The sequence below is a fragment of the Lepisma saccharinum genome, chromosome 1 (assembly GCF_977018435.1).
Source record: "Lepisma saccharinum chromosome 1, izLepSacc3.1, whole genome shotgun sequence".
Lineage (NCBI taxonomy): Eukaryota > Metazoa > Arthropoda > Insecta > Zygentoma > Lepismatidae > Lepisma > Lepisma saccharinum.
In genome coordinates, this window is record NC_139229.1 from 183,031,829 (window position 1) to 183,320,186 (window position 288,358).

A 288,358-nucleotide genomic window follows, 5' to 3' on the forward strand; every position below is an offset into this window, starting at 1 on the left:
TTCGCTAAAAATTCTACACAATAAGTCATGTATTTGTGCCCGTAACACGGCGAACTCTCTTGCTGAGAAGAAGAAACCGCGATTCGGCCGCCCTGATACAGACCCTCAGTTGAACCCCCACAGGACAGCTCGTGCCATTGTGAAAGCTTCGTGCGGGAGCAGAAGCGCGAGGAGGGTATAGGACAAAATACATGGGAGATGAGATTTGCAGAACCTATGTTCAACCCAACGGTCATGCGCAGTTCGTTCTCTCGCAGAAGGCGCGGGACAAGGCTCCGATCTCGTTGCTTCCTCCCTTCCAGTGTTGCTGTGTGCGGTTGAAGTTTGAAGCGCACACATTACATATTCAATATTCTCTTTGTATCATTTTTGTACTGAACTTCTTGGAATAAATGCAAAATTGTGGCAGAGATGGATGAGTGGAAACAAATAAAAGCTGGAATTAGATGCGATGAATTAAAATAAAGGAGATACATTACCAAAATAGCTCGTGCATGCATTCAGAGGTTTTTCCTTAAAGGTGGAAACACTTCGGGTTCGCGAAAGAGAAAGAATGGCGCGAAGACGTGACTCGCTGTCGCCCGGTGTCAATCGTCTCAAGTTTGTTAGTTTTTGAAGTGCTTGGATACTTGTTGGAAAGTATTAAGTGATGCTGCGAGTGAAGCGAGGGATGGACTTTACCTAGGTTATGTCACATGATGCAGTGTAGGCGTTGCAGTCCGCGCAGGTAAGAAATGACCGATAGAAATGCACGTAATTAACGTAAACGAACTTCCTTGTCCACTGAAAAAAAGCGTGTGCTGGTCGACCAGCCCCAAATTTGAACAATTTCTCTATCTTGTATCAATGAAAGGGTCTCAGGTTCGATTTCTAGTATGCACATGCCATTAGTTGCCATTTCCCTTTAATAAATGTAGGACCAGTTCTGATTAGTCGGCATGGACGTCCGGAAGGGGAAAAGGGGGCAGCCCCCCATGGAAATTGAATGTAAACCAAAAATTATATATTACACGCATATAATTTAATTTCAGTCACAGTAATTTTTGGTAATTATTATAAAAGCGTTGCAGTAACTTCAGACTGAAGGAGTGTTTTTTGCTCCTCCTGAGGAAAAAATATATTACTTGCCCCTACTTGAGGACGTCCATTCCAACAAAACTCAACTTTTTTCATAAAGGCACAATTTATTGTAGTTTCAGCCCTAAATTTATTCGCACACCCCTAATACAAAACCTTATACTCCCATATAAAAAAAATTCTGGACAAATCTTTTAAGCCCGCCCCCCCCCCCCCCCCATCCTTTTGTTAGGCGAAGGAAGTTTATTTTGCGGAAACTGAATATATGTCACATGACTTCAGTGAACCCCCGGGTAAATAATGCACGAGCCGCGCCTGATATAATCACAAAAAAAATAACATTAAAATACCAGGGGAATTAATTATTAGGCAAGGGATTTACTATAATTTTTCTGGTGATTGGAGGGCATTCTGTAACCCAGGGCTTTTTAAATAAAAATGTGTTTGTTGTTATGCATAAGTGCATTGCGTTCACGGGAAGTGAAGGGTGGGGAGAGGGGGGGAGTGTTTGCGTGGGAAAAAATGATGGAGTGTGGGATGTTAGCATGTGCAATTTTCGTAGCGAGGAAGCTAGAGAGAGAACGGGAGTGGAATGTATTAATAGATTTTAGTGTATATGTGATCGGTGTTTCAGGGCGAGCTTTCAATTTTGAAATCGTAATCATATCCGTTTTCTCTTTGTTTCTACCATCAGTGAAAGTAACTTCATATGAGTTCTCATTCACTTTTCGAAGAATAGTTCCTTTGTACTTATAGGATGATGCAAATGCTTTAGAAACTCCTGGAGTCTGACTGGAATCTAGAATCCACACATGTTGACCTGGTGAGTACTGAATTTGTCTAGAAGTGCGATCTGTGTACTGTTTCTGTTGTTGTTGTTCGAAACGCTTGTGTAAATTGTCATGAGCGGTCTGACATATGGAAGTCAAGAGTTCAAGTCTTTGTGCGTTTCTCTGTGAGATGTTGTCAGGGTTCGTAGGGAGGACTGCGTGTGCTAGGATCCTTGGGTTATAGCCAAACAAAGTAAAATATGGACTTTGACGTAATTCAGAATGTAGGGTAATATTATGCCTGTACGTGGCACTAGCCAGGTAGTCACACCACGGATCTTTTTTCTCCAATACATATCTCTCATGGCTTTCTTTAAGTAGCTGAATGAACTCTCAACTAGCCCGTTCGTGAAATGTGTGGCTCTGTCCACATGTTTGAGCTGCAACTCTGGTAATATTTGCTAAATCGTTTAAGAGTAAGCTTGAATTTGGTGTTGAGTGGTCTAAATAAATAGTGTCCGGGAGACCATGTACTAGAAAAACGTTCTCAACAAGAGCTGTTGCTATGTTTTGTGCATCATGATTAGACAGAAGAGCTGTGATGACATATCTAGTACTGTCGACTATTGATAGAAAATATTTGTATTTGTGTGTCTTAGAAGAAACTAAGGGTCCACAGACGTCAAGGTGAATTTGTTTGAAAGGAAGGGATGCAGGGGGGAATATCTGGAGGGTATGGGGGATAGAACCTTGTGGTTTCTTTGAGATCTGGCAAGGGATGCAATGTCGAACCTTATCATAGACATATTTCTTCATGTTAGGGAAGAAGTAGCGCATGAGCATTAAGTTGTATGATTTTTGTGTGCCTTGGTGACTTCCATTCATTTTATGTGTATGAATAAGGTCGAACACTTTATTCCTTAATGTGTGAGGAACGCAAAGCCTATCTCGACGTCCTCTTTTGATTTTTGTTGTTCTGTTCAAAATGTTATTTTTTAGTACATAAGAATAGGAGAGTTTTTCTAGCCTAGCATTGCTAGCTTCATCTTTGATTTCTAAAATATCAATAATGTCTTTCAAATAAGGGTCTTTATGCTGTTCTGTGCTAATATCAAAATCTTCTGATCATGTATGGAATACTTGATGAAAGAACAGATCATCATCATCGTCATCCTTTTTGTTATGATTAGTCTTTTCAAGTGGTAAGCTTGCATGGGAAAGTACATCCACGAGTTCATTTTTGCGTGCGCTGATGTGCCTCATTTCGAAGTCAAAATTTTGAAAATAAAGTGCTCTTCTTCCCAAAATGGAACTAGGGTGTTTGGTTGAACGAAGAAAGGATAATCCTTTATTGTCTGTAAGAACCACAAATCGTTGATTTATAAGAAAGAACTTGAAAGTTTTCAGAATATAGTAAGCCTGCAATTTCAAGGGAAAATGTGTCAGCCTTTTTCTCTGTTGGTGTTAAGGATTTCGAGCAGTAAGTGCAGGGATGTAAATTTCCTTCTTCGTCAGACTGTAACAGAGCTCCTTCAATCCCATCCCCACAGGCGTCTATGAATACAAATGAGGGGCACAAGGGCAGAGGATAGGGGCTGAAGTTATCATTTGTTTTAGTTTTTCGAAACTTGTCTGGTGTTCGTCGTCCATTCAAACTTGACATTCTTTTTGAGAAGCTTGAATAAGTATTCTGTCGGTCCTGTGAAACCTGGAACAAATCTCCTAATAAAGTTCACAAGTCCCAAAAACTGTGAAGCTTGCATTTGGTATTAGGGGTGGGATAGTCCAGAATAGCTTTAAGAATATGTTCAGAAATTCTAACCCCCTTCTGAGATACCAAATTGCCAAGAACTTTTACTTCTGTAAAGGCCAGTCTACACTTAGGTGATATTTTAAGGGATGCTTTTCTTAGCTTTTGGAAGACTCTTTCCAGTAGATTAATCATGTCTGGGAGGCTCGAACTGTATAATATCACATTGTCTGTATATATAGAAAGTTCTGAACTGTCTATTCCACTAAGGGCGAGCTTGCTTACATGGTTCATTAAACCGGGGGATGTTTTTAACCCCTGGCATAAACGAGTATACCTAAAGCTATCAAAATTGTTTAAAGAGAAAATGGTAATTTCCTTAGAACACTCTGTTAAGGGAACTTGAGAAAAAGCACTAGAAAAGTCCAAAATTGAATAAAAAATTTTACCAGCCATTTCTTCCATAATCGTAGAGATATGTGGAATTTGAAGTGAAATTGGAGCTATTAATAAGTTTAGTGCCCTTAAATCAGAAATAAAACGATAGGTCCCATTAGGTTTTTGATTAATAGGACTGGGTGTCGGTAGGGACTTCCTTCACAACGTTCTATTACACCTTGGTCTAATAAATTCTGAATTTCCTGTTTCATGGGTTCTCTGTAATGAAAGGGTAGGTTTTGGCATACACTGGGGTGTTATCTGTAAGCTTGATGTCGTATTCCAAAACGTTAGTTTCAGTTAATTTATCCCCTGGCCAGAGAAAAATATCTGCATCTGCATATCTCTCTTCTGGGTGGATTTGAGGGTTAACATTGAGCAGGGAGGAATCAAATTTCTATTGGCTTGCGCTGACGTGTTGTTCTACTGTGTTAGATGTCATTTAAAATTTCACTTGTTGATATTTCACCTAATTTGGAGTATGTCCTAAATGATTGATAGTTATTGTATTGTCTTTTAACGACATCTCACACCTCTGTGTTCCAAAAAGTAATTTCCTAAAAGTGAAGGGAGGGTTGCAGTGTCTATGATTCTGAAAGGGTGTGAATATTTGGATTTTCCAATTTTGATAGGGAGTACTACAATTTCAGACACACTCAGTTTTGTTCCAGATACACCTTGAATTGTGGACTTTACATTGTAGGTTTTTCTTTTGCAAGGGAGGAGGTCGGAGGGATATAACGATATCTGGGAACCCACATCAATGAGTAAGTCTGTTTCTTTCCCCTGTATACTGCTGTTGATGTAATACAACCCATCTTTCTCAAGTATAGGAACTTTGTCTATTCTACTAATATCTTCGATTCCGTTCCTGCAAGCCGAAGATGATTTTAGTTTAAACCATTGTCTCCTTGTGGCTTGTAATAACAGTTAGTACTCAAATGGTTATATCGGCCACAGAAATACCAGCCCGGTGCATTTGTACCGTCGCAATTACCCATATTTCGATCCTGACCTCTACTTTGAAACTTATTATTTCCTCTAAATTGTTCTCTAGGGTTTGACCTATAGTTGCCTCTTTGATTAGCCCTATAATTACCTCTGTAGGAAGGGGAGTTGTTATTCCCGTTGTTTTGAGCTCTATTTTCTCTGTTACGTGTGTTTTGTTTGCATTCCTTGCAAACTCAAACACGTTTGCGCAAAATTCAAGCATTGAATTTGGGTTCAACTTCTCCTGCGAATGTAAACACATATTTCCAAGCTGCGTGGAAAGCTTACTTACATCGTTACTAGAGGTGGTGTTATCAGTAAGTTGAGTGCTGGCCACAGCTGGTGGCACTGCGTAGGGTGGAATTTGTGAACTTGGTTGGGAAGCCGAGGTTGTAACAGGCTGTGGAACGGATGGTTGATACATTGCAGGTGAACAGGTTTGTCCTTGAAAATTTCCCACAGCAGCCATCTGCGGGGAAAGGACTGGAGCGGGAGCTAGCTGCATTCTTTGTACTTGATAGGATGAGTGTGGGAGGGGAAGAGGGGGATTTTGGTTGTATGCTACAAATTGCTGAGCCTGAGCTGGCGTATTACCTGGAAGGAGAGAACATATATGCACATGGAAACAGCTGTGAGCTTACGTGGGGGTCAACGTCTGATGCAAGTTTGCTTGCACTATAGCCTGATCAATTTCATACTTCTCCTCCATCATGCGGGAATTGATCAATAATTGTTGGCATTCAAAATTTTGGAGGTGGGCTATTAATTCCTCTGTTTTAGAAAAGTGTTTGTTAGTTGACTCGCAGTCACGTGATTATGTAGGATAAAGTCTTCTCTTTAGTGGCATTCGGGAAATACTGTTGGACCAATGCCTTCTTAGCAATAACATATGTGTGAATTGGTTCTGTTACTTGTTGTTTTCGTTCTAACACGATCTGAACAGGCTGTGCGGGAAGGAATACACCTTTGAAAAGGGCACTTAGTTCGTTTTTGATTTGGGTATATGTCAAGTATGGGAAGTTAGGTCTCTTCTGTATGTAGTGAAAGTATGTCAGAGCTGTGTCAGTTAAGAACAAAGGCAACGTTTTTTTCCTTTCGCTTCCGACCACACTGATGCGTTAGCTGCACTCTCTATTTTCATGAAAAATTGCTAGACCGCTGAAAGGTGTTGGATATATCGCAGTTGGGATTGGAGTGGCCATGTCAGTGGTGGGGAGTTCTGCAGTAGTGTTATTGGTGCTATTAGTATTGTTAGTTATTTGGAATGTTAGTTGGGGTGCTTGCCAAGGGTTGGTGCCAGATTCTGCTGGGGTGTCTAATCCTAGTAAGAATGGGGGGTAGTTTCTGTTAGCAGATCTTAACTGTGTTAGTGGAGGGAAGGGGGCCGGTGATAGGGGTTGTGGCTGCACTGGGGCTGCCCTAATTGCTGTAACTAACTATGATTTGGTTGAGGGAGGCATCTAGGTGTTCGTGCAATGCTATCTGTGACGTATTCATAGACTAGAGTTCGTCGTGCTGACCAAAGAGCAAATGAAAGTAGGGGGATGCACTTAGTTGATTCATTTCTATGTCGTTTTTCAAATAAATACAAGCAATTGTTCTCATTCCAGTGTGAATGATGCGTAAGCATGTACAGAATGAATATTGTAGGGAAGAAGTAGATTTTGTGGGAGGAGGGGGCAGCAACCCCCCCCCCCAAAAAAAAAAGTGGGTTGTATTCCGTATGGTAATGTACAAGATTATCACTGGGCCTGAAGCACCTTAACCGTGCTGTGGGAGTACTAAATTGTGACTGCTGGAAAAGGTTAATTTGTGAAATGCTGCCAAAGTAAGAGGGGAGGGGGTAATTAAATTTGAAGCAATTGGTACAGAAGGGTATTCAATTGCAGAGAGAGCCCGTTATCACCTTCACCATGTTGTAATCCCCTTTTACCAGGGATCTGAGGTCACAGGGATGCAACAATGACACATTTAGGTAGAGCTTAAAACACTTTTAATCGAACCTGCTCTGACTGAGGGAAAGGAGATATGGATGTTTGATTTGGACTATTCACGCTTGTTCATACCTGGTAGGCAGATGATGAATCTCTGTCCAAATGCTCCCAGCTGACCGTATTGTGACTGATGACAAGGTTCGGTACTGCGACCCTTGGCTTACTCTTCCGAGCAATCCCGCACGAGTGGCTGCAAGGCTTATGCAGCCGTAAACTTCGTACACTGTTGTTAGAGTTCAGTTCGACATAAAGTAAAAATGAGATTGAGCCCTTGGGCAAGCTAGCTTTTATAATCTTTAGCCTCGAAAGGTTATTACACCTACGACGCCAGAGGTCTCTAATTTGAATCCTGGCCTGGGCATGGATGTTTGTGAGTGTCCATTCATCAATTTCATCACTCATTCCCATCTTCGCAAATTAGCCAAAAGTGGCACAAAAGTGAAGTAAAAAAATCAAATCAATCGACCAATATCATAGGAAATGGAGAACGTAAATTTAGGGAAACACATGACTCTACATTAAACTACATATCTCCTAAACCTCTGACTCTAAAAGCACGAAACAAAATCCAATCTCTAGAGGAAAGTACAAGCTATGAATTTGGTTCAGTGACTTTAGGACTGAAACTTTACATAGTTTCTTACATATTTGCTGTTCTGTGTGTCAGAAACCAACTTTTAAGCTAATTCAAAAAATTAAAGAGAATATTTGAATCTTTCTAATTCTATTAAGATTTATTGTAGCTCTATCAAACAAAAAACATAATTTAGCAAATTATCTGTTCTTTCATTTTGGTTATCTTCACTTTTTGTGTACAATGCACAGTTTTCGAGATATTATTTTTTTTTAATTTTTAAGTTGAATTTTTGCCTCCATTTTCCAAGATGGCGGATTTTCCCCATACATTTGGATGGCGGATTTTTAATATATTATTCACTATGCTATTCCGCACAATCTGGCACAAACCATTTGTGTTGCAATTATTTCTGGGTGAAACCATATATTTCCTCTACTATTGTCCTATCTCCTGAGGAAGTCACGTGATGTGGTGAAAGCTTGAGTACCAACTAAGTACATGCCAAACTGGTCTTTATTACTTAGTGAAATGATGGCACGTGGTGTAAGTTATGCCTTATTAGAATTTGTTAATGATATTTGAGTCAACTTTTAAGGGCTCATATGTCAGGGTGCTGATGCAGAAAGTAATCAAAAATTAATACATGATTATAATATATATAATGCAAATTAATGATAGAAGGCTACCAATGGAATTCTCCAGCACCGAAATACAACCTTGGTGACAATGAAGTTCGACCAGAAAGGAATATGTGATTAAATGCACAGAGGCATAGACGGTGGAATGGGTGATCCGCAGAAGTGACGCATGTGTGTAAGAGGAGGCGTGTGAGCAGGCAAGAATCGTGATCCCAGCATATTGCACCCAATGTCACGTAAAGAACGAAAACGGGGAACTATACGCGTGACATTGAACTTCGACCAGGCACCAGACCCAAACGGAAAAATTCCAGATAGTGGCGCATTCGACGGAAGCATGACGTCACGGACATAATAAGGGAGTCCGCCGTATATAAGCGCGTGCTGTGCAGCGAGGAACCGCAGTGCATCGTCACCATGGCAGGGGCAAACCTATTGACAACATCGTGAGGAGAAGAGTAATGGAGTTGCAACGGGATGGACTCGGTGAATGGGAAATAGGGTGCCAACTGAACTTACCCACGTCAACCGTCCACTGCATCATCAACCACCACCAAAATATTGGTACTACAGAGCCAGGTAAGGCCCCCGGTCGAAAACGCCTGCTGAGCGTGCGTGACCTACGGATATTTAGGTGCTATATCCAGACCAACAATCATGTTTATGTGGCCGAATTACGACTGTGGACTCGAGAATGCTTTCACGTTGAAGTGTCAACCAGAACCATTCGCCATTACCTACAGCGATGCGGTTACCGAGTGTACAAGGCGAAACGTAAACCCTTCCTTTCCATGTTGAACAAAGGCAATCGACTACGGTGGGCACGAATGTACCGGGGATGGACATTTCGGCAGTGGAACAGAATTTTGTGGACGGACGAATCCATTTTCAATGTTGTGTACGGGAAAATACGAAAAACAGTCATTTGTCGGAAGGAGGAACAGAATGAAGCAAAATGTTATGCACGTCGGGTACAGAAACCTGTGTCAGTGATGGTATGGGGATGCATGACGGCATCTGGGGTTGGCCCACTACACGTCTGCGAGGGCATTGTGAATGCACACGCCTATACACGCATACTGGAGCGGCATCTTCCCACAGTGCGAAGGCTCCTGTTCCACAGGCGGCGTCTCATCTTTCAACACGACAATGCCAGGCCTCATACAGCGCGGCTGACAAGAGAATGGTCGACTCGCCACAACGTGCGAACTCTGCCATGGCCACCATCGAGTTCCGACCTCTCGCCCATTGAGAATGTGTGGCGTGTTCTTAAGCGACGTGTGCAACAGAGGGGACCCACGACAGTGGCTGCTCTTATCGCCTGCCTGCAGGAGGAATGGCACCACATCGATGTGGAATACCTTGAACGACTCGTCCGCAGCATGCCCCGACGCATTGCCACACCATGGTAAACAAGATCCCCTCTAACAGTGGTCGAACTTCAATGCCACGTGTATATGGACGAAAATGTTTTATTTTGTGTGGACACCATACATTGCTGTGTTGCAGCGGAAATTTATGTTTTCCTTTGTTCCATGTAGCCTGCTGAATAAAATATGTTCAGCATATGCATGTGTTCTCCTTCTTTCACAACGCACTACTATATTTGTGACTGGTCGAACTTCATTGTCACTAAGGTTGTAATAATCACTCTAAAATGTCTGCACAAGAAAGAAAATGTCAAAGAAACATACATGGAACAAACATTTTTAATGAAATTTGCCCATTAAAAACAATAAGTACATGTAAGTGATTTACTAACTTTATATGTGAATCTTGCTTTTAATGGATGTATTAATTTCAGTGGCTACTGCCACCATATCCACAAGTTCCCAAGTGGATGTGGGAAGATAGGATGCTCTTATCAGAAACTGCAGGAACCAGTTTATGAGCAGAATACCAGATTGTAATATGTTCATGAAAGTACTAGCTAACATTCTGGTTGTAGCTGAATTTTTTTTTTTTTTTTACACTAAGATGAGGCACAAGATCAGTTATGCTATATATGATGTAACCTAAACATGGAAATCACTGAAATACTAAGGAAAACAAACCTAACTATTCCAACTTACTGATTCACACAACATGTGGCAACCACTGTTGTTACAAGCATAAAAACAGTTTTTTTTTAATGTGGTGCCTTGTTAAGAAGGTAAAGAACATACTAGTCTTTTTCTAACTATTTCATTGAACATACAGACCTTTAACTTACAGTAAGTATTTTAGTGAATAGCTAAGTATTTTTCCTTCAATTGTAGTTGTATTTAGGTTACCTTTCCTATTTTCAACAAAGAATGAAACTTTAGAAAGTTTTGTATTTATTCAGTTATTAGTTACACAAGTACAATCAGATCTCTCTTAATTCCTCAACAGGTAACAATTTTAATTTATGTTACCAGTAAGTGAAAAAAAAATACTTCCATGCCATTTATGAAACTAATTAAATTGTACATCAGTATCAGTGACATCATTGTCGTCGGACATAGATGATAAATTACATTACATTGCCTTTGCTCCAATGCACTGAATACTTAAGATACTGATTGTGATTGGTTCACTGGTGCTTTCTTTATAGATTTTGGGGTGCAGGATAAAAAAAACATTGCAGTAACCTTTGTTGATTGGGTCTTGCTTTCATGCAACACGAGTAGTATTTTATTATTGCAGTAAACACAAATAATATACATAGTGACAGGTATATTGTAGGTTGTTATTTATTACTATTTTCTCTAAGAATTTTCCAACAGTTTATTTTTTTCCTGAAGGCTGGACCCCAACTGTGTTCCAAGTGTCAGTCAAATAATGCCTTGGACAATCTACGTCTGTACGGGAACAAGAACAAACACAAGCAAATTAAATATTGTATACAATTTTAGGAAACTAAACCTGGTGAACAGAAAATTCTTGCAAGAACATGACCTAATTAAAAACTAGCTTTCTCACTATAAGAACCTCATATTCTGAATTTTTATTAACCAAATATCAACAGAAACTAGCCAGACCAGTATCAACTATGAACCAACATCAACCTGCACCACTGGAACATAAACCAGCCTACAACTTCACTTTGCCAATCAATATCTTAAGTATTCGCACATTAGAACAAAGCCACCTAGGACCAAAAACAGTAAATTGTGAATGTTAGCAGAAAGATAAAATCAAAACTATAATTAAAATATCTTTGTACAAAATGGAGATTGACACTGACAATCTGAACTTCCTTCAATTTTTGTTCTGGTGAATACTTGAAACTAAACAATTGCTTCCAGGCATGCCAGTATTACCTACCTATAGTTTTATCTGCTCAGAAATTACACTTACCCAGATGTTAAGATTGCGTAGGTAGAGAATCATCTGACAATATTTTTTTTAAGTTCTCACTTGAGTTTACTTCAATTTTTGCTTTGTTGGTGCCGAAGATTTCACTTTTGTGCATAGCAGACTTAAAGTTGAGGAATTTAGTGAAAAATATGAATAAAACAAGGTGGGACCTTCACATTTAGGTTCAGCATGAATCTTGATGGAATCCAAGTGTGCCCAGATTTTCTTCAGCACAACTATCATTTACTCAGAAGCAACAGCTTTGGAAATAAAATATTGAAAAAAGTAGGATAAAAAAAGGAGTTCATAATTGGGAGATTGTTGACATCAGGTATGTCTTGTGATCTTTCTATTTTTTTTAAAAAAAATATTTCATTTGCACAACATAATTACGCCTGAGGGTGACTGCTGGTGCTGTTGTGATGATGAAAAGTAAAATATGGACCCATGAAATGCAACAATATGGTAACAGGCAACAACTCTGTTGTTGTTCTGTCGGTTTAGAACTTAGTTGAAGTACATACACAAGTGAACTCAAAATCATTACTATTATAGGAATACATGTGATGTTTCTCTGCTCTTGTACTGTTGCAGACTACGTTGGTAGTTGGTATTTTGAACGAGGTAAGTACATGCTATTAAATGTCTGGGAAATGTCAATATTTATCAGATTTCATGAGGGCTTTATTCTGCAGAGCAGGCTGGGTTCTGTATAGCTATGAATATGCTAGGCATGGAAGTATTACAATTTCCCATTTGTCTGAGGGCTTTGTAACAAGAGGCAACACCTTGGGATGCTTTTTTTTTTCTTGTACAATAATTTCCTTATTTCAAAGTACAATATTGGCTAGCACAACTAAAAAAAACACAGCCTAGCCTTTAGTTGATGGCAAAATCAATTATTGGGACTAACCTAGTCAATATTCTGAGAAAATGTTTTCACTGTTATCAGACAATTGATATCATCTCAATTCTGCATTAGATATTCCTTGCTGAATGAAACTATAAGATTGAAGTCCTTGGACAAATTGTAAGTTAATGCCAGCAAACAATGTTAATCATTACTAACAGCAGCACACCCATGGTAAAAACACCAAGTTCCACTATTGTTAGTAAGGAACAGGTGTGGGGCAGCATCACACTAAAAATTTGTCACTTTTGTAGGTGGATACAAAGAGCCAATGTTGATCCTTGAACCAAATAACACTGATGAGAAACATTGATTTTTGCAGTGCATTGCCAAATTAAACAGCCACAACAGTTTAGCAATTGCAGCTAAGTTGGTTGAATCAACCTTGCTTCAAACTGCAGGGGAAGAGCCAATTAAAGGAAGAAAGGTGGTTTAAGTGAAAACACTGTAGGGCTAAAAACTCAATAGAATTTATTTTATTTTAAAACAAACTAAACGTTGCGTTTCAACCTTCTAGCAAGGTCTTCTTCAGATTCTGTACCAAATACAAAATAAGAAGACCTTGCTAGAAGGTTGAAACGCAACTTTTAGTTTATGTTTTAAAATAAAATAAATTCTGCTTTGGTCAACATATTGAGTTTTTGGTTATCATGGAAACAAGGCTTAATGGTGTTATAACTGTAGGGTCGCTTGGACTCTCTCTCTTTTGGAAATGAAAGCCTAACTCTGTAGTTTAAGAGACTTTATCAGTCTTATCCAAACTAAACTAAACTAAAAATTCAAGTTGTATAACAAAATGCTTCTTTCCTGAAATCAACAAGTGACCATTATAATTGTCCTTAGTGAAACTATTAGTTATTCACATACATGTCTTGTATATAACAATTATACTCTGAATTCATGTAAAAAAAATAAGAAATACACAGTACAATAATTTATAACAATACATATACTATTTAAACAGAATAACTACTTTCACAATTTAATTGAAATACAATGGAAAAGGAATAGGTAAATTTTTTATCTGACGCAACTTATCTGTAAAATAATTCTTGAAGCTTTCCTGGCTGCAAATATTAAAGAGGTTTTCTCGGGCAATCAGCCAGGATTGAACTTCAATCCCCGAAGATGAGAATGACGTTAGCTCTCTGAAGCCTATCTGGAAATCACCTGCCTGAGAAAATCTCTTCAATTATCTGTAAAAATTAACATTTTTTTTATATTCTGTACATACAATAATACATTCATGTGTTACAAAATTAGAAAAAAATGCTTTACAGATCACAGCACATGTTACAACAAAACTTTTGATATAAAGGAATCAGACATGATACAAGTAGTCTTTAAAGAAACACTGAATAGTTTAGTCTCATTATATCTTGTACTTAGGAACTGAGGTCTTTACACATCAATTTCAATGCATGCCGTTGTCCAAAGTAGCCACTGAAAGCGAATACCAAAGTCGCAAATTATTCAGGTAATAATATTGTTCAGATGGTTTGGGTTTGATTACTTTGATGGAGTTGGTGCGGAGATTTACCCACGAGTTGTTGATATTATACTGGTATCCATTTGAGCTCGTTTCTAAATTAGTACAGTCATGGGGCAAGGGCACCAACAGAAATGGAGTATGGTGCTGATAACCTACCTCCTATGCACATTCATAGTACAACACTATGCCAGGAATGCGCTACTTCAAAAATTCGGAAGTTAAAAATAAATAACTATTAAACAGAAAGTAATAAATTTATGCTAGTATTACACATGGTTTGTCATGAATGTTGTTACTTGTGCTTTGTTACATATGTATCGAGACTAACAGAGCAGACAGTTTGTAAAGCTACAAATGCAAGACAAGTGCACAAACCTAGAAACTAGGCAAACAAACATTGTTGTAAAGCAAACAAGTAAGGTTTCTATTGACATGATATGTTTAATAATACATTTATTTTATAGCTCTCTCTTTTCAAGCTGAATAAAAAAAAATCTAATGTATGCTACTGTGTTTAGGGTACACAAAATAGACATCATATTTGGGAATGAATCTCTTTAGAAGCTTCAGATTTTATTTGGTTCCCATGAATTAAAATATAAATTGTTCACACTCGCAAGTTATGAGCATAAGAAATACACACACACAAGAACATGTGATATGCGTATTGTGGAGGAAACTCAAAAATGCTACTTTTTATGTACACTTACAATTAAAAAAGTTGTCCACTGTGCTTATGTGTACTATGAAGGCATGCAAGGACCTATGTAGGTCGGCTTGTGCACCAGCACCATGCACCAAATGGCTTTAACCAGCCACACTCCAAGAACTTCCAGCTTCTTCTAAAAGGTTGAGTGGACCTCAACCACTTGAACTAAGCATCAATGGGGGTAAAAATCTCCAGATGTTTGGTATACAATCAGTGTTAATTTATACACTGACAGAGAATGTAAATGTACCGCCTGCTGAGTATTTGATTGCATACTTATGGAACCCAAGATCCCTAAAGAGCTTCACAATATTGAGAAAATGTCCAGTTTCACTCATATCCTACCATCTTTTTTGTTTGTTTCCTTGCAACAATATACAGGGTTTTCGTAAATGATTGTCGGGGTTTCCTCATTGTTGTAATTGATCTGGGTGAATGACACGTTGAACACAAATGCACGATATTGTTGAGAAACTCAACAAGTTTAGTTCCTTATTTTTTTCATAGACCTGTTTCCCGATTCTGCCACTAGGCGGCAGTTTTCCAAAATGGCAGATACTACTAGTGAGAAGGCATTCTGTGTCCTTGAATATCACGCAACTAGGTCCGTTCCAGTTGTGCAACGACATTTTCATGCACGATATCGGAAAGATGCACCATCAGACAATTCGATTAGAAGGTGGTATGCACAGTTCAAAGAAAAAGATTGCATTTGCAAAGGCAAAAGCAGTGGTCGATCATCAGTGTCGGAACATGATGTGGAGCGAGTTCGTGAAACCTATCCACGGAGCCCGAAGAAATTGATTCCTGCTGGATCCAAGAAACTAAACATTCCGAAGACAACATTATGGAGTGTTGTAAGAAAACGGCTAAACATGAAACCATACCGCCTGAGTCTGCATCAAAAGCTAACACATAACGACCGTCATGTACGGGAAACGTTCGCCAGCAATATGCAAAATCTCATGGATGACAATTTCATCGAGAATTTAGTTTCCACTGACGAGGCAACATACCACCTAAGTGAAAAAGTAAACACACACAATGTGCACATATGAGGAACGGAAAATCCTCATCAGTTTGTTGAGAGTTGATTCGGGACTCGCCTAAAGTGAATGTTTTTTGTGCTGTCACGAAAAAATTCTTCTTCATGGAGAAAATGGTTACGGGATTGACATTCCTGCATATGTTGAATGAGTGGCTATTTCCTCAAGTGGAAGAAGATTCTAACACCATCATGCAATTGGATGGAGCCCCACCTCACTTCCACTGTGAAGTGCGATCATTGCTCAACAGAAAATTACAACAACATTGGATTGGGTGCAGGAGTGATGATGAAAACCTTTTATCATGGCCACCTCGTTCCCCTGACCTTTCTCCTTGCGATTTTTTTCTCTGGGGATACATAAAAGATACCGTTTACTATCCTCCATTACCCACTACCATTGAGGAACTGAAAACACGCATAACGAATTCCATCAACAGTGTTACACGTGGTATACTATACCAACTGTGGCAGGAAATGGACTATCGCTTAGATATCTGCAGGATATCGCAAGACGAGCACATGGAACATTTGTGACTGTCATAAAAACTTGGTGAGTTTTCTAATATTTTGCAAAAAATTGCATGTATCTATCTTTATTATGTAAAATACAGTGCTTGTTTGTAACTCCAACAATCATTTACGAAAACCCGGTATATTCCTAGACAAGTGCCACCAGAAATTTTTGTAAGGAGGGTCAGGCCATTGATAATAGTTCGAATAATAATAATGGTTTTGATTTTTATATATACAATCATAACTACAAACTAATTGAAATAAATCAATTTTATTCCAAATTATTATCATCACATCCCTGGGAAGACACTTCTACTCAATCCACCAGATGAATGAATATCTACTACAGCTGTTTCTCATTATTTTGTAACATTTCATACAGTTAGTGTACTGAAATGCATTGTTATTCTATTTTGTTAACAACATTCACCCAAAAAAGCTAGGAGAAAATTTTATTCTTAAAGTTTAAGTTTCAGAAACTAATTTTTGAAATTTTGAAAACTGGGAAACTGTTTATTCTTTGAATTAAATGGCAGAATATGGAAATATAACCTAGTTTCTGAATTTTACACTAAATTTTTGCAATCTTTGATTTTTCAGTTTGCATATAAACTAACTTAAATTTATTCATGTTACTCACACTAAAAATAAGAAGCTTGTTTCTTAGTGTAACCTGAAATGAACAATGCTAATTTTCAGGGGGATCGACAGACCACTCAGCTTAAACAACTTACGAGATAGGAAAAAGACCCTTGAAGAAGTTGGTGTTCATTGATACTACCATTTTATCTTTAACGTTTCTTTTTGGGAAGCATAATATGTAATATGTCAATTCTTGCTTTATGTTCAATAGATGACTTCAACTTCATTATTAACTGTGGTAATCCAATTGGTTAAATTAAAAGATCTCAATCTGCCTCTTACTCTACACCAAATCATCCCTCCCCCCCAAAGAAGAAAAAAAACCTTTGTCCTGGGCCACCACCTTCTCAATGTTGGAAAAAGAGCCCTACATTGTTAATACTATCGAACATACTCTGGTCTTCAATTTCATGTGAATTCTAAACAACAACATTTGCAAATAATATTTAGAGAAAAAGAAAACAGGATGACTTGTAGCAGTTTCACTTAGTAATTCAATTGATGAAGATTTGAGTGGGATACTTGGACTGTAGATTGAATTCCTAGCCATATTATTTCAGTCAAAATGTCCGTATCATTTGAGCTTTGGAATAATATAGGAACCCTGTTAGCAAGAATGAAATGACTTAGTGTTCCAGCAGCTTTCCATTTTTCATGTGTTTTTCCAGGAGCATTCTGTTCATTATTTGAGCCTGACCTTTACAAAGGAATATTGGCACTATATTATCAACTACCCAACTATTAAAAAAGTACATTCATATCTCCAAGAATGAAAATGCACATTTACAGAATTACACTCAAGAAATGTAATATTTCTAAAACTGGAAGACTAGCAAAATTCAATACTACTTGATAATTGAAAATATTTGTGACATTATATCTTATCTGTTGGCTATGGCGAGCACGCCCTTCTTGCTACTTCAACCAAAAAAAAAAAAAGCAAGTGTGCATGTATATTTCAGTTTTTAAAACACTATCGCTGGATTGAAACATCAAAATACATGGTTAAGAAATAATAAACACCTTACTACTATCACAACCACGTAAATACTTTTAAATATACAACACGTTTCTGTAGATCAAACAACAATATACATATATATATAAATATGTATTTCATAAGATACCACTCCCAAAGTGAAGTGTCTGTATGAACCAGAACAGGGATACTGGCTAGGACTAGTTTGGAGTGCATCATGATTCAGAACTAGGATATTACCCAACACCAGCAATTTAACTAATATTTTCAGAACGATTGTCAGGCAGTGTGCATAAAAACTGCCCACACAAGTAGGCCTACATAAAATAAAGTAGGTATACAATACTTGATAGAGGGCAACCATCACCAATTGAACCAATATGTGTATATTACTGACCTTTTAACTGCAGATTTCACAAGTCGGGCAATACTAAAACATTTTTTAATCATTTGAACTATTACAACCAGTTTAATATTAGGAATGTTACTTTTATGCCATTGTTTTCTAAATTAATGAATCAATATTCAAAGCTACTTTTTCTCAATTATCCAATGGGAAATTGGGGTCAACAAACTGCACTTCTCTTTCCTAGCACATCCCCATTCCTATAAACAGTTAGTTCTATACACTTATAACAATATGTATATAACGAACAATAAATATACTATGATATAATACAACTTTCCATATAAAACTTACTGCTGATAATTTACCAACAGTACTACATAAATAGAACGGTGCCACTAATTGACACCATTAAAATCAACTTTCATATAACACCACAAACAAGTACATAATTACAACATTCTCAATATATCCGGAATAGTATCACAAAACATTACTATTCTATGGAACGCTTCTAAAGATGTATTACATGCTAAATATGTGTATTCCTTGTCTCCCGGTACCTACTGTCTAACATGAAGAGAAGGTTCCTGTTCTCATGGATGTGTTGAAACTTGGTGTTCCATTGTTGGGTGGTGGTCAGTTACTCTCGAAACAGACTAGCAAGTACAAGGAGATTGTCCCCGAGTCCAGTCCAGATTGTAACTTACAGCCCTGCTGTGCGATCAATAATATTAGCAATACTGCATGGCAAGTTGTTATTACCAGATTTACTGAAATAATCTCACAAGGACAGATATTTTGAGAAAAATGAATTATGCCAATTTCGACCAAAATTTAATAGCACATAAACAACATTAACTTTATGAAGTCAGTATACCGTAACTTAAGGAAGCTTGTTTATGAAAAATTAGAATTGTATAAAAGTATATTACTATAAATCAACTGGGTAATCTTATACATTCCATTTTTAGGCACATGGGGTGTTGCCAAAAATTTCTGTAGGTAAGATCAGGTCATTGATATGAAGTTGATCATGTAATAGTGATGGTTAGTAGTACTATTAAGAGAAATATATATATATATATATATATATATATATAAAAATCAAATAAGGTAAAAGGAAACACTCACCGGACAGTAGGAAAATTCAAAATTTTCGCTAATTTATAGCATCATCGGTGTGAGAAGAAACAGAAGCCGTCTTCTGTTTCTTCTCACACCGATGATGCTATAAATTAGCGAAAATTTTGAATTTTCCTACTGTCCGGTGAGTGTTTCCTTTTACCTTATTTGATTTTACTTAGCCCTTTTGGCCCTCCTTGCTTTTATCCATTATTATCCACTTTTTATATATATATATATATATATATATATATATATATATATATATATATATATATATATATATATACTATATACACACACACATACATACATACATACCGCGTGAGGCACCTAAAAGTACCACCTGAAATAGCGAAGAAACCAGAAACAGTAGCGATGTGAGGTTTGCGGGAAACAATAATATCAAATGGGGCTCGTAAATCGGAGGTAAGGGGTGGGTCGAAAAATATCGACAAATGGGGCATCTGGAGCAAAGTCATATTTTTTTAAATGGAACGATATACAATAACATGCATAATATAAAAGAGCACACGCAGAGAAACACAACGCCGTTGGTCTCATGCATCTACTGCACATAGGAACGAAGATATGGCCATGTGAAAAAATGTAAACAAACTAACAAGTGGCCCACTTGACCGTCAGTACCACGGCATGTAAGACTTCTCAGGTGCCTGACAGAACTGCCTTTACGCAGAGCAAGTTTTGATAGCAGGTCCACGAGATCGTGTTAGTTCATAGCAAGCAGTTGTAGTGGTAAGAGCGAAGATTATGGTGTTCACAAACATAGAAAAAGCGGACATGATCCTGATTTATGGGGAATGCCGAAAGAATGCCTCAGAAGCCTACCGTGTGTACACAGAGAGATATCCGGACAGATGACAGCCATCTCAACGTCTGTTTGGTAAGTTATTTATTAAATTAAGAGACACCGGAAGTGTAACACCACGAGCATGTGTGCGGAACAAGCCAACTACAGGTGAAGCAGGTGCAACAAATGTTCTCGCCGCTGTTGCTGTGAATCCGCACGTTAGCTCCCGTGAAATTGCCAGGGATGCTGGGATGAGTCAGCGAAGTGTAATGCGCATTCTGCACACACACAAGTTTCACCCATATCATATCTCCCTCCATCAGGAACTTCACGGGAATGATTTTGTGGACAGTGTTCGGTTTTGCACATGGTTGTTACGACACGACACACCCGATTTGTCACGTATCCTCTTCACTGACGAGGCAACTTTTACCAATCACGGAAATGTCAACATAAGGAACATGCACTATTGGTCGGTGACAAATCCACATTGGCTTCGCCAAGTGGAACGCCAGCGCCCATGGAGTGTGGACGTGTGGTGTGGTATAGTGGGTGAACATCTCATTGGCCCTTTTTTTATACAAGGGACACTGAATGCTGACCGATACATACAGTTTTTACAACATGAACTGCCTGTACTATTGGAGGACATACCACTTCAGACAAGGAGGGACATGTGGTACCAACATGACTAGTGCCCAGCTCAGAGTGCAAGATGCGCTACAGCATGTGTGAAAAATACATTTCCAAATCGTTGGATTGGACGTGGAGGGCCTGTCAAATGGCCGGCTCGTTCCCCAGATTTGACACCGTTAAGACTTTTTCCTGTGGGGAAAGCTGAAGGACATTGTCTACCGGGATGTGCCAACAACTCCAGAGGATATGCAACACCGCATTACTGCGGCCTGTAGGGACATTCCCTATGAGATGCTACATTCTGTGCAATAATCTTTGCGTGGGCGCCTCATTGCCTGTATCGCAGCTGACGACCACCACTTTGAACACACACTTTGACAGGTTTTCGCTTCTTACGCAGTGGTTCTTCGACATACGGTCATGGTCATTTTCATTATGCTGTAACACTGTGCTGACGATGTCTACTGTATTTTTTCTTCCTTTAACACGTTCTGTCTTCATCTTGTCCAATGGCTTCCGACATCTCATACTTGTGCATGCCGTGGTACTGACGGTCAAGTGGGCCACTTGTTAGTTTGTTTACATATTTTCACATGGCCATATCTTCGTTCCTATGTGCAGTAGATGCATGAGACCAACGGCGTTGTGTTTCTCTGCGTGTGCTCTTTTATATTATGCATGTTATTGTATATCGTTCCATTTAAAAAAATATGACTTTGCTCCAGATGCCCCATTTGTCGATATTTTTCGACCCACCCCATACCTCCGATTTAAGAGCCCCATTTGATATTATTGTTTCCCGCAAACCTCACATCGCTACTGTTTCTGGTTTCTTCGCTATTTCAGGTGGTACTTTTAGGTGCCTCACGCGGTATATATATTATTGTTATTATTAAATCATTAGACAACTTATCTTTTAGTTCTTCATATTTTAAACCATTAATATACTGAACTACACCTTTACTGCCATGTTTTGTTATAGCTTTGATACGAGTCATATTTTGATAATATCATTTTCTGTTACTGGTATACCCAGTTTTAAAGGATAGTAGTTTTTTTTTTTTTACATCATTATATTGTACATTTTATTGTATTCTCTTACTATCATAGAATGTGTTATGTAATCCTTCTTATATTTCTAAATGGTCAATTAATTGATTGAAATGAAAATTGTGGATGCATTAGCACTATTTGCACCCATCACATCATATGCGGCCAGGCCCCTTAACATAACTAAAATCAGCATTTACCTCTAAGGACTAAAATCTACTTACCTAGGTCAAAAGCTAAGGCTGTAAAGTGGCACTCAGCACACGTAGAGTTACAACTATATGTGTAATCTTTTGGATTGAACATTATATAAATGGCACTCTTTGTTTTGGACATATTTTATACTCATTGCTACATGTAATTTAATAACACACAAACAGCACGATAAAAAACACTTCGGAGTTCTTCCAAGCTTTCAACTCCTTAACGGAGTCATCTTCAGGGCTGGTCGAGAAAGACGGAGTAGATGCGGTTGTCGTTACACTGGTGTTACTTGATGTGTCCACCGGCAGATGTTGTTGCAGTCTTGTAGTGTTGGTAAGTCTTGGTGTGCAATCCGTTCTATTTTTCCTTTCGCCTGTGCAATGAAGGAAACGCAATCGTGTGGAAGTTGATGGTTGGTTTCTATAATATGTTTGGATAAACCAGAAGAACTTTCTTTCCTGCGTATGTATCCTAGGTGGTTGGCAAAACTGTCTTTGGTGGATCTTTTGCATTGTCCTATATATTTTTGGTTGCATTCACATTTGATGCTGTAGATGCCAGAGCGAAAGGAAAAATACAACGGGGTGTTAAGGAAGGGTACACATGATCAAAAACACAAATAATCTAAATGACAATTTATGTGAAAATCTTTATTCTTCTTGGTACAACACAGTAAAACTCAAAAATCCATCTCCCCAACCAACAATCCAAACACACCAAGACTTACCAACACTGCAAGGCTGCAACAACATCTGCTGGTGGACACATCAAGTAACACCAGTGTAACAACAACCACGTCTACTCAGTCTTTCCTCGACCAGCCCTAAAGATGACTCCGTGAAGGAGTTGAAAGCTTGGAAGAACTCCGAAGTGTTTTTTATTGTGATGTTTGTGTGTTATTTTAGCGTTTTAACAAATATGTTGCCGGCACGTGACGTAAGAAGTTTTCTACAGTCATATGTAATTTAATCTTCAAAAAGTATAAATAAGACTGAATTCACTTGAAAATGTATCACAACAGACCATTGACTACAGCAGCCAGCAGCAAGAAGTAGTTCCAAAGAACTGCAACTACATATTGGCTCAGTTATTATGCATGCTTCTCAGTGTGGAATTTTGGGTGAAAGCTAGCTCTATGCTACCATAGATTTGTTGTTAACTACACTTGGAAGTTATGTGCAGTAATCAAATCATTTACAATTGAACAGTGGCCACATTCTGAAAAATAAATTTGAAACAGAGGTTGATTGATTGCCTTTTAAAGCTCAATCTTCGTGGGAGCTCACGGTTTATACTTCGATACACCTCCATGTCTAATTTGCTGGTGGCCACACAAAGAAGAGAACTTGCTTATTATTCAAAACTACATTGAGAGGAACCTGTACTTAGGCAATGAGGTCCTTTGACTTCTTGCTGACATGCTTCTTTCTTCACAATCATATTTTTATCCCTCAGTTATTCTCCTGGATTAATAATGAAATTTATTTTATTGACTATCATAAATACAGTACAATAATTTTGCTATTTGCTATAATAACATCAATTTCAAGAGATGAGGGATAGAGTGACTGAGGAATGAAAGAGAATTTATTCTTTTGACTATAGGTTTTCAAATTAATCTACAAAATCATGAGAAAATACAAAATTTCTATATTTTGTCTAATGGAAGTTGACCCTTTCATATACAGCTGAAAATAAAAGGATGCTTCTCATCTGGCTTAATTTGGGCATTTATTTTTGTTAACAAGCAATGCCTATAATTAAGAAGTACTATTTCTATTGTATATTATTCACATCTATCTTGCATATGCACGTACCTACTGCAGAGTTAGTGGCTTGACCTCAATGGAATGGCCTGCCTTATTCTGTTGTTGCTGCCACCTGAGGAAACATTTGAAATGTTATTCTGGGCCCTTCTTGATTGGTGAAAGCAGTCCTTTGAGTCAACAACACTCAGAGCAATTCCCAGTTGAGCTGCATAGTAAGTTGTCATAATAAGAGCCTGCAAGGAAAAATCACATCTTAGTGAAGGGTAAGGATTAAAATGTTATCTTAACTCTACAATAGATGGGCTGGGTCTGTTGGAGCCAGGTGCTAATAGCTTTCTAAATCTCCAACAGAGTTCGCAACCATCGCTCTCAGAACCTTCTGGCTACATCCTGTAGAGATCTGTGGAAGTACTATTGAGACATTTATTGATAAGCCATTCTGCTACACAAGTTAAAACTTGGGTCTAGGAGATCCAACACATCCACTTGTTTGTTTTTTTGAGTTATGTGAAAGTGACATTGTTGTTAGTTTTATCAGAACATAAAACTATAATGATTAAAATATGTTAAAGATTTAAATTTAAATCAGAGCTGAATGTGAGTTTCATATTTTACAATACTAATGCTTGTTTGCTTTTCATACATCTTTATTATGCTCCAGTGGTCGGAAGTAGCACGCTACTTGTAGCGTTGCTACTGTAGCTAGCTACAAAATTTGTAGCAGTAGCTGTAGCGGCACTACATTTTTTAAATTGTAGTTGTAGCGGTAGCGAAGCTACAAAATTCCTGTAGTTGTAGCGAAAATTTCGCTACAGCTACATATTTTCTCAGCATTTTGAGGTAATTTTTGAATGTGGCAACGGCGTAAAAAAAAATGACAATATTGCTTACTTTTGCAAGAGACTCAAAAAGACAAAATCCATTACATGCAAATACAGATAATCTAGAATATAAATATCTTTATATCGCAGATTATAAATATCTGCGTAATTTATTTCATTAGCATCTGAATAATTTTAATATCCAGATAACTAACTGGCATATATGAATATATTCCAGCTAATAGCCATTTATTTTAGCTGTATCTCTATTTTGGGGAGAATCACGATGCATTTGCTACACCACCAGGAAAAAATGCCCTGTTTGTGCCACCCCTGGAACAAATCCTGTGGATATTGATGGCGTAACAGACAGCAAAATATTGATAATTACTATGCAAAAGAAAAATAAAACTTACAGTGCAAAAACGGGCAATCCATTTTCTACTAATCTGACAAAGCAATAGTGACAGCAATCAATGGTTCAGTACGTTAACAGCATTGATCATCGTCAATGTATAGGATCACACAGGCAAGAAATTATTTTTACAAGAACGATAGTGTTTCTGGAATTACAATTATTTTGGTCATGATGTTTGTTCGCAAATTTTAAAATTACAATATGTTTAGAACACTCGGGTTTACACATCAGTTTCCTCAATATATTTTATCATATTGTAAAAAAAGTACAAGTTATTGACTTTCCTGCAGAAATGACATTTTTTTGGTTAAAATACACAGTTTTCAAGTTTATGTACTTTTCCTACTTTTGCGTCCCTTTTCTGTGACTTTTTCTAATCATGGCAATGAGGATGCATTGTTTATTTAGTTATTTTCTTATCTATGGCAGTTTTCTGCCACTTTTGACTAATTGTGAGAATTCGGAAGAATGATGAGCAGGAGGATCCCATCTTCCCAACTAGGAGTCTTTCCTAGTGTTTGTTTTGAGTCCACTTTATGCACAAATCAGCTGATCAAGACTGATACGAACCACCATGTGACCTCCACCGGGAATTGAACCTAGGGCCCTTTGAATACAAGGTGACAATTACAATTTCCACTGTGTCTTCGAGGAAGCATTTCCAATAAAAAAAAAAACTTACGTAAAGCATTGCTCCACCTGTTTCTCATTTATACCATTCGAGGCATCCCCCAGCTATCCTCAAGGTTCGAGAAAATATCCGCCATCCCCCAAATATCATTCTGTTTAAGTTAAGAAGATTAAATTGCTAAATATCACATTTTTATCTTATTCCCATTTTGTGCAACACGTTATAGTTAATTTCGATACATGTGATATTCTTCCAATTAATTTTAAAAAGAAGTTTGTCACATAAATATTTTTCAAATGACAATAAGAACATCACGGATTCGTGCAAGACCTAGTTTATTGAACTGATATGCCACTTACAAAGGTACTTTATTCTCGAACACTTTATTAAAAATATGTAACTGAAGTAACACTGCTATAAAAATTATAGAATGAAGGGAATCATGGTAATAAATAACAGAATCTATTTTTCAGTACGTACAACTATCATACTAGGGATTCTTTTGAATAGACACATAGTTGTTTAAGTTTTTAATACAGAAGTAGCGCAAAAGTAGCGAGTAGCGAACAGTAGTAGCGTAACGAGCTACTTTCTGGTAAATGTAGTTGTAGCTGTAGTGAAGCTACATTTTGGAAGAGTAGCTGTAGTTGTAGCGAAGCTACTTATAAAATTTTTTAAAGTAATGTTTCAATTGTAATACTACACGAGTACAGTATATACTGTACTATTATATTATTTTAAAGTTTCAATAAAATTAAGATTTTAGTTCCTCTGATGAACTGAGAGAACCAACCCATCCAATTATGTTACTTGTCTTCACCTGCCCATTATAAGGTTAATGATAATAATCATTAGGGGCATGCATATTTAGTTTTTGACGAAAACACGAAATCTGAAATAACACATTCTAATCTTAATTTTTAATGTTTCTGAAAGGTGTGAGGTGCATTTTCCTACCCTGTTTTGTCACAAAATGATGCGAAATAGACTCTTAAACATGAAATTTAGAGTTTATTTACCGATGCGACACTTTCTGAAGTTTGAATTATCCTGTGAGTTATAAATTCACGGAAAATTGATTAATTCTGCTGCAAATACTTGAGAAACAAGAATGGACTCCTTTATACAGGAATAAACTTAATACTCTGGTAACTATATAAATGTTCTATTAGAAGTGTTAAGTTTATTTTGTAATAAGTCCAGTTTTTAAATCAAATTTTGGATTACATTCACAATTTTAAAATCAAAATGTCATTTTATATACTGCTTTTGATCAGTTTTTCATCACTATAACACCGAAATGTTATTATATTTACTGCTTTTGAACCCGAATTTGACTCAATTTTTGTATCGAAATTTTGCTTTTTTTTTAATTCTATTAATTAAAATAATTGTATATTTGCTGATTCATGCAATATCTGAAGGAGTGGACTTGAGGGTTCTTCAGAATACCATCAATGAAACAACAAAAATACTCTGCATTAAACCATCCAAGTTTGATAAAGAACCTCCTCTCTGGTCCAATTCAAGCAAGTTGGTGGGCAGAGATTATGTAAATAGGAGCACAAATCGGAGCTTACTTGCGAATATGGAATGGGTTGATGAAAGTGATGGAATCCAATGAGAGCATCAGAAATTGCAAAACTGATTCCCCCAGCGCATGAACACAACTTAGTCCAGGTCCACAATTCCTGGAAGAAAGAAAAATAAAAAGTAATTCCATTTCTTCAGTTCTATTCAAAATCTTTTCATATTGTTGATGGCCCTGCAGGTCTATCATATTTAACATTAACACCATGATTTACTTTTAGTAATTGTTCTTGCAAGTAAGTATTGTTTGCATTGTAGTATTTATTTTCATTAATGGTTGCTACAAGAAAGTAAACACACTTTTTTTTTTCCCATATTAATGTTTCTGGAGGTCACATGTTCCCTTCATCAGAATTGGATGAAATCCCTTATTTGGAACTTGACAGAATTTACAGTTATAACAATAGGAGAAATTTAGCAAACACACAAAAATAAGTGGTTATACAATTAGTCTTGGAGATTAACAGTAAAATTTTATCAGAGCTGAATTAATGCAACTTTTTACAGAATGTGATGACAATATTATTACGTTTTCTACAAATACTAAAACCTTTCCTTGGCAATTATGTAAATTTAAAATTTGCCCTAAAACAATATTAACTGATTTATATGGTCCACAACAGTGACAAGTGGAAATTGTTAGCTGGGGATGCTTTGCCCAAATTTTCCTTGTCAGGGGATACCATGCCCTGCATTCCCCTCCATTTTGACATTTTTCATATCTTCAGCATACTTGTAATACTAAACAATATCTAATTAGAGTTTAAATAATAAGAAATGTATGTAACCTTACCTAAGACCTAAAATCAAAATTACATGCATTGATGTTGTTATTCATCCACACATGCATTTATGTTCAATGCGTTACGCACCAATTGCTTCATGAAGATCTTTGCTTAAGAAGTCAAATTTAAAAGTTCAGTGGAAGTCAAGATCCAGTTTCAATCTTCACAAAAAATTCAGATATCTTTAAATAGTTGTTGATGTACATATTTCAGTGACTTTACACTAAGGTATAATAGTGATAAGCATATCTGTGTATGAAGTAAATTCACAACAAACTTTGATTAATGAATGTTTCATTGATATTCTTCTCTGTAATTTGTAGTTTCACACTTAATACTAAATGTACCTGCACTTTTACTCATTATTTATAAAGGTTTATTTGATTGATTGATTTGTTTGACTAATCACAAAGATGAGGATGAATGGTGATAAAATGAAAATGAGATGGATGAATGGCCTATCGCAAACACACATGGAAGACAACAGACACACCACAGAAGTTTATACTGACTGAGTCCAGACACTGCAGGAGTTCACCTAGAATTTTCCATCTGAAAGGGGGGGGGGTAGGGGTGTAAGGATACATTTAGAGCCAAAATGGCAATAAATTGGGCCTTTGTGAAACATTTTATGGGCCTGCTGAGGATATTTGGGAAAGGTGTGGTTAAATCACTGCAGACATCAGAACCTTGTTAGTCTGCAACAATGCAGTCCAGGGCGCACTTTGTGGAAGAGAGATTGACATTTGGGTATCTTCAGAAAGGGTCACTCAAACTTTTTTTTAAGTACCTAGTTTTATTTAACACATTACATCACCTAAAACTAATTTTGAAAAACAGATTTTAATGAACAGAAGGGAAGTAAAGCAATAATACTCACTTCAAACAACTGAACTCGTGCAATTGCTCTCCATGCCATAGTTATCAGCAGCACACTATACACCGGTACCCCTGGTATGAGAACTCCAGACAAGCCAGGCATCAACTTATACACAGCTAGAAAATAAATTAAGGACTGATAAGCAGGAACTAATGTAATGTAGCTAAAAACATTCTGAGAGAAAGAGTTCTGAACTAAAACATGTTACTGAGGTGTAATAAAAATTACACAATGTATTACATCACATATTGTTACTCTTGGAGTTAATGCAGGGTGTACACAAAGTGTGACACATTTCAATTATTAATAAATTAGAAGCTAATTAAGATACAAATAAATTTGTGGCAATGATAGATAGATAAACTCAAAAAGTTTTATGCCCTGTATCAGTACACTTCTATATGTGCTCCTTGTGTCTCACTTTTGCCTAAAAACAATGTCTACCACAATCCCCCGCAGGAAAAAATCTATTGGAGTTGTGCCGGGTGACCTTCAAAGCCGAGGAATCGAACCACCAAGTGAAATCCATCTTCCCGGAAAGCATTCATTTGAAACACGACGAACAATGATGATGAACCTTATAAAAGCAACGAACATTGATGAACTAAAAACCAGAATAAACTACGCGATAGCCACCATGAATGTCGACATGCTGACTCGAACTTGAGAAGAAATCGATTATCGTCTTAACATTCTCCGGGTGACAAAAGGAGCACATTTACAAGTGTACTGATACAGGACATAAAACTTTTTGAGTTCATCTATCTATCATTGCCATCAGTATATTTGCATCTTCAATAGTTTCTAATGTATCAGACACTTTGTGTACACCATGGGTATGTAATTACCAGGTCAATAAGACAGCTAGTTATTGAAACACCAGAGCAACCACCAGGGGTACCCAGGGAGTTCCCACTTCATAGGTGAAATAATAAAGGTAAATTTACCCCTGTTTTATAAGAGGTGCAGGGACATGGTCGGAAAAATGGGAGTTCTCACTTTCAGTATTATTAATAGCATCTTGGATACCAAAGGCAAGTTTTACTATTTCAAATCTCCACTTATATTTTAAGATTACGTATAATCTGGCTGAAGGAATGCTTTATTACTATTGTGGAGAAAAAACATTGATTGATTGATTTGGTGTTTTAAGTCCACTTTATGCACAGTAAGGCTAATCGGGACTGGACCTACAGTTTAAAGTGGGATCCGAACCACTATGTACCTCCACCAGGTATCGAACCCGGGACCCCTTGATTACAAGGCAAGGACCCTACCACTGCGCCATCGGGGAGACCTTGGAGAAAAAACAGTACCAGGACATACTCCATTCATGATGTTTGTCAGGTAAATATATGAATGAGTACTCTGGCCATGTGTCCAGGGCTCAGACACTTTTGTTCATGAAAGGGAAGGAGAGTAAAAATACATTTTTTTAATCATCCCATACAACATACTCTCCGACAATGCTCTCTTAAAAACTAGCATTTCAGTTTAGTATGAATTGGCATGGTATGATGTATACACTGATCAAAATCAAATTTGCATCCACCCTCAGTAACTACGAACCCTAATGTGAAAAACATTGAAGGCCCTGCACTAGGAATAAATTATTTATCGGTGTGGTATTATAAATTTTTCATTTGGGAGGGAGGAATTCCAGTAACTCTTTTCCAAGCATATTACTATGCCTCCTAGTGATAGAGGACATAAACCCCCTATCCTTTGTACAAGGTTCATCCAGAAAGTAAGTTCCGTTGGCCAATTAAAACACTTTATTGTACACTGAAGCACAGGCCTTGGACTATGTTTCAACATAATAGCCATCCCTGTCCCTTATCATAATGAGACACCATATTTTGTATCCCCATACCGAAGAACGATGCCGCCTTTGTTGATAACCAAGTGGTAACAGCTTGTTTGACTGCATCGTCATGCTCGAAGCTCTGGACAGCAAGGAAAGCTTTCAGGTTCAAAAAAAGATGAAAATCAGACTGGGCAAAGTCTGGGATATACGGGGGATGAGAAAATGTTTCCCAGCCAAAGTCTGTAAGTAGTCGTTGCGTTGCAGCCGCCATATGGGGACGAGCATTGTCGTGAATGAAAACAACACCACGGCTTATTATGCCACGTCGCTTGTTTTGGATTGCACGGTGCAATTTTCGTATTTTTGCAATAGGTGTTGGTGTTGATGGTTTTGCCACGCTCCAAAAAGTCCACAAGCAATACACCTTGTCTGTCCCAAAACACTGTGCAGAGGATCTTCCAAGTGGTCAGTCTCACTTTGGTCTTCCATGGTGAGGACGTGTTGCCGTTTTGTTTCCCGAGTCTCATGCAACACCCATGTCTCATCCTCAGTCACAATGCAATTTAAAAAGTCATCACCCTCCTCATAGTACCGTGTTAAAAACAGTAATACACTCCCATTCAGTTCTTTTTGTGGTCTTCTGTAAGCGAGCATGGGACCCAGCAGGCACACAATTTGCGGAAGTTCAGTCTGACCAACACAATTTCATGAAGCAGCGACTGGCAAATTCGAATCGTCAGTTCTCTTTAATCTTCTCTTCCACAGCATGGACCAATTACCTCATTTACCTCATCATGCACATTGTTCCGTCCTTCGTTAAACTGTCGCACACATCTCCGTACCATTGAGACACTCATGATCTGTTCACCATACACTTCACCAATTTGATGCTGCTGCTGGCAGTTCAGAATTGATTGAGACTGTGTCCCATGTGCCTATATGCTGTAATCGAGAATGGAAGTGAGGGTGGTGTGTAAGAGTGGTGGCCTTGGGCTGTGTGCTGCCAGAGTTTCATTTTCCTAGCTGCAGACAGCCCCACGTGACAGGCATTTGTTTCTCACAGTGTAGTCTGAGGCGTGGACAAGTGAGGTGCTTCCAAGTGGAGGTGTATGATTTCAGCATGAAAGGAGACTACCACGGTGAAAGATGAACTGCATGGTTCCTGTGGAAAGAAAGTGTGCCTTCATAATTGACTACAAGCTGCATGTGGTGAATTCGCTCCAAGTCATGCAACTGTGTACCACTGGGTGGCAGGTTTCACAGCCGGAAATGGGAGCTCCAAGAAAGGAACCAGCCGTGGATATCATCGCTCATCTTGAACCCCTGGCATGATTCAGCAGGTGTCTCACAGTAATGAATGACAGGCATGTTCCTAACAGCCTAAATATTTTTCCAAATCCCCTTGAATTAATTTGATCAACTTGTCAGTGGTGCCATATATAGGGAGACAAGGAAGGGCAACCCAATTCCTCTAAGTTGTGATACAAGATACATATGCTGAGGAAAGGTTCAAACTTTCCACAATTAATGCCACACCACATTTATTTTAATACTTTTGGGGAGGGACTCCAAAATAGATAAACCATAATTATGGTAATGTTCAAGGATCACTTTGCAAGACCCCATAGGAAGTGGTCCCTTTCCAATTACAAGTAAAAAGTATATATATCCTCAAGCATAACATTTTAATAATTAAAACCAAATATATTAAAAGTAAGTTATAAAACCTAGATTTCATTTACCCAAAGATAATGTTCTTTGGCAAATTGATGATTATCAACTCATCATTACACATTAGATTGCAACACACTTTCGTTTGTTTACAAAAGGGCGATTAAAGGTGTAATTTTCAAGCTTCAAGGTTGATTCATAGTTTCACACAATGTAAACAATTATAAATCATGCAAAATGCTTACCTAATGAACACAATGTGTATAAAACAGCACCAATTGTTAAATTCAAAGGCTTAAATCCAAATGCACTTGTATACATCACTTGCGCTACACCAAAGGCTATCATTCCATGCATGAAATATGCTGGCCATACTAACAATGCATCGCCTATACAAGAAAAGAAGAGCCCAGTCAGAATCCTCCTTGAGAATGCGTACCTGTGGAAAAAAAAAGTGCACTGCAGTTCCAGTTACTTTTTGTAAATTATATGTAAGTATATACATTACAATGCAAACAGGACAGTAATATACTCACAGTTATTAATAACAGAAATTTTATTATGGTTTCAAAACATCACGGTATTAAAAGGGTAAAATTTCTTACAAAATATTGTATCTTTTTTTATTTTAATTGAATGAGAACTACTAAACGCAACAAACACATTTACTGATGGGCAACAGGACAATCACAAACACACATGGATGATACAACACAATTCCGCCAGAGCCTCGTTAGTCTGCAAAATAAAGTCCATGGTGTACTACATGGAAAAGAGTTGACATTTCGGTGTCTTCTGAGGGGTCATCCATTACACCTCACTCTCTTACAGATTACTCCCTGATAATTATGCCTAATTTCAACAACTTAAATTATTCTGAATGCTTATAGAAGTTGCACTGCAACTATACCAATCGATCCCTTCTCTGAATGTAACGTTACGCCATTTTTATGTGCAGTCTAATAGTATTCCATAAAATTATAGGTAACAATGTTTTCCAAGGTGTCCTGTATAAAATTACAAAAAAAAAAAAATCATAATTTTCATTTCTGTAATTGACTAAAATAAAACTTGCAACTGATCATTGGCTATTATTTTCAGTATTTCTACAATGCATTGTGACTGCCTACAGGAGTGATACTGCAGACAGTACTATTTGATCTGATTGATCGATTCATTTGGTTTATTTTACTTTGCTTTTCTCCCACTTTTAGCTAATCAGGATGATGAGGATGAAAGATGATATAAAGAAATTGATGCGAGACACTCAGGTCGAAGTTGGGATATCATCCCGGGACCCATGGCATCATAGCATACTGTGCTAACCACTCTGGCATGGAGGTCAGCATTGACCTGAACGAGTAGGCAGTGATACATATCTAGCAGACTGTACCGTAATGTAACTACAGCTATAGGGTGAACTACACACACCCTCTCTAGCTACAGATAGATCTGAGTTCCTTTCACCAAGTGCAGTGGTGGATTAATGACTTTCTCTTGGAGAGGGAACCAAATGTTTGGTGGTTTGCTTCATCTATTAATATATTTGTATTATTGGTTACATCATTATATCCTGACTACAAAGATAAATGGTAAGTTCATGTGAACAAACAGAAAGAAATATTCATGCCTTAGCCAGGAACATAACACCTCTACTCTTGCAGCCATTTGGCCTGAGAAGTTGGATGCTTCACTGTATAAGTAGCATGATATATTGGCAAAATGTTAATAAATTTTACTATCTTATGCTATTCGATGATTTAGCTTTAATTTAACTACCCTCAGCCCTTTTAATCTGCCCATATTTAACACTAGGATGGACCTGTCATTTTGATGGGTGACTTGTGTTTATATTACAATTTTGACAATGTTTAGTTTACTCCATGGCTTCCATGTTCTGTGACTTTTAATGAATATTTGTGCTCTACACTTCTACAAAAAATCAAACTTTAAACCCACCTCAGAAGGATAATACAATTGAGTACTACTCCAAGAACGATAACCTGTCATTTTGACAGGTACAGTCTTTTAAGTAGATACATCTGTAAACAATAGCGGATTCAAAGTGAAAGTGGACTTATGTTCATTATTGCTCATCGTTGCTTGTCTAACAGACGTATTTTCAAGTTTAATATAATGTTATGTAAGTAAATTAACTAGAGTAAAACATTGGTAACTTCTATTTGTTTACTGTATTTGGCTCAGTTATATGTCAATATACCATGGAATAAAATATAGCTAATCATCTCCTTGAATTGTAAGATGTCGAATTGTAGGGAGAGAGAACAATGTTTATGAAGATGATGAGTTCAGAGCAGATAATGGCAATGCCAGACTAGATGAAGGTTATGCAGTAACTACAAACTTGTCTAAAATTCTTCTTTAGATGATGACGACTATACACATGAGTGTTGGCAGATCAGTGGCATAGCGGCCGCCTCCGCCGAGGTATAGGGGCCCAGCAGTGTTCTTTCTTTGATTAATCTCAGAAATTGAGCAAATAATGTTGCTTATATAAAAAATCTATTTATTAAACATATGAAGGTCAACAATGACAATTCTAACAGGAAAGTCTTTGAGGCGAACACTGACTAAGGACATGCTAAACTTGTCTAAAACTCTTCAACAGAAGAGTGTATTGCCAACACTCATGTGTATTTTTCAACAGAGTTGTTCGTTGTAACATACGAGGTGCCACAAATAACTTCAAGACTCAGTGTTCATTATCACTTTTTATTAAATTGTAGGGTGTGACCGAGTGGGTCCCTGGTAAAATATAGTAAGACGTTGACTGCGATGAGAAGCAGAGGGGCCTGGACAACTTGAAATGTCAGTCCCTTCCGAAATGCTGAATGAACTTACTTGCTCCTAGATGGTCATCAATAGGGGGTGAAAAACTCATCTCATACCTTTATACATTGTTTGTCGTAGGCTTATAGTGTGTAAACAGCATCATTAGAATTATGATTAATCCAGTGGGAACAGTCACTTGCTCAACTTTTGCCACTTTTATTATATTTGCGTGTTGCATTTAAAACGGAGCTTCCCACCAAATATTTCCAAGCGGCCCCAAGCCATTTTATTATTTAAGTAAGAGCTAAAAAAAAAATGTCTCACATAGTCCACTCCTGATGTGTGTTACATGTTATTCTCAATTTTTAGCTATACTGTAACAATGTAGTTGATTTTTCTTGTAACTGTTAAACATGTCAGAGGCAAAGACGTATTTAGGGGGGTCCAGACACCCCCCCCCCCCCCCGAAAGACTTATCAAGTAGTAAAATTAAATAATGAAAAATATATTCGTTTAGCCTTTGTACGAAAATTAAATAATGAAAATATACTTGTTTAGCATTTGTTGTATAATTTCCTCTGAACTTATTGGACGACAAGGATTATATTAGGATCATACGGCTTTCAAGAACAGGAAGGACATATTTGGGGGGAGGGGTGTCCAGGGGTCCGGACTCACCGAATGACTTACCAAGTACTAAAATTAAGTACAAGTAAATATTAGCATTTGTTGTATAATCAATTGTTATTAATTTCCTCTGAATGTTTTAGAAGGCAAGGATGATATTGGGATCATACGGCTTTGAATGACATTACAAAGAAGATTTATGTACACTACTACTCAAAATAATTTGCATAAAATATTAATCAGAAATTTACTTTTCTCCAACTACATGTAACACCATTTTTGTTATTCGATAAATATTCAATTATTCATCTATTTGACATTAATTTCATTGCTAGGGCACTTGTTTATATGTAAATTATTCCCATCTTAACTACAGGTAAGCTACGTAATGAATATGCGAGCTCTATACAATCTTTTTAACTATTTGTGTAATAATAATATAATATTAATTTATATATTGTAATTAGTATTAATTTGATTCAATATAATTATTTTAATTTAAATATTATTATTATTATTACTATTATTGCTATTATTATTATTATTCATGAGACACTTGCTTTAACCCCCCCCCCCCCCCGAAACATATTTCTAGATACGTGCCTGGTCAGAGGGGCCCAAAAACAGTCTGAAACGGGACCTAGAGGGCAGTTATCACCTTGCCCTAAGGGCCCGTACCCCCCTCTTCTGCCGCAGAGGGTACATTATTTTGAGGGATTTTGTGAAATTCATCTTCCCCAGTATTGAAATTTTTGTGGACATTTCTGTCGAACCAATTTTTTTCCAGTGTGTTATGATTTTATTATGATCTACAGTGCTTGAAGTGGAAATTCCTAGCTGGGAGTATGTGTTGTAGGCTATGAGATACTTATGCAAATTATCCTAGTTGGGAGGATGCTTTATAAAAGTTTTCTTAACTGGAGGATAGTGTCCCCCCCCCCTCACTTCGAGCACTGATGATATATTTTAAAAACAGGTCTCATTCATGAAAATGTCTAAGAAAGTTAAGTTCAGTGGTATGGTTAAAATTATGATTAATAATATCGAAGTTCTCTAACATTAAAATATACCTTAGTGTTTATGTGACAACTATATTTTGGGAACCAAGTTCTTACACTCGGTCACATTGAGTGACCTTGTGATGCTGACTGACCGACTTTTCCCTTGTCTGGTGAAGCCAAGGAGTGTTAACTATCATTTAAACAATTACCCCAAACAGTTTTTTTTTTTAATATCTGTGTATGTATGTATGTAACCTATTTGTTTTGTTAATTACCAAGAGCATAATAGAAAAGATGATGCACTAAATATTTGAACGCATGAAGTCCCCTCCTTCTCCATAAGAAAGAATCCTCTCTGCACCACTGTGTTGAAGTAGCAAATATTCTCTCCCAGTTATTCATCAGAGATTCATATCCTGATTTAGTTTCGAGAAGCTACTACACTGATGCATATGTCGATAACAAAAACTGGGAAGGCAGGGTATTTGGGGCAAATATAAATTGATTGTTTACCCAATGACTAAAAGAAACAGTAGGTGAACTGTCCATCACCATTTTCATTCAGTTTGGATTCCACACTGTGATGATGATGAATTGAAATAAAAACGTCAATAAGGAGAGGCCAAATCCTGCTTCGAATCAACAGAATTCCATTCCTTTAAACAACACAGGATGTAGAATTAAAAAAAAGAGAATGAAAATAGCAATGGACAATTTTCCTACTACAGTAACAAAAGTACAAAAGTAATGCGTTCCGTAAACCTTTACGTAACTTGAATATTATGTAAGTCGAATTTGTAAATTGCTTAAGTGTAACTTCATAAGAAACTGCAATATTTATTATTATTATTGGCCAAATTATTGGACTCATTAGTTGAAAAAGTGAAACACACATGAACTCACTTTATGTCGAGGAATTTGACAGATTTAATGTTTTGTGGTACACATTGCATTGTTATACACACTGTAAGTACTTCGTGTGACCACCTTTAGCCTTCACCTGCGTCTATTTTCAAGAACATTGTAATCACTACTAATGTACAATTCCTTTATCACTAGACCCCGGATGTTCAGGCACTGAAAAGTATTAAAAATGGCAGGCAAAAAGGCAACAAAAAATTGAAAAAAAGGCAGTCAAGTTTCAGAAAGAGGCAGTGAAAATTGAAGAAGAGTCATTAAAAATTGAAGAGAAGGACTTAAATTCTTCTTAAATATTTAAAAATGTATTTACAAATAATAATTTGAATAACAAGGGTTATTGAAAAACGAAATAATTTTAAAAAATGCCTAGTCGGAATGACAAAAGAGGCAAAAATGTTTGAAGAAGGCAGCGTAAGGGGAAATAGGCAAAAATGTTTGAAAAAGGCAGCGTAAGGTGAAATAGGCAACATAAAGTATTGTTCCGAAAGTTAAGAACCTTCGGATCAGTGTAATTTTGTGTTTAATTTTTGTCTACCAGCATCTGAAACGAATAGGCATTTTGCCTAAAATCCGGGCTCTATTAATAACGTATACGTGGTTTGTCCCCAGAGGCTGCAACTTCATATAAATATTTGGGAAAAAGGGGGGGGAGCAAGATTGTTACGCATGTATATACTTCTTGAGGAATTGAGAGGGGGAAGAAAGTGCCTCACACTCCTAAGTCAGTGCCCACACTTGTCCCACAAATACTGTAGTATAAAAATATGTAGAGCGAAAGATGAACTGGCTTCCTTTCATGCATTTTCACATTTCTAGTAACATATACATAAAATAGTTACATATGTTACAGTAGAAATGTAGGTACACAATTACTAAATACATATCTATGAAAAGAAACATCCGACCCTGGCTCTTCCAGGGTTATGCAGTTATATGTGCTGCAAGAAATGCTGCAAGAAATAACCATAATTACGGCTACCGTGCATACAGCCAACGGGTTCTTGCCGTACACGAAGACCTCCTGTGTGGCTTCACTCATCCGCAGCGAGTCAGCTATCTACCTATTTATATATCATTGGTTCAGTCTCACTCAGCTTGCGTCGTCCGCTCATTTTGACAGCTGACAGCGGTACACACGTCTACAGCACACTCACTGTCATTGAGTTATTCTAGTGGATCATGGCATGTATTGATGACATATGGACGATCCTCCTTATAGTTCAGAGTGTCCGGTCATTATTTGCAATACAGTGTATCTTAATGGTGGTGGTGCAAAAAAACCAGGTGCAAATATATTGTATAGTTTTCAAGTTATAAGCAATCAAAGTTTGGGTTGCATGACTTTTGAAACACACTGTACCTCTATTTACTTTTGTGATTTTTTTAAACTGGTTACGGTAGTTGAAGTTGCTGAGTAGTTAATGGTTAATGATTGCTTACACTTTTAAGAACGTTAACACCAGTGTTTGGAAATAACAAGTTACAAGTAACTCAGTTACAAGTAACAGTTACTTTTTTGAAGAATTGTAACTGTAACTAGTTACTTTTAAAATCAAGTAACTGTAACTGAGTTACTTTTTTTAATAGAAGTAATGTTTCAACAGTTACTTTTACAGTTACTTACACAGTTACTTTACGACACTTAAATTGCTAACTTGGATATTTGTAACATGGAAGAAGAGCTAATTTTGCTACTCTAAAAATTTTCGTCAGATCACATAAGGCAAAATTTCAAGTCTGACTGAAAGCATGGACACAAACTATCTGCTTGGATCCCCTGTTCTTCAATGAGCAGCAGGGGAGGAGGAAGGGGAGCGCATTTAATAGTTTCCAGGTCAAGGTGTTTTGTCTTCGCAAAAATTTCCAGATTTCAACATACCGAAGAGACAGGCAACAAGCGACATGGATGATTCATACTGACATAGCGAAATTTCGGTCAATCTACATGCAAATAACAAACCGAGACAACACGGTATTCAGTCCGAGCATCATGCAAGTAACAAGCGACACTTGCAGCTTGTCGTGTCGCTTCAGTTCGAAAGGTTCCATGTATTATTAAGGGTTCGTTTTCGAGCGACACGTGTCTCTTGTTGCCTGCGAAGTGGAAAACGATATGGTCCCTTCAACGTAGAAGAAAGCATTCATCGTGCATTCGGTAACAACAGCTTGCCGTGGCACCTCAGTTCAAAAGACTGTGTTTATTTCTGAACATTACTTTCCAAAAGATATGTGTTGCATGTTGCTTAGGTATGAAAGTTCAATAAGTGAGTGATCTTTTTCATTGCTAATATAATTCTTATAAGAACTTCTGTGCACTGTGAAAATGGTTTGCTTTCTTTAAATTCTAAGCTTTCCGCTGAGGAGCAACAAAAAATATTGTTCTAAATATGTATTGTGAACAAAAAAAAAACTATCCAGAACTGCAATTCTTAGTTCATTACACAAAGGAAAGTACCTCCTGCTCTTACTATTGATAATTATCTCTTTCTATAACAAAAGCTTCATATAATGTTTGTAGGGAGTTAAAAACACATTAACTTTTAAAAGGATAAACAAATAATAAATTTTATTAAAAGCAAAGCCCGCAATATTCTTTAAACAGTTCACGATATTTTCTTAAACAATTTTTTTCCACAAAAAACAGGTATCTGAATCAGTGTTTCATGAATTGCATTTGTATTATTATTAGAACATAAAATTAATAACCTTGAATAAATTTACAAATGGGAAGTAACGATGGGTTTCGAAAGAGTATTAAAAAAATATTAGATATTCGTTCACTACTTATTGTACAATCTTTCTTTAGACGTAATAAATGCTGGTCTGGGTTTCCAAAGAAACTACTTTATTCCAAGTAAATTAGTATTTGCAACTGTTTAAATATTTTGTTTGTATTGTTTTCGAGATATCTAGACGGTACCAGCCGTCTCGTCTCGTATCTCATCTTAGCGATGAGATAGGCATCCAGTCTCGTGTCGAATTTCAAAAGGCCTGTTCCGTATTGTGTCTCATTTCGTTAGTAACACTCCAGGTCATGCATGAGTTTCATTTCATAATTGCAAAGTTAATCCATCAGTGGCAGCTGATCAGTTTTTGCATTACCAGCTGTGCGTGTGTGTAGTTAAAAGGTGGGATATTTTTTGATTTAAAATATGTGTTATTTATTGTTATGGGGAACTAGAAAAGTGGTTTTCGTATTTGAAACTGACCTCCTCCCCACCCCCCACCCCCGACCACAAGAAATTATTGGTAATTTGTAGGCTTACCATACGTCCGGGATTAGCCTGGACAGTCCTGGTTTTTTAGAGCTGTCTGGGGTATGTCCGGAATTGCAAAATGTCCGGAGTTTTGAGAATCTGAACATGAAAATAGCTACCAGTATAGAATATTCACGACCAAAATTTATGACCCGCAAGAATCGATTATACCTTTTCTGATTTACAAGAGAGTGCACAAGTTATTAATGCAATTGTAAAAGATGCCGTATATATTGATGACCTATTTGATGAACAAGGTAATTGAAAACTAAAAGGTAGGTTGTGATTCAAGTTCTGAAAAAATACCAGATACTATTGAAGAGAAGTGGCAAGCAATTTTAAGGTGTTTCAAAAGACTGATATTTCACGTAACAACATTTCTAAAATGGTTGAGTTTGCTATGTCTTTGCCTGAAACATCTGCTCCAGTTGAGAGAGTATTTTCAATTATGGGGAATATGTGGTCTGCAGAAAGCGGTAGACTTCTAGTATCCACTGTTAAACATCTGCTGAAAGTTAAAATTAATTCATAACTTGCATGTTGTGAATTTTATGATGTTATTATATAACGAGTGCACTCAAGGTCCCCGAAATGACGTGTCATTCATACCCCGGCACGGGGCCAAACGTCGTTATGTGTACGGGAGACCGGTAATGACTTACGGTCCAGGTTTTTAAGTTCGGTACTGAGACGGTCGTTTATTGTCGTACTAATGCGAGGCAGAGATAAATACCTTGAAATATACACTGCTTTGTTTACCTTAGATATGTAGATTCGAACAATCATAACTAGAGCCCAGAAGTTCAGGCATTTATTTTCGTTAAAATAGGCAGGCAAAAAGGCATTTATAATGTGGAAAATAGGAACTAAAAATGAAAAAAAGGCAAAATAAACCGAAAAAAGGCACATTTGGAAGTCGCTTACTTTTATCTATAATTTCTGGCAACATGTTAAAATCTACATTGGGAAGAGCATTTCAATTTTCTCCGTCTTGATTGCACATAACTACAAGGTGTTTTTTTAATTACTCAACATTCATTGATAGTAGTCTGTCAGAGATAATGTTTTTCATAATAGAAAATGATATTTCTACTTCGACAGAAGTTATTGGAGCATACATAAAAGCTAATGTAGCTGGATGCATTTCGGTAACAGCATTTTCACCTTTTAGAATATCACAAATTGTTTTCAATTATTTCAAGTTCTCATTTGCATTCACTACCCACTTGCACTTCCGCAACAGCTGACCCCTTTTCTCCTGGCACTTCCATCATCTGCTGCATAGATTCCTCGTATATTTTCATGGATGCTACAAGGTGTTTTTTTAAGTTCTGTAATTATAATTGTCTCTGGGAATGCACCATAATGTGCAAAAATAAACTTGAATAGCACAGGAGTTTTTTCACTTCACGAATTGAAGCCGCTTCATTTTCTGGAAGAGCATTTATCACCTCACTGATTTTTTCAAGGTTGTTAGCATAATATATAGCTGCTGATATCCAGGTTCCCCATCTGGTCACGACTGGTTGCGGAGGTAAACTAAGCTCAGATGCAACTTCCTTAAATTTTCGGGTTCGAGAGGGAGATTTCAGAAATATGTATCTTCTTTGTGTTGGAAATCAACCTGTCCACTTCAGCAGTCAATCATGCACAAGGAAATGTTAACCGAAAGGCAATATCCTAACTGAGCATGAAATACATTTTTCTCACACTTTTCTCCTTCAGCAATGTTGAAACATGCATGAGTTCAATATTACTTAAATAAGGCGAAAATTATTCACATAATAAACGAAAGAAAAATAAATGCCAACAACGTTTTTTGGGAGAAAAATAATTTATATACACATTTTTTTTAAAAAAATGGTCAAATTTAATTGAAAAAGGCAAAAAAATGCATTATAATTAAAAATAGGCAGTGGGGTCCCAAATAGGCAAAATCGGCAAAATGAAAAGGCTTCTAAAACATTCGAAACAACATGAGAAACGTATATCCGGAAAAATTTTATCAATATATGCAGTAGATAAAAAGAGGCATTTTGCCATACTTCCGGGCTCTAATCATAACACACTAATAGCATAATATCCGATACCTGAAAAACGTCAAATAACAACACTGACGAACGGTAAAAAGTGAATATATATTGTAACAACAAAAAAATATTGCAATCAACAACTGTTTACATTGCCTCCTCAATCGCTCACTCATTCACTCTCTCTCTCTCTTTCACACATCTGAGGTATTTTTACATGTGAAGTATATATACAAATTATGGATCTCATTAACATATCATTCCTTTTTAGTTTTAAACCTTTATGTGAATTTAGGGTATTTGTCTGCCAGCTCCTGTGCTCGTTTAAATTAATTTATGTGCCAGCCCTCGGAAAGCGGATATCTAAGACAATTGGGTCGGCGTGGTTAAATCTTTCGTTCGAATGAACGTATGCATCCAGTTGTAAGCACGACATTTAACAAGTTTCTCGGACGGGGTAATACACATAAGCCTCTCTCGTCCAATGAGAACAACTACACCATTACATAGTGATGCAAAACTTAATCGGCTCCAGCTGCCGGAATACACAAATCAATCGTCGGCGCGAGCAAAAATTACATCAAAAACCACTATGCAACAAATAATACTACTTCATGCGCACGACCTTGCAATATAAATTACGCTTTCCACAATTAAAAAGGACTCATCAGTCAACTATTGACAAATCAAATGGCGCGATGGGGTGGTCGGTTACACAAAAATGGAGCACACTTTGACAATTTACACTAAAAATTAAAGTAATGGAATGGAGCTTCTAACTCTGAATGCAGACAATTAAATTAGAACATCTGAACATGAAATGACCCTTTTTTTATAACAATACCAAAAAATTATCAGACACGGAAGTTAGGTTCGGGGTTTCTGAGTCACTTTGCAAATAAGTGAGACTTCGGCGTTGATACTAACAATGCACGTTTACATGGACATAGACCATCTGAAGAATACTCTACCGGACTCTGCTACATCGTGTGGTCATTCATCTCTCCTGAACGCGGGACTTGCACACGGTTCCTTTGCGGCGAAATTGTTCTCTGAGGTCGATCGCGACGAAGGATGATTGCGACAATATGGTGCACTTCCACCTCCTTAGAACTTCGGGTGTTCCTCTCGTCACTAGCGTCGGGTGTACGTGGTCACGCGCCGGTCCGGGATATCTCTAGTGTCGGGCATCAATCAAGCATCGTCCTGGAATCATCTCTCTGGTAGCGGGCTTCAATTGGACGTCGATCTGGAGTCGTCCTCTCTCTCTCTCTCTCTCTCTCTCTGGCAACGGGCTTCGATTGGAACGTCGAACTGCAAACGTCCTTCGGGCTTTGGGCAGTGGTTGGCTTTGGTGTCGGCTTTGGCGCTGGCTGGCTGGCTTCACCGGATGATGACGATGCATCGTTGCAGGAGTCAGGGAACTCGACGGACTCCCTTGTCTATCTCCTTTAGCCGCCCATTATTATGTGGTCCACGGTTGGCAAAAACAAATCACCGCGTAATACTTCACCAAAATAAGGCGCACACTGGTAGCTCTCTATCTGCAATTTGCTCACGGTACGTAAGAAAACAAAGTCCACGGAGACAAAACAATAGTCACGCGAGAGTGTAGCGCGGAGATGCTCTCTCTATGAAATCCGGGTAAAAACTGTGTCCGACTTGAGGTACTCTCGATTTTATACCACTTTCGAATTTGTCCATTGACAAGCACGCTAAAGTGGCTTGGCTTCGGTTTCCGAAGAGATGGAAATGACCTCTGTCCATTGTCTTGAAACGCGGTCAGCAGGCGCGTCCTCGATCCTTGCAGGCTTGGGTTTCAGCTGATTTTCCTGGTCATCCGTGAAAAATGGGTTCGCCCACCCGCTGCGACTCCTAGCCCGGTGTCGACGAAAATAATCCTTCCTTTTCTCCGTGACGCCCCGTGTTGGTGCAAATATATCATGTTCTAAGCCGCAATGACAGTTCAGCTGTCACTCAGGAAAAACCCGTCTCCCAACTTCTTCCGACGTCTGGCTCGGATACAAATTTATCCACAAAATAAATCAAACCTCACACTTTTATATTTGAACATAAAATGAAACAATAAATATAAAAATAATTTATATCGAACTGCGTTTCACATGTCACTGGATACCATGACAATTAAAACAAACAAGCCATTTCTGAAAAAAGTCATGTCTAGTGAAAAGTCAACTGAGTCAACTAACATATAATGCTACCTAGAACAGAGAGGCTTCCTAAACATCAGAAAATGTATTATTCAATTAAACGTTTGAAAATTAATTGACTGATTTTAGAAAATAATGTTAATATTTTTTTGTACAATTTATAGTTTAATGTTCCAATAAAATGTTAAGGTTTTTAAGTCATTTCAATTTATTTTTGTAAAAAAAACAACCTGAAATTCAGCAGTAACGAGTTGGATTACGAATATGTCCTGGGTTGGACCAAAAAAAATATGGTAAGCCTAGTAATTTGTCTCTTCCCTAAAGGAAGCTTCCGCTTCCACTGAATAACATAAATATATGAAGACTTATGTTATGTATCAACCAAAAGCATAAATGAAACACATGTACATCTTCATATGTTTATTTTATTCCAATTAATGATCACCAGTTGTATGTAATTGTTTGCAAGAAAATTTACGGCAGAAAGTAACTGTAAAAGTAACTTAGTTATTTTTCAAGCATCAGTAAGTGTAACCGAGTTACTTTTTAAAATGAGTAATTCTAACTCTGTTACTTTTTGAAGCAAGTAACTAACTGTAACTAGTTACTATGTAAAAAGTAACTTACCAAACACTGGTTAACACCACTGGCAAGGGCATAATGGTATGCAGCAAAAAATCTGAGCCCCTAAGGATAACAATATTGATACGGCAGAGTATAATCGATGACGAGGAATTATGCTCTCTTGAAAATAGGATAACGAGTACACAGTTGAAATAGTTTTGTCTTTCATATTTTCTTGCAGTCCCTGTGACAAACTGCTGCCTGCGCTAACCTGGTGCTTTAATCGCATGCTGGTAAGGAAGCAATAAACACTTCCGGACATTACCTGCATGTAATTGGCAACCATCGCCAGTTTCCGTCGCGTGTGCCAAAAATAGCATGCCGGTCGTATTTGTTACACTTGTCCGATTATAGGAAAAGTGTCAAATCCTCGTCCTAATAAATTGTTTCCCTATCACGACATTGGGTACGAGGCACAAACCGCGAATCGAACCTTTTAGATTTAACAGGCATGCGTGCTGATACCGAGGTTTACTTTTAGCGCGCAAGGGAGAAACTTTCAAAACACAAGTTACGTTAATAGTGTCTACAGGTAAATTAATTATATATCCTCATGTGTTCGAAAACTTTCGGCGCTGATAGTTTTTTACGCACATTGGGTGGCATATCAAAATTGGTCTGGTCCACCTGTCAAAATGCAACAGGAAAATTTCGTGATTAAAATACAATGAATATGGTTTTCGTATTTTTCTTATGAGTACTGTTTTAGTATCTTTTTTCCATATTTCCTATTAACACATTATACTTTGAATTAGTTTATAACTTTTAACTATTTCTATATCATGTTACGAAATGTAATCAAACCTCAAGTTTAACACATTTTCATTTAACAACGCATATTTGAATAGTAAAATACATTGTTCTTTGAAAATGTGGCCCATCCACACCAGAAAACCTGGCCTCGCCACTGGCTATGTGGAATGCAACAAAGTACGATAAACTTTTAAAAAAAAAATTGTCAAAATTTGTTCCAGGTCTGCTTGAAGCTTTTTTTAATGGAGAGGATACATCAGAAATTCCTTTAACATGTCGTAATATACAGAAGTGTTATAATCTACCTAACAAAAGTAAAGCTGGTGTGTGAGAATTCAAGTGGCGTAATTACAATAATAGCTAATAGCAACCAAGTTTATAATGCAAGGTAAATTAATTTAAAGCCACCATCTTCTTTGTTCTCCCAAGTAAACAATGATGGCGAAAAAAATAGAAAACTTGATGCATGTATTAGCAGCAGGATTCGATCAACTTCCCATAGGGAAGAATTTCATGTGGAGAAACAGGCGAGGAAGTCGTTGTCATTAAGGCTAGTTTACATTGGTCGAGTAAGCGGGAGAGTTACTGGCTGGTCTGCTCGACTCGACCATTATGTGGCGAGTAGCTGTTTACACACTTTCTATCAAAGCGGGATAGTGGCTGCAGCTGTTTGGTGCTCTTTTGGCAATATGAACACGTCGACGTAGTTGGCGATTTAAAAAAAAAGCTCTAAAACAGTTCACACACCTTTTTTTTACGAGAAATGAATACAATAATGCACGAGAACAAGTCTAGAAAGAAAAATAACTTGCTTGAATTTTCTGTCGAGTTTACGCGCGAGTGAGAAAAACAATGGAGAAGGAAGCAACTCGGTCGAGACGCTGTCTTCCGTGGACAGCCACTCGACTGTCCTGACTACTGGAGCGAGTACTGGCTCCAGTATTTGATTTGATTTGATTTAGTTTATTTTACTTCGCGTTTTGTGCCTCTTGGCTAATTTGCGAAGATGGGGATGAGTGATGAAATTGATGAATGGACATTCACAAACAACCAAGCCCGACCGGGATTCGAACCCGGGACCCTAGGCGTCGCAGCGCGATGTGCTAACCACTCGGCCACAGGGTCGGGCACTGGCTCCAGTAATCTCTCCAGTTGTTTACACGAGGAGAGTAGCTCGCTTTGCTCTACTCGCTTCAGCTACTCTCCCGTCTACTCGACCAATGTAAACCAGGCTTATAAGAAATCGTACTCTTACGTTAATACACAATTTATTGTTTGTCTTAAAAGCGTCTCGGCCAGTCTCTGTCTGTTGATTAAAGCAGTAGAGTGCGGAACCCTCGCAAATGCCCCTTCACGCACGACATGGCGGAATACCGGTAATTCAACGGTAATTGGAAGCGGCTGGTCTGGCCGATGGCCCGAACACTCGCTTCAAGGCGCGAAGGGAAACCGTGACCCTGTCCTTGGTTCTGCAAAGGTTTCTCGTTTCTTCCCAGCAATTTAGCTACGAACGAGCGGATGTGTGAAACACATCATTTTGTGTGAGATTTCACAACAACGAGTTTGCCAGGGTATTTTATTTAATTATAGTGAAAAGTGACAGTTTCGCCTTTCGCACCAGGTATGCATTTATTTCAATGTTGTTGGAATGGGCACTGCTACTGAAAAAAAAACATAGCACAAGAGAGTATGAATTTCTCCCCATATTGCAAGCGGAAGCTTTCTTTTAACGATTATAAAGCTATTGAGCTAGATACGATCTGTAAAAAATATGTTGAATAATTATTTACAGACTAATCAAATGGAAGTTTCAGCTTTTCCTAACACAAACAAAATCTTCAACCTATCCTGTTCCCGTTATTATTCCCGTTAATGTGCTTTTCTAAATCAGTAAAATAACACTCCCATAAAGGCATTGCTAAGTTTTCTCCCCCTCCCACAACAATCTAATTCACAGACCTCTCTTGCTCCAGCTCGCCGCAGGGAAAGGCCAGTGGGGGAGGAGCAGTTTCGAGTCCTCGCGTCTGGTTGTACTTGGGAAACTGTTCCTCATGCCCTTACAGTACTAAGTGCTCGCCGCGAGAGCAGGTTCTCCTATATTTTAATTCATATCCCCCTGAATTAATACATTAACATTAGAAAAGAAACATTCGTAAAAAGTGTCAAAAATTTGCTTAAAGTCCAATATACATTGACGGACTAATGCTCTATCATTGGAAAAAGGTGTGTTACTTGTTTATAGGTCTCGGCAGCCACATTTTGTCTACCTTTTATTGCCAAGTCCTTGATCCACCACCAGACTGCTACTTTCGTCGAATGCTGAATTACGGCGGGAAGCCTGTAGTTGGCACATTTTCACGAGGGCACATGCATTTTGGCGCTACAAGACGCGTTACAGTCGCCAGCAATAAAAAAAAATGGGACACCTAGATCCTGAAATACTCCCTTTCCTGCAAGGCGTTATGTGTGTTGCCTAACTCTACGGCGATGAGCAGATTTTAATAGAAAATTTTCAATGGCAAGTTCTGACAGCTTCCGTAGAGTTAGGCAACACACACAACACCTTTCAGGGAAGGGAGTATTTCAGGATCTAGAGTCGTTTTCACGTTCAGAAGACACGTAAAGGCCTGCACAAGACCTGGAGCAGACCCGTTCGCGATACATCGCTCCTGAAATGCCATGCAACCTGCGCAACACCCTCGCTTGAGCAGCTTGTATGCCCACCTGCACAGATCGTTCCTGGCAGGCATTGTAGACCCGGTGGGTACCCGCAGTCTTACGATACCTAGTAGGTCTCAGTTCGTTCTTTCCATCAACTGCAGACCCCTCCCTCTACATGACGTAGTTGCTTCGAGTAGAAACTGCACCGGGCCCACACCGTTCTGCAGTGTTACCAACTGCAATAGATTTTCACTACTTAAAAAAGGGAACTCGAAGCTTCGTAAGCCACATCACCAATGAAATGAGATTTACGAATGTTGCTACCCCCCCCCCCCCCCACACACACACATTGAAATAGGTTTTCCGTGGCACAGGATCCATAAGTATATGTCGTAAACAACCAATATACGTATATATAGTGATATAGGACAGGACTGAAACATGTCACGTTCGACGCTGAGGTCGCGAGTCGAACAACACACTGTTCTACTGCGAACACCAGGGCCGTAGCCAGCCAGGGCCATTGCCGTTACCCTCGTTTGGGGGGTAGGGCCAAGTACTTGGATAAACGTGCCAACAAGAACAATCACAATAATAGTAATAAAGTAGCATGAAAGGCATTATAATCATCATAAATCACGCAAAAAGGGGGTAGAAGTCGGTTCTCACGCGCATTTGTGTTGAAACAGAGGATTAAAAATATTTTTTTTCAACACGTCAATTTCACATTAGCTAATAATGGAAAACAAGCACACAAACTGTTTTTGAAAGAAAGAAAGTGCTTGATAAATGCATTCCGAATGTACAGACATATGGCATGTAAAATTTCCATCTACAATATTTTCTTTTCACATGGAGCGACGTATTACATAATCAATTCATCCAACTCGTAACAAACCAACATTAATAGCAAATAATATCACGGGCCGCCATAGCATTCTCTGTTTTAAAACTTTTCTCACTTAGATCGTTCGGCGCTCAGGGCCGACTCCCGCTACCCCTTTGCTACGGCATTGAACTTGATGAGACTGGATACTATTTTATAATATATTTCTACTTTCATAAAATTTGAAATCAAGGGGTTGCAATTACCCCTCCATTCCCCCTCTGCAGGTGCCCTTGGCCGTCTGGAAGAAAAATGCAAGAAAAATATGAAAATTAATTCCATCTTGAGTACCCTTTAGCCCTGCTACTCTTAAATTCTGCTAGTCTGTTTTTTCTTGTACTTTAATGTTTGACCCCCACCCTGACCCTTCCGCTAGACTTAATTTCCGTCCAAGGTTGTGAGCAATGCACCCTACCCCCTCTGGTTGCGCCACTGCGTGCCTGGTTAAGGCACCATGCAATGAAAAGCAATTAGTTTTCAGTGAGGAGATTTTTGTTTGCTCGATCATTCATTTAAATAAATGAAGCTGTAATACTGCGTGCATTTCCTGGCAATAAGATAAAAACTGCTTACGCTGAACTGAAATCGCTAAGTATATAAATTCTCCTTGGAGGAGAGAGCTCCTCCTAGGACCTCGTAGGATTTACGAGCTACGTAAGTAGGCAACACTGGCTGAAGCTGTCCACGTGGTGATGAAACACCTGGACCGACACGCTGCCGGAGGGCTGTTTCCTTCCAGCAGGTTTTGCAGGCGCCCGGGTCTTGTTGAATGCCCAGTTACCTTGTAAGCGCAGAGCGCCTGGAAGACGAAGAACCCGGGTAAAGACGCAAGTCGACTCGTTGCCGTGGGCAGGCTAGCAGGTATACCTGTCCTCACGGGCAAGCGGGCAGTGGGTAGGTAAAATGCAGACTATGCTGGCCTCTAACAATGGGCTCTTATGGGCAATGCTTTTCTTATGGGAAATACGAGCGCGCTGTTGCGAAATTTCTGGATTTACAAATTTAGCTTAAGTAAAATCGGTTCCTGCAGTTTTTCAGGAAATTTTGTAGAGAATACGATGGTGAACACAAAAAACTGGTAACTTGCTTACATAATTTTAAATAAATTAAAAACGCAAATTTTCTGTGAAAACACAATTTTTACATTGTTTTCATTCCTAACGTTGGAACATGCCGTAAAATTGAAGCATTCATTATTAAAAAAATTGACACTGTTTTTTAATTGTTATAGGTGATGGTGGTACTCAGAATTTATCAATATTTTAAAGCATATTTGCATTAAAAAATATTCAAATAAAGTATGTGGAGATTTTTTATATTCGTGCAGTAGAAAATGTCGTCGCTGGCCATTTCTTGTTCTGTAATTCCAAGTAAAAACTTCCAGCGACAAAGTTGTGGAGAAAATAATGAAATTATTTTTTATAACCACTCAAAGGTTCCCAGAAATATTACTTCCATGCATTTGGAGTTTCTTTTTAACCCGAACCGCGCGCGAAGTAAGGAGACGTTGTCTGGCCATCTTTAGATGGCTCACCGCAGCATTCCGGCTAATCACCACCTCCAAGTTTTCTAGTTGTTATTTTATTTCCAGTCAGTAAAAATATGAACTTCATGCAGTTTGTTATAATAGAATTGAAATTACTTAAATTTAATAATTGACAATTATTTCCAATGCTGCTGTTGTGAGCAACATTAGTGCTGTCGCAAATACACGTTGTTTTTTTTACATTACTGTCGACTTTAATACTGAAATGAAGATCACCTTTCAGTTTCCAACGTACACATTAATTCATAGACACCATATTAACCCTTGAAAGGCTTTCCAACACGTGACAAAATATGGGGCTTCAAGATAGAAATATGACATGCCTTGCTTGAGTCATTCACGTCTTATCAGTTCACGTGGGCCATAACTCATTTGTTTGTTTGGGTTGCAACTTAATCTAACCCATGTGACAGGGTTCCCCTTACTTGAGTGAGAGATTTGCTTTGGTATGTTTAGACTTTTTCCCTCTCTCGAAAAAGTGTTTTCAGTTGTGTGATCGCTCAGTGATTTTTACTTTTTGAAGTGATTTCTGAAGTGTCATATTCGTGCATTACACTCGCGTGTGTAGTGATCGCAATGGATCATAGTAAAAAGGATAACTGTAACGTTCACAGTATAATATTAATATTAATAATTACATATAATTATCATTATATATAGAAAATATGTAACACCTTCATTGTGAAGAAGGTCATGATTTCCCGGCGACATGAGCTAGCGCTGTATTGGCAACACTGTGCGGTTTCTCCATAAGCGCCGTTGTGTCTTCTGAACGTGAAAACGACTCCTAGGTGTCCCATTTATATTGCCTGTGACTGTGGAATCGTCATTTACCTGTATGTTAATTGACGAGTTATTAATTTTTAGAGACTAGGGACGATGATGACCCTGGTGAACATCAAAAGGGGTCAATCGCAATTTCAAGTACGTTAATTGGCGATTTCCCATTTTAGACGTCTCTAGGGGTGGGTCTACAGTTTAAAAGGGGGTTCAGAGTTCCCCAGCAACAGGTGAACTCCCGATTACAAAGAGGGGTGGTACCGAGACGGCCTTTTGAAAATCGAGGACGAGACAGGCCTATGTAAAATCAAGACGATACTTACAAGGGAAGCCTACGACTTGGGAAATAGAGTTTGGGATGGGACTTTGTGTAGTGGTAGGGTACCTATAAGGATTGATATGCCAAGATACTACCGCACACTAGTCAGCCATTTCCGAGAAAAAGCACATCAAAGTATCGAAGCTTCCCAAGTTCGCCTCATGAGGCGAAGATATTGTCCGAGTCCAACTACCAAGCGTCTCAGTGGTAACGTGTAAATTTCACGCGCCGAAGGTTCTGGGTTAGTTTGCCACTACTTTTTCTTTCTTTTTTAATTAACCCGAGCTATTATTTATTGAGAAAATTCGTATTTTATTTTCTGTTTCTAATTGCCGTTTATGATAATTACCACTCAGGATCGTGTACCAAACAATGCAGAAAAAAATAAAAAAGTACTTTCCCTAAAATATATATATATATATATCATCTTCATGTCAATAAATTATTAAATAAAATATAAATAATAGTTCCTAGAGTAAATAAAAAAAGCAGGGGCAATCTAACGGGAATTGAACCCAGAACCTTCGGCGCGTGAAAATGATACGTTACCACTGAGGCACTTGGTAGTCTGACAATATTTATTTATTTATTTATTTATTTATAAGAGCTCAACAGGCCGAGCCCAATTATAGTGCTTTAATTACATAATAATACTAAAATAGATTCAGTATTCCAGTAATAGTATTTTTAAAATTGCATAAACTCATTGCAAAAATATCAATTGTGTTATTTACACATGAAATTGTGTTGAAAGAATTGCACGCTCTCCGCACCAGAGAGGTAGAAAGACTTGATGTTTTCTCTGGCAATGAAATATTTTGTGCTTGGGACGTGTTTTTGAAACGGATACATTAAATGCTACGGCTGATAACAAGTTGGAATCGTCTATTACACCGTTAATTACTTTATACAGAAAGAGCAGGTCATTTACTTGTCGCCAGAGTGTTAGTTTGCTGAAGCTGTTCTCTGAAAGTAGATTATCGTATGATTTCGTGGCTTGACCGGATTATAAAACTTAAGTTTCTGAAAGCGTCGTTAGTAACAGTTTCAATATGCTTATTAAATTTGAGCTTGGTGTCTAAGGCCACTCCGAAGTCTTTAATTTCATTTTTGCGTGTGATATGTATGCGGTATGGAAAAACGAAAGGTGCTTTGCCTTGCATTTTGTTGTTATTTTTACACGAAGAAATCACTCTGTCTAAATCTTCCTGTAGTTTCAAATAGTCTTCAGAGGTAGTTATTTCGTAGAAAAGCTTAAGATCGTCGGCGAAAAGCAACTTTTGAGAATTTTGTATGTAATGGTTTAAGTCGTTGTAAGTAACAAAAACAAAAGCGGTCCAAGATTGGACCCTTGTGGAACACCAGAATATGGTGTGAAGGGACGACTTTTGATTTTCCTACATATTCAGTGGTATTTAAGAAATTTCCAGAGGGGGGAAATTCTACCGACTGTCTAGGACAGCATGAGATAATGCTTATACAGGGTGCTCGGAAATTCCCCTTACAAACTCCTAGGGCCAGTAGAGGGGACTCAGTAGACAATATTTGGAATAGGAACCCATGTCCGGAAATGTACCGTTTCCGTGCTACAACCATGACAATGTCTCGGTTGTGTCTGTGTTGGTATGCAACGAGGTAGGCAGAAAATCACCTGATGGCACGTGAAGTCTACCCTGCCGCGGTATCCTGCCTGGAGCCCCATTCACGTGCCTGTGCGTCTGCGATGAACATGGCTGAGTACACGTTTGCAGAATACACGGACATGATCCTTGTGTATGGTGCAGCGGAAGGGAATGGAAGAGCAGCTCGTCGGCTGCATCAAGAGCGTTATCCACAACGTGCGACTCCATCGCATTGCAGCATTAGGCAACGGCTCCGACAACGAGGTACCTTCACCGCCAACAGGAAGGACTGTGGTGCTCGAAAGAGACGCCGCACGCTCGAATTGGAAGAGGCTGGACTGCACCACGTTGAACAGGACCCACGAACAAGTACGCGAACAATTGCGCGTGCAATGGGTGTTTCTCGCAGCATCGCGTGGGGGGTTCTGCATGAGCAACAACTACATCCTTACCACCACCAAAGGGTACAGGCTTCGAGACCAGCCGATTTTGTACCACATGTTAACTTCTGCACGTGGTTTCTGTACCGCTGCATCGACGAGCCCAGTTTCCACGTCGAGTTCTGTTCACAGATAAATGTAAATTCACTAGGGAGTGTGTTCTCAATTCTCTAAACAGCCATGTCAGGCCAGACAAAAACCCTCATGTCCGGGGATTCCAGCAGAGATTTGCTATCAATGTGTGGGCAGGTATTCTTGACGGTCATGTGATCGGGCCGTACCTTCTTCCAGCCAGGCTAACGGGTGCCGCGTACTTGATCTTTCTACAGGAAGTACTGACCCTGTTCTTGGATGCTGTGCCATTGAACGTCCGTTAGGAACTGTGGTTTCAGCACGATGGCGCACCGCCTCACTTTACACGTGACGTTCGGAGACATCTTAACCGAAGATTCGGGCAAAGATGGATAGGTCGAGGTGGTCCAACCGCATGGCCCCCACGATCGCCGCAATTAAGGCCATAGGACTATTTCTTGCGGAGTCTTATGAAGAGTATGGTGTACGAGACTCCTGTAGAGACAGAGGAATAACTGCTGGCACGAGTTATGGTCGCTGCACAAGAAATTGACGGGACACCAGGTGTGATGGAGCGAGTGTACCGGAACATGATTCGTCGGTACAATGTGTGCAACGACGTTGGTGGTCGTCACATCGAGCCACTGTTGTAGGTGAGCAGTGCCATATGCAACACATCCAGTGCAGAAGACAGAAACAAATTGTTGCGTTCCACTGTCGACACAAGTGTTATTGTGATCAATGAATAGTATGTTTCTTTTTAGTTCCCTTGGCATTGTTACCAAATAAATTTGTTTGTATTATGTACTGAGTCACACGTCATTCAATTCTGTACCTTACATAACACTTCATTTGACATAGTTGTAATAAATGATTACACTTTAGGTCATCAGGTGGTCTTCTGGCGTCATGTACTGCCTACTCGGTTGCATACCAACACAGGCACATCCGACACATTGTCATGGTTGTAGTACGGAAACGGTACGTTTCCGGGCATGGGTTCCTATTCCAAGTATTGTCTACTCAGTCCCTTCTACTAGCCCTAGGAGTTTGTAAGGGGAATTTCCGAGCACCCTGTATATTGTTGCATGGCCCGATATAATATATATGTAATAATACAATATATATATATATAAAATATGATTGGTTGATTTGGTGTTTTAAGACCACCTTTTCCACAGTAAGGCTAATCGGGACTGGATCTATAGTTTTAAAGTGGGAACCGAACCACTCTGTGCCTCCACCGGGTATCGAACCCGGGACCACTTTATTACAAGGTGACAATTTTAATTGGTAAATGGGGTCACTCCACACTTCGTTTTATGTCACTGAACTTTTTTAAAAAAGCTTTGAACAAAACATATTTTTATTAACTGATGAAAAATTGGCGATGTAAATTTGTATCTTGAAAGAAAGAAATGGCCAAATCCACTTTATGATCAGAACAGCTAATCGGGACTTTGCCTACAGTTTTTAAAGTGAGATTTTGACACCCACCGCCAGAAATTTAGTCTGGGGCCTAACTTTTGGGGATCTGAATCAAACTTGGGCATAACTTTTGCGGGGAGGCAGAATCAAAAAGTTTTGGCTCAGTCGGTAACGCGTCTGACTACCATGCTAAAGGTCCCGGGTTCGATCCCCGGCCGGTTCAAATCCGGGAACTTTTCTAACGATGGAAGCGGCCCCGGCGCCCACCCAGCGTCGAATAACATGGGTACCTGGGGGAAACCCTGGGGGGTAAAGGCGGTCAGGGGCGTGATGCTGATCACATCACCCCCACTCACGACCGGATCAAGAAAGTGTGGGGCGTTACCCCCACACCCCCTATACGCCATCATGGCGTGGTGCTAAGCACAGGGAAACACTTTACCTTTTTTTTACCTTTTTTTACCACATAAAGATAGCGCCGAAGACTACTTTGCTAAATTACTGTTACATTTGCAAAATTATAAAAATTACTCATTAACTTGCATCTCAGAACCCAGGAGATTAACACAAGTTCTATTACCTTGTTAGTTCTGAAAATTTGTTAGGTGGACAATGAAAGATAATGTATATGTAACTTCATCACTAGATACATCAAGCCATCCATACCACGTAATTTTACATTTGTTAACAATGTACATTTGAACAGAGAAACAACACTTTACTACTACCGCCTTCTTGTGTAGATGCACTTGCAAATTTTCAAAACCGATTCTTTGATCAACACAGCCTTCACTGCCCTTTATCAGATTTCGTTCATTTTGAAGGCAGATTCCCGTTATAGCAGAGTCTGGAACTTAGTAATGCTCACTTTTTCCACTAACATTCTAGCTTCACAAAGAAATCTAACTCATTATTAAAAAAAAACACTGTTCTTTAAAAAAAAACTTCGTAAAGGGCTATCGCGCATGCGTCAAAAATTCCATGTAGGCTATCTTCGTGTACTATTGTTCCACTCATACAAATAGAGACGTTCTGAGGTGACAAGTTCGAGTCACGGGACAACTCTAAATTGTAACTTTCACATGCATTTTCTTATCAAATTCCGTGGACAAAGAAAAGGAACGAGGGGGGTGATCTTCAACCCTGGCCACTTGTTTGGCAGTTCCAAGAATAGAGCAGCGCTTGAGGCCACATCTGCGTTCGCCGAATGGAGCTTCCAGTTGTCTGACAGAAAAGGTTGCAATTGAATGGGGAAGTAAAAAAAAGTAACTAAATTGCCAATCATTTCTTGTTTCCCCCCCCAAACAAAATTCCCCCTCAAGGATAAAATTTATCAAGCAGAGAGGGGGACAAGTATCCAGAGGGGGGACTTCCTCCCCTCCCCCGTACAAATTATCTGCTAACTATGAGGCGCGCTTGGAAAGCTTCGATACTTTGAAGTGTTTTTTCTCGGAAATGGTATATTGGCATATCAATAACTACAGGCTTCCCTATCACTACACGAAGTCCCGTCCCAAACTCAATTTTCCAAGTCGTAGCTCCTTCTTTGTAGTGTTCGTGATTTTGGTGAACTACAATACATATGAAAATTCACTTATGCAACTTCTTCACTTATATCAAGCTTTTATTGCCCTGACCTGCGAACAGTTACTACAAATATAATACTATCAATCGATTGCTTTGAACAATCTGCTCTCTTTCTACTAATGAAATAACGTAGTATTACTCCGCCACTACATTCTCAAGCACATGCCCCAAGTAATGTAACAGCTACTCTTCTTTGCAATGAATGTCACACATGCAGCTTTCATGCCCATCATCTACATTCTACAACAGCAGAGGACCGTGGGTTGTCCCAGTCCGGACTATCACGAAATCGCAGGATATACACAAGGCGACAACCTCCCCCACTTCCACTCACGTGATGCAGAGAAGATATTTTTAGATAGACCCTGGATACAATTTGATGTGAAAGACTACTTCGGCCAGACATCCGTGCAACCTCACGATATAAAAGACAAACATCTAGTGCGCGAGCTTTTTTTTCTCATTGGGGTATGGGGGAAGGGGAGGGGTGGCAACCATTACTGTGAACATGAAATGTATATGCTTTCAAGGAAATGCAGCCTCTTTTGGACGATTATAGATGCATGGTATTACTATTATTATTATTATTACTAACAATAGGTAGAGGAAAACCTAAAAATAATCTAACACAGCCACATAATAATCTTCCAACAAAATATTAGGAAAAAATTATACGACAAATTTTGTGGTTGTTATAGAGGGAATAACAAAATTAATATAAGATTTTTCAGGGTTATTGTTCATTATTTCTATTAGAATTTTCTGCGTAAACAACGAAACTACAGGGAGGTTATTTCAGTCGTTCACCGTCAGACCGTCGGCCGTCGAGCGCCTCCTTCATGCAACAGTTCCCGGCAAATTGACTTATAGGAAGTCCGTAACAGAAACCGCTTGCTTTGTAATGTTTCCACTTTTCACAATTACAGTTACAATTACAATTGAAATAAGCACGTACCTTGTCGCAAGGATGCTGGAAAAGGTGTCCTCCCAAATACAAATATTTCTGGCACCTTATTTCTGACATCTAATCCTAGATTAGACATCGCTACTTTATCCTCAGTTGTCGCGACAGCGCCGGCAGCTTATCGGGGGTCGGGGGAGTTGTCAGCCGCGAGAAGGCGCTTCATACTGAACAAACGCGACACCTGTCGCCAGTGATGCCAACCGTAGGGACATGTCCCTACGCATAGGGACTTTCACTATATTTCGCCCGCGTAGGGACAGATTTTACCAAATAAGGGAAAACGTAGGGACTTTTTTCAATCTTGGAAAACAACATTTTATTGTGCAAAGCTTACTCGCCAGTCAGTTGCACTTTCTTCGTGCTCGGTTTGGAATGAATGGATTAGTTTATCTGGATACTTTAGCGAGGAGGAGAAAAAAGAACTAACCAACAAATCTCCATCAGAATTTTGAAACATGTTATCGGTTACCAAGAACTTTCAAGGCAAGTTATTTTTTGAAAACATTTTCACTCTCGCGAAAATAGTGCTAACATTGCCACATTCTAACGCGGAAACGGAAAGAATATTTTCAATGTTAAGTGATACAAAAACAAATAAAAAGATAAATAAAATGGGACCAGAATTGTTTAAGACTGAAGGAAATACAGCATCACCAACCAACATCACTCTCTTGGCAGCAGCAGCATGTATGACTTCAAATAACATAATCAACAGTAAACGACTCAACGTTATTCATTAGGGGTGTGCGGGATCCCGAAAAGTCAGGACCGGGATCGGGAAAAAAAATTCCCGTCCCGATACCGACTTCGGGAAATGACTTCCCGACTTTTCGGGATCCCAAACAGTCGGGAAATAGCTGCCGAATGGTCACTTTAAGAAGTCGTTAATTTTCGACGTTTTCTGCATTGTAAGTTTCTGTAACTTATCGGAAATTGTAAGTTTTTATTCTAGAAATGCCAAAACAATCACTTTAAGTGAAAAGCAAATTTTTTCGTCCCGACCCAAAAAATTCTGTCCCGCACACTCTTATTATTCATTAAGGCAAGAATTTACAATACCGGACCATTCTGTAATTTCTATGCTACGTCTTATACTCACGAAATAATTAGTCGTGATGATTTATCTCAAGTTAACATGTTGGGGTGAGGTAAAAAAAATTGGGTCATTAACGTGTATAAGTTGTAAAATAAGCTTTTTCATTCTCGCAATGATTCTCAGTATACAAGTATGGTAGCCATATTTGTTGATATGAACAATTGACGACGTTCGCAATTAGTTACGATGTCTACAGCGTTGCCACACTGTTGATTTCATACTTGGAGAGCATGGATCGTGTAAGAATGGCGGAAGAGAACAGTAAAAATGTTGTTAATGTTGTACAGATTGTTAGGTGGAGTGTGCAGGAGGATGGCCGTGGGCTAATTAATAAACTTATGGATTTCGGTATATTGCCGAAAGAAGGTGCTTACATGTGACAGCGACAATCACGATGTAGAAGAACATGTGGAGTGTGGACTGATTTGATTACAGGTAAGTTTGGTAATAGTGCATCGATCGTAAAAGTTCAGAATACGAAAATGGCATCTTCGATGATGAACGTTTGCCGTTAAAGTGCTACGAAAATAAGATTTTTTTTATCGGTTCGTAATCACAATTAACCCAAAACTATTCACGTATAGCCCCACTGACCATTCTCGGTAAGTTTAGGTTAAGTTAGGTTAGGCAAGGCAAACATAGTTAAAAATTTGGGGTCGAAAAACCATGCACAGGTAGCCCCACAAACGTTTGACGAATAGCCCCACGAACCATTCAGGTAAGGTTAGGTTAGGATAGGATAGGCAAACATAGTTAAAATTTGGGGTCGTAGTAATATCAGGAATGTATATTTAGTTTTTAAGTATTGGAAACACAAAATCTTCCAGTAAACAATGAGCAATCGTGCCGATCGCGGACCACTCAATTTCACTTATTTTGCAATTTCTACACGTGACCCCCAAATTTTAACTTCAAATTCGTGATTAGGAGGCCTCAATTAGAGAGTATGCGAAATATTACAAAAATCAGGGAGGGGTCCTGTATTGTAAATTCGCTCCTTCATTAATTGTGGAAGCACCGAGCAGAAAGATTTGGTAAGTAAATGTGTATATTTTATCTTCTGTTTTGCATGCTCATGAGGTGGTTTTTTTTTAGTCGCTTTACTTGGCGTAGGGACATTTGGTCAGTTGTAGGGACATTGCCGAAAAATGGTTAGCAACACTGTCGGCTACCAGACGTAGTGAGTGTACCGTACCCTCATGCACACTTCTGTTTGCGTTTATCAGTACGCGTGTTTTTTATACTGTTTTATTCATTTATTCAGTGCTAGTGCTTTATTGTGTGTTAATTGTTATTCATTCATTAGTTATGCCGCTAAACAAATATAGTCTTGAACAAAGAGTTTTTATGTACGATAATTACGTGAAAACGAATTCTTGCAGAAAAGTGGTCAGGCAATTACGAGAGACAGGATCTCTTGAACCTAAGAAACGTGTTGTATTGCTGTTGAAACATCTCTTATAACACAGGAGGTTAGTGATCATCATTATTATTACTTTTAAATATCATTTTACGCTTTCGGTTTGCTTTATTTGCCGGGATGCTCTCTTCCATTTCTGTCAAACTGAGGATAAAATAGCGATGTCTAATCCAAGATTAGATGTCAGAAATAAGGTGCCAGGAATATTTGTATTTGGGAATACACCTTTTCCAGCATCCTTGCGACAAGGTACGTGCTTATTTCAATTGTAATTGTAACTGTAATTGTGAAAAGTGGAAACATTACAAAGCAAGCGGTTTCTGTTACGGACTTCCTGTAAGTCAATTTGCCGGGAACTGTTGCATGAAGGAGGCGCTCGACGGCCGACGGTCTGACGGTGAACGACTGAAATAACCTCCCTGTAGAAAGCTTGCAATGGCGCAGATTTTCCCGTTCAATGAATTTCTTACATTAAATTTATTAATGCACAGAGAAAAAGTATATTTGGAATAACTAAATTGTAGTTTCTCGTAAGCAAAAAAAATATTTACCGGTAGTAATCGTGCACAGTTCCTTTACTCAAAATTATCAAATTTACTAAAGACTGACAATATTTTTTGTTTGCGGTTACCAAAAGGTTTAACCAAACGTGTTTTGTTAATTCGAACATCCGTTTTTTTTTCTGTGTGTATTGCTCCTTTTTAGCCAACGACAAACACTTTTCAGATGTTTCTTGATAAGCAGCCAGATACATCATTACAGTTTCGCAATAGGCAGATATGTTGTCGGCTATTATTTCACTCATAACATTTTGAAAGTACAAAACTATACTTGCTTCATCAAACAGTTCGAAGATCAAAATCAAATGACGTTACAAATGTGACTATCATACGGTTATGGGGTATGGTTAATATTATCCTCGATACTCTGGCAGGAATGGAAATTTACCTTTGTTGCCAGGGATATTTTGGTCTAACTGTGGGTGGGGAGGTCCCAGAATTCCCCCGTTAATTCGTACTCTGCTCTTTTACGTGACTTATTAAATTCAAGTTTTCGGAAAGTTACTTTTTAAAAGTAACCGAGTTACAGTTATTTGGTTACTTCTACAGTTACTTTGTACTGGGAATTTTCTTGCAAACAAGTTGCATATATTGTAATAAAATAAATACATGAAGACTTACAGCTGTTTTATTTATGTTTCTGGTACATAATATAAAGTCTTAATATGTTTTTGTATTATTACAACAAGTAAATGATGGAACAAGTAGTCAGTTTTGCTTCAATGACCATTTCACTATATTTAACTCACTCACTATACATATGCAATACATATACCGTAAACACTCTCTCTTATTAACACTGACTTCTGTCTAGCGCCACTAAAATGAATGCGGCAATCCAGCCAAAATACTGAAGTCTTCACAGCAATTAGAAATTACGAATTGCAGCAAGTGTGGATGTTCTAAATTTAACATGCAACGGAGCCTTGCTTTCTTGCCTTAGACAATTCCATGAAAATTCTTTCACCTTAGCATCCAGAGAAGAGACATAGTTCGAAACTGTTGCCAAATTTAGCTCTTCCCTAACTAAGTTACCAATTTAAGTGTCGTAAAGTAACTGCAAAAGTAATGGTTGATAACGTTACTTCTGTCATTGCAAAAAGTAACTCAGTTACGGTTGCTTACTTTTAAAAGTAGCTTTTTACAATTAGAATTCCTAAAAAAAAAATAACTAGTTACTTCCAAACAATGTTAATTTCTCACAAAATGAATACACGAACCACTTACATCATTCACTGGTGGATTTGTGAGGGACGGACCTTTTTAACTGCCGCCCGATAGGTTCTTTGAAGCTTTTCATTATAAATTTCAAACGTCATCTCCAGGGGTGACATTTAAATTTTAGAAGACTACCATGAGATAAGACGAATATTGTGTATTTATTATTTTGTTAGTTAACGGTTCATTCTACAGTCTTAGGCATTTTTGGAGTGATCGCTTGATCTTTTGACCTCAAGGGGCGATCGCTTAAGTTAGATCTCACGAGGAGAGGCGATCACTTACGTTAAGATTCAAGGCGGGAGCTAACTTAATTCATAATTTTATTAATTGGCTTGTCTTACTATGAGATTTTTTAGGGTGATCACTTAATTTCAGACGTCTAACATACTATCATTGTTCATTCTTATGGTGTATTGTTAGTTTTAGATGTCTCAGGGATGACGATCACCCTCTTCCGCCCTTCGCCTAATCCGCCCGTGGAATCATTCCGTTGCTACCTAAAACACTGCTATAATAAGGATAACATGCCCAGCAACGGAAGCTTGGCAACACATTCACTTGCCACTTGTTGCAGATAAGGATTTGGCGATTCCTACTCCACCAGCTAAACAAACGCGTGACTTAATCCACATAGGCTTAAAACGCAGTTATCTAAAGTTAGCAACCATAACCTGCCACAATCATAATAAAAAGGATGCAAGGTAACCTTGGTAATGAAATTCCACAGGATTAACAAAAGAGACTGAGTCAGTGCACAATGTAATCAACTTGGCAAAACAAGAGTAGAAGCAACATACACACACACACTAACTCTTTTTTTTTCAAATCAAAATCCCTTTACATTCGAGCTATAGTGATGTGAACCCCAATGTAGAAATAATATGTGCACGATTATTTTACTATGCAAACATATTAGCATACTTACCATAGGAAAACAATTGTGAAGACCGCTTGCGGAGGAATCTGAACCAGGGCGATGTTATTCATGAATCGATTCGAAGTGTGAAAAGTACACACCTTGTGTTCATTTCTGCAGTTTTACAAGCTGGTGCACAGGGGCGGCTCAAGATAAAATTTTCACCCGGGCGAGGTGGATTTTGACCCCTCGTGTGATAAAGGGCGATTTATTTGCCTAGTTTATCAAATTGATTCAAATGGTTCAACAGAGCAGAAGGGGGGGGGGGGAGGGTCGCCTTCATGCTCTCCCTCTGGCTGCAACGAGACGCATTAAAACTAACAAAAAAAATATTGGATGAACATTGTTCGAGAGCGTCTGAAACAAGCTAATATAAAAGTCACTTGTTTCCTGTAATTAAAGGCATTCTGGGCCAGTAGCCACTATGTAAAGTCAATGACTCAGTCGGCAAAATGATTTACACGCATATTACTTGTTCGTTCTGTAGTAAAACTTTTACATTTTTCCTCGACGTTCTGATGCTAAGAACGTGTCCCATTTTTGAGAGATGCGCTTGTGACACCTATAAACACACATTTCTCACGAGACAATAGATCAAAATCCGTTAACACATTAAAATTGTTACTTTTAATGTTTCGACCATCGAAACGTCTATTCTAGTGTTCGAATTAGTGTTGCCCACGAGACGAGACTTTGGCCTGTCTCGTCTCGTGGAAATGCTGTGAAATGCTGTCTCGTCTCGAAAATATTCGTTTGTCAAAGGGACACATGATCAATCTCGTCTCGTCTCGAATTTTTAAAAGCCTGTCCCGTCTCGTCCCGTGGGCAACACTAGTTCGAATTGAAGGAGGTGAAGCCACTGACTGCCCTCTTTCCAATTTATTTTCATCAATAATTTTTATTGTTAGAACCTAAATTTAAGTACATGCTACGTACATACTACTCAAATGCCATGGAAACCCTGAACTGTAAAATATAGTACAATGTTGTTTTCTTTGAAATAAAAATATTCTGCGACTTTTAATCAATATAACATAAAAGGTACACTTCTTGCTATTATTTACATATCTGATAAAAGAAAATTCTGAAGGTATCGAATTTCATAAAATGGTATCACGAATAAAATAAAATAACTTTAATTGTTCGTGGAAGACATGTCATATTCCTACACACGACATGGCAAGAAAGCGTCTGCATCAATGTCTTGTTTTCCCATCATGTCCTTGAGTCCGTTAACACCGAGGGGAGACGTTTGGCCTTCGTGTAGAATAAATTGGATTTGTGGTAAGCGACATGCATCGGCAGCTTCATGCATGCCTATTCAACAGGCTTGGAAATGTGGTCGCCTCACGTTTCCTCATTAAAAAATGCAGATAGAGGATAGCATTAGAGGAAAGGGGGGGGGGGGCTTGTTTAGCAATTGAACAAGTTAGAAATCTCTACACAAAATGAACTTTCGTTCCTTGTACATTTTAAAATACTGAATAAAGTAGAATGATTTAACACTGCAACATTACATCTTTGTTTATTTTATTGTTAAATCGTTTGTTCCAAACGTGCACCTATAGGCCAAACAGGTTCCTTGTGGTATGTACAGTTCCCGCAACTGGGATTGATTGATTTAGTTTATTTTACTTCGCGTTTTGGGCCTCTTGGCTAATTTGCGAAGATGGGGATGAGTGATGAAATTGATGAACGGGCGAACATTCACAAAAAACCAAGCCCGAGCGGGATTCGAACCCGGGACCCTTGGCGTCGCAGCCACTCGGCCACAGGGTCCGGCTCCCGCGACTGGGAGGTCTGTCGTTTACTGGTAGATCTTGTCAGCTATCACGTGGGTGCTTCCACTCACCAAGGGAAGCGCTTGAGACACAGCACGAGCTTTGTTCTCTGCCACCCAGAGCTCGCAGTTCCCTTTGCGAGGGGGATTTGAACCCTTGGTTGCCACGTTCACAGCAGAGGTGAAGGAGAATCAACCCACGCATAGGAATCAGATATTTGAGATGGCGAGAAGAGAATAATTTACATATTATGCGCTTGCCCTTTCGAAGAATTCTCCAAACAGCACGATCGGTCACCATGAATACATCAAGCACAGTCATAGCCGTGCACACGGGGAGAGGGTGGGGGGGAAAGCTTCCCTAATCATGGACGTCCGCAGATTTTTCCCACAAAGGGACAAGCAAGGTATTTTTCCATGGGGAATGTTACCCCCGATGCCCCTATATTATTATATTTTCACATAGAAATTTAGGATAGAGGAATCTCATCGCCATTATTATAAGATGTTATACTCTTAAGGAATATGAAGTATTTTTAAGCCGATGAAAGTTCAAAGCAACTACGGGGGAAAGGGGTGCAGTGGCGCAACCACGGCTGGCAAGAGCATTGGCCCCCAACCTTGAACGGAAATCAATTTTAGGGGGGCAAACATGGAAGTAAAGGAAAGCAAGACTAGCAGAATCTAAGAGTAATAGGACAAAAGGATACTCCTCAAGATGGGATGAGTTCTCACGTCTTTCTTGTATTACTTCTTCCAGATGGCCAAGAGTACCTGCGGGGGGAGGGGGAAGAGAGCTACAATTGCCCCCTCGATTTTAAATTTTATTAAAATAAAAATACATTTCGTAAAAATTTTCTTGTTCGCTTCGCTCGCAATATCTGCTTTTCTTGCAGTCTTTTCAAGTTCAGAGCCGTAGCAAGGGGTCGGCAAGGGGTTGGCCCCGGACGCTCAACGATCTAAATTTTAAAAGTTGTAAAAGAGAATACCATGGCGCTCCGTGAACATTTTTGCACCATATTAAATCAATATTGTTTTAATTTTGCAATAATTTCGATCTGAAAATTTTCTTGCTCGCTTCGCTCGCAATTTGTTTTCTGTAATGCATTGTAAATTGCCAGGAAGAGAAGTACTGCTGCTAAACGGTTTTCTCTTAATTGCATGGACCAGGGTGGCTACAAACAAGCAGAAATAAAATTCCCTGACTTTTCCAGGTTTTCCAGGACAAAATTTACATTTTTCCCTGACAATTACAAACTAAACTAAATCGATGTTTTTGCAAATGGGAATAATAAACTCATACAGATCCAGGTATGGATTTGTTAAGGACCAATACTTGTACTATCTTCTATGAATTGACTTAATTTCTCTATTCTCTATTCAAACAGCAAAATAGTGAATTCGGAAAATTATTACAATTCAAAAGCTAGGGAAGGATTATCGAATTTTATCATACGCAGTACGTTTAAAATAAAATACTTGATTTTTTTTAAAGTTACGACTAAATGAGATAAGAGTGAAGAGTGAATGATTAAGAAATACAATTTGTAATTTATCAGTCTCCTAATACATTCTCGGTATTATATATTGATATTTCCACTGAAGTTTGGAACCCTCTGCTTGCAAGAACCATGAGTGCGGACTCATTTTTCAATGCATAAAGCTACTTCTCTCTTCTCTGTAAAGCAAACAACTTAACTCTTACATATAAGTGAAACAATTGAATTGAACAAAATAAAGTGTCATATTTCCTTACATTATCAATGAGATTTTTGCTTCAGTACAGTATATCCAAGTGAAGTACTGTGAAACTAGCAACATGCAGTTATACCATTATTGCTGACGAAAAGGATATGTAGGTATTAGAAATTTAACGCAAGGCATTTATAGAATTGCATTGTACTCTATGTGATCAGAAGTATCCGGACACCCACCTGAAAATAAAGTACAAGTTTGGGCAACCCTCCATTGGGAACACTGGCAGTCAATACAGTGTTGGCCCACCCTTAGCCTTGTTGACAGCGTTCACTCTCACAGGCATACTTTCAATCAGGTGCCGGAAGGTTTCCTGAGGAATGGCAGCTCATTCCTCGCAGAGCGCCAACATGAGAAGAGGTATTGATGTGGATCGGTGTGGTCTAGCATGAAGTGGGCATTCCAAAACATCCCAGAGATGTTCTATGGGATTCAAATCAGGACTCTGCGCAGGCCAGTCCATTAGTGGGACATTGTTGTCGTCAGACCTCTCCCCCAAAAGCCCTGCAGTGTGTTAAAATGTCAACGTAAGCTTGTGCCGTGACATTGCCATGTAAAGCAACAAGGGGGCCAAGCCCCCTACAGGAGAAACATGACCACACTGTAACCCCGCCACCTCCGAATTTCATTGTCGGCATTATAAAGGCTGGTAGATGTCGTTCACCAGGCATTCGCCACACCCACACCCTACCATCGGATCGCCACATTGTGTACTGTGATTCATCACTCCACACAACGGTTTTCCACTGTTCTATGGTCCAGTTTCGACGCTCGTTGCACCACACGAGGTGGCGTTTGACTTTTGTCTGTCTGACGTTTGACTTATGGGCAGCTGCTCGGCCATGGAAACCAAGTTGCCGCACCTTGCGCCAAACAGTAATGGTGGTTGGAGTAGATCCTGATGCAGTTCGGAATTCCTGTGTGATGGTGGCGATGGATGATTGATGATAATGGTGTACGGCTGTCTCCAACACTCGATGGTCTCTGGAGGTCAACATGGGAGGTTGTCCTGCACGCTCTTGGGTTATACACATCCCTTCACTATAACATCGGAAACAGTGGACAGAGGGATGTTTGGGAGGGTGGAAATCTCACACACAGACCTCCTACACAAGTGGTACCCAACCAAGTGACCACGTTGAAAGTCTGTGAGTTCCTCAGACCATCCCATACTGCTGTCTCACACTGTCTGCAGACTACTGAGTTCACTGACTATGTGATCCACGCGGTAGATGGCAGTACTATGTCGCCCTCTATGATAAACACACTTTTCACTGTGTGTCCGGATACTTCTGATCACATAGAGTATATGTATCTGATTTAGCTAACCACACATTAAAACAGGAACACTCTAATAATAAAAGCTTCTGAAAGTTTATATACGAGGGGCATCCTGAAAAAAGCTTCAATGGTGCCTATACGCAGCACTGGTGGTCGGAGAGTGACACACACACATGCAGGCAGGAAGAAGTGGCATGTAACTGTAATCTGGTACAGTTGCAATGCAGCCGTTTTAGGACAGTTCTAGGTTAAAGATTGCAGCTCTCATACAGTCTCCCACCGACTGCGATATAGCCTACATTGCACGCTCAGAATTTGGCACAGAGCCACCAGCAATCGTTTGAAATGTGCAGACCGGACGTCGTGAGTGATAGTATGGTCAAACGATGGTGTAGACAATTCACGGAAGGCCAATCGAATGTGCACAACCCCATACAGTTGAGTACACGTGGGCCCTTTGCATCACTTCAGGTGAAAGATCTTGGACCACCCCCTGTACAGTCCTGGCCTTGAATGTACCGACTTTCATTTCTTTGTTTAACTGAAGAGGTTTCTGGCAGGGCAAGGATTTGACAGCTACACTGCGGTAGAGATAGTTGCAGTCTTTGCTGTAAGACACATATACCATGGGCATACAAAATTTTGTGCCATGCTACGACAAATGCCAGAACAACGGTGGTGATTATGCCGAAAATTAGATTAGGACTCATTGTTACTAATGTAATAAATTACAACTGATATTCTTGTTTTATTTATGCCTAATCGGTAGGGACCATGATATTTTGTTATTTTTTTAAATTGGTGTATTTTCTTATTTTTTATTTTTTACTATACGGTGTTATTTTCCCCAAAATTCACATTTTCATTTTAGCGCATTTTCTGGCAAATATCTGAAATTATACCTTCATGGTGTTTTTAAACTACTGTTTCAAATTGTAAGTCACATGGCTTACGCCTCTTCGTGAGAGTTTGATATCTTGATTTTTTTTGGAGGAAAGTTATTTTCCATACCCCTTTTTTAATTTTAAGGTAAGGATTTTAGATAATGGAATTTTCCCCGTATATTATGAAGGGTGCATAATGACCATAAGTGGCGATGCACCCAAAAAATTAAATTCAATCAACCTCACGTGACAGATACCGATATAATATGGCACCAAAAATTGGCATTATCTTTTTTTGACTTGTTAGTGTTATGTTTCCCAAAATTCACGTTTTTGTTTTAGAACATTTATCTGACAAATATACCAAAACGTAATACTCCATTGTGCTTCTAAACTATTATTTTAAATTGTGGATCACATGGTCTACGTATTTTCGTGACAGTTTGATATGTTGGAACAGACTTTTTAGGAAGTAAAAGTAAAGTGCTCCTTGCACTTTTCCATGAAGCTGTATAGGGGTGATGTGATCAGCACCACGCTCCTAGCTACCTTTATTTATTAAAATTTCCTCAAGGTACCAGCTTCATATGATGCTAGGTGGGCGCCGGAGCAGTTTGAATAGGTGGAAAACATCCCAGTTCTCCCCCGCAGGGGATCGACCCCGGGTCTCTCGCATAGTAGTCAGACGCCCTAATGACTGAGTTCCATTATTACTCGCTCGACAAATGCCAATGGTGCGCACTTAGCTTGGCAATTCAAAACATATCTCGTGCGACAAATACGAAGATGTGGCTCCCGTGTGACGGTAGATATGCACTCGATCTCCTGTTAGAACCCTGCCACTTTGCTCTGTGATGCAAATTGTTTTTATAAAAGTTGGAAAAATCGTGGGAAATACATGATTTAATGTGGCTGTCAGAATTATTCCATGTACGTATAATTCTATAGTGTCCTCTTGAGTAAAATGTTGGAAAACTTGCATGTTCTATGTACATAAACATGGCCTAGAAAAGACAAGAAAGTTGGATTTCATGGAATTTTCGTTGTTTTAGAACATTTCTTTAAAAAAATTGCTAAAAACGCAAACAATTCGCATTTTATGACAAATTCGCATTATTTCGATATTTCGAACGGGCCAAAAATGTGTCCAGACATCACTGCACATTCCTAAACATAACTTCGTAGCAATTACAATTTTTCACGGTTTTGGCATTTGCGAAAAATCAATGTCCCTACTAATTGGAAATTACTTTCTGGCCACCCCTCGTATAAATCAGTAGATGGAAAGTAAAAATTTAGCAGGGCTCGCAAAGAAAAGTCAATTCTTGAAGAAAGTGATTTGCTTTTATGATTGAATGATTTGAGTAAATATGATATTAACATATTTGCGTATTTATTATTAGTATTTTATTTCATAATATAGGACATTAAACTTACTCAGTGAGAGATTAATGACCATCTCTCAAGAGTTTAAAGAGACAGGACAGAAAGTGACGTTAATTTCATTGCAATACAAGTGTTGCAGTAAATTTGAGGTTGGGAGCATCCACTTGCCAATTTTTATAACGTTCACCAATGCAGGTTTATGTTTAACTTTTTCGTGATAGTATTCAATATATATCCTGTTTGGTTGGATTCTTCTTGATATCTAAGAATAGTGCAATGTCATTGTAAACGTATGTTAACTTGTGCGAAACCAGTAATACCAGTCTAAAGCTCTTCTTGTTTATGCATGCGATTTTTGTTGGATGTTGCAGTCCATGCAATTTCTGTGGCATGTTGTAGTGAGGTACTTTGTCGGGTGGCGATATTCGACAAAAATCGTATGTATCAATGGAACCTATTTGTTTCCATGTTCCTTTACCTTGCCCAACAAAATACCTTACTGCGACGTCGGACAACTATCGGACGGCCCCAGCCACTCTTATCCCCTCCATCTGTTGACAAGTCCCCTTACTACTCCCATACGGACAAGAAAAGATGATCATTCAATGCATTTTCCACGTAATACAGATTAGAGGCTTTACCTTTACTCCCCGATGATACCATATGGTATCATGGTGCTGATTACGAAATGAATGTGCTTTTTGGGCCTTCATACTCTTATGTTTGGGTGAAAACTCTGGCACAGGTCTGGAGCAAGCCTGGGAAATTCACATTCATGACCAACCTCCCCCCTCTCCGCAACATATGCTTGCCACATTTCCGAACAGAGTTTCACATTTTGGCTCATTATTCAACTTGTATGGCACCCAGGAACATGAAATGTTTCAGTCTCTTTGGAAACGTCCATTCTTTGAAAGGAATACTAAGGTTTGGGCCTTCTCCCCAAAATAGCGGGAGAAGAGGGGGCAAACTCCAGTTTTTTTTATTTTTTCATTGAAATTCAGTGGTCGCACCCCCAAACCCTCCTTCCTCAGTTCGGCGTTCTGAATTGCACACGGTTGCATGCTATGATGTTTTATCTGCAAACAAAACTTATCCGAGGTAGATTGCTCCCATAGTGCCAGAGGTATAACAATTTTCCTACAAAAATGCAAATTACCTTTCTTTCGTAAAAAAAAATATTTAAAAAAATCACATTTTGGCTTATTATTCAACTTGTATGGCACCCAAGAACATGAAACATGTTACGTTCTCTTGAGAAATGCCCATTCTTTGAAAATAATACTAAAGTTCGCGCCTTCATCCCAAATAGCAGGAGAAGACGGGGCAAATTCCAGATTTTTATGGTTTCTTCATTGAAATTCGGGGGTCACGCCCCCCAAACCCACCTTCCTCGGTTCGGCGTTCTGAATTGTACACGGTTGCATGCGCTGATGTTTTAGCTGCAAAACAAAACTTATCCGAAGTAGATTGCTCCCATAGTGCCAGAGTTATAACAATTTTCTGAGCAATATGCAAATTACCTATTTTTCGTAAAAAACAGAGTTTCACATTTTGGCTTATTATTCAACTTGTATGGCACCCAAGAACATGAAACATGTTTCATTCTCTTTGGAAACGTCCATTCTTTGAAGAGAATACTAAGGTTTGCGCATTCTCCCCAAAATAGCGGGAGAAGAGGGAGCAAACTCCAGATTTTTTTTCATTGAAATTCATAGGTCGCGCCCCCCAAGCCCCTCTTCCTCGGTTCCTCGTTCTGAATTGTACGCGGTTGCATGCTCTGATGTTCTAGCTGCAAAACAAAACTTATCCGAAGTAGATTGCTCCCATAGTGCCAGAGTTATAACAATTTTCCTCCAAAGAGTGTTCGAATTTAAAATTCCCGCCGAGAAGCCCGAGCGAGAGAAATTTCTCTGTCTCCCTCTCTCTTCTCCTGCCATCACTGGTTTCTGGCGCCGTGGTTGTATTGCGCATAAAAGTGACCTAAAAGTTGAGGCTGAAACTTACGAACGAGATTTCCTGTTCCCGTGCAGAGTTCCATAACAATATCTTTAAATAAATAAATAAAAAAAAATTAAAAAATGAAAAAAGTCAATGAAGACAAAATTCCCTGACATTTCCCTGACTTTTTTTGACACCTCAAATTCCCTGACTTTTCCCGGTTTTCCAGGTTTTCCAGGTCTGTCGCCACCCTGATGGACAGTTGTTTGGAGAAACAGGAGCACGCACATTTGAGAGACGATTTACATGATTTTTGCTGTTGGTTTGTTACGGGGCGGATGAGTTGATTATGTGTATGTATATGTACATTACAAAACATGGGGGGGGGGGATATATACACACACCCATCCATGCAATAAAACTTAAACAGTGAGATAAAATTCGACTGAACTTTCATCAAGGCTCTTCCCCCAGAGGGTCTGCGCACGCCTATGAGCACAGCTATGGCAATATCAGCCCGCAGGCGGCAGACTATTTAGTGGCGAGAACTATAACAGAACAAACCTTCTTGGCTTAAAATTTCAGAAATTCGTGGTAAATTACAAATATTTTATTAATATGTTCAATTTGCTTCTGTGTGTTCGTTCACATACGTACGCACCTTCTCTCGTTTGAGCAAATAACTTTTAGTTGTCACTCTTATATTAATGCACGTATAGGGAGTGAAGGTGACTAGAGTTTAATTAGACGTCAAAGAGGGGATTGCCATTTACTCTTATATTACGTTGATTTACTGTTACCTTTAGACATCCCGTGGGAGAGTTACATCCCGCCTCGAAATATTGATATTCCTTTTCGTTTTTACATTCCACCACTGCCCAGCAATTGAAAATGTATTTTTTCTAGATAAAACAGCAACCAGGTTAATCAGCTAATTAACAGTAAGTTCATACCTTGTATAAGATTGTCTCCTTCAGTGGAGAAAAATCTGTAAATGATTTTCAACATGAAAAAATAAATATGTTTCTCGGCACGCAAGTATCTAGAAATACATTTCGGAGGGGTCCAACCAAGTGTCTCAATAATAATAGTAGTAATAAAATGTGAATAATTATATTTAATTAAATTAAAACAACATTAATTAAATATGTAAATTAATTAATATTGTATTGTTATTATTGCATGAATAGGTAAAAGATGGTAAAAAATAGATATATAACAGCACATATTCATTCATTCATTATCTAGCTTACGTGCAGATCGCCAGATTTGCATAAAAACAACTGCCCTGGCAAGAAAATTAATGTCAAATAGATAAATAATTTAATATTTATTGAATAACAAAAAAAGAGTTGGGTAGAATAGACGAAAAGTAAAGTTCCTGATTAATATTGTATGCATATTATCATAAGTAGTAAGTAGTATTGCATAAATTTTTGGAACTGTCCTTCAAAGCTAAATCCCAATTCCTTGCCTTCCAATAAGTTCAGCGAAAATAACCATCGATATACAAATGCTAAGGAATTATATTTTGATTATTTAATTTTAGTACTTCGTAAGTCTTTCGGTGGGTCCGGACCCGCCTAAATACGTCCTTGTTTCTCTGGGAGGAGCGATCGCCCCATTGGTCTCCTCCTTAATTCACCCCGAGATTCACACAACAGTTTGCCTTTAGATAAAGTGAATGTAGGAGATGCCGTTGGCATCCAGAAAAATCACCAGGACTAGGAATTTACTGGCGAAGAAAAACACAGCCTAGCCTTAATCTTATCAACAATTCTTCTTACTACTCTGCAAATAACATGTTAACGGGCCACATCTTTTATTATAATCCGCATAATCCTGCTGAGACATTATGAAACCCTTCCTGTATAATCGGAAAGGAAGAGCACAAGAAATAGAAGTTAAAGGAGGCGAGTGTTGACCTTTACATTCAGGAGCCGAACTTCTGCAGCGTGAAAGCTAATTAGGAAAATTGAGCATGTCGTTAATGGCTTGTTGAACATCGACATGGACGAGCGCCGAAGAAACCGGAGTCGTTTTTCGCCCGAGAATCCTTTGTTCACAGGGAAAATGCACAAGAGTGGCGTGAGTCAGTTTGTTTACAGGGATTCGATGAGTTTCGCCTTCTTCCAACTCTTCGTGTAGCGCAATAGTTTCTGGAAATCCTCCACACATCATTTAACAGATTGCACGATAGCCTCCGTGTTTTTAATTATGTTTTCATCTTCGCTGGTGGCTCGTGACTGCTGTGGTCGCCAACTTAAAACCCGAGAGCACAATCTGCCTTCAAAGCATAGGCGAAGCTAAGGGTTAATTTTCAAGAGGGCCCGAGTCCGTAGATTCGTAAGTGCAAATTGTTTACCCATGTGTCCAACAGAAATATTCCGAAGCCTATCGATTGAAATGGACCCCACTCCATCATCGAGGGTGCATTGAAAATCCGGTGGGTTAGGTTAAAAAGTGACGTCCATGTTTCAGACATTAGAACTCAGCTCAGGCTGTTTATCCTGGTACGTTCCCGAAGCAGCTCCATTCTTGGGGCGTCCGTGGCCATATGGCGTACTTTATTAAAAACTTTTTATCTGATCGTTTTTTCCGCGTACGTGTTGGGAACTCCTTTTCGGATCTTCACGAACAAGAGAACGGTGTCCCGCAGGGCGGCGTATTAAGTGTGACTCTGTTTGCCATAGCAGTGAACAGTGTTATGGCAAGCATTGTTGCCCCTGTACATGGTCTTCTGTATGTAGACGACCTCACGATCTTTTGTCGCTCACGGAATCTCGCGTCAGCTTCTCGTCAACTCCAACTGACGATAAACCGTTTGGTTGAGTGGTCCTCCCAAACAGGTTTCACCTTCTCATCCGAGAAATCCGTGTGTGTTCACTTTTGTCGTCAACGTACATGTCATTTCGATCCTGGCCTGTACATGGGGAAATCTCCCCTGTGCTTCGTGAATGAGGTCCGCTTCCTGGGCCTCATTTTCGATAAGAAATTAACATGGCTACCTCACCTTCGCCAGTTAAAGTTCTCTTGTCTTCGAGTTCTCAACCTTCTACGTGTTTTATCTCATACTTCTTGGGGTGCTGACAGGACGGTACTGCTTCGCCTGTACCGTGCACTCATCAGGTCGAAGCTTGATTATGGATGTGTTGTGTATTCTTCTGCCCGCCCATCTCGACTTCGCATCCTAGACACCGTCCACCATGCTGGTATACGTTTGTGCTCTGGTGCGTTTCGTACGAGTCCAGTCGCTAGTTTGTACGTAGAGGCATCTGAGCCGTCGCTGTCTCTGCGAAGACAGCGGCTGGTAGTGAACTACTTCCTCCATCTTCGCTCGATGCCTTCACATCCTTCATTTGACACCATCTCCGACGAGAGTAGGCTGGCTAGGTATCGGCTCCACCCTAGTGTCACTAGACCATTTGGTGTTCGTGCAGACGAGATCCTGTCAGCACTTGGTGTTGACAGTGATCTTCCTGGCGTCTCTCCACTCATTCCGCCTCTCCCTACCTGGGAGTTTCCTGCACCTTCTATCGATTTTTCCCTGACTGCCCTTCCAAAGGCAGAAACACCAATGGTTGTATACCAGCAACGGTTTTTAGAACTTCGTGCGAAGCACCCCAATTTTAATGTGTTTTACACGGATGAGTCCAAGACAATCGAATCAGTTGGTTGCGCCTTCGTCCTAGACTCTCAAAGTTCCAGTTTCTCGCTACATCCTGCCTGTTCCATCTTTACGGCAGAGTTGTACGCCATTCTAAAGGCACTGGACTTTGCAGACGTGAATTGGCTGAAGAAAGTCCTTGTGTGCTGCGATTCCACCAGCGTGTTGCAGTCTCTGGATTCGCCGTATTCCCGGCATCCGGTAGCGCAACGCATATTCAGACGGCTTGTGTCCTTATCTGCCAGCACAGATGTACACTTCTGTTGGGTCCCTAGCCACGTGGGCATCCAGGGGAACGAAGCAGCTGATGCTGCCGCCAAGTCTGCTGATGCAGATGGCGACGTTCTCGTCCACCTTTTGCCAGCTAGCGACCTGCAGAATGTGTCCCGTTGTCGCCTTCTTGACACTTGGCAGACCGAGTGGGATGTGGAAACGGGGAACAAGCTTCACGCTGTTAAGCCCACCATAGGTGCTTGGCGTTCCTCATCTCGTCCCTCTCGGCGAGAAGACGTTATTCTTACCCGCATGCGTATAGGACACAGCCGTCTCACGCATGGTCACCTACTGCAAGGGCTGGACCCTCCGTTGTGTCGTGCTTGTAATGTTATTTTAAGCATCCGACACATTCTCGTTGAATGTGTCGATCTTGCTTACCTCCGGCAGACTTTTAACCTTTCCGGCTGTTTGTCATCCCTCTTGGGTGATGACAGCAGTATTTTATCACGTGTTTTTAGTTTTTTGCGAAGAGCTGGACTCTTCCACCGTCTGTAAGGAGGTTTTTAGTTTGTTCTGACTTTTTAATGTGTCGTGTTTGTCTCGTGCAGGTCTCTTTACAACCTTGCACTTTTAGTTTTTCCCAAGGGGCTATCTACACCCCTTTTTTAAATCTCAGTCAGAATTTTAGATAAGGGGACATTTCCCAGTATACACAGAAGGGTGCGAAATGGCCTTAAGTGCCGACGCACCCATAAATTTTAACTCAATCAATCAATCAACCGACGGTTGGGTTTGCCGTATACTGGCAGACCTTGCCACCTATCACGTGAGTGTTAGGGATGGCCAAATGGATCCGGATCCGAAAAATCCGGATCCTGGATCCGGATTCGGATCCAAAAGTTACGGATCCACGGATCTGGATCCGGATCCGAAAGTTCCAGATCTGAATCCGGATCCGAGAGTTCCGGATCCGGGTCTGAAAGTTTCGGATCCGGATCCGGGTCCGAAAGTTTCGTATCTCAATCCCATTATAATATTACCACACCTTAAAAGGTATTATGATCTTCGATTACAAAGAAATTTTTCGTTAGTCCTACAAGAATTTTTTTCAAGTGTTGTTCCTAAAATACTTTGCTACGCATCGGCTAACACACTCGTGCAAAAAAATAATCTTACTTGTTTAACATAAAATGTCAGAGGTGATTTTGTAAATGCCATTGAAACTAATATATATTCATTCGAATGTATTGGAAATGAAAACACACATAAATGTGAGGCATTCCATTCCAGGATGAAACCTTTAACACATATAACAAGATAGAAATGTTATACAAAAATTATACAATTGTTCTACAGTTACAGTTTTACAAATTAAAATAAAACATTATAATGTATGCAGTGTTATATAATTACAAAGTGTAAGACTAACAAGGGAGGTTATCTAAGTGTCCCCCTCCGATTTCCATGAAACTTGGCAGGTGTATAGAGGGGCCCAAAGGAAGAAATACGTGTTTTTTTTTGTTTCCGCTAGAAAACTGTTCTAGGGGCCAACTCCCTCAAATGTTAAGATGAGGACAAATTGAAGTGAGAATCTGACCCCTGTGTCCCCCTCCGATTTCCATGAAACTTGGCAGGTGTGTGTATAAACGGGCCCAAAGGAAGAAATACGTGTTTTTTTGTTTCAGCTAAAAAACTGTTTTACGGGACAAAACCCCCCAAATGTCAAGATGAGGACAAATTGAAGTGAGAATCTGACCCCTGTGTCCCCCTCCGATTTCCATGAAACTTGGCAGGTGTGTGTATAAACGGGCCCAAAGGAAGAAATACGTGCTTTTTTGTTTCAGCTAAAAAACTGTTTTAGGGGACAAAACCCCCCAAATGTCAAGATGAGGACAAATTGAAGTGAGAATCTGACCCCTGTGTCCCCCTCCGATTTCCATGAAACTTGGCAGGTGTGAGTATAAACGGGCCCAAAGGAAGAAATACGTGTCTTTTTGTTTCAGCTAAAAAAACTGTTTTACGGGACAAAACCCCCCAAATGTCAAGATGAGGACAAATTGAAGTGAGAATCTGACCCCTGTGTCCCCCTCCGATTTCCATGAAACTTGGCAGGTGTGTGTATAAACGGGCCCAAAGGAAGAAATACGTGCTTTTTTGTTTCAGCTAAAAAACTGTTTTAGGGGACAAAACCCCCCAAATGTCAAGATGAGGACAAATTGAAGTGAGAATCTGACCCCTGTGTCCCCCTCCGATTTCCATGAAACTTGGCAGGTGTGAGTATAAACGGGCCCAAAGGAAGAAATACGTGTCTTTTTGTTTCAGCTAAAAAACAGTTTTACGGGACAAAACCCCCCAAATGTCAAGATGAGGACAAATTGAAGTGAGAATCTGACCCCTGTGTCCCCCTCCGATTTCCATGAAACTTGGCAGGTGTGTGTATAAACGGGCCCAAAGGAAGAAATACGTGCTTTTTTGTTTCAGCTAAAAAACTGTTTTAGGGGACAAAACCCCCCAAATATCAAGATGAGGACAAATTGAAGTGAGAATCTGACCCCTGTGTCCCCCTCCGATTTCCATGAAACTTGGCAGGTGTGAGTATAAACGGGCCCAAAGGAAGAAATACGTGTCTTTTTGTTTCAGCTAAAAAACTGTTTTACGGGACAAAACCCCCCAAATGTCAAGATGAGGACAAATTGAAGTGAGAATCTGACCCCTGTGTCCCCCTCCGATTTCCATGAAACTTGGCAGGTGTGTGTATAAACGGGCGCAAAGGAAGAAATACGTGCTTTTTTGTTTCAGCTAAAAAACTGTTTTAGGGGACAAAACCCCCCAAATGTCAAGATGAGGACAAATTGAAGTGAGAATCTGACCCCTGTGTCCCCCTCCGATTTCCATGAAACTTGGCAGGTGTGTGTATAAACGGGCCCAAAGGAAGAAATACGTGTTTTTTTGTTTCAGCTAAAAAACAGTTTTAGGGGACAAAACCCCCCAAATGTCAAGATGAGGACAAATTGAAGTGAGAATCTGACCCCTGTGTCCCCCTCCGATTTCCATGAAACTTGGCAGGTGTGTGTATAAACGGGCCCAAAGGAAGAAATACGTGTTTTTTTTGTTTCAGCTAAAAAACTGTTTTAGGGGACAAAACCCCCCAAATGTCAAGATGAGGACAAATTGAAGTGAGAATCTGACCCCTGTGTCCCCCTCCGATTTCCATGAAACTTGGCAGGTGTGTGTATAAACGGGCCCAAAGGAAGAAATACGTGTTTTTTTTTTTTTTTTGTTTCAGCTAAAAAACTGTTTTAGGGAACACAACCCCCCAAATGTCAAGATGAGGACAAATTGAAGTGAGAATCTGACCCCTGTGTCCCCCTCCGATTTCCATGAAACTTGGCAGGTGTGTGTATAAACGGGCCCAAAGGAAGAAATACGTGTTTTTTTTGTTTCAGCTAAAAAACTGTTTTAGGGGACAAAACCCCCCAAATGTCAAGATGAGGACAAATTGAAGTGAGAATCTGACCCCTGTGTCCCTCTCCGATTTCCATGATACTTGGCAGGTGTGTGTATAAACGGGCCCAAAGGAAGAAATACGTGTTTTTTTTTTGTTTCAGCAAAAAAAAACTGTTTTAGGGGACAAAACCCCCCAAATGTCAAGATGAGGACAAATTGAAGTGAGAATCTGACCCCTGTGTCCCCCTCCGATTTCCATGATACTTGGCAGGTGTGTGTATAAACGGGCCCAAAGGAAGAAATACTTGTTTTTTTGTTTCAGCTAAAATAAAGTTTTACAGGGCAAAACCCACTCAATTGTCAAGATGAGGTTTAATTGAAGTGGGGATCTGACCCCTGTGTCCTCGTCCGATTTCCATGAAACTTGACAAGTGTGTGTATAAATGGGCCCAAATGAAGAAATACGTGTTTTTTTTGTTTCGGCTAAAAATCTGTTCTAGGGGGCAAACTCCCCTCAAATGTTAAGATGAGGACAAATTCAAGTGGGGATCTGACCCCTGTGTTCCCCTCCGATTTCCATGAAACGTGGCAGGTGTATAGAGGGGCCTAAAGGAAGAAATACGTGTTTTTTTGTTTCAGCTAAAAACTGTTTTAGGGGGCAAAATCCCCTCAAATGTCAAGATGAGGACAAATTGAAGTAAGGATCTGACCCCTGTGTCCCCCTCCGATTTTCATGAAACTTCGCAGGTGCATAGAGGGGCCCAAAGGAAGAAATGCGTGTTTTTTTTGTTTCAGCTAAAAAACTGTTTTATGGGGCAAAACCCACCTCAAATGTCAAGATGAGGACAAATTGACGTGGGGATCATCTGACCCCTGTGTCCCCCTCCGATTCCCATGATTTTTGACAGGTGTATAGAGAGGCCCTATGCCCCCTGTTTCTTCCTATGCCATATTTACGTGATTTTGGAGTCAGATCCCCACTTCAATTTCTCCTCATCTTGACATTTGAGGGGGGGGGCTCTATGCACCTGCCAAGTTTAATGGAAATCGGAGGGGTAGACCTAGACCTCCCTTGTATGTGTATTAATTAATTACAAATCGCGCACGCGCGCACACACAATATATCTATATATATATCTATATATATATATATATATATATATATATATATATATATATATATATATATATATTATGTATATATATATATATATATATATTATGTATATATATATGTATATTAGCAGGTAACAATATGTTAAGAGTATAAACAGATTCTTACTTTCCAAAGAAGCGCATGTGGGATGGCAAAACGGATCCGGATCCGAAAATTCTGGATCCGGATCCGAAAGTTCTGGATCCGGATCTGAAAGTACCGGATCCGGATGTGAAAATTCCGGATCCGCGGATTCGGATCCGAAAAATTGTAGGATCCGGAACCAACCGGATCCGGATTTCGGATCCGCGAGGATCCGGATCTGTCCATCCCTAGCTGAGTGTCTCTTTCCCGAGGGGAATTTGAACACTTCGTTGTCATATTCATAACAGAGGGGAGAAGAAGTCAACAGATATACAGGGAGCAGGTGTTCGTGTTACCGATGGGCAAACGAAAAAGAATTTGCCCTCGAAGTGCTTGAAAAAACAAAACAAAGTAAAGTGCTCCCCTGTGCCTTGCACAACGCCATGAAGGCGTATAGAGAGTGTGGAGTTAGGGTCCCACACTCTCTTGATCACGGCCGAAGGTGATCAGCACCACACCCCTGGCCGCCTTTACCCCAATAGTTTCCTCCAGGTACCCACTTTATACGACGCTGGGTGGGCGCCGGAGCCGCTTGAACAGGTGGAAAAAATCCCGGTTCTCCCCTGTCGGAAATCGAACCCGGGTCTCTCGCATGGTAGTCAGACGCCCTAACAACTGAGCTACCGCGGCTCTTGTGCTCTCAAAGTGCTTGAATAGCTAATTTTTATTTGACTGCCCTTTGAAAGGATTTGTGCAACAGCACAGCTAGCCGCCAGGTTTGGACGAAGCAAACGTTTGGCCAGAGACCACTTAGTGGCGGAAACTGTACCAGGATAAACCTTCCGACATATAGTTAAGCAACCGGCAACAAAACAGCCAATCAGATCAGGTAAAAGTTAATTTTCTTGTTCTGCCTAGCCTAGCACTGCGGAATTTTCAAAAATGTCGTAAAACAATATAAAAATAAATGCCAAATATTTATACTCGCATTGAACTTGTTCCTTTAACATTACAACATTTTTAAATTCTCATATATTGCAGTACAATAGCTTTATGTAATGTGACAAATATACGTATTGTTACTTAGAATGACCATGAGTCCCAATTTAGCTGTCCCGACAGCAGTACTGTAACGTGTGTGCAAAACATAGTTGCTTTCCCCGTTTTTTAAACTATTTCGAATCTTGAAGAAAATAGAATATTTATAGACAACTGCTTTCCAGTATTTTTTTGTTAGAACGTGTGTCCTTAAAATAAATTTTCGACGAAGTGGGTAAAAGTAACATGTGTGACGTAGAGATCGTTTCATATCAATCAATAAATACCTTGACTTGGCAGTTGAGCATAAAGCAAGCTTGGAGAAATATCTAGCAATTGTGTTAATTTTAAATAAAGAGCACGGGATACATGAAAGAATGCTCAATACAAACTACTAGGTTAGGTCACAAATTCCCTGTCTCTCTCACTTTTACGAGATTTCTAGGCGCACCACTGCTTGCAGTATAAACTTTTGAAACAGTTCAATGCAAAGTTTCTTTTCCGGCTTAGCGAGAGAGATACATTATCACTCTTAATCTTGTGGTAATTCTGACAATGATTCTTATCTTGAAAATATTTCATGTAGATTTCTTTAGGATACCTTATCAAATGGTTCCCTTTATCGCACTTGCAGATCATAAAATACTATGGTAGCACAGTGCCTAACCAGATAGGAAGCGGGAAATCCCAGTCATTCTCTTGACTTTTGTATTCTTCAGTGTGAAAGTTTACTGCAAATGACGTATTTGCAAACGAAAGTAAGAGTAGAGTTTGCAAATGCTTGGGAACAGCTATCTCAGGGTTATTTCAGATAACAGTATCTGATGTTAAGGAGCAGTACAGAGCATATATTCATGTAATTAGGTAAAATTCGCACGTTAATAACCAATAGTTATCGGCTGAATTGGGGGAAACAATAGGTTATATTTACATACAACATAAAGGTCACCTCACACGAAAAAGACCAAAGATAAGTGGTCCTTACCGTCAAGAAGCTTTTGGCTTCCTCCACAAGACACCTCCAATCTTCCATACCTTTTGCTCTCTTCTTCCAGCACTGTACACTGTCTTATATTACATCATCACAAACTATTCTTTTTACCTGCTCCTTTTCTTCAGGGATATATCATCTCCTGTAGGATCATTTTTTGGTACACGGAAATTTTCATTTTTTTTAAATTTCCTGGGCAATATTAATCTTACTGCTTTCACAAATCCAAGATATTTCCAGGATATTTATTTCTTCACGTGTACAGGGATCTTTAATAGAATAGAATATAATAATTTAATAGAATAGTCGAACTTTTTTCCGGATGATTTTCATTTGGAATACACAGAGGGTTTTTCTATTTTTGTGAACGTCCAAACTTCTGAATCAGAGTTTGTATTTTTTCTGTTTATGTTGCTATTTTATAATTGTATGTTTGCATAATAGGTCTTATTACCCGCTACAGTTTTTTTTTTTTTAATAATGTCTACGTAATTCTGATTATTGATCAATCACTAAGCCAAGGAATTTCAAACTTCTCACACATTAAAATAGTTTGTTTATAATTGTAATATCTCTATTTCTTAACGTGTCTCTGAAGTGGTCCTACAATATTTTAATTCGATCTGAGCCAATGAAATTTGTGCCTCCAGAGGAAATAGCTCTCTACAACTACAAAGCGATTGTAGGCTCTAACTTATACCTTTTCCGAAAATGTCAACCCTAGACTTTTGATCACTTTTCAATAAGGAAAAAAATCAGATACATTGTTAATGACTGAATAACGAACCTTTAGCGCTCTGTAAATTTGTATTTATATTTTCTTGTTTTGTACATTTTTTATCATCACTTTTGGAAGTACACAACAACGAGGATAAATGGTGATTATATGAAATGATTAAGGGACACAAAGTAACACCCATGCCCAGACCCGGGAGTCTAACCTGGAGTCTCCGGTGTTGAGACCATGGGTGGTCCGTGTACAGTCACAGACATTTCTGGATTGTAACAAACCAATTGACTTTCAATGAAATCATTACAACCCAAAAGACCATGAATGTACAAGAACAGGTGGTCTACTAGAGCCACAGTTGCTGAAAAGGGTAGATGTGGATCGCGGTTAGGAAGTGTTTGTTACCCGAAGTTACTCAAAAGGTATTGCTTCTTGGAGGGTAATAGCACAGATTGGGCAGATTAAAGAGGATGGTGGAGGCTCGGGGAGTATGGACACCAGGTGGGCACAGCCTTAGCAGGTGCTGCTGCAAACCCAAATAGCCTGCTTGAGAAATCTTCAGAAGGAAGAAAAGAAAATATAGAAAAAATGAGAGAGAAATTGATACAAAGATAGAGAGAAGGAAAGAATAACAAATAGAAAGAAAGGGAAAAAGAGGAATAAAGGAAGAGAAGGCTGGACCCCCACTTAGGGCAGAGTGGCAGAAGTGGTGAAATCTGCATCGAGAAAAATTAACGAAATCAAATGCAAGGAATGGGCGAGATTGAACTTGATAGCAGATTGCTGGGATCAGCGCGGTGCAAAACGGCAGACGCGAAAAAAGGAAACCACCACATCAAGTGCAATCTCGCTCAGTGAGGTCGAAGCGGGGCGAAATTATTTCGTTGGAGAAGTCCCGGGACTTCTGGAGGCAAAGAGCTCTATTCACCTCCCTTCGCTCCCGCTCCAATTGGCGTGGGGTTGTGGGAAAAACCGGCGTAATTTTTAACCTTGACGCTCTCAGCGTGTCTTCGGGAGATCTCGCCACGAAGGCTGTGTGTATTGTTTATGTAAGGGTTTGAAAACAAGAACTTTCTCCGTCTGTGGTTTCGAACAACCATTGAAAGAGTAAACTGATAAAATGCAATTCATTCTTTCACACTTTTCTGGATGTTTCCTTTGGAACAATTACAAAAATGTAACTGATTCCGTAAGGCAGATAATCGCGTATATTTTATCCGTGATAGCAAAAAAGTTCTAACCTAATACAAAATATAGTAACAATTCAGAAAATTATTTTCAGTGTCTGCAAAGCACTATTTTGTACTAGTCAGTCAAATATTCAGTCATTTTTCTGTATATATTCCACTACAATCAAAGCAATTTTGCTATCGGATTGGTAATTTTTTAATGCCCGTGGCATAGAAAGACGGTGGTTGATGCCGAAGCCAATTGCACGAGAAGCTCCATCTCCTCATGGCTCTCGAAAAGTTGACCTCCCAACGCCTCCTTAAGTGGTCCAAACAAATTATAATCACACGGTGAGATATCAGGGCTACAGGAAGGGCTTTCCAGCACAGACCACTAAATTTTCGCAATGTTTTCTTGAGTTAAAGAGCGGTATGATGTCTCGCGTTCTCGTGCAGAAGAATGGGGATGCTTCGTCTTTTGGACTTATAGACTGCCTTAACTTTGTCCAAAAGCGTGCAATAATAAACAGCATTCAGTGTCCTGCACAGTTATGCGTCGATCTTGTTGAATCAGCTGCCGGACTGCTTGAATGTGGTCTGCCGTCAGGCTTGTTTTGGGCCGCCGCGCTTGAGTCATCCTTCACGTACATTCACAAACTTTTATGCCACGTAAAACTGAAAGAAAAGGTAGTAAATCCTTCACTATAGCAAAGTATCTATAATAGCTGCATTTAGACTTCTGTGTATATGACAAGAAACATTGATGCGCCAGACACGTATTCGACTCTTGACTTTGCGCAGCAAACTTTCAGAACAATAATTTCATCTACGCATGTTCGTTAATCGAAAATAGGAAGCCGTCGCCCCTGAAAATCTAGCGATAATTAATTAAATTTCCGCCCCCAAGTTGAAAGTTCTCAAGCAAAAATCCGCGCGGGGAGGGGGGGGGGGAACTTTACACTCTAACTTAGTACACTGTCAGAAGTTTAACAACAAACTCAACGTAACTCGCGATAGCATGTTCATTCTTCTCGCTCCAGAGCCGGGCCTTAACAGCAGTTGGCGGAGATTTCAGCTGCAAATAAGATTAGGCAGGGTGACGAATTAATTCCACTTAACTTTCTATCATGGTGTCATCGTTAGCAAAAACGAGACCCATTTCACATCATCAGACTATGGACGAATTCAACAAGCTGTACACTGTAATGTACACATGGTTATCATTAATATATTGTACAGGCGCGCAAAGAGTTGTAGAGTAACGTGTTACATTTTCGGCACTTGCGTTAGTAACGTGTTACTTAGTTACCTTGCATGCTTTGATAAATTTAGAACTGCGCAGGTGTAACATGGTCCCAGGTTAGAACCCAATCTGCATGGATGTATCATTATGGTTTCCCATCAACTATTCATTCATCACTTCATGATTCATCCTCACCGTCACGATTAACCTAAGATTCAGAAAAGAGATTCAAAATAACTGAAATAGAAAGAAAGAAACAAATTCAGAACTGGAGGATTTTCTTCTCAGGACGAAACATTCTTTGTTGTGTTCTTTTAAGCTTGTGCGTATGAAGTTACAGTTGGAAAATATGCGGTACAGAAAACAACACAAGACTTGCGTAAACAGATAGTTAAGCGTAAATAGATAGTAAAATGTCCTTGTTGTTGTTACATAACAAAGAACGCTAACACTTTACTTTTTAAGTAACTTACACAACTCTGCAAACAGGCACAAACACTTATATTCTCTTTGTGTGCGAGTGTGTGTGTGAACAAGTTTCATCTTCCTAGTACGTACTTATAGTTTCAGAGCCAGGATGGAATTTTGCGTTGGACCAATTATAAAGTGCCGTCTCCATAATCGTAATCTTTTCGCTCTCACTAAACGTTTCTATCTTAAAATGGCTTGCAAATGCGATGATATATCACGTGGTCTTCACTATATCATATTTTAGGTCAACTTTCGATTTTCACATTCGTTAGAAGTATTATTTGGGCATATGTGAATATTACAACAACGTCAGCGTAATTTAACTCATAGCAACGAGAGATATTAAACGTTTTATAAAATAAATCTATCATTTAAAATCCTTTTTCTATTGAGGATTACGAACAATGAAAAATACGATCCAAAATCAGTCTTGGTTGACCAATCCTGATTAAGAGCTATCAAAAATACACATCACACAAGGTAGTTCATGCGACTTAACCAGCAACCTTGTAAAAACCATTGTTGACCTTTGTGTAATCGATTCACCTACTGACAGAGACCTTGAAACGTCAGGCGTTGAATTAATTTCTAGATTGCGACAGATTGACACGAAACTTAGCATTTCTCTGGCTGAAAATAGCGCTGCTACTCCACACCACAGCAAACACGATATTCATTTTAAGTTTGCGTGATTTTATCCGACACACAAATCGCATGTGATATCACTTGTAACCTCAACTCTATTTGGAGCTAGGATAATGCTGATGAAGTTTATTTGGGGAGGGGTTTTCATCAAGACACTAATGGTTTTAAAAATGAACTTAAAATACAGACAAGAAGGGCTCATTGTTACAGTAGTGAACCAAGTGTATAGATTATAATTCCTGCAAATTAACTTCAAAGTCCGTTTTAGCATATAGGTATCGAAAATGCACTAGATGATTCCCTATCACGAAATTTTCCTGAAATGAAATTCTATTCTCAGACATGTCCCAACTCCGCATGTCTTCCAAATTAATTATTACCACAATATATTGTCGAAGCCCACAGAAATTTAGGGATGTATAAACAATAAACGATCAGGATAATGTTCAATTCCTCTGGATGAAAATAACCTTCAATCGATGCTTTTTTAAAAATATATCTCCACTTGACTTCAGCAACCATCCAACCATTCAGCTCAGCTATCCACTTCGTCAGAAAGTTGAAAAACTAAAAGGGTAAAAAAAGAAGTTTTGCTTTTACTTCGTTCGTGCTTTTGTGGCGTTCAATAAAATTCTTCCGATGTGATGTTCATTTTTTTTCTTCGGCCTATGATGAAAACTAAATTTTTGCCACGTTGATATTTGGTGTTTAAAAACGCGTCAGCAGTTTACTGTGTGCGCGATGTGACTGGAAGGAAATGGGTATTAACAGCCTTCTCTCCCAGAGTGGGGATTTTTTTTTACCTGACTCCCGTTATGTTCAGTGAAAGTTTGTCCTTAGTTTTAGAAGCAGGTTCTAGACGTGATCGCTCTATCCGACGCCAATTTATGTCATTAGACGATGTGCAGTTACTTTTAGAAGTTTCGCTGTTGAAGTGGTCACTTGATTTTCGACGTCTAGATGGATAATCGCCTTTTTAGACGTCTAAAGGGGTCATCACTACATTTATTTACCCTTTTGTTAATTCACGATTTATTCCTGCTTTTGGAAGTCCTTTCGGGGCAGATTGCCCCCTCCGTCCCCTTAATCCGCCATCCTCGATGTCATACTTTCGTAACACCCCATCAGTTGTGTTTCAGTGAAAAATAACAGATTCCCTCAGATTCTTTCACACACCAATAATCAGTAAAATTACGTCGCCAAGTATCAGAATAAAAAAAAACATGAAATTAATGTGGGCACGTAACTGACAAACAAGTGGTTTAGACGTGTCTTAAAAAACCTGGAGTCTTCACCAGATTATAGTAAGCGGGGAGGGAAAGGGCGATAAATAAGTTTTGTGGCGTAAATCATGCTTAAATCGACTCTCTATTAAACAAACAATGCGCATTTAGGGTAACTGTCTTGGCTGGCTGACTGGAAAGGTGCCCGTACGGCTCCTGTCCGTGTCCTGGCTGAAAACTTGGCAGTATGTCGGGCCTTATTTACTATGTGACACATTAATTTATCATATGAGAGTTTAACTATCAATTTCAATTTGTTAAAACTTAATGGATGCTCTACAAACAACAAATGGATATATATTTTTTTCACTTGTGCATAAGAATGTTGCCACTGAGAAGCAAGAGAAGTGTCCATAACTTATCATTTCCAACACCAGACATGCAATGGATAACTGGTACTTACTCGTCACTCAAACTCATCCCATGCAACAGGACGAACACGATGAGGCTGACTATGGGAAGACATTTGATAGCCATTGCGAAGCATGAGGGTCGATCCACGGGAATGAACAGCACGAAGTAAATGGCCACTGTTTTGAAGAAGGGGACCAATTTCGGTCCAACGCTCTTCAGCTGTAACATAAAAGAATACAGTGTCAACAAAGATAAAACAAGCAAAACTTTTACAACATTTCTGATTATTTAACGTCATTTTTCTATCCCTGATGAAAGGAGAGAGGTAGAAATCTTATACATGTAGATGGTGTGATCGTGAACCAAGCACTCAAAGACCAAGAATGAAGGCGTCCAGAAATGACGCATAGGACGGGTAAATTTCAGTCTGATACCTTACCAAACTGATAATATATTCTAACCCATATTGGTATTGTTCTACTTAAACAATATACGTATAATTCTATAAACAGGAACCAGGTTGACCTACATGTTCTAGAGATTAGTGAATCTTCTTCCAAAAATACGACTCCTGCGTTCAAATGGATGATCATTACGTGTTTCATTTTTATTAAATTATTTTCTATTGAAGCGTTAAAGTGAACGGATAAACAAAGAAACGTAAATATTTCTAGAGTACTGCATTATCACTGGGAGAACATCGCCGACGAATGTTCCAGGTTAAAGTCCCAGCCTGGCACGAGTGTATATTTGTAAGCATCCGTTCATCAATATCCTCCTCATCGTAATCGTCGAAATAAGTCAAAACTGGCACAGAAGCAATGCTAAATAAAAAAATAGCGAAAAAACGTGGTATCTTGGAGGGGAAATAGCTCCCATCACCCTTTCAGTGGATCGACGCCCCCCAGCGAAACCTATTATTTTTCAATATTGGAAAAGTGTGGTCACCGGAAACAAGAAAGGGATTAGATCCTGAAATACTGGCTTCCACGCACTGCGTTATGTTTGTTGCCTAACTTTACGGCGATAGCAGAACTTTCCATTAAAAAGTTGCTATTGAAATCGGTTGATCGACGTAGAATTGGACCACACACATTGCAGGATCCCATTTTTATTGTGTCTGACTGTACACGACATTCCTTTGTATATTAGGGAATATCGTACACAGAATGTAACTTTATTTGATTGACACATAACTGCAAATGGTTGATTTAGTAAAAAAGAATGGGGTGTAATAAAGGGAGAGAAATGTCTTTCTGGGACATCTGAGGACCATATTTTTCTGGAAGGACATCAGACAAATGAGGACACAAACATTGGACAAAAATCGGGGACACGCTCTAAAACCAAAAGGTCAGCCCGGTTCTAGATTAATTTGCCACTGGTAAACTTGGTACAAAATGATTATAAAACAGGAATTTGTACGAACTTTTAGAAGGATAAAGAAAATTTTGGAGGGTGTTCGATGTGTGTGGATATTTCCAAGATAACCGGCACAATAAGAAAATTCTGCTCTCGCTAGATACGCTTATACTGCATAATATGCATTAAATAACGATACTTAGAGTAAGAAGTCCAGCTAAGGTAGTTTAGGATTTCGGTTCAACACCAACAATCGGTTCATCACAAAATGTAGTTTTGCGCAGGATTCACGCGGTCAGCAATTGAACTTCAATGCGATTATAATAAGCTTTCAGTGAGCGATTAGAATTTGAATAAACTTTGGCAAATTGATTCATACAAATAGCGAATACAATTTAATACACTTGAGGAAAACGAACTTTCTGCCAGTCTAAGAGTTCTATGGATTAATGAAAGTTTCCAGATTTTAAAAAAATATATATATAAAAATATGAGGGTTCCACTATACATAAAAGACAAGATGGAACAGTTTCGATATTTAAATATTGCTGTTTTTTTACGCTTTCCTCTATTCCTCCCTTTCCCCCAAATTCGGTATCTCTTGTTTGTTGCATCGGACCGCAGTAGGCAGACACTATTAAAGACATTAATCTGTATTTCCTGGCTATTTTACGTCGCTTTTATACCGCTAGTTAATCGCGACAATGTGGATGACATACATGAAGAAAAACACAATCAAGCGCCCAAACCTTGCCCAGGAGTCGAACCTATCACACACAGGGGGGAAATAACTTGAGATGCCGTGCTTGCTGTTTTTTGGGGTCCTGGGTTCGAATCTCGGCCTGAGCATGGTGTTCTTTACGAGTGTCCCTTTATCAATTTCATCGCATCATTCATCCTCATATTCGCAATTTGCCAAAAGTGGAAGAAAAGCGAAGTAAAATGAGTCAAACCAATTAGTCAAAAGCTCAAAAGTGTGTTTCTAGCGCTGAACTCCTGTGCCCGAAAGTCTCCCCTAAAGCAGAGTTCGCGATTGATTTTTAACCCACACTGCATTGCAGATGGTATAAACTGATAAGAAAATAATGTCTCAGTTAGATCTCGCTTTTAAAAACACGGGCACGGTGTTTAGTAATGCAGTTATACTGTACGCAGCATGATACTCAACACGGTCTCCACACTGAACAAAAACACAATATTATTGTTTGCCGATGCTGGACGTAAGACTACTGAAGATATTATCTCTTTTTTGCAGAGCTGTATCTCTTTACCAAGGAGAGCTTTGATAATCCCCGTAATGGGGCTTGATTATAGTTTTCAGACCCCACATCGCTTTCTTTGCCTTATATGGAATTGTTGGTCTGCAATGAAGACACGTCTAAAACAAATCGCCGTCGTTAATTTGCATGCTGAGCGTTTCATCTGTAATTAGGCACATCTCAAAGCATCCATATATGATTCATTTGACCCCCCCCCCCCCCATGCAATCGTAAGCACGGTGCCTTGTTCTTGTGCGTCGAAAGGCACAGAGGAAGAAGGAATGCAAGAGAACGTACCTTAATCCTTGTGCAGCGATGGATGTTTGGCCTGCGAAAGCAAAGCAGTTTGCTACTCCCTCTGTCCCATAATTATCGTCCGGTACACTTTTGTTTGTTGTCCCATAATAATTGTCCGATAGGCAAACTGTGACATTGGTGTATACAGAAGAAGAAAATTAAACACGGCAGAAGAAGAAAATTAAACACGGGAATGAGTCGCACAACTTTATTACTCAAGGATCAGTACAAATTGGCCGATCAAGTATCCAAAAGAACATAAATAAAAAGTCACAATTTTGGCATACCGGACTATAATTATGGGACAGAGGGAGTACAATTTTTTCACTACTACTTTCTTTGCGCTGGAAATCTACTTACTGTCACAGGTATTCAGAAAACAGTGAAAGGAAACCACACGAAGATTCAATTCAATGCTCTCAAAGGAATTGTAAATAGATGTAATTTTACAGAATTTTAAATTCCGTAGCGGTTTTTCGGGAAGAGGGGAATTTTCGAAAAATCACTTTACTGGCGCAGGACATTTACAAAACTATTATAAGTCTGAAGCTTGTGTCCCTGCTGCCCCTCCTGTTTCAGAAACAATATAATTATACCGTTGGAAGGAAAATGTTACGCCAGGCAACATGACGATGACGATGAGAAAGGAGTTTGCGCAAATCAAACCTGGGTGGCTAGGTGCAACTAGGGATGAATGATTTCAAAAGTGATACTTCGGGGCCAAAATTATGACTTATGATTTTCCATGCGGTGCTATGGTAAGTACTTTCCACCTGTTGACAAAATTGGGGACTGCTAGTGTTGCTAACTAAGATTATAAACCTCTAAAATAGGGACAGTTATTCCCAAACCCATCAAACGTTGCATGTGAAAAATATTGGTCGCAATTCACACATTAGCATGGTATCAGTCACCAAACTTCGAATTATAATCCTTCGAAGAAATTTTCATACCTCCGGGTTCGAATCTCGTCCTGGGCATGGGTGTTTTCTGTGAGTGTCCCTTCATCAATTTCATCATATCACTCATCCTCATCACTCATGAGGATGAGTGATGATATGATCAAATTGATGAAGGGACACTCTCAGAAAACACGCATGCGTCGACTGGGATTCGAACCGGGAACTCCTGGCGTCATAGCACGCTGTGATAATCAGTCCTCCACGGAGGCCGGCAATTTTGCAACTAAACTTCGAAATGATAATATGGAAGTTCCACAAAGTGAATATATGGGCGATAATGATATTAATTTCCTTTGGCATTAATAAGGTATATTGTATACGTAAAGTTGTTGGAAGGAGCTATCAAACTAGCGTTCGTAGAATTGCTTGCTTTTGCGATCATAATCAAGCCATTATCTACAACAGGGCTGTCCTAACTACTGCCCGTGGGCTACATCCCGCTCTTCGAGGTTCTTTATGTGGGCCACTTTAATACTAATAAAACCTGTCATTTCATTTTGAGGTCTTATCTTTAATGTAAATAAAACGTAATAGGACCCCGCGACCATAGCTCAAGTAGTTACTGGCTCTGCACATAATTAAATCAAAATTGGACACCCTTGATCTATAGTCACAACCACTTACGAAGGCGGACCGTTAGCAGTGGTTGAAACAGCCTATCTCGAGCGATTCAATTACGCTGCGTCTTTGATTTCTACAAAATACACGAATACAATGCAAAGAAACGAAACCCAGAATCTTAACCGATGAAAGAGGCTCCATTATTGCACTAAGAAAGATTATGATCACTAGAACTGCCTTCCTGACTGACGTTCACTGACTGATCTGTGCTAAAAGGAGCACGGTGGAGCTGAATTAAGAATAGGAAAAGTAGAACGAAAAGAACTACAAGTGTTCACGGTATTTTATCTAAGTAACAAAGTCAATAAATTGTATTGAATAAATTATTACAAGAAATAATTATAATTTCTTACAAGAAAAATTTATGATTCTTCTACATCCCCACCGGTGTTAGCTTGAACCTTGAGGACAGCTGGGGGGTGTTCTTATGTTTAAGATGATGTCAATGAGACAGCTTTTGCAGTCCCCTTCCCCCCTCCCACACACACACACACCGAGCACTGGTTTATGCTGTCTTTTTTACACCTCTTTAAATTAAATTCGACAATGAAAATAATGAATTTATGAAATAAATGGAAGTTATCACAATGAAGCATCCATGCCTTGCTTAGGATCCACCCGGGCTTTTGTGTGCTCTACGCTAGCCATTCAGCAACAAAGACTGAAGCAACTCCACAATCAAAACGATAGCCAAGAACAGATTAGGGTACAGGAGACAACTTTCCACAAGTATCGTGTACAAAAAGACCAAGGAGCCTTGCAAATAATGTGCACTGAAAGTGACAAATAGAGAAATAAAGGATAAGAAAGGGACAGAGAGGATTCAATGAGTACGTGCATACGAACAGAAGCAGTTAAAACAGAAATAGTTCGTGTAAATCCAATATTACTTACTATATATAATAACTTGCGAATGAATGTTGCAAGAGCAGGATTCTAGAGAGCGAGTAACCTCTTTCCCAGCCCCATAGCAATAAAATGAGAATTTATGCAACCAAATATCAGGAGACTAACTACAGCAAGACAACTTCTTTACAGAGGTTCGATAGATGCATAATTACACGAAGAACAGCATGCATGTCATTAAGAAAGACGCAATATACAATAGTGAAAAGTGTCATACACACCACGGTCCACTTCATGGCAAAGTGTTGAGAGCTGCAAGGACTGGAAACAACTGAGTCGCGCACCATGGGCAGATAATGACTGCACTCGAATCACATTTAGGAACGTTAAAAATGTCGCCAGCAGGAAAATTGATGTCCAACCCATTAGGGAACGGGTAGTTTTCAATTTGAATTTTTTACACATACACAACAGTTGAGTGCACCAAAATATCAATCTATATAGTACGTCGCTGGATGTGTCATAGGATACACTACTTGGATCGAGTGTCCGGGTTATTACAGAACATAATAGCTAGCTACTTCTTTCTGTAATTCGTCCCTGCTATTCGGCTGTATCAATTCTTGCTGTCGCTATGTGTTGCAAACATTTCAGGCGTTCCAGCTGTTTTGGTCATTCTGCAGGCAGTTGTGTGTCTGCATTCTTGAAACCAAATTTAACACTTCTTCCGGTGAACTCCATAGGTCCTAGAGGAGAATTATCATTTTTGGCCTATTAAGATAAAGGCATTCTTCATCGCAGGTGTTTCCTAAATACACCTTCAAATCACTCTGGATGCGACTCTCTTCCCATCGTTCCAGACTGAGATTTCAGCCTGAATAATGGGAATTTTTGGGGGGGGGACAAAATTTTATACCAATTCTATGTATCTTCACACAAAAATGGGGGGATCGTATCGTTTGATTGACTTGTTATTGATTTTTAGTTTTGGTTATTATGTATAGTCTTTCTATCTACCTGTGGGTGATTGCGACGATAAGGTTGAAACACCACTTCTTATGCCTTTAGAATCGGTTTGGAAGGAGAGGGGCGTGGTATTCGCATATTAATACAAGGTTAGTCGAGCAGACAAACTGTGCAGAATAAGGTTGACTAACAATGGCAGTGAGCCTAAAGTATCTAAAGTAAACATATATTGTTTAAATATGTCTGTATTATACAGTGACGCAACCACAGAGGGGGCAGGGGTCATTGCCCCCAACCTTCGACGGAAGTCAATTCTAGGGGGACAAACATTGACGGCCAAGGGCACCTGCAGGAAGGGGGGGGGGCACAGAGGAGCAATTACCCCTTCGATTTCAAATTTTGTGCAAATAAAAATTCATTTTGTAAAATGTTCTTGCTTGCTTCGCTCGCATTATCTGCTTTTCTCGTTTTCGTCAAGTTCAGAGCTTTAGGGGCGGCGGGAGTCTGCCATGGGCGCCGAATGATCTAAATGAAAAAAGTTGTGAAAGAGAGAATGCCTAGGCACCCGTGAAATTATTTGCGCCTTATTAAGGGCAAATAAGGGAGAAGCAAACATTGACGGCCAAGGGAACCTGCAGGGGGGCACAGAGGAGCAATTACCCGCTTCGATTTCAAATTTTATGCAAATAAAAATTCATTTTGTAAAATTTATTTGCTTGCTTCGCTCGCATTATCTGCTTTTCTCGTTTTCGTCAAGTTCAGAGCTTTAGGGGCGGCGGGAGTCGGCCATGGGCGCCGAATGATCTAAAAAAAAGTTGTAAAAGACAGAATGCCATGGCGTCCAGTGAAATTATTTGCGCCCTATTAAATCAATATTGTTTTCAATTGGAAAAATTGGATCTAAAAATTTTCTTGCTCGCTTCGTTTGCAATGTGCTTGTTTTCTGTAATGTAACGTATTTAAATAATATGTGTTGTGTATTTGTATTGAATAAGCTTTGAATACGTACACAATTTAGTGTTAGCTTGTTGAATAAGTATTTTCTTATTTTATGTCGCTCATGTTGAATATATTGTACATGAAAGTTACACATGTACTTATCTTAGGAATGCATTTATCATTCATTTTCTGCCATTCAAAAATACAGTTTGTGTCCTTGTTTTCCATTATTAACTAATGTGAAATTTTGTTGAAAAACTATTCAAATAATTAGTTTGTTCCAAACAAATGCTTTAGCATAGACATTTACCCCCTTTTTGCGTAATTTATGAGGATAATAACGTCTTTAATACTACTACTACCACTAATAATAAAGCCATTATTATTATTATTGGTACGTTGCCCCCCCCGACAAAAATTCGTGGTTGCACCTCTAGTATTACATCCGCAAATTTTGTCTGACAAAAATAATTTGAGTAATTAATTCGGCATAAACGGGGGGAGGGAAGTTCTATCTTTTTGGGTGCGAGTGCGTCATGGACTTTGGGGGTATGGGCACCCTGGGTAGGGGTGGGGGTGGTGAGCGGGCCAGTGAGCTTATGCTTGGATCCCTTGTCTACAACTGCATATAGTAGCTTTTCTCCCGAAATGAAAAAAAATTGTGAATAGACACAATGTACTACATATCGTATGTTCAGTAGACCTACTCGTCAGCATAAAGTGATTCTTCTTGCTGGTCTCCATTGTGGAGTGGTTAGCGTAACAAGCAGCGTGACCAGTTTAAAAAACAATTATTAAAAACATTTCGTTTCAAAAATCACGCAGCTGATACTCTTGTATAGAATATATATACCGTAGTTTTGATTGCTTCTCCTTTGAATAGATCGGCTAATTATAACAGATAAAATAGGCTTATGTCAACATAAGTCCTCTACAAATATCTAAACGACTCTCTCCGATGGCGTGGTAGTAATGCCCGCCTTGTAATTAACGGTTCCCGGATTTGATCTCCGGCGCAGGCACAATGCACACTCTAAGATCAACACTCTCGATTAGTTTATCTGAGCATAAGTGGACTTTAAAAAAAAACATACCTAAACAGCAATGCGTACTATATTCTTCTCTATCTTCTACAAGAATTCCAAATAGATACAAGTTCAAAATTTAGATTATCCGAGTGGTTCTACAATACGAAACCTATTTTTGAAAAATCTTTACCGAGGCATGCAAAATCCGTAGGCTAGTCTTGAAAACGAGCTACGTTCTTCAGACTAAAAAAAAAGAGAGAGAGAATGTATTTGTACTCATGTTAATTGGCGTCGCTTTTCTCTAATCGCGACGATAAGGATGAGTGATAATTAAATGAAATTGATGAAGGGGCACTCACAAAGAACACCTATGTCTGCCCAGATCGTGACTCGAACCAGATTTGTTCAGAGGCGAGTACAAATTGAATTATGGATCCTCGAACAATATAAATCTGGTTTCTCACTAAACCTTTTCGCGTTGGTATTGCAGACAACGCATCTAAGCGCACGGCCATGAAAATAGGCGGCTGGACAGAATTGAGCTGGTTCCACATATGGGAAAAGCAAAGCGAGAGCGGGGCAAAAGTCGCTGGTTCCCGCACAGTGGATGGCAACGTCAACCGGGCTGCGTTGCCTAGTTCGAGCGTCAGACCGACCTCTCTCCGGGGCACTTTTGTATCATCCCTGACCTTTCGAGCAAATAATGTTAGTTTGTATCACATGGATTACAAAGACCAACTCTACATTCATTCTCTTAAACCTCTGAACACAAGGGGTTGTGCTCCGACGTGGCAACATCGCGAACTTCTGCCACCCGCCTAATTTCATGGCCGCGCGTTTAGTTTTATAAAAACGGCAATTGAAGGAGTAATTCTGGTGAAAGATACGTTCGCTTGCTATTGTCTCTGGAAAAAGAAGTTTAAAATGAAGTGCATTTGGATGGCATATAGATATACACTGCCCTCCAGAAATTAAGCAACAACAAGAAAATGTGAGGTACAAGAGAAAACAGTTGGAGAAAAGAGAAGAAGAGTGGTGGGCACGCTGGAAGAAAGCAACGAATGCGTTAGGGATCATATCCCTTATTAGTGTCAGACAACGGTCACTTTCGTTACAAATAAAATATGTGATATATAAATACATTATTGTATGTGGTGAACTAGCAGTTATGGCCAATGTACATAGTCTGTGCATAGCAACGATTATGCATTTTGTTATTATGTCTTATGGATGTTTAAGTTTTAATCATGTAATCCACCTTGTTACAAGTTTTAATATATTAATTATGAAGTTCCAATCTTGAGATAATTATTTCTGTTTATGTCATAAATATTAGGACATAACAAAATGGCGACGAGGATTAAAGAAGATAAATAATTACTACTGTAAGTAGAATTATAGTAATTAAGTCCAAGTGAGCCAGTATGGAAAAACACATAAGTTTTATACCTGCATTTGAGGCTTATGACCCAAGCCAGGATATAAATTCGTATATTAAAAGATTCAAGGCTTTTGTTGAGGCTAACGATATACAAGAAAGGAAACGAGTGTTTACTCTTATTTCTGTAATCGGTAGTTTACCATATCAAGAGCTGGAACACAGATTAAGTCCAAAGGATCCACAAGATTGCACCTTGGAGGAACTCTTTGCTACATTGAGAAAAATATATGCACCACAAGTTAATAAATGGATTCAACGATTCGCTTTTATGCAAATAAAGCAAGAGCAAGGTGAGACAGCTACATCGTACATAAATCGTTTAAAAGTTGCTGCAATAACTTGTGAGTTTACAACAGATGAATTAGACACTCGTCTTAGAGAAAAACTTGTGTTTGGACTACCCGATAGTATACTAAAAGATAGATTACTGTCAGACATGCCCAACACATTCGAAAAGGTTTGTGATGTAGTACTCCAACATGAGATAATACGCACAAATAAAAATAAAGTCAATCAAAATGCATTTTTGGTAGGTGAAAATAAACAAATACAAGGCTCACGTAGATTCGGTACAAACAATTCGTTTGCTAAAGCTCATTTTTCAAAGAATCAACAAGATACAAGAGAATCAAGATTCGGAACAAATAATGCATACAAAGGCATGCCACAATCTAAACCACATACTGCATTGAGCCAAAAATTTGTATCAGGGCAAAATCAGGCAAAGGATATAAAATGTAAGCGCTGTGCAAGGTTAGGTTGTACATTCAAAGAGAACTGTCCTGCATTCAATGCTATTTGCAGTTTCTGTAAGAAGAAAGGACATTTCTTGGCTGCATGTTTTGATAGAAATAAACAATGCAAGGAACCTGCAGTCAATTTATCTAGTATGTATAAAGAAAATTGTGAAATGAGGAACAGTAATTTGGATACCAAAGCTAATGGTTATGGAGAATACCATTCTCAACATAGCTTATTCTCTGTGCAAGAAGATAGTGCATATACTTTCTTTACTACAAACACGCAACAAATGTACAATAAGAAAGTAAACGAATCTATTTCTAATTTGCAACACGCAGCTGATCAGATTTCATTGAGAAATGAACGTTTACCTTTGTACATTGATATTATAATACAAGACCAATCGTTAGAAGCTATTGTCGATTCTGGTAGTTTTGCTAATTTCATTTCAAAAGATTTGTTAACTAATCTTATTGGCAACTTCACACTGAGTCCGTTATTAAATTCATATACGTCGATATCAGGTGAAAGATTGTGTTTATTAGGCCAATTAAACTTAAAACTTTACTATCATGGCAAAATGTACATGATGCCTTTTGTTGTTGGCGATAATATCAATACAAATATATTAATTGGTAGAGTTGGAATGAACATATTATTTGGTGATTGGCGCAGCAAACTTCTAAATGAGTTTCCTGAAACTGATTATGTTCAAAAGGAAGATTCTACACATGCATGCTTAGGTCTAGAATCAAAAGATTCGCTACCAGATGCTTGTTCGAAAATTCAGCGTTCAGGCATAATGGATACTCCAAAGGTACATGTACAGAAGATTCATGACGTGGGTGAATGTTCACGAACATCAAATGTGCAAGGGCAAACTAGCAAAGTCATGATTCTGAAGAAACATAAAGCTGACGTACATAATTCAAGTAATGTAAAACAAATGAACATTGAAGACTGTCGTTCACAATTACTGACATCTTTTGCAGAATTGTTTAATGAGGATATTAGTACACCCATTAAAGATTTCAAGGTATCAATACCTTTACAGAAGAATGCTAGGCCTGTGTTCAGGAAAGCGTACAGAATAGCATATTCATTACGAGATCAAATAAAAGAAGAAATAGATAATATGTGTAAGCAGAATATTATAGCACCTATAGAACATTCAGAATGGGCAAGTCCTATTGTGCCAGTTAAGAAATCAAATAATTCTATACGTATCTGTGTAGATTACTCGAAGACGGTCAATTTTCAAACCGATGGTTTAGTGTATCCTCTACCAGACTTTCCTGATATTTTACAAAAAGTTAAAATAGGAAAGTACTACACCAGGCTTGATTTACGTTCAGCATTTTTACAAGTTAGTTTGCATCCAGACTCACAAAACATATTGTGTTTAAATTATGATTCTCAATTGTACAGAATGCAACGTTTACCATTTGGTACAAATGTTTCGTCTCAGCTTTTCCAACAGGTAATTGATTCAATTTTAACAGGATTGGAAAGAGTTGCAGCATTTATTGATGATGTTATCATTTCTGGAGATAGTCTACAAGAATGTTTCCTAAGAACAAAACAAGTTCTGGAGCGCTTTAAAGATTATAATGTTAAAGTCAATTTAAGTAAATCTGAATTCCTAGTGCAAGAAGTGATTTACTTAGGAAGACGTTTCACGGCAAATGGAATCACACCAACTGAAAAGCATGTGCGTGCTATTTTAGAAAGTCCAGAGCCAAAGGATAAGGTACAACTGCAAAGTTTCTTAGGGATGGTTGCATTTCAAAGTCGTTTTCTACACAACTTGTCATCTACAATACCACACCTATATCGACTTCTGAGGAAAGGCGAAAAATGGTTGTGGTCTAATCAATGTATATCGGAATTTAAGGCTGTTAAAGATAAGATTGTTCAGACACCTGCTATAATTCCTTTCGATCCTTCAAAAGAAATAATCCTAGAAACGGATAGTTCTTGCTACGGTGTTGGAGGACGATTAGGGCACAAGATAAATGGCGAACATCGAACAGTGGCGTGTTTTTCAGCTACACTTTCACCTGCTCAGAAGAATTACTGTCAGGGAGAAAGAGAGGCATTAGCCATTGTTTCGTCTGTGAAACATTTTTACTTATATCTGGCAGGTCAAAAATTTACAATATACACTGATTCAACGACTGCGAAATCTTTGCTTGATTCTAATACACCAGTGCCAATGCAACACAATGCACGTTGGCAGAGGTGGAAAATATTCATGGCATCTATGAATTACGAAATAGTGTATTCTAAGAAGGTTCCAATAGCAGACGCTTTGTCAAGATTACCACTACCTGAAGAATTGCAATCAGATTTTGTTTTAACAGCGTATGCAGATCTAGAACAAAAGTTACAACCGTTACGCATATCTGAGATCAAGGAGCATACAAAAAGCGATGAATTGTTGTCTAAAATAACAATTTACGTTAAGAATGGTTGGCCAAGAGGAATTGATCCACATATGAATGAGGAAGCAATAGCTTTATGGAAGAAACGTCTGGAACTGTCAACAGAAGATGGATTGTTGATGTGGGGAAATAGAATTGTATTGCCAGGGACACTGCGATGCAAGTTTCTCACTCAAATTCATGGTCTGCACAGTGGCGTAGTGAGATTAAAACAGATTTGCAGAGATTTAGTTTGGTGGCCTAAAATGACTTCTGACATTGAAAGTTTTGTTGCAAAATGTGATGCTTGTCAGACGAATGCAAGAGCTCCAGCAAAAGGACAATTTATATCATGGACACCGACATCACAACCTATGGAACGTGTACATGTCGATCATTTCTATTTCAAAGGTTATTTATTCCTGTTGTGTGTTGATGCTCACACGAAATTTTTGAATGTTTGGCAATGTTCTAATTTAACGGCTCAGGAAGCAATTAGACATTTAAAAAGCCAATTTTACATACTTGGTTCTCCAAAAGAGTTAGTCTCAGATAATGGACAACCCTTTGCAAGTGAACAATTTAAGATGTTCTGCCAAAGGTTGGGCATTGAACTAAAGCATTCCTGCCCATATAAACCTTCGGGAAACGGGTTGGCTGAGAGAACAGTCAATACCGTGAAAAGGTATCTAACCCTCATAGGAGATTTTCCAAAAGGGGATGTTAGAAAATTGAATACTGAAGTAGAATCACTACTGCGTACAGTAATACACTGGCATAACAACACTCCATTGCCATCAACTGCAACATCTCCAAGTTCATTAATGTTTTCTTACAACACTGCAAGTAATATAATCATTAAAGATGACACTAAAAATGTTCATTATGAATGTGAGAAATTTTCAATTGGAAGTAACATATATTATTACTGCCCTGAAAGAAAGATATATCGAAAAGGAGAGATTATTGAAAGATGCAGTTTTGCTGTGTATAAAGTAAGAGATGTAGAAAGTGGCAGATACAGAAATGTACACTATTCATTTTTAAAGATTCTTCATGAAACAGGAGGAGATTCAAATCAGTCAGAAATACCCAAGGAATATGACGATAGTGCATATCATGCATATTTATATCCTCCAATTAAAAATGAAATGCATCGGCAGGAACTAAGCGACAGTGAAGAACACAATGCTCAGAGATCGTCTCCGAAGCAAGAGAGCTCATATTCGAAGGAAGCGAGCAGACTTGGTCCAGGAACAAGTTTGTCTTCGAAGGGAGGAAGTGATTTTGTAAGAAGGAAATCTGAAAGAGTAAAAAGGCCAAGAGTGTTTTACCCCTCATAAGTTTGTTTTCTCTTGAAGGGGAGAAGATTGATATATAAATACATTATTGTATGTGGTGAACTAGCAGTTATGGCCAATGTACAATATGTACACCCTCCGGCCTTTTGTTTGCTATTGGATGATCACCATTTGTTGCTTAATTTATGGAGAGCAGTGTACTATCGAAGTTCCGGGTAATAAATAAAAATCACATGTAATCTCGAGTTCGCTAGTAATTGGATTCAAATCGTTTGGCCTAGTTAAGTTTTCGTGCAGCATGCAATTCCGAACTGAAGACATTCCACGAGTGTTATGGAAATAGATTCGAATGGGGCAAGGCAAAACTGTTTTTTAATTCTGCCAGGAAAGCTAAATTGCGAAGGAAGAGAATGGAATAATAAATCAGACGAGAAAGAAGAAAGTTAAAGCGAAATAGGAAAAATGGGAGGAAAGAAAATCATATTTGAGGGGGCAAGGTCAAATTTAAACTGCAGGACACACGTCATTTAATCCACTGCCTTCTCAGAAAATGTATTATCGCTTTGTATTTCTATTTTAGGTCACCATTGCAAAGCTGATGATTTAATGGAACTGATTGATTGATTGATGTTTTAAGTCCACTTTATGCACAGTGGCTAATCGGGACTGGGCCTACAGGTTAAAGTGGGATCCGAACCACTATGTGCCTCCACCGGGTATCGAACCCGGGACTTAAGCGAAGAGGGACAATTATGCACCAGGCATGCATTTATTCCAATATCGTCGGAATAAGCAATGCTACTAAAAAGATCTCTGACAGAATTCAAGAGTATGAATTTCTCCCCATGTGGCAAGTGGAAGCGGTTTCTTAAGTTTATTATTACGCCTTATACGGTGTTCGAAAAATATGATGAATTAGTATTTACAGAATCCCATATATTCCTTATGGAAGAGCAACTTTAAATTCAAGTTACCGCTAAACCAATGGGAGTTTTGACTTTTTCTATGACAAATGTCATCTTCAATGGATCCTCTACCCCATCATATGTTTTTTTTTTCTTCCGCGATCGGAAGTTTGATATTCCCAAGAGAACGAATAAAGTAATTCTCCCATATGCATAATGTTAAATTTCTGCCTGTCTCCTACAGCCATCCCGGCACAGGCTTCACCCCTTGAGGCTCGCCGCGGAGGGGCGAGAAGAGGCCTGTCTACTGGTCAAGGAGAAACACATGTTCGTTTTAGAGGAAAAATATTTCTGAAGTGTCCTCCAGAGTAAATAAGCTTGCAGGGTGGGATTCGCGACCCAAGGTATGTTAGGCAAGAAGGCCCTGGAAGCTCTGGAAAGTAGGGACGGTAGAAAAGCAGACAGCAGGGAAAAATTTCAGGTAGAAAAGCAGTAAACATATTATACAGTTTCTTGTAATATGCAGTAACGTACTTGAACAAGCCTGGAAAATTACGGGCAGAATGCAGGAGAGGCATGGAGTTACTATAATAATTATGTAATTCTTCATGGATTTGTCTCAATGTATATGTAACCGAACAAATACAGTACATATTTACATTATATCCATATTTATTTGGTTTACCATTGTTTAACTATTGTTTTACTGTAACTTGTACTTCTCCTCATTGCAATTTTTCGTTTACGCAAAGGAACATTCATGACCATGTGATGGGCAGACTGTGGTGAATCATAGTTCTGTGAAATTTTCCACTTTGATCTCTAACTCAGTGTGTTACACATGTTCTTTCTACACTCTTAAAAATTAACAAACAATGGAAATTGTGAAGAAGATATTGTCAGAGGTGATCTTCATGAGCTGGCTCCAACCTCCCTGGCCACACCACTGCTGCTCTAATGTGCTTCAATATAATTATTCATGATCACAAAAAATCAAGCATTTATATCAATTTTAATGTTGAATAATTTATTACTTTTGTAAAGCCAGCCAAACAAGGGAAACACTGTAAATATTAATTCCTATCAAGACGAAACATTAGGCATGTTTTCACTTATTCTGTACCAGCTGATTATAAACTATATTTTACACACCATATTCTGCATGTCAAAAGCATTTTTATTTTTTTGGCTCAGCAGGTAAAGTACTAAAGTTTCAATCTTGCCACTGAATCTTCCAGGTTTGAGTCTCTACCTTTGCATGGGCATTCTTTGGAAAGTGTTCCTTCACCAATTTCATCTAATCATCACTCATCCTCACTGGCAGAAAAGCGATGCTAAATAAAAATGCAAATACATATTGTTTTATTCATATTCCTGGTGGTGTTCAAGAACAATTAAAGCACACTGTGTTATATACTTTACATGTCCACAGAAAAAAACTGACATCTGAGAGAAGATTGTTGCTGTTCACAGAAACTAAAACAAGGTTGACTACTTCTTAAAAATGCATGTGCACAAAATAACAAGAAAATGGCAATTATTTTTTTGCCCTCCATTGTTGAATATCCTTCTAGAAATCTTAAAATACTTAATACCATTCAACATAAGCACAAGTTTTCTTTGTATTCTGGGGGTAAGGCAAATACTCATTTAAGCAATATAGAAAAACATCTTTGAGTTAATCTGTATTATTACTATTATGTTCTTATGCCAATTAATGTTGTTATACTAGTAGCATGTTACAAGAATCTCTTCTAATTTTTTCCCATGACTGTTTGTTTATACTTAATGATTTGAACACTTAAAATTTTAATTGTTAAGGAGTCCTTTCGTTAGGAAATCTGATTGTCACACAGAGATCCAGATTCGCTTCCTGGAGTAGGCAGTGCTCGAAGTGGAAATTCCTAGATGGGAGGGGGGGATACTTGGTCGAGTTTGGAGAAAAGTGGAGGGTGCTTATATGGATCGACATGGAAACAATGCAGTAGTTTGGAGCACTGGGGATGGGTGATCTTACCTGGGAAGGTTCTGAGCCCACTTTGAGTGCAAAAACGTGACTGAAGAGCACAATGAGTGCTATATTAGCTTGTTCTTTCTTCTCCAGTGCTGACATGTATGGTTGAAAGAAAGGCAAGGAAGGATGCATGAAGATATAGTAGATAACTTTGAATGGTATGTCTATGATATGGGCAGAAATTATAAACAAAATAAGTGCAATGAAAATGCTGGAAAAGGAATTCGATGAAATGAAGAGGAAAAGTAAGGATTGAAAGAGAATACACTAACAGGAGAAGTTAAAGGTGAGAACCAGGCATGTATGCGTATCTAGAAATATTTCTGGAGGGGTCTGAACCAAGTGTCTGCTCAGAAATGATACAAATAACAGTAAAATGAATTTAAAAGTTGATATAAATTGTAGGTCTATTCATGATTATTAAAATATTAAATTAATTTTGCTATTGTTATTAATACATGAATAAGTAAAAAATGGAATAAGAATAGAGATATAACAGCACACATTCATTGTGAACTTCCACACAAAAGTTTCTGTAAAAACAACTGTCCTGGCAAGGCAATTAATGTCAAAAACAAAAAATTGAATATTTCTTGAATAACAAAAAAAGATATCAAGTCCAGTTGATGAAAAGCATGGTTCATACTGATATTTTATGCATATTATTAAAAGCAGTAATGTGCATAAATCCTCCTGTCAATTCAAAGCTCGATGACCCCAATCTAATCCTTGCCTTTGTACAAATTCGGCAGAAATAAATAACCCTTGATTATACACGAAATGTTAAACAAGCACATTTTGATTATTTCATTTTAGTAGCCGACTTGGTAATTCCTTGGGGGAGGGAGGGGACAAACCCAGTGGACCTCCCTCTAAATACATGCTTGGTGAGAACTAATTAAAAGTGAAAACCAATACAGTATATTACGTACAACTGAATTTCATAAAAATATGTAGGAGTTTTGAACCAAAGACATGAAAGAGTATTGTGAAACTTACTACTTTCTAATCTCTTGAAAGTCATTTGAAAGAGAAAGAAGAAATAATAATTGGACCCTTTGTACGTTAAACACCCACGCCACACATGCACCCAAGACTGTTGCGATAACATTCTGGTAGATCCCAAACCCCATTAAATTAAAATCCTTACTTTTCACAAGATGTGTGCAGAAGTACACCTATTACGTGAATGTGTATAAATCCTGTTCAATACTTAAGATCTGTATGCTACTACAAGAAAGATTAACTATTTCATTTAGCCTGAATATCGCAAAGCAAGTTATAATTGCAAGTACTGTTGGTGAAAAAAGACAACTTTCTAATTGAATGTTTTTTTCTTATATGTGGTCCTTGTTGATACCATAAAGTAATGCTGTCAGCTTGTATTCAACGGGTTCCAGGATCCAATGGAGACAGTGGTTCGGATCCAGTGGGGTAGGGGCCCCGCAATGTTCTCCTTGTACTGCTGACATTTTGTTCCCAGAAATTCAACCAATATTGTCGCATATTAAAAAAATATATATTTACATATTAAAAAAAATATATTTATTAAACAGATGTGGGTCAACAATCAGGCAATTCAAACGCTAAATTATTTGAGGTGAACACTGAACAGAATTACTTTCTTCTTTTCCTGTCGGTGAACTTAGAATATGTCATCAGAGTCAACAGGTACTAGAACACAAAAACTTCACAACTCAGTATTCTATTATTTTTCTTAATATGTGGGAGGTGGAAGAGTGTGTCCAGTTACTCCAGAAACATATCGTGTCATCGATAATAGCAGGGGCGTGCTAGCTCAGCTAGAGGGACCAGACAACTTGACAAGTAGGTCCCTTCTGAAATGCCAAATTAACTTACTTGCTCGCAGATGGCCATCAATAGTGAAAAAAACCTTCATCTCATACTTATTAAACTTAAGAGTGTAAATGAAACTTGGTACTTGATGAACTTTTACTATGAATATTATTGTATCATGTGATATTTTAAAAGGCTCAAGCCTATTCATATACGAGCAGAGATACATTTCCCACACCTGTTACGTGTTACAGGATATTCTCGATTTTTTAGCAATACTGTGACAAGATACTTGATTTTTCTTTAATTCTTAAACACAAAAACCTTGTAGACAAGGGGGACAATTATACCCTTGACCTAAGGGCCAGTATCTTCTCTCTGTTGTGCAGTGTATGAGTTAAATGTCACAATTATTTTGTGACGTTCATTCTTCTTCATAGCTTGCATTGAAGTAAAAGAAAACATTTCCAATTTCTTTTTTTCCTGATTTAGTTCAGAAGCTACTCCACTGAAATATAAGGCGATAGCAAAATGGGAAGGTACAGGTTAACAAAGGTTAATTTCTTGTACAACTATGGCAGGGCTAGCGAACTATTATGCGTCAGGCCAACCCTGTGGCATCTTAATGGTATGTACCTAATTACTTTATGGTAGTTTCGATAATTTTTCACCAAGTGGTCCTCAATATTTCAATTGCAGGGGGGGAGCACAGAAACCTGCTTTATGCCAGTTTTCAGATCCCCCATTTTAAACTGTACAACTAATTTATCTGAGCGTAAAGTGGACAAACATTTTTTAAAGGCAGTTTTTTTATTTCTCTATCACTTGTGGTCAATCAATTTCTGTTTCTGCCTCAGTTTTATGGCCACAGTGCACTAGGCCAATACTTCTCAACCAATGGGCCATGACCTGGTATTTATATCGGCCCCCAAGAGATGCATTAGATCCGTTGGTTGACAACTAATTTAAACCTAATTTTACATTTGATGAAAAGACTATATAATCAAACTATTACTCTTTATGATTATGCCATAATATAGTGTTATATTAATTAATGTGTAAAGTTAAAAATATTATGAAGTGTTTTATGATTAAAATTGTTGGGATTGAGGTATAAACTTTTGAGAAAAGAATTTACTGGGCTGTGGACTCGCGAAAATTGAAAAACATTGCAGTATGCAACCAGAATACATCACTCTGTGACCAGGTTTAGCCGCTTGTTAGTCAAATTACGTATGATACACTTGTAAGCTAGAACACAAATATTTTTTGAGGCCACAAATGTGAAGGCATGTGTTACTAGATTTTCAATTTTAGATATGGTTCAAGAAACAATGGTACTATTGAAGTTACATTTAATGTTCATGTTAAAAGGTAACAATACATACACACACATGTATATTTCTTCTTTATATGCATGTTTGTATCTCTTATTCAAATATTGAAAACCAATCAAACTATCACATTCTATTAACAAATAATATACAAATATGTTCTTAGTTTTGTGAATATGTGTATCCTATGTTGACAGGCCCATAGCCAGAAATTTATTTCTGAGAGGGCTCATTCCTTATCAGCAGCTGCCCTAAAGGAAAAAATTGGGGGGTAGAAGAACTGAAGATGAATTTCTCAATATATTACAACTATACACTATTTAAATCCTTAAATTTGAAGGATTTCAGGAGGGGCTTCAGCCCCCTGAGTCCTCCTCCTGGCTACGTGCCTGTATATTGATATATATTTAATAAGCCTACTGAAATATCAAGATAACACTCGGATCAGGGAAGCAAGTGTTTATATTTACATTTTACTGACTGATCTACAACTTAAGTTATATGGATGAAGGAATCTTAAAAATCAAACAAGAGAAACGCATCACAATTTCAATGTGTACCACTTGAATTTTTATATATAATTCAGAGGTTTGTGATATAAACCAGAGGTGCCCATTGGTGGATTTGCTGATGCAGTTTGCTTCCATCCAAGTGTTTTTGGGGATTTTTTATTTGCCTTTTTTTAATTTGACTGAATAAAGATTTCAGCATTAAACAGAAGTTGTAACATGTAATAATAACTTTGTATACTGGTAATATACTGCTAAGAGATGGGTAATAAGTATTATTTAGGGGGAGGAGAGGACAGTGCCTAGTTCTTACTAAGTTTTAAATTGTCAGGTGAATTCTTGTGAGGAGATTAAGCATTATTTGGGGGGGGACACTGTTGCTGTTCGGGCTCTTCTTGAGAGCTGTAGTGTTTTCATGATGGTTGCGGTAAACGTGGTTTAAAATTACTTACGTCAAATTTAGAAGATTTCGCACTTCCGCATTGGACAATTTAATGGTTCAATCCTATTAATTTCGAAGATCCACTGTCTTCATTCACAAAAGGGTATGGCGTTTGAAGCGGAGATGGTACCATAATGCGAAATCTTCTAAATTTCACGTGAGTAATATAGTGTTTTGTTGCATCTTTTTTAAAAACAATCTGACTATTAATGTTAAGTCATATATTATCGTGGGAATTCTACTAGGGAGGGGGGAGATTGAGCATTACATTGATGTGGATATCAATGTTAGTTCTTAGATTAGCACAGAATTTCCATAGTAAGGGTGATCAAACTTTGAAGTTTGTGGATGGGGCAATATTTATCACTTTGTTATAAAATTTGTATGATGATCATTTAGTCTGTCATTTTTCTGTATCCCGTGGATTTTACTCTGGATTATTCGCTAAGAGGGGTGGCGGTTGGTGTCATAATAATCTGCCTTTTTTCCTTCTCTCCTAAGACTTAACATCGGATACATGAAAAAGTAGCATCGACTACTAAACAAGAAGTCCAAGGGTAACTAGTTTTGTTATTTTACGTCACTTTTCTGCCACTTTAGGATAATGAGGATGAGTGATGGTTAAGCACAGCATTATATACGGGGGAAGGCAAGTGGGTACCACAAACAAAAAGGAAAAAAAATTGAAGGAGTCAAGGTCACAGCACCTTGTGGAAATACTGACTCATTATGAAATTGTATTATTGCCAGTTTCATAATAAATACACTAAAAATGTTCTTGTTCGCTTCTCTTGCAATGCTCCATGCGGTGTACTTGGGCGGATTGAAGGAAGGGGGCATAGAACGCTGAAAGGACTTCTCCTGAAAATCCTGTATAATTGTCACAGTTCGCATTTTTGGATAATACTCCATAAGCAAATGGAGTCAAAGTTGGGAAAGAGTAAATATCACGGCATCCTGTGACAGTATTGAAAGAGATAGAAAAATTTTCCTGCTCGCTTCGCTCGTAATTATCCATGTTTGACATCTTGATAAGATAATTGTGACAAATTATACTATAGCTGCATTATGATTTGATTTTTGTTATTTAGCATTGCTTTTCTTCCACTTGGGGCTCATCGCGATTGAGTGATGATATGATGAAATTGATGAAGGGACACTTCAAACCAGACACCCTAGCATCATAGCTCGCTGTGCTGACCACTCCGCCACAAAGGTCGGCTGCTGCAATACCAGACAATTAATATCCCTGGTGTTGTATACACGAGGGTTGTTTGAATATTTTAGGAAAATTTAGGAGATGATGCTGCAGTTCATTAGGTGAGTAGATCACTTTACCAAGAGCCCAAAAGTGCCTCTTCAACAGAAAAATGCATTGTCCACAAATAGAGCTCAGGCAATGGCAACATCCAGCCTATTCACAGGACTTAGCCCATACGATTTCTCCCTGCAGGTGCAGCATTTTAATGATGTTCATGTTGTATTAGCAATACTACTGCATTGTCTATTCCCTGTGCTAAATATACTACATAGTAATGCATTGTAAATAGCCCGATACAAGAGAAAAATAAATAATGTAAAATGTGCATTTGTAACTTGTCTCAGGAAGTGAATTTTGCACTTGAGATAATATCCAGAAAATTATGACTATGAAATACTCTTTAACATAGGAGGAGAATTTGTTGCAAGAGGCATCAAATTCCATTTTCACTGTCTACGGCTCTGTGTATAAAACAATAATTGAATTAGTCATACGAACAAACCAGTTTTGGTTAAGTCAACTGCAGCACGAATAATGTGGTGTTCCCCACTGGCATACGCAGGGTGAGTGAGGGGAGCTGATGGTGCTGCAGCTCCTTCTGAAACTTTGAGCAGTAAAGAACTCAGGAAAAGGCAAAATGACAAATGCAAATTCCCCTTAAAATGACCCCCGATTACCATATTTGTCTTTGAACAACTTTTAAAACGAAGGTAAAAAATGATATTTACAAAATATTCTGTATCCAGTCTCCTCCCAGAATGCAGTTATGTAATATCTACCTTTATAATTCCAGCCCCCCCCCCCAAAAAAAAAAAATAATTGTGCATACGGCAGTGGTGTGCCCAGTTAGATTTTTCTATTTTATCATTAAGTTGTGGGCTTTTTAACATTTATTCCCCATCCACAAACACTGTTTATATGTAATTTATTTTCTTTGACATTTGAAATTACCTAACCAATCAATGTGCTTGCTAGCTTTCTGCGTGTCAAAAATTTACATTTTAAGGTATAACTGTCAACCACTTGCAGGCTATTGCATTCAAATTAAAATCAGTTACTATATATTTGTCAACATAATTTATTTTGAGGGGGAGGAGGATTGATGAACAAAATTGGGGGGACTGCATCCAGGGTCTTGGGGAGGATGGACATCCCTGACTTAAACAAACCTAACTTATGGTGCAAAAATAAAGGCAATTTAAACTCAAATTCTACTTATTCTAATCATTTTGTAATGATTCAATACTAATACCAGTGTGTTCTAAAAAAAAAAATACCAAGACATAAACAGTAAGGCTTCAACATAGCATGCACACAAATGATCTTTATTCAAAATTATTGAAAACAAATGAAAAATAAAAAGTAGGCCTAAGAATATTTTTACACAAAATATATACAATCAAGAAGTTTGTTAAATGTGAGTTTTTTTACTGTAATTCTGGCAGGCAGAAAAACTGTATCAATGAAGAGCTTAGACTGACACATTTTTATATTCCAACTTGAGCTCCAACATTTGCATGTATGATAATAGCCAGAGCTTTGTATCATTGTAGTTACAGAAAATGTTATCGGAACAATAGTAAGTATTGTGACAAAATATTTTCTTTTCGAATAACGAACAGCAGCTATGAAAATTGTAGTATACTTGAAGAATGCTTAATCATTAAGATACTGGTGTCCAGTGCACAGTGATGGTGACCCTCCGTACACCCACGAGGAACTTGCTGATTACAAGCACATTAATATCACTAACGTTGGTTTACTATTCGAATGAGATCATTCTAACACTAATAAATGAACGAGTGAGTCTCAAGTCCACATTATGTACAGATAGGCTACTTGGGACTGAACCTACAGTTTAAGATGGGATCTGAATCAATGTGCCTCTACCAGGTATTGGACCCAGGATCCCTCGATTGATTAATTGGCTTTATTTTACTTCAATTTTTGTGTCACTTTTGGCAAATTTGTGAAGATGGATGAGGGATGAAATTGATGAACGGGAAACGCAAACTTCCACACCAGGCTGGGATTTAAACCCTGGATCTAATGGCATCGTAGTGTGATGAGTTAAGCACTCCACCACGGGGACTGGCCAGGACCCCTGGATTACAAGTTGATAATATTACCACTACACCATCAAGAATGCCCACAACATTAATAAATAAATGATTCAATAACACACATGTGCATACATAGATTACATATACACATGTACATGAAGGTCAAGGCCCTGTGGGGGCCGTCGACCCACTGTACTCCCTCGAGAATTACGTAGTTTTTTTTTTATCGACAGATTTCAACATTTTATGTAATATAAAAGTGGTTCCAGCGTTAGGAAACCACAAATAATGGAGATATATGAGATCGCAAAGTATGACCTGCATAAGCACAAGAAACTCCTATCGCTCATTTTTCCTGTAAAAAATTCCCAAACAGCAGCAAAACTAACGCTCCAGGCGTATCCTGACATTACTACGACCCCAAATTTTAACTATATATGCCTAACCTAACCTTACCGTGCATGGTTTGTGGGGCTACCCGTGCATGACATCAGCACCAAATTTTTACTGCAGATTCGTGATTACAAGGCCTAAATTATTGACTATGCGAGAAATGAAAGAAATTGGGGAACCGTCCGGTATTGTAAAATCATGCCACAACCATTTCCAATAAAAACAATGCACTTTCTGCTACGTGGTTGCCTGGCTGAAGAACGCCACGATACTGAAAATGTCGATACACTCCCCAATATGCATTTTCAATAAATAGCACTTACCACACTAAAAATGCACGCCCATCTTGTAAACAAAATCCCAGTACCATGTGACATGAACTGAAACATCGTCTGCAGTAAATCTCGCGAGGCCTGATTTAACACCAGGATTGCCAACCTTCAATCTCAGATATTTCCAACACGGCTCCTTGTTACAAAACACAAATAACGTAACAACATGTTCCTTCATATCACGTGCAGATGGCAACGATGAAAATGACGTCATAAATTGTCCCATCAAAAAACTCTCATTACTCCACTATAATACATCTCCTAAAGCTAAAAACAACACAAAAATCATCACCTTATCCTGGGGATACAGAGCGTCGACGGTACTCATTTTAGTGTAGTTCAAAGGCAAATATGTACTTCTAACTCGCACACATATCTTGTCTGATAACTGATTTATGTATCATATATCATTACCATAACAAGAAGAAACTGTTTGATCTGTTTTCTTTCCATTCCAAAGCATTCTTTAGTGCCACTATTAACAATTGAATTCATCAACTGAGGGGTACACAAAGATGATTTTAAAATTTCTGCTAGTTTGCTGTTCATGAACATTACAGCGAAGATATATTTTTAAACTTTAAGTTAGGAAAGGCAATATGTAATAACCACAACTGGTATTTCAATCAAGGGCGAAGAATGGGAATGTGGGCAAGTTTTGGTCTATTTTCAAAATTCATGGGCTGATATATATTTTACAGACTATCAAATATTATTCTCAGTTACTTTTTGTTACTTTACGTCGCTTTTCTGACACTTATGACTAATCCTTATGATGAGAGTGAACGATCATATGAAATTGATGAAGGATATTCACAATGTGTATTATTTTACATTTAGCTCATTGCTCCATAAGCAGTTTATCTTATCTTATATGTATCAGTATCAGGCCAGGATTCAAACTCAGAACTTCAGTGACGAGAACGAAAGTCAACCTCTCAACGTGCTCACCATCTATTCTTATAATTAATTATATAATGATAAAGTTATTATTAACATATTCACCTGAATATTAAGTAGAAAGGAATAAGTATGCAAAAAAGTGGAATTCTGATAAAATAGAAAATCACTAAAAATTTAACTTGGTGTCTGGCGAAAAATTACACAAAGAAATATTTCTTTGGTGTAGGAAAAGTCCTAATCAAAAAAATTTCATGTATTTTCCATAGTAAAACTTTTCAACAATGACTGACACTTTTTTAAAAAGATGGATGTCAATATTTATTCCCAGTGAAATGTATTCTCGGATAGGTTTACAAGGACTGGACCCACAATTTAAACTGGTATCCGAAACACAGTGCAATGTGCCTCTACTGGGGATCAAACCCGGACCTCTTCATTAGAGAGACACTTTTCATGTAAAAAAAAGTCTGTGTAGTTACGACTTACGAACACACAAATAGGTAGTAATCATGTTCGTTTCTAAACAAATGGTTTATCCAGCATTATTCACAGTTAACTCAAGAAAAAACCATTAATGCACTTTCATTTTTTCAAAAATCGTCGAGCTTCTTTCTGGCACGTATTGCGCATATACACAGAGCAAAGGGTCAACAAAAACATGTGTATTTGGGCCTCTACACATCAACAAAACTTGCTTCTAAAGTGATGAATATATACATATTACAACAATAATTCCTAACATACATACCACTTGAGTTGGAGTAGTCATTTCTGTCCCCGTTTTGCTTTCTTGTTACCGTGGACAATGCACCCAAAACACGCTAGACCAGCTGTTCTTTACAGTGTTCTTCTTTCTCGACCTTGACAGCAGCTCTGCTTCTGCTACGTTTGTTTTGGTTTTGGTTCCAGCCAGCTGCAGCGATCCACACTTTTCAGTGTTTCCAACTGCAATGTATAAAAATACACCAAAGTAAGATCCCATGTAAGAAACTACCTCAGTCTGCTAAATCAGTCCAGGGAAATGTGGTTGACATTTGGATGTGTTCAGAACCTTCTGAACCTTCAAATCCGGGAACTTTTCTAACGGTGGAAGCGGCTCCGGCGCCTACCCAGCGTCGAATAACATGGGTACCTGGGGGAAACCCTGGGGGGTAAAGGCGGTCAGGGGCGTGATGCTGATCACATCACCCCCACTCACGACCGGATCAAGAAAGTGTGGGGCGTTACCCCCACACCCCCTATACGCCTTCATGGCGTGGTGCTATGCACAGGGGAACACTTTACTTTTACTTTTTCAGAACCTTCTTTCAAGAGTACAGTCATGTTTTCAGGTAGGCTTATTGAACGTCTGTATTCACTGGCTATAAGTCTTCCTTCTTGACATTCGTATCAGCCGTAATATCAATCAAACAATATGAAACATTCAAGTTCTAGTAACTTATAAAATGGGGCGGCAAAGTTGCCCAGGGAATTGTGCCTACCCTGTAGGCATAGGCGTAGTTAGATAGGAGCTAGGGGGGGCTTAGCCCCCCAAACGCATGTGACATATGCATAAAATAATTAAGGAAAGAAACTGCACACAGAAATTAGGTAATGATAATTCTCACGAAACTTTCATGTATTGCCCTTGTGGTGTGGCAGTCACAGATGAGCAAAGAATACAATGATAGTTGAAGTCAGGGACGTTGGAACTTATTCAAGAGTGGGGGGTCAAGTTTTGCAATTAAGCAACCGATTTTTACAATATTTCTCTCTCTCTCTCTCTCTCTCTCTCTCTCTCTCACACACACACACACACACACAAACATATATATATATATATATATATATATATATATATATATATATATATATATATATATATATATATATATATACACTATTTCTTTCCCCCACACTATATATAACTATATATATATATATATATATATATATATATATATATATATAATCATTTATATAGCTATTTATTAGATATGCATTTATGACAAACCGCGACAAATAAATTAACCCAGCATTCGATGCTCTGTTCATTTAATTAATGTCATTTATTTTAGCTAAACGAGGGAGATAAATATGATAAATGTATCTCTCGTTTCGCGGGTACTATAACTGTGTCAAAAAAGTTTCCATGTTGATCATACCTTTTCATCTGCAAGGGGAGGGGTAGGCTGTAGAGGAAGAAATTACCCCGAAGACATCTTACTTTTTGCCGTCATGCCGACCCCCGTGACGGAGTGGTTATCGCAGCGAATTACGAAGCCACGGGTTCCAGGTTTGAATCCTGGCTTGGGCATGGGTGTTATTTGTGAATGTCCTTTCATCAATTTCATTATTCCATCACTCATTCTCATCTTCGGAATTAGCCAAAAGTGGCAGAAAAGCGAAGTAAAATCAACGAAATCAATCAATTATATTCATCACAAAGATCACAACTGCCAACTGCAATACATTTAGTTGTGTAGATAAAATTAGGAGTTCCGATGAAATTTACTGCGCCATTAAAGAAAACCCAAAGACATGCAGATATCGCGTATGGTACTGTTAGAAAAAATAAAGTGACAAAAAACCGATTTGAAGAAAACATTATACTGGGTGAGTCTGTTAAAAAGGCCCCATGGAAAATGTGTTCCTTGCATGTAGGCAACCCTGGTACACCGAAGAGAAAAGTGGGGTAGATAACAGTACAGGATATCGGTGCCACGCAGTTTCGACAACATGACATAGAGGGGGATTGAAAAGAAAGTGTCCATGAGTAGTGACCTTGAGGCAGGCAGCGTGCAGGTCAGTTGAGTGCAGTTAAGCGGCGAGGAAAGTTGTGAGTGTGGTTCGGTGGGTCAGCATGGTGTTAAGGATGCAGCAGCGTATCTTTGTTGTCGAGACGTATGCACGCCTCGGTTCTTGGAAACAGTGTGCAGATTTGTTTACGACGGGGTTCGCGGTGAATGGAGTTCCAGCGAAGGCCCCCAACCAAATCAGTAATGCAAAAAGTGATTGCAAAATGGCGGGAAACCGGATCCGTGCTGAATAGGCCAAAAGTGCGTCCAAAGACTGTCCGCACTGAGGCAAAGGTGGGCGACGCAGCGCAGCTAATGATACGCAGTCCACGAAGATCATCTCGGCATTTGGCACAACAGTTGCAGGTGTCCCAGTCAACCGCTATGCGGATCCTGAAGCAGGACTTGAACTTGCACGCATTCAAAGTTACCGTGATGCATCAGGTGCGGAATGTGGACAAAGCAGCTCGCGTGCAGTTTTGTGAGTGGTTTCTGTCCAATATTGCTCCGGAGTTGCTTCAGGATGGTTACTTGTTCATTTCCGATGAAGCATGGTTCCATCTGTCAGGCTACATAAACTTCCAGAACACGCGACACTGGTCAGGTGACAATCCACACGTGTTCATGGAGGTTCCACTGCACTCCCAGAAACTCGGTGTCTGGTGTGCCGTGTCGTCACGCCGCATCGTCCCCGTGTTCTTCCATGAGACTGTGAATTAGGCTCGTTACATCAGTAACATATTCAACGTGTTTGTTGAACAACTGACTGAGGATGAGCAAAGGAACGCTTACTTTCAGCAGGATGGAGCCACGGCGCATACAGCATGTGCAACGATCACGCGCATTGAGTCAGTGTTCCCGTCTGATCGCGTCATCAGTCGTGGCACGAACCAACCTTGGCCACCTCGTTCTCCAGATTTATCACCCTGTGATTCCTTCTTGTGGGGAGCTCTATCGAGGCCATCCCGCAGGATGTCCTCGCCCGTGCTTTTCAGAACATGTGGTATCGTCTGCAGACGTGGCTCGAGGTCAAAAGAGGAAATTTCCAGCATCTCCTCTAGATAGGCTGTTGTCACACTTGTACTGTATTTACAGAAGATATGTTGCATTAATTTACGTTTATGTAAAGTTGTCTAAATTGCTTGGCACCGATATCCTGGACTGTTCTCTACCCCGCTCTTCTCTTCGGTGCACCAGGGTTGCCTACATGCAAGGAGCACATTTTCCACGGGGCCTCTTTTAACAGACTCACCCAGTACATAGGGACTCAACTCAATCTGTAGAGTAGATTTTGATCGTAACGAACACTATGGTGTCTTTTCACACATGGAAATGCAGAGCATATAAAGCTTTTAATTGATGAAAATACATGAACTAAGAATCCGTCCGTCGTCGTGAAGGTGACATGATAACTATCTAAAAAATTTAATTAATCGCTATCAAACTCCGCATATTTTCAACTATGCAAAACTTTTCTATAGTATGCATTATACCCAGTAACATTTCGCTTTCACAGGGCATATATTGACAGCCCTTCCCAAATTTATCCACACAAAATAATATAAAGTATTAGCAATATTTTAACTATGAAACACATTGGTTAGTGTGAAAAAATAAATTGCACCAAGCCAAGAGGCGCTGCTTTTCACCCCTCTCAACTTTACATGTCTTCGGTTTCAGATTAGAGAGAAATTTTCATGAGAATCAGATGGAAGGCGGAGGGAGCGATTGTCCTCCGTACCCCCCCCCCCCTCCTTCCCTTGATATTAAAAAAGGAGATCATGCTTCCTCGACATCTAAAACTAAAGATCACCCCTCACGAAGTAAAAATAAATGACCCGTGAACATAAGAATAAATGACGATACTTCTTTTTTACGTCTAAAATTAAGTGATCAGTCAACCACATTAAGACACGACGCCTAAAACTAACATAGAGCTGAAACGAACCTATCAGGCAAGAACTTAAAAAAAGGGATCACCCGCTCTTTCCTTCCCACGAGAGAAGGTGGGTGATCCACCACAAGTGCATGAAATGTTGTCTGATGTAAATAAACTGAACGGCAAGATTTTTTATATCCGGATTATCTATTTCTGATTTGCTATTATGTTGGGATTTAAACCACAAAATATGCACTTCAAAGTTTACAGCAATAAAAACTGAGAGTTTCAACACAGAAAACATAAATTAGGCAATAAAACGCAAGGAGAGAAGAAAAACGTGCCAGTCTATTGCTTCTATATCAGGCGACTGACCTCGGTACAGCGATCTTCCAACGTGACGTTTCCTATATTTTCGACTATTCAAAATGCTGCTATCTGACCAAAAGGGATGGGGAGAAGGAACTGGAATTTCCAAGAATATGCTGTGATACGGGGTCTTTTTCGCACGGCCAATGACCATTTTGACTACGGGGGTTCCTAACGAGAGATTATTTCCACAAAGATCGAAGTAGCGGTCAGGATTTGCAAATGAATCTTCATTCGAAACCGCTCTGTTCCTGAATAGGAACTACTACGAACAGACTACTCGTTCGCTTCTGTGTTGGCAAAGTGAATGCGGCTTCCTGACCTACGTCGTCTCTTGCCTCAGCTTGCAATGTTGACTTGTGTCAAAAAACATAGATTAGAAATTCAAAAAAGATCTATCATTCACAGACTTGCCACACAATACAATGATCTCTCATCAAGAATCGATATATTTTCCTCCCAGTTTGGCTTTCGGTCTTCTATCAGAAGAAATGTTTGTAAATAATATCAAATAGTGCCATCTTTTACTTATGTTTTGTTAATTTGCTATTCACTTTTGTGTTATTTTGTTACTTTTATTAGTTTTTAATTTTTTTGCTTATTATTATTATTATTATCATTGCATTTTCATTGTTGACAAATTCAGCGTAAAATGGCCACCTGTGCTGTATCTGGAATTTTCTCAATAAATAAATAAATAGAAACTGAACACGATTTTCACTTTTTCATTCATACATGTTTCAAAATGGACTAACCCCCTTCCCTTTGAAACCTTTGAGAATGAACCGTGAGCGTCTTCCGCCGAATTTCTTGTTTCATCTTTCTCATAATTTGAAAAATAATTTGCACAGTTAGACAGAAATGCCAACTTCCCGGAGCCGCGGTGGTTTAGTCGGTCTAGTCTGACTGCCACGCGGGAGACCCGGGTTCGATTCCCAGGGTGGGTGATCTAAGGTCGGAATCCTCAATGCATCTGGAGAAGAGTTGGCCAGGGGAACCAGGGACGTTATTGCTACAAGATCGGATTGTGGCAGGGTATGGGGGCGACCACTTTCACCTGAGGTTGTTGTGTATGTATATGTTTGGGTGGATCTTATTCCGAGGGGGTTTATTCAAGTGTCTCCGATTTGCACAGCTAGATTGAATAATAACAAATACTGTGACACCTATGTTATCGAAACGGTACTTGCCAGTCTCTCGGCTTGTTGGTTGGTTGATTTGTTGTTTTAAGTCCACTTTATGCACAGTAAGGCTAATTGGGACTGGACCTACAGTTTAAAGTGGGATTCGAACCACTTGTGCCTCCACCGGGTATCGAACCCGGGACCCCTTGATTACAAGGCAAAGACGCCAACACTGCGCCATCGGAGAGGCCTCTCTCGGCTTGTCTCCAAGGAAGGGGTTTATCTCGTTCTCGCTTTTGTCTCCAGTTGTAAATCTCTATCTTGTACTGGGTCTTGTCTTCAAGTGTAAACACTTTTTCTGTTCTCTTCTCGGTCTCGACATTCGAGATCTGTCTCGTTCTTGGTCTCGTTTCGGCAAGTCTTGGAGGATCTAGCCTCGAGTTATCGCTATTGTTAAAAGGTCGCCTCGCATTCATCTCGAGTTTTATCCACCTTGAACTGCCCCTTTGTTCGGAGCCCTTGCAATATAGTTGCAGATGGAAAAGAAGAGAGATAAAATTAAGCTGTTCTCTGCTCTCTCCCCCCTTCTCCCTTCCCATAGGGGTACAATTGGTTTATTGTTTCACACCGACATCACCTGTATGTGCAAAACCTGTTAGATTCAAAGGAAAAATGGAAACGGAAGCAGCGAATTCCAACGGAGGTAATTCCAAATTACACTTGATTTGCGGAGACGCGGCTACCATTCTAATCTGCACTGCAGGTGAATCTTTGTCTCACGTACTTCTTGCTGGTAGCGACAACTTGAGTCTAACTAGCGCAAAAATAATTTTCCAATGCTTTTCAAAACGAGAGATAAGTTTAAAAAAATATAGTCTCATTTTTAGCACTCGACCGGGGGGTTAAAAATACTATCTTGCCCCCTCGATGGTGGGTGGGGGGCAAGTCGCCCCCCTGCTCCCCGGTTCCGACGTCCCTGACAAGGGACACTTTTCCTCAATAATCAATGCAACCTTTCGAACCTAAGGAACGCGACAAACTGCACTTGTCGTTCGTGGCTTGCGTGTTGCTCGGACTGGGCCGTCCTCAATGGTGTGTTCACCGTTCACCTCCATCTGTTGTTCGCTCATGAGCAGGCATTTCGGTGGTCACTTCGGTGTGAACCTCCCGGGTCTCCCTTATCGCGCACCGCTAAATCAACCTTGCGTTCTGACGTCATCGCGGAAAACTTTAATTGTTACGCCAAATGCCTAAGTTGTTAGGTTAGGCTTGTTGGGTTTAGTTCTCTTAGTAAAAACAATACATTTTCTGTGTATTCATGCTAAGGGAACCAAACCTAACAACGTAGGCATTCTCTCGTATGACGTGGTCTGCCGTAGTGCAATAAAGAAGACCGAACCTCCCTGTCCCACGTCGCTTGTCGTCTGTCGCTTCGATCTGAAAGCTCCCGTGAACTTTAAAAGACGAGCGATCGTACGTAATTTAATCTACGTTAATTCACGAGACTGTTAGATTGATTCGACTCAGGGTGGGGTTCTTGTTAATCTCAAAAATGAGACTGCATGATAAAAAGTTTACTGAGACCTGGTACCTGGAATAAGGAAAACATCGATTTAGCATTAGTCACCACGTCAAGTGAGTCATGCAGTCTCTGTTGATTCTTTGTTCCAGCTACAAGGATAAACATAGTGGTCTGTTACATGTTGAATCACATTATTCGCTATCGCTAACACTGAGTGGAATGCTCTGATAAAACTCAGGAAGTGAAAATCTTTTGCAGGGCATGATGCCAACAGAAGGATGGGCGTAGCGAAGGGAGGTTGAAACGGTCAGTCGAACCTTCTTAAAAATTGAAATCATTCATTTTATTATTAGGTGGAAGGGGGGGTTCTTAAATAACGTTAAGTTTGTTACTATTCTAGCAGAAAAATTGAGTGTAAAATGCAACTGGTCAGAACATTGTTTTCAACAAATGGTTTCGCGAGTTTCCACTTATTTCAAAAAATATTTTATGAGAGGACACACAACACACAATATAAACTTCATGACTAAAATTTCCTCCGACCAGTGCCGGATCTACAAGCCGCAAAACCCCGCAGTGCGGGAGTGGGAGGGGGGGCGGAGGCAATTAAGCCTTTAGGAGGCCCTCAGCCATTGACATATATGCGTATGTAAAAAATAAACGTAGTTACTCAGGGGTACAGAAACGAATACAATATATACAGGTAGAAGTATCCCCGTGCATATAGCACCATGCCATGAAGGCACTTTTAGGGTATGTGGACCCAACATATTTTCGATGTCCGCCACCTTTGAAGTGATGTGATCAGCACCACGCTGCGGACGCCTTTACCCCAATCGAATACCATATTTTGAGGCTTTGTGGGCCCTAAAGACGCTTTATGCGGGGACAAAGCCAAAAAAATTCCGACCTTAGATCACCCACTCCGGGTTTCCTGCTTGAGTGAGAGTCAGACTAGAATCAAATCAGGGTAGGATTTCACTAGAAATGCAGTCAGTGGTGGAGGTTCCTTTAACCTATCTTTAATCAGAAAAAAAGTTACGACATCATGATTGCAACAAATGTATCATTTTCCAGGTGTGAGAAAACAATGTCATATGTATGTATATATATATATGTATATATATATATATATATATATATATATATATATATATATACACACATATACATATATATATATATACACACACACACACACACACACATATATATATATATATATATATATATATATATATATATATATATACATATATATCACATCACCCCCTTCCCATTTAAAATTTTTGAGTTGAATTCAATATGGCGGACATCCGCTTGGAACACACCAATGTGGTTGTTTCCGAAGCCTGACGTGTTTCTAACTAACTCCTTTACTTTTTAAAAGGGGTGTAAGGGGCTTTTGAATCATCCTCTATACCCTTATATGTGACTTTGTCAACATGAGATCAAGAATTACACACACACACACACACATTATGTATGTATGTGTATATATACACACAAACACATACATAATGTATCAGGCACGTATCCAGAAATTCTCTTCGGGGGGGGCTAAAGAATATCTTTATAGGTGTAAAGATAGTACTTCACTATTGTATATGATTATACCATATATATATATATATATATATATATATATATATATATATACACACATACATATATATGTGTGTGTGTGTGTGTGAGTACACACTACACACACACATACATGCCATGCAAATCAAAAACAGAAAGTTAAGAAAGAACGAGATCGGCTTCAGCCTCCTGTATCCAAAATAAACTAAAGTTATTACTGTTATTATTATCTGATTACATGCAAAATATCACTCACATGATTGAAACAATAGAAACTACGATATACCCAACACAAGATGGTTGAATATGTTAGTGTTGGTTATTGTTTACAGACCATTGAGTCTTATTTTTTTCAAGCTGACAACAATTAACGTCACAGTTAATCACCAACAAAGACAGCAGCATAGAGTAAAAGTTGGAGCACAATAAATAATATTTAGAAAATTATATATGTGTTATGCATATACACGAGAACGAAAAAGATATAGCCTTAAACAAAAAATATCAACATTTCACGTTCACACTGCAGTCAGAAATAAGTCGTTCGGTACATGAATTGAAAAAAAAGAAAGAAAGAAAGAAACGGCTGTCCACTGTGCTGCTAAGGGTGGCTTTAGGTTTGTTGGATGAGAGAAAAGTGTAGTTACTCTTGGAGTACCGACCTCTGGATACAATCATTTTTGACAAGGAATAAATAAAAAGAATAAATGAATGAATATTAAATTTATGCACCATCCTATGCAACATTCACTTACACATAAAATATCTGAACATACAATTCCTATAAACAAACGCAAACAATTGGACCTGTCAGATTCACTTAAAGTAACATCTTTCTAGGTCCTTGCCTAGCCATAGCGTCGAGCACTTCGTCAGGAGTAGGAGCTGACCTCCAATGGACTGACAGCAGTGCCAGACCTGTCAGTCTGTTACTTCCCATCCGGTTTCTCAAGAATGTTTTTATTCTTTTCATTGTGGAAAATGATCTCTCCACAGAAGCTGTCGAGATAGGGATTGTCGCCAGCACTCGGAGAAGAGCATGAATACCTCGGAAGAAAGCGGGATCACAGGCGTCCAGTACACTTATTAAGTCCGATGGGTGCTCCTTTCCAGACCACTTCTGACACCACAAAGCATATTCCCCTTTCAGTTCAGAAAAAGTCGTTCCTTCGCCCACGTACTGTCCTATGTTCTTTAACTGGCCCATCTTCTGCAGACTTGCATTCTTGGGAAGGATGACAGAAATGTTAGACAGAAATTCCTTGTTGTTGGAAAACTTTTCATCCAAAGCTGATATCACACCATCCAAACAGGGGATCCAGACAGAGCGCCTAAAATATACCTCGGCCGACTCGTGGGGATAATTACTCCTTTTGGTCTGTTTGCTGCAAATCCGAGGCACTTCGACCGAAGTGCCAAACAAGTTTTTCATGAAGTTATTAGCAGCGGTGAACAATTCTCCGAATTTTCGGTCGGACTTTTCTCTCAGCTCTTTCAGGACTTGAATCACATTTTCTGCATATTCTACTGCTGCTGCAAGGTCATGGGATGGGTTCTGCAAGTACATTGACAAAGGCAGCGTGTGACTGAAAATCTCTTCGCACACTAGCAGGGACACGATGAATTGGCTTTTTTCAATTGCAGACAATAATTGCGCCGCTGTTGAAGAGACAGCCCTGTTTCTATCAGAAAGATCACGCAAACAGGCTACAATAGGTTCCAGGAGCTGAAGGAACACAATGACTGCGTCGTGTCTCTCGATAAATCTCGTATCGCACAAACTCACTAGGCGCCGTTTCTTCTCTTCAGGCATCAAAGCATCGATGGTGTCCCTGAGCATTTTTACAGCTAGGGAGTTATTTTGAAATAATGAACAAGTGTCTCTCATTACTCCGAAGCTGTTACGCACGCACGGAATGGACAATCCACTCGATAACGCAAGATTCAAACGGTGAGAGGCACAGTGGACGTAGACAGCTCTCGGATACTTCTGTCTGATTCTAGCCTGAACACCACTGATGTGTCCTCCCATATTTGCAGCTCCATCAAAGCCAAGACCCACCAAATTGTTCATATTAAGTCCCAAGCACTCACAAGTGTTCAAAATTGTCTCTGTCACGGCTTCACCAGTCATATCATATATTGGCACGAAACAAAGGAAGTCTTCTCGAACGCAGTTAGATGGTGAAACAAATCTAATGCACAGCGAAAACTGTTCCGTTCCCGATACATCTAAAGTTTCGTCCCCCAATATGGTAAAATACTGAGACTGATTTATCTCGGACACAATTTTTCTTTGAATCAGCTCACCACAAGTTTTTAACACTTCGTTTTGGATCAGTGGACTGAAGTAAGATGCGTTCTTCCTGCAAGTTTGGATGTGATTCTTTAGAACGTTATCCCCTGCCTTCGCACGAAACCTTAACAAGGCCCTAAATTTCCCATCCTTGTTATTTGGATCTTCCAGACTTAGTGGACCACTGTCATTGTCACCTCGAAGCGGCAGCTCGTGTTGACCACAGAAGATGATTGTCTCGACAACCGGTCGGAGTGCCGCTGGATTTTCTTCTTTCTCCTTTATTCTCTGGTTGTCGATTAAACCAGCAATATCTTCTTGCCGTTTCTTCTCGATATTCATAAAATTTTCGGCCTTAATGGCTGCCTCTTTGTGGTAGTTAGTCTTTGAGTGTGTGTCGAATTTCTCCACGGCATCTTTCCATTTAATAAAAGGAAAGGTTACCAACTGTCCCAGTTTCTGGTGATTGCCTTTGCCGGTTAGTTCAGCAGCAAACACAACACAAAACTTACAGTAAGCTCCATCATCGACTCTTGAATATGCAAGCCAGTTCCACCTCCTCAACCAATTAACTTGAAAAGTTCTCTTCATCCCGTGAATGACACGAACTGGATACACGAAAGTTTGTCCGGGCACAAATAAATCATCACTCAACACTTTGGTTTTCAGTTCATCTGTACAGCTTATTTCTTTTTTTAATAAACCTTGTGCAACCGCTCCTATATCCGGTACTGCTAGAACATTCACTTCACAGATCTTCAATCTCTTTGGCTCTGGACCCGAACTAGCACTGCACTGTGGCTCCGGGAGTTTTTCTGCTGTCTTCAGCCCTGGACCCGAACTAGCACTGCACTGTGGCTCCGGGAGTTTTTCTGCTGTCTTCAGCCCTGGACCCGAACTAGCACTGCACTGTGGCTCCGGGAGTTTTTCTGCTGTCTTCAGCTCTGGACCCGAACTAGCACTGCACTGTGGCTCCGGGAGTTTTTCTGCTGTCTTCAGCCCTGGACCCGAACTAGCACTGCACTGTGGCTCCGGGAGTTTTTCTGCTGTCTTCAGCCCTGGATCCGAACTGAAACTGTTACTAGATTTTGGCACTTTACGGAAAAATGTGTCAATAGTTCTCTTCAATTTCGAATCGCTAGATATAAAATTGTCAATAGTTCTCTTCATTTTAATGAGCCCAGTTCAGATGATCACTTATCGACTTATCAAGTGTCACATTAATTGATTCTGTTGAACAGATCAACGGGAAATTCAACTCGCGTATCCTCTTTTACATTCTGGAAGGTTCCGCAGATAAAACGTTTCGTGAATATTCGCACTAAAGTGTAGCACTGTACTGTTGCAACTGACCGCTTCGAAGTTTCTGGACATTTTTAAGTGAGTGGCCTCCCCACCCCCCCAACCCCCTTGCTGGTTTTCAACACCGGTGTTGGGTGTCTCTGTGACGTCGCAGTTGCTTCCAAACCATATGTCGATCTCAAGTAGTTTGTATCTTGTGCCGACTTCAGTGACAGAGTGGTCAACGCAGCGTGATACGATGCCGGGGGTTCTGGGTTCGAATCCTGTCCTGGTCATGGGTGTTCTTTGTTAGTGTCCTTTCATCATATCATCACTCATCCTCATCTTTGTAATTTGCCTCCCCGATGGCGCAGTGGTATCGTCGTCGCCTTGTAATGAAGGGGTCCCGGGTTCGATTCCCGGTGAAGGCACATGGTTCGGATCCCACTTTAAACTGTAGGTCCCGTCCCGATTAGCCTTACTCTGCATAAAGTGGACTTAAAACAAGAAATCAATCCAATCCAATCATCTTCGTAATTAGTCAAAGTGGCAGAAATGCGAAGTAAAATAAACTAAATCAATTAATCAATCAAGAAAGAAAACTTGTGCAGTGGTAAAGAAATACATACAGTTACGAGCTTAAGCCCACAGGGCATAGTCCAGAATCAGACAGAGCGCAAACATGCTTAAACGAGTATAATGGTTGATTTGGTTAATTTGTTTTCGCTTTTCTGCCACTTTTGGCTAATTACGAATATGAGGATGAGTTATTGTATACTGAAATTGATGAATGCATTCACAAACACCCATGCCCAGACCGGGGTTCGAACCCGGGACCCCTGGCATTGTAGCGCGATATGCTAACCACTCCGCCACAGAGGCCGACACGGGTATAATGGTGGGGTGACGACCATTGTTGTGTAGCGACAGCCACCGAAAGCCGCTGACTTTTGCTGCCACCTAACGGGGGGAGAAGGAACCGCCTTACCAGACGCGAGGTGATTTGACCCCTGGAAGCAGGGGTGAAAGACTGGGGACGAAAAACAGAGAGAGGGAGATTTCCAGGCATCGCGAGGACAACGACTGGAGCGGTCTCCTTCGTTATTACTCAGTGTTTTCCTTCGGTATTACTCAGTGTTTGTAGTGTAGCTGTAGTGTTCGTCTAGAATAAACAAGAAGGTAAGCCAACATCCTTTGTTTTGGTGATTATTTCCCAAACTGGTGACCCCGACGTGATCGTTTTTTTTTGGGGGGCCGTGAATTGTGATTACCCCCTTTGTGTACCATACCAGCCGGATCGAACAAGTTCACGCTAGACGACGCGCCCAATCCCCCTTTGTTCTGGACGCACCAACTACACCGCGATGACAGAGGAACTTCAAGCGCAGCTCGACCAACTCAGGCGGGAAAACGAGCAACTCAGACAGCAAGCACTTCAACCGAGGACTCCAGCACCGCACGCAGTACAATCGCAACAGGACTCCGTACATCGAGTGAGTGTGAAGCTCCCCCCATTCTGGCCCGAGGACATGGAATTGTGGTTCTCCCAAGTGGAGGCCCAGTTCACCATCGCCCACATCACCCGGGAGGAGACGAAGTTCGCATACGTCGTGGGACAGTTAGAAGGTCGGTACGCGTTCGAAGTGAGAGACATTATACGTACACCACCGGCAACCGACCCTTACACCCGGCTGCGGACAGAACTCACGCGAAGATTTTCCCTGTCTGAAAATCAACGATTGCGGCAGATCCTGATGGAAGAAGAAATGGGCAGTCGCAAACCGTCCCAGTTCCTACGTCACCTCCAGTCACTCGCAGGCACCACTCCCATGCGTGACGACTTGCTGCGCACGTTGTGGCTCCAACGCCTGCCCGCTCAAGTTCAAGCGATTCTGCAGGTGCAGTCTTCGGAACTTCCGCTGGACCAACTTGCCACGCTCGCGGACCGCATCGTGGAGGTGAGCCCCCCCATGCTCACCCCCGCGACAAGCAACATCGCCGCACAGTTCGTCTCGCCCAACCCGCCGGCTATCTGCGCGACCGCGACCGCGACGCCACTCGCGCCCGCCTCCGACACGGTTCGGCTTCTCCAACGCGTCGAGGAGCTAACTCGTCAAGTCGCGTCCCTGCAAAGCGACTTTCGCGCCTTCCGTGGCCGCTCGCAATCGCGTGACCGTACCAGCCCGCGCCGCTACGGCCGCAGATCGCCGTCAAGAGGAAGAGATGAGGGAATATGCTGGTATCACCACCGCTTCGGCGACCAGGCTCAGAGGTGCAACGACCCATGCACGTACGCGCCCGCGACAACAAACACCAACGGCAGCCGCTAGTCGCGGCAAACGGCTGCCGTCCTGGTGGAAGCCGCCTGTACGTGACCGACCGCTATAGCCGCCACCGCTTCCTCGTCGACACAGGGTCGGATATTTGTTGTTTCCCGAGACGTTTGCTCCCGGACCGACGCCATCCGACCGACTACGTGCTCAGTGCCGCAAACGACTCGACGATCAAGACGTACGGAATTCTGCCCCTCTGCCTCAAACTCGGCCTGCGTCGCGAGTTTTCATGGCGTTTCGTCGTCGCGGACGTTTCCGTGCCCATCATCGGATCGGACTTCCTGGACCACTTTGAGCTGCTGCCGGATTGTCGCAACAAGCGCCTGCTCGATGGACGAACGGGACTCTCGGCTCCCTGCCAGCCAACGAACACTATGCAACCCAGCATCAAGGCCTTGTCGAACGATTCTTCATACAGCGACGTCCTAGCCGATTTCCCGACGCTCACGCGTCCCGCCGGCACGCCGCGAGAAGTTCGTCACTCCACGGTTCACTACATCCGGACGACCCCGGGCCCCCCCGTGTCTAGCCGACCTCGCCGCCTCGCTCCAGATCGCCAACAAATAGCCAAGGCCGAATTCGACGCCATGTTGCGCGAAGGCACCGCACGTCGCTCCGACAGCCCTTGGTCTTCGCCGCTGCACATGGTACCCAAGAAAACGGAGGGCTGGAGACCGTGCGGGGACTACCGTGGCCTCAATGCCCGGACGATTCCGGACAGCTATCCAGTGAGGCACATCCACGATTTCAGCAACCACCTCCACGGATGCACCGTCTTCTCGGTCATCGACTTGGTCAAGGCGTACACACAAATTCCTGTCAACCCAGACGACATCCCGAAGACAGCGATCACCACGCCATTCGGGTTGTTCGAGTTCCCATACATGACCTTCGGACTACGCAACGCCGGGCAGACGTTCCAGCGTTTCATCGACGAAGTGCTCTCAGGACTGGATTTCTGCTTTCCATTCATCGACGATATACTCGTCTCATCACGCAACCACGAGGAACACCGCGAACACCTACGCGCCCTCTTCGGACGTCTCTCGGACCACGGCATCCTGATTAACACCCAGAAGTGTGTGATTGGGACCCCCTGCGTCACGTTCCTTGGGTACGAAGTCTCCGCTGCCGGCACACGACCGCTTCCCGACCGCATCGCAGACCTACAGGACTTCAAACGACCAGCCACGGCTCGCGGCGTGCGTCGCTTCCTCGGCATGATCAACTTCTACCGTCGTTTCCTACCATCCTCTGCCAAACACCAAGCTCCTCTGCATGCTGCCGTCACCACCCTCCGAGGATCCCAGCCATTCCCATGGACGCCGGACCTAGAACAAGCTTTCGAGGCCTGCAAGACCAGCCTTGCCAACGCCACGCTCCTGGCCCATCCGCATCCCGAGGCCCCGCTTGGACTTTTCACCGATGCCTCCGCCACCTCCGTCGGTGCATGCCTGCAACAGTTCGCCAACGGCTCGTGGCAACCCCTCGCCTTTTTCTCCCGGAAACTCACCACCAAGCAGTCCGAGTGGCCACCGTACTACCGCGAACTTCTCGCAGTCTACGCAGCCGTTCAGCACTTTCGTCACATCCTGGAAGCGCAACACTGCACCATATACGTGGATCACAAGCCCATCACCTACGCCTTCCAGCAGCGGCGTGACAAACTACCTCCAGTGCAACTCAACCAACTTTCCTTCATCGCTCAGTTCACCACGGACATCCGCTACATTGAAGGCACCTCTAACGTGGTGGCGGACGCGCTATCGCGGGTGGATGCAGTTCGCGGGAACACCCCCTCCCCCGATCTGCGCTCCCTCGCCTCCGCCCAAGAAGAGGACGATGAGCTCCGTGAGCTCCTGAACGGCGATTGCGACCTCCACCTCCAGCTCATGGACATACCTGGCACCGAAGTCAAGCTCTACTGCGACACCTCCACCGCGAAACCCCGGCCGTATGTACCCGCCGCGCACCGCCGACGCATATTTGATGCCTTGCACGGCCTCAGTCATCCCGGTACCCGAGCATCCGCGCGCCTAATCGCGTCGCGTTTTGTCTGGCCCAGAGTCCAGCAAGACTGTCGCGCTTGGGCCCGATCGTGCCAAGACTGCCAGCGCACCAAAGTTTCCCGACACGTGCACGCTCCATTGGGCAATTTCGTTCCTCCGTCCGCAAGGTTTCAGCACGTGCACATCGATCTGATCGGGCCTCTCCCATCAGCGGGACCCTATAAGTACTGCCTGACAGCCGTGGACCGTTTCACCCGTTGGCCCGAAGCCTTCCCCTTGGAACGCATCACCGCGGCGGACGTCGCGACGGCCTTCACATCGTGTTGGATCTCGCGATTCGGTTCCCCCGCCCGCATCACAACAGATCAAGGGCGGCAATTTGAATCAGAACTCTTCCGCGAACTAGGACGGACCATCGGCTCCGAGCGCCATCGCACCACCAGCTACCACCCGTGCGCCAACGGCATGGTCGAGCGCTTTCACCGCCACCTCAAGGCAGCACTCATGTGCCACCCTGGCTCCACCTGGATAGAAGCCCTGCCCCTCGTGCTCCTTGGGATTCGCGCAGCCATCAAAGATGACCTCGCAGCATCGCCTGCCGAACTGGTGTACGGCGAACCGCTCCGACTCCCAGGAGAGCTCATCGTGCCACCAACAGCCACCCGGATGGAAGACCCTTCCGACCTGATTTCCAGACTTCGGCAACACATGGCTCGCTTGCGACCACAATCCGGTTCCCGTCATTATCAACCCAGCACCTTCGTATTCAAGGACCTGTCAACCTGCACCCACGTCTTTCTCCGTGACGACTCCGTACGAGGCAGCCTCCAACCACCGTATTCCGGACCACACCAAGTCCTAAGCAAAGACGGCAAGACCTTCACCCTGCGTCTCAACGGTCGTGAGACCCGCGTCAGCATTGACCGGGTCAAACCTGCCTACACCTGGACGGAGGACGTCCCACACACCAAGGATTCCTCAGACACACCAACGCACCCCCCCACCAACCAACCACCATCGGCGCAACGTCAAGAGAGTCCGTCACCAAGAGGTGACTACGTCACCCGTTCTGGTCGACGCGTAACATTTCGCCTCCCACACAAGGTGTAACCCTTTTTCTCCGTGGGGGGCTGGTGTAGCGACAGCCACCGAAAGCCGCTGACTTTTGCTGCCACCTAACGGGGGGAGAAGGAACCGCCTTACCAGACGCGAGGTGATTTGACCCCTGGAAGCAGGGGTGAAAGACTGGGGACGAAAAACAGAGAGAGGGAGATTTCCAGGCATCGCGAGGACAACGACTGGAGCGGTCTCCTTCGTTATTACTCAGTGTTTTCCTTCGGTATTACTCAGTGTTTGTAGTGTAGCTGTAGTGTTCGTCTAGAATAAACAAGAAGGTAAGCCAACATCCTTTGTTTTGGTGATTATTTCCCAAAGTTGCATTATCATTTCCGGCAAGTAGTAATATGAGTACCAAATAACTAAAATAAAAATAGGAACGTACCACTATTATACTATTTACATAGTGTAAAACACGCAACATGTTAATAGTAATAATATTCGCAAACAGTACGATATGATTTCTCGAGTCACATATTACTTTTTCTGATTTCGTGAAGACCAATGTTGAGAATCTTGAGAAGAGTGAACAGACAAGGAAAGTTATACAAAATCTTATTCTGTGCAATAATTAATGTTTTGACGAAATCTTAATCGACTGTTCCAAACTTCTCTATCACCACCCGGTGAGACTGTTCTCCACCCTTCACCGATAAGAACTGAGACGAAAAGCGCCTTTTTTATAGGTTAACAATTGCTCGCATATTACATCGGAGGAAGCCAAGATGCTTACCATTGTAAGGAGCAAAATTTCGAATGACCAAAAATTACAACTGATAGTACGCTTATATGGAATTAATAGAGTTTTAGTCCATGGGGGGTGGGGGGAGTTGGGCTCCAACCGAAATAAAAATTAGTTTTACTCCACCCTGATCTTCTCCTCTAGCTACGCTCTTTCCACAATGATGGCGCCAGAAGAATGAGCGAGGAAGCAGAGGTGGCTGGTATATTATCTATCTATCACAGGTCTAAACACTATACCAAAAAATGCATATTTGGGCTTTATTTATGTATGCAGTTTCTCTTCTTTGATGGAGTGGTGGAAAGGGGACAAATTCGTTGACCGAGGGTTTCCCCAGGTCATGTTTTGCATGTGTCTTGTAAAATGCTTCAATGTTTGTTTTATTTTAGTCGGTGTTAATTATTTATCAGTACCTGGAAAATAAGACTCCTGTGGTCTTCCTGTCAACCACCAGCGCTCACTCGGGGTCCTCAGGAGAAGGTACGGTTGCCTTCTCCGCCCACCTAATCGGCTCTTTAATACTGCAAAGTTCGTTGCAATTCATTTCAGTTGTTCAAATTATCAAAATAGGAGGGAAGAAGAATAGGCTCTCGGCGGAAGTCGTCCACGACGCCCTTTCAAGGGCTCGAGGGAAAGGGGGCGGGGGACGATCGCTCCCTTCGACATTCTCAGTTTGCAGTTTGGAGACCTGGAGCCTGGGATGTGGGGAGAAAAGAATGTTGAAGCAATATGTGTCCTTCATCACTTGACCTGGACAACGCTCCCATCACCCAACCCACTCAACATCTGTGCTTCTCTCAACATATCGGAGGGACAGGACAGATCCACTTCTTTGGTGCGTCCGAGGAAGCAACCAAGGGAAAGAAGAAAGTTTGTGTGGATTAGTTTGTTTGCTTATTTTGCTAGAACCTCAGGATTCTAGAACATTTTCCTCCTTGTCTCGAAAATTACTTCTCTTGTCAAATTATGGTAACAATATTTTATTTCACACACACACACACACACACACATGGGGGAAGCTAAAAATCTCATTTTATCTAGTATAAACCACAAATTTTCGGGGGGGCTCGAGCCCCCTGAGCCCCCCCCTTGCATACGTGCCTGTAATGTATGTGTGTGTCTGTGTGTAAACGTAGGTACGTGGGTAGAGGGGAGCCTTTGGTAATTTTTTGCGAGGGGGGCAGATTTGTAGATCCGGCACTGCCCCCGACTTTCAAAGATTTTTTGTAGGCATTTCAATATTTAAAAAGATACGAACATACAGAAAAGCTGTGCGTTATATTCACTCATCTGGTGTATCGACTGGAAGAGACCAAAGATATAATTATAATAGGCATAATTGTTTGGCTGTAAATAATAGTTTATAAAATTTGTTTCACGATTATTAATATTTATATTATTATCTCTACTATGTCAATACGAAATGACTTGAACCCTCCTACAAAAATTTCTGACCAAGCCAATGAGCAGAAACGTGTGGTTTTCTGTAATAACTGGTATCTGTTTTCTACGAGTTACGAATACGTTTCATTCTAATGACGTTCGATTCATACATTTTTAAAATAAAAGTACTCTGGAAGGAGGCTTCACTCATTCTTTCGTGCACGTAACTTTCACATTTGACATTTCTATTTCTATTTTGAAACCTTTAGGACGACCTGTTGGTTTAATCGCGACGGAGAGGATGGGTGATGAAAAGATGAAATGTATTTTGGAACGGTTCATGTCTTGACTGGAATTCGAATCTGGAACTTCTGGTAACGGATGCCGGCATTTATCACATTCAATATACCCCCTAAATATTATTCATATATGCGTATCTGCGCTTCAAAGATATTAATATAAACCTTCCTTTTCGGCAAAGGAAGAGGACGAACTGGTCCAGTCCTGCCTTCTTTCATTTCCGTCTTCAGATCTAATTTATTTTCTCTTTATTTCTCCTTCCTATCACTTTATGTATCTTTACTCCTCTCTTCCCTGAACTGTAGGTCCAATCCAATTTGTCTTTCTGTGCTTAAAATATGAATTTGAAATTAGTCCTTTTTAAGCCAAATGGCACGTATATTTTTCACTCTGTAGCTAATCCTAGCTTCCTACAGATCCTAACACTGGTAAATTTCTGAAATGTAGCTTGTGTGAAATTACGGGTAAGTTCATATTTAATGTTGGGGTTACTTTAACCTTTTGCTAGCATTTTAGTGATATGTATAGTAGCTTGAAACACTGCTAAGCATTAACTGTGGTTATAGCTACATCAGCGCTATCTAGATTCAGTTGTTGAACTTCGAGGTTTATCGACCTTCTGCAGAATCGTACCTGCACTTCATGCGCTGAGTGATAACGCTCGCTCAAGGGCAAGGCGGTGCGAAAATGACAAGAAAGAACCTTATCACTGATTACTAATTTGCATGTCATAGTGCAAAGACAATGTTACCTGTCATTCCTAACTATGGCATTGACATTAACTTATTGTGCAATAGCCCCAACTTCGGCCGGCTTATGGGTGTTATTTTCTCTGGTTCGAATCCCGTCCCAGGCATAAGTGTTATTTGTGAGGATCCCTTCATCAAGTCCACGCATTCTCGTCGTCACGATTGCCAAAAGTAGCAGAAAAGTGACGCTAAATAAAAAAAGTACAAATACAAATACAATGCTGATAGTCGGCGTGTTGAATGTTCGACTCACGTTCTTGACACTGCAGGTTCTGGGCTCGAATTGCGGCGAGGTCTTGGGTGTTATTCTGAGTTTTTTCTCTCTCACCTAGGTTTCCTAAATTCACTATTCATTTTCATTGTTGTGGTTAACTTTTATTAAAGAAGCATAAAAGTTGCGTTAGCCATTGCCAGTCTCAGACAAGATACTCTACACATGTTGTTTCCTTTTTTTGTCAATTTCATAAGTTCATAATCTCTTTGAATTTTTATGTTTCTTATTTTACGGTGCTTTTATGTTTCATTGGGTAAATCGCCACGATGAGGATGAATGGAATGAAGAGACAATCAAAATGCAACAAGCCAAGCCCAAGCAAGATTTGAACTCGAGATTACTTGTGTCGCAGTGCACTAACAACACCGCCATGTAGGATGTGTGGCAATATTACTAATTTTATAATGATTAATCTTATAATATGTATAAGATCACTATAATTCACTCTGCCTATGTTCATCGGCGGCGGTAGGATTAGTCATCTAGGGGTGCTGAGGGGTGCGGAACGAAATTTAAGGGGTGCGATGTTGAAAAGAAAATAAAGGAAAAATGAAGCATGCATACATGCTTTAGTGGGTGTAGCCGCTTTTAGTAGGCTTTATGAAAATATCCAATGACTTGATTCATTTTTGCTTGCTTCCTTTGATTCCAACTTGTACAAAGAATAAATGTTGCTTCCCTTTCAGATAAGTATCAATAGCTTGCCTGCAATGTGCAATAGCTAATAGTTGTATCTCTTCAATAATTAAAAATTATACGCTCATATGAGAACATGACTTCCATAAGTCATACGTAAATTACACTGCAACACAGAAGAAAACTGATTTGGTTGAATTAACAAAACACGTTTAGTTAAGCTATTTGGTAACTGCACCCCTTCGCACCCCCCTGGCGCCGCCCCTGCCTATGTTACTCCCTTGTTGTTGTTGAGAAAAACTTTGAAACTTGTGATGCAAAAACCATAGTTGTGTGAATTCTCATCCACACACACACACAGAACTTTGAGATTGATTGCAACATGCCATTTTCCGCAACGCATATTTCTATATTTTAAGGATAAGGATGGGGTGTATTTCACAGAACTTCCCACTGTGGAATTGGCCATAAGTTGACATGTAAGATGAAGACGTGTGAGAAGTCGTATTAGACCTAACATACTACTTTTAACGAAATTTCATGAGTATAACTTTCATGTAATTGTGGAATTTTCACTTCCGAACCACAGGCGTGTACAGACCCTCTCATTAGGGGGAGGGCGATAGCCTTGATAAGAGTCAGTCAGGGATAGAAAAACCTCATACCATCTATTTTATTGTATTGATGGGTACGACGAAACACGGACGTATAAACCGTAATAAAGCGTGTGTCTCAGGGCCAACCGATAATCCCATTAATGTAATTTTAGGCGTGTGTGTGTGTGTGTATATATATATATATATATATATATATATATATATGTACAGTGCCTTTCATAGCCGAGGTGGATGTGGAGAGGCGGCTAGCGCGCCGGGAAGTAATACCGCATCTGCCGGCAAACTGAATGCAACGTCGGCGTAACTGGAACCGCTAGCTATGTAATGAAATAAGCTTGTACAATTATATTGACAGTTACAATTAAAATGAGCACGTACCTTGTTACAAGAAGGTGTTGGAAATTATATCCTCCTGCACCAACACATTTACGGTATATTAATAGGAAATGTTTACTAGCACGTATCAGTTCCTCTTCAGAAATGGCTTCAATTTCTTCCCTCATATTTTCTTTCAATTCTTCTAATGTATGGCTTCAGGTTTTAAAGCTTGGTAGTTCGCCACGCAGACGTCATGAAAATGTCTGTTTCTTGTGCAAGACACCGGAGGGATTTTTGATGAGTATGTTCCAATCGTGCTCCAACGTCGAATAGCTTCTCCTCCCAGTAAGCACAACGCCGTTTTACTCTTCGCTTCTTTCGCTTCTTATCAAGAACAGACCCTGTTTCCTTAAATTTGTTCACAAGTATCCGAACACTGTCTCTGTGTGAAACAGGAACATCTCGGAATTCTGCTGCTAAACGCATTCTAACTTCCCTGCAAGAATTCGTAATGACGTAAAAGTCGTACATAAAAATTCATTGTTTTAAATTGTACAGATAGCGTGGCATTATTATACGGTAGGAAAGTACCAGTAATACGTAAACTAAAACAAAACAATAAAGCACTATATATATTCTACGTGTTTTCTAAATATATTTCCCCCTACGATAATTAATACCAAAACCATATGAAAGGTTCATAATTATTACAATACCAATTCGTGAAGATTGCGTGTACCACACACACTCATTTATATGGTAATTATATGGATATACACGTATACAGGGTCGCTGACCTCCGTGGTTGAATTATTACCACAGCACACTACCGCTAGGCCTCCCGGGTTCGAATCTCGGCCGGCCTGAGCATGCGTGTTCTTTGTGAGTGTCACTTCATCAATTTCATCATTCATTCTCATCGTCGCGATTAGGCAAAAGTTACACAAAAAAACGCTAAATGACAAGGTGACATTATGAAACACAGACAAACTTTCATAGCGTGTAGAGTACGTCAATGGGAACAACTTGCCTTGAAAACCGTTTGTTCCCTGACGTTTCATTTCGACTTCAGCCCTCAAAAATAGCATTTTCTATCCTGTATGTTTGCTACCATGCATCACATTCATGGTTACTCCTGTTTTACCTGTCGAAAGACGACAGATGTTGAGTATCGCCCTCGGGATATAAATATCTCTGAATAAAACTCAACGAGTCTCTAATGTAACGATAAGCAGCAACTTAACTTGGAGCCGAAAACCTAAGGTTTCCAAACATGTAAAAGGTTTTACATTCTAAAACATGTAAATTTTAATGAACCTCAAAATTTGGCTTCGTTCCCCTTGCTCCCGCCAAGTTATGCCTATAACGATAAGCAGCAATGCATGAATTAAGCAAAAGGGATAATCTCAGGGGTTTCACCCTGTCTGCTAGCATGATCCCGTTTCCACAGAGCACTGACGTCTTTAGTGTACTATCTGACAGAAACAAATATCATCTACATACGCAAGATAAGCGCTCGAAGTGGAGAATAGTGAAACGCAGTTTCCTCAGTTACAAAAATTTTATAAAGCATCTCACCAGCTAGGATAACTTACATAAGCATCCCCCCTAGTGAACTGTCTCAATGTTGATCCATATAATCATGCTCTTCTCTCTTCTTGCTCCAAACTCGACCAAGCAACCCCCCCCCCCCTAAGTTAGGATTTTCCTCTAGGAATTTCCACTTTTTCAAGGGCTGGTAGTAGTGGCGAAACAAAGCCTACCAAAATTTTTTTAAGAAGAGTTATTTGTCTTGATGCCCTCTACAGGCTGCCAAACTTCGTCGCTGGTTCAAATGTGTGTTGAAGATTGTGGGAGGTCAGGGATGGGACGTTTGAGTATATAATTTTACGAGGAATGAAAGGTGCCTATATTTTCACTTTCAAAATATAAGGGTATGGTTCGCACAGGGCCTCGCGTTTCCTAACGGCGGTCCTGGTGGGAGTGTTAGTGTTAATAACAAAAAATTTGCTAGAGAACCAAGTGCGATAGTCCAATTACATAGGATATAACGCACCCCCTTCCCGTAGTTGCTTGGAACTTTCGTCGGCTTCAAAATTTTCTTTAAGAGTATAATATTGTTTAATAACGGCAACAAGATTTCTCTACACTAAATGTGTAAATAAATGTATTAGGGAGCAACTGCTGCCCTTGTCCCTCGTGCGCACGCCAACGTCTCATAATTTACACCCACCCGCAAACATTTCGAATATAATAGGCATGTGTTCATAAGATATTAGGTTGTATTCACAGAAATTAGTAGCTGTTCAAACACACATCGCTACTAGGACAAGTCTCAAGAAGTGAGCATGTGCTGCATTTTTATACCTAGTAGGAAGTAGGTGTTCTCTCGGTGTTCAGATTCCCAGCCTTTTGATCATAAGAAATGCATTAAGTGTCTATTTTCTAGGAAGAGAAAAAGGTTGAGATCCTGCTCACTCAAGGAGCATCTATACTCCATCTATTTCATTGCAAAGCGAGTATAGGTTTCACGGGCCACCTTCAACACCTCGCCCCCTCCTTCCCTACCCATCTATGGTGCCGGGCACTTCTGGGCTATCTGAAAGTCGATGAGGCGGTTGCAATCCACAAGTGTCCGTAACTCTACTACTTAAATACATCGCGAAATTTGAAGTACTTGAGAGAAACATGTTTTCACACCTTAAAAACCCCCTAGTTCCATCCCCTAAACAAAAACTTAAACTCGTTGCCCTATTCATGCAAGTACATATTCCAGAGTACAAGAATATAAAACAGTAGCAGGAAAATCTAGCCCGGAGGATTTTTCTCCAGGGAGGGGCAAGGAAAGTATTTTTTCCCCGGTGGGGCAAACAAGGCACATTTTCCCTAATAATAGTGTTGTTTTCTCTAAAAAAAAAAATTGCTTAAATTTGAATTTATCGCATTCATGCAATAATTTACACATATTATTGTTACTGCAATGAAATTATATGTGTGAAATATATAATTTTAGATTGACTTTTATTTTCCATGGGGGTACGCCCCCCCCTCCTTCGGGAGGCCCATGGCAAGGTACCTTAACAATCGTACTATTCTGACATCCAAATTAAAGTATGAGTAATCTGTGGTATGAGTCTAACAAAAGAATTGCATGAATAAGGTAACACACAAAATGGAACAACTTTAGTTAAGTAGTTCGAATACCTTAATTATTAATCTCTAGATATCAAGACTATGATACGGCTGCTATAATTCTTCACATGAGAATCTACTGAGATAAAACTAGTTATCTTCCAATTAAAAGAGAAAGAACTACTTCATCTTCATGTAAACACTTTTGTAGTTACGAGAGATTTTGATTACGTCGGAAGATTATCAGATAAATATCCTCTTCAGTTATTGTGTTTTCTGTCTTTATATCCCTTTTTTCATGCACTACCTCTCTTATGTTTTATCTACGTATTTTCGTTCGATACTGTCCTCATAGCACTCATATGTATTTCGTTTAATCGTTGCAGTTCTCCGAAATGTTCACACAACATGTATTGAATTACAGTAAAACAAATAGAACACGTCAATTGAGATTTCCAATTTACAGTTATGTTTGAAAGCTAAAGAACCGGAATGAAATTCAGCGTAGAATAAAGTGAAATATTAATAACAACATGAAATGGGGCCAGAAAATCGTCAACAATAAAGTTAGGGAGAGACAAGTTTGGTGTGGCGGAGAGTTTCAAATATCTGCAAAGCAAAATTGAAGGCAGCGAAAGAATAAAGAGGATAGCTGGAAAGTGGATTCTATAAAAATTGCTATGGAACAGGGGCGTGCCTATGAAATACAAGATGGTAATATATAACATATTATAATCATGCATTGAGCAGAGACGTGGATTAATAATGAAAGAGACAGAGACAGAAGAAGTAACTTATAGGAAGTGGAGATGAAATTATTTAAGTAATATAATAAAGAATGAGAGATTCGATAGAGAATATTTAGTGAAGTTGCAGGGTATAATGGATCATGCACTGTTGAGATGGTTTGGATATATGAATAGAGACAGTGAGAGCATGCATTACTACACGGAAAATGGAAAATGGGAAGTTCAAGATGTCTGTGGAATTGTAGAGTGTTTTGGAGGGAATATCACGGAACCCGATGGAAAGATAGAACTGGCTGACGGACAGAAGAGGATAGAGAGGCTTGATTTCTACGTCTAACCTACCTTCTATTTTCTTTTATAAACTTTTAGCTACGTCAAACCTCCCCTTGTCGATCACTGTATACATGTAGGCCTACATGTTCGAATTTTACATCAAGGCAATATAGGTCATAGTGTATAATAATAATAAATATCATGTGCTTACGCACTTAATACATTTTTTCTTAATAACTTTGGGAGTTTCTCTGATTCCTACTCCCGCCGTTGAATCAGTCATACTCGCAACCATAAAAAAACATAAAGCGTAGTATAAAAATAAATTTCTATATTATGGTCCTATGGCAGCTAGGGACGACCCAAATAACGTCAAGTTTAGTGCTCTTTGAGCTACCCTGCCGTTACGCTTTAATATATTAATTCTTAGGTCCAGGAGAATGTAATTTTCGGAAACCTATGACTTGCTACATAATCTTAACGTTTTACTAAACACATTTTTATTATCGATTTGCACAAGAAATTCTTAACTTCGTTGAAAATAACGTTTGAATAGCCATCCCATCACGCTCCAATGTAAAGCTTAGGGCAAGCAGATGACGAACGAAATTCTTTAGGGACACAACAGGGGTGGCGCCTCTAGCAGAAAAAGTTTGGCAATGAACAGCCCCATTGGACGAGCGGCTACGGACAGCATTAGCAACTTGGAAATACATGCTAACAGAACCAAACCTGACCTGCCTAACCTATCCATGCAGGCATATACATACTAGCTGAAATAAGCATGTAAATATGTTAGGCAGTTTAAATTTTGTCTATTTGGTTTTGGTTTGATTAGTTTGAGTTGGTGTTCTAAGTCCACTTCATGCACAGTAAGGCTAATCGGGACTGGACCTACAGTTTAAAGTGGGATCCGAACCACTATGTGCCTCCACCAGGTATCGAACCCGGGACCCCTTGATTACAAGGCGACGACGTTACCACTGCGCCATCGGGGAGGCCTAAACTTTGTCTATTTAAGCTATTATATGCATACGTGGATAGGTTAGGCAGGCCAGGTTTGGTGGTGTTAGCCATGGCCGTAGGCAGGAAAAAATTTCGGGGGGGGGCTCACTCATAATAGTTCCCATGTGCGTCGCAAGGAATTTGAATAATAGAAATAATAACAATAATAATTAAAATTTCATAATAATAAACTAATTTATTCCAAATGTATTATTATTATTATTGTCCTTATATCCTTGAGGAGATTTCTCTACTCTATCCATCAGAAGTGTGAATATGCAGCACAACTGTTATTATTATTATTATTATTTTTGTACGTTTCATGCAGTGTGTACTGAAATGCATAGTTATTATATTTTGTTATTAAATTTTAGATACTTCAGGAAAAAGCTTTAAAAGTAAGAGAAATTTTAGTCATATAGTTTATGTTGTTTGCCCATTCACAAAACTTATTTTTTGGTATTTTGAAAACTGTGGAACCAGTTATTTTTTGGACAAAATGGTAAAACCTAACCTGGTGCCTGTATTGCAACCTCAATTTTTCGATCTAACGCTGTTTTTCTTTAGTTATTCTGTTCGAATACTAACTGGACTTTTTTCCGTTATTAACAATAAAACTAACAAACGTTCTGCTATTTTGTAACTTGCAATAAACGATGTCAATTTGGGGGGAGGGGGTTCTATGGACCAGTTCGATTTCACTTTCCGACGCTCATATTGTTCCTATGTTTACCAAACAGCATTATACGTATAAACCCACTATGCACTATACAAGTATGTGTTTTATAGAACAGCACATAGGTTAAATGTATGTACTATATCGACCGCTGGGTGAAGGATAGTGAACGTAACGCGCTACGAAGCTGGATATCCTAGGTTTGAACTCTTATCAAGGGAGATTTAAACCTATATCGAACAGGGAATTAAAAAGTTGGAACGGAAATTTTGGTAGAATATAAAACATTCAAATGCTGACCAAGGCAAATGTATTGTATAATAAAATATACACTTAAAAAGTAACCCGTTGGCTGCATGCGCGGTAGCCGTAATTATGGTTATTTCTTGCAGCGCATATAACTGCATATACGCATAAACCCACTATGCACTATACAAGTATGTGTTTTGTAGAACAGCACATAGGTTAAATGTATGTACTATATCGACCGCTGGGTGAAGGATAGTGAACGTAACGCTCTACGAAGCTGGATATCCTAGGTTTGAACTCTTATCAAGGGAGATTTAAACCCATATCGAACAGGGAATTAAAAAGTTGGAACGGAAATTTTGGTAGAATATAAAACATTCAAATGCTGACCAAGGCAAATGTATTGTATAATAAAATATACACTTAAAAAATAACCCGTTGGCTGTATGCGCGGTAGCCGTAATTATGGTTATTCCTTGCAGCGCATATAACTGCATAACGCTGGAAGAGCCAGGGTCGGATGTTTTCTTTCATAGATATGTATTTATTAATTGTGTACTTACATTGATTGATTGATTTAGTTTATTTTACTTCGCGTTTTGTGCCTCTTGGCTAATTTGCGAAGATGGGGATGAGTGATGAAATTGATGAATGGACATTCACAAACAACCATGCCCGACCGGGATTCGAACCCGGGACCCTTGGCGTCGCAGCGCTTGTGTACTTACATTTCTACTGTGAAACACGTAACTATTTTATGTATGTCATATACATCATTGCGTTAGGGGCGACATCTGGCGAAAAAAGTGGCAGTGTAAATTTAGAAATATTTAGAAAAACATTAAATTACATAAATTATTTTAAATCAAGTAAATACTTCTATTTAAAATATTAATCGTATTTGAAGGGTAAGGAGAAACAAGGACTGCCAAAGAACAGTTTAAACGAGAAAATTAATGTTCAATACTTCGCCATACAATTAATTTTTAAAGCACGAGTTTCAATGATCTTAACGTATGTGGACATTTCTAATTCCAGTGGGCGAGAAATTCTAGTTACTTGGGATATTGTATGTATTATACCTACTCTGGCCATAAATACTGTTACACACTATTTTGTGAATAAATTGAATATGGTTTCAGATTTTTAAATGTTCTTTTAGTATGTTACAGTTACATATATTACACACAAATAGCACCAATCAGTTTTCAAAATGTACACTTTCCGAAAGTTTGTAACAGTATTTATGGCCAGACTAGGTATATTTAACAAGCCACTTTGGCTAAAAGTTTGCAACCAGAGGGGTCTGGAACTCCCACCAGCCCCTACAAAAAACACACTGGACATATGAATGACTCGTTCATTACAAAATTGCTAAAATTCACATGCACATTCCCGGTTTTTCTCCATACCCTTCATTTATCCTTCCAAAAAGTAATTTTGAAAAATCAAATGCTCATTACTTACAGTTACTTGAATTCCAGCTCTATTCTACTTTATTTAGAGAGAAATGCGCTGATCACCGCCTCATAGAATTTGGTTTTATCCCCTTCTCGCAGCTTAGAAAGTAATTCTTTCTCGATGGAAATAAGATTTAAATTCGTCATCCGGTTCTGAGTTTGAGTAGAGCGGCAGAATGTGTGGATCCTCTTCAGTGACGAGAACGATCTTTCGACAGATGACTTCGTGGAAGGAATTGTTGCGATCAACACTGCTAGATTCGTATCCAGTAGATAAGTTACAATCTCAATTGGTGTTTTCTCTGATCCTTCAGTGGAAGCATACCATACATAAAGTTCATTCTGTAGTTTGGTTAAATTAAACAGACTGCCATAAATTTCCTGCAATTTATGTACGAGATGGTGAGGAAAGTGTTCTCTTTTATTGAAGTTGCCCCGTTTTGTGGGATTTAGTAAATCAAAATATTGCAATTTTTCAAATGATGCGAATGTAATTGTTATCTGGTTGCTGATATTATCAGTGATTTCAAAGTAAAGCCTCCGGCAGTGGTCTTTCTGTGATTCGTTGTTCAGTCGCCTCCTCTTCATTTCAACAATCTCTTCCTCTGTACCAGTTATATAGAATTCCATAGTGTTTCGAAATTCTCCCTTTCCTTTTGCAGCTGTCGTTGAAATTCAGTTATTTTATTACTGCAATACAAAATATCAACATATTTAGACTGCAATATACTGAATAATACGTCTGAAAAGGCAAGCAAGTTGAATAAAGCCTTTATTAAAAATATGTTTTCGAAATCCTTCAGGAAGCTAGAAAATCCTCTTGAAGTCATTGCAGTCAAATGATCGAAGTCTCCACTTTCACTAACATGTTCAAAAAACATAAGCAGTGCTTCTCTGTTGTCATTGACTGTCCACACTAGCCTAGAGGTAAAATCCCATCTGGTAGGAGCTAATGACGGGAGCTTTCTGGACATGAAAGCAGAAAGTTCGTGTAACCTCTTTGGGGAATGAGAGAAAAACGTAGGCAGTGATTTAAGACCACAAAAGAACACCTTAAGCTCTTTGTTACATTCTAACGATTGTTGCAGCACCAAGTTCATGACATGAACATAACAATGCGTAAAAAAAGCTTTCGGATACTTTTCCAAAACTTTACTTTGAAGGCCTACCGAAGATCCATCGTATGTCTATCTGGGCAATTAATTTATCCCCCCACACTTATATTTATCCATTATTTCAGTCACGTGACTAAAAAGAGCTCCTGCAGTTTTATCGGCGCTCATGTCATGAAATCCAAGAAATCTTTCAATGACTTTTCTCTGTGAGGCCGAAAAAAAACGTAACACGGTTGACACCTGAGATTTATTGCTAATATCTTATGTTTCATCGACCATGATAGCCACAAGTCTGATTTAAATTTCATTATAGATTTTATCTCTCAGAACATCCGAAACTGAATTTATTAAATCATTTTGAATGCCTGCCGAAGTACCACGAAAAACTGTAGAATTTAATAAATGTTCTTTTAATGAGGGATCGAACTCGGCACTTGCAATAATGAATTCCATGTAATTGCCCTTATTTAGAGATGCTGCATTTTCCTCATGGCCTGGGAATGGCAGTTCTTGCTTTGCTAAATAGCAGACGGCGTTAATCAACCTCTTTAATATTTCCCTGTTCTTTTTTACTTTTTCACTGTGTAGCTCTATTTCAACTTTTCGTTAAGTATCCAAAAGAACGTCAATTCTAGTAGGAGTGGCAACAAAACTACTAAATTTAAAGAAAGTAGAAAGATGCAATTCAGACTCACTGTGTTTTTTTCGCTGCAGTATTGAGATGATTCAAATCCGAATACCCTTGATAATTCCAAACATTTTTTTAGTCGAGAATAATAAACATGTCCAACAGTAAAATTTATTCACCACATTACACCCGCAAAGCCAGTCTGAAATTTCATAGAGTTCTTTTCGAAAATGTCTCAAAACCTTTTCCAGCACCATTTTTTTCCTTTAACTCATGTTGACATCGTGAGATTCGGACATGGTCGACCATTGTCAATCACTTGTTTCTTCTCTGAATACGAAAGCGAAGAAGGGGATTTATTTAAATACTTTTGCACAACACTTTCACTATTCTCCATCTTAAAATAATCACATCACTTCACACCACACGTTTAAAAGATAATGCACAACAATCACGAGCAAAACAACGCGGAACGCGGGGTGAATGAAAGCCAAACCGTTGGGATCAAATACAACGCCTTGAGAAGCTAACCAGTGCTAACCATGCTCGTGGGTGGCAGGGTGCGCATGCGTGGTAATGCTATGTTTTGGCAGTGGTAAGACGTTGGATTTCCTCGCAACGCCCTGCCCGTCACGGACCGATCTGGCTGCCTGACAACCACTGCGCGCTGCGCCGCGTTCGAAAACTACCGGCCGCTCGAAACAAACAATTAAAGAAAAACGCTCAAAATCGTAATTTATAAAAGTACAGATACTTTCTTCTTCATTTCATTTTCCTTTGGGCGTTGACACACGACTTACACACCCAGAGAAATCGCCACTGCTGCAAGGGGACATGCAGATTCGGACAACTTCGACAGCACACGAAAGTAACGGGATAGAACAGGACGGAGCGCTTGCCAAACCGGACACGACCGTGGTCTCGATTGCTTGCGTACAGCTTTCGAACCGCACTAGGCGACGTCACTTCCGTGAAGACCATACTTCAACTTCGTACCTGAAAACTGTGCGAATTTTATCTAATAGAAAATAATATTAGGCCGTGTCCCAAAGGTGCAAGACTGTACTTGAAGAGAGCATACTCCGAGTATGGTCTTGGAGTGCTGTCTTGCTTGAAGTCGTGGACTGGAAGTGAAATTCTTTTGAATTGCACTTTATTTGACCCAATAAGAGCTTCAAGAATTAAAAGAAAACTAAAAACAAGCTGTTAACAACTTCTGCACCAGAATACATAAAAATCCATGGCTTAAAAACACATAGGATGTATGAGAAAAATTAATGAAAATAGTAATGGACAATTTGCACGTTAATACTCATGGATCCCACTGTACCTTTCGGACAGAGCCATAGCTTCATTCATCAAACGACAAGATTTTTAAATATTTAACTGTTATGTTTGATACTAACAGAACTAACATAGTTAATCATATGTCTTTTTTAGCTTAATTTGTTTTTAAAGGACACAACAGATTGCAAACTACAAGACGTCCTGTAAAAGCAGAGTGTCTGGCAACCCTAAGTTTTAGCTGACTTTGTCTATTAGAGATGGAAACACTGTGCGCATATTTAATGAATACTTGAAACTGAATTTTGTTTATCATTGTACTTTTTATATGATTTGTTTTTATAAAGTGAAGTGAATCATGTCGCTTTCAAAGACTGTAGCAGAAGTTTATGTATCTTATAAAAGTTGGGTTAGTAAAAACCCACAGTTGTCGGCGGATGTTGAAACTACGGTGAAGTGGATATCATATTTTCTCGCAGGTACTGTTAGTACAGTTAAAAAGACTTTGTCATCAACTGAGTTGAAAAAAATACTAGCTTCAATATGCATAACAAACTTTCTTCTTTTTGATAAAAATTATGTGATGTTGAACGTGAAGTATTAATTATTAGGAAAGTTATGTTTTGCCCCTTGCACTTTTTCACTGTAGTTGAAATTTTGTAAGGTACTGTTAGAATTCTTGTGGCATACTGATAGCTTTTATCTCCTTCAAGGAGCATGCCATGCCATGCATAATAATGATAATAATAATTTAAAAAGAACGAGCAAATTGAACAATGTACAGCAGAACACAAAAGGCAGCAAGGGCCAAACTACCGATTTCTGAACACAAATTTACATTACCCATGAACTTCCTCTACATAATATAGATCTCCTGCACATGATAATGAAGCTCAGTGAATACAGTGTCTTGCACAAAGGTTTTTCTGTCTCCTATGTTTCCATATGCATGTTTTACATCGAGCTACCATTTGTTGACTTGCCAACTAATTGAATATTTAGCACCAGGTGTATCATCATATAACTTTATTTGGTTTACAGCTTATGTTTAGCTGCTTATGCTCAGCATACATTTTGAATTCCAGGTGCAATTACACATTTTCAGTGATAAGATATGTTTTCGTTGGTAGGTTAATTTATTTTCATTTTTGCAGATCTGTGAAATATTCCTCAGCCAAATGCTTATGGATCATTCCATGCAAAATCACACAGAGCAGGTTGCTTCATAATCATGGATTTGCTTCCATTTTTTTTACTGACATATACTTGGTCCAATATGACAAATATGTAATATTAAACTTGTGCAACAAATATGCGGAAATTGGGTGGACGAATGCACGCACCATATGATACAAAACATGTCATATCTCAGAAACTATCCTGAGTATTGTAATTATTTAGGTATTGTTGGAGAGGAGAAGGACAGTTCTAACACAAAATAACTGTGTTACCACTCTTACTTGCTTATAAAGTAGAAAAATCTTTAAGGAAAGTAATTTGTTGTGATGAATAATACACTCCATTTCGGGTAATTGTTTGATAGGGAATCCCAGGTTTTACCACAATGAAAATTGTTACACAACATAATCAATACATGTCAAACATAATATTAAAAAATCAGAAAGGTAATGTTTTCATAGTAAAAAATCAGAAAGGTAAATGTTTTCATAGTAAAAAATATCAAGGTTAGTTTAAGTATTAGGTGTATGAACCAATGTTTCTACTGGCATACATTTTGCCCTAAAACACTCCTGAATTACCACTATATGAGTACACATAATATTGTTAGAAATGTTGAATTAGTGAGAGAAGCATTACTATGATGTTTCCACTTTTAGTTCAGAGAAATTGTACTAAGACCAGAGTTTTTTTCCAGAATGCATATGGGTCAGTCCATATCGAATGGTCCAGCACTGGACATACTTATTTGCACATGTCACCCTTCAAAGTACTCCATATATTTTTTCAACCTGCACAGGAGGGAGGCTGGGGGTTGTAGCTATATTCTCCCAAGGACACACAACTGGGGCGCATGGCAGGTTGTTAAAAAAAAAAAATCAGTCCCGGTCATATTTTAATGACCTAGTATATGATACATCAACATATATTCACTTGAAAATTACTAAGTCAACAATATGGAACTTGAATTAATGTTCATTTCTGAGTCATCATTAGTTTCATCTTATCACTGTTCATTATCATGATCACAATTAACCAAATGTGGCAGAAAAAGCAGTGCTATGTAACAAATAACTGGTCCATGAAACAGGATAAGTGATGGCACACCTTCATGAGTAAACACTGATTAGTGTATATGCCAGTGATATGTAACTAAACTTACAGTTTTAAAATTTAAAAAATATGTAATAAACCTACACCTATTCTGGGTTTTTGTGAAAATTTGTCACCTTACAGTCTTGCCCTTGATGATAATCATTTATAAGGCAACATTTAATGCGATTTCTTGCTTTTAGTTGCGTGCCAACCATTGTACTGCTGGTCACTACTGAAAGAGTTATTTACAATTTTTTTTTGTACTTTTCAGGGAGATTCAACAATTCAGGAATACTCTCAGAACTTGTTTATTCACTGTCGAACTTGCTTGTCCTTTTTAATGATTGTATCATCAAAGGCTCAAGAAAATTTTCCTTTGAGGGAACATCAGACAAGCTTAAGATATTTCTTACTGTCATTGAGTATGCTGAAGTCTTCCTGGAGATATCAGCTTTGAAGTTGTGGGGAGAAGTTGGAAAATGGATTGTTATCTCCATAGTTCAAGTTGTGAAGTAAGTTGTGCATAATTTGTTGTAAGTTTTCATTACTCAGTCATTGTAGAAGTGTTGATGGGGGATTTTTGAAAAAGGAAACTGAATTAACAGAAGCCAATATTTATGTTAACAATGGTGTAGGCTAATTGTATTGGTAAATTTAATATAGGAATTAGACTATGTAAACATGCTAGTATAGTACTTGATGTCTTTATTTTACTAAAAATGTAGAAACATCCTTTATTTTCCAGTGCTATCAATCTGTCAGAATTTATTTTCTATTACGTACTCCATTTGTCTTCTCTGTTTCCCAAATAATTTTTCTAATTACCTTCTGATTTCAATGCTTCAGTCCGTGGTGATGTAAATAAGAAATTTGAGAGGGGGAATGGAAACTTCTGTGCCGTATATACAAATAAAAGTTTTGCATATTTATAGAAAGCTGAAGTATTCTTTATTTACAAATGTTTTCAGCCAGTTGAAACATTGTTGGCTCTTTAATTCATGGTTTAGACCACCTGCTTTCATTAATAAATAAATGAGGGGAGGGAGGGGAACTTGTTTTCAAACCAAAACTTTAACTAAGGTTGATTGAGGGTTCATGTCTTAATAATTTGCTGGTTATAAGAGCAAGTGCTTTTGAAATTGGCTTATTTATTCACAGATGATTGCTTCCCATGTATTTCTATGCATTGAAAACCGTATTTAAGAAATACATGCTTTGTATAAAAACACGATAGCTATATTCACACAGTTGCTATGTACAAGGTAACCAAAAAAGTTCTTGCCATCTTTGACGTCCCATTAATCATGCGCTCACAGAGAGGAAACGAAATGACGCACGTGCCTGCCAAGCGATCGGGAGTTAGTCTGACCATCGACTGTCAGTAATACAGGCACGTTGCGCACACACAGCAGTCATAGCTCGTCCAGTGTCGAAGAGAAATGGAGGTATCGAAGCAGCTTGTTCTCGTGTGTTTGTTGTATGACTTTAAAGTGGGCCTCTCAGCTGCCGCATTTGCCAGGCATTTGGGGAGAATGCCGTGAACGAACGCACTGCCAGGCATTGCTTCCAGAAATTCCGTTCGTGAGATGTGAGCCTTTCGGATGAACCTCGCAGTGGACGACCACATGTGTTGGATGACGAGGCCCTGAAAGCAGCCATCACGGAGTACAGTGGTCTAATGTGTGATGAACTTGCAGAAAGGTTCCATGTTTCCGCTGAAACAGTCAGACTGCACCTGCATGGGATAGGGAATAAGGATGGGCAGATCCGAAATCCAGATCCGGTTGGTTCTGGATCCTAAAATTTTATGGATCCGGATCCAGTACTTTCGGATCCAGATCTGGTAGTTTTGGATCCGGAATTTTCGGATCCGGATCCGTTTTGCCATCCCACATGCGCTTCTTTGGAAAGTAAGAATGTGCTTATAACATATTGTTACCTGTTAATATACATATATACAATATATATATATATATATATATATATATATATATATATATATAGTGTGTGTGCGCACGTGCGCGATTTGTAATTAATTAATACACTTACAAGGGAGGTCTAAATCTCCCCCTCCGATTTCCATGAAACTTGGCAGGTGTATAGAGCCCCCACCTCAAATGTCAAGATGAGGAGAAATTGAAGTGGGGATCTGACCCCGAAACCACGTAAATATGGCATAGGAAGAAACTGAGAGCATAGAGCCTCTCTATACACCTGTCAAATTTCATGGGAATCGGAGGGGGATACAGAGGTCAGATGATCCCCACGTCAATTTGTCCTCATCTTGACATTTGAGGTGGGTTTTGCCCCCTAAAACAGTTTTTTAGCCGAAACAAAAAAAAACACGTATTTCTTCCTTTGGGCCCCTCTATACACCTGCGAAGTTTCATGAAAATCTGAGGGGGACACAGGGGTCAAATCCTTACTTCAATTTGTCCTCATCTCGACATTTGAGGGGATTTTGCCCCCTAAAACAGTTTTTAGCTGAAACAAAAAAAACACGTATTTCTTCTTTTGGGCCCCTCTATACACCTGCCACGTTTCATGGAAATCAGAGGGGAACACAGGTGTCAGATCCCCCACTTGAATTTGTCCTCATCTTGACATTTGAGGGGAGGTTGCCCCCTACAACAGATTTTTAGCCGAAACAAAAAAAAACATGTATTTCTTCATTTGGGCCCGTTTATTACACACACCTGCCAAGTTTCATGGAAATCGTAGGGGGACACAGGGTCAGATCCCCACTTCAATTTGTCCTCATCTTGACAATTGAGTGGGTTTTGCCCCTAAAATCGTTTTTTAGCTGAAAGAAAAAAAACACATATTTCTTCCATTGTGTCTCACTATACACCTGCCAAATTTCATGGAAATTGGAGGGGGACACTTTGATAACCTCCCTTGTTAGTCTTACACTTTGTAATTATATAACACTGCATATATTATAATGTTTTATTTTAATTTGTAAAACTGTAACTGTAGAACAATTGTATAATTTTTGTATAACATTTCTATCTTGTTATATGTGTTAAAAGTTTCATCCTGGAATGGAATGTCTCATATTTATGTGTGTTTTCATTTCCAATACATTCAAATGAATACATATTCATTTCAATGGCATTTACAAAATCACCTCTGACATTTTATGTTAAACAAGTAAGATTATTTTTGTGCACGAGTGTGTTAGCCGATGCGTAGCAAAGTATTTTAGGAACAACACTTGAAAAAAATTCTTGTAGGACTAACTAATGAAAAATTTCTTTGTAATCGAAGATCATAATACCTTTTAAGGTGTGGTAATATTATAATGGGATTGAGATACGAAACTCTCGGATACGGATCCGAAACTTTCAGCCCCGGATTCGGAACTTTTGGATCTGGATCCAGATCCGTAACTTTTGGATCCGGATCCGTTTGGCCATCCCTAATAGGGAAGTCATACAAGTTAAGCAAGTGGGTACCCCACACATTGTCGGCAGCCAACAAGGAACAACGAGTGACAGCCTGTTTGTCCTTGCTCACTCGGCACCTGAACACACCCATATTTGATCGCTTACTCACTGGTGACAAAAAGTGGGTCCTCTATGACATTCTCAAGTGTACCAGACATTGGTTGTCACCATGTGACCCTGTTCCTCACACCTCAAGACCACCTCTTCACCCACGAAAGGTTATGCTCTCTGTATGGTGGAATTGTCGGCAAGTGGTGCATTACGAGCTCCTTTCACCTGGTCAGACCATCAATGCTGACCTCTACTCTCAGCAGTTGCAAAGGGTGCACCGTGCAGAAGGAGCCGGCATTGGTGAATCAGAAGGGTGTGCTGTTCCTGCAAGACAATGTCAAGCCACATGTGGCAAAAAGGGCTCGGGAGACCCTTTCAGCAACTTGGCCGGGAGACACTGTGCCATCCACCATATTCACCAGACCTTGCACCCAACAGATTACCACCTGTTTCATTCCCTCGACAACCACCTCCGTGGGAGATCCTTCGCAAATGAGGAAGACCTGCGGAATGCACTCACGGACTTCTTTGCATCCAAGCCCACCGAGTTTTATCACCAGGGTATTTTGCAGCTGCAGGAACGTTGGCAAAAGGTGTTGGATGCTGATGGAGATTACTTTGAAACCTAAAGGTACGTACCATCCCCTGTATTGCTCTTTGTTTATCACTGCTCTAGAAGCGCAATAACTTTTTTGGTTACCTTGTAGTTCAATAGTGCTACAATATTAGAGGTAAGGGTGTCTGTGTACTGCATTACAAATATCCAGTCAGAAGTTATAGACTGTTATAACTTGCTCAACACACATCATTTCATTTTCAGGAGCATTGCAAGGCTACTTCTTGTGTTTCACCATAGGGAAGGTGTCATTCAGGTTCCTCCAATTTCTCCTTTACAACGCAAGAAGTTATCTGATGATTCTGGTGATGCAGAAGGTGATGTGTGTCAGAATGACAGGCAGGGTGCTAACATCGCATTTACCCTTCGTAGGTCTGGAAGAGTTATTAGAACTGTGCAGGCAGGTAAGAAGTTTTGATTCATGAACTTCAGCTAATCGTCATTCATTCTTATCGTGATTAGCTCCCTCTACAATAATTGCAAGTCAACAATAACAAAAACATTAAACACAAAAAAAAGACTAAGAGTACAAAGTTAAGTTTGAAAACTTGAAGTTATAACTTGCGTGTCTTAGGCAGTTGACTTCACAGCTACATATATGGTAGTTATTACTATCTTTAATATCATAGAATGGTGAAGAAGTAGTAGACTTGGTTGCAAGAGCAAGTGAGCACAATTTTTAAAGTCCCTTAAATCGTGTTGCACTTTTAACAATCCTGTTAACAGCTATAGTAATTACACAGTGGAATACTAAGTGGTGATGTTACTGTGATGAGGACTATCTTCATTATTCATTGTCATAGGCCATATAATTTTATAATTTATTCAGTGGCAGGAGAACAAAATACGACCATGCTTTTGAATTTCACATGTGTCCAAAAGTTTAAGTGCAGTTCAGTTTTTTTAATTTGTAAATGACATGATTATCTTTTATTCACAGCCCCACCTGCTTACTGTAGGACATGGAAACCACCTCACTTGCCTCCAAATAACAACGTTGAAGAAGAAATACAGAATCGTGAACCATCAAAGAAACAGTTAGTTGCTGAGGTAAGTATGTATGTAATGTGTTATCTGTTGTTAGTAAGTGCCTTTATTTGGTGCAAGGGTCAGCTTTTTCCTCCACTGAGGGCCGGTTTTTTAATGTCTTGTCAACTTTTTGGTCAGCCAACCGTCAGTTGGAGGTTACATCCAGTCTTAACGAACACCGCGGTTTTCAATGTGAAAGTAACCAAAGGCTCATTGACCGTAGGTTGGGCACTTAACAATTGCGAATTGGCAATGCTGAGCGAGAAATTCGATCACTCTGCCATCTACATGTCTACATTCAAATCAAATTTCACGTGATGTGAAAAGGTAGAACTACAATAAGCCACATGCGGTTGTTGAAATTCATTGTTTACATTGTAAACACCGAACCTAATGCCCGTGTACTGTGCTGCTACAAAGAAATACATATATGGGGAAAACCATTATGACACATTTGGCTTTTTCCTAAAAGAAATTTCACAAAACAAAAAATGATATTACGTATTATAAATAATTATTCTTACAGAACAAAAGAGACATCAAATATAAATAACTCCTATCGAGCTATATATGTTGACATTTTTGCATGTATCTCTTGACTAAAAAGTTTATATCCACTTTGTACAAGTATTTTTTTTTTGGGGGGAGAATGTAACATCGTAGAAAAATGAAATATTTTCATTGAACATTCATACTTTGTAAGAGACTTTTACACAGCATCTCTACCTGACGATATAAAAAGCAAAAATTTTTAATACATATTTTATGGTCGAGCAAAATAAAACAGAATCAATGTCAAAATTGTGTTAAATAAACAATAATAAAAAAAAATTAAAAAAGAAGCAGCAGGACACTAACTCGCAACATAAAATGGAGCGGTCTCTCCAAGCTACCGCTCTTATCCACTGCACCAACTTGTCACTTGGGATCTTGCTTCACGATAGGAGAGAGATGTCCCCAGTACGTATACACAAATCAAAGTCTTGTGACCAGTTCCTTTGTTTTACCTGTTAATGCACACTTCATTTGAACTCTTCCAAGCACAAGTTTTTTTTACACCAATGTAACTTTTTATTGATTTTTTTCTCGTTCAATGTGTGTGAGAAATTCTCTGATGGAGATTGATCTTCCAATGAGGCAGACCTCTTTGTTCGCAACTACCAGTCATGTTGCTGACCACAGATAAAGCACAGATCAAGTTCACTGCCACTTAACCTCCAGTTCAGGAGCTAACCGCAGATGAAAAATAAATTGCAGTAACCTGTAGTTACTTGCCAAACCTGGACTTTAATCGCACATTGAAAAACCAGCCCCAAATGGTATCAATTTTATTAGCGTGTTATACCAACCATGAGCCATAGTTTGTACTTTCGAATATCTCCTTTGGATCTTTGTTGCCACTTTGAATATTTGTTATCATTGTATTTTTGTATATTTTATGTCATTCTATTGCCTTTTCTGTCATACCATCTTACAACTGAATGGAGCTCCCAGTTTTTTAATTGAGGTATATGTGTATATATTTTTATTAACCTGCTTGCCATAATATTCAATTTTGTCACTTTGCAGACAATATTTATTGCAAAGCCCCTGTGTTACCTGGTTTCTTTGGCATTGTTTGGGCAGAGAACATGGAAACCCTGGCTCCTTTCAATGGGCATGGATTTTGCAAGGTACGTTTTGTAGTTGCATATGCTGAATCATTTTATGTATATGGTTCTCTCTATATGTAGTTTCGTTTTTGATTGATCATTATACTAAGGATAATAATAAGCAGATTAATTAATTAAATGCATTTCTACAATGTTTAAATATCTGCCTAACTACTGCTAATTTACTGGAAAAATAATAAAATACTTCTCATCATTTTTGTTTGTTAATGGCAATAACCAAGGATAGTTTTCTCTCTCATGATTTATGCCAGTATTCATTGTGCAATGTAGGTATACTAGTTGAGGGCCTCCCCAATGGCATAGTGGAAACACTGTCATTGTAAGCAATGGGTCCCAGGTTTGAGTCACATAGTGGTTTGAATCCCACTTTTAATTCGTCGTCGCCTTGTAATGAAGGGGTCCTGGGTTCGATACCCGGTGGAGGCGCACAGTGGTCTGGATCCCACTTTAAACTGTAGGTCCAGTCCCGATTAGCCTTACTGTGCACAAAGTGGACTTACAACATGAACTCCAACACAGCCCACTTTGTTTTCTTCTTTTTTTATTTGATCTGGTGTTTTAAGCCCACTTTATGCACAGTAAGGCTAATCAGGACTGGACCTACAGTTTTGAAGTGGAATCTTGTGCCACTTGTGCCTCCGCTAGGTATCGAACCCGGGACCCCATGATTACAAGACCTCCCTGCACCATCCGGGAGGCCCACAGCCCACTTTTAATTGTATGTTCAGTCCTGATTAGCCAATCTGTGCATGAAATGGACTCGAAACAAAGCTCAAACTCAAAGTACAAGTTGAGTTTGAAAAAATTGTAGTCCATTGTGTGTGTGTGTGTGTGCTCTGTCCCAGGTTTTAGCAAAATAAATATTACAATCATGGATCTCATGCTGCATTATATTCTGTTAAGAAGAGGACATTATTCTTTATCTGACACTTAATATTTTTTGATCTTTTCTATTTTCAGCCTTCATCTGTACAGATCATTGAACACTACATTAAGTGAGAAGGAAAGAGTTGAGTTGTCTAGAAGGACTATTTCTTTGCTTTTGTACCTTTTGAGGTCACCATTTTACGATAGCTATACAAAACAGAAATTGCAAAAGTTTCTCGACTTTCTTAGTCGAAACATTCCAATGGCTGGTTTGGTGTGTCGCCCTCTGGCACAGTACATTCCCGAGTGGCAGAGCATGTACTTCTACATGTGGTCTTCATGAACGTGATATAGTGTGACAAGGGCAATGGGCTCTAGTCTTTGTACATTTTCAAGGAAACTATAATAACGTGTAAGTAGTGGGGTTAAAGTGTAGGGGAATGACATTTTTCTCAATAGCCTGGTATCAAACTTTTCATCACCATGAGTGTACTAGAATGTATTTGTATGTTGATATTTTTACTCTGTGGACATATTTCCTTGTAAATAAAGGAAATTGTACAAAATATGCACATTATGTATTTGGTTTCTGATAGAGGGACAGTGATTGCGCATGGGTGTGTGACAGTGAGAAAGCAAACATGTGTCTGATTGTGTAGTTTCTTTATTATTATTTACTAACATGCAGTAATTTGGCAGATGTTATGTTGTAATGTACGAGTTCTATTAAGCTAGTGAAATTATTAGTGTGGAACATTAGTACAGTAAAAATAGGCAAAATGTCATAAAAGAATGGAAAAAATTCCAACAGAGATAAAAATTGGTAGATATCACCAGTATGGTATTTCAAACAACATACTAAAAATCCCCGACAATCCGAGTTGTGCTCTGGCCGCCATATTGGAAAATGGCGGATGAACGGTGACGTTTGATCATAATTGCTTTATTAACTAAAAATGGTGAAGGCTGATCCGTAAATGTGTTCAGACATAAATTAAAGAAAATAAAATTTCCAATAACTGTAATAAGATATTTTTTTGTGATTTAACCAACCTATCTAATAATGTAAAAGATAAATTTAACCAATATAATCCAATAATGTAAAAAATAAATTTAACTCTGTGGAAACTTCTCCCATTATTTTGTAATCAAATTGGCCTGGTGTTGATTGAAGTTTCAGACTTTTATTTCGTGACTTGTAACGAATGATCGCAAACACATGTACACACAGGAAAAATATGGTATATACTTTTTAAAAATCGATATATTATGACAATTGAGATAAATAAACATATATCACAATTGAGATAATACTGACATATGGTCATATTTTTTTTGAGAATGGTTTTAATCTTCTTCTGAATCAAGTTCTTGTGAATAACATTCGTTGTCATGTGTGAGACGAATACTTTTAGAAATATTACTGTTTTCAGTATAGAAATGTGCATCTGCCTCTTCTTCATTTGTGTCTTTACTTTCTATGTCATTGTATATTTTATAGTTAGAACACTCATCACCACAACATACACCACAAAGTTGGGAACATTTTAGTCCAACTTGCCAACAACCACATGCCTTTCCACATTCCTTCTTGCAATTGCACGAAACCAGTTTCAGTAAAGATGTGGGAGCTGGAATCAAAGCAGTTGTCACGGGGATCAAGAAACCGTTTTGCATCGTCCAACCCCAGTCAGTTGGATTCAGTTCTCTTCCATACCATAACTGAACTTGGTGATAAACTCTCATTGAATGCTGTTTCGCTGCTGGATTAGTTGGGAGTAAAGCAGCCAAATGTATTGGCTTCTGTATTGGACAACTAATTACAGTTCTATTGAATTTATAATGTAATAAATCCAAAGACTTGATGCTGGTTGGTGAGCCATACGCAGACAGCAGAAACTGTTCTGCTGCTGGTACTCCACTAACTGTTTGATCTGGCAGGAGTAGTGCACATAATGCTCCCCATATTGTGGAAAGTTCCTAGTCCGTCCAAGGTCCGAACATTGGCGTCTGCATTATCAAAAATAAACTAATTGAATGATTCCTTGTCAGCAACAATTTCCTCATCACTTAACATGCAGAACTAAGATATAATACGGCTTCATTGTAGGACGGACGGACATAAACCCATGCTTGATAACATATCAATAATATTTCTTGAACCAAAATGTCTATGTAGATGTACTGCAAGTCCAATCTGAATCATTGAATTGAATGACCGTGGTCTTACTGCTGATATAATAGCATGCTCAATGCACACACATTTTCTTTTGATGGTGTCTTCATTTCCTTTTATTCGTTTCATAATCACACCCTCTGTAAAGACCCTTAATGTCTCTGGAACCATATCATCACCTGTCTTCAAGCAATCACGTGGATTTGGATACATATCTTTGGCATATGTTTCAGATCTTATATCTTCCCGAATTATTGCGGCAGCAGTTCTAACAATTCTAAGTCTTTCGTTCTTTGGATCTTCTTCTTTCTGTGTGTACCAACTTTTGGATAATATTTTATATCCTGTATCACGGAAACATACTGTAGCGGTTTGCCCTTTACGTGTTGTTATTATCATAATTTCTCCATAGTGATCACATAGGCGTTTCCTAAGAGTTTTTTCTGAGACATCAGTATCTTGTGGAAGATATTCCTTCATCTTCGTCATAAGTTGATTCATAGAGTACTGACACTCGTCGTTATCATTATCAAGGTAGCAGCATAACTGCAGAAATGCTATAGAAATACGCTCATCTTCAGGCCTACCCCTTTTCTCGATGTAGGTGAGGATGTGTAAAATTTAGTAAAACAAGGATAGTGATACCTAGCCTCAACTGCAACTAGATCAATAACGGTATGCATTCGATCAAGCACTGTCCTTCCCCAATCATCATTTCTCTTGATGGCAGGTTCAATGATTTGATCCTTGAATGTTAAGAATCGAACTTCAAATATTTTAACTCGTCTGTTCACATTCTTTTTCGTTTCTACTTGAAAATCACAAACTTCACTGCAAAACAAGCAATCACGTTTGAAGTCAAATATATGTACTGCTGATCAAAGGAGTATTGAATTTTGTGTCGAACGATTACTTGCAGCAGTAATACTACTCTCACGAGTATAGTCTTTACGGAACTTAATATGTAACCTCACATTCGTCTCATTTTCCAATTTCTCAAATATTCCATCTTTTCGACGTAAACTGCTGCTCTTTATAGCATTTAAGCCTTTTATCACAAATACAGTGTCACCTTCACTCAACGTTTGTTCACAAATAGTACAATATTGGGTTATATCTATTGTTGCCTTGCCAAAAAGGTTATTCAGTTTGTTTTCCGATGATCACATACATTACATCCAAGTTCCACAACGAGCAGCACCTGTAAAGAAATTACATATACTATTAACAGTGAAATTGTTGGTTACATGCCAAACATTTATCTTATTACAGTTGTTGGAAATTTTCTTTTCTTTAATTTATGTCTGAACACATTTTCGGCTCAGCCTTCACCATTTCTAGTTAATAAAGCAATTATGATCAAACGTCACCGTTCATCTGCCATTTTCCAATATGGCGGACAGAGCACAACTCGGATTGTCGGGGACTTTTAGTATGTTGTTTGAAATACCATACTGGTGATATCTACCAATTTTTATCTCTGTTGGAATTTTTTCCATTCTTTTTTCTAATTTGCCTGGACTACATATACTACCGTGGTTAATAGTGTGCAATTGTCAGAATTTTACTGTGAAATACTGATCAGTAATACCAACAGAATCGTGGAACTAGGGAGTTGCAGAGAGGGAGAGTGCTAAAGAAAATAGTTCATATGAAACATAACAAAATATATTTCTCTTGGGTTAGGAAAAATTTAGAATTGCCAGATGTGTTAAAAGTATTGACAGTTATTTGTACTGTATTCCTGAAAGCATGCGACACTTCTGTTATTACGGGATTTTGTACTTAATTTTTAGTTGATTGCTGTACTAGGTATTATCTTGAAAAGCTAGTAGTGTACTCAGTCATTCAATTATGAGCTAGATTACAGTCATAGCCAGGAAACCTTTCTGTGGTTTCTCAAGTTGTAAGTTCAAAAATTTTAAACTTACACATACACTTTCACATTTATGTTTCATACAGTGGAACTCTGATTTTATGTTTTCCCACATTATACACTCAATCCTGGTGGTAATCAATTGTCCAGGATTTTACAGGTTCCTGCATTTTAATTATTTCAGCTTGGTACTCTGAAAAATGTAAAATCGAGGTTTCACTGCATATGGAATATATTTTGTGATAAACACTTACATGGCTTCCAGCAACTGTTCAATACAAGACACCTTCAGTGGTAGATAGTGTTACAACACACCTATGTGAGTCCTTACAAATATAGAATAGGAGGTAATGCAGATTAATTTTGTGCTACATGAATCCTGACTTGTTGAAACAAAAAATCTGAGTCCTAACACAGTTTTAAAATTTACAGTTATTAGTTATGTGGTAAAGTGTGTGTGAGAGAGAGAGAAAAAGAGAGAGGGGGGGAGGGAGATAGCTGGACAATATTAGCAAATAATGCACACAACTTTATTTATTTTGTAATATTTCAACTTCACAGGGAAAGCTCTTCTGTTTGACATATGAAGTTTAGGACTATAATGCATAATATAGGGTTTCTCAAATATACTTGTTTGTGAACTTTTATTTGTAATGTGTGACTATGAAATCTTCATCTAGATTTTGTACTTTTTGTTATGGATTGCAGATGCATAATGTCTGTATTGTTACGAAGAAAATATATATATATATATATATACATATTTAATGTGTTACTTATCTTTCGTGCATAGTATTTTTTGTTCATTCTTTCTCTATGCTTAGCAAGAAAAAGATTTAAAGCTTCTATTATGAACAATGTAATGCAACAAAAAAATTACTTTTTCTGATATACTTGTGGGTGATTATTTTTGCCACTTCTTGTGCTATTATGTAAGGAATTCCAATATTCATGAATATTTAACATGGTTAATATGATTATTTTTAGAATGGCAAAAATGAACATGAATATCTCAAATGTATGATTTTGCATAATAGAGTTTTTGACCACACATGCTTCTTTATAGCTTTTTCCATAAGGCACGGTAACATAGGACTCTTCATGAAGTTTTTTTAATCATACTGCAACACCATACTTAGCCTGCTTGCTATTACTCACCTGATTAAGATTTCTTGAAATGGTTGAAATATTGTGCAAAAACCAAGGCTGTGCTAGAAATATAATGCACAAAGTAAGTGCAAAGTAATTATATTATTTACGTAGGTTGATGTTGGCACAAGATGTATGGCACACTTTAATTATAATTAAAATGCTGTGCAAAATTCTGCTTGTATGTTAGATATTTTGCTGTAGTACAGAAACAATTTTCACATGTGTAGAAATGAAGTTAAAAAGAAACAGCTTTGTTAGGTTTTTCTTACAGTACAACACTATACTGTATTAAATTTGCCCAAACTATATCAAGATCTCTGAAATCATAATTTGTAAGTAGAAACTGAATATCCCCCCCCTGGAAAATGAATGTCCACCTAAAAAGTATATAGTAATTCACACAAAATTTTATTTGTCACGGTAATTTATGTTAATTGAAGGAACTTGATAATTTCAGATGGAAACAGTTTTTTTGAGGGGGCAACACTATTATGGGGAAAAATATGCCCCCTTTGCCCCCCTGGAAAAAATCCTGCAGACATCCATGTACATTGGAAATCAACTGTCTCATGTCTGTAGTTATAATTTGACAAATTAAATAAAATACCTTAACTATAGGGATTCATAGCATGTAATGGTTGGCAGTAGGGTGAATAACAAAATGGCAGCTGTCTAAACACGTGGTGGACAAGTGTTTCCCCTCCTTTTTTTTACTTTCCTTTTCTGGAATGGTGTTTTGTTCCCACAGAGGTTTTTTTAAAAATATTCAGTATCCAATTAAAAGTTATGTACAATCTAAGAATTCAGATGGATTAACCCTTTCGAGGCAGATGACGAAATATTCGTCATGCATGGAAATTCCCGAAATGTAACATGTTGGAAAATGTTTTTAAAAAAGTTGTAACAACACGATAAATGCCAATGAGGGCTCGTTTTATTCAGAATTTCCAAGGCTTTTGTTCGGTAAGGTAAACATGTCTGTGTGTACCCATTTTTGGGCTAGATGTGGAGCACACTTGGCAACTGACCTCTGACATGACCAATGTTGCCAGCACACCTCACAATTTTGAAAAAAAACATACTTTTTTTTATGAATATGTCATAAACAACCCCATTAAATCATCGTTAATCCATAAAATGTGTAAAAATTTACCAATTATAAATTTCATGTCTATCGCTTTTGTACAAAAGTTACGTACCTTCATTTGGTGTATGGTAAACATGGATAATATGCCACTGAAGGGATCAAACCTGAGGCTGCTTGTATCATACATAAAAGTGGTAACCATCAAGCTACATACAAACCAGATGGAATTTATGCAAATGTTAACATTTTCTACTCCTATAGGATGGTGGAATTGTTATTAACACGGAACTTCGAGTATAATGCCCCCACCCACCTCAAGGGTAAGCTAAGTAATGTTCCCTTTGCATGTAGAAGGCATGTTTAGGGAATGTGGGGGTAAGTCCCCCACATGACCTTTAGCCCCCCAGGTACCCATTGATTTGAGGCTGAATGAGCCACAGAGCCACTTTATGCAGGGTCAAGGCTGCAAAAACTCCGACCATAGCTCCCCCACCCTGGGAATCAGACCCGGGTCTCCCACATGTCAGTTAGGCACCCTACCGACAATACCACCATGGCTCTACCCACCTCAAGGGCATCCACAGAAATTTTTGAGTGAGGGCTTTTCATCGGGGGAACTATAATGTTCATGCCAAAAGATTTTGTAGGGTGATAAGGTTTTTGATGTAAAATTAAGTAGATCAATATTAGCATTGTTATAGAAAACTACTATTATTATTGCTGACCTCAGTAGTGGAGTGGTTAGCACAACGTACCAACAGGTACTTTGGCAAGGGAAAAAATGGCTTGATACTTTCAGTATTATCATATCATCCATCAACTTCATCTTCGTGATTTGCCAAAAGTGGCAGAAAAGCGAAGTAAAATAAATGAAATCAATAAAATGTTATTATATCCTTTTTTTACTTATTGGTCATTTTACCATATTTTGCAGTTTTTATTGCATTTCAAGCCTTTTTCCAAGGCTTCTTAATTGCATTTTACCTCTTCACAGTCATGTGGTCGATGTAGCCCTATTTGTGTCTCCAAAATCTTAAGTTTTTGTATGTAACCTTCAAATCAAAAATACAATATGACAGCATTTTTTAAAGTTAATTAGTTTAAACAAAACTGCCAGACATCTGGTTGTGTGGAATTGTACAAGTACTTTCGCAAGTACCATGAATATTTGCTATTTATGAGAAATTCAAGCCCTCATACTAATATATAAACTTATTTTATATGTCAGTTTAAAACAATTAACTTAGGAATATAAACTTCGGAATCAAGGGAGGGGCAATTGTCCCTGTTTGCTTGTGTGGATTCGTTATAAAACTTTAACAAGATTAGTATGGTAAATATGCCACATTGGAATAAACTGAGCCCATTTAGAAAACATGTAGCCTATATGGAAAATACAAATCCATGGGCAAGTTCCTTTTTTTTTTTAATCTTATTATCTCTGGGCAAGTCCAGGTATTTGTGAAAAAATGAGGCAACAAGAATTAACTCACCAAAGGGTTGCTTTACTTCAGAACTTTCCTTGTGAATTTCTTAAAATGGTTCATTTAGAAAAGTGAAATTTAAATTAGTATTGTGGAAACGGAAATTGCTAGCTGGTGGGGATGTATGCTTGAGCCTTGTGGCTAGCTCAAGATGCTCCTATGGGTTCAGTGGGACAGCTAGAGAATGTCCACTTCTAGCACTGGTTGTTATCGAATAAATTACACATTATATGAGGGTTGGGGCATAAGTCATGGCTTTTTTTGTGAGAATGCAGGACTGGCACGAAAAACAGAAATATACAAATGGAAGGGGGCAGTGTATGGTACTGTGGAATGTATGAACAATGCAGATCATGTGTACCAGGCATAGGATAGAGAAGCGAGCAAAACATCCTTAAAGACAGCATTGTGACACATGTATTTACAAGTCAGAAAGCATACAAGTTTAAAGGAACAAATGAGGCACATACTGTGGTAGGATAGTATTTCCCACAGTTCTCTCGAGCTCCTTGAGGCACTCTCTGGCATTTCTCCCTTGAATGGTTATTTTGATGCACACGCCATGTGACGACGGTTGACTAAACAATGAATTACTACTGCCCTCTGTACAATAACCATTCGTCACACTGCCATCTAGTGACATGTTCACATACATACCACAGGTACAATGTTCTCCAGAACATAGATCATATTGTGGTACGATCATTTAACTTTGAGAAAGAATATGGTTGCCATGATTTTTGCCTCAGCCCTCGTATCTGGTATTTTAGAGATTATTGACTGCGCAAAAATATGTAGAGTAATTATTTCATCTTAATTGGAAATTTAAATTTGTAACCAATGAAAATTAGTAACATTGTGCCGCCATCTGTAAATGAAGAATATACAAGCTTGATATTTTATTGTCTATCAAGAGTGGATTAATGAAAGGAAGGGATGACTAAAATTTGCATGTATTCGTTTGAAACAGTAGTAGAAGCTAGGCTGTTCTAATTGTATGGATATATGGTTGTGGTATACGGTATATTCTTGGCCTTAACAGAGGCAGGACACCAGGTCAGAAGGTGCACCAGGATATCTATGGATAATTCACCTTATATTTTTTAACTTGACTGTATAACCCAAAAGAACATAACCATATTTTGTGAAAGGATTAGAAATCAGGCCCGTTTGTTGTACGTCATCAGAGACCTGCGTTCGAGCCTGAGTTTTTTGCTTAAATATCTACATTTACACAGGTAGTGTTGAGTTACTGATGGTTATGTTTGGTCCAAGTTCCGATTGTTTAATTCCAAAAGTAGGCCTATCATGGTACATGACATTTTTTACATGGTCTGATCTCTAATTATGCCTGTTAACACATATTTCAGTCTTAGAGATTTCCTACTTCACGGAGAACAATGTTTCCCTTCCATATACTCCTTACAAGATTCCTTGTTTGAGAGCAGCCATTTTTTTACTGTCGTCTTGGATACAGACTGCTGCTGCCATATACTTCATGTAGATGGGCAAAGCGGCATTGCATTGCTAAATGATTTGTTGTCATTTTTGTTGTTAGGTAGGTCAGGTTAAGAGCTATTAGCATTAAAATAACACCCCTGAATGTTTCAAACGCGTGATCACATAATAGAGTAGAGGCGGCAAATGTGGAATACCGTTTTTTGTTTTGAACTATAATTACTTTATTTGTGCACATTTTGATATGAAAATTCAACAAAAAAATACAATACACATTCCTTTTTCAAAAAAACACTCAGAATATTTGAAATAATTAATGTGCTTTTGAAGAAAAAAACATTAGGGAATAAAGTGCGAAATGTCAACAAAATGAAAGTGGGGGTAATGTGGAATACAGTATTCCACATTACCCTCATAATTAGAGATTACAAAACTTTGACACTTAGCCTTATTTTTCTGTTCATTTATGTTAATTGGACATTCGTTATGCAGTTAAATGAAAAACTACAAATTTACTTGCAAAAATCGCAAATAAACACATCTCCCTCTGATGCACTACAGAGGTCATGGGCCCAGAATTCACACAATATACACTGGATCCACTTACTGCCTGGAACATCAGTCGACCAATTCTCTCCACAGAACAAGCACTCAGTGTCTGGGTTCCTCGGACCTACACTTTCACCAATCACACTACAATGATCAGAGGTGATTCCATCACTTTCAATAGTCGATTCACTTGTTGTACGTGCAATGTCTTCCTGCTTCTTGCCACGCTTCGTTCTGGATTTTGCCATTTCATCTTTTCCTTTCCCTTCACACTGATTTGATTCTTTGAAGATACATCTCTTGCACGAGTTGCTTTTCTTTGACTTCTTCTTTTCTGATTCATGAAGATAGTGTTGTAGAGAATGTTTATAAGGTGTTCCTGTGAGTACAGTTGACGAAGTGGTTCTACTTCCCCTCTTGGATTGTGCATTACTTGTAGTTGGAACTGGAGATATATCCCATGGTGTTACTGCATGGTTGGGTTGAGTTGATCGGCGAGTGTAGACAGCATTTGTAGACTTTTCACTTGGTGAAGTTGTTTCCTGTATAGGCGGTGTGGGATTTTCAGTTGGCGAAGATGTGGATGGTTGTGGATTAACACTATCAGGAGGTAGAGAGACGTCATTACTGGCTGTGTTGGTAGCTCCAATGAAATCACTGTCCCTAAAAACGTTTGGATTCAGGGGATGAATCCCTGTGCATTTGAATCCATTAACAGCAATCTCGCCCGACTGAGCACGTAGGTAAGCTCTGGAAAAGAGTTCTCCTACGTCAAAATGAGTTGCTCTTCTCCCATGGTTACGGAGAAACAATCTCAACTCCTCGTTGTAATATCTCTTCAGAGGTCCCAAGAATGTTCTATCAAGAGGTTGTAGCTTATGCGTCGAGTGTGGTGGCAAAGAAATTATAACAACAGATTCTTCCCGAGCTAGGTCAATAACCTCAATATTCCTGGTGTGGCTGTAGTGCCCATCAAGTATGAGGAGTACTGGGTCATCTTTGCTTGGCTAAACTTTACTGATGAAGTGACGAAACCAGTTAGTGAATATTTAGAGTTGAATCCAGCCTGAGGGATGGTACGCTGCGATGGAACCTGGAGGTGCATATTTCATCAGTTGAACATTTTCATTTTTCCTTGGAAAAATTAACATGGGAGGGACAAATGAACCACCCGCACTCATACATGTTACTACAGTTATTAGTGATCCTCGCTCAGCGGATGTCAGAGTACCACCTGTCTTTTCCCCTTTCGTCCTGTTTGGTTTGCACCACAGTAAGTCCACTCTCATCTACGTTATACACACGGTCAGGGGGGAAATTGAACTTCTTGGAGGCATCTTCCAAGTTGTTGAAAAATTTATCCACGTTTTCGCGACTGAAGCCATTTACTCTCGCAAATGAGGTTCCAGTGGGATTTCGAAGAGTCACTACATCTTTATGTCTTTGCATAAACAATCTAAACCAGTCTTTACCAGCACATTCTCTTACCACAGAGAACGGGTGCTTCACATTATTTCGAACAGCTAATTGATAAGCAACTGAACAAATGTCACGTTTTGTGAGTCCATAGTAACGAGATTCCATTTCTAAGACATAACTGACAAGATCATTTTCCATGGCTGGAGTGAAGATTGGCTTTCGACCTACACGTATTCTTGCAGCGTCATCTGCAGATTTGTCAGAATGTTCTCTAACTAATCAAAATAATGTGGTCCGTGGAACATCATATGTTTTGCTTGCACGCAGAAATCCCATTTCTTTTTGCCTGACTGATGTCACTGCCTGCGTCATTTTCTCTGGGTCCCACTTCTTCTGCTGTACTCCTCTGCAAAATATAAAGAGACCATTTTGAGCATTAAATATGCAGATGAAATATAGGATTTTTTGTCATAATACATTTACAGTAATTATTCTATCTTAACATGGGTACAATTTCAATTTTCTTTCTGCAAGGGTTTAGGAAAATCTAATTTCGTAATAAGAACAGTAATAAGGGCTGAAGAAGGAATGGCTGCCGCATAATAAGATCAATGTCGAGGGAATATTTGCCAAAAATGTTCTCATTAACAAGTTGCAGAGATTTTGAGGGTGTCTTGAACCCCCCCCCCCCCAGAACATGATAAACATTCTCTGCCATTTAGCTGTACCTTATAACTGCATGCAGGAAGTCATAAAACTATAAAAATGTGATTTTAACAAATTGTATCAAGGCCTGAAAAAGAGAGGGTAATGTGGAATAGTATTCCACATTAACCACCCTCACGTATTCCACATTACCCGCTAACTACTTTTCTTTTTTAATCTTAAATTAGATAATACCGGAAACTTCCAGGACACCTAATTGACAATGGTTATTTAGCTACGACATTGGTGAACAATGTCACATAGAACACTTGCAGAAATCTTACCTTGTGTTTGCTTTGTATGTACAAAACGACGGTAACGAAAAAAGTCCACTCCCTCCAAAACAGCTTTTTGTGCTCTGTCAGCAAACATTCACAGTGGATGGCGGGGGTTGCTTCAGTGCTGGCATCTGTACATACTGTCTGATGGTTCTAAACTACCCCGATAGATGGTAGATGTATGTAGTTGTAAATATCATGGTATTCCACTTTTGCCGACCATTCCACATTTGCCGCCTCTACTCTATCTGGTTAAACTTCGATAGCGTCCCAACAGATTTCTTCATTTCTTCAAAAGAAACTACTTACCGAAATGAGTTTCTGTAGCATTTAGAAGTTCCTGTTGGTATTTTCTTTCATCGAGAAAAACCGATGTTGTCCGTATATGCTAAATTGAACGAAATGAGTGCTAATGGAAGCTAACCTAACAGGCCTAACCTAACCTCATAGGCACACCTCATCCCCGTGATGATTCGTGGGGCTATCATGAAATTTTGGGGCTAATGTCAATGATTTTTGGGGCTAACGTCAGTGGTTTAATAATTACTCTTTATGTCAAAAATTGATTATTTTTCGAGAAAAAAAGCAAAATAGCACCTTGAAGAATCTTTTGCACTGCAGAATAGGTAAGTACGAATGTTAAAACTGACGAAATAAACGAGAGAGAGGCGGTGGGACGCTATCGAAGTTTTACCAATATCTGGTCTTGAGCACAATACCCCCTTCAAGCCTTGCATGAAAATCTGCAAAAAACTTGTGTCTAAGTCGACCAGGAACCAAGAACGTTTTCTCTTCCAAGTTGCATTTTCAAATCATAATTTCTCCCGTAACTAATACTTAATGAAGTTTTAACTGTTCTAATTGGTTTCTACAAGCTTGGTACAGTCACGGACACTGCCGGCGTGTAACGATTCCATTGAAAGTCAATGTATTCATTACAAGCCGGCAGTGTCCGTGACTGTACTTACTTCTACGATTGTTTTCAGTATTCTAAAGTACTTCCTAGTACTCCTATGAACGTTAAGAAAAATCATTAAACATTCGGAACTGTTACCTTTTGTGTCATTTCTTGAACAGTTCACTCCACATAACAATTAACGGTAGTGAGCAATTTGGATATACGTACGAACTTGACTTCTGAAAAATGTGCATAATAGCTAGAATTTCGTGATTTAATGTGCAGAGCTAAAGAACTAGATCTTGTTCGCAAAGAGCTCGGTTGGCAGCATTAGCAGTATTTCTTTTTAGATTCCTCCACACAAAGAATAAGATAATTGTCCATTGACGCAAATAAAAGCGTAGTTGCAAAATTATTAATACATAGTTTGACAATGACCTAACTTTATTGCCTAATTTGATATTGGATCTGTATCAAAAATATAGTGTGAATTAACAGAATTTATAATATTAATTCATTCCGGTTTGTTGTTCGCTTCGATGGTGAACAAAAAGAGAGCGACAGCCACTGCAGATCATATATCGACTGCGACTGGCATAATTCCAGAATAATGCGATTTGACCACTATCGGCATGTAGATGACGGAAATGAAATATAAATTAGAATAATGTATTTATAATTATTTTTATCGTTATATAGGAGGAATTAATAATACGAGCAAGTATTTATAGTGTTAAAAATTTTGTTTTTCATGCTGTTGCTTTTCTTTCCCTTGACATTCTAAAGATGGATAAAATGATAGTCACAAGACCATAAACATCTGTGCTATTTTCGCATTGTAGATTGAAAGAAGTGAAGGGCGAATTTGGTGTCAATTAAGAATATTAAAATGTGTCGCAAGGTTCGGTGAAAATAAAAACATGTGCTAATCAAAGTACTACTCATTAGACACGTGTCTGCCAGGTTGGAAACTTTGGATAGGTCTGTTAACAAGTTTATTAGGTAAATTTCTCGTATCGGACAAACAGCTGAAATTTGCTACTTCTTTTCATTTCAATATTCGTACTTACGTATTCTGCATTGACAAACATTGCTGAAGGTGACATTTCGCTAATTTCACCGAAAATAGCTATATTTGCGACATATCGAGTAAGTTTTCTTGGTTGCTTCTTCCCTTCCGTAACACGGGAAATGGCCGTCACAGTTTCACCACCGTAGTCCATATGCAATGTTTCAACCCCACCACGCGTAGAAAGTGCAAGATAAGCGAAATTGAATGATCCGCGATCGGCACAATTGCTCATTATTTACCGGTGAGGAGGAATGTCGGAAATGTGTTCGGGAATGTAGTTTTGATCCATTTTAATGCGAATGCATGTGGTTTTCTACGAAAATCTATTTCCGACGAGCTATTGCTGCTGCCGCTATTTGCTTTCTGCACGAGAGCGCAATACACGCTATTGCTGCTGCTGCTAGAAGCCGATGTTGTCCGAATGTCGGAAACGTGTTCGGGAATGAAGTTTTGATCCATTTTAATGCGAATGCATGTGGTTTTCTATGAAAATCTATTTCCGACGAGCTATTGCTGCTGCCGCTATTTGCTTTCTGCACAAGAGCACAATACACGCTATTGCTGCTGCTAGAAGCCGATGTTGTCCGAATGTGGGAAACGTGTTCGGGAATGAAGTTTTGATCCATTTTAATGCGAATGCATGTGGTTTTCTACGAAAATCTATTTCCGACGAGCTATTGCTGCTGCCGCCATTTGCTTTCTGCACAAGAGCACAATACACGCTATTGCTGCTGATAGAAGCCGACGTTGTCCGTATATGCTAAATTGGACGAAAGGAGTGCTAACGGAACCTAACCTAACCTAGTGGGCATACCTCGTCCCCGTGATGGGCCGTGGGGCTATCGTGAATTTTTAGGCTAACGTCAATGGTTTTTGGGGCTACCCGTGGATGGTTTGAGGGAAATAAAGAACAACAGTAAGTACTCGTTAATGTAAGAAATATACATTATTTTCGTTACAAATTCATTATTTCACCTAAAGAAATGTTCCGAAATGCAGAATGTTACTTTAACTACATTAACGAGTACTTACTGTTGTTCCTTATTTCCCACAAACCATGCACGGGTAGCCCCAAAAACCATTGATGTTAGCCCAAAAACTCACGATAGCCCCACGGACCATCACGGGGACGAGGTATGCCTACTAGGTTAGGTTAGGCCTGTTAGGTTCGGTTCCATTAGCACTCCTTTCGTTCAATTTAGCATCCGCGCATCCTGCACACGTCATTTTCAAAACGTTGATCACGTTCAACTGATCATACGTATTTAAACGTGTGACCAGTTACATAAACGTATATTTGGAAACACTGGCCCGGATTACGTCATCACGCACAGGCTACATCCACCTGGAAGTAAATGGATGCAAGGGCTCTCGTGCAACGGTCACACATTTATATCGAAAAAAAGATGATTAACCGGCAAAATTGAATGAACGATGCGAGAAAACACTTCCCCGAACTTCCACAACTATAAAGAAACTGCATTCGGTAAGTAATTTCTCCTGTAAATTTGACGAAATCCGTTTGTCCGATACGAGAAATTTACCGTTTATTATTTCTTTGGAATATAATCCACACTGGAATGTCTTCTGTTTATGTTAATATAGTAATTAAAAAGCAAGCTAATTGCGCACACGTTAGAACGCTTAGCGATCCAGACACAAGGGTGAATTAACGATAATTTTTCCGAATGTTTAGTGAATTTTTGCAAGTTTAGTAGGAGCATGGGAAGCTCGAAGGGGGGGGGGGGATTGGAGGCCAGAGGTTAGGTGATCAGGTGGTGGAAGCATTGAGGGATGTTATTGATAAGAGCCCAAAACCTTACAAGCCTAACCTAACAACGAAATCATTTAGCGACGTAATGCTACCCTGGTCTTGTTCGTTACAATTTTTACACAAGATGTAGTGCAGGCGCATCCCATTGTCAGGCTGGTGCCAAGAAACAGTGTTCAACGAAGTAGATGATAAGCGGTCTTCAAAGTCCGGAGATACTTCCGGGATTGTAAATTTGCTCCATTCTAAAGCTTCAACAAATGCCTCTCTGCTGCTTTAAACATTCATTTGTTTAGTTAGCATGCACCATGTGATCATACTCCACACACTACACCGCTCCAGAACGTAGTGCAAACACCAGATACATTACTTGCCACCAAATCAACGCAGTAGACAAGTCTACATTGCACTGTGTAATCAACTAGATTTGTGAGTGCAGCGAGAGTCAAAGAGTGCAGTGAACCAGACGGGGCTAGTGTAAATGGTGCAGACACAAAAGAGAGATGGGGCTACTTGTTTGCACCCCATGCACGAAAAGTAGATGGCAGTAGCCATCTTTATTCAAGATGACAGTAAAAGAATGGTTGCTCAAAAACTAAGAATCACATAGAAGCATGGACGTCCACAGGATTTTTTTCAGTTAGGGGCAAGCAAGGTAATTATTTTCCAGGTGGGGCAAAGGAGGCATATTTTTCGTCATAATAGTGATACCCCCTCAAAAAAACACTGATTAAGTCTGAAATCATCATGTTCTTTCAATGCCCTTATAATAGTGAACATAAATTACCGTGACTGAAATGATATTATGTGCGAAATATATACTTTTTAGGGGAACATTCATTTTTCAGGGGGCCCACCCCCCTTCCGGATGTCCATTCACAGAAGTGGAAGGGGAATATCTTTCTGCAGAAAACATGCAGCAAATAAATACTAAGACTGGTGTATGTGTCAATATACATAAATAGAAAACGAACCATGTAAAAAAATGTGTATACACCATGATTAATTTGGAATTAAACATTTGGAACTTGGGCCAAATTATCTCCTGTATTGCTTGTTGTAGAAACCGTTATTGTATGTATTAGATGTAGACAATCTGGATTCGGGCTTATTAAATTTTTTTTGTATTTTAATGGCATGAAACTGCTGTGCAATTTTTCATTGATTAAAAATCCCCATCAAAAGAAATTACAATACCAGTTCTGCCATTAGGAAATGCTCTTATGTTTCAAGAAGAAAATATATGAACAACTTTCTATTCTCATCAAAATCTAAAACTAGCACCAACAAAATTTTAACAGTGTGCAGAAGGCAAACAACTTTTTGTAATAACTTTTTACTGCTAAAGCCTTGTTTTGTTGCTATGATCCCTCAATAAGCATAACATTTTATCCTTTGTGCATGTAGCCATGAAGTAGAGATTTGTCATTGCTACTGATAATTATTTTGTCTGTCGTTTAACATACTAAAAACATTGGTAATCTACAGGTTTTTTTTTCGGTACTAATTTACTATGCTTCGGACAGATTTCTTCATTTTTACAGAAGAAACTACTTACCATATACATTCTTCCTGTAACATTGTCTAACATCGGGAAGGTGTTTTGTGTGATGTGGGAATGTATGATAGGGGAAATTCATGTTCTTTGTTGAAAATTAATTCTCCAACGGAGAATAGCCTTTGGCACATACACCTTCGTACATCATCACGCGTTGTGATTGTGTTTTATTCATGTTCATTGGGTATCCAGTATTTCGAACCGTCTGTGTTTGAAACTAAAATTAGAAACATGACGTGTCGTGGATGCGTGGTAAAATTCAGGTAAATTTTCCGTATCATGGAAACTGATTTCTTCAAATTTACAAGTTTGGGGCTCATTTGGGGGCAGGTGACTCCGGCCAATTTCTAACATGCCTTTAACAGGGACTCTATAGAGAAAGCCGGGTAGCCGGAGCAGAGTGGAGGTGGGGCCACGGTAGCAGTAGGGGGCGGTAGGTCAATTACCCCAGGGGCAGAGCCCGGAATTGGTGGAAATTTGGACTCAAAAATTTCAAACGAAAATAATTTTTTACTTTAAATTTCCCACCGATTCTGGGACAGATAGCCCCAAAAACCATTCACGGATAGCCCCAGGAACCATTACAATTTTCTTCATAAAACAATGCGAAAAAGTTTAAAAAAAAAAAATAAAAAAAAAATAAGATCACATGAGCTTTGTTCACGGGCATTTCTTGGGTTCCAAAGGTTGAAACACTGCATAACGAATGAAAATCGACAAAACACAAGCACGACGCGCGATTATGTAGGAAGGTGTACGCGCCATATTGTGTTTGAGGCAAGCAAAAAGACTACGAAAAAGAAGTACTCGTAATGTGAAAAATTGCAATTACTTTGATCAAAAAAAACCGTGAATACACCTTAAGGAATGTTCCGCGAAGCAGATAGGTAAGTACGAATGTCAAAAATTGACGAAAAGAAGAAGTTATAGGTGTCCGACGAATAGTAAATTTTTACCATTTTTTCTGTAGTGCTTATGCTGATTACAAATGAGTATATATCGCTAATTTAGCTTTGTCTTCTTTGTTCTATTTGAGTATGATAGTTCTCAAAGCATGAGACCCGGCGTGGTGCTATGCACAGGGGCGCACTTTACTTACTTTTTTGCATGATTGCACACACCTAATGGTTCTCCTGGCAGTTATTATTAATAATAAAGCAACCAGGCATTTGTGAGGGCATTCCAGCTTTGCATATGTGACATTCAAACACAGAATGTAAAGTTCTAGGCATGTGATTGGATTAAAATGTTCATAATGAACTGATTTCATAGAACTATGAAGTACTTTGTGGTGTCTGAAACAGAAAAAGAAAAAAACTAGTGATGTCATAACCTGAATTCATGAAAAGTATTAATAAAAATGTGTTACGTGCTGATGCTTTAAAATGTAACAAAGTTTTTACTTCATTTGTCTGTGAAGTATGTAGATTACAGATGCTATAAATTTTTGATGTTGAAGTATGCAAAATTATTTGTGTTTGCGAACCTCAATGCAATGAAATACAATAATAATTTACAGATTGATTAATTTTGTTATTTATATGGAGTAGGACGACTTTTTGTGGAATGCCCCTCTAACAGTTTCACGGTTACCACCAAGTTATGTTTTTTTGTTTTTTTTTATAAAAAATCTTGTGTTTTAATATTAAATTCTGTATTAGCAAGTAATGCTTAGTGATAATTTATACCTTATATATTTCAGTGCTTGCAAGGTAAATCATTATTCTTACCTTTATTTCCTTTCTTGCTCCAACTAATCACTTAAGTGTTTCCCAGGGCCTGAAAATGGTTGTGAAATTTGCAAGAAAACCTGGTAAATAACAAGTAATTGTAAAGTAGTATCCAGTAATATTGTAACATATTTTTCTTCTTGCCTTTCAGATGAAAACAATGAATAAGAAACTCATGGCACCATGGAGCAATCTCATTCGTAGTGCTGGTCAACATTGGGATACTTGCTTTCCTTCTGTCCAGCATAGATACTGTACAGCGCACCAGAACATCAGAAAGATATGTTGCCTCCCAAGGAGTAGACATTTGCACTTAATCTTGTTGAATTGTACAAGATGGTCATCAATGTCAGAAAGTACATTTCTTTCTAGTCACAATGGAGTTATATTTGTGAAAAAATTTCTTAGCGAGAGTTCCAGCATGGATAATGACAGTGATGGTGAAAGTGATAGTGAAATGACACCAAATAGATATTTCAGACAATATATTTATTCAGATGAGTCTGAACTAGTTACGTTGAATGATTTGTTGTATGGTGACTCCAAAGATCCAATCATTCTAGAGTTGAATAGGGCTGCGTCAGTGCAACAAGTATTTGATGTCATTAAAGGAAAGAGTGACATTTTGAACGAGTGTCACACTAGTCAGGCTGTTATTATTTTGTGGACATTGCAGAAAATATCTCAGAAAGTTCATGTAGAACATGACCTGGATTCTGAATATAAGTTTGTTAGGGATTACGTGATGCAAGTGAGAAATCATGAGGATTTTAAATTGCTACTTAAAAAAGTTGAAGAGACTTGTCCTAATATGTCTCATGATGCTGTAGCTTGTACGCTATTGTACCTCACTAAACTTGGAATTAGTGTGAAACAGCCAGTTATTCAGAAGCTGGTTTCATGCTGTGAAAGTGAAATTGAGTCAATGCCACTTACAGCTCTTTCAAGATTCGCAGTTGCTATTCAAGATAATGGTCTTTGGAGTTTGATGGTGCTGCAGAAAACATTGCCTACATTATTGAAGTGGTTGGATAAGTGTTCACATGCAGAAGAACTAAGACTGTTAACTATTTGTTTGCTTAACATTCAGACATTTGTTACTAAATCTATCCTCGATATGTACATAAAGAAAGTTGAGAACCTTGTGGAAAGAAATATTTTAACTGGCGTGGACGCAAAAACGGTGGTAAAGGTGGCCAGCTTTTTAAATGCCCCATATTGGTCTAGTGAAACTGCATTGGCTACACGTATGGTTGTTTTGATTTTGCAAGGGCATGTTCAGAGCCTGCGTTCTATAGATTTAGTTGTTTTGCATAAGATTTGCATTGGTCTGCTAGAACCGTCTGCAGTCCTGTGCGAAATCCAAGAACATGCAGCAAAACTTTTGCAAGAAGAGGAAGAGTTGTTGCCACGTGTTGATCTTTTGTCTTGCGTTGCTTCATTTTCATCCTTCTCACAAAGAAAAACATTCGAACAGCTCACCTCTACATACATTAAGAATGCAGACTTATGTTTCTCCATGCCGCTGCTGTTCAAGACATTACGCCACCTGAAGACATCTGATGTTCATCTCTGTAATATATTTTGGAACAAGACCCTTCAGAATTTGAAGAGCAATGACGATGCAAGGGAACGTTATAATTTGCTTAAATTTTGCCACAAGTATATGCATTTTAATAACAACCTTGGTGGCACATACAGACATTATAGCTTTGAGAATCAGATGATCGAATGGCTTATGGAGAAATTGAAGGGTGTTGATGGCATGGTTCCATCAAGATTTGCCAGAATCTTCTCTTTCATAGTTGCCTACAGCAAACATGATATTCCAAGTGAGCTGTTAACTGCATTGGAAAACCTTTCCCCACAGTTTTCGATTATAGATTGCGTCGGGATATCTAGAGGTGTGGCAATCGCTGTCAGTTTGCGACAAAGGAAAGCTGGTCAATCATTTTTGGATCAAATTACAGTGATCAACCACGTGTTGAATGAATGTACACTTAGACACTTGAAAGACATTCATAGTATTCGTGAACTAAATATGCTAATGAGGTCCTATGCAGGAAGAAAAGGCGTTCCAAACACAATGTTACATAATACACTCATTGAAGGATATGCCACTAATAAGGATCCACTCTCATCAAGGTACATTCGCGACGTTTCACTGAATCTTGTAAACACAAATACCTTGGTTCCACAGATTGTCAACAGAATAGGTGAATACATTGTTGCAAATAGTGAACATGTTATAGGTGATACAGCTGCTAAGGTGATTTTCATGTGCTACTATTTTGGCTACAGCCCTCCTGTTACAGGATTTCTTTCTGCAGTGTCAAATATTATAGACAGGTAGGTTTCTGTAAAAGTCTGTATGTATTTTATGCAGTGCTCTAAATGGAAATTCCTATGTGTGGCTTGGGGGAGGGTACTTGATCCAGCCTTGTGGTAGCTGGAAGGGTTACATGTATGGTGACAGTGAAGCAGTTGGGTAGATACTTACCCTGTGGGGGGGGCTGCTTTATGCAAATTATCCTATCTGAAGGGATGGCAACTTCCATGTTCCCTCCCACTTCAAGCACTCATTTTATGACTTAAATTTCTAAGCAAGTTCTTAGTGCTTGTAATATGGAAATTTGGGAGTCACTTGACATCTGTGTAGGTAAAGTTTAATTAATTTTATTTTATTTTATTTTTGATTATGCTTTTCTGACACTTTTGGCTAATTGCAATGACAAGGATGGGTGATATGAAATTGATGAAGGAACACTCTCAAAGAATACCCGTTACCAGGCCAGGATTCGAACCTGGCATCCTAGCATGCTGTGATAGCCACTCGGCCACAGACATTGACAGGTAAAGTTTTGTATATCAGGATTTGTTGTGCCTACCATGTGCATGCAGTGTATACATATTCTTTTGAGTATCAAAAGTCTTTGGCACTGATGTTGTATTTTAGTTATTTTACAATGCTTTTTCTATCTCTCAGTATTAATGACAACAATGAGGATGTTTAATTTAATGGCCAGTAATCTTCCTGATTTTCATCTCACTTGTTGATGCTCAGGGATAAGAAAAGAAAATGCAGCACAAAATAACACACTATGTGTTGGATATTTCATTAGTTTCTCACCTGCATTATCAAGGGAGAAATAGAGGAAGAGTAAAAACAATGTAAAAAATCTAAATAAGCTGGTACAAGTAGAAACCTCCTGATTGGAGTGAAATATGTAATATATTACTTATTTCAAGGCAAAAAAGAAAAAGAAATCTATTGGGCTGTTTCTTGGTCTGTACATCTCCACTGAACAAATGTATGTACATTGTATGTATGATTGATTGAAGTAAAATTGTTGGAAAACTGTTTAGAATCATATGTGTACTCCAGTTCACTATGTTATGTTGACTTCTTTTTGTGTCACTCCTACTCAAGAATCAACATGTTCATTTGAAGACACTAGCTGACATCACAGATACATTTAATCCATAAAAAAGGTACCCCCTACATTCAGGAATCAACCCATTGGTTGTGTGTATGGGCATTTCTTTATAAGTATTCCTTCATAAATTCCATGTAACCATTCATCTTCATTGTCAAAATTAGCCAAAAATGGCAGGGAACTAATACAACATATCAAAACTACAAAATAATGTCCAACAAATGTTGAATTCTAGTTAGAAAATATACACAAATGCCTACTAGTGTAAACCCAGAATTCTGATATAATGAGTGTTTAAATGATGTTTATATAAAGATCTACTGAGCCCATTGTGCATGTGTGTGCCAAGTTATAGTTCAATGTTATTTCTCTTGTTGAGTATATTTTTTTTTACATTTTCTATCTAGAAATTAATGTTAGTGCCGTCTACCTCCAGTTGAAATGTGTATGTCATACAGAAATAGGTTTTAGTACAGGGAAGTTCTACAGTACATAGTCAATGGTAACAGGATGCTGCATTGCAACTGGAATATATTAAGGTGGATCAAATGAAAATGGAACAGGGTCCATGGAATGAAATCAACAAGCTTTATCTCCAAAGTTACACAAGCACTTGTCCCACTTTTTCAACAAGCGGTGACCCCCCCCCCCCTTCCCCGTGGTGGAGGGGTTATCACACCATGTTACGATGCTAGGGGTCCCAGGTTTGAATCCCGGCCTCTTCATGGATGTTTGTGAGTGTTTATTCATCATGTCATCACTCATCTCCATCTTCGCAAATTAGCCAAAAGTGGCACGAAAAGCAAAGTAAAATAAAGCAAATCACTCGCCAAGTGGTGAATACCCTGCTCGTAGAACTCCTTTGGCTGAGATCGGAACCAGTTGCGAACATTGCCCATTACTTCATTGTCCGAGTGGAAGCGCCGACACTTCAATGTCCTTTTCAACAGACCAAAGATATGGAAGTCGCATGGCGATAGATCAGGGCTATGTGGTGGGTGTTCCAACACTGTCCACCCAAACGTCGCCAACATGTTCTTTGTTACAGCTGACGTATGTGTCCGCACATTGTCATACAGCAAAACCACTCCAGAGGACAACAGGCTGGGCCATTTGGTTTGATTGAAGCTTGGACGATACTGATGCCTGACCTCCTACACATATCACGTACTCACCCGTGACTATCTAATGTGAGTCCATTGTGCAGTAGGGATTTCCTTCCTTACCTCTCGCTCTACCTCTACACAGGGTTGTTGCCACACACATACATAAATACAGGGTGGTGCAAAATTCCGTTTACAATGCTTGGGGGGTGAATCGCCAAGTAAAAACAAGGAAAAAATGCCATGTGAAAAAATGTCGAAATCGGCACCGTTTTCGAGTGACAGGCGTGCGAAAATCGCCCCACACCATGTGTAAAGCACAATAACTCAAGACGGAAGAAAGATATCAATGTCGGATTAAAATCATACAAAGAAAGTCGTGCCTGACGAATACAATGGTGCAGAAATTGAGGCCCAGTGTAAATTGCGCAAGGGGACTCTCAAAGAAAGTGGGGAATCCCATGATGGAAAATATAGGAAATTTGCTACTATTTTCTACATAATGTTGAGATCGGAATGTAGGCAGTAAAAAATGACGACGTATGTCCACATGTCCCACTACTGCTGGGACACCGTCCCACAATCGGGAAATAGGAAAATAACTGCAAATCTCCTGTTGCACACGGTTCTTATTGCGGTACGAACAAGAAAAGAAACCAAGTTGTTGCATGTCCCACTACTGCTGGGACACCATCCCAAATGGAAAAAAATACCGGAAAATCATAAAAAACGTTTCAATCCCTTAATGTAGACACACTACTTTGCAGTACGAAAAACAAAAGTTAAACAATGGCCACATAACGTCAGGCTGTACATACTACACGAGAGCTCCCCAAAGAAAGTGGATAATCCTCGAAGGAATGAAGACGGAGAATGGCGAGAAAACGCACACAATGGCATGTAACATTTCCAGGCACAGCACATCTGGAAGGGATTCCACTCAGAAGCGCACAACCTCCGCACATGCAGATCGATGGTATGAAGTACAGCGATCTCCAGCATCTTCACTCGCACCTTTCACTAAAGGACACTATGCAGTGCTGATAGGGGCTCACAAACATCGGTATACTCAGAGACTTTGTTGAAAATATCCACCATTGACTTCAAGACAAAGATGGCATCGGCGAAGTACTGATTGTCTGATACGCGCAAATACCTCTGGCATGTCAACAATTGTCCCAGCAGCGGCACTAACACGAGCAACGAGGTCTTCAGCACTTTCCACAAGGGTTTCATACACGAGCCTTTTCATTTCTCCCCATACACAGAAACCCTGTGGTGTGAGGTCAGGGGAACGAGGTGGCCACGGTAAAGGTTCACCCCTGCCAATCCAACGATCGCCGAAAATATCGTTGAGTAAGGCCCTGGCTCCCCGGTCGAAATGTGTGGGGACGCCGTCGTGTTGGAACCAGATACGTTGTCTACCTGCCAGTGGAACGTTTTCCAAAAGTTCAGGTAATACGTCATGTAGAAACACCCGATAATTCCCACCACACAAAGTAGAGGGCAAAATGTACGGGCCTATCAAGTGGTCACCTACTACGCCACACCATATATTCACTGCGAACCTATGTTGATGATGGCGCACAATGATTGCATGCAGATTGTCCATATCCCAGACGTGGCTATTGTGGCTATTGAACATGCCGTCCCTGGTGAACATTGCCTCATCGGTCCACAAAACTATTGTTGGGAAATCCGGAATGGCAAGAGTTTGTTGCACGTACCATTGGCAGAAATACATGCGTAGGGGAAAGTCCGTGGGCAGTATGTGGTGCACCTTATGCAATTTGTATGGGTGAAATCCCTCCTCCTGAAGAACGCGGAACACATTGCTATGGTGGGTTTGTCGCGTACGAGCAACGGCACGTGTGCTGGTGCCAGGTCGGTCTCGTATCGCGTCCAATACGTCCTCTTCAAATTGCACAGTGCGCACAGTGCGGGGTCTTCCACAATCCCACCTACGGGGTAGTAGAGATCCAGTTTCACGCAGTCGAGCATCAAGTCTTTGAAAGAGTGCATTTGCTGGTAACCGCCTATTGGGAAAACGTTCCTGATACGAACGCCGTGCTTCACGGCTATTTCGGTTTGCCTCTCCATAAACGAGATGCATATCAGCAAGCTCGTGGGTAGAGTACTCCACCATTGTCCTGTTCGAGAACTGCCCAACAACACGGCCACTTTCCCTCCGAGTGACGGATCACAACTACCGTGATTAGCACCCACGTAATGTCACACAGGTGTCCACGCAGTTTTTGCAAACCGAGAAAGAACACGGAATACGTACTCTACGTACAATATTCCTTGGCGCAATTCAACCACACACACACGCCAGACTAAACTCCACGCTGCGACACGCAGAACAGACAGGAAGAACAACGGTCGATTACACTCTCTACGTAGTATCCACCAACGCTAATACGTAACAGGTGACCTACACTCCCAGCGCCTCTAGTGGGGCTTCCTGTATAAATTAGCTGAAATCAATCTCAGCGTAATCTGACGGCATAGCGTCATTTTCGGGTGAATTTCCTATTTCCCGATTGTGGGACGGTGTCCCAGCAGTAGTGGGACATGTGGACATACGTCGTCATTTTTTACTGCCTACATTCCGATCTCAACATTATGTAGAAAATAGTAGCAAATTTCCTATATTTTCCATCATGGGATTCCCCACTTTCTTTGAGAGTCCCCTTGCGCAATTTACACTGGGCCTCAATTTCTGCACCATTGTATTCGTCAGGCACGACTTTCTTTGTATGATTTTAATCCGACATTGATATCTTTCTTCCGTCTTGAGTTATTGTGCTTTACACATGGTGTGGGGCGATTTTCGCACGCCTGTCACTCGAAAACGGTGCCGATTTCGACATTTTTTCACATGGCATTTTTTCCTTGTTTTTACCTGGCGATTCACCTCCCAAGAGTTGTAAACGGAATTTTGCACCACCCTGTATATCCCAATACATTACTGTTCCGTTTTAATTTGATCCACCCTCATACATAGAATATATAAATTGTGGTCCCACAACATTTCCGTGTGATCTAAGGCATCATGCTTTGAGCTCAGGCTATGGGATGCACAAGCTGGTTCGAGTCTCGGGGGGGGGGGGGGGGGAAGCATAACAACTTTTCTCTTGAGATTTCAGCCAGTGTATGGGACCGGTGTCCACCCAGCATTGTGAGGAAATTGGGGAGCTATGAATAAGTAGTGTAACCCGGTCATGGAAACCTACATGTTCATCATATTGAACATGTCGCCCCATAACTGGTTGGATGATTGCCCACCTCTGCTGAGGCATGTGGGAGTGAGGCCAGCAGCTGGTAGGTAGGCCTGGCCCCTCAAGGGCTGTTGCGCCATGGGTTAGTTTTATATAAATTGTGAAAATTATATCAAAGATAGGTGATGTCATGGGATAATGATTATGTGCATGCTACATCCACTGACTTTTTTTATGGCTATTGTAGCCTACATTTCTCTGTTGTGAGTTTTCACAGATGTGCCTATATTGATACATTCAATTGTGGTGCTGAAATGAAAGAGTTGATGTATATAACCCATAGTAATCAAAAGTTCAAACATTTTCATTAAGATCTGCATCATAATGTTGTGTGTACCATTTTTGTTTGTTTCTTTTGTTCCAGGGACAAAGAGAAATTGGCTGGCTTACCTCTGTTGCAGTCTGCATTGTCTCTTGGCTTATTCCAGCATCTTCCAGAATCCCTCATCCACTACATTTTTACAATTACATTTCTTGAACAGTTGGATGATGAAATTGCTTCCTGCTATTCAAAAGTAAGTGGCATTTGCATGTATGTAAGGTTGACTGTTTCCTGAAGGCACCTTGCACACTTTTGTGTTTTTATTTCCTTCATCCCCAGCATTTCAAATAAAATGCAATATTGTACCAGTATAAAGTGAGAACTTATACACAAGTGTTAATGTGTATAAAATATCTTCGTCAAACATTCACTTTCCAATTACAGTTATTTTTTTAACAAATGCCTTTAATATACTGTATAATTATTTTTGAATGTTCATATCTGGTATTTATATTTCATAGTTGAATTTTTCACAAATACATGTTACTGCATGGAAGGAATTTAACATTGACTTATTTTACATATTATTTTCACAGGCATCATATCCTCATAAAGTACGTCATACACTAATGGAACTGAATCGAACTGTGTGCTTGGATTTCCCTGAAGTGGACATTCCATGGTTTCACAAGAAATACTGTGAGGAAATTGCTTCAAAAGGTACGTCCTGGATAAGAATTCAAAAACCACATCTTGTCTAATAGCTTTCTCATTTTTCCAACAAGGCCTCTCCGATGGCGCAGTGGTAGCATCATCGCCTTATAATGAAGGGGTCCCGGGTTCGATTCCCGGTGGAGGCATAGTGGTTCGGATCCCACTTTAAACTGTAGGTCCAGTCTCGATTAACCTTACTGTGCTTAAAGTGGACTTAAAACACCAAATCAACCAATCATTTTTCCAACAGCTTCATCTCAGAATTGAGATAGCCATAGAAAAAGTTGAAACTCATGAAATTATAATTATAATTATTAATGTAAGAATAATTGATTGATTGAATGATTTAGTTCATTTTACTTTGCATTTTGTGCCTCTTGGCTAATTTGCGAATATGAGGATGAGTGATGAAATTGATGAATGAACATTCACAAACAACCAAGTCGGAGTGAGATTTGAATCCGGGACCCTTGGCGTCGCAGTGCGATGTGCTAACCACTTGGCCACAGGGTCCAGCATTATGTAAGAATAATGCTGGAAAGTGGGAAAAAATGATTCACAGTCTTCATGCAAGTCCATGTAATTATAATCTTGATGATTCATTATATGGTGTGCATACTGGGACTTCTCTTCTGGCTATTTCAACATAATTCACAAGTGCTTTCTTTAGCTGCATGGGACTCACACAGCCGGAAGAAAATTGCCGTTATTATGGAATTGTTAAAAAACACCCCAAATGTTCCTATAATTTTCATCCAATTTTGGCAAACAAGCCAGATAATGTTAAATGAAGGGCTCGGGAGTAAAACATGCCAAGTGACATTTTGGTCATTATTGAGTTACAAAGTACATCGTGTAGAACACCGTAAATGAAGTTGAACTGTACTCGTAGCGTTTCGTTTCGTCAACAGATGACAGAGCTAGATGTGTTTTAACTTATGGTATCTAAAAGTTGTTTCGTGTAAAGTATGGTAAGTAGCAAAGATGGTGGCAAAACGACGGTTCCTGAATTGCAATGAGTCTCGGAAAGTTCCCAAGTATTAAGGCCACAGCGAAGATGAGAATGAATTAGAAAGTGTGTATGATTGACATAAAGATCTGGAATACGTACCACCGAAAAAGGACGATGAGAATGAAGAGGTTACCGATGCAGAGGCGAGTAAATCTGTGATTGGCCAAGTATATTCTATTTCATGTAAAATGTAGTAGCTACTATAGATACAATTGTTTACATGCAGCATTGCTCATGATGACAGTTCTGAAATAAATTTTTCTCTCGTACATGGTAGAAAAGCATATACTTTCCTTCTACTAGATATAAATAACTTTAGTCACAGAAATTTGTTTGATTTTCAATTAGGTATACGCATTTAAGGTTGCTTTAAGATACCATGCTTTACATGCAACGTCAAAAATTTATTGCACTTGAGGAATATGTGAATCGTATCGATGATTCGGAACTCTTTAGTTTTTTTTAGCAAATTAGTCTTTATTTATCTGTAATGTGCATTTTTAAAGTTATGATATTTTTATCGACCTAATTACCTATTTGTAATTTAATTAACTTTCGTATTTATGATATTCGACATTTTGATAAAAGCAAATTCTTTTATTGTTGATATTTAATTGCAAATATGTGATCATCTTGGTTCGAAATTGTAACTATTTTAATCCGTAAGAGCTAAATATCAGTGAAATTTATGAAAAACATAAAGGCTATGGACATTTGATACAAATATGTCAGTTTAAAGAAAAATATAACAGAAAACTACAAGGGGCATAATTGTCTTAGAGAATTAAACCTTATGTATAAATTGCTTATTGAATCACAGAAATATTATATTGCCATTGTACACAATTATGATAGTCTATGTAACACAGATTTGTATCAAGAGAGGCATTTGTGAATCTCCTTCTGCTTAGCTTACTGAGGCATTAAATAGAGCCTCAATCTCTGTGTGTGTGAAGTACATATGTGAAGCTGAAGAACTGTTCATACAGCCTATATATATATATATATATATATATATATATATATATATTATGAATATTGATCTCCATATAGAGACAAGGAAGTTATTTTTAATCACAACCATTCAGAACTTATTTTTTGAAGTACTAATGCAATAAAACTAAGAAATATACTTTTCTAATGGTGTTCATTTCAGGCATAGACAAAACAAAAAAAACGTGACATAGGAAAACAAAAACTTGTTACAACAAGTAGCCCACGTTATTGTTTATTGAATAAAATTATTAAAGGCTTTCATTTTTGTATTACAAATTGTTATGGTTGCTATAAAAAATTAATGTCAAAATATTATTGAACTGGCATCATAAGTCAGCTTGATTAAAGCGGTATCTTATCACCAGAGCTAGGAATTTTAGGTGCAAAAATTTGCCAATAAAGGTGCCAATTTTTGTACAAAAAAGGTGCTAAAATAGGTGCTAATTTTCAGATGTAAGATTTATTGTTAGCAGTGCATACATATATCATTCAACTTGTCTGGATAAACACATAGAGTATTCTCTGGTTTTAATATAACTAAGCAAAGAAAATTCTCTGATACATTAGAAAGCGACATAAAGGAAAACATGCTTCTTCTTACTTGCTTAGAATTAGTCATCTAGAAAACTGTTAAAATAGATTACATTCAAAATTTCTATGTTGTTCTGAGTGAGGCTACATCTGCGGTCACTAAGCAGATACTTGTAAGTTGAAAAAGAACGTTCGACGTCAACAGACACAAGTGGTGCGCATTTTGTTTTCAACCGGTAATCCACATCCTTGTTGGTTGCGACTTCTTGAACATCAGGGTTTTGGCTAAACTTTGTTCTAACTTCTCTTTCCCGACCCCTTGCAGCTCTCGTTGTACATCCATCAAAACAGCCCACTGTGCTTCATTTTCAGGACACTGCTCCTCCAGTTTTGTGATTGCAGTAGTAAGGAAAGAGACGCCAAGTACAATATAGAGTTAATCTTCCAATTCCTGTTTAAGTGCAAGTTTTTAGGCTTTTTCTACAGCTGAGGAATCACTAGGCAAAGCATCTAAAAATTTCGATATTGTATGGAAATGATTACAAATAAACACTGCAGCTTTTAACCATGTACCCCATCTAGTGAGGATGGGAGAGGGTGGTAGTGGAAGTTTCGTAATTTCTACGTACTTCTGTATTCTAGAAGGAGCCTTTTTCAGTATTTTCTTAATGCTAGAAACAAATTCGTTCACATATGTATATTCATCTTTAAGAGCTTCACAAACTCGATGCAAAGCATGAACAAGGCAGGTCACATGTTTTAAGTTAGGATACATATTCTTCAGATTAGAAAATGCAGCTAACATGTAAGATGCTTGGTCTGTAAGAACTAACCACACACTATCATATTTTACGCTGGCATGGTGAACAAGCAAATCCGATGCATCGATCAGTCGATCATGGACTGCAGTTACCTTGCTTGCTGAGACTGGAGAAGGAAACGAAAACAAAACATCGTTCCTACAACAATTCGTAAACAATACAGCATAGGACAAAAAGAGCACAACTTCTAGCAATTGTATCGCGTCATTGTTGGCACTGTTTAAAGTCCGCGCGCTTACTACATTAACGTACAAGAACTGAAGAAAGCCGATTCATTGTTGTGCGGTGAACAAGAATCGCATCCCAAGAAGCCGTGCCTCGAATGTGGGTGGGGTTAAACAGCGTGCGAGTTGTATTAAAAAAAATGATAAAGATGCAAAAAGGGCGAAAAGGTGTAAAAGGTTCTGAGATTGTGAAAAAGGTGGAAAAGGTTCTGAGATTGTGAAAAAGGTGCAAAAAGGTGCAACCGAAACACCATTAGTAGAGTTCAATACGGGCATATTTTGGGGATGAGTCACTTTTTTACCCATTTTCACACAAAAAAATTTAAGGTGCAGCACCTAAAATTCCTAGCTCTGCTTATCACTCATTTTGAGAGTATTATTGCATGTAAAGTATGGTAACTACAACAATTCCTTGAACAACCCTCAAACAAATCGCATGTAGAACCACTGAAAAAAAAAATTAGAATGAAATATCATGTTTGTATGATAGTAAACATGCAAGTTAATCACATTTGCTGCAAATAGTTTACAAATTTATTTTGATTTGTAACTGACAAGGTTGGTTATCTAAGTGTCCCCCTCTGATTTCCATGAAACTTGGCAGGTGTATAGAGGGGCCCAAAGGAAAAAAATACATGTTTTTTTGTTTCGGCTAAAAAACGGTCTGGGGGGCAACCCCCCCCCTCAAATGTCAATATGAGGACAAATGGAAGTAGGGATCTGACCCCTGTGTCTCCTCCGATTTCCATGAAACGTGGCAGGTGTATAGAGGGGCCCAAAAGAAGAAATACATGTTTTTTTTGTTTCTGCTAAAAAAAAAAGTTTTAGGGGGCATAAAAAGCCCTCAAATGTCTAGATGAGGACAAATAAAAGTGGGGATCTGACCCCTGTGTCCCCCTCCGATTTCCATGAAACGTGGCAGGTGTATAAATGGGCCCAAAGGAAGAAATACGTATTTTTTTGTTTCGGCTAAAAAAAATGTTTTAGGGGGCAACCCCCCCCCTCAAATGTCAAGATAAGGACAAATTGAAGTGGGGATCTGACCCCGAAACCACATAAATGTGGCATAGGAAGAACACACACAGCACAGAGCTGTGTTTGCCAGTGATATGCACTTCATATCTCAAGTGTCCCACTTGTGTATCTGCCAGTACTATTAGCACAGAACTTCAACCGCTATCGTCCTTCCCGATAGCACTTGCGTTTGGTACCGACAATCCTACAGTTCTGTGCTGTGTGTGTTCCTATAATATATGCGTGTTCTTCCTATGCCTTATTTACGTGGTTTCGGGGCCAGATTCCCACTTCAATTTGTCCTCGTCTTGACATTTGAAGGGGGGAGGGGGTTTGCCCCCTAAAACCTTTTCTTAGTCGAAAAAAAAACCACGTATTTCTTCCTTTGGGCCCCTCTATACACCTGCCAAGTTTCATGGAAATCGGAGGGGGACACAGGGGTCAAATCTCGACTTCAATTTGTCCTCATCTTGACATTTGAGGGGGGGGGTTGCCCCCTAAAACCGTTTTTTAGCCGAAACAAAGAAAAACACCTATTTCTTTGTTTGGGCCCCTCTATACACCTGCCAAGTTTCATGGAAATCGAAGGGGGGACACTTAGATAACCTCCCTTGTCAGATTTTTTTGAAACTTCAACTTTCAATATCTCAAAACCTGGATCTTGTCACTTACCATGTTTTACTCCCGAGCCCTTCAAATATCAATAGGCAGTCTAGAATATAGGTAGTTTTCACTGATACTGTCAGGTCATATTTGAGACAATAGATTTACTGTCACTAAGTACTGCACAATATCAACTAAGACATCTTCCTTCTGTATTTTTGTGTTCTTTCTTCAAGTTACCATTGCATAGCATTACATGATTTTTTTCTTGAAGTTTATTTAAAATATGTATTATATTTAAGTATTTAAAAAAAATACTTAATTGGGACAAATATGACCCAACATTAGTATTTATGTGGCATAAGTCATAATAAAAAGGGTTAATTCAGAATATTATCCTATATGTGAGTAGTACGACTATGTAACAGTATATGTTTTTGAGAATTCTATACTTTTTGTTAAGAGATATGATAATGTATTAGTGAGTTTTCAACTGTTAAATCATCTTGAGAATATTCTTTTAACAGATATTCTCTGTTATCTTTTCTTATGAAGGAGAAAAGGAAACTTATCAGCCAGAATGTAAAGAAATTTGTGCACCTTAACTTAATATAGCTACTCTTCCCCTTGCCACTATTAGATCAATGGAAATTAGTAGTTAATATTAAAGTACAGGACTTTCAAATTAAGTATATATTGGTGTATAAATTTAACAAATGTAAGGAGTACTGTATTTTTTGGAAAGTGCGAAAGAGGCCGTGGAAAAAAAACAACCTAGTGCATCACAACATTTTTTGTTTGGAAGTATTTGGAGCATGGTCAACATTCCACTTCAACCTCGCAAGTGGGTCTCAACCAGGGTTGCCCATCCCCTCCCAAGGCTTATGATGCACCCCTCCCCCTTTATGCCGAAATATTTGCTCAAATTATTTTCTTCAGACAAAATTTTGCGGAACAGTGTAACACAGACATATTTAAGGAATATGTGTTTACTTTAGGTATTGTTTACAATGTTGACAATTACATGTATATTACTTGGCATTGATTGAAATAACATTTTACGCAAATGATAATAACTTCTGACATTGTTGCAGCAAGCTTATTGATAATTTCCTCAATTGGCTCCACTTGTAAAATATCGAACTCACAGGATGGAATTAAGGTAGACATACACGAACATAGTTGGTTTTTAATTGCTCTAATTACACTCATTGTGCATTCTGCACAGCAATTTTTCAACTTATTTTATATAATACCTGCAAATTTGGAAAGGTTGAAAATGACAACAACATGGTATGGTTTAAGAAATCCATTTTTAACCCATTTCTGTAGATCCATAACTTATTCAGAACCCGTCATGTCATGTGAACCTGAACTTTCTAACTTTCTCAATCCCATCTTCGCCATCGCAATTATCAACAAGGTAAAATAGCGACATAAAATAACTCAATATTAATAATGTTTTCCATTGCAAAGCTTCAGAAACACTTTACAATCAAACTATGCGAACAGGAAGGCTATCATAAAAAACTTAAAATAATTACCTGTCATGTTTCTCGTGGCTCATTTCATTAGGCTGATTTTGTTAACCTCATCCTGAACCTGAACATGAAGCACTTTCATCATTGGTGTAATTTTGCTAAGACCCACTTCTAAATTTAACTTCCAGTTTTGTACTTTATGGGAAGATTATTTTTAGTTTTATATTCATGTTTAAGTTCATAGTGTTTTTTCCACTTATCCTGCCGATGAATGGTATTACACGTGTACTCCACACACATGTATTTGAACTGCCTTGTAACACTTTTTGGAATGAATGTTCCCTTTTACATAGTCAATAATAGTAAGCTTTAGACAATGAAAACTGACAGTATTATACAATTGTCCAGTCAGTCGTAGCACAGGAAACCAACAAGCGAAAAGTAGCGGCGATTGGGTTCCAAAACTGAGGGGGGGGAGGCAGGACAATTTACTTTCCCTTAGTACATTAGGTTTAGCATAGTGCAGGGGAAAAAATGGCAAAAGGGGGGGGACAATTTGCCCACACCCTCCGCCCTAATCTCCCCCACTGCAAGCGAAACAAATCGTGCCTGATCCAACACTAAGACTGAAGTCTGCAGTGTCCGAAAAACACCAGACATTGTTTACTACTGGCCAATATGCCATCAATCGAAAGGTGCATACCATTTGAAACCTTTCATTGCAAGATAGAAAAAGCACAGTTTATTCATCCTAACATAAACGTATAAAACTGCCTTTGCTCACTGCCATTGTTAATGTACTGAAACTTATTTTTAACATTTTGTCTGCTTGACTATGCGAACAGCGCATCCTCCCCCCCCCTTCCAAACTGATTCTAAAGGCATAAGCGGTGGTGCTTCATTTGAACCCCATGGCCGCGATCAGCCACAGGTAGGTAGAGAAACTGTACATAATAACTAACCATAACTATAAATCAATAACAAGTCAATCAAATGAAATGATGTCCCCATTTTTATGTAAAGATATGTAGAAGTGGCAGCTAAACTATAAAATTTTGCCCTTCAAAAATTCTCATGATGCAGGCACGTCATGAATCCCCCCTGTGGGCACCCCTGGTCACAACTATCCAGTATATGGACATAAAAATCAAAGTAATCATACAAATGATATTTCAAAATCTTCAAATAACAATGCAATAAGGCATACCCAATAATGCACGTAATCACCTGTAAGTAAAGATGTATGGTTTGTGCACTCAATTAAATAACACTGAAAGTAGAATTGACAACAAACCCAATATCTTCCAATTTAGGACAGGGTTAATAAAGCATGTAGACGACTCCAAAGTTTTCATAGAAGAGTATGGCCCATTTCAACAATTGAATAACATTATTTTGAAATCCAACAAATATAATAAAAACAGTTTTAACATTTAATAATTCGTTGAAACACTTGTGTAGCATCAAGAATGTGTTCGCAATTACACAATCTAAAATGCTCTCTCTAATAAGACTATAACTGAGTTCAACCTTATTAAGGGCCCTCTCTCTATTTTGACATTAGATGCTCTATGTAGAGGGGGGATAGAGCTTGTTAAATATAGAGACATCTCAGAGTATTATCAGGGACTTCTACAACTTTTATTTTGGCTCTTATAGTTTCATTGCTTTCGTCACTTATTTTTCAAGATCGTGAACAACCATGATATTTTCTAGTTATTTTCTAGTAACTCGTGGACACCTTTTGTGAACAGAAATCACACAATAAATTGATTTGTACATTTCATAACATCACTTATCACGTGCGTTTAAACAAAGCATTCAACGTTTAGAAGCAAATCAATCTTTAGTCCAAGGAAACTGGGAGAAAAGCTTGTCTCATAGACAATGAAAACGTTGCAGAATCTAATTTGCTGTTTTACGTATGCTACAATTGTTGTGTTTATATACGCAGATCAAGGCATGTCTATGCGTGACGAAGCTTGTTCTGTATGCTTCCATGTAACTGTGTGAGACTTGTCTGCTGAAGTTGCATATTATCGGCAGAAGCTAACTGCCAGTTGATGAGAATGTGCTATCTGATGTTTAACCGTGGAACTATTCCACGACGAAGGATGAATAAACTTTGCTACCTGAGCCAGGGGCAGAGAATCTGCAGTGTGGCATATTTGCCCCTACAAAAGATTATAAATTAAAGGTGAAAATTATTGCATCATGGTAAAATCATCACATGCTGAATATATTAATATTAAAATGTCTAAAAATATTCTTGTATTCTTTTCAGATTCAACCACAATGACTCCATTTCAGTTAGATGTATTGAATGGCATTGTTAGTGTACTTGGAGGAAGAGATTTTGTGCAGACCAATGGTTATTCTCCATACTTTTACAACATAGGTACGTACGTTGTTGCATGTGACATAGTTAAGCCTGAATCACACGGAACTGGATATCCAGTAGGAATGCTCTAGTTGACGCTGGACTGGCTACCCATTTGCTAGTTTTCGCCTCACACGGTACTTGTTACACCGTACTGACCGTACTTGTCGATAGTCTTTCGTTCGCATAATGGCGGCCACGCGAGATGTAAACAACGTATCACTTCACACTTTTAAAATACGATAACTATTCAACCGAGAAGAGTATCGCTTCGCATTAAATGGTTTTAGGTAGAGAAGAACGGCGCTGATAAAATACATACTTTACAAGGTTTACTATACACGTATGGAAGAATATTTTAGCTTTTTCAATTGTAAACATGCCTTTCGTGCTGTATGCACTCTGAAACCTAACTAACTAACTCTCTAGCCTTCTTAAACCCGAAGGTTCATGGCTGCAGCAACACAGGCCTTCCATCTGTCCCTATCTTGAGCAAGTTCTATATACTCTTTTCCATCCCTACCGATTTCCTTTAGGTCCATCTCAACGTTGTCCCTCCATCTTCGTCTTGGCCTTCCTACAGGTCTCTTACCATCTGGTTTTCCAACAAGAATCCTGTAAACTCCTCTTTCCTCTCCCATTCGTGCCACATGGCCTGCCCACCTAAGTCTTCTTGATTTAATTATTCTAATAATATCTGGACATGAATACAAATTATGTAGTTCTAAATTATGTAACCTTCTCCACTCACCTGTCTCCTCATCCCTTTTAGGTCCAAAGATTTTCCTAAGGATCTTATTTTCAAATACTCTCAATTTATGTTCCTCTTTCAATGTAAGGGACCAAGTTTCACATCCATATAATACTACAGGCAAAATTACGGTTTTGTATATTTTAACTTTTAGTTTCTTAGATATTAAACGAGAAGACAAAAGTTTATGAAGAGAAAAGTAACATGCATTTCCTGAATTAAGCCTACTTTTTATTTCCTCTTTAATATCATTTTCATTTGTTAATATTACTCCTAAGTATTTGAATTTGGAAACTGGTTCAAACGAGTTGTTATCAATAATTAGATTTTGATTATTACCTAACACTTGGTTTCGGCCTGTAAGCATATATTTAGTTTTCTCTTTGTTAACTTCCAAACCTATCTCTTTAGCAGTTTTGAAAAATATTTTAGCATTATTCTTAATCGTATTTATATCATCCCCCAGTAAGTCTACATCATCTGCATATGCTAACAACTGAGTCACACCATTTAATTTTAGTCCTTCTTTAGTTTCTTTTACCTTCCTTACAGCATATTCTAAGGCAAAATTAAAGAGCAATGGAGATAATGCATCTCCTTGTTTTAACCCATCGTGAATTATAAATTTGTCAGACATATTATTACCCACACGAATTTTACTTTCTGTTTCACTGGTGCATATTTTTATCATACTAACAAGCTTCTTAGGTATTCCAAACTCTACTAATATATTATATAATTTATCTCTTTTGACCGAATCATATGCTTTTTTGAAATCAATGAATAGCTGATGGACATTTTGATTATATTCCCACTTTTTTTCAAGTGTCTGTCTGATGTGAAAAATTTGATCTGTAGTTGATCTGTTACGTTTAAATCCACATTGATAATCACCTATAATTTCATTAGCATATGGGGTTAGTCTTGTTAAAAGAATGTTAGACAATATTTTGTATGTTGTTGAGAGTAGAGAAATTCCACGGTAATTATTGCAGTTCATTTTATCACCTTTTTTAAACACAGGAACAATTATGGATTCTTTCCACTGTTGAGGGATTTCTTCTTTATTCCATATTAAACAAATTAATTTATGAATTTGACATGTTAATGAATTTCCACCATATTTAATTAACTCAGCTGGTATTAAATCAATGCCAGGTGCTTTGTTATTCTTAAGCCTTTTAATAGCATCTTTAACTTCAGTCAAGTTAGGTTCTGGAACTAAAGGTTCTGCTGTGTGTACTTCATTTACTTCTGATTTATCTCCTACATGGACATTTAAAAGGTCATTAAAGTAGTTCTTCCATCTATTTAGAATATCGCTTGGGTCAGCTAGAAAATCACCGTCTTTATCTTTTATCAAGTTTACTTTAGGTTGCCACCCCTTTCTAAATTCATTTACACCTTTATATAAATCTCTGATATTTTTATTTTTGCTGTTTGTTTCAATTTCGTTAATTTTGCTTTTCAAGTCATCTCTTTTTTTACTTCTAAACGTGCGGTTAACTTCTCGCTTTATTGTATTATAATTGCTTAGATTTGTATCATCCGAGTTATTTAACCACCTAAGTCTAGCCTGATTTCTTATTTCTATTAGATTATGACATTCATTATCAAACCATGGCTTACTTTTTCTCGGTTTATGGTATCCTATAGTTTCTTTAGCTGCTGATTCTATTGCATTACGTATGTGCTCCCAATTCTTATTTACGTCTGTTTCATTTATATTTTCATCATCATTTAAATCCTGCAAAACCTCAAATCTATTTGACAGTTTAATTTGGTAATCTTTCTTAATTCTTTCATCAGCAAACTTTCCTGTATCAAATTTTATAACTTTTAGATTTTGTTGCTTATGATTTATCACTGAGAGTCTTTCTCTTAATTTAGCAATTACTAAATAATGGTCACTGGCACAGTCAGCACCTCTATGTGTACGAACGTCAATTATACTAGTATGCCTTCTCTTATCAATGAGAATATGATCTATCTGATTATGAGTTTTACCATCTGGAGAAGACCAGGTATATTTATGGATATCTTTATGTTTAAAAGTGGTACTTTTCACAATTAAATTCTTTGAGGTTGCAAAAGTAATCAATCTTATACCATTATCATTACTTAATTCATGAAGACTTTCTTTACCAATCGTGGGTTTAAATGTCTCTTCTTTGCCAATCTGTGCATTACAGTCACCTAACAGAATTTTCATATCATACTGAGAAAATTTATCAAAGACCTGTTCTAATTCTGTATAAAAATCATCTTTAGTATTATCATCTTTATCTTCCGTTGGTGCATGTATGTTTATTAAAATAATTTTACACCACCTACCCTGTAAAACTGCATATGATATCCTATCATTAAGAAATTCTACTGTTTTAAGAGCCGAGATAATTCTATTATTTATGAAAAAGCCTGTTCCAAAATTATGATTTTCAGTACCACCATAGAAAAAAGTATAATTTTTAGTTTTACAATTCCCTTCTCCTGGCCACCTAACTTCCTGGACAGCTACTACATCTAATTTATACTTAACTATCTCATTAACTGTACACTGAAATGCCCCAGGCCGGTAAAGGCTCAGAACATTCCAGGTGCCTAATTTGCACTCTGAAACCACAGACAAAAATGCTACTTTGCAAAATCACAGATTATCTTCACATGGCCAAACTTTGCTCTGATTGGCTGTTCCACAGAATCTAGTTGAAGGAAGTTAGTAGCAATTAGAACATGTCCTATTCCTCAAAACCAGTCAAGCAGTCAGCCAAGTGGCCATGATTTCTACCTAGAAAGTCAGTTCATCACCAACTAGGGCATTCCAACTGAAATCCAGTTCCGTGTGATAGGGGCATTACTGTTTGCTTGCATTTAATTTGCTACCGTTTTGTCCATGATCTTAATTTCCTGAATTATTCTGTGCATTTGAATGTGGTTTAATTATTTTTTTATTTCTCAACAGTGTCTGTAGAACTGACTCTCATCTCATGCAGGAGTATGTAAACTAACAGTAAAATTACATTCTGATTAAAGATGATTTCAGTGTGCAACAACTGATATTGTCATAAAGGATTGTTAATATCAGCAAGGGCATGAAAACATAATGCTGCTTGTCTTTTGTTAATGATATTTTAACCCTTCTCCACTTCGATCTCCATTGTTTATATTTATTCACTTGCCTTTTTCTCTCTGTCTTAGTCTGGTTTCTGTTTATGTCTCCAGCAAGCATTTCCTAAATTACATTAACTGAATCAAGGAGTCCCGGTTCGATATCTGGTGGAGGCACATAGTAGTTTGGATCCCACTTTAAACTATAGGCCAGTCCCGATTAACCTTACTGTGCATAGAGTGGACTTAAAACACCAACTCAACCAATCAACCAACATTCACTGAATTATATTTGCTTTCTACTTGCCTTTGTTATCTTGGCGTTATCTCCATTTTACAGGAATGGCTATTTCTGTTTGCCACTGTGTAAAATTAGAGATGTTATTATTATTATGTAAAAATTTTCTTGGGAAGACATTCTCCCCAAAGGCAGAGGAAGCTGAGTATTTAAAAGTCACATAGAATGCTAATTTTGGTGTTGATGTTTTGGATATCAACATAATAATAATAATATTATAATAAAATATATTCTTTCAAATGCAGACATTGTTAAATGAATCCTTAAAATTAACCTATAACATTCACTTTTCATTATGAGACCATAAAATTTATCCTTAGTAACTTTTAGTTGTATAGAAAGCTAAATTGTATACAAAATTATTTTATTTTATTGGGTTTGCTTGATTTTTTAGTTAATAATATTTTGGGACATGTTAAAATAAAATAAAAAAAGACTCATATTGGAAGGAAACCAATCAAATAAATTACACCTCATATCCCTAAATGATAAGAAAAGTATTTATTTTCAAGCCTGGGATAAAAGTTAATGTAGAAGTTGCTTTTTTGACTTTTGTTCATTTTATAATGGGGCCTTTTAGTTCTTCCCACATTCTACTGGTTATTAAATAGGCGCGTGCATATCTTTTTGTGGATAAATCTCATAGGATTCATGATTGAATAAGTAAATTGTGTAGGAAATAAACATTGCAACTAGTTTTCTTAGACCAATAAAGTAATTCTTTAGAATAAAAGTTAAATAGTACACAAATCATTGCGTACAGAGACTACTAAACCTAGACAATTGAACTATCATTTAAATTCACATTGGCATGTATCTTGTTTCTTTTTCTTTCGAGTATACTGCAAAACATTATCTGCTTCTAGAGACTACTACTTGATCTCAGGAAATCATCTAAATCAGGAAGCACTGATTGTCCTAAGTTTTGGGATCAAATATTCCTCAAAGTTGCAACTTGCAAAAATCTCACTAAGAGTGTGTCATGTGTTTTTCCAGGTTGCAGTGATATACAAATCATAATTGCTGACGACTTGCAACCCTACATTACTACGTATGTATTACAATACCATTTATTGAGCACATGGATTTCTAGTAAATTATCATCAAACAAAAATGATGTACTCTGCCAAGTACAGTACAAACAATCCATCTTGATGAGTTCATATTCCATAGCAGTTTATCCATATATGAACTGTGATAGGACATGACTACCCATGTCAGTGAAATTGGGTTTTCTTTTGAGAAAATTATAAGGGTGTTTTTTACTGTTTTTAGAAGACACTTCACTTAGATTCTCAAATGTGTATGTGAAAAAGGAATAAATAAGAATAGTGTTAAAATTGTGTATAAGACTACAAACTCAAAATGCACCCCCCCCCCCCCACACACACACACACAATCGCCCACGCAGGTGGCCTACAGATATTATGCATTTGGTAGAGGCACATATTTTTGGTAAATAAAACAAATTTTTGGTACAAAAACAGTCAATTTTGGGTTCACAAGCGGTAAATAGAATTAAATTTCGGTGTTATAGTGGTGAACAATTGGATCAAAAGTGGTATATAAAATGACATTTTGGTCCTGAAATTGTGACTATAATTCTAAATTTGATTTCAAACTGCACTTATTACATAAAATAAACATATCCTTTCTAATAGAACATTTATGTTGTTACCAGAGCATTAAGTTTATTCTTGTATAAAGGGTGCATTTTTTCTTCTCAAATATTTACAACAGAATTAATCAATTTTTCATGAATTGCATAACTCACATGATAATTCAAACTTCTGAAAGTAGTGCGTTGGTAAATAAACTCTAAATTTTGTAACTCTTGAAGCTTTCCTGGCGACGAATGATGAAAAGGTTCTCTCGGGCAACTCACCTGGTTGATAGCCCGAGAGAACCTTTTCATCTAAATTTCGTGTTTAAGAGCCTTTTCATCTAAATTTCGTGTTTAAGAGTCTATTTCACATTTTGCAGTCCATTTTGCATCATTTCGTGACAAAACAGGGTAGGAAAATGCACCTCACACCTTTCAGAAACATGAAAAATTAACATAACAATGTGTTATTCCACATTTTGTGTTTTCGTCAAAAACAAAATATGCATGTCTCTAGCAATTGGGTATAAAAGTAAAGTAATGGGGTCCTAAGATAATGTATTGCTTAACTCTATCTCATCATTTTTATGGGTTTGATTCCTTATGGATGCTCACCTCAGTAGCTCGGATACAACTGTGTAATGTATACTATATATTGATTAACCTAACAGAACCAGAACTTGGTAAAATCATTGTTAATATACAATTCACATTTACTAGAAATCATCCCTATACGCTTGAAAATAAAATGAAAAGCTGGCCTCCTTGGCTATGTGGTCAGTGTAAGATGTTATGAAGCCAGAGGTCCTTGGTTCAAACCCTGGTTAAGACATGGGTGGATTATTGTATTTGTTCCATCCTGAATTCATCACTCATCATCATAGTTGGGATGAACCCCTGAGGTAGAAGAATGAAATGAAGTGAATATGCTTTCATCCCTTATTCATATGAGTTTGCAAAATCATATAAGCTTAGACACATTATTACTGAGTGTAGCAAGTATCTTCAGTTTGCACTACGAAAGTTTGAAGATGATTAATTATTTGATTGATTGATTTGCTTTTTTCTTTTTACCAATTTTGACTAATCGTGAAGATGAGGAAGTGATGTGATGAGATTGATGAAGGAACAATCCCAAACACACATGAACAAAACACAACAGAAATCCCACAGAGGATTATACTGCTGTGAAGAAGAGCCTCATTAGTCTGTAAAGTATAAATCCGGGTGTACTACATGGTAAAAGACTCTTTTGGATGTATTCATACACCTTACACCCCTTATGCCCAAAGAATCATTTGAAATGAACAACTACAAATTATTGTTTAGTTCATGGTAACACTAGTTTCTTAGCTTAGCTGTTTTGGTGTAGTTTGACAGCACCTAAAATAAGGTGTTATTAGAAATGATACTCTTTCATAGTCATCACAAGCTGTTGTAAATGATGAAAATTCAAGAATGTAGAAGAGTGATATAATGTTGGCAAAGTGGACTGGAAGATGACAGAATAAGATGCCCATAGTTTGTAGAACATTCAGAAGTGTAACATAAAATGCATCCGATTCCAACCTTAAATTAATGTGTGCTAGTTTGAAATTAAAAAGAAAAAATTGCTGAACGCAGATTAGAAAAGACTAAATTTCCAACTGTAAAAGAACTGAGCAATTTGTAAGAAATTAGGAAATTGGCATGCACATGAATAGAATGTATGGACCATTACAAAAAGATTCACATGTGCCAGATAAAATCGATATCACAGGTATTTATACTCTAGTAATGATCACAAAACAATCATTATCTGGATTATGCTCAACATAAAACATTATATCCTCTTCTGATTTTATAATTATAAAGAGTTTCTGAACGGAACATTGTATTTGTTTCTAAGGGAGAAAGACTTCCTTTGTTAAAAAGTAGTTACATACTAGTGATATATTCTCACAGAAATCACGTCATAAAATATTTTCTCAACATATAAATGAGTTAAATACATCCTGTATCTCTAGCATAATGAAACAATTTTGCTTTTTATAATAATAATAATAAACAACAAAAATTAAATTTAAGTCTCGCCTTTCAGCCTGTTCCTTTTTTTTCACATTCTCAGTGGAATCTTTGTGCCCCTGTACTAAAATATGTACTGAGTTACTTATTATTTGTAAGCTTGGTTTGAGTTTCACATTTTCAAAACATTTATCATCTCGACAACAGCATTTACTAAAATCTGCACCAGGAGCTCACCATGATGAAACACCACTTCAAAAAAAATAATTACCTTCTTGACTAGTTTCTAGACACATTGTGCATTGTGTCTATCTTTCCACATAATATTTCAGATACTTGTGGCTACATTTTGAATAAGTTATTTCACAACAATATCTTACTAGTCATAAATGCAAAAATATGCTGTCTTAATAAAAAGTACCACTTCAGTGCTATCTGTATGCAGTAGCTTGAACCTGACAGAGAGGTTATATATTTTTTTATTTACTATGTACTTTTAATCAATTATATTATAAATATTCCAAAGTGTAGTTAATAAGAAAATTTTGTACATCCCAAACTTTCTTCCTTATAGAATATATTAGATATAAAGTTGTGCACAGGAATTTGAGCATATCCTTTAGTAGGGCTTTAGTACCCCCTTAGTTACCCCTTAAGGAGGCAACTCCTTTCTACATCTTTCTTTGTCCAAGGAGCAACATTGATTTTTAGCTCTGAAACACAAGCATGTATTCATGTATAATCAATTCCCACTTTCAATTAGGTGATTATGTAGAGTAATATTCATTCATTGAAATAATTGAAATACTTACTTTTTTTTCAGACTTCTTGATCGTACTAGATGAAAACCAGCAGCCAATCAGAACAAATGATTTAAGACATAGAGATATTACAGCCAAGGATACAAGGTAAGACAGAATTTTGTAGTGGATACTAAATGAGCAGTAAAATGTGTATTGGAACCCTGATATGATAATCCCCAATTTTTAATTTCTTTTATTGTAAATTTATTAGTAGGGAAATGATTTCTAGTTACATGACTATTTTTTCTGCTGCACCCTAGACATATGCTATTTAGATCTCTCTCTGTTTTGTGTACGTAGGACTTCCACTGAAATTCTATAGGACCTAAAATTCCTAAATTAGCATAAATTCCTATAAGTGTCTTAGAGCCCTGTTTGTACCTGAAAAGTGCCTTTTAAACCTTTTGTTAAATGTACATATAACTTTTATTACGAGGGTCACTATTTATATTTTGAGCCTAACAATGAAAAAACAGGAATTTGGCATTTAAAAACTGCTTTATTGTTTTTCGAAGTATTCTCCTTTATGGTCAATACACTCTTGCATCTTGAAACACCCATACAGTCGACTGCTGTTTACGTTCCGGCTCATATGCATAAGTCCATGATTCGTCACCTGTTACAATCTTATATACGTCTTTTGAAGCACCACGATTGTATTTATTGAGCATTTGTTTGCACCAATTGACGCGAGCGTCTTTTTGAGTTTTTGTCAAATTGTGTGGGATCCAACGAGAACATACCTTTCTCACAGCTAAATGATCATGTAATATTTTATATATGCTGGTGGAACTAATGCCTATGGTTGCCTCAATCTCACAGTATGTCACATGACGATCTTGCAGTATTAGGTATTGCACAGCATCAATGTTTTGTTGAACAACAACTGATTTTGGACGACCTTCGCAAATCTCGTCGGTGAGCGAATGGCGGCCACAATTAAATTTGTTATACCAGCGTTTCACAGTGGCAAAGGATGGGGCTTCATCGCCAAATGTGGAAGTAAGTTGATCGATGCACTCTTGTCTTGATAATCCACGTCGAAAATGGTAAAAAATCATCGCACGAAAATGTTCTCGAGTTAATTCCATTTTATTGTTGTCACACAATTTCCAAGGCAACATAAACAACACAAATGAAGCTATTGACAAAACATTTGAAGTACGTTATGGTCAATAATGCCAGACTATTCCGTGCAAACGTCAAATCGCGCCTAACTTCAATCAGTGTTGCCAAGGCTCAAAATATAAATAGTGGCCCTCGTAAGAGCAACCCTTTATTCCAACCACAAAGGCTTGAGACCTTGAATGAATCCGATGCACAATCAGTTAGAATGGCAAAAGAAACAATGGAACAGCAAGGAGTTTCAGTGTCTTTGGCCTTCCTTTTTGAAAATTTCTGCCAACTTCCAACGTTGCATCACAAAATTGGATAAATGTGGAAGTACAGTGGATGACACTTCCTCCACTGTTGAACACTATCTATCAAGAATTGTAGGAGTAGTATACCAAACAAAGATGCAAGGTGTTTTTGGACAGAATCGTGACTACAAACCCATTTAAAGAGGAGAGAAGACCAATGTCTTAAAAACAGCAGCAGTTGCAAGCATGCAAAATGGAAAGACTTTTCTCCATGTGCAAGCTCCTATTCATGGACGACCGGAAGAAATTCAATTCGAACAATTATAGTTTTTGTATTGGACAAATTCTATATATTTTTTTAATCACAGAATAGAATTCATTGCACTGCACTTTTGAATACAAATTTCACCTAAAACTAGACTTCATACAATTAGTATTAATTAATAATTATAATTATTAATTTATTATAAACACTTAAAAGTCCTAAAATGGAATTAATAAAGTCCTAAATCCCTCTTTTTTAACACCTAAAAATTCGTTCCCTATTTATTAGTTACACTTCCCTGAAAAATATGCAGGTGATGTTCCATTAATTGTTTATATTCTACAGATTTGTGCTTGGATCTACATTTATCTATAAGGTATTGTGGTAGTATTCAATTTACATACAAGAGATATTAGTGGAATGTAATCAAATGTTTGCTTCAAATCCAGCAAAGATTTAAAATATAGTAAATAAAAATAAAGGTACTTTATCTCAGTGTTAATATTACAAACATGTGTGCATTTATTCAAATACACAAACGAGTATATCTAAATTTTGATTGTAATTTTGGACTCTTTAAGATTTAAAATGCTAATGAAATATAATAAAACAAGGCTATGTGCATTCTGACACTATTTTTTTAAAAATAATTCTTTCCACATCAAAGAAACACATTATTTCTTTCAATGACTGCTTCTGGGTAGTGATCATCCACCCCTTACCCCAATCCACCAGCGCCTTCAGTACAGAAAAGATAGAAGAGGGCTTACATATCAACCATGAATGCACAACACTTCCTGGCCTGAACAAGGCCACTCAATAACATTTCCAACCAACCCCATTTCCAACCACATTCTCACCCCTTTGTTCCCCCAACACACACACACACACACACACAACACCATACCACTCACAGTTTTTGATGAACCAGGCAGAGAACCACATTTTTTCAGTACCATCTGTAACTTCAATCTGGTCCTGGCAACCTTGCAGGTCGACTTTGCACTTCCATTTCTACCATCTTTCTTTTCTCTAGAACTGAAGATGTGGCTTGCGACTGCAAAAGTTTATTTATATTTTCTTGAGGGCAAGACATTTTCAAACCCATATGTTCTATTTGTCTCCAAGAATATCCTTCCACCTGCATCCTGCAAACGTACCAGGAAGCCTAACCACAATTGCCTACCTCCATATATACTGCCGAATACATTCTCGTTTTGATCATCAGACATTTTATGCACTATCTTCTTCCCCTTTCTACACCAAAGGATGTTTTATACCAAATATCCCAGAGTAGTTTTTTGATGGCATTTCCAGAATATCAAAAGTAACTAGTTACAGTTGCCGTTACTCAAGAAAAACTTAATATTACTGCATTTGTACTTTCCAGAGTTGCAGTTCTTTTAAGGCCAGATGATGCATTCTGTGTAAATGTTCCTGAACTGAAAGGGTCCCATCAGTTGAAGCAGAGGCATCTAGAGATTATGGGGTACAGAGTTGTGGGAATTAGCAGGCATCTGTGGAATTCCATGTTCATGGCTGAACCCGAAGCTAAATTCAACTATCTCCGGGAGCATATATTGGACTTTAGAGAAGCAAGGGCAGACAGCCGAAGACTCTGAATAGAATAGGGTCCACATTGTTACCAAAGGCACATGCTTTGTGTGAGCCTTTCACAATATTTATAGTCTGATGTATATTTGTATTGCTAAAGTTGTAATATTTTTTTGACCTCCAAATAAATTTTTATCCAGCATGCAACTCGATTTATTCATACATTCGTAACTACACTATATTGCCTATAATGACCAGACACTCCCGGACACATCATCAATACACGTTTTGAGCCACTAGAATGACTCATGAAGGATGGTGAGTGCGCTACAGATGTGTGTACCACTGCCAGCAGTCAAAATGAGTGGATGAAGTGGACTGCGTGAGACTGAACGGGACATGATTATTGGCACCCACCGATTCGAGCATTCCATCTGTGAGATTTCAGACAGAACCCAGATACCACGTGGAAGTGTCAGTGATGTAGTGGTGAAATGGAAACGTGAGGTTGTGGTAAAAACCACAACCACAACCCACGAAGCTAAAAAAGTTGCCTGATAGAAATTAGCAAGTGCTCTGATGTTTGGTGAAGTCAAACCGGCAGACTTCGTTGGACACTGTGTCCACAGACTTTTGATTGGCATCAGGAAGTGCTGCCAGTACTCGTACCATCTGGTGAGAGGTGGTGGCATCGAGATTCCATAGGAGAGCTGCAACACACAAGCCATTGATTACTACCGAGAAAGCAGCACGTTGATTACAGTGGTGTAAAGAACGTTGCTAATAGTCTCTAGAACAATGGAAAAACATCCTGTGGAGTGACGAATCACAGTACATGCTGTGGTGATCTGATGGGTGTGTGTGGACAAGTCGAGTGCCCGGGGAGTAGTTCTTACTGGGGTGTATTGTCCTCACCATGAAATTCGGTAGGGTGGAATCATGGTATGGTGTTGGTTCCCTGGCTTTGGTGCTTGGAAGTTGAATATTGATGCATATCACGCAATATTAGACAACCCCGTGCTCCCCATCTCCCCATCTTGTGGCAACAGTTCCAAAGTGGCCCTTTTCATTTCCAGCATGACTATATGCCCACCCATAAAGCATGGCTCGTAACCTCGACTAGCCGCCCTGATCTCAACCCCATTGAACATCTGTGAGATGAGTTAGAGTGCCGGTTCCGATCCAGGCCAAACTGCCCAAACATCACCATCAAGCTGTTATCCATTTTGCAGGAGGACTGGGAACAACTACCGGCCAACAACCTGATGGAAAGTCTTCCTTGATGGGGGAGGCTTTGATAGTGGTGAATGGAAGATCTACCCCATACTGACACTGGACAAGCTCCTGGTAAGCACTTTCCTACGGTTGTCTGGTCATTATTGTCAATATAGTGTATATTAATAATAGTTATTTTTATTTTGTTTTATAAGTTCACTTTATGCACAGATAAGCTAATTGGAACTGGACCTACAGTTTAAAGTGGGATCCGAACCACTACTTGCCTCCACCAGGTATCGAACCTGAGACTCCTTGATTACAAGGTGATGACATACAGTGAAGGTATTAATGATAGTTTTATCTCTATACTGTTATGTACTCCCACTCCCACCTCCTTATAATTTACTTCTTTTTTTCAATTTTGTAGGGGGGTGCATGTGTGCCGACTACGTGGGTGCTCCGGAGCTCGAGCAGCCACATAAATAATCTTGTGGGTGCGCCGCACCCACAAGATTTTTATTTTGATAAAAACAAAATAAAGTAAATATTTCTCACTTGCCATTATCAAAAAATAATAAGCAATTAAAACATTGAGATGGAAGTTAAAATTTCTAACCTCTAAAACATAATTGTTTCAAATGTGTTTGTGCAAAGGCAACCAAGCAACACATTCCCCCCTTCCTTGCCTGTCTGTGGCCAAGTCAAAGGCAGTCCCCACAATAACAATGGAAGTATATTGACATTACCAAAATTGAAAACAAATTCATAAGTGCGAATGACGTAAGAAGGAATGTGTTTTATATTGAAAGTTAACATGTCATGATTATCTTTATTATTATTTGGTACATAAAGTTAGTCATTTTGTAGTTTCTGTTCACAACAAAATCCTTGCATAGTTCTTTCTGCAATACAATTAAAATGATTTGCATTTATGAAGATTTTTTTCATTTTAATTTGTATGAATGTGGTATTTTCTTTTAGTAACGTGTTGATAATATCATTGCCTCTTGCAATCATTGTGCATGTAAGTTGTTTAAAGTATACAATACTTGATAATTATAGAACTAACCGCCATTGATATTTTGGAAAGTCTGCGCCCTTGGGGGGGGGGGGTGTATGAGGGTAAATACTCATGTGTTACATTATGTAAGAAAGCATGGTATCCAATGCATTTTCAATAATTACACAAAAGGAAACTGTATTATTTTTATATTTGCATGTCCTTGCATTTGACTTTGATTATGAGTTTCATTAGTAGACCCACTTTCTTTGATATAATCGCCCTGGATGGAATGCACTTGTGCTAGTGTGGCAAACTTTGAAGGCCCTACAGCAACCACTTTTTACAGGTGCATTTAACACACTTGTTGACAGCTACTAGCAGTTGATTAATGTCTGTGCAATAGTGTCAGCATATTTTTTAGCATGATCGCAAACAAGGACACTAATTTTTGTATTTTAGATAGTCGAGTCCGAATATGTCCAGCCTCCACCTGCAATACTTTCAGGGGTATGCACTTATGCCCTGGTGCCTGAATATTTAAAACCTTTGGCTCAGCGGACAGCCTGAAAATGACGTGGCATGGATTCCACAAGGTGCTGATGTCTCTCCACAGTGATCTGACACCATATATTCCAGATGGCATCCCATAACGAGCCAACTGACATCAGTGCAGGATGCATGATTCGAAGAGCTCGTTCCACAACATCCCACAGATGCTCAGATGCTCTATGTGATTAAGATTGGGGGAGTTAGAAGGTCAATTCGTCTGCTGCATCTCTGTGGAATGTTCCTCCAGCCAAGGAAGTACAGTCCCACCTCGGTGGCACCATGCATTGTTGTCCTAGAAAATGTCATCCCTGTGTGGGTAGAAGTGTTGCATTGTGGGGTGTAAGTAGTCCCCTAACACCTCCCAATACACAATGGATGTCATACAGCAGTCCATACACACCAATGGTCCCAGTACATGCCAACAGAAGCAACCCCACACCACACAGCCGACCACACCCACCTGTACAGCACTCATCATGCAGGAAGGGTCCATAGCCTCATTCTGTTTGCACCACACCCTTTTTCAATCATCCACAGTCCAATAAATGTGATTGTGGCCCTAAGCGAGACTAAGTCGGTTGTGACGCTTTGTGAGGAGTAGGTGACAAGTGGGTCGTCTGCTGTGGAACTCCATGCATGCCAGTGTGCGCCGCACAGATGTTGGGATATGGGTGTTGTGCATCCACTCTTGTATTGGTCCCTTATCGGAAGCTGATGGTGCGTTCAGCTGGCATGAGCTGTTTGACTTGTCGCTCTCCCCACAGTGTCACTTTCAGTATGCCCTTGCAATTCTGCCTCTTGGTGGTCATTGCTCCATTTTGTTGCCACTCTCTGTACACCTTCACTTCACTGGAATGGGTACATCCAACCAGTGTCGCTGTCTGCGTTATTGACACACCAGATGCTCGGGCACCCACAATTATGGCCTTTTTGAATGACGTTAAATTCTGACAACCTCCCATTTTAATGTGTGCTGTTCAACTAACGTGTAGCGTTGTGTGTATTCCTTTAACTCAATACTTCAAGTCGAGGTGGTCATGTGATCAGAGCAGCTGCTTGCCCATTCCTTGTCTGGAGCGGTGGTCACTATTCAGTGAGCAAGCACTCAGTGTATAAATGTAAAAAAAAAATATATATATAAGCCCATTTCTTGAGTTTCAGAAACATGTTGGTTTACAATTATTTGTGTTACATTATTGAGTATTTTGGATATTTATAGAGGTTTTTATTTGGATGAATTTTGCATTGTGTTGTATAGTGTATACAGCAGGTATAGTGTGTGACGTCTGTACATTTGTGGCTGTTGGCATTTTCATTCCAGTTTTGGCTTTTTATTTATTTTTAAAATACTGGTATATCTTCAGTACTAGGCCAGAAAGGAGTTTATGGGTTTCCTGTGATGTGAGCCTCAGTGAGGATTGATGTGCAGGATGCATTAGGAATAGGATAGTTGAAGTTTGGGGGCACAATTGATTTATCTAATTTGGACTTCATCTAATCATATTCCATGTGATTAGTGTCAAAGAATCCAGGTTTTTCAGAATAGTTGAATAATTTCTGTATCGTGGTGGTTGTTTGTAGTGGTATTGGATAAAAAGTAGAAGAATACTGGAAAAGGCTTCAGTATCAGTATTGAGAATGAATGAGGATAGGGGGATACCTGCGATAGGTGCAGCGAGGGGTGTTGATTGGTCTGCGAGATACATAAGGAAATGTTAAATTTTGGAGGTTTGGGGCGTAAGATGTTCAATGTCATCTAATCAGATTTCATCAATCGCATTCCTGCTGTAGTTAGTTGCTGTTTTTTCTTCTCTTGGCTACTGCCTGTCTGCCCATAGACATAATGTGGAATTATCGTCTGGACTTGATCATCTCCGGGAATGCGATTTATACCTGGAAGGTGGGCTGGGGTGATGGCGCCTTCCCGGTATCATTCTGTCTCTTAGTCTTGTGCTGCTTCTTCTGTCTTCTGGATGGGACTGGGTAGGTGGTTGTCTTTGCTGTCGATTTGGATGGGGCGGAGGCTGGGTTGATGGGAAGCAGAGGAGTTCGTTCTTTGAAACAAGATCCACAAGTGTGTTGAGAGTGTTGACACTGATGATGCATGTATGCAAAGGTCATTCCTTTTCCTGCCCCTGATCAAGAACCATTTGCATCAAAATTAAACATAACATGTCTTGATAACAGTTATTTTAGCATTTATGATAATTAGGGACATGCATATTTTGTTTTTGATAGAAACACAAAATGTGATACATGCTGTAATGTTGATTTCTGAAGTTCTTGAAAGGTGTGAAGTACATTTTTCGTATCATTTTTTGTGACAAAACTATACAAAATCGAGTGCAAAAATAAACACTTAAGTTTAAGTTTACACAAAATTTATTATTGATTTACCAACATATCCTGGAACATTGATTAATTCTGTGACATGGAAAAATTGACTTCTTAAAAATAAATTAATAAATCTTCAACAACTACATACACCTCTGAATAGCAATATACCATAATTCATCCACAACTGACATGCAGTTTCATTTTCTTGAACCAACTTCGAATATCCATTTATCTTGAGTCGCCCCTGCAAGTAGTGGAAAATGAGTAGGGATGTGATGTGCAGGATCCCGCCCGATCCCGACTTCGGGAAATGACTTTTCGGGAAATACCGAATGGTCATTTTAAAAAGTCGTTAATTCTCGACGTTTTCTGCATTGTAAGTGTCTGGAACTTATCGGAAATCGTTTGTTTTTATTCCAGAAATACAAAAACAATCACTTAAGGTGAAAATGACACGTAGAATTCGAGATTTCCAGAGCTTCGGGAAATTTCGTACATTTCCCGTAAGTCGGGAAATTGCGAATTTTTCCCATCCCGAATGTCGGGATTTTAAAATTTTCCCGTCCCGACCAAAAAAATCCTGTCCCGCACACCCCTAGAAATGAGAGAGGGGTAGACCTACAGTTGGAAATCTCGGTAAGAATATAATTTAAATATGTAAGGTCCTACAGGTTGTTTTTTCTTCTTCGAAATTTTACACATAGCAACCTTTGCAATAATTCTGCATTTTCAGTTATCAGTTCCTGGCGCCGCCTACATATGATAATACAACGTCAACATGTTAAAACGAACTGCGCGTCTGACAAAACAAAGCCATGTTCACGATACTCAATGCGATGTAACACGGAAGTACGCACGCGTCTACAGCCATAGTTCACATGTAACATTGGGACACCAAAAATATTTACATGCACCTTAAGCACGAGTTTGACTTGCGTAACTTTCGTACATGTCAACAGAAACCTCAGTGTCAATATCTTCCAAAGTACTTTTCTTCGAAATAACAAAAATGGAAAACATCTTTGTTAACTTGCATATTCAGGTGAAAGAATATTTAGACAAGAGATCTGTAGGTGTTTGTTTAAGTTTCAATGACAGAAGAAGGCCATTGCCACATTTGAGGAGTCGTGAAGAATTGTTTCCCAATAGGCCTATCCCCAGGCCCGTAGCCAGGATTTAATTTTGGGGGGGGGGGCTCATCCCTTATCAGCAGAAATATTTGTAGAGGTGGACAGGCAACTGATAAAACTTGATTAGTAGAAATAATAATGATAATAATAATTATTATTATATAAGTGGAGAGACTTGCACCGTATGAGTGAATATTCAACGCAAGTGTTGTCCATTGTTTTTCTCATATTTTGTACAGTTAGTGTACTGAAATTTATAGTCATTGTATTTTGTTATTAACTTTTACACAATCAGTTAAGAAAAATGTTTTAAAAGTTAGGGCCAAACTTTACTTATGAAGTTTATATTCTGTCACCTCTCACAAAGAAACCTATACATTTTGAGAGCTGTGGATCCATTTATTCTTTGGATTAAATGGTAGAATATAAAATATAACCTGGTTCCTCTATTACACACAACTTTTTTCGATCTAATGTTTAATCCTGCTAAGGAAGTAAAATTAAATATCTCTATACATTATTTACATTAGATATTTGTAGGATTTCTGGGGGCGGCTTAATCCCCTTAGCCCTCCCCATGGCTACGTGCCTGCCTATCTCTATTTCTTTCTCTCTCTCTTTTTCTTTATCTCGTCCCTCTCTAACACTCGAACTTTCCGTTTCTGATCCTCTCATTAAGTGGTGTGTCGGTGACAGCGCCAGAAAATAACGAGGGGAGATATGTTCTGGTGGCAGTTACATTCAATATATCGCAAAATAACATAAAATGCATGCCTGGGCCAGAAGAATATATAAGTTTCAAGTTTTTCTTGTTTGTTGAGATCTCTGCAGGGAAGGGGCAGTTCACCACCGAGAGAGGTCCACACCCACCTCCCTTAGGTAGGTTCAACTATGGCGCAATCAGGAATTTCGAAAAGTAAGCATTCATTCCTACATTTTACCATTTTTTTTTTTAAAAAATAAGACATTCGAAACCTTCCCTTCGGCATGTTAGCACAGCGCACTACGACGTCAGGGATCCCAGGTTCGAATCCCGGCCTGGGCGTTCTTTGCACATCAGTTCCATCTTATCGTCACTCATCGTCGCGTTTAGCCAGAAGTGGCAGAAAAGCGGCCTAATATAACCTAATTGAATCAATCAAACATGCAGGCCTGTCGCTAGGTAGGGTCAGGTGTGGAAAGGTACAGGATACAGCACCACCAAACCCGGTCCAGCTCCATTAATTTTCCACTTTTGAAAAATTTGTTTAATTTATTGTTGAAGTTTTCAATAAAGTATAAAATTTTCTGCCTGCTGGTTCAGAACATTGGATTGATGTCGTATAACCATCAGTGATAGTTCAATCAACGGCGGATTGTGAATAAATGAACTAGCTAAGAATTAAAACAAAATTCGTAAAGCAACGCGTTATCGGCCCTCCCCGATGGCGTAGTGGTAACGTCGTCGTCGCCTTGTAATCAAGGGGTCTCGAGTTCGATACCCGGCGGAGGCACATAGTGGTTCGACCGAATCCCACTTTAAGCTGTAGGTCCAGTCCCGATTAAGTAGACTTAAAACGCATACTCAACCAACCAAAGTAACTCGTTACCGTTACAGATATAGGTAATTCGATAACATAAAGCCCAAATTACAAGGCTCAGCCGATGTATCGGTATCGGTTGGAATTCATCTACCGATGCCAGCCGATACTTCTCCGGCACATTGGTCTTTCACAGGGTCCTCAAAAATGCTGCGCGAAACTGGCGGAGTCTAATTATCCTGGAAATTATGCAAAATTCAAACTTTCTTTTAATCTTGCACCAAAAAGTATATTTTGTGATTACACAGCATCTATTTTAATATTCTGATGTAATTCGTGAACATTCTAAAGCAAATTTATTGTTAAATTGATACATAAAATTGGAGAGGAATATTTACACACCAATGTTCAATATTTTGAACATTTTTTTATTATTGCAATTTTCAAGTATCGGTAAGAGTATCGGTATCGGCTCAGTCCTACCAAATTGGTTAACCTTTTCTTGCATCACATTCTTCCCCAATTGTGAAGAGCATTAATGTTTCGTACATGAGAAGACTATGAATTTGAAAAATAACTAATATTACGATCAACACACTTCTTCCAAGAATTTTAATTCAATATGTGAGAAAAAAATATTTTGTTCTTTGTGAAGTTTTTGGTAATACCGGGCCCAACTGCTGAAACATCTGCACGAATATGTATATGATTTGCCTGTTCCTGTTTGATAATTTGGAGCAAGTCCTTCAATCGCGACGAGAAAAACCGTCAACTCGACATTTTTGTTTTCAGGGAAGGAACGTTGTATCAGCAGTGATTACCATTACAGGTTGTTTCGGGATAGCACCAGAACGCGTCCGTCAAGTATGCACATACATGTTACGTAAACCTTGCGGTGTTATGTGCGTAATAGAAGCATGCATTGTTTTTTGTTTATAGACCAATCCTTTCTGTGCCGTCATACGCTACGTAATATGCAATATTGTGCAATCGAAGTAAAGCTTCATTTAACCTTGTTGACTCGATACGTCACGAGGACACAAGATACAGACGAATAGATTCAATTCATCGAAAGGATAAGGAAAAACAACTTGGGCAACAATATTCGAAGTGAAGAAAGAGCAAATGCTGCGTAAATGGAAACAAGTCTTGCCCAAGCACGAATAAAGCTGTGAATTGGACAAAAAGCAGATGTTGTCCTGGTTTCGATATCTGGTGGAAGCACATAGTGGTTCAGAACTTCGAATCCCACTTTAAACTGTAGGTCCAGGTCCAGATCACATGCCCCGGGGTTCGAACCCCGGTCTTCGGCGTGGTAGCCAGATGCTATACCAACTTAGCTAACCGCCACGTTCAACAAATTAACTAGAGAACGTTTTCACAAGAGACACTAGAATCATGTTGACCACCGTAACTAGAGATGTGCGGGACGGAAAACTTTTGCTCGGGACGGGATTGGGAAAGCAATATTAATAATCCTGAAGTTCGGGACTGAAAAAAATCTCGATATCCATAGGAACCGGATATTTTCGAAATTTCCCGCTGCGATGAAAATCTCGAATTATACACACTATTTTCCATTCAAGTAATTCTTTTTGCACTTCCGGAATAAAAACTGTTAAATTTCAGGAAATTTCAGACACTTATAGTACAGAAAATATCAAGAATTAACCTCGTTTAAAAAGATCCTTTGGAATTTCTTGGCTGTTCGGAATTACGAAAAGTCGGGAAAATCATTTCCAGAAGTCGGAGCTTCCCCGATGACGCAGTGGTAGCATCGTCGGGTCCCGGGTTCGATACCCAGTGGAGGCACAAGTTATTCGGATCCCACTTTAACCTGCAGGTCAAGTCCCCATTAGCCTTACTGTGCATAAAGTGAACTTAAAACAGCAACTCAATCAATCCAGAAGTCGGAATCTGACCTTGATAATTCAGACCCCGTCATTTTGAATTATTATTTTACAGTATACTTCGGCACTTAAAAACATGGATAAGATTTGTCGTGAAGGACAGTAGATTAAGTGTAACTCCATTAAGCCTTGTTTCCATGATTATGAAAAACTAAATATGCTGACCAAGGCAGTAATTTATTTTATTATAAAACATAAACTAACGTAACGTTTCAACCTTCTAGCAAGGTCTTCTTCAGACTCTGTATCAAGTACATAGATTAAGTGGTCTCTGACTCTGATTCATATATATGTGCATTGTGAAAAAGTACAAAAATACAAAGAACTGTCCATCAACAAAGTGATAGATGTTTATTGAAAGGTAGCAAGGCGAATCCAGTTTCTACCTAAATAGTAGATTCGAGTCTGAACTTGTATACAACGCTAAAGTATTTTCAATTCAATTTGAATTTTATGATTTGTAAAGCAGTAGTAGTAGATGTAGTAGTAGCAGTAATAATAGCAATAATAACAATGATAATAATAAAGTTCTATGACTGCCCCCTGAGAAAAAAATCCTGTGGGCGCCCTTGCTTGTCCATCCAACACCCCTCCCCCCCAGCTCGTGCCTGAGGTAAGCACGAGTAGGTTGAGGAAGGATGCTCTCATGTTTCAAAATATTATATTTTCTTTATTTGGCCCACTGACAGTGAAGATTCAAGAAGGTGAAAAATAAAATGGGAAGAAGTATACTTCACCTAAATTATAATCCCTTCCCCCTACATGAAACACTCATTATAAACACAGCTTCAACATGTTCTTATCTACTATGGTTGATTTATTTGAAATGTAACTACTGTCTATCACCAGGTTATCAACCAAACCAGCAATCTTGCCAGCTATGATACTTCACTGACGTGGGAATGGTGTGATGCCATCAGAAACACTCGATAACCTGATCGCATAACACACCCGCGGAAGAAACCCCACACTGGGTCAAGGCAAAAAATAATCACGCTACCCGGAAAATAACTTGCCAAAGCGACTAAGAATGACGTAGGTCCTTGACATGTTTTGTATTGTGTGCCCCTCACAGTTCGATACGTAGATTTACTTGGACTGGTATCGAGTGAATTTGGTGGTATCATTGTAGCCAATCAGATGCTACGATAGTAAAGCATTTTGCAGCTTGTTTGCGTAAGGGGAGGAGTAATACTCGCAAGGTGCCTTTATTTTTTTTACATTTTAATACTTCCTTTTATTTGTTTTATCTTTTACGTATTACAAAACTTATCAGTATTAATAATCTGAGTGAATACGCAATTCCTTTGGAAGCAAAATAAATGAGATGAGCCATTTCATATAACGCTAGAAATGCATTGATGTACTGTACAGGTGTTTTTCCACATGCGACTGGCCAGGCACAGGGTCTCGGATGAGTGTCACTGTTGCCTCATCGATTAGTTATCGAAAAGAAATGTAATGTATTCAGTGCCCGATCTAAATATCTTGTCCCCCCCCCCCCGCAAAATATTACCAAAGGGCTCTGTACCTACCTACCTTTACACACACACATAAATACATACATACATACATATATATATATATATAATGTATGTGTGTAAATCATGATCTCATGTTGACAAAGTCACATATAAGGGCGTAGAGGGTGATTCCAAAGTCCCTCACACCCCCACAAAAAGTACAAGAGTTAGGCTGGGTAGAATTGGTCAGAATAGAAACAGGTTAGGTTTAGGGGTGTGTTCCAAGCGGACGTCCGCCATATTGAATTCAACTCAAAATATTTAAATGGGAAGGTGGTGATGTGATATACTGTTTTCTCACATCTGGAAAATTATACATTTGTTAATCATCCAGTCATAACTTTTCCTGATTAAAGATAGGCTGAAGAAACCTTCACCACTTCATTTCTCCTGAAATTCTAGCCTGATTTGATTCTAGTCTGACTGCCACGCGGGAAACCCGGGATGGTTGATCTGAGGTCCGAAGTTTTCCGGCTTTGTCCCCACATAAAGCGGCTCTAGGGCCCACCCAGCCTCAAATCAAATTGGGCGGCCGCAGCGTAGTGCTGATCACATCACCTCCAAGATGGCCGATATCGAAAAAATGAGGGGCCCTCATACCCTAAATATGCCTTTTGGCACGGTGCTATTTATGCACAGGGAACTTGAAATTTACATTTACCTGTATACAGTATTAGTTTCTGTACCCCTGAGTAACTACGTTTTTTTTTTACATACGCACATAGGAACCATCTACTATGCCAATAGCTGAGGGTTCCCTAAAGGCTTACTTGTCTCAGCCCCCCCCCCCCCCCGCACTGCTTGTAGATCCGGCACTGAATGTATTACATTTTGGTTAGTTAACATCACTCTGTACCTCTATAGGTTAACCACAACTTGTATTCAATTAGAGTAAATAGATATAAGGATAAGCAGAAAATAATACATATATCATGTTCAGTGTTCGAGACCCTAATCTTCGGGGTTGAGATCATGAGTCGAGAACATAAAGCACTCGGCCATGTCAAAACGATTGGAATATAATTGGAATATTGCCGATTGGAATATAATGCGTACGTAGTTATCATGAACAGAGTAAGAGAGAGCAGTTCTTCCTTTCCCCTAGGCACCGAAAATTATTAATGAATCTTCAATTTACTTTACATAGACATAGAGTAAACACTGTTGATCGTTAATGAATGTTATGAACGTTTATTAATATCATGTGATTTGTAGGTGAGGCGCCTAAAACTTAAATCAAAAATCTTCTTATAAAAATAAATAATTATCCTCCCTTGACATTGAAAACTAACAATAAATCTTCAGTGAACATAATGGGTGACGGATTAAAAAGAGAGTGAGAAAGGAGAGGAGAGAGAGAGAGAGAGGAGAGAGACTCTTTAACCTGCAATTGCTATTTACGGACTCTTCATTGTTTTTCTTTTATTTGTGTAAGCAGTTATTTTATGAACTCGCCTTTAATCCTGATAAGCCCCCATTCAAAAGTATACAGAAAGAATGAGATATTGTGGACCTAATAAGGTCAAGGCTTTTGAATACCAGTTGCAATTGTTTTTTTGTTTATATTTGTGTCTAATATTCGAATAATGAATATAATATAAAAAAGAGAAAAATAGCTCTGGTAAAATCTATTATTGAAATACGCCCTGTGATGATAAGTACCCATCGTTGGTACGTGATCATAATGGCGCCTTAAATTATTATGATCACCGAAACGAAGCTAAAGCCTCTGCAGTTCACGGTCATTTTTCTGTTGCCAGAATTTTTATCATCTGGCTACTTACTTGAGCCTGGCGTGACATTTTTTATGTAAGCAATTTCCAGTTGTGTTATCTTTCTTGTTGGCTAGCAAATTTTTGGCAGTCACTGCATCTGCGTTAATTTCCAGATTGTTTTTAGTGATGGAGCTGCTGCTAGATAACACTTTATATAATGGGAAAATATCTAGGTCGCATATGTATTGGCTACATAACTAATTTCTTTTTACCCTTTTTGTGCTCTTTTAGTACGTTTTCGTAGAACATTTTAGGTGGGTAAACAGTATATATTTATATCTTAATACACCTGCTCGCTTTTCGTTATCAAACATTTACTTGCTCCTTGAGATATTCCAAATCTAAAACAACATTCGCTAATATCCGAATTTATGCAATGTCATGCACATGTGGAAATCCCAGGGCTTAAATCTAATATAATATCTACCTTATATTAGTTACTATCTTTAGCATTGATTGTTTCCATGGCCTATCTTGAGAGATCAATAAAAAGAGTCAACTATCAAATGTGGAATAGGAAGGGCAAGGGCAAAGTACAGAATTCCAGTTTCTTTTACTCCATAAAACATTAAAAGAACTGACATTGAAACGCTCCTTTTCAAAGAACCATTAACAAAATTAAACTTCAGCTAACAATGAAAGAATATTTCGCTATGGACGATTGTTGCAGTATTCAATCATTTACGTCAAATTATTTGACCATTGAATAGAGTTGCGCAAAAGTTTCTTTCTTGTTCACTTACTTCAGTGCAGCAGAAACTATAAAATAAAATTGTTGTTATTTTCTTCGCATTTCTGTCACTTTTGGCTAATCGTGAAGACGGTTGATTGTTATTAACTACTTGCTAAATTATTCTTTACAAGAGAGAAAAACACTTGCATGTTTCTTAGATTCAATTCTGATAATAACAGTATTTATTCTAACATAATGTAATTAATCCGTACAGTATATTATCATTCCAACGTGCGTGTTTCATCCAATTTTGATTGCCAATTTGATTGACGTATTTACTTCATTGTCTTGACCGTGATTGAGTGTTGAAATTAATAAGATAATATTTCCTTGTTCAAGAACGACCTTTGGAAAAGATAAAAACTCGCGCAAGACTGAAAACTGTGAGAATAATAGCAAGGAATTTTAACTCGTAACTTATATTCTTTCCATTTAAAGTCTTAAGAACATTATGAGCACTAATTCCAGGTAATGGAGGAGTAGTTTTGAACGGCAAAATGTAAACACTAAATTACTTCTAAATAGAGCCATAGCTAGAGATTTCTGCGCCCGGGGCGAGAATAAATTTCGGCGCCCCCTACATTCGCCTTGTCGAACTTCTACCATTGCCTTTTTTTAAGGGAGGGGTAGAAGCATTTGTTTTTGTGTCTTACTTAAATAATGTCGTTCATTCAAATTGATGTTTCATTTATGCTAATAATTGTAGCAATTACAACTATCGAGTTGTTTGTACGTATAAACATATTCTTCTGAATCAAGGATCATTATTGACCTCTCGGTGTGCAATGATAAAAAATCCTAGAAATGAAAGTAATCAATGCAAAAAAAAAAGAATCTTACCATATGAAAAGCATATATACTTCTTAGGCAGAAGAAAAATCTTTAAGAAAGATCATTAATGTAATGTAATGTTTTTTTAATTACATGAAACCCTTTCAAATACCCTACAAAGTCATTGTACAAACTAGCTAAAATCATTCAGTATTAATGTAATGTTTATAAAGTAAAGCCTATTTACACTGCAAAATGTTATACTGATCAGCTGAAATCAACAACAATAAAAACAATAAACTTAATAAGAACTACAATCAGTACATGATTATTTGACAATTCTCCTGTGCGACCATATTAGCTACAGTTTCACTCTTTTTGCCTTTCGAGCAGCAAAGTCGTTAATAACATCATCGAACACAAGTGATTGAACTCTGTACTTCTCAACAGACAAAATAGCAAGGTTAGTCAGCTTTTCTTGACTCAAGGAAGAATGCAAATAATTCTGTATAAGCTTTAGCTTACTAAAACTCCTTTCACAAGATGCAACAGACGAAGGTAGAGTTAAAAATAGTTTCAATGCAGTGACAAAATTTGGGTACATCTCAATACATGATATTTTATGAATGAATGAGAGAGCAGCAAGTGGTGACAATTCTGACAAGCATTCCTACAAGTGAAAGTCTTTTTAAAATGCTTGCACATGATGTTTAAAGAACCAAAGTTCATGAAGTAACTCACTTCCGTTGATATCCTTGGGGTATAATAAAGCCAGATCTAAGACTCCCCTTTCTCAACGTTTCTTCTGACATAACTGCCATATTGCTTGAAATAATTACGGAAAAATCCTCCAAAACTCCTTTCATTAGCTTGAATCGATCGCCTATTTGTGACAAAACTGAATCCAATGCACAAAACAAACTCTTCATAATTTTTGTTCTTCATTTATGGCTACACTTCCATCTTGTGCAACTTCATCGAAAAACTTGGTTTTCTTTTGGGACGCTGTTCTTTACTTGCAATATTCATATCATCGCAGATATGTTGCCTTTTCTCAATAGCGTTAGTCACAATTGTTTCCCGATTGGCAGACAGAAAGCTTTGCAGTCCCTGTAAGTGACTAACAACTCTATCTACTGTAACAGACTTTTCTTGTAGCCATAGGTTAATTTCGTTAATGATATTGGCAATGATATTGCTTTAATAGGGCCCCAGTACTTTCAAGGGGATCGCATGCATCCTTTATTACAAGTAATTGTCAATGTTTTTCTTCTTGCCGTTCGGCGCCCCCTTCCATCAGCGCTCCGCTCGCCCCCCCCCCCCCTCCCTAGCTACGGCTCTGATTCTAAACCTTTAACATGATTTTGTGTCGGATATATTCTCCAATAGATACGTATGCGTTATAACTTCTCCAATTTTAACACTCCAAATTGTACAAAATGTGCCTCATATATATATATATATATATATATATATATATATATCTCAGAGGCGTGGCGTGCATGTAGCCGCTGTTACCGCAGGTAACACCAAAATATAAAGAATTGAAGAACCCGTCTTAAAATATTATTACGTACATAAACTGGTAATATTGTCGTAAAGTAAACATTGCAGACTGACATTTTTTCTGACAATGGCAAAAGCGAAGAGGAGGACTGATCCGGTACCCTCCTCAGGCAACATGAGGAAAGGGCCATGAGCCCACAAAGGAAGACTTCGCGTAGCGGCAAAGACTGTTACGGCGGGAGGAGGAGCCTTGCCTGTTTAGCCGGCGCAGTTGCCGGTGATCCTTACCGGATACAGATTAGTGTTGCCATATTCAATTGACAGAAAAGAGCTAAGTCGCCTAATCGGGTCTATCTTACTCTGAAGGTGTCCAGTCACACTGGGGAACGATGGCGCAGTGGTAGCGTCGCCGCCTTATAATCAAGGGATCCCGGGTTCGATACCCGGTGGAGGCACAAGTGGTTCGGATCCAACTTTAAACTGTCCCGATTAGCATTACTGTGCATGAAGTGGACTTAAATCGCCAAATCAAAATTTTAAAAAAATCAAATCACACTGGGGGAAAAGCAAACTACCAAGTGATATTTTGTATTTACTCTAAATATCAGAAATTTACGAAAGTCCTCTTTGTCCTTCTTCGACATCATGGGCAAGAAGGAGAGGGATGGGTATGATCAAGGGGTCCGCTGTCCTTCTAAAAATGTCAACCTAAAATTCTATATTTCACACATATAATATTATTTCGGTGATAATTGTTGAAAGGGCCGATTGAGATTGACATACGTTGTCGCAGGAATGCAATAATTTCGGATTGAAGCAATGTTTTTGAGGTGGTAGAACTGTTTTTGGGTGAAAACATTACTTACAAGCATAATTTCCCGATTGTTATCTTAGCACGCTCTGAAGTGTCAGGTGTCGCAGGTTCGAATCCTCAGCAATATATGGTTATTTCAATGTTCGTTGTAATTATTTTACTTACATAATTATAAAAATTAATAATTACATACACAAAGAAATAATAATTTTATTTCAATAATTCACCATTCATCCTCATCGTCACGATTATACTATAAAGCGAAAGCCTTAAAGGTAGCAATGGACGTAAAATATACGAAATAGTAGTGGTGTCAGAAATGAGATTTCAGTGGATTTTGCGAAACATGGTAGTGGGAGTCGTTAGGAAACAGATGAAGACTATATCTACTTTACTCTACATACGTCTTACTTGAAATGAAAAGTTTCGCGATTTGGGCAAATCTGGTTTCAAAAGAACTAAGATGGCAACAGTAGTTGAACTGGACTTCTTGCAGGTTCCGAAGGAAATATTGGGGAAGCGCCGATGCTGAGAGGGGAGGGGTCAAGGAGGGTGCTTCACGTGTTACAAAAGTAAACGGTTTGTGGGAGGGACTGTGCAGTGCGAGTTTTGTGAGTGGTGTCTTTCGTCTTTATGTTGTTTTCGGGCATTGTCAATTAATTAATGGAGCTTGCTCCGAGTTCCGAGGTGGCGGGTTCATCCTATCTGAACAGTATGTGTAATCGTGCTATAGAAGATATTTTGAAGCAATCTTTTGATTCGTTCTTTTGCAGAAAAAAGCGAAATTGTGGCGAAAGGGAGGCCAAAGCCTATTTTGAACGATTTAAAAACCAAGTCGTCTGCTAGATATGACCGACATTTCAATGTTTCGTGGTATAACGACTATCCGTGGTTATGTGGATGTTCGCAGTTGTTGAAACTCTTTTGTTGGACATGTACTCTATTTTCGGGTGAAATAAAAAACGTGTGGAATTCAGGTGTGGATAACATGGACCATGACCATGACGCACCCAAAAATTCAAATTCAAATGAAAAACTTCACTTTATGACAGCATCATAGAACTTTTTTGATTTGATTTGATTTATTTTGCTTCGCTTGTGCCACTTTTGGCTAATTTGCGAAGATGGGGATGAGTGGTGAATTGCAGACGTACCAGATTAATATTATATGAACTACTTGGAAGACATTGGGGGGGGGGGATGCATAGGTGGGGAGGCGCCCAAGTCTCCCTTAAATGTCCTACTGATAACCGGTAATACTTTTAAAAATCCCACGCCACACCACTGATATATATATATATATATATATATATATATATATATATATATATATATATACATACACACACACACACACACACACAGGGTGACTGGTAATTAGAAGTATTCCCTGAAAGGGGTTAAAGTAGAGACAATTTGCAATAAATTTGACGATATGATACCCCGTCCGAAAATTAGTAGTTTTCGAGATAATCGAATTTCTATTGTTTTTTTAAAAAATTACAATTTTCCACATAAAAAGATGAATTGAGAAAAAACTGCTCAAAATATGGAACTTATTTCAGCGTTTTCTGATAGCTAACAAATAATTGGTTCGTTGAAAGAAAAGTTTTTCCCAAATAACAATCACATGTAAGTAACGGGTGGGTCTAAACTTACAAGTGATGATAAAAAAATGCACTCTTAGTTTACTTGGCAACGTGTTAATAACAAAAATGGTATGACACGAAGCGTACAAATTACTTTAATTACTTCCTTGTGTCATCTGCTATCCAACAAGGTACAAATGTTGCTGACATTCACATTTGTGTACAAGAAATAATACTTCATTCATCTTCATGTGAATGGAATCAATGAACAATACAATTAAAGAACATTACACGTCTTGCTCAAAGTGAGCACCTCCGTTACGAATGCAGGCACGCAGGTTTTTACGGACATTTGGTCTCTTAACTCGTGATGTGATGGTGTCCTTGATGTGTTGACCAACTGTTGAGATCCTCTCCTTGAGCTCTTCTTGCGAGTTTACCGGTGTCTTGTAAACTAAGTCTTTCATGTGGCTCCAAATGTAAAAGTGGCAAGGCGTCAAATCGATCGGGGGATACAGCTGGGCAGTCATCATGCTAATAAATCATGTCACGTCTTGTAGCTAGAGACACATCCTACAACAACATTGCCATCCCGTTCCTCAAAAAATGTTCATAAGTGATACCATTTAAGAAAAATGGCTGGATCAAATGATTGTTGATGACGCCCATCCATACTTCTGCCTGGGCGTGCGACAGTGGCTGGATGACAATTACCCAAAGAAATGGATTGGCCGAGGCGGTCCGATTCCCTGGCCGGCTCGATCCCCCGATTTGACGCCTTGCGACCTCTACAGTCTCTGCGAGGAGACTGTTCTAACCTTTGTCCTATCTCATCGAGTTTTTCCTCAGTAAGTACACGTGGATTTTTCTTTCCACTTTTATTCAGAACTGGCCCTGTTACTCTAAACTTTTTTACGAGGTTTAATATAGTGGTCCTATATGGAACGGGAACACCAGGAAATTTCGTTGCAAAACGTCGTCGCACTTCTCCACAATTCCTCTTTCCGAAGTAACACTCGACAAGATAAATCCTTTGTTGTAATGTAAACTTTTGTGGTGCCATATTAAACCACAATCTTCAACACACGGACACGACACAACACAACTTCCGAGGAAGGATTATACTGGTGTCAGTCTGCAAGGCTAACAGAAGGGGAAAGAGAGCGAAGGCAGGGAGAGCGGAAAATACAGACTGTAGCGTGCGACTGTCAGGGACCCCGTTCACCGGGAAAGACAAGCACTGAAGCCGGGCCGCTTGCCGCCGAGTCTCGTAGCGAATATCAGGGAATGCTCTTATTTCCTTTCTAGCTGCCACGGTGGCCGAGCCCGTTGAGTGGTTCAGTTTCGATACGAAAGGTCCTGGGTTCCATTCAAGGCCTGGGATACTCATTTGCGAGTACCCTTTCATCATTTTCTGTTTCACTCGGTTATTTCCGTCGATTTTCTACCTTTTGGGCTAAGATTAATCGCGACGATGATAATGAATGATGACGTGAAGAAATAGATGATGTGACATCCATGTTGAATACATCGCCACTTTTCATCAAATTCATCTAATCATCATCCATCCTCATCGTCGCGATTAATTAAAATTAGCAGCGAAGATACATACACGTAAAATAGGAAAATACACTGTTTTCTAATTTTACGTTAAGTATCAGCGGTAGAATAGTAGCTACACTTTGTCCTGGCCGGGAATCTCTGGAGAAAGAGAAGGAATACAAGTTCATGCGCAAGTAGTGACGCGAGAGGGATCGACCAACGAACGCGTGAGAGAAGTGAGTGCATGGAAGCGAAAACGCAGCATCGCGCACTACTTTCCTCCGCCCACTCGCCTTTTCCCCTTCTCTACCGTTATGCGGGGCCTTGCTCCACAGATTCTCGAGAGTGTGTAGTACTTACAGTGGGATCCATGAGTATTACCGTGCAAATTGTCCATGACTAGTTTCATTAATTTTTCTCTTGCATCCTGTGTGTTTTTAAGCGATGGGTTTTCATGTATGCTGGTACGGAAGTTGCCTGCAGCTTGTTTTGAATTTTATTTTTATTCTTGAAGCTCTTATTGGGTGAAATAAAGTGCACAAACATGGTGATGGACAATTTGCACGGTAATACTCATGGATTTGCAATCAAGGGGTCTCGAGTGGATGCACTGGTTCGAGTCCCACATGTAACTGCAGGTCTAGTCTCGATTTGCTATCTGAGCATAAAGTGAACTTGCTTTTCAACCTATTTAGGTTAATTACGGAACTGGGGATAAACAGGGATTAGATACTGATGGTGGCTCAAAGACAAACGAAGTCCCATGCCCAAATTGTGACTCGGATCTTCGGTCGCGAGTTCGTGAGTCGATAATAACGCCACCTGTTGACGCAAAATATAGTTGATGAGAAGGCTTGCCACGAAAAGGCGTAGTATGGAGCAAAGGCTAGAATTGTTTGCGTAAGTTCCATCAACAAAAGGCAACATTTCCTGACGCGATTGTGTTTTTATGGCTTGCTGCCAGATAAGGGACTACAAGAACAGATGTAATAAACAGGAAGAAGTTCCTCAAGATTGGCATTCTGTTGAACCACTCCTGCAAGGTCAAAAGGAAGCAAAATGAATGGAAATTTCTTCAAGGCAATGGGAAAAAATAATTCACGTAATCGCGGTTCTGTCAATTTTGTTACGTAGTAATACGTGTTGAATGTAATCCCAACATCAACTGGAAGTCATTAGGTCAGGCTGTATTGAAACAAAAGTGGAGAACTGCGATCTGAGCAGATTTCTGTTCGCTAGGGCTCAAGGGTGGATAAAATGTTGCCAGGTGGGGTCTGGCCACTATGCGAGATACCCAGGCTTAATTTTTCGACGATGTCCCTGCAAAAAAAGGGCCTCTGGTGTCCAGCTTCTAATCAATGGGGGGAAATCTGGGGGTAAAGGTGGTCGGAGCGTGGCACTGATCACATCACCTCCAGTATGGGCGAGATTTAGATGTGAAACACCCACCTCCAAGGGCGCCCGCAGAGGGGGCCAGGGGGCACTTGCCCATCCTCTCCTGAGATATCTGGAAAGACATTTGAATGGGTAAAATTGTAGAGTTAAAACATGGTCGAAGGGTACCGTGTAAGAGAGCAGAATAGAGCCTATACAAATTATACTAGTGGTGGGGATGCTTTATGAGAATTTTCGTATCTGGGGGAAAGCATTACCCCACGTTTCCCCCAGTTTGAGCACTGCTACACTCATGAGAAAAATTCCTAGGGGAGGGCTTGCCCACCTCCACATCCCTTTATGTGGAAAAAAGATAAAAATGCAATATACGTACAGGGAATGATAATTACTTTTACACAAACACCCACCCACATGTACCCCAACACACAGGCACACAGGCTCATGACGAGAATCGAACTCGGAACTTTGGGAGGTGAGATTGAGAGTCGATCACACAATGCCCTCGATCACTATTGGAAACGGAAAGAGAGAGAATATGCAAAAACCAGAAAGAAAGAGAGAGAGAGAAAGAGCTGAGAAAGGGGGAAGTAGAAGTCGACGAAGAGAGAAAGGGAGAATACAAATGGCCTTTTGGTTATATCAATGTGAAATTGGGGTGGGGTGGGGGATTAAGAGGAGTGCGAGAAGAATTGATCTTTTTTGCTATGGGTGCCTTTCGGGAGCGAAGAGAATTTGCGCGGATCCGTTGAAAAGAAGTGTAAATGAGAACCAGAAGAATATAATTTGTCCAAAGCACTGGGGAGAGGGGTAAATCGTCCGGGTTGCAAAAATTTGTGCGACTCTCTGTATGTATTATCATTTATTTCTAATGTTTCGCCAATTTTAATGTTCAAATTGACATACCTTAAGTGTGCAGTTGAACGGAATAAGAATCGCACCAGTCAGACACTGAAATGCTCCAATATTGCTCAGGAGACTAAAACTATGATTTCAGCCAAAAGCACTGCACGATTTAAGAAAGAGGGGGAGGGGGAACTTTCGACGAATGATTGTAAATAATGCGAATTAAGATGTACAACTCAGTATTGGTTGTATCAATGGCCACTCACGTCAAGTGATACATATTTTTCAAATTAAACTTCCTACTACAGTAAACGAGAGGTTAATTGAAGACTAAAATTGGTAAACGCTGTAAGTGCCACAATAATTCAAACACAGTTTTCCACGTTAAATTGTGAAATGTGCCATGCTTTATAATGTGGTAAACGTGAAATGTGGCTAAGTAGTTCAAAGGGCGAGTAAAGAGGCACTATTGTGAACGTTCTTACGGGCTGATGTGCTGAACGATGCGATTTCCCAACGCTTTCGCTTTTGGTACTTACAACGTTTACCACTTTTAGTCCTCAATTCATAAGGCTGCTACTTCTCCACTTCTCTCAACCTGAGTTCCCTATCGGACAGAATAAGTATAATGGTGTGAATTCAAGTAGAGGTGGAGATTTACCTCGCAATAGAACCATCGCAATAGAAGTATCATTGGCAACAGAATAAATTTCTATCCCTGCCAGATCGATCCGTATAGTTTCTTGGTTTTAAACTATATCAACTCCCAAGATTCCCCTAGCACCCCACAACACCTCCCTAAATTTTTACAAAGGCCCAATTTATGGTAATTTTGCCTCTAAATTTACCCTTACACTCCCCTAAACATGAATTTACACCCCTCAGATGGACAAACCCTGGTCATCACTATTGTGGTAGCCAACACATTTGAGTAATGTGAAGCTGATACTGTATCCAGGTTGTTATCACGAAATAGTCAAATATACAGTGCGTGCCCAAGGGGTGGGGTTGGTGAGAGTAATATCTAGAGCTCGAATTTGTATGTAATTACATATTCTATTTCTTTCTAGATATGTACTTTGAACACGAAAAAGTCAACGAATTATAAAACTGACATCATTTTTCATAAATTTTACGTTACATATTTTTACATATTTACCAGGATATTACATATTTGCTAATTTACTTTACATAAAACAACATATTTCGGTAATTGTTTCCTATTTTGATACTTTTTCCTATATATTTTCGATCTCTGAAACGTGAGGAAGAAAATTTGTAACTCATGTGATGTCATATTTTCTAATCAATGAGATGGTTAGTGCTTACGGTCCTAAAATTGACTGCCAAGTCGAAATACAGGCTGAAGACCCCTCCAAAAAAAATTGGAACTGTTTTTTATCGAAAGATGCCAGAGTTTCTTCCCCCTCCTTTCTGGTTACATGTTTTCCTTTCGCTTTTAGGTTTAGGCTAAGCACCTAGAAACTTGGCATCGGTGGACAAGAAAGCTACTTTCCTGTAAGTAGCGAGTTACACAATATGTTGGCTTGTACAAAAAGTACAAAAATAGCTATGTATTTTCATTAGATTCTTCTTTCTGTAGACGTTTTCTTTTTACCATTTGTTTCGAAAGTTACAAAGAGCTCTTACATATTTACATATTCTACAATAATTTGCGATGTGAAATGTAATTAATAGTTGACAAAATTTTTGTTTCTTAAATATGTGCACCTTGCTGTTGTTTGAGTTTATAAATTTAATACAAATTTTAATTTGAACAACATATGTCCTTAAAATTATGTTGAATAAATTGTTCAAATAAAATAAATATCTAGCAGAATTCTTGACATTGCTTGGATACTCGATTGTGAATAATATTACATATTCTTTGATACTACATATTTAGCTACATATCGTTTTGATAATACATATTTAGTTACATATTTCATTAGTTATTGTTACATATTTATGTACATATTTTGTACTTTGATATTACATATATATCCGGAGTCTAGTCATAACCCCCTTTTGGCCGAGTGTTTCTAAAAAATAACGTCAAAGGCTGGAAAATATGGCATAATGAGGACTACTAAAAAAAGTAAACATATTCCCCTCCTGCCTTTCGAAAATCGTGGGCACGCCACTGCAAATATATTTTAGGTAATTGTTCTTGTTGTCTAAAAAAGACTAATATATTAATAAATTTATTTCAAGATGTTTATAGGACGATGCAACAAGGCTTAGTCATTCACACATCAAATCTTTGCAGAAAAAAGAGAGTTGATGAACTCAGTGTGTACGTGTGTGTTCTCGCCAGTTAATTTATAAAGATCCAACAAATGTTAATTTAACTTAAATGTTGGTTCAGTAAAAAGAGTTAAATTTTTATAGACCCCAAAATGAATAATACACGTGTTCCCAAAATGCAATAACATTTTATAGAAACAAATTAAAATTACTATTTTATACTGATGATAAGAGACGAGACTGGTCTCATCTCGGTACCAACCCTATAGAAGTTTATTATGAAATGGAAGATTTGTTATGTACTTTCATTATTTTAACGTTCCATTATATTCATTGTTAATGCTAATAACAACAATTTACATTTTTCGAAATGAGAGTAGAATTTTTATTGTAATGTTCATTTTCTGTTTACATCTACTCGAACATCTTGGAAGCACGGCTCACAAAGCAAAATGTTTAATTTTCACACTGGTCAGGGTACGCCAAAAGATGGTGCGGTGCACCTGCAGTTGATGGGAAATCTCGACGTGCTCCCCTTATGCTCTGGAAACACGTTGAATGATTCTTTCACAACAAAGACGGTGAAAAAGTCTTATTCTGTGACTTGTTTTTGTTAGGAGGAAAATGTCATCGCTTTTTTTTCTAACTTTGAAACGACCCTTTGATCTTTGCAACAGGGTACAAAAAAAACGAAGGCTTTACAATACGTGATTCTTCTGATAAACAATGAACTGATAAGCGCGTGACAGTTGGTGGAAAGTGTATCTTTATCTCGTGACGGTTCTTAACTCCATGTCACCCTCAGGTGGATATGTAACAGGAACCAACATGAGATAAAGAACAAACATGTATTGCGGTGTTGCTGGTCAAAGCACTTTTGATATAAGAATACTTTTCAAGGTTCAAAATATGAAGTGAATCATACACATTTTTTTTTTTTCTAAATAAAAGAACACGTAGTGTTTTACAGGTTAGAGACCTTAATGTTTTCGTTTTGGACATCAACTTCAAGATAGTTGTGAGGTATTGCGTGTAGTACGTCAATTCTAGGGAACAAGCGGCATTAGAATAACCAAGGACATTGGCGGGTTTAGCGGGAGGGGCACATGCTCCTCCCAAAAGTAATCCCTAAGATAGCAGTATATTAGAACGAGCAAGAAATGTTCGAGCAATCCTTTTCCAGATAGTAAAAGAATAAAATAAAGTCTGGCACAAATACATCGATCGGGACTAGATCTACTAAACACTTAAATAAGTCGACACCGGAGATCGAATTCGGGACTTGTTGATTACAAGGCAATGAAACAAAGCGAGAACATTCTACTTGAAATATGTCCAATGCCTGCATCAGTTTCACCTGGGGAAATGAATTCAAGCTTCTCCTTTTCTGTAATCACTGTTAAACCAATAACGTAGAATTACGTCTGTTTTACAAACATCTACTAATGCTATAGCTAACCTTATAATAAAAGGGTCCCGGGTTCGTTTGCTGATGGAGGTACATGTACAGTGATTCGGATTCTACTTTGAAGGTCCAATCCCGATTAATTTCTTGTCACAGATTCGATCTGAAAGGAACCTTTGTAATTGCCTTGGTTTGAGTCCACTTTATGCACACATTTAGGCTAATCGGGATTGGGCCTACAGTTTAAATTGAGAACCAACCCACTATGTACCTCCACTGGGTATCGAACCCGATACCCTTGTATAAAAGGCGACGACGTATCCGCTACACCGTCGGGGGCTTATCACTGTATATATTTTGAGGCTGTTTTTAATATCTAGGAAAATCTGCATATTATATTTCCAATGTTACATCTTACATGCTTAGAATATATTCTGTGCACCTCGCAGAAAAATCTAGATCCGCCTACGATCAAAGGGTGTATTTGCGATTTCATTTTTCGTGATTTATTTTTAGTTATGCTATTTTTATATTTTATCTCAGGTATACGCGTTTCATGATTATACTGCAGCTGTACTGTATTGGAGGACATTCATAATGCTCTTCACAAAATATGATGGAAGTAAAAATTTAGCAGGAAGGTTAAGTCCTATAACCCCCGAAATTGATTGAAGTGACCTGTGTATGCACAGTAAAGACCCAATACCCACCTCAGGGTGGACATTTTAGTTATAAATAGCTAATTTGTTGGTCTACTTCTTAACCGTACATATTTCTGAGCGTTACCAATGAACCTAATGGGATTTCAGTGCTTTTACTGGGAAGATAGATTGATTGATCGGTTTATATTACTTCGTTTTTCTGCCACTTTTGGCTAATCGCAAAGATGAGAATGAGTCATGATGTGATGAAATTCATGAAGAGCCACTCACAAATAACACCCATACCCAAGCCGGGATTTGAACCCGGGAGGCCTGTCTTTTACGAGACCTAGAGAAGAAGTCATATATCCTCTGAACTAAGGCAAGGAAGCAACTTGCCATTATAGAATATTTAGCAGGCAGGTCACCCAAAATAAGATTCCAATTATGGCAACCGTATGGCTTGATTTATTTAAAATATTAAAAATTTGACTTGTTCATTCAAATTGTAACGTTTAACTAGAATTTAAAGCCGGATAAAAACAGGATGTTGTAGTTTCATTGCCCACAAAATTAGACTTTTCCATGTATTTTTCTCGCTTTATTCTTTCTCCATTTATGTAACAATTATTTTCTATACAAGCCCCATGGAACGCAAGGCCAGGGAGGTCTCCTACTTCGTCCAGTCCCTTGCTACGCCTCTGTGTTGACCTGTGGTAGAATACGTCGAACTATATCAGCGGTAGAAAACGTGTTTGTGTGCAAATAGGAAACACATTTAACATGGCAACTTCTATATTATCTCCCATGTTCGTTGTTTTACATCAAGATAAGTGGGCGTTAAAGATCAACGCGAAGTGAAACACTTGTTACTTTTATCGCCTTGTTCTTTTGTTATGTTGATAGTTGAGATTAAAGGGCAAGGATGATTCATTTTTCGTTTTGATTGCGAAACCAATGTTTCTTTGTTCTTCCCCAAAAGAAAGGAATAGTAAATACAGCGATTGATAGTATGGTCTCATTTCCACTCTTCTTTGGAGCATTATTTACGTTCATTTTTTAAAAAATAATGTTGATTTTTAAAAGTTAGCACAAAGAGAGGCGGCTTACATAAAGTCCATTGCGTTTGTTTTGAGAAGCGCAACTCCTTTTTTTTTAGTAAAAAGAAGTAAATATACCCTGTTTTTGAACCACATGTAGAACGTAATTTTCAGTTCCGGTTAACAGGTTTTGTTTTGAGCAGCCCAATTTCTATGTAACATCATCATTTTCATCGTCACGAGAGGTAGAAATACGAAATAGAATAAATGAAACAGAGGACAATGCAACCAGTTTAAAATAGCTACTTGTATCGTCCTTGGTTTCGCGTTGGTTTTCAAACAATTGTCTTTTTTTGGCCCTAATTCTTGGAAATCTATTAAACTGATCGTTTACTATTAAAACAAACTTACTATGTCTGAACAGAATCAACACATTCATTATTTGAGCATCCCCTACTGACAGAGATTAATGTTGTGTTCTTGCAATTAAGGGGTTTCGAATTCCATTCCCAGTGGTGGCCAGTACTCGAAGTGAAGAGGGTCCAGAAAACGTCCCCACACCTAACAAATTCCAATGCAAGAACTGGTGGAGGCACATTTCAGTGCGAATCCCTTTTTAAACTATAGGCCAAGTCTTGATAGGACTTTTGGACCTGACGTCTCGTATATTTTTTTGTTATTTCACGTCGCTTCTCTATCTCTCGAGTTAAGCACGATGATGAGTATGATGGAACAAACACAACGATATATCCATTCTTTTCCAGGATTCTAACCTGGAACCACGCCTGAACACACCTCCGCTGAGGCCGTCTCTATTAAGTATTGATTAGTAAAGCCTCTCTCTCTCGCCTTGATTTACGAACATCGTTCTCTATAATCGATACAATCTATCGCCGTGATGGAGGTATAAAATGAGACGAATAATATTAATAATAAAATATTATATCTTAGTGCTGATGAACACAGCTATTGACAGATACAGCACGTCCACTATTTTCACCATTAGTTTGCTACGGATCATTATTTAAATTATTTATTAGAGTTTTTGACAGTCCATCACCATTACTACATTACTGGAGCAGGGAATTATTGTTGAGTCCTATATTTAGGAACCTTGTGAGCAATAGCTCTGAAGAAATAATAATGATGAGGAGAAGAAGAAGAAGAAGAAGAAACATCATTGTATCACAAAAAAGGTGATTTTCAGCTGCAATATTTACAAAATTCTGAAATTTCGTATGAAATATCGAAAGTTGTGCACATAGAAATTATTGAAATATTAACAATCTGAATTGAGCTACTTTCAACAATTCCTGATGGGGAAAAATCTGCTTTGCTCTGCAACATAGATCGTACAAGTTATAACTCGACCCTGAGAACCTTTACAACTATCAGTCAATGTGTAATGAATGAGCATTGACCATTCTTTGTGAGAAAGAGCTGGTCTGAACAGTGGTAATACCTCACGAGCTATGTTGGGAGCCATTGCACATCTTCTTGTCAACACTCAACGTAAGTGGCTCTCAGAACTTGTCGGAGGCGTCGATGGCTTCTAAATAATGTTTATTCATTTACTGTCCTTTGAAACGGATATCGTTGCACAATTTCACGCAGTGACCTCTGTGGTTACCTGAGAGCGAATGCACGGGTGATGAATTGGGCAACGATCCATCAACTCATGAGACTGTTCATGGAACGAAAGAAGTTGCGTTAACGACATCTTTAAATATTGTACTTTGGAGAAGTGCCAATGTAAGGAAACTTGCTATATTTATAAAATACTTATAATATCTACTCTTATAATGTGTACGTAACAGGCAGCTCCGAAATATTAATATAATTGCACAATAAATTTAAAACTTGGGCTTCAACTGCCCGAAGAACAACTCACGTTGGATTTTCCAAAAACGTTAGTGCTAATTATAGTATTCATGCTGGAGTATTATACTATTGTTCTTAATACTGTAATTAAAATTTCTTGTCTGGATTTTTCGGGCCATGATTTTTGGCAGAAATTAAAAGGTTCCTCATGGATTTATTGGTATTACTTCCATTTTCAATATTTCAAACAATTTTCTTGTCATCATATCATTTTCAGGATCATATGTACCTTAACTATGTAATAAATAGACAGAGTTTATGTGGAAATAGATGTTTTATTGGAAAGGCATATTTGAAGAATAATTGTTTTCTTATGCGTTATGACAAAAACGTAAGTAAATAAAGCCACATTGTGCTACTTATTTTGGAGAATTTGTCAGGATTTGCACTTCTTTTAGCCAAATCGTTTTCCAAATTGGAAACTAGTTTGAATGACTAGTCAAAGACGCGTCTCCTCATTGAATCCATAGCAACCCCATGTGGATGAAATGAAGACCACTGAGTCACCTTTACTTTACAGAAGGGATCAGGGAGAGGATTGTCTTTCTGGCTGACAAGACACTGCTGGAACCTTGGTGTATATTTTGTTGGTCATTTCTGTTATTTAGTGGCGTGATTTTCTTGAGCTCAAGATGACGAAAGAAATATGTTCTTTGGGTTCAAATATATGAGAGTGTACTGAGTGCACGTAAAGACTTTAAACTAAATAAGTATGCACAGAAGGGGGGAAAGAGAAGAGAAAATACTTTGTGATGAGAAATCCCATAATTATATGTTATTACTAGGGACATTGAATTTTCGCGATGCGCGAAATCGCGAAATGCGAAAAAAGATGCAATTTTGAACATTCTGTACGTAACTACACCCCATTCATGGACGTCCGCAAGGGGGGGCAGGGGGGGCCGTGGCCCCCCCCTGGAAATTGACCAAATTGCTGTTCAGAAACTTGCATTTTCAATTAAATTTTGTGCTAGATATTTTTCATCAATTAAATATTTTTCCATTCATCCCTATTGTCACGTTAATCTAGAAAGATAAGAAATGAGATAAATTGACAAACTTACAAAAATAATCGGTCTATATGCATTACCGTATTGAATGAGAAATGTTCCGATGAATATGCAAAGTAACACGAGTTTTGAGTGATTTTTTTAGTGTGTCTATGGAAATACTTTAACATGAATTGTAAGTACGTAAAGCAGAAAGTTCAACAATTAAGTCTACATTCATTTTAGTGTATTTTTCGTAGGAAAATAAAATGTTTTAAATTAAATGGGTAGATTGCCTAAAATATTCCTGCCTAAGTTTGTTAATTAAAATATTTGGTTTAGAAATATATTTCATCCACACAAATAATGAAAGGCAGCAAGATTTCTAATCTCTGTAAGGTTCATCATGCACCCACCTCCCCCACATTCCACGACAACTGGACTGGTCCGAAGAGGGTTGCTTGTCTTTTCCTGCTTCTAAATTTGGCACCGGGGTGAAAGTTGAGTTTTGTTCTTTCCTTTGTCGTGTCACTTCAGAGTGGTTCGAGTTCGTGACAAGTGCGTGTAGTTGTGCTTGATTTGGTGCAGTTTTGGAAGGCAGTGCCAGTGCTTTTTGTAAGACAATAGAAATGGACATTAGGAAATTTTTCAAACGTCCAAGAACAGAGTCAACAAATAACATTGTTGGTACATTGGGTTCTTCGAGGGAAAATGTAACAGCTAACGCCGTCTGTGTCAAGGAAAGTGTGTGTGGAGGGGAGAGTGACAAGTGTGTGACCTCAACAGAAGGGAGTGAATTACTACTAAACAGTGCAATATCTTCTGTTGATAGCATAAGCTGTAAGTATGATGTAGGGCGATATTTGATAATATCTTCTCACAGTGAATTAAATGACAGCGATAAAATGAAGTTAATAGCTGAACCATGGGCACCAAGTTCTTCGTACGACTTTCGCGGTGATTTGGCTGAGGGACAAAAGCGTCCGTTTTTGTTCAAGTGGCTTGAACAGTACAGTTCTTGGCTTGTGTACTCTGCAAAAGAGAGAGGTGCCTTGTGTCGACACTGTGTTGTATTCAGACCAAGACTCCATCGAGGAGTTCAAGGTGCCTTTATTGTGAGGGCATTTGCAAAATTTAAAGATATTCACGAAGCGTGTAAAAATCACATGGCATCTGAGTGGCATAAGGAATCTGTAGAACGCTCCCAGAATTTTGCGGAAACAATGAACAGTAAGCAGGGCACCATTATAGAACAGATTGATTCGGCTGTTGCTGATCAAATTAAATCAAACAGGGAGAAACTGTTTCCAATTGTATCTTCAATCATCTTCTGTGCCACACATGACCTACCACTGCGAGGAAACTCTTCTAACGCTGGTGTTCTACACGATTTGCTTGAATTTAGAGTCGAATGTGGTGATGTCGTTTTAGATGAACATTTAAAAACGGCAAATGCGAATGCAAAGTACACTTCAGTTCGCACGCAGAATAAAATAATACAAATTGGTGGTCAAGTTTTGAGAGAGCAGTTACTTCGGGAAGTGAATACATCTTGTACCTTTTCTGTGTTAGCCGACGAAACAGCAGACATTTCTGGAACAGAACAGCTTTCCCTTGGACTTCGGTTTGTGGATGAGAACGACCTAAAAGTGCGTGAAGAATTTATTGGATTTGTGCCGCTTGACGAACTACATGCTGAAGCAGTAGCAGGAACTATTCTGTCTTATCTATCCAAGTGGGGTGTTGACATGTCCAAGTGTGTAGGTTTAGGTTTTGATGGGTGTTCCGTAATGTCCGGGAGGATAAATGGTGTGAGGAAAATTATTCAGGACAAATATCCTCATGCTTTATATTTCCACTGTGCTTCTCATAGACTTAATCTTGTAATTAATGATCTCAATGATGTCAGTGAAATACGAAATACATGCGGAACTGTAAAAGAAGTAATTAACTTTTCCCGTGAAAGCACTTTGAGACGGAAGCTGGTCCCCAACATTCCGATGCTATCGGATACTAGATGGTCGTCAAAATACAAAAGCATTCGTCTCTTTGCAGAAAACTTCACTGTAATTATTGAGGCACTAGAGCAGCTTAGTAACAACGGAAATTCAAAAACAAAACACAGGGCTCACCATCTGTTGTGTGCTGCAACAACCCCTGTTTTCATTGTAACTTTGAAAATTGTAGCAATGTACAGTGGTGCTTTAGAACCAATCACAAATATTCTCCAGAGTGTGTCCATTGATATCAACGCAGTTCGGAATCATCTGAAGGAGCTTGTGGAAGTTTTTGTTAAGCACAGACGTGAAGCAGAACAGCAGTTTGAAAACATTCTGCAACAAACACAGGAAATAGCAGCTAGCGTTAATGTTGAGATAACCATTCCACGACAAGCAGTTCGACAGTCACACAGAGCAAACCATGCAGCTACATCGCCAGAAGTTTATTACCGGGTAGCAATTTATATTCCATATTTGGACTCACTCATTTCATCATTACGCACACGGTTTTCAGACAGAAATGATGTAAGCTACAATCTCCTGCAGCTACATCCTCAAAATATGAAAACTTTATCCGCCAGTGAATTTAATAGAATTATTGCAGAAATTCAGGAATTTTATCATTTGGACAATTTTGTGAACGAAGCAAAATGCTGGTATGATTATTGGCAAAACAAGTATGAACAAGGGAATGCCAAAGACAAAATTGAATACATTGACATTTTGGAACAAACAAAGCTTTTTTACCCTGCTTGTACAGTGGAAAGGCCATTCAGCACATTGAGGCGTGTGAAAACTTGGTTACGTGCAACGATGTGCAATTACAGGCTCGACGGCCTGTGTATGATGAGTGTCCATCGTAGCAAGATACAAAAAGATAAGGAAGCATTTGTTGCAAATGTAATAACAGCATTTGCTAAGGAATCACCAAGGAGATTGCAGTTTCTTTTTCAAGACTAAGGTAAGAATAGTGATTTTAATATCTTCATTAAAATAGAAATAACTTCTACTTTCAATGTTATATAATAATTGCTATTATTGCACTGTCTGTTTGCAATAAATGGAATCTTTATTGTCTACTAAAGATAACATTCAATAAATGGAGAAACAGAAATTAGCGTACAAGGGAGGGGAAAATTGGGCCATAACCCCCCTTTCAATTGTTAAACATTTTCTGAGCACGTAATTGACTGGATTGGCATGGATTTGGCTTGGATTTAAAAATATCGAATCTCCCAGCTCTTGCCCCCCCCTGCGTAAAATCCTGCGGACGCCCATGACCCCATTGATGAAATATGCATGAGTTTTATTCGCGAAGTAATGCGAAATGTGTGCTTTTACACGAAATGAACGCTTTTTCGTGAAATAACCGTGAAATATCATCAAATTAAGTAGAAAACCCGCAAAAACAGGCAATCGAGGTTGTGAGCGCAAACTGTCGATTTGTAACGAAACGTTTCCTACCACTTGCAGCTGAAGAACGTTTTATCTTCGATCACATCAGGAAGACGTTGCAAATTGGGATTTCCCATGCACATTATCTCAGTTCGAAAACTTCGCTCCCTGTCAAGCTGCATTCCTTTCTTCCCCCGAATATACAATTTAGAAATGAAGTGATTTTGTGTTGATGTTTTCTTTTTGGTTGGACAGCTAAGTACTTGTGTATGTGTACAGTATATAAAAATGAAGTAGTTTATCAATTTATAGCTCGTTTGTATCTTGTTTCCTCTCATGATGAAAAAGTCTGTGCCAATTTTTTTTCCACCGCTGGTATATACCGCTGATCTAACATTTTATTTACCGCTATCCTCAGTTTTTATTTACCATAAATTTGTCTCCCTAGTTATTACTATGTTATCGATGAGAAAGTAGTTTCTGTAATGTTCGTTAGAAGGAGGTGAGAATACTTATTTAAATATTTACTTTATTTGCCTGCCGAAACAAAGGAACCATATCCTAATATGAAATTCTCTCCTGTTACGCCATGTATTGTTAAATATCTTTCTCAATAGCTAGTGTGTACAGATAAATGTAGCAGCTTGCCTGATGTAAATCTTGAAAACATCGTAGTGAACATTGAATCTTGAATTATTGTATGCAGTTGGGTAGTTAGTTCTATATTGTGTCTTGCACGAGTAGCAGTTTTTCTTTTACTTCGTATTCTACAGGATAGGAATATAAATGTTTTCGTAATTGCTGTTCATGTTTATTGTTATCTTGCTTATATTAGTACATATTTTCAAGGTTTATACAGCATATTTGGATTCATATTTTGGTAGTTTTTAGTGCATATAAATCGTCAGCTAGTAATAAATGAACTCTTAGTTTTGTCACTTTCTTCACGTATGTTAAATCTTCCATTGACTGTAAACAGAATTCCATACCATCTAGCATCTGTTTAGATGTTTGAGTTTCAAAACTGTAATCCGTGATGCACTGCACTTGTTCGTGTTAAGAAAATTGAAAAAGACTAAAAAAAGAGAACATGTATGAAAAGGTTGTATTACATATATGTATGTATGGAATCTATCTCTACGGACTTGAAACTTTTTAATGCTTGATTGATTGAGTTTCCACCCATGCAAATAATAAGACATTCAAATTTTCTACATCAAGTGATATTACATTATGTATTAAAGCGAGACGAACAAACCTTAAAAGAAACTTGCAGGATGTAGAGAAGCACAATTACCAGTACATTCCACCCCACAGCAGTCGATGCTTTTTTTTTGTCGACGCTACTTTTCTTCGATGTGTCACGTACCCTGCTGGTAAGTTTCGCGAATACAAAAGACGTGGTTCAAGGCACTTTGACTCACCTTGACTATCAAACAGGCAACGAACTCAGGCGGAGGTGAGCTGTTACCTTGACGGAGTGTTTGGTAATTCGGCAACAATTGAATGACAGTCATTTTCATGGCCAACTACATTTTGGGATGTTTGCATGTTTAGAAACTCCATACCGTTAAGTCTTGCATTTTCAGTGTCATTGCTTCTGAGCAAAAACACAGTAAACAATTATGCTGTCTAGTAGACAGTTTCCTGTCCTAGAAGCCGGGCAACGCCCTTTCTAATGTCTTGCAAACTTGGCCGATGGTCTATTGAGGAACCTATCCAGGTTCGGTTAGTGTAGTTTTCATGAATTTATAAGGAAGTTAAGTTAGTTGTGAATTCATAAGATTAAGTAGACAAAATGAACTTGGAAAACTTTTCTAGTTTCCCCGTCGAATGTTCTTGGCATTGGCACTGCCAGAAATTTGTTTGGGGGTGGGTCCAAAGTTGGACAAAATGTTTTCAGCTCGATCCAGTGTCGGTATCAAACGAAGAAAAATAGCGGAGAGGTGGAAGAGGGCAGGTTATATTTTCTCAAAGGGAAGTCACATTTAATATACCGCTAAATGCCTTATAAAATTCATATTTGGGTGAAAGAATTTATTATTATAGAATTCTTGTTTGCTGGGAGAGAGAGCTGATGGGTGACCGGAAAGATATCCCCTCTCCCCTTCTGATTCAGTCAGGTTCGACTTTGGTGGCCATGGCTGGTAAGATTCTCTACTTACTTCTTTCCCCATTTTTATACTTTCCTTTCTTTCTTTTCGTTCTATCCCTTTCTTCCTGTTTTATCTGTTTCTTCTTACCTTGTTTCAGTTTCTTCCTTTATTACCTTCCCTTGTTTTCTCTATTCCTCTGTCTTTCCTTCTCTGTTTTTACCTCTTTCTCTCTACATACTTCCTTCTATTGCGTCTCTCTCTACATATATAAATTTTCTCTGTTGTTTTTCTGTCCCTTTCCATCTTTTTTTTCTCTTGTGGGCTATTTGGCTAGCCAGGAGTGAGATGCCATTGTGAGTGAGCTTGTGTTTATTCTTTGCAATTTCATCTCTTCGTCATTCATTTTCTAAGTTCCATGGTTGTCATCATAGACGGAGTTCTGGAGGAGCCAGAGGGGGCCTGCCCCCCCCAACTTAAAAAAGACTAAAAAATAACACATGATTAAGTTCAGTAACTACATTTTTGTTATGAAGCCATACCGTAAATTTTGACGTTTGGCATGTTGGCATGTGCGGTAATTGCGCCGCAATAGCGGGTCTTAGGTGATTTGATCGATGTGTACAGTTTGAAGAAAGAAAAACGTACAATGACTTTGTGTTGAGCAAACAGTTACTGCTGGGGCATCAAAATAACTTTTAAATTTAATTTTTCTAAAATATTAGGTTCCTGTATAAAATTATTATCTAAGTACTATTGCATGTTTTAGGTATATATTTACATACTTTGAAGTAGCTTTCCTAATGAAAGCGAGCGAGATATAGACGTAAATGTTGTAGAGATTGCTGGGTTCAGGGTTCTTACCTCCTCTGGAAATTGACATCGTTCACTTCAATTTACAACAAATCAGTAAGCCTGTAAAATTTCTGCAGACCCTATGAAAATATTAGAAGTGCAACGAGGGATGCAAAGCTACAGTTAGGCTCGTTTGCGTAGCTACATATTGCGAGGCCCTGGGCGAGATAGAGATGCGCGTAAATTTGTGTTCCTTAGTATTTTGAGTATCGTTATTCATTGTGAGCTGCGGTCGAATGTGAGCATAGTTTTGTGATTCGGATTTTGCAGGAAACAAAATCCAGCGTCTACAGGTACAAGTTTTCCGAATGAATCATTCGCCATGATAAGCAGTGGGTTAGCATCATTTACCTTCCGGCTGGAATATCCGGAACGTCATAGAAGTTCTGGCACTACGTCATGGAATATTATTATTACAACTAAATTTGCTGCCAGAAGATATTTATTTAATTCCAGCACATTTGTTACAACAATCAATCTAAAATATTTAAGGCTTTTAAGCAGAATTCACCAAGAAATGGCAGCACATGTAAACACCGGAAGTAAATTAGGCAAAAGTTGATTAGCCCGTTTGTTTACTCAGGAAGAACCGCTATATTTACTTTCCTACACTACTGCATGAATGAACACCGTAAGAAAATGGGTATCGATCGATCACTTTAACGTGATATCAAATTAGAACTAAATATTATGTAAATTTATTTCTATCTGTCATAATTAATATTTTCAAGGCAACGCATAGTACACGAGGCATGATAATCAGCAAGTAAGTACATATTTGGTATTGTAGTGTGTTTAAGGATGTTGCAGCAACATTGAATCTTATGCATAATGCAAAGACCAGTTTTGCACGTTAACGCACAGCAAATCTTAACTCAAGCATGGTGATTCATCGTGGAGAGTCTCTGAAGTAGGGTGACCATCCGTACTGATTTTCGCAGTACAGTCCTTTTTTTTGATGAGCTGTCCTGCAGAATGCGAAGCCATGTATAAAATTAAGATTTGTCCTTTCTTTCACATATGTCCTGCGAAATGTCCTGATTTCTACTCCGGTCTCCGAAGTCCAAATATTTATTTTCTATTTATATTTTCTTTTGTTTTTTCCATGTCAACAGTTTATGCACTACATACTTTTCTGTTGTGGTCGAGCTGGAGAGAATGAACATCCGGTTAGAACAATGCGTAGTTTACCACGGCAGAGATGAGGTTGTAGCAGTTGCGAACGAAAGGGTCAGGTGGCGCCGATCTGTCCAGTTGGTGCGGGGCGCGTAGAGTGGAAGTCTCGTTCCTGAAGTGCACGTCTCGTATTTCAACACTGTCGGGTGAACATGCCTCCTAGGAGAAAATGTGCATTTAATTCAGAACTGAAATCTCTTTACCCATTTCTTAAGAGAGGCAAAAGCGATAGTGATGTTCACTGTGAAAAATGTTCAGTGAGTTTTCGATTGCAAACAGTGGAAGGTCTGAAATAACACGACATCTGCATGTCAAGTTTTAAGGAACATGTGCGTTCATTTTATTCAACTTGTATTGAATATATTAAGCAGTGGTCCTCTCCCCTTTCTGAAATGACTGTGTTGGATTGGGTAAAACTGGATTCGATGATCGAATGGGACCAGTGGCGTACGCAAGGGGGGGGGTTACCGGGTTTAAACCCCCCCTTGAGCTTTTGAAATATTATGGAAAATGCTATAGAAAAAAATTAAAAATGGCTAATTTAACACAGTCAATGATCTGCGACAGTAATAATAATAATAATTTGAATTATTATTCCCATGCAGCATGAAGAAAAACACAACATTCCAAACACAATCTAAGCGGCCGAAAAGTTCAATTTTGCAATTTTTTTGCAAAAAGTCGTGCAGTGACTCTCGCGAGAATTGTGAAAATTCCTTGCTTCGTCGCAGTGTGCCGACCTTATTGCAAACGTTCTTCCCGGTACTGATTTCACATCCCCTTGTGAACTCTCAAGTGATGCTGAGTCTACATCCACATCATTAAATAATGTTGAAGAAGTACTTTGTGAATCACCTAGAAGTGATAAATGTGTTGGAATGTCTATAAACTTACTTTTCAACGAAAACATAGACTCAGTGGAATTTAGCAACATGTATTCTCGCGCTTCATCATCATCCTGGGCGAGTTCCATAGGTAAAGGTAATGTAAATTCCCCCGTGCATATAGCACCGTGCCATGAAGGCACACGTAGTGGTGTGGTGGGCCCCAAAGATTCTCGATCTCGAACTATTTTGCAGGTGATGTGTCAGCACCATGCTCTGGCAGCCTTCATCCCTCAGGGTTGCTCTCAGGTACCCATTGCTATGAGGCTGGGTGCGGAGACAAGGCTGGATAAATTCCAACCAATTCCGGGAATCGAACCCGGATCTCCCACGAGGTTGTCAGACTAGACCAGCGCGGCTCCTTGAATGAGTTTCATATTTCGATTATTTCAATAAATTTTAAATATTTGCTTGTTATTGATTTTCTTCACACTTAAAATGTCTCACTTATCATATACAAATAACCGTTGACTAGACAATTATTTTGTAACAAAGAAACATATAATTATTAATTAATTATTATTATTAATTAAAGTATAATAAAACAATGGTAATGTGAATTTGTAGAAAGTTTTCGAAATAACACCCCCCTTGATGAAATTCTGCGTACGCTACTGAATGGGACAGAGTGCAAAATAGCGTACAATTTTTCAACAAATGGTCAGGAAAGCAACTTAATGATTCTTATCTCTTTGATGAAATTTCAAATGTAAGAGAGTATGCTACTCTTGAAAAACTGAAAGCATGGAACACTGCTCAAATGAGAGTAGATGCAGAGATGGGTTGAGATATTCAAATATTTTCAGGAAAAATGTATTTCCTTTTATTGATATTGTAGAGTTCAGTTTATTCCAAATTCAAATACTTAGGAGTAATATTAACAAATGAAAATTATATTAAAGAGGAAATAAAAAGTAGGCTTAATTCAGGAAATGCATGTTACTTCTCTCTTCATAAACCTTTGTCTTCTCGTTTAATATCTAAGAAACTAAAAGTTAAAATATACAAAACAGTAATTTTGCCTGTAGTATTATATGGATGTGAAACTTGGTCCCTTACATTGAAAGAGGAACATAAATTGAGAGTATTTGAAAATAAGATCCTTAGGAAAATCTTTGGACCTAAAAGGGATGAGGAGACAGGAGAGTGGAGAAGGTTACATAATTTAGAACTACATAATTTGTATTCATGTCCAGATATTATTAGAATGATTAAATCAAGAAGACTTAGGTGGGCAGGCCATGTGGCACGAATGGGAGAGGAAAGAGGAGTTTACAGGATTCTTGTTGGGAAACCTGATGGTAAGAGACCTGTAGGAAGGCTAAGACGAAGATGGAGGGACAACGTTGAGATGGACCTAAGGGAAATCAGTAGGGATGGAAAAGAGTATATAGAACTTGCTCAAGATAGGGAAAGATGGAAGGCCTGTGTTGCTGCAGCCATGAACCTTCGGGTTTAAGAAGGCTAGGGAGTTAGTTAGTTAGTTAGTTAGTTAGAGTTCAGTTTGTGCCTTCAAACCACAAATGCACTCACTGAGAGATTTTTATCATTAATGAATAGCATGTGGACTGCTGAGAAATCTCAATTGAAAACTGAAACTCTGAAACACCTAATAATAACTAAATATAATTTCAGTTGTACCTGTAGTGAATTCCATGATATGGCTATGGAAAATACAAAGTTATTACATGCTATTCACTCGAAGCAAAAGTACAGAACCATTAAGGATGATACTCAAATATTGATACATTTGATTATGAAATATTTGTTAATTTGAAGTTATTGGAATTGTTTTCAAGAAGTGTAAGTGACATGTTCTCAACAAAATTTTGCTCACAACTGTAGTTTCTTTAATATGTCAAATTTTAAATACATTTAGTTTTCATTTTTGTTTTATGCCACTCATATACTTTGGGGATTCGTCAAATAAAAGAATAATTATTTTTAAAACTTATGCCCTTCATGTCTTTTTTTTTTAAGAAAGTTTGTCATGGTATGTGTGTGTACTGTTTTTTGCTGGTAAGGATCTGGTCACCCTACTCTGAAGCGAAACTCTTTCTAAATTCTTCCATGTTGACAAATTGATCATCGTAGGTTCCAGACATCACGTGATAAAGCGTTGACAAAGCAGTCTGCCCGGTTAGCTAAGAAAGAGGAATCTTGGTTGTATAATGGCTGGTGCTAACTCAGCGATTATGCACGAGTTCCGATGTATTGCTGCAAAGGAAATAAAGGTTGAAATTTGTCACGCCACAGTATAATCCTCTCTGGTCAAGCTATTGTATTACTTGATTGTTTCGTAATTGCTATCGACACTCTTCCTGATTTCCTTATTCGGTGGTCATGACCAAGAAATTAAAGGGTTAATTGGATATTCAGACAGAGCAAACACCACTATGTTGAAGCTGCATGCTAGTTAGATGCCGCAGTGTTGACAGATAAAATCAAGGAATTATTCTAGCAGCATCCGTGGTTGTGACATCTAGTGGTCCATAGTCGGATTCAGACATGTTTCTTTGGGGAGAGGGCACAGCATGTGCACTAAGCACACACACGGACGCGCGCACGTATGGGAAGGGCACTTGTATGCAGGATGTGGTCGTACGTCACCTACGCTTGGCAAAGAAGACGAATATTTATATTTCTGCTCAGTGTTGGCGACAAGACCCTCGCAGATCCTATGGTGCAGAAGGGGCCGAGGTTTCGTACCACAGTCAAAATTGGAACATACAAAATTCCTCTCTGTGAAAGTCAATATGTAACATAAATGACACTGTAATCGAAGAAATCATTTATTAAAATGGGTAGTAGTAACATCGTCGCCTTATAATCAAGGAGTCCAGGGTTCGATACCCGGTGGATGCACATGGCGCAGTTGTTCGGATCGCACTTTAAACATTAGGTCCAGTCCCGATTTGACTTTCTGTGCATAAAGTGAACTTAAACCAACAAATCAATCAGCCAAATGTAGTGATAAACTATTATAGTTAGTAGAGTCTGGATTTATAGGCACTAAAATCTGCTCAAACAGGCACGCTGTCCTTCCTGAGGTAGTGTTTAGCCTTACACATTCGAAAGATCAGGTCCGGATTAAGGGTGCTTGAGAGCTTCAGCCCCACATCTCCATATAAAGGGACCTCCTCTGGGGAGAGGCGCTGGTGATGCTTTGAAAAGCTCTGCAAAATTTTAATAAGGAGATATTTAAAATGTGGTAGAATGGTAAAAGCAAATATTTAACCATCTCACATAACTTGGCCTCCCACTTACATCTCCATCAGTGGAAAATTTCCACTTTCGCTTAAAATGATTGGACTGTGAAATGGATTTACTCACATATGAATCGGCGCTGTTAAAATGACTGGTAGAGGAATTTGCATTTATAACAAAACATTTCTCATTACTTTTAACAAGCAATTCAATAACTCAAATTTCTCTTCATGCTAAAGGTTAGTACGAGTATGGTCGAAATAGCCGTTTAACCTTAGGTCTTCATCAAGTATGAGCCACGTTGATCTAGTCGGTATGGCGTCAGACTGCATGCGGAAGACCCGGGTTCGATTCCAAGGGTGGGTGAGCTAAGGTCGGATATTTTCCGGCCTTGTCCCTGTAGTTGTTAAAGAGGCTCTGGGGTTCACCTAGCTTCAAATAAATGTACACCTGTTGGGTAAAGGTGGGATATTATTTATTTTTGTGTGTTGTGTTCTCCTTGACCTATGGATGGATACTTCCCAGTTTCACAATGTTGATCACATTAACTCCAAAGAAATGGCCGAAATCCAGAATAACATCCCCTTATGTGCCTCCATGGCACGGTGCAATGTGCATGGGGAACTTTACCTACCTTATCTTCATCAACTACGCATTGCCCTAATTTTGTGTCAGCTGCAAACAATGTAATTCCACCAGACAATGCACCTATTTTGTCACAAATGCCATTCATTATCCCGTCTCGATCATTGAATTGGAACGTGATTATTATCAAGAACACAATTCATCATTGTTCGTTCTTCAGCAGTTCCAAAAGACAATCTAACATTTTCTCGCATTTTTTACTTCTTTTTAAAAAAAATCAACTTATTATGTTCGTTTAGAGTTAGGGTGTCGTTCCAATTGTTGTGTTTTGAAAAGGTATTGTATTATATTTTTAGCAGCTTTCGTATATCTAAATAATGGCAAAGATAATGATGAATGTGTGATGAAATATAGAACTGCCTGACTTTGTAGCATGCTACGCTAGCCATTACACCATGGAGGCCTATTTTTATTAGCGACATTGCGCAAGAACTTGAGTGTACAGAAGTTTGGTATACGTTTCATTGACTGGCCCTTCTCTTCCTGCGTATTCACTTTCTCTGTAGTTATTATTTTTCATCGAATTAAGGATATCTGAACTCCAAAAACACTTTCTTTAGTCATGCAAGAGCTCAGAAAAACTACTAAATTACATCAATGACCCCAAAAAATTATTTTAAAATGGCAAAGCCGTTTCTTCCATCAATTGATTGAGTTGGTGTTTTAAGTCCTCTTTGTGCACAGTAAGGCTAATCGGGACTGGGCCTACAGTTTAAAGTGGTATCCGAACCACTGTGTGCCTCCACCGGGTATCGAACAAGGGACCCCTTGATTACAAGGCGACGACGTTACCACTGCGCCAGCGGGGAGACCCGTTTCTTCCATCAAGATGCCAAAGGGGGACAGGAACGATGACATAGTTACTCCACTCGGACAATCCGCCCCCTTCCTACCTGCTCGGCTATAGTTACAGTTACTCATTTTGAAAATTAACCCATAATTACTATTACAAGGGTCACTATTTATATTTTGAGCCTAACAATGAAAAAACAGGAATTTGGCATTGAAAACTGCTTTATTGTTTTTCGAAGTATTCTCCTTTATGGTCAATACACTTTTGCATTCGTTCGAACCATTTCTCAAAGCAGTTTTTCCAATCTTCTTGAGACACCTCCATAATATGGTTTTTGAACGCATCAACGGCGTTTTCCGCCGACGAAAATCGTTGTCCACGCAATTTATTCTTGACATTCGGGAACAAGAAGAAGTCATTGGGTGCCAAATCAGGACTGTACGGCGGATGACCCATCAATTCGATTTTTTGACTGTTCATAAAGTCGGTTGTTAGACGAGATGTGTGACAGCTGGCATTGTCTTGATGAAGAATGATCCGCCGGCGTTTGTTTGTTTTCCGTATTTGACCGAAGACCTCTGGCAAACAAATTGTTGTGTACCATTCAGAGTTGACCGTTCTACGTTCCTCTAAAGGCACAGTTGCCACATGACCAGTTTTCCCGAAAAAACAGGCGACCATTTGTTTCGATGTGCTTCGAGCGCGAACAACTTTTGTTGGATTGGGTTCATCTTGAAACACCCATACAGTCGACTGCTGTTTACGTTCCGGCTCATATTCTATGATTAGTGACCTGTTACAATCTTATATACGTGTTTTGAAGCACCACGATTGTATTTATTGAGCATTTGTTTGCACCAATTGACGCGAGCGTCTTTTTGAGTTTTTGTCAAATTGTGTGGGATCCAACGAGAACATACCTTTCTCACAGCTAAATGATCATGTAATATTTTATATATGCTGGTGGAACTAATGGCTATGGTTGCCTCAATCTCACAGTATGTCAGATGACGATCTTGCAGTATTAGGTTTTGCACAGCATCAATGTTTTCTTGAACAACAACTGATATTGGACGACCTTCGCGAATCTCGTCGGTGAGCGAATTGCGGCCACGATTAAATTCGTTATACCAGTGTTTCACAGTGGCAAAGGATGGGGCTTCATCGCCAAATGTGGAAGTAAGTTGATCGATGCACTCTTGTCTTGATAATCCACGTCGAAAATCGTAAAAAATCATCGCACGAAAATGTTCACGAGTTAATTCCATTTTATTGTTGTCGCGCAATCCCCAAGGCAACATAAACAACACAAATGAAGCTATTGACAAAACATTTGAAGTACGTTAAGGTCAATAATAACAGACGATTCCGTGCAAACGTCAAATCGCGCCTAACTTCAATCAGTGTTGCCAAGGCTCAAAATATAAATAGTGACCGTCGTACTTCAAAATTTACTGTTAGATGCTTTACTGTTTACTTTACTCCATAGATAGTATAACTCGAATGACATGTTTCATGCATGAACTGTAGACAGGCTGTTTTCTTTTCACTGATGAAAATCTAAATTTAAAATTAATTTTCATTAAATTATGAATAACCTCATAATATAGAGGTTCGAAATTTCAAAATAATCCAAAATGTCCTTCCATATGCAAACATAAACAAAGGTAGCTGTAAAAAGGAGCTATGTTAATTTCGATACTACTTACTTGACAAAAATAACTGAGTTACTGTACTATTAGTAAAAAAAAGTAACTTCCAATCACTGCAAACGGGCCCGTAGCCAGGAATTCTTTGTAGGGGGGCGAAGTCAATCCTAGAGGGGGCAAATTTTTAATAGATTGTGTCGCATTGGCAGATATAACAGGGTACACAGAGGCACTTGCCCCCTTCCCCAAAGGAGAGAAGTAACAGAATAGGTATGATATCTTGAAATTCCAACAAACAAAAAAAACTTCGAGCAACATCAAATAACCATATTCTGGTAATGACCTTTCCTGTACATCATTGATCAAAAAATTTCCTATTTTAACTTGAGATATTTGAACCACTCAAACCCAGATTGGCTAAAAATTCAATTTATTTCCATATTTATTGGAATATAAAGATAAAGTTTAACATAAATGGGCTAATCAGGACTGTATCTACTTGATATTTACAGTTCGATAATATTAATAGACGATTAATATGTACCAACAGCTTTGGGCCTCTCTGCAGAACTGATTAAGGGAGAGCTCTTCATAAATCGTGCTTCGTAATGTTTTCCTCTTGTTTCCAGTATGTAAGATTTTTACGTACAAAGGAATCTAAAGAGAATCCAACACCACCATTGTGTTGTGTTATGGAAGAAAAATCGAATTAATTTAATAATAATGGTTATATATTAATATTATCTACACTTTGATGAATTGTGTAAAAAATTGTAATATATTTTTTTGTACTTGCTAAAACATGGGTCTCTCAGTCCACCACGGATTCTATTTCCTTCAAAGGGGAGACTCTTGCATCACTACAGACAATGTTTGCCTACTGGTTACGTTAACCATTTTCCAAAATATTGTGTGAATTGTATTATATTATAGGTGAAATACATGTGTTAGACACCTGACAAACAAATAGGAATCCCTTGATTGATCAATGGCTTCTTGGATTAGAGTGTCTTCATTAATATTTCATATTAAGTTTCAAATACAGAAATTGATTTAATAGGGCGCAAATAATTTTACGGGGCACCATGGCATTCTCTTCAACATGTTTTTTTTTTCATCTAGATCGTTTGGCTCCCAGGGCCGGCTCGTGCTGCCCCATAGCTATGGCTCTGAACTTGGACTATAAGAATTGCAGAGATTGCGAGCAAAGCGAGCAAGAAAATTTTACGAAATGTATTTTTATTTGCATAGAATTTGAAATCAAGCAGGTAATTGCCCCTCTGTGCCCCCTGCAAGTGCCCTTGGCCATCTGGAAGAAAATGCAAGGAACACGTGAAAACTAATTCCATTTTGAGTATCCATTTGTCCTGCTATTCTTAGATTCTCCTAGTCCTGTTTTTTTACTTCAATGTTTGCTTCCCTTAGAATGGACTTCCATCCAAGGTCCGCGGGAACAATGCCCCCTACCCCACCTGTGGTTGCGGCTCTGTTTGTGAGTGTGTCTTCATCAATTTCACGTCATCACTCATTGTTGCGATTAGCTAGATGTGGCAGGAAAGCAACGCTAAGTAACAAAAATCAAATATCCACTCCTGGGAAACAAAAATTTAAGCGATTCAAAGTTCATAGCCACACATCCAAGAAAAACATCCAAGCACGTTAGGCACCTTTAATACAAGACTACTCAAAATGTCACAACTGTTCTAGATATTGAAAATTGCAAAATCATTTGCCGAAGTTTGAATCTGGAAGGGATCCCCCCATCCAATCCTGGTACGACATTATATGGAATCCAACACAACTTAATAAATCACCAAATCAATAAGTGTATTTGATATGTTGCTAGAGCAATATAGGATATAATTGTAAAGATTAGTGAGAATTCCGGGTAGGAATGTGTTCTATATTTTTCGTAGGGGGGGCAAAGCAGGCTCTCAGGGGAGGCAGTTGCCCCCCTGCCCCCACTCTAGCTACGGGCCTGACTGCAAACAATATATATTGTATAAACAGTTCCTCCAGGTGCGGATCCAAGGGGAGGGCGATAGGGACTATCTCCCCTCCCAACTGTCATATTTTTGGATATATATATAATTAAGCCTAATATTTTCGAAGACTCAAATGTTCTGTCATTTATCACCAGGTTTAACATTCTCGAAAATATGTTAATACTCATGATAGATTATCGGAACTCGACCTATAGTTTAAATTTGGATTCGAATCCCTGTGCAATATTCCTTAAAAATGGGATTGAACTAGAGACCCCGTGAGAGAATCTATTTTTGTTGGTTCTTATTATTCACTTTATTCCTTTTATCTGAAAGTTCAGTTTGCAGTGGCAATGGAAGGAATTATGATAAAGACGTACAATAATAATTATTTATTCCAGCCCTGACTACTATTTTTGCAAGACAATGCTAATACATGGTAGTTAGCTTGGTTCCTATTTACAGTACTACATACATTTGTATAAAACAGTGCAAGTGTTACTTAGAATTGCTTCTCGGTGAGGTAAGGTACCCAACTGAAATTCGCCCCTACCAACTGTAACTTGTGGATCCGCCATGTTTCCTGGAGTGTAGAACTATACCGAGAGGATTATTTTCTGCAGATCTGCCGCCCTAACAAGCTGAAGGAAAAGTAAGGCAAGAAATGAGCATTGCAATAAATAAATATAACAAATCGTAAGTGCACAAATGGATCCTGAAATAAGAGTTCATCAACTTTATGACTTCTCATCAGCAAGGCATTGACTTCCTGAACAATAATAGCACATGCCCAGCCAGTGTTTGATGAAAGGGACCTTCCACTTATTGTTAAAGCATTCATGTACTTGGAGAAATTGTACTTCAACAAACACAGAAGGTTATTCAGCGAAGTCTGCAAACCCCTGCGAGAGACAAAGAACCGAAGGACGTTAACACCGTGGGTTCGGAATCCCTCGCGATTGTCCAGCAAGAACTTCACATTCAAAGCACTTGCTAATCGTGTTTGCTGGTGACTTTGAAGTTAGCACATGACGCATCCACTGATGAGACAATATTCTGTTTCCTTCTTTTTGCAGAAGGGAAAGAAAGATAACGATGATCTCAGCAGAAACAATTCATCATTGTACGCACAACCCACCAATTAACAGCGCTGTTACAAATCAACATATGAACTTGAAACGCCCATTTTAATGAAGATTAAGTTTCTCGCAAAGTAATTTTAACGTCCTTAACCCTAGATTACCCGAGGAAGGAGGGGGGGGGGCGCTCTCAGGCCCACAACCTCTATTTCTTTGATTTTTCAACTGTGAAAATTTTTATAACAAATTGAAAATAAATTACATTGTTCCCTAGGGTGTTCCCAATATTTCTGTATTACTTTTGTTCATAAAACCATAAATGTAATGTAAATCGGAGGTAAAATGCACTAGGTGGGCCTATCAGGCTTCATCTTTGAATGCATTTTAGTCGAGACACTCATGTGAGTAAGTACAATTGGTTGGTAATGATGGTAATTTTGTTAATTATTATAATTAATGAACAACTACACCTCTATAAACAAAGAGCATTAATGAAAAATTATTATGGTTTTTGTGAGTTTTAGTGAATGGTAAAATATATGTGTGTGATATTTCTTATTAATGATGATAATTTTTATAATAATTATAATTGATAAATAGCTGCACATATATAATCAACAGAGGAAGCAGCGATTCAATAACAAAATGGTTTCTTGAATTTTAATGATAAAAAAAGTGTGGACCCGCTTCCTCAGGTAAGTACGTTTCTCCTACGCCACGGGTAAGTAGTGTTGTCCACGGGACGAGACGGGACAGGCTTTTAAAAATTCGAGACGAGACGAGATTGACCATGTGTCATGAGACGAACGAATATTATCGAGACGAGACAGCATTTCCACGAGACGAGACAGGCCAAAGTCTCGTCTCGTGGGCAACACTACGGGTAAGCTAGGATTAATATAGTACTGGGAGCAAACACTGCAAAATTATTGATTAAAAGTGAATGACTTAAACTCCCATGGCAGAGTTTAACCGGCATAGTTAATAAATGTTAATAACACTTTATAAATGTATTGTTTTCAGAAAGTTGCATTTTTTCATTCTTTTTTCTCTTTGGCTTTTCCTTTTTTATCTTCTCTCTTATTGTTTCTCTCTTACTCTAAATTCCGTCTTTTGTTTCTCTTACCATCTCTCTCTCTCTCTCTGTTATTTCTGGGGTGTAAGGGGTGACCTTCCCAGAAGTGACCCAAGAGTCAACCTCACTTCCACGTAGTACACCCAGGTAACTGCAGACTTGCAGAACAACGAGGCTCTGGCGTTTGAACCTACAGTCAGTATAAGACTGTGTCTTCTCTTGTGTTTTGTCCTTACATGTGCTGAGTGGCCCTCTACAGACTTAGGTTTTACTAGGTAAAGAGATTTCAGTCCTCTGAGACAGCGTTGATTTTAGTTATGGTAAGGGGCTGGGCCCTGTATAATGTGACGGGTGAAAATAACCGAAGTGCTAACGCATCCAATAGTCTTTAATTTAAGCTATCAATCTGTCATTTCTTGTGATTTAGTTTATTTTACTTCGCGTTTTGTGCCTCTTGGCTAATTTGCAAAGATGGGGATGAGTGATGAAATTGATGAATGGACATTCACAAACAACCAAGCCCAAGCGGGATTCGAACCCGGGATCCTTGGCGTCGCAGCGTCATGTGCTAACCACTTTTTTTTTTTGTTGAAGGAAATACCCCCTAGGTATCCCCCACCATTCACATTTTTTCTCACTTTTACACTTTTCAATTGTTACAGTTTCTCAGTTTCTTATCATCTGGACAAACATGTCTACCCATGCCTTACACGGGACTCGAATCCGGAATCCCTGGCGTTGTAGCGCGCTCTGCTAACCACTTCGCCACAGGGGCCGACACCACTCGGGCACAGGGTCCGGCTGTCATTTCTTGTTTCTTTCTTTTATACTTTTCTCTCCAACCTTATTATTACTCTCTCTCTCTCTCTCTCTCTCTCTCTTTCTCTCCATCTCGCCCGGTTCTTTCATTTTCTTCCTTTCTTCTATATTGTGGCTTTATTTTTCTTTCTCTGTCACTCTTTACCTGGAGTATTGGTTATGATGGCACGTCTGTTGTCGATGTCTACTAGTGTTGGGCGATATATCGTCCAGACAATATATCGCGATATTGAAAATATATCAACTAGACTATATATCGTCACGATATTTGACTATATATATCGTGCCGGCGATATATCGTCACGATATTTGGTGCTATCGTTCCGGCGATATATCATTACAATATTTGGTGATATATACCGTGTCGGCGATATATCGTTACGATATTTTAGCGATATATATAGTGTTGGCGATATATCGTCACTAAATTTTAGCGATATATATCTTGGGGACATTATATCGCCGATATCACGATACGGAAAAAATATCGTATCGTATCGTCTGTTACGACATTTTCTTGACGATATATCGCGATATCAAATTTCAGATATCATCCATCCCTAAGGACGACCTGTACAGAATGGGTCTCGGGGAATTGTGGGAAGAAGTGAGGGGCGGGAGGTGCGAATCTGGGATGTTGCAAATTATAAGGGAAAGGTTGGTGGACAGTAGCAGGCAAGACATCATGGCAGAATGTAGGGAGAAGGTAACGCTCGCCGCCGCACAACCACCAGGGATGTGGGTGGAATGGGGGAGAAAACGATACATTGATTCGTGTACGAACCAGCAAAGAAGTGGATTCGCCTGGTTCCTGATAGGGGGTGGAGGCAACATAAACTCAAGGGGCCGGACGGTCGTGCCATCTGCTTGTTATGCGCCGAAGAGGAGACGAGGGCTCACATCCTACATGAGTGTGTTTGGTCGGCACCCCTCAGACAACGCAAATGGGGGGACAGTGTGTGACAATAACTGTCATATGCGACTGTCAGGTGAAGTAATATTTTTGGTCCGGCTTTGAATTGTACAATAAGGCCGATTGTAATTGCCCATAGATGGCAGTTGAGTGCCAAATAGCTTATTGAACTGATGATTAATACAAAGATTTCATAATAGATGTCCTCACTGTACTCTAACTGTAAATTGGTACAAATCAGAGGCGAAGATATAGTACAAGCAATGCAAGCACTGCTTGCATAATTCGAATATCATTTAATGTACTTAATGTTCTAACCGTATTTAGTTTCCATCGCACTCGATTTCGCGAAAAAATGCGGCCGCAAACTCCCCCAGCAGCTCTGTAGCAAGCACCAGCCTCAATGCTTGCAGCCGTTCTGCGGGAAAATAAGGCCTCCGAAGGAGTCACATGGCGAAGCGTGAATTCTGGTGGAACCCGTCCACAAAGCTTCTACAAAAAGCTGTGCTTTCCGAGCTTGCGTGATTCCCGAAAATAGCCGAGTTCAACCGAAAGCAGAAGGATTCATCTATGGGTACGTTGCCAGCAAAGACTAGTAACGAATATTTGTCTTCATGAACACGTAAACAAGATCGCAAATATAATAATAATTGTTAGTCATAAAATAACTAAAAGAAGTTATTATCACTGTTCTAAATTAAATATATATAATATTATATTACAAATTATTTTAGATTTCGCGAAATGTAAAACGCGTAAAAAAAGTTGACATTGGGAGTTGGGGCAGTGGAATTTCTGCACCCCCGTGAAGAGTTTTCTCAGGGAGGGAGGGAAGATTGGACGGACCTTGGTCCTGCACCCTGCTTCCTGGTCGGTCCAGCTCAAATTACGCCAGAAGTGTTGACCGCTACCAGTGTTTGCAACTGCCAAATTATTTACGCAGTAATTCAAGTGAGCTCTTTCACAAATTTTACAATCAATAAATTGACTGCTTTTGAATAAAACTTGGGGTGAAAATAAAGCTATCTGAGAAAGAACTATCTACTGACATTTGTACATGGCATAGAAGTAAATCGTATACATTCTGCATATTATGAGCACAAGAATATGTTTTAATGATTGATTGATTGATTTGTTGTTTTAAGTCCACTTTATGCACAGTAAGGCTAATCGGGACTGGACCTACAGTTTAAAATGGGATCTGAAACACTTGTGCCTCCACCGGGTATCGAACCCGGAACCCCTTGATTACAAGGCGACGACACTACCACTGCGCCATCGGAGAGGCCCGAGTATGTTTTAAGTTCTATTATTATGACGCAAGTGGTGTTCCCAGGGTCTTTTTACGGTCCCCATTTTGTCATCTTTTCCTTCCTTTGACGTTTTTTCTTAGATATACTGGGCCAAAAGGGGGTTATGTCTACCATCCACCCCCACCTTCGCCCCGGGCACGCCATTGAATGACACTTTATTACTTAAATATTAATGTACATACTCGTTCTGCTGAAATGATTGTGATTCCTCCGCGTAATTTTTATCTCCAAACTGATATATCTTTCCTTTGTGACGGATAAAATTAAGGAAATAGGTTGGTATCACTTTCTGTTGTTTCAGAGATTTTCAAAGTGATCTTGTGTAGATGCTTGCATTTGCAGTTGTGGAAAGCGCGTGGGATAGTGTGAGTGTTTGTTGCTTCGTGTTTTGTGCTGTGAATTTATCGGAATGAACGCGTATTTAGGGACGGTTGATGTGAAGTGCGGGTGTATTATTGAGCAATTGAAAATTGCTTCGTTTAGCTCGAGAGAGATAAGTGTTAAAATGAAAATCGTGGAAGGGGGTCGACCAACACCAAGAGTTTGAAATTTATTGTGGTGAGTACATCGTCTATGCATGTGTTTCTTTGCTTTGAAATGAATTTTTTATTGTTTGTGTTTAACGTTTTATTTAGTGTTTAAGTTACTCCAATGCGGTTTTTAGGGTGCCCAAAAATACTAAATTACATCATGCAGCGTAAAATAAACAAATGATTCCCATTTTTTTTTATCTAAATCGGTTTGGTCACCGTTTGACCATATTAAATAATAATGAACAAATAAAGGTACTAATAAGTAAGTAAGAAATTCCGTCTCCCTTTAGTCGTATGCGGAAAGTTCGCATATGCAAAACGTTTAATATCATATGAATAACGTTACCTGGATTTTTTTTAAAAAGTAAATGTGACGTTTGCGGATCATATGGTTTATTTTTAGTACAGTCACTTTATTACGATATTTTGACAAATCCAGCGACTGGGTAAATGAGGCTATACTAAACCTTGAATCTTTCCCCTCGGCATGTCGTTGTACTACATGTTTTGTTGTACTGAAACATTGCTTGCCTCCTTCGTAAGACTACGCTTCGCTACTGGTACAAATGATTGTATTAGTGATGAAAATAAAAGATTGTATTGTAAATACAACGAATGATAATATTTTCCAAATTAGATTATGTATGTTTACAATGTTATCACAATTAGTAATGTACATTGCGAATTTGCAAGAAAAGAGAAACATTCGTCAAAACCGGAAGAATGCAAATGGTAAAAAGGAACTGGTTCCAAGAACGGATCACAGAGCCCGTTGACTGTGCAGAAGCCGTGGAATTGACGTAGATGGAATCGGTTTGAGGAATCGGATCGGCGGAACGGTTCGAGGACTCTGTCCTGGATAAAGGAAAAGCGATGGCGGTCGTCAGGAACAAGCGAGAAGTATCAATGGAAATCGGGCTTATTAGGAATTGATAAGTGGATCCATTTAGCTAAATTTGTTCATCAAGGACCGTTCATCGAAAATTCCAAAGAACATTTACTCTCCATTCTGTGTGGAAATGGATATTATAAGTTAAAGTTGAGAGAATTTTTCGCCCGATGGCAGCTGATCTGTAAGTACAAATCTTCAGTTAATTCTTGCATCGTAATTGGATGAACGTGCAGGAACGTGAACTGTACAAGGTTTCATCCTCAATTTCGTATATGCTAGCATCCGTGTGAGTAATTATGGCCATAATTCGTGTGTATACCTGGTGTTGAACTTTGGCGGGAAACTTGGCGTCCTGGGTAGCCATATTGAAAAAAGTTGTGGAAAATTTCATCGAGCGTAAAGAACGATATATGTCTCAATCTGAAATTGATTTAATTGATCAATTTGTATTCGATGGTCCAGTAACAAGAGACCAAGGTATTTTGTTGCACATTGGAGTGCACGTATAAACTTTGTTTGGGTGAAATAAAAAACATTTTTGATGAGTGATTCAGTTTCATATATTCCCGGGAAGTACGACTCCAGTACATTGAACATTTACTTTAATTCCTAGTAAGGAAGTTATTATTGTGCACTTGGTATATGGTATATGCGAAGGATACTTAATGACAAATATAAGCTTGTTTATGTTCTGGCGTAAATAAATTGTTGTCGATAAACCAATATTTCAGACTCTGAATTTGCGATTTGTATCCAAACATGTTTTAGTATATTTTCTATGTAATAATATGTTAATGATAATAATTTCTTTCAGGTAGGGAAAGTTCATCTTGCTCTGGTCTTTAAGGGCAATAATCTGAACGTCCTTTTAGCAAGGGTATTTTATGTTCGAGTCTGATGTTCTGGGTTGGGGCGTACTGTAAGCTAGCACTCCCCCCCCCCCCCTCCCGGTTAAGCCAAAAAGTTGGTCTTCTTTGAGCATTTGAATTTCATTTATCAGTATCGATTAGGGTACTAGTTTACTATCCTTCGGACAGATATCTTCATTTCTACAGAAGAAACTACTTACCGTAATAAGTTCCTGTAGTATTGTCTAACCTCTGGAAGGTATTTTGTGTGATGTGGGAATGTTTCATAGTTGAAATTCAACCATTGACGCATAGCCCCACGAACCATTTCCGGTAAGGTTAGTTTAGGTAGGGTCACAATAGGATACAATAGTTAAAAATTGGTTTCGAAAAAAATATGCGTAGCCCCACACACCATTCTCGCATAGCCCCACACACCATTCTCGCATAGCCCCACGAACCATTGACACATAGCCCCACAAACCATTTGCGGAAACGTACGTTCTTCAGTTACAAAAACACTTTTTTAAAAAAAGAAATTGATCAAAAAAACGTGAATACACGTTAAAAAATTATCCACGAAGCAGATAGGTAAGTACAAATGTCAAAAATTGACGAAACTCAGAGGTTATATGTGTCCGAAGGATAGTAAACATTTACCACTTCATCTTTGTAATGACACTGACTTACCTTATGATAATCTGTTTGTTAACTTTCGGTTAAACTTTTCGGAGGTACGGGGACTAAATATATAATCGAACATGTATTGTAAAAAATTATTGGGAAAGTGACAAACTTTCATAAATAGGGTTACCAGATCGCTGTAAGGGAAATTTTGATATGTTGTTTTAAGTCCACTTTATGCACAGTAAGGCTAATCTGGACTGGACCTACAGTTTAAAGTGGGATCCGAACCACTTGTGCCTCCACCGGGTATCGAACCCGGGACCCCTTGATTACAAGGCGACGACGCTACCACTGCGCCATCGGGGAGGCCCCGCTGTAAGGGAAATGTAGGACATGCTGTCCCAAAATGTAGGACATTAAGTCAAAATGGAGGACACAAAACATTCTTAATAAATAATGCATATTTCTATAGAGCACGTTAGAAAGTAGTTGAAAAATTACACTTTTCAGTTTAAAAAAAAATTAATTCTTAATGAATTTTTAAATGCAAAATTTCAAGACTTGCAATCATACTAATCAATGCACCTCTTACTACATGATTTAAGTGGTACTTCTCTGAGGAGAATTTTTATCAAAATTTCAGGTTTAGTCAAACTATATTTATGTTAGAGTGGACAGTCAAACTCTTTGAAATTATAGGGACCAGTAACAGACATTTTACAGACTTTATGAAAAAATAATTCCTCTCGTTAGTCTGTTAGACTGATGGTAATAAAAGTACTCTCTGAACATTTGAATTATGACCTGTAATGCTAAGCCCCTATCACACGGAACTGGAATTCTAGTAGGAATGCCCTAGTTGGAGCTGAACTAACTTTCTAGGTAGCAATCATGGCCGCCTGGCTGACTGCTTGACTGGTTTGGAGGAATATTACATGTTCTAATTGCTACTTGCTTTCCTCGACTGGATTCTGTGGAACAGCCAATCAGAGCAAAGTTTCGCCATGTGAAGATAATCTGTGAGTGTGCAAAGGAGCGCTTTTGTCTGTGGTTTCCGAGTGTTACTCCAGCAATGTATAACGTATACAGCATGAAAGGCGCGTTGAGTCACATCAAATTCTGAGTGCACGGTGTTTACATATGAAAGAACAAAAATATTCTTCCATACGTGTACAGTAAACGTTGTAAAGTATGTATTTAAGCAGTGCCATTGTTTTGTACCTAATAACGTTTTATACGAAACGTTATTCCTCTCGGTTGAATAGTTATCGGCTTTTAAAAATGTGAAGTGATACATTGTTTACATCTCACGCGGCCGCCATTACAACTTCCCTCGTATGGGAACAAAAGTCTATCTACAAGTACGCTGATAAGTATAAGGCGAAAACTATCAAATTGGTAGCCAGTCCAGCGCCAACTAGGGCATACCTACTGGAAATCCAGTTCCGTGTGATGCCGGCTTAAAACAAATATTCAGCAATTACCGTAATTTAAAATTCGAGAAGTTTAAAGTTCGAGAAGTTTCATCTTGGGTAGTCTTTAGTTCAATAACAGGGTGTCTCCAAAATAACACATCCAGAATTCTTGACTTTTTCTGGACTTTTCTAGACCTTTTCCCGTCTTAACGTTTATTTATCCGACCCCTACTTATGTGAAATTGGAAACTAGTGATTAAGAAAATAAATATTTATTTATTGAAAACCCCTACCAAAGGGCCAGTTAAGATGAAAACTGAAGCTGAATTTAAGAAGAGTATTAGATCTGCTTTCTCGTATTAATGCATCCTGAACTGTGTTTGGCAGACGAGCAAGGCTTTGGCGTCTGGACTCAAGCCAGTATAATCTTATGTGGGACTTGTGTCGGTTGTTCCTATATGTTTGTGACTGTCCCTTCATCCATCTGACCTTACCGCCATTCATTATCATTTTCGCGATTAACCAAAGGGACAGAAAAAAGTTAAGTAAAATAAACTAAATCAACCAATCAGTCATTATGATAGCAAAAAATCTTGACCACAAGAATAATTCATTGGCTTTGTATTGATTTCATGACCTATTTGTTGATTTCTTTACTTTTTCTTGACTACCATGACTTTCTTGACTGGTAGACATCCTGAATAACTTTGTTCTCTATACCCCTGCTTTACAATCAAATTATATTGAATAAGAATGGCAACACCTTGTTCCATCAGTATAATCGCTAAGGCAAGAGATTCTGCTCAGGCATTGAACAGTGACCTTATCAGAAAGAGGTCCCAAAACTTTGTTCATTAAGTGCTTCCGTTTTTCCGTATTTTTAATAGCAGGACAAACTTTTTCTTTTTGGAAATGACTGAATCAAAATAAATTTCACCATTGAGTTTGGAAGCGCAGTCCATAGACTTGTAACTTGCATGATTTTTTCTGTTACCTACTTTCCTAATTAATATTATGTGACGCTCAAAATGTAGGACATTAATGATATTTTTCAAATTCCTCCCGGACGCCGGACATAAGGCTAAAATGTAGGACATGTCCGGGAAAATCCGGACGTCTGGTAACCCTATTCATAAAGAATAAACGCTGCCATCCACTTTTAGATTTGGTCATGACAATTGAGTTCAGTCTTCTAGTGCGATGAACTATATGTGAGCTAAAATTCTTATGCAGATGCATAAATTTAAAAAAAAAAATAAAAAAAAAATAGAGATAGGTATTGAAGTCATTGATGTTATTTGTATGTAAAACTGGGACATACAGATTGCATAAGTAGTTTATTGCGTGCATGTATTGTCTCTTGCGAATCGTGATGTAATATCATTTAAGGCCATAGGGTAACGATGTGGCTTATTTTTGGACAGTATCGATGGTATAAAGTCAGTAGTTGTATTGCTAGACACGTTGATCCAGTAATTTAGTTTCCGATTCCGATGCTGAAATTTGAGAAACGTGTATGCGAACCCTATAGTAAAATTATTTATATATAATATTAATAATAATATTAAAAAAGATCTTTGTTTAAAGAAAGAATTATGCTTTGTTTTGTTCTGCGTGAACATAAAGTCCAGTATTGTGACCTAAGGACAGGTTCACATGCTCTTCCTTTAAGGGGTAGTTCCGATTCATGTGACTTGAGAAAGTGTCAAAAGGGGATAGTAAGCAAACCGAGGACAGGTTTCATCCCGACACACAAAAGTCTCGGACTAACTAACCTTAAAGAGGTTTAATATGAATAATTGAAAACAATATTCTTTATCTCAGATTGTGTGGTGATGGTAGGGGGAGTAGTTCTTACACTCACACCCGATGGTAACCTACATTCTAGGTGAAGTAATGAAATTTTTAGAAAGGGGTTTTCGCATATTGTTAATTTGTTTCTGTTCGTAGTCAGCAGCCTGGTAATCCTGATGGAACATCATGTTATTAGCGATAAAGGTGCGATAGTTTGGGCACGCGTGCTAATGGAAACACATGTCAGCAGATAACTTTTACGAGGGTCACTATTTATATTTTGAGCCTTGGCAACACTGATTGAAGTTAGGCGCGATTTGACGTTTGCACGGAATCGTCTGGCATTATTGACCATAACGTACTTCAAATGTTTTGTCAATAGCTTCATTTGTGTTGTTTATGTTGCCTTGGAGATTGCGCGACAACAATAAAATGGAATTAACTCGTGAACATTTTCGTGCGATGATTTTTTACGATTTTCGACGTGGATTATCAAGACAAGAGTGCATCGATCAACTTACTTCCACATTTGGCGATGAAGCCCCATCCTTTGCCACTGTGAAACGCTGGTATAACGAATTTAATCGTGGCCGCCATTCGCTCACCGACGAGATTCGCGAAGGTCGTCCAAAATCAGTTGTTGTTCAAGAAAACATTGATGCTGTGCAAAACCTAATACTGCAAGATCGTCATGTGACATACTGTGAGATTGAGGCAACCATAGGCATTAGTTCCACCAGAAGTATGTTCTCGTTGGATCCCACACAATTTGACAAAAACTCAAAAAGACGCTCGCGTCAATTGGTGCAAACAAATGCTCAATAAATACAATCGTGATGCTTCAAAAGACGTATATAAGATTGTAACAGGTGACGAATCATGGATATATGCATATGAGCCGGAACGTAAACAGCAGTCGACTGTATGGGTGTTTCAAGATGAACCCAATCCAACAAAAGTTGTTCGCGCTCGAAGCACATCGAAACAAATTGTCGCCTGTTTTTCGGGAAAACTGGTCATGTGGCAACTGTGCCTTTAGAGGAACGTAGAACGGTCAACTCTGAATGGTACACATCAATTTGTTTGCCAGAGGTCTTCGGTCAAATATGGAAAACAAACAAACGCCGTCGGATCATTCTTCATCAAGACAATGCCAGCTGTCACACATCTCGTCTAACAACCGACTTTATGAACAGTCAAAAAATCGAATTGATGGGTCATCCGCCGTACAGTCCTGATTTGGCACCCAATGACTTCTTCTTGTTCCCAAATGTCAAGAATAAATTGCGTGGACAACGATTTTCGTCGGCGGAAGACGCCGTTGATGCGTTCAAAAACCATATTATGGAGGTGTCTCAAGAAGATTGGAAAAACTGCTTTGACAATGGTTCGAACGAATGCAAAAGTGTATTGATCATAAAGGAGAATACTTCGAAAAACAATAAAGCAGTTTTCAATGCCAAATTCCTGTTTTTTCATTGTTAGGCTCAAAATATAAATAGTGACCCTCGTAATGACAGTATTTACATCTGACTTCGAAAGATGTTTATAAAATAATGGAATTTGATTCGACATACATAACGAAATATTATTGTGAAATGCTTTGAGACTTTACATTCATAACACCCTTGTGGTAGAGGGATATCACGAAGAGCTTAATCGATTGATGAGGGTTTTATGCTCCACGAATCACTCAAGGTGGCCAGATTATGTACAGGATGCTCTGCACTTGTTGAATAATTCCATCTCCCCTCAAACCGGTTTTACTCCTAGTGAGTTACGTTTGAATTTGGAAAGAAACTTTTTTGATTTTGATCCCGTAGGGTTGGGAATGGACAGCCTTTCTTGGAATTCTAAGTTGGTAATGGCGGATTTAAGGAGTAAGGAATCAAGAAAAGGCCGATTAAAGAACATAAATTTAAAGACAGCTAACAGATGCAGTATCAAACAGGGTGACTTGGTTTTTGTAAAAAGTCATGCTTCTGGAAATTTGGGTGACAAAATCTTTAAAAAATATTGCAATTTATTCTATGGACCTTATCTCTGTGTAGAGAACTTTAAGAATTCCACGTTGAAATTAGTAGACTGTATCACGGGGGATTTATTAGAAAATCAATCCATCGAAAATGTAAAACTATGGTTGTACTCCCAGGAGAAAATGAAGCATTGGTTGACAAAACTAATGGCGGTCAATCTGCTTTACTCAGGTTTGACTGATGAAAGGTTGCAGGAACTTGACTCACTCGTTCGTCACGTGAGTGAGCCTGCTTATACTGATCAAGAGTGAGGTGTGGTGTTCGGCAATGACGCATACGGGTCAAGTAGAAGACCACCTGCGGCGGGCTGATATGGCCAAGTAGGAGGGATTCAGCGGTGGAACTACAATTATTAACGATAGTTAGAGTTGATTAGATAGGAAGGTTAGGCAAGTTCGAGAATAAACTATTCATTTGTGGGTTTAGCAGGTATTATTGGGAAAGTAAGGGAGTACTTAGAATGTTGATGCTTAGATTTGTATGGATTAGGAATATCAGATAATAAATGTCTTTTTAGTCCAAGTGGAATCCTGCCTGCGGCGGGCTATGGAGCCAAGTGGGCAAGGTTTTGCGGCGGGACAGCATGCAGCTGGGGGGTCTGGACTCATTCATTACCTGATGATACTTGCAAGCATGTGGTGACCAGGGCGACATGAGCATTCCCTTCCTGGGGAATTCATTCAGTGTTCACGTTGTAAATATTATTATGTTGTAAATGGTGTAATTAATTCTTTGTGATTTATGTGTATCATGAAAGTCTATGTACTATGTCAGAATAATGTATGATGGGTGCTTATGTTCAGTTGAATATTGATTTAATGTAAGAGTTGTTTGGATGGGTTCGGCCTTTAGTTGGGCGCCAACTATGAGGATAACTGTCATATGCGACTGTCAGGTGAAGTAATATTTTTGGTCCGGCTTTGAATTGTACAATAAGGCCGATTGTAATTGCCCATAGATGGCAGTTGAGTGCCAAATAGCTTATTGAACTGATGATTAATACAAAGATTTCATAATAGATGTCCTCACTGTACTCTAACTGTAAATTGGTACAAATGATTGTATTAGTGATGAAAATAAAAGATTGTATTGTAAATACAACGAATGATAATTTTTTCCAAATTAGATTATGTATGTTTGCAATGTTATCACAATTAGTAATGTACATTGCGAATTTGCAAGAAAAGAGAAACATTCGTCAAAACCGGAAGAATGCAAATGGTAAAAAGGAACTGGTTCCAAGAACGGATCACAGAGCCCGTTGACTGTGCAGAAGCCGTGGAATTGACGTAGATGGAATCGGTTTGAGGAATCGGATCGGCGGAACGGTTCGAGGACTCTGTCCTGGATAAAGGAAAAGCGATGGCGGTCGTCAGGAACAAGCGAGAAGTATCAATGGAAATCGGGCTTATTAGGAATTGATAAGTGGATCCATTTAGCTAAATTTGTTCATCAAGGACCGTTCATCGAAAATTCCAAAGAACATTTACTCTCCATTCTGTGTGGAAATGGATATTATAAGTTAAAGTTGAGAGAATTTTTCGCCCGATGGCAGCTGATCTGTAAGTACAAATCTTCAGTTAATTCTTGCATCGTAATTGGATGAACGTGCAGGAACGTGAACTGTACAAGGTTTCATCCTCAATTTCGTATATGCTAGCATCCGTGTGAGTAATTATGGCCATAATTCGTGTGTATACCTGGTGTTGAACTTTGGCGGGAAACTTGGCGTCCTGGGTAGCCATATTGAAAAAAGTTGTGGAAAATTTCATCGAGCGTAAAGAACGATATATGTCTCAATCTGAAATTGATTTAATTGATCAATTTGTATTCGATGGTCCAGTAACAAGAGACCAAGGTATTTTGTTGCACATTGGAGTGCACGTATAAACTTTGTTTGGGTGAAATAAAAAACATTTTTGATGAGTGATTCAGTTTCATATATTCCCGGGAAGTACGACTCCAGTACATTGAACATTTACTTTAATTCCTAGTAAGGAAGTTATTATTGTGCACTTGGTATATGGTATATGCGAAGGATACTTAATGACAAATATAAGCTTGTTTATGTTCTGGCGTAAATAAATTGTTGTCGATAAACCAATATTTCAGACTCTGAATTTGCGATTTGTATCCAAACATGTTTTAGTATATTTTCTATGTAATAATATGTTAATGATAATAATTTCTTTCAGGTAGGGAAAGTTCATCTTGCTCTGGTCTTTAAGGGCAATAATCTGAACGTCCTTTTAGCAAGGGTATTTTATGTTCGAGTCTGATGTTCTGGGTTGGGGCGTACTGTAAGCTAGCACTCCCCCCCCCCTCCCGGTTAAGCCAAAAAGTTGGTCTTCTTTGAGCATTTGAATTTCATTTATCAGTATCGATTAGTTGTTTTTCCTAGAGCTTGCGGGAATTTAAATTAAATGTAAGGGCAAGGGGTGATCTAAATTCATTCACAGGGCTGATCATTCTTACCGGTTGGTCAATATTTTGTTTTAGTGTTGGACATTGATTTTTTTTTATAACTTGAAATTTTTAATGGTATAAGTTCGCGAGATCAATTGTAATGTTGCGTGACCGTTGCTTGACGGGTGTGTCCAAAGTACAGGGGTTCGAAAATTTTGAGTGAGAGTTTATGGTTGGGAACATTGTAGAGCGAGTGCATGTGGACATATAGGAACGGGGAAGCCTCGTAAGCCTAGTCTAGTCATAAGTGCAAGGGACAGCATTGAGCAGACGATCCAAGCTGTATGTAGGGAGGAGAGGAGTGATATAACGAATGCAAACATCAAAGACCTGGGCTCCTATTTACATGCAGTTTGGAGGAGCGCAGGAAAATGCTGCAAGGGGTCAGTGAAAGTGAAGGGTACGGAACAGCAGTGGCTCAGGCATAGGTGGAGCGTGTAGTGCAGTGTTGTGAAGGTAGTGAAAATGAACAATCTCAAATGTTAGAAGAGGACCACATTGCCATTCATATATGTACATACGTAATTATTTTCCAAATGTTTCTGTTTATAAATGTTTCTAAATATATGATCAATGGCGTGTATGTTTAAGGCGGGGTGTTTATATAACAATATTGTAGGATACGCACAGCCGAAGGGCTCGTATCAATATCAATAAATATCATAAATATCCTTTCCATCTTCCTACATGACTATATGCTATTTTAAATGAATGATAATTGCATCAAATAGACTAACAAGAGCCATGGAAACCCCATGCCCCTGTCGGAGCTCGAACTCTGAGTCAATATACTGAGTCTGAGCCCTCAACGCACGATTCTGTGTGTTAATAGTCTTTTGAGGGGCAAGGCCAACCAGGCAGCTTTTTGTTGAGTGACGTGTGGTTAGCACCGGAAGTACATTGTCAATGAAACTACGTTCAAAGATTTTAAATTTCCAAGGCAAAATATCGGCAACAAGTGTGGTGTGTCATAGGAATAAGATCTGTTTGGTACGTACCACGGGCGGTAGTTAGCAGGGGGCGAGGGGTTCCGTCCTCCTTAGACATGTCTTCTGTAGATGTTGGATATTGGTGCATTATACAGAATGTTTCCCAAGTAACTAAATGATATTAAAGAGGAAATAAAAAGCAGGCTTAATTCAGGAAATGAATGTTACTTTTCTGTTCATAAACTTTTGTCTTCTCGTTAATATCTAAGAAACAAGTTAAAATATACAAAACAGAAATTTTGCCTGTAATATTATATGGATGCGAGACTTGGTTCCTTACATTGAAAGAGGAACATAAATTAAGGGTATTTAAAAATAAGATCCTTAGGAAAATATTTGGGCTTAAAATGGATGAGGAGACAGGTGAGTGGAGAAGGTTATATTATTTAGAAGTACATAATTTGTATTCATGTCCAGATATTATTAGAATGATTAAATCAAGAAGACTTAGGTGAGCAGGCCATGTGGCACGAATGGGAGAGGAAAGAAGAGTTTACAGGATTCTTGTTGGGAAACCTGATGGTAAGAGACCAGTAGGAAGACCAAGACGAAGATGGAGGGATAATGTTGAGATGGACCTAAAGGAAATTGCTTATGCTGATTTGGTGTTTTAAGTCCACTTAATGCACAATAAGGCTAATCGGGACTGAGCCTACAGTTTAAAGTGGGATCCAAACCACTTGTGCCTCCACCTGGTATCGAACCCTTGATTACAACTAAAGGATGGAAAAGAGTATATAGATCTTGCTCAGGATAGGGACAGATGGAAGGTCTGTGTTGCTGCAGCCATGAAACTTCGGGTTCAAGAAGGCTAGAGAGCTAGTTAGTTAGTTAGTTCCCAATTAACTGAAAGATAACAACGTTCACTGTGCGTATGTATGGGTATGGGATTTATGACGAGAATGCTATGAAACGAAATTGAAAGTTATCCGAAACTTACAAGTCTCGTTGGTCGAAGAAGTTAATAAAAAATAATGCATGCAATACGCTGGATGGTTAAAGGAGCATAATTATAAAGTGATATAGTATAAGTACAATCAAGCGGATTCTCCGCCCTACACGCTTTTGTTCTAGATACCCTTGTCCACACTTTTTGTCTACACAACCCCTTGTTGCTGGGAAACTTTCCTGTTGGTAATATGGTCATAACGTTATTTAATAATGTTTGAACATTCAAATCAGTCTGTTGTTTACAAGAGAGAAGTAGAGAAAAAAAAACGAAACTTTTCTCTTGTTTGTGCAGGTCACAGCAAGGCCATCGGTGTTTCAATGGGGTCACTGCTTGTTGTGCAGCAAATCAAGTGTTTCGAGGACTGCTTATCGTGTGCAGAAAGTAGGATAGAGGTCGCCACCGTGACAAACGTTTAACGTCACCTCCTCCTTAGCTGACTGCGACGTCTCCATAGCGTTATCCTCTCCACAATCATCTCTAGTGTCCATTTATAAAATACTGTACTTATTTCGTGTATCATATTGTTTTGATGTTTTAATCTCTATGTCGTGTCGTTTCGTGGTAATATAATGCTTGCAATCCATAAGGAACCTACCATTATACACGGTATACTGTAAGTACGAAATGAAAAGAAGCTGCCATTAAAAAGAATAAACATATCTATGACTTTTATTTCTAATTCCAGGGTAGGTATTAGATGGCTCGTTAGTATTACCATTCAATTGACTAATTAGGGAAAGGTTAACACGTGCTCACCTCTCTACACAAATTATATTAGTATGCCCTCTGTGGCTGAGCATGTTGAGTGATCCACGTATCACACCTGGGAAGGTTCTGTGCTTTTATTATTTGTATGTTTTCTCTCTATCTCTTATTTTTACGTTCTTTTTCTGCCACTTTTGGCAATGAGACACCTTTCTTGACGAATTAGTATAAAATGGTGATTATATGAAGTTTATGAAAGGACTCAATCCTGGAAACTTCGATGGTGAGATCTTGAGTCAAGCACTCAAGGCACAGGACCGTCGAGGCGGCAGGGGATAGGGTCTGAGTTCGCGTCCCGAAAAGATCATAGATGTTTCTCAATTTCATCTAACTATCGTCATGATCATGGTCTAAATTAGCCTAAAAGGTAGAAATGTGTCACGTTCCAGGTCTGAGTCCATGGCATCGGCGTTTAATGTTAAATGTCCCTTCATCAATTTAATTTTATCATCATCATTCATCTTCATCGTCACGATTAGCATAAAGAGGCAGAAAAGGGAACACATGCTACATATCCATTTCTGCTTGCCTACCTGTCTGTCTCTCCCTCTTTATACACGTATATGTATAATACTCGTATCTGTGTGTATAATACTGATTTGCTCCATTTTGCAACTCATTTTAACAGATATTGTAACTGAAGTTCTTTCAAAAGCACATGAAAATCCTATTCTGATTTAAGTCCTGAAGTTTGATGATTGAGTTGATACATTGTAACCTTACATCATTCTAAAGACTGTGCGTTGGATGTGATGATTATCTTTGCTAGACATTTCATCACAGACGTTCCAACTATCTTGACCCTTTGCACATTAACTTCCAACGAACTCTCACATATACATTTCTTATGTTATTTTTTTCATTTTCCAGAGTCCAAGAATACACTTTTGCGTGTTACTTATTCCGTACGAATAGCCAGTATTGTACGCTCGTAATAGTGATAATAATTATTTATATTAAGTCACTAGAACTCGAATTTACAATTATAAGAGATTTATTTCTTGGGTTGGAAATAATATGGACATTTTACGCTGTAAATAATCACTTCTTAATAACGAGCTTTTACACACCTGGCAGAATATAGTCAATATGTTTTCTCTTTAATAACATGCCAAATGCTGAACGGCAAATTAATAATTATTCATCCATTTACCTAGCAAGAACTACTCGTTTCCACAAGCCTCTCTTGGGAGCTGTTATCGACCGTAGCCAGAGGTCTTTTATTCAAATCCTGAGGAGAGCAATAATGCCAATCTCTCTGTTCTTTTATCTATTTCATTAAATCTCTATTCATCTCCAACGCCACGATTAACTTAGAGAGGTAGAAAGTCATGTAAAATGGACAAGACACGACTCCAAATTTCCTTGGACGCCTATCTCCCTAAAATTCCCTTTCGCAGTAGTTGAATTAGGAAATTTTGAATGAGTTACTGTTTGTGTGCAGGGGAGCACGTTGTTCCTTACAAAATTATATGAAAATGTATTAAATGACTAACATCTAGCAACACTGCCAGCGTGTAAACCTGTAAAACTATAATTTCAAGGTTAGAGATCATTTCAAGTTCAATTGAAAATCCTGTGCAGCAAAGCGTGACGCATGTGCATTCCAACAGCGTTATCTTGACATAAAACACACCTGATTACACTTAAATTGCTGTAATGAGTCGAGATAAAAGAGCTAAAATTAAAAAGTTTACAGTAGCATTTGACATAAAACAGAAATGCAATTCATTGTGATTTTATGGTTGACTAAGCATAAACTATAAAACCAAAAATCTATAAATGACCACGGTGAAGGACATCGTACGTAAGGTTACCTTAAAATGAAGCGAAGAATATGGACAAAATGAGCACTGGTAAACTAAAAAGTAAGTATATAGTTCCCCTAAATGGAGATCGAGAAAAAGAGAAAGAACCTTTCTCACTGAAGAGACAAGACTGTGCCATCTTGCCTCGTCTCGGTAGCATCCGTATGTCAGTAAACATAGTGGAGGATTAGATGATAGCTAAAAAAATAGATCGTTCAACCCCAAGAGAAGTCCCATCTTCAATCCACCACAACTACCATTGCGAAATTTGCTTTTTCAATTATTCTGAATCATTTTGTGTCAGTTATACTCAAGCTACATTTACATCCGGAGGATTTTCTCCCAGGTAGGGTAAAGCAAAGGAGAGGTTGGAAAGTTTTCCCCAAACAGTGCTGCACCCTCAAAAACACTTTCAGTTTGAAATCATGCCGTTTTTACGACGACCGTGAACCCATATCTCTTGTAATTAAATGCACACATGTAATAATAAATAATGCCATTTACTGTGACTGGATAAATTACGAGACATTCGTGAAATATATAATGTTAGGATGACTTAAATTTAAAAGCGGGGCCGTGGCCACCGTTCTCCTCCCTTCTATATAATCATGGCAAGCTATTGAGCTGTGAAAAACCTTAATATTCTATGGCTGTCGGTAATATTTTTTAAATTATTTGAAAAATTATTTCGAAATCTCAAAATGAAGGCACCACACAATGACCAGTGAAAGGACTTCCTAAAGGCTTATGTACCCGTCAAGCTGCAGAGGGAATGTATCTTCTCTGTTTTAGCAGTCCGTCGTATATTTTCCCATTTTTTCCTGCATTTCACGTTCTTCTCTTTAGGAAATCACGTGGCATTTTAATTACCTCTTTTTCTATAGTAGTTCTAGATGTTTCCGGAAGTGATGACTCAATTATGACGTCAAGGAGGGTTCACAAATGTCGACGATTTGTTGTTAGTTTTGGATGTCTCAGTCGGATCACTAAGTTTTAGACGTCAAGTAAGGATAGCACCTCTAAAAGTTTGTCACCCACTAAAGCATGTCACCAAGAACAAAAATCCGTTGTCTGCATCATATGAATCAAATGGTGAAGCGCATGCGGAATTTTCATGCCAGAAATCCGGAGGTTTCTAGACAAGAGATTTTCGGTTTCGGCGCACCTCCCAACAGTACGGTGTTTTGGTTTTCCCGTTGTCCTCGTGCATTTCTGGCACCTCTGTAAGAGTGAATGAAACACCCTCCCTTGCCCGGGAAAACAAATGCTACCACTACCTAGACAGAGGTGGCAAAATCTCCCTCGGACAAGCGAAATAGCGTTACGGTCCAGGTTAAGTTCGTGTGTAGGAACCGGTGACCAACAGTGCATAGTAATAAGCCATATCGAATAAAAACAAAGACATATGTACTTTCAAATTACCACCTCTTTACCTGTAGCCGGGAAGCGGCTAGCTGCATACCTGAAAATCACGGGTAGCGACATGCATACGAAAATGATATAGCCCAAAATTAACATGAAAATAAAAAGTATATTCTATTCGTAACCAACAAAAATGGAATCATTACAGGTCCCCACACTTGCACTCTCACATTCTCTCTCAGATTCAATCCTCATGGGGTCATCGACACAAGAAATTATACATGACATGTACAGGTTTTATGACGACAAGACCTAATTATTGCATTCTCAATTAATTTTATCTTACTTTTTGTCTAATCAGGTCATTTGTGATTTTGCTCCAGTGCTACTTAAATCCTAGCCAGCCCTTACTTAAGTTCACCTTTTGTTTTTAAAAAAGAAACTAGTCGGCGCGGTGACCATACATTACTTGACCAGTATAAACAAAGGCGTCTCAACGGCAATTACATTCACGTGGGCGGACGTTTTCCTTTTACAAGACCTCACGTGGTTCCAAACATAACAAATAACCTCCGTTGAGTGGCGCAAACAATATACTCTCTAGCAGGCGGGACTTAAACACTTCGCCGCGACGAGCAATTCACATTACCAGGCAAATACTTTAACAAATAATCACATATGCGACCGGACATAGCTAGCAGCGACACAGCGCTCACACATAAAAATGAACAAACCTCAAGTAGAATATGCAATTAAGCGGGCGGCGCTTTACTCTAATAGTACGCACTTTAAACAAATACAAAGGAGCACAAACAACAATGAATTTAAGATCATAAAAAAAAATATCACAAGGAATAAGAAAAATTGACCTGAGACGAATAGATTACAAATGACAAGCGCGACGGGAGTTCGATATAAAAATTTCGAGTTGAGTGGGCGTTTTCAAAATGTCGACGAATTTCAAGGGCGTTCTCTAAATCAATCGGGCCGTCACGTGTTAAGGTTCACACAGATGAATACTTTACCATCTCTCAGCTTCCGGGGTGCATCCTGGCGTCTTTACGGGCGATTGAAAACACACAGTATCCACGCGAAAGGTTTCCTTGGTCGTGACGATGAAGATGCAAAAAGGGTTCAAACACCTAGTTCCCCCGGCTCCTCTTCCTCTCGGGATCGGTGGATCTCCGTGGTATGGCGCGGTTCGGACGTCGCATCTGAGCGGTCGTCGTCGGCGTCGTCGGGGCGTCAACGTGGCGGATGGTAGGCGTCGTCGGGGCGTCAACATCTCTCTCTACGTCTCTCTGTCGCGGCTGGTAGGCGTCGTCGGGGCGTCAACGTGGCGGATGGTAGGCGTCGTCGGCGTCGTCGGGGCGTCAACATCTCTCTCTACGTCTCTGTCGCGGCTGGTAGGCGTCGTCGGGGCGTCAACGTGGCGGATGGTAGGCGTCGTCGGGGCGTCAACATCTCTCTCTACGTCTCTCTGTCGCGGCTGGTAGGCGTCGTCGGCGTATCAATAGGGCGGCGTTCGACGTTCTCTCTCTCTCCATGGCGGCGGATAGGCATCATCGGCGTAGTTTCTTCTGACATCAGGCGAATCGACGTAACGCCCTCATCTCTCTTCTCCCTCTAGCCCGCCATAGTTTCCGGTGTTCCTCGTTTCTCAAAAATTATAAATGGCGTAAGGTAATCACGGAAACGGTTTCGCTTCAACTTCCCCCAGCGGTTGAGGTAGGCGCACTCGTGTAGACTTACTGCCTATCACACACACTGGTGTTCGCACAACACAACAAAGTCCACTGTACACGAAAGGTAGCACGAAGGTGCTCTCGTTCCAAGAATCGCGGCAAAACTGTATATGGAGAGGTAGCACGGAGCTTCTCTCGCTACAAGGATCGCGGTAAGACTGTGTATCGAAAAACCATGTCCTTCGTTTTATTTAGATTTTGAAAAACGACGCTAGGCGATCGTTGAAGCGACGCTTCCGAAGAGGTCAGTCCACTTTGCTCTATTGTCTCCCAAGTGGGACGAGCCGTGCTCGAAGTTGAGTTTGTGCGGATTAAGCTTCCGCCTGGCTGTCGCCCATAGCTCAATAGCAATCGCTGTCCACAAACTGATCAATTAGAACCGATTTGATCTGGCGTCCGTAATTGTCGCTTGATCGTGACGAAACTCCACACATCCGTCCTTGCACACATGCCGCTGCGCTGGTATAAGTTTCACATGAATCTGACCGTTGGAAACCGAGATATTTAAATGCTTGTCATTACGGTCGAATTTCCTAAGCTTTAGACGCATAGCGTGACCCTTCAGGTGCTCGCCCTTAACACACGCGAATGTCTCGTTCCTCCCGTCGGCTTGGCAAAAATCAAATATGTAATCTTACAAATTAAAACACTCAACACTTTGAATCAACACGTCTTTTTACCGCTACATACATGAATAATAATGATAATAATAATAATGACGGTAAATCTGACTGTCACACCTCTGTAGAAACAAGCAATGGCTGAATGTAATTTTCCAAGAACTGTCGCAGTTCGGCAGGTTGTAGTGAGCGAGAAGCTCGAGATGTCAAGGTGGGCCAATCACCATTTTCTTCTATGCTAATTGACGGTTAATTGTTAGTTTTAGACGTTTCAGGGAAAGGCGATCGTTGATTTTAGGATGATGAGATTGCTTTTTAGGCGTCTCTAAGGGCGCCCATGAGGAAATCTCGACCAAAACTGGCGGAGGGGTGTGGGCGAGGGGGGCGTATGATTATCATCGCTCTCTTTGACCACAGATAATATACTCTATGAACGTCAGCGGTCTGTCGTTGGTAATGTTCAATTTCCAAGCTGTTAACAAGGCGTAGGATGTTTATCCTTGACGCAAGCCGACCCTAAGAACCAGTGAAAAAATTAGTTGCATAACACAAGCTGACGTAAGCATGATGCAGGTTTTCAGGTCTGGCGCCCATTAATAATCCCGATTGCTGGTTAGTATAGCATCCACACGAGAGCGGTATAACATGTCGCAACTAGGTGTACAGGGCTTACTTCGAGAGGGTCCGACGTATTTAGAAAATATAACATTTAGTAGTATTAACACGTACGTTATTCTTATAGACGCGCTCCAACACACAGGAGAGAAAATATATTAATGCTATAGAGAGTAAGCCGACGTCTGTGGCGGAGTGGTTATCACAGCGCGCTACGACGCCAGGGGTCCCGGCCTGGGCATGGGTGTTCTTTGCGAGTGTCCCTTCATTAATTTCATCATCATCACTCATCCTCATCTTCGCGATTAGTCAAAAGTGGTAGAAAAGCGAAGTAAAATAAATCAAAATTATAGAGTAACGTGACCAATTAGGGAGAAAAGACTATATATACCTTAGGATCACCTCGCATTGCCTAATTTTCCTTTTAAAAAGCCAAATGCCAGAAAAGATGGTTAAATATAGGACTGTTCAAAAAGTAATACGTAATTCCCCCACCCCTTTACGATAATATCACCCCTAACAAAATTTCTGGGTGAGTCACTGACTTCTTTGCTATAAAACTTCGTCAGTTGTTTCGTTTTTTAATGAAACGCTGATATAACTTGTTATTTCTTACTTACCTGCAAAGGAGAAAATAGGTTAAAAACCTGAAATCCGAGGTCTGAGCAAATCTCTTCAAAACATTAACCAACGATGTGTTGGATGTTGTTAGATTATTTCTTGCAAACATATCAGCGCTTTGAAAAATGCAGGAGTGATGAAACATTTCAAAGTTTCTTAGACGCCACTTGACAGGGCTTGGCAGGGCCTCCCTCCATACACTCGTGGAGGCGAAGTGGGGGGGGGGGGGGGGCGAACTGTGAGTCCCGGTTGATGAGAAAGAATTGGCATCGAATTTAGATATATATATGATCCAAAGATGGGCAACACTGCTCAGCGCCGAAATCGAAAGAAGAAGCAGTTTCAGTATGATGAAACTGTTGAAGATCAACAAAAACGGTACAAAGTTGATTTTTATTACCAGGTCCTAGACGATTATTTTAGCTCTAAGAGAAAGATTTGAGCAGCTTAAACATCATAGTGAATTTTCAATTTATTTTATGATATTAGTAAGCATAAAGACATGGCATCTGATATTTTCTTTGAAAAGTGTAGAAAACTCCCGGAATGTTAACACATGAAGTTACTGAATTATAAACTAAAAGTGTATTCGACTATAATAAAACAATTACACCAAAGGAGACCTTAAACTGCTAAAGGGTAACGATTTTGCACCTAATGTGAGTGTAGAACTTCGAATTTATTAACTTTGTCGGTAACCTTGGCAAGTGGCGAACAAAGTTTTTTTTTTTTTTTTGGAAATTAAGGCTAATAAAAATACGATCTTCAGTCAATTATGTCTGAAACACGCTTGTTTCCATTTTATGCAAGATAGCATTATACGAAAAAGAATATTACATGCAACGGTAAAGTTTGCTGTGCATATAGATAGCACCATGTCATCAAGGCACATTTAGAGGATGGGGGGTAGGGCCACACACATTCTCGATCTCGGCCATTTTGGAGGTGATGTGATCAGCACCACTCTCCGGCTGCCTTTACCTCGGAGGGTTGCCACCAGGTACCCATTAATTTGAGGCTGGGTGAATCTCAGAGCCGCTTTATGCGGAGATAACGCAGGAAAGAATTCAGACCTCAGATCACCAACGCGGAGTTCTGAGAATATTACATCTAATTCTTTTACAAATCCAATCATATATCTCAGAACTACAACGGTAAACATTAGTCAAGCTTTCCTAATACTTGTTACATTTAAGATACGTTTAAGAGAGAGAGAGAGCGAGAGAATTTTCATAAAATATAATAATAATATAAAATTAGTGTCGCATTTTTTAAAAGTTTAACTGTGGTCGAGTGAGATATCCTTTTGTGCTTAATAATATCGAAATGGCGTAACAAGTCTCATTATATATTTTATAGTTTGATGTTTTACTTAGGAATAGGCCTATGATTGATTTTCAATTTCCCGTTACTGCATAATGACGGGGAGGGAGGGTTCGAAAGAGAGCGGCATCTGCTGCCACTGCCCAGAGCGGCAAATTGACTAGCGCTGGCCCTGCCTACACGTGTTGCTGCTGGGAATCTGTCACGTGGACGACCGAGTTGCTTAGCCCAAGTCACGTGAAAACAAACGAATAGCAGCAGGAGAGGAAATGCAATTACAAGCGGTGCTGGTGCGTCCTTGGCAGAGAACTATATTGGATGTTTGCTCATCCTTTCCCCTCACCATAACCCCCTCCCCTAGAAGCTATTGTGTTGCCAAGGGCACCCAACAGGTGCCGGGAAATGACACTTACGCGTAACAGAAAATTTTCAATTACATAATTGCTTTTGTTCGTAGTTTAAAGAACAAGGAACATTCTGATTGTTGCAATCATCGCACTGCTTAGCTTCACGATTACGAAACAGAGACCGGGTGGAATTCAGGGGCATTCTGGTTTATTTAGCCGGCGGGGAACGGGAAGAGTGGCATCATGGGCATCAAACAAAATGCAGAACTATGCCCCGCGACAAGTTAAGTTTGCAGCAACTTTTCGCCCATGTAGACCCAAACATGCGCGCAGAATATAGTTCGGGTGCAATACTGCCGATTTTCTCAATGTCTGTGATATGAACAGCTCGGCGGTCGAGGCAAGGCTCGCACGGGAGATGCCGAGCGCCGTTCTAAAACCTGCTGCAAACTTAACCTGTCGCGGGGTTATACCTACATATTGTTCAGCAAGCACATCTTCAAACAGTTTCAGTGAAATCATAGCGGGTAACTCATTCCTTCTCTTTTAAATACTATTCTGCTTTTATTTTAGGGAATACTTCGAAAAACTTTCTACCAAACTATGATTTGCTCATGGTACTAATGTTAAGGCAATGCATTTTTTTTAGCTTAGATACAAATTTCTGGTTGTTGTACTTTCTTCTGAATTTCACAACAATAGTTAAATACGTTACATTCCTCCAGTTTTGAAGTGGATCATGAGATCCAAAATTTGGTCTAAAGGTGAGACCCAAGGTGCAAATAGCCCCGTGCCATACAGGTAGGGTCCCCGATTGTTCAAAATTGGTGTTATTTTATACAAAATTCGCGTTTTTATTTTAGTACAATTTTCTGATGAATATACCTAAAATTATATCTTTAAAGTTGTATTTTAAAATGCCGGCCCCGTGGCAGAGTGGTTAGCACATCACGCTACGTCACCAAGGCTCCCGGGTTCGAATTCCGGCCTGGGCATGGATGTTTGTGAGTGTCCATTCATCAATTTCATTCACTCATCCCCATCTTCGCAATTAGCCAAAAGTGGAACAAATGCGAAGTAAAATAAAGCAAATTAATCAATCAATTGCATTTTAAAATGTTCGTGACAATTTCGTAGACTGGAGACAAGTTTTGAGGAAGCTATTTTGCATTATTTCTCGCGCGATATACTGTATACCAGTATATCAATGTTATGACTCCTGTGTGATGCAAAACGTTTCTTGCGCGGCAAATGCCGATGGCACAGCTACCAAGTGACAGACGATAGATGCGCTCTCAATCTCCACTAAAATCGCGACTACGCGAGGTTATAGTAAACAAACCTGCCCAGTGGGCAGAGTGAGAGAACAATAAACGAACGAATTCTGTTCTCTACCTTCTCCATATCCTTTCTTTCCCTCTGCTTTTCTTTCTTATTTTCTTTTGCTTCTCTATCTCTGCATTTATACACCTGTTTATTGAATTTACCATGTACTGTATTCACCATGGGAAACTTCGGAATGCCCTGTACCACTGCTCTAACTATGTGTAAAATGTTTAGGGGGAATGATGGTTTCAGAACTTTCTACTTTTTTACATTTCAGGGTTCTTTTACGTCGTGATTTAAGTAATAAAACTTCACCAGTATTGTTCCGTTTTACTAAATAACAACACAAATGCAATATTATAGGCATATTTGTAAAAAAGATGTAGCCCATTATTTAAAGAAAATATATGTTTTTGTATTTAGAGCTTCAGAAAAAAATATTTCAATTCGTTTGACCAAACAAATGCTTTAGCACCGACTTCTACCCCCTTTTTTCGTAATTTATGAGGATAATAACGTCTTAAATACTACTACAACTACTACTACCGCTAGTAATAATAATAATAATAATAATAATAATGGCATTGTTATTGTTATTATTATTATTGTTGTTGTTGTTGGTACGTTTATCGTGGTTGCGCCTCTGGCTTCAGTATTATCACAGGTAAGGGTGGGTATATGGAATATATATATAGACTTATCTGTGGTATTATTCTGTTTCAGCAGAGATGCGATATGCCTGTATTATTTCAACACGAAATCCTGTGTGATCGGATACAGATTTAGTGCTAATAACTGAAATCCTTGAATATGAAATATTAATAGAAAATATATTTATTTTCCCTTTTTGGGAATGTATAACCTGGAGAACACCATATAGAAGGCGCCGATAAGTCCGTCGACCAACCCTCTTTTAATTCGATCACTTGAAGATACAATCAAGTTAAGATCTAACTGGAAACAGGGTTCAATTTATATAGAGAACATCACGTGGCTAGACATTTCTAGCGTTTGAGAAGCTGCGCGCATTGTGGCTCTATCTTGAGCATCACTTTCTCTATCTATGTGGGTTATGTTTACGTAGCCTGTACGCGGTCACAGGTAGACCAAATACCGCGCACATCTTTGAAACAAAATAAAATACAGCCAGTAGCGTCTTTACTATTTCATTCCGAGCGGGAACTTTTTTGGGGAATGGAAATACTGCATTTCCAGTTCGCACACTCCACAATTGCTTTGCAGTCAGACCTTCGAACCCTCATTATTTTTATAGCCCTGATATATTTTACGAATATTAACTGATGAAATATGGTATGTTATTTGGAACTTGATTTTCGATAAGTGTAATTAATACTCAACTCTTGGAAAGTGTGCAGAAATCGTGAATTAGGTTTATTTATTTCCATTTTAAATTATTTCGTCTCCATTATGACTATGAAAATGTATTACATAGATTGAACCTTAGGTCGTTGTCAGATAAGGGGCCTCCCCGATGGCATAGTTGCAACGCTGTCGCCTTGTAATCAAGGGATCCCGGGTTCGATACACGGTGGAGGCACATGGCACAGTGGTTCGGATCCCACCTTAAACTGTAGGTCCAGTCCTGATTAGCTCTTCTGTGCATAAACTGGACTTAAAACAACAAATCAGTGCATTGTCAGATAGGAAAACAAATCTTGAAATAAAATTTGTGGGTATTATTTTGACTTGCAAAATATCATGCCCCAATATTCTTATGCAATTATGCCTAAAAATACCAGTATATAGTGTTCGAAATTATAATACAGTAACAGCAATTCACGAATACACATGTATATTCTTTAGTGTATGCCGCTCCTAAATGTTACCATGTTTAATTACGACTTTGCTTTATCCCCTGATCGAACTTTGTTTTTATTTTGTGTGCATTGCAATCCCGAAATTGTCCTCTGTACAAATTGTGCAATATTAAGCCGGATGCACGAAATTAATGAGTAGAATACTTGAAACACTGGACGTTCCGTTCATGTTTTTCTGCTGTTGAATAACACTAGGACTTTGTTGAACTTGCGTGTTTTGAGTGTAAACCTTGAGGTCTATTTGCTACATAGGCTACTTTCATTTGCTCCTTCCTCCCTCCCCTTCCACAGAAGAGATACGATGTTGGCCACACTGGAGGGATTTTCCAATTATCGCTATGGACATTCAGCGTGATTTCCTTTGTGTACTGAAGATAAAGCGAACGGAAACGGTGACCCCCTAATGCGACGAATTTCTTGACGTTTCAGAGGAAACGACTAAGTAAAAAGTTATGGCTCACCCTGCTCAAAACGTGTCTTTCCGCCCAAGACGTAGAATATATTTTTTACGCTAAAAAAATCTCTTTAAACTGACATTGTATTAAAATGACTTGATGATATTAAGAACAAAACGGTGTTAATTCCCACCTTTGTATATATGGTTGTTTTAAGGTGCCTTTATTCTTAACCTATCAGAGTTCATTGAAAGGATGAGAATGATCAAATGGATGAATGAATAACTGTAACTAACTCGGCATAGGCGGATCTAGAATATTTTTCTGGGAGGGGCACAGAATACCAGGGAACGAACACGGGGTCCTTTGTTTATAAGATGATAGCATTAGAAGATTTTGGTCAAATGACGTAATTCTACGTTTATTTATATTAACAATAATTGCAGAATGCAAGAGATGATCTTGGGATTTCATTTCCTCAGGAGAAACTGTCACAAACTTTGGAAATATTTGACCTAGAATACTTTCTTTGTGCCTTCAGCTATTTATTTATTTACCTTCAACAGAGACAAGTCTTCAATTACAGAAAGTAGTATTATAATATTACATTTACATTTATCCAGGTAACGTTATTGCTTTGTAATTATCAAGTCCCGAATTCGATTTCCGGTGTCGACATCATCGGATGTAGTCCCGATTACTGTATTTGTGCTGAACTTCTGTTTATTCTTTTACTGTCTTAATCCAAGAAAAGGATTGCTCGAAAATGTTGTAATATGATGACATATAGTTCTCTAGTAGTCATCCACTTTGGGAGAGGCACGTGCCCCCGTGCACCTCCCGCTAAATCCGCCATGTAATGTAACTCAGGCACTGATACATTTACTCCCCACAAATAAATATAAGGAAAAGGGTCTATAATGTACGCATAGTGCATTTCTACTCGTCAATGTATCCCCAACTCATGGTTAGTGAAAACAACAATCGAGTTGCACCCACTTCGAAAGAGCCTTGTGATTCTCATTTGGCCTCCCATTTCCTTATCTACAATGCTCGCAGCTCTTAACCTTGTCTCCCTCTAGTATGACGTCAATAACTTAACTATTATTCGAACTCTGCCCACTCAAGTGACGTCAAGTTAACCAGGGCCAAAAGCATACTCGTTTTTGGGGCTTCTCCAAGCATGAACGTTATGGAAAAAAAAAAAGCAATGAGTGTGCTACAAGATTTAAGAAGTCTCTCTGCACGTGAGACAAGTTAAGAACTTAGAACAAGAAGCGAGAGTTTGCTGCTTGTTTATTAAAGGAAATTTTTCTCACAGAGGGCTTGTGTTAATCTACAAAGCTTCGGGCGGGGTTTTTCTTTGTTTCCTTTGCAAAAGGTTTGAGGTTATCAGCGTCAGCGAAGTGCGCTACTTTGATTTGGCATAAGGTCAATGGTCTCATCGTGCGTTTCAGATTTTGACAGAAGGGCTTTGTGCAAGCAGTGTGTGGTATTGTTCACTTCTGCAAATTCAATTGCAAAGTAAAGATCTGATATACGTCACTAGGTGGAGGGGCTAAAAATAAGAGACTTTGAGAACATATTAGTTTCCTATTAAATTAATATGTAAGTGCTATGTTTTATTTCCGACGAGAGGAGGTGAGAAATGGAGGAGAAATATCAGGTCGGTCTAATTTCTGTGTTCCAGGGGCCTAGGGTGACTATAATGACAACTCCTTTGCAGCTACGGCTCCGTTCCTCACTAGTCCATTTTGATATAATTATAAAATCTTTTATCTTATCAATGACTATAGAAGTACGTTTTATCCGAATGCTGTTACCAGCTCTAAAGAAAGAAAGAGACAGACAGACAGACAGAGAGAGAGAGAGAGAGAGAGAGAGAGAGAGAGAGAGAGAGAGAAAACAAGAGATGTATGCAACATTCACAAACACACAGACATTATTCTTTGTTCTTCCTTATTTGTATGTGCTTCTGATATTATTCTTAGTAAAGTATGTATGAAGTCAAAACTAATTGCTTATTTTTATTGTTATAACACAAACTCTTTTCTTCGGGAAATTTTGATGGGATTTTAATAGAACAAGATCGTTAGTGGGAAGGGGGGGAGATTCCCCTCCGCCATGGGAATTCGTACCCTGGATGTGACCACCAACGCTATGGTAGTTTTGCAGCTGGATGTACAATTGTAGTGGTTCAATATTATGGACCATCGTAACGGGAAAAGAATCAACTCAGAATCTCTCCCTGATCCGACAATCAACAATACAGTCGCTTACAGAGAAAGGTTGTCACATGCCGTACAGATCGGTGCTTATTGCTTACATTCCATTCTCAAAAGTATTCGAATAATATAATATTCCCAAATTAAAAATGTTTTCAATTTTCTTATA

General features: G+C 38.8%; 7 protein-coding genes across 15 annotated transcripts; 5 read left to right on the plus strand and 2 right to left on the minus strand.

Moving 5' to 3' along the window:
• Window positions 1–10,544: 10,544 nt before the first annotated feature.
• On the minus strand, window positions 10,545–116,658 carry LOC146004898 (lysoplasmalogenase TMEM86A). Of its 5 annotated transcripts, none has more exons than XM_083143956.1 (7): window positions 116,496–116,658; window positions 89,658–89,827; window positions 32,638–32,831; window positions 28,915–29,030; window positions 27,240–27,350; window positions 23,838–24,022; window positions 10,545–11,056 (listed from the first exon to the last, which is right to left on the minus strand). In XM_083143956.1, the coding sequence occupies exons 1-6, from the start codon at window positions 116,514–116,516 to the stop codon at window positions 23,849–23,851; spliced, it is 786 nt and encodes a 261-aa protein (XP_083000082.1). In that variant the 5' UTR covers window positions 116,517–116,658; the 3' UTR covers window positions 10,545–11,056; window positions 23,838–23,848. The 5 variants fall into 5 exon arrangements, with proteins under 5 accessions (XP_083000082.1, XP_083000058.1, XP_083000054.1 ...); XM_083143932.1 differs by lacking the exon at window positions 10,545–11,056 and adding an exon at window positions 11,095–13,661; XM_083143928.1 differs by lacking the exon at window positions 10,545–11,056 and adding an exon at window positions 11,095–13,908 and having other exon boundaries at window positions 116,496–116,657.
• Window positions 116,659–118,728: 2,070 nt separating this feature from the next.
• On the plus strand, window positions 118,729–119,244 carry LOC145987606 (uncharacterized). The gene has a single exon (XM_083121980.1). The coding sequence runs from the start codon at window positions 118,729–118,731 to the stop codon at window positions 119,242–119,244; it is 516 nt and encodes a 171-aa protein (XP_082978106.1).
• Window positions 119,245–125,822: 6,578 nt separating this feature from the next.
• LOC145987614 (52 kDa repressor of the inhibitor of the protein kinase-like) lies at window positions 125,823–127,136 on the minus strand. The gene has a single exon (XM_083122009.1). The coding sequence runs from the start codon at window positions 127,134–127,136 to the stop codon at window positions 125,823–125,825; it is 1,314 nt and encodes a 437-aa protein (XP_082978135.1).
• Window positions 127,137–129,943: 2,807 nt separating this feature from the next.
• On the plus strand, window positions 129,944–130,909 carry LOC145987618 (uncharacterized). Its single transcript, XM_083122023.1, has one exon. The coding sequence runs from the start codon at window positions 129,944–129,946 to the stop codon at window positions 130,907–130,909; it is 966 nt and encodes a 321-aa protein (XP_082978149.1).
• Window positions 130,910–149,784: 18,875 nt separating this feature from the next.
• On the plus strand, window positions 149,785–160,423 carry Pex16 (peroxisomal biogenesis factor 16). Its single transcript, XM_083126215.1, has 6 exons — window positions 149,785–150,106; window positions 152,173–152,413; window positions 156,222–156,421; window positions 156,958–157,067; window positions 158,616–158,719; window positions 159,680–160,423. Exons 1-6 carry the CDS (start codon window positions 149,986–149,988, stop codon window positions 159,927–159,929), a joined length of 1,026 nt encoding a protein of 341 aa, XP_082982341.1. The 5' UTR covers window positions 149,785–149,985; the 3' UTR covers window positions 159,930–160,423.
• A 13,080-nt stretch (window positions 160,424–173,503) lies between these two features.
• On the plus strand, window positions 173,504–208,607 carry LOC146004923 (FAST kinase domain-containing protein 1, mitochondrial). 5 transcript variants are annotated; one of them, XM_083143977.1, is made up of 7 exons: window positions 173,504–173,670; window positions 178,951–181,148; window positions 186,985–187,135; window positions 187,479–187,602; window positions 196,563–196,676; window positions 205,246–205,330; window positions 208,242–208,607. In XM_083143977.1, exons 2-7 carry the CDS (start codon window positions 178,951–178,953, stop codon window positions 208,471–208,473), a joined length of 2,904 nt encoding a protein of 967 aa, XP_083000103.1. In that variant the 5' UTR covers window positions 173,504–173,670; the 3' UTR covers window positions 208,474–208,607. The 5 variants fall into 5 exon arrangements, with proteins under 5 accessions (XP_083000103.1, XP_083000095.1, XP_083000128.1 ...); XM_083143969.1 differs by having other exon boundaries at window positions 173,504–173,649; XM_083144002.1 differs by having other exon boundaries at window positions 173,504–173,649; window positions 178,951–180,944.
• A 30,788-nt stretch (window positions 208,608–239,395) lies between these two features.
• Window positions 239,396–241,726, plus strand: LOC145987628 (zinc finger MYM-type protein 1-like). Its single transcript, XM_083122051.1, has one exon. The coding sequence runs from the start codon at window positions 239,396–239,398 to the stop codon at window positions 241,724–241,726; it is 2,331 nt and encodes a 776-aa protein (XP_082978177.1).
• Window positions 241,727–288,358: the final 46,632 nt, after the last annotated feature.

Bases quoted from the DNA above. Each gene is read 5' to 3' on its own strand.
- LOC146004898 (XM_083143956.1), bottom strand. From the start codon at position 116,516: ATGACTACTCCAACTCAAGTG. The intron at 89,828-116,495 runs GTATGTATGTTA...TTTATGTTACAG, and splicing joins TGACTACTCCAACTCAAGTG to CTGAAGAGCGTTGGACCGAA. The intron at 27,351-28,914 runs GTGAGTATTATT...TCTTTCTTCCAG, and splicing joins CACGAGTTCAGTTGTTTGAA to GAATTGTGGACCTGGACTAA.
- LOC145987606 (XM_083121980.1), top strand. From the start codon at position 118,729: ATGCAAAAAGTGATTGCAAAATGGCGGGAAACCGGATCCGTGCTGAAT.
- LOC145987614 (XM_083122009.1), bottom strand. From the start codon at position 127,136: ATGACTGGTGAAGCCGTGACAGAGACAATTTTGAACACTTGTGAGTGC.
- LOC145987618 (XM_083122023.1), top strand. From the start codon at position 129,944: ATGACAGAGGAACTTCAAGCGCAGCTCGACCAACTCAGGCGGGAAAAC.
- Pex16 (XM_083126215.1), top strand. From the start codon at position 149,986: ATGTCGCTTTCAAAGACTGTAGCAGAAGTTTATGTATCTTATAAAAGT. The intron at 156,422-156,957 runs GTAAGAAGTTTT...TTTTATTCACAG, and splicing joins TATTAGAACTGTGCAGGCAG to CCCCACCTGCTTACTGTAGG. The intron at 157,068-158,615 runs GTAAGTATGTAT...GTCACTTTGCAG, and splicing joins AGAAACAGTTAGTTGCTGAG to ACAATATTTATTGCAAAGCC.
- LOC146004923 (XM_083143977.1), top strand. From the start codon at position 178,951: ATGAAAACAATGAATAAGAAACTCATGGCACCATGGAGCAATCTCATT. The intron at 181,149-186,984 runs GTAGGTTTCTGT...CTTTTGTTCCAG, and splicing joins GTGTCAAATATTATAGACAG to GGACAAAGAGAAATTGGCTG. The intron at 205,331-208,241 runs GTAAGACAGAAT...TGTACTTTCCAG, and splicing joins ATTACAGCCAAGGATACAAG to AGTTGCAGTTCTTTTAAGGC.
- LOC145987628 (XM_083122051.1), top strand. From the start codon at position 239,396: ATGGACATTAGGAAATTTTTCAAACGTCCAAGAACAGAGTCAACAAAT.